This window comes from Platalea leucorodia (assembly GCF_965183815.1).
Source record: "Platalea leucorodia genome assembly, chromosome: 2".
In the NCBI taxonomy this organism is placed as follows: Eukaryota; Metazoa; Chordata; class Aves; order Pelecaniformes; family Threskiornithidae; genus Platalea; species Platalea leucorodia.
The window spans coordinates 35,225,300-35,513,657 of record NC_138824.1 but is presented as its reverse complement, the minus strand read 5'-3'; positions in this window follow the sequence as shown (position 1 = coordinate 35,513,657).

Sequence of the window (288,358 nt, the reverse complement as noted above, 5' to 3'; positions counted from 1 at the left end):
ACTGGAGACTCCATCAAACCCTGCCTGTATTGCCCCATATTCTCATTCTCCCTGCCCCCTACTCCTACCCTGCACCACTTAGGTGCCCTGCAATTACTTTTTTTTTATGCCAGATCTGGAGTTTCCTTTATAGTCGCCTATGGCCCATGCACATATGCAAAAATGAGTGTTGAAACATCATCTTGTATATTTTGAACGAGTGCCTATATGTATTGAGATAAAGAAAATGGAAATATCACAATAATGACAATAGTTTTTTGTCAGAAAAACTGTTTATGGATATCTAATCCTGGCAAAGGTGTTGTAAACCTCCACTGCAGGAGAGGAAGAGATTAAGACTTAAGACCCAATCTCGTAAACATTGACATCCATATTGGCAAAAACATTATCATACAAAGATCTAAAATTCTTTCTTTACATTACTTCTGGAAAATGCAGATAAATATCCTTAGCTGCTCTGTGAAAGCACAGTAAAATATCTGGATAAACATACAACCAACTGGTGGAGTACTTTTATGTGATTATTTTTTCTAAACAATATTTTAGTATATGTTGAATCTGTCCAATAGGATAATAATTTCTAGCAATGCAGCGAAAAGTGTATTTTCCACATGTTTAATGTGAGGAAACTGTTAGCACTGTAAGAAGTGGTTTGTTAGTGACAGGCTTGCATCCACTCTCTTACAAAAAAGGACCTTAAGCCTCAACACTTATGAGGAATATTCAGACTCAGAATCAGGGAAATTAGCTTTATTATTCTTACTCACACAGTCTATGACCTGAAAGGATATTTTTTCTTTGTTTTTAACAAGCTGAGGAATACAGTCTTTCTTTCAGTTTGTGCCTCTACTTTAATTTCTCACTTCATTCTTCACCTATATGTCTACAGGATAGAAAGGAAGCTGATAGCATTTCAGATTAGAACAGAGAAAAGAAAAAAAAAAAAAAAACAGGAATCCTTTAGATAGAGATGTCACAGTATGATAACCATAAGAAAGAATAACATGGATTTCATATCGCCATACCTTTCCTTCCACTCCATTGCATTTTATACAAGCAGTTTCACACTGAGAAGATCCAACAATGTATGTCAGAGGTGTGGAGAGAAGATTTTACCTCTGGAGTTTGCAATGTCATTAAAATACATGGAGATATACGGTTCTCTACATTATAAATGATAATCTAGCTAGGAAAACCTGTCCTAATGAAATAACTTGTGATTATAGAGGTATTGTTCATCTGTATTTTTGACATTGCACTCTTAACTTATGCCTTTTCAGATGTCTGGTGAACCAGTATTCATAAAATAAGTGCATAAACTCTCTCTCAAATCAGCAGAGAGGATGTTCCAAATGTGAGTATTTTGGTTAGTGCTTCTTCTTTCGCAGTCCCAAATCATGCTGGTGACTTTCACACTTAAGAACAATGACTTATTCCTGGGACAGAAACTTTAACCAAAGGGTTCTAATTTTGAAAAAAAGTATATTAGCCTTCAGAAACAATCACACTTCCTATCTTGCCAGTCCAGTAAACTTTTTATTATTTAAAGAAAGGGGATTAGCATCCACTTGAGACAGGGAGAGACTTTCCTCTATTTTCCCGCAAGTAGCTCAGAATAAAAAAGATCTGGGTACAACTCCCTGCTATTAATCAGGCCCCTGAGAGCATATTAAATAAGGCTTATAGATTTTTAGCCATGAGATTACTGGAAAGAAGTCCTGCAGCCAGCATTCATCCTTAACTTTCATGCAAGGGTATGTCTGGCAGACATTCCACAGAAGCTCCCACCAAATAAGGCTCCAGCAGGAGAGACTATGGAAAACTTGTAGTCTGCTGTAGGATTTAGGTATAGGGTGACTAAACACTGGGATTCAGGCAGTTTTCATGTCCAATGTTAAACATTAAAAATGTCTTACTGATGAACACTGAAGAATTTCAACCCCCTTCATAGTTTAAAAGACATTCTGAAGATCTCAAGACTGTTGTAGGTTGATGTGGTGCATTGATTTTGGCTGGTTGCCTATCCCCCACCAAGCCGTTCTCTCACTCCCCCTCCTCAACAGGACAGGAAAAGAAAATAAGATGGAAATGTTCATGGACTGAGACAAAGGTGGTTTAATAAGAAAAGGAAAAAGCTGTGTGCAGAAGCAAAGCAAAAATGAATTTGTTCACTACTTCCCACTGGTTATTAAGTTCGTACTGAAAAAGAGGAGTGAGAACCAAGATCAAATCCAGTGGTGCATGAGGAACAGAAACTCAGCACAGAATAAGGACAGGATCCAAGGCTAGAAATGGAACTGGAAGCAGGGCACTTGCTGCATATTCACGTATGGAAGGAAAGAGACCAGTTTATGCACTAATATGCAACTGGAAGTACCTTGAGCAACCTACTGCTCCACCCAGGACTAGGATAAAACCCTCTTGTTCTATGACACCTGCTGAGTCACTTTCTTGGTCCTTCCTCTGTTGGCACGAGATTTGCATGCTGGTATTATTATTAGCTGCCTTATTTTGAACAATTTTGTCTATAATTTTGAACAATTTTATCTACAGCTACTGAAGTTAATGGGACTGTTTATATGCCCTAAAGCATACCTGTGCTGAATTAGTGTCTTAAATAATAAATTGTATTGATTAAGTGAAAAGTGATGACATACATCATTGCAGAGGAATTTCTCATGATCATTCTCCCAGTGCAAACTGTCATCTCCAAATGTTACAGTAATATCCGTTCACTGAAAAACCATCAACAGTTTACACAGAATTTCTTAACATCAATTATTTGCTGAGATTATGATAGAAAAATAATGTTTATTTTCTCTTCAAAACAGAGGTCTATGTTTATACAAATGCTTCCGCTTCAAAATCAGGAGTTTTCCCAAGCAGAATCCTGGGTTCCACAAAGGTTTGTCACAAAAATAATCAATGAAGCTTATACACATAAAACTCTCCAAAGGATTATGATAAAGAAATAAGACATTCCCACTTGCCTGGTATCAGAAAAGGTTTAGCAGAAGAAGCCTAAAGAAGTGTATTTTCCACTGGGAAGAGGTAGATGTTAGAGATCAAGGGAAAGGCTAATATTTACCTTTTCGCAAATTAACAGCTACATGGTAAGTTTAATGTAAGACAGCTTTAATTGAGGATTGTTTCTTTTATTCTCCCCCCCTCCCCACTCCCTTAACTTTGTAGTTTGGATAGCTTAATCCTCATTTCTCAGCAGCTGACAACATGGAGTGAAAAACTAAGCAGAATGACAATAGCTGCTGAAGCATATCATATAGCTAAAACCGTGATGTATACTGGCTGGGATTCTAGGCAATGTGTTGCATTCCTTTTATTCTCTGGACTAGAGAGAACCATTAGATTCTTCCTATGAACAGTGCAAAGTGTGATGCATAATGTATAGAGGTCAGTAAATTTGATTCAGTTGGCAATATAAATAAATAAAATAATTCAGTCTGATATCCTTGCTAAAACCTGGAATGTAAACATTTAAATTAGTAATCATAGATTATTTTTTTTTTTCCCAGGGGAAAAAAGGAAAAAAGAAATAACTAAACAGAAACTTTACTGAAAGTATCAATGTTAAGATTCATTTTCTGAATGGTAAACAAGCATATTGCCTTTTAAAATTAATTCAGATGTGTATTTCTTAGAAAATATTGACTGCATGATTATTTTTTAGAAAATATTGACCATATATGTTCAAATTGAGCTAGATTCTCATAACCTTACAGTGAATCAAAGAGATTATATAAACTATATACATGATATAAACTATACACACTATATAAACAAAGAACTATATAAATTAGCATATATGTTTATTTTAAGGTTTTGTCTGCATAGCATTGAAATTAATTTATGGGTTTCCCAACCATAATGATGAACAATCCCTCTCCCAGTAGCATTGCCATCTGAAGTAAGTAAAATGTTTAAAATCCCATACAAGCTCTCTTTTTTTTAATTAATTAATATACTCTTCTTTTATCTTATATAATTTTATAAAAAGTAATCTACTTTGATAGTTGGTATGAGAACAGATAATTTTTAGTTGTTTTCCTTGCCCACATACGTTCCTTTTTTCAGCTTTTGTTTGAACAACTACCCTGAAAAGGACACTTCATTTTGATATCAGGCACAAGATTTTGATAAAAATTGAAAATTTTCTTAGAGCTAAATCTGGAATGTAGAAATCATACCCACTTAAAGTAAGAATAGCCATAGGCCCTCCTCCCCAGCTTTCAGATATAAAAAAAAAACCTGGTTCCTTTACTGATTGTTCCACCACCAATTTATTCAAATTACAATACTGTTCTCCTACCTTTCATAAATACTAATACAGAACAAACAACAGAAAACAAAAAAAACCCAAATCCTAATAAACTAATGAAACTATCCCAAAGCTTAGGCTGGAAGGAAGAGGAGAGAGGGTTATCTCTACATAATACAACTCTTGCAGTCAAAAAATTTATTGAATTATTTTCTAAAAACACACAACAGAATGGGAAAAAATGCAAGCCACTTTTAGTCAAATACACATTTTAAAGGACTTCTTAAAACTTGCAAAGCACGTAAAAATCAAGTGATCTTTCTGTTGGCAAGCCATTTCCCTCCCCTGCTAACTATTTTCCCTCCCTTATCTCTATCATCCATCTCTCTGTCAAAAAACTTGACAAAATTGTTAAGGGCCACATAGATGAGTAAGGGACTGGAGCATCTGATATACAAGGAGAGGTTGAGAGAGCAGGGACTGTTTAGCCTGGAGAAGAGAACGCCCAGGGGGATCTTATCCATGTGTATAAATACCTGACGGGGGCAGTAAAGAAGACAGAGCCAGGCTCTTCTCATTGCCCATTGATGGGACAAGAGGCAATGTCACACAAATTAAAATTAATTAAATTCTATTTAAATGTAAGAAGACAACATTTTTTACTGTGATGAATGTCAAACACTGGAAAGGGTTTTCCAGAGAGGGGAAAGGGTTTTCCAGAGAGGCTGTGGGGTCTCCATCCTTGTAGATATTCGAACCAGACTGGACATGGTCCTGCTGTAGCTGACCCTGTTTTCAGAAGGGGCTTGGACTAGACTGTCTGCAGAAGTGCTTTCCAGCCTCAGCGAGTCCATGATTCTACAATTCTGTTATTTGGCAAATCTTGCTTGCAAAACTGCTTGTCCAATTTAGTACCTCTTGTTCTGTTTATTTGTTTGCTTGCTTGCTTGTTACAAACATTTAGAAGACAGATTTTGCTCTGTACAAACATTTCAGAAAGAGCTTTAATTAATAGAAGTACAGAGACTGATGTACAAATGAGTGTTCTTGTATTTGATTACACATTCTTGAGTGCAATTATGGGGATTCACTTCAAAAGTGCTATCATTACCCCTCCATAATGTATATTCATGTCCACTGGCACAACTCCTATTTCAAACCTTTGAGCAGATCTAATCAGCCCAAATTTAAAAGAAAACAGTTTACTAGAAAAATATATTTCCCTTCTTTCTCCCTACATATGAAGCCCATCATCATAACTAGAATCCAAGCCTTAAACCTATAACTGTATCAGTTATATAACAAACTATAGTCTAGTCATGTGCACCACCAGCTTGCCTTCAGTTTAAAAGGTTGTTTTTCACATGGTCTGTTGGCTACCATCAGACAGAGGTGACCTTTCTTTATCACTATAAGTGAATGTCCCTTAATTCATTTCTTTGTCTCACAAGTCCAAAAGGAGGTGGGAGCTGAACATCAATAAAACTTTTCCAGAGCAACATTGAACTATACAGTTTTTGACTAAATCCCACTTCCAATTAGAATTTGACATGAAAAAGCAGAACTGGGATCCAGTCCACCTAATATAAACACCTAACTAGTGATTACATTTTGTGACCTCCTTAAACCAGTCTGCCTAAAACTGGTGTGTTACATCCCACAGTAAATGAAGGTTGTTCCTAAATGGGAATGGGCTAGTGTATTCTGTGGGGGTGAAAGCTTTGTGCTCAATCCCCAATAATCATGGGTTAGGGTTTTTTTTGATGAGGAAAGATCCCTTAGTTTTGAATGTTTCTAGAAAGATATTTTGTGCTTCTTAAAGACTTCGTATATTTGAGGTGAGATTCACCTGAAGATTGATACCCAGTACTCAAAGCAGTTGCTTAAACGTCAGCATCTAATGCAACATGATACCTTAGCTTATCTGCACAGAGATAGCAGGTAGAGTGCCTATGAAGAAGGTATAAACAAAAACCTGTAGCATTTTCAACTGTCACAAATGAAGTCCAAGAAAGTGTACTCTCGCATTGCACACCTGTGTCTAGACAACTTAATACATCCCAACGTTGGTCAGATAACTCACTCTATAAACTGCACTACCCGAAATGGAATCTCAGACACTCAGCTTATCTGCATTGCGGGTAATGGAATGGGCATTTGAATCTCAGCTCATTGTGCATTATAACTAAAGTTTGGTGAACAAAATGCACAACACAAAATTTTACATCATGGAGGCAAGGGAGAACTGTCAGGCATGATCTGAGGACTTTTATCTTTACTAGACCCCTGCAAAAATGAACAACATAACCCTTTGGATATTGTTCTTTGAGTTGCAAAGAAGATTTCAGAAGAAGGGCTATAGAATCACATGGTGAAACTTGAAAGAGAAATGGCTACTTTCTGAGCTTAAAAATGGCTTTGGAAACAGAGTTGACACTCTTCCAATAAATAAATTGGCACAGATATTTTCTCATATCTAGCTATGAGATTATTGTGTGGATACTGGGATGAAGGAAATATCTAGGAATGACTCTAAGGAAAGTAGTATGAGTGATCATACTCCAACAAACCCTGAGGAAGTAAATCTAACCAATCTTCAGCAAAACTCAACAAAGAGACCCATGTGCTTTCGAACAACAGTTTTACAATTTATGCAAAGCTTTAGAAGCAAGAAAGTATTAATATTTTGGAAAGCTATGTGTAGAAAAGATATCAACTACTAGGAAAAAGTGAAAAAAGACAAGGCTGACAAATATTTTGTAAATAGCTTTAATTTACCTGATGGGTACAGGTAGAATTGCCTTATATACACATATCTTTGTAAGAAGCAGAACTTCTGTACAATGACTATGGACTAGATAGTGAAGTATATACAGAGGCACAGCAATAGAAAATCAAGTTGGAGTCATTTGTGCTTTTCTAATTTCTTAAATTACAATCCACAAATTGATCATGACTGTGACAGCAACTAGTCTGGTAACAGTCCATCATCAAATGAAGATGTGTCCATTAAATCTCAGGATAGTCTTTTCAGTGTCTGGAATGAGAAATGATTTCATATGGATTAATAAAAATAGCCCCTGTAAGGTAGCTGTAGCAGAAATGACTAGACTGTGTCATTCTATTGTCCACAGTAATTTGTGTAGGGTATTTAACTGTAAAAGTAAGTTAGAGAGAGATGTGTTCTTACATTAAAGCATAACTGAATTCTACATTTTGGCATGACTTTGGTTATTGTCAACAAAGTACTATTTCCTCTTTCAGTTGAAGATCTTGTTAAAAAGGGCATAGTTGGTAGTGCATCAAACCATGAAAGTATTAAAACACTTCTGATACATATTTGTTATTGTGCATTTAGGACATCATTTGCCCTCTTGATTGACTTCAAGACAGCAATTACACTGAATATTGAAAATGTAAGAAGTATACTACAATCAGGTAGTTTGAATCTCCCTTCACAAAAGATTATAATTTGCATCTAATAATGTTAATGTTAACTTCAAGATAACTATTCTGTCTATTACTTAATCGAAAATGACAATGAGTGTTCCCTTCTAACTGCTGTCTGGCTCACTTACTGCACAGAAACAAAGTAAAATCTAAGTCATCTGATCCTCCAAGCTGTGATAACCTACGCCTTAGCAAAAGTTGTGCAACCTTTTTGAAAACTTAAGGTAAGATTAAATTCACTTCCTCCTTAAAACCAAAAATATGATTTCTCAGTCTGAGTTGGTCTCTTTTAACTTCCTTTATAGTCAGTAGAAAGTAGTTACTTTTAGAGAGCAATTCCTCTAATTCTGAGAAAGAAAACTACAGTAGGTCAGATGGATCACCTTTAAGGATTCATGGGACTGCTCCATTATACAGTCCTGTGGCTATAAAGGGAAACTGGAAAGTTGTCTTAGATTAGCTGGCTAGATGGTCAAATTTAGGTAAGATTAATCCTACCCTTAGTACCTAGTGTTCTGTATGCTTCCCATGTCATTCCAAAGCATGAGACAACAAACACAGCCTCAACATGGTGACAACAATCTATGCTTTTTCTGACACTGATTTTTAGATGATGTCTACGCTATTTATTAAGTGAGAGTAGATGATTAAAATTATTGAAGGAGAAAGGAATAAGAGTAGCAAACTACAAAAATTTATCCCCATGCCTCTCCACAGTGCACTATATATTAGAACTGCCTTAGCAACAGAGGCATGAAATTGCTGAGTTGCAGCTCTGACCTGAGCTGGTAAGAGCAACGTACAACTCTCACTTTGTTTAATTCACTTTAGTTAGACAGTTGCTCCTCTTGATCTGAGAATTTTAAGGAGAAGACTATAGGATGGAAATACAGAAATAATTTTAAAATAAAAGGGAGCAGTTAATAAATTCAGAATGGATAGAGAGTACTGGTGAACCTGTGACTTTGTTTTTAATGACTCACTGCAAATTTAAATAACAGTTTAATATATACTATTCAAATAAGATGCCTGGTGAATAAGATGCCAAGAGACTTTGCTTACCCGTGCATTTATTTTTTATTTTATCTCTCAGCCTGATTAGAAGAAATTCTTTAATATTCAAGGCATCTCAATGAGCAAAGTGTATTGTATATTATTAATAGTTTGAGATCACTGCTATAAAGACTTCTACAAGAAGCAGGTATAATTCCCTTTCAAAATGCAAGACTCTGATTTGCTGACCAAAAAGGGTATTACTAGAGGTCACCATGTTGCATAAAATATATCAGAGGATTGCCCATGCGCCCACTGCATGAAAAGAAAGCATATTGAATATTTTCCTTGTGTGGATGTAGATTAAAAATGTATGATAATACCATTCCCTAGAAAACACAAGCAAGTGCTTTACTGAGCTTTTTCAGATATTTGGAAATTCATCCAGTTTATGGAAGGCTAGTACCAAATTTAAATATAAAGGGTCCCCACTCCATCATAATTTTCCTCACCCAAACTATGAAAATTGTCACTGTTTCCTGAAAAATGAGAAACTTTAAACATAATCATTATTCTCTTTCTTATGGAATACAGTCCATTCCCAAATTAGTTCTCCTGACTCTTGTTCTCTTTGTATATGTCAGGGCCTTAAAGGCACTACAGGCCTTATTGCCTCTGCCCAGCCTCACCAAGGACCTCCCCACACCCTACCCATGGATGCAGGAGCCCCATTTCAGCTCAGGCCAGGGCCATCGGCCCCTGCATCAGCAATGCTACAGCAGTGCTGGTCTCCAGCTCTGCCACAGCCTTGCCCTGCCTGATCATGGATTCCCTTGACCCGGACTCCAACCTATGAGCTGAGTTCCTGGTCTGATCTCAGCCCCCACTGTCACTATGGACCTGCTTGACCACCACCAGACCTGATCCTAGCTCTGACCTATGGACTGGCTTTCCAACTTGACCTCAGACATGCCTCATCACTATGATATGTCCTTATGATCTGGACTCTGGGTTGGCCCTGGCCACCTTCTCTGAGTGTGCCCTGCTCACCCCACTGGGTACTGTGGGACAGGGCCTCCTGGCCCTGGGATTTCCCTGGCTCATCTTCTCTGACAGTGTATCAGCAGTACTTATACTCAGTCCTCATCATATTAAGATGAAGAAAGTTTATGTTGGCTTTCAAGATACATTAAGAAACCTAGAATTGCCTTGTACCCTTGTAGGGACACCACCTGGAAATTCAAAATAACATATCCCATAAATCAAATTAAGTAAAAGGTACTCTTTTTTTACTGACAAATGGATAAATAAAGTACAATTTCCAGACAGTCAAAGCCTCTTGTCCCAGTGACACACAGTAACACATCAATAACAGTTGTTTATACTCTAGAAGGAAATCCATGACCATCACCAATGAAATACAAAATGCAAATAAACAATACTAAAAAGCATGTTCCAAGACTTGTTGACTTCATTCAAAATTCAGAGAAAAATTAAATTTTTCTAAATGTTTTCTATATTAGTATGTGGGCAACACATGGTATGAAAATTTTCACCCAGTGGGTTCCCAGAAAGCCAAAGAACAGAGAAATAAATTTTGAGTTCTACATATTGATTCAGCATCTACCTCAACTGAGATCTACTTGACTATGTGCATCCTTTTTATGGCTTAACAGTTCTTAAAGATATTTTCTGCTTTCTGTTCCCCTGGCAAAGCTATACCTTTTCTACAATCCAACCCATTAGGTAGTCATAACATATAACAAGTAGTTTCTATCTACCAGGAATAAAATATTAATTTAAGTTTGTGGCACAATATTATATGCTAGACATGTAAATTTCTTTTTTCTGTGGGTTTTTATTTTTTTTTTTATCTACTCTAACAACCTCATCTAAGAAATATAAGGACTTCCTGCACTTTCTACTTTTAGAAAATACAAAGAGAATTGATTCAGGTCATAAAAGTCAGTGCATTAAGAACATTAACCAAGAAAACAACTCTTGGAGATTTATAAATTAATGTGTGCCCTGCTGACCATTAAAAAACATGAACCTTGCTTTTATCCTGTTTATAAGGTTACTGTGAGGTCGAACACAACAAAGTTGACATATCTGTAATCTCCAGTGGGTCTACTAATCCCTCCCCCTACTGCTGTCCAAACATTAACCTGTGACAAGACTTGAGATTCAGCTTTCATCAATGCCAAATATCTGGCAGGTACAGTACATCTTTTCTTTACAGATGAATAGAGGTTTTCAATGTTTAATACAAATCCTGCAGCATTTGATTTCATATTCCTTATGTTAATGTGGACAATCTTTTGCCTCACAATGTTGAGCTCAAATACATTTTCTTCTGAGCTCCTAAATTCCTGAAAGATTAAACCAAAAGGGATTTGTCCATCACAACAAATTACATATTTAATATGATAGACAAAGGGAATTTACTAGGATATACTGGTTTTTAAAAGCTTTTGGCTCTGTAAATCAAGTTTTCTGGTTTTGAGACTAATGTAATATGGGATAACTGATAAAATATTACCATGTCTTTGTTCCCTTTAGAATACAAAAGCAAAATGTAATTGCCATAAACCATAAAATACAATAGCAATTTTAAACCCCTAGTGATTTTATTGCTATTATTATCAACAAAGTCTGGAGTGGAACTCACGTTCTGGGTAAGATGCAGCAAACCAGCCTCCTTTAAATCTCAGAGAGGGTGGGGTTGAAAATGGAGGGGAGAGGAACAGCTGAAGCCAGTGTGCCTCCCACACTCCTGTTCAACTATTAAAGACCTGTATTCAAAGTGGGGAAAAGTCCTCTCCAGATCATGACCCTCAGTGGTAGGTGCAGTGAACCATCTAAAGAAAAGGAGTTCCTACGTAAACAAACATACATAGGCAGTATCATACTCAGGAGAGGAATATTGAAGGCAATGAGGAAATAGATGCTGGTGAGCTGTAAATGAAGATGTAAAATAGGATTGCATAGAAAAGTGTGTGATCTCACTGCTATTTAACTTACCTTCATGACTTGTGCTAGGAAGTAAACCTGAAAGCTGCCAATAATTGTATTTTTGTATGCAGAAATTGAATTCTTTTATTATCAGAGAGTGAAACTAATCAGGAGGGGAAAAAAAATTGAGTCCAGAGCAATGACAGCACAATTGAGTTTTACTCTTCTCCCTGCCAATTTTGTCATTGACTTTATAATTAAAGCTTGAAGAGTTTTCTGCCTTATTTCTCTAGATTTCTTCAGAATAGAGTAAAAAAAGAGATGGACCTAAACTGCAAAGTTCACCCTCTCCTGCTACTTGCACTACATCTGTTAGTTCATTCAGGCCAAAATGTTTTGTTCAAATCATCTCAGGCTTGACAAGCTTTCAGTAAACCTAAGGCCCAGTACATAAACAATCTGGACCATGAAATATGAATCTGTGGCATTTGTGTATGAACTCTCTCTCCATGCAGTGGGGAAGGTTATTTTAGAAATAATGCAGCCTGCACTTACCTGGGGTCTTTCTCAGCTTGGAACTTTGTCAGCACCTTCTAAAAGGGGCTACTCCACTAGCTGTGTTCTTCTAGAACATAATAGTCCAAAGAACAAATACTAAAGATGGATTGTAGCATAACTCCCTACATTAACATTTTTCTTTTTCTTCTCATGCATATGGTCTGCTTAACTTGTTTGTTGGATATCTCGGCCAAGTACTTACATAGATTTGAGAGAGTTCATCCAAGGTTTCTGGATGCAGACACTCCAGACTGTAACTTCATAATTGTGGAAGCTCTACTGCCTTTTCCTAGCAATCCTAATCCTATCATTTTCTAGAACTCCTAATTGCCCTGCACTTTAGATTTTTATACTGTGCCAACTAAATTCTAGATTTATTTGTTCTTTTGGGGAACATAACAACAAAAGTAAAGGGACGTAGAGACTTTGTAAGGCTGTCTTAAAAAAAGAAAAAATTGCATCTTATTTCATACAGGACAAAAAAAAACAATTATGTGTATTAAATATACAACACCTATACATGTCACAACACTTAATTTCTGTCTACTATTGAACAACTCTTTTGTATAATAGCAAGTCATCTAGGTATTTCTGGATGCTTTATATTTTCTTCTTTTTCTGTATGTGATTTGTACCACAGTATAGAATTTTTCTCCCCTCCCCCCTTATCTGTAGCAATATTCCTTCCATTCTGTCTCTCTAAAAGCAGCTAGTGAGAGAAGTCTTTTATAATTTCCAGGACTCTTACCAACGGAAGTCCTGGCTCGTTCATCCTTACTATGTGAACTTATTAGTTCATTTGATTTGGCCTCTTTCTTTTTCCTTGATAGAGCTATTAAGATGCCAGTATATGTCCACATGGAAGACCTTTGGAGACCACAGGTCTGCATAGTGTCCACTAGACACATATTCCTTGCATACAGTGAATATCTCTGGGCAGAAAGTAACACTAAATTAAATAACTAAACTAAGAAAGGTAATATTTAATGATGCTGTTTTTTTTTTTTTTTTTAAATCTGGTTTTATAAAGCTTACATTTATTTTTAACTTTAGAGGATGGGCTGTTTGGCAAAGTAAAATATCATCCCCTGTTTTTTCCTTGGTACTGCTTCCAGATTTGGATTACCCATAACTTGGATTATCTTTTACTCTTAAATTAGAGATTTTCAAAGTTAGCATTAAAATTTGAACATATCTATATAACAAAGCTAAGAAATGTATTAGAGAGTAGAAATAAGAACACACCAGAATTCAGGTTCTAGTTCAGGTGATACTAGAAATCAGCTGGGGAAAAAAGAATAAAGGAAGAAAAGCTCCTTGTAGACAAACCCAGAAATAGCATTGAATTTTCTGGATTCATTTTCCATAGGTTATATTCACTCTGGATGCAATAAGATTTCCTGTCATATTCTAAAATATAAGTGGTTCTGCCCCCCAAAATGAATCAATTATTTAAAAGAGGGATTCAGAATAGTGGGAGAAGGCTGTGATGCCCAGAAATAATCATACTTTTGTAGTATTCAAGTCAATGGTACTGTTCAGTCAACAGAATTTGGGGGGGGGGGGGGGGAACCAACACTACCATTTTGCACATTAAGCACATTTGGCTTAGGTCAGTACCAGCTGTCCTTGGAGAAGATCCAGCTTCTCTAGAAAATGGTGCTACAGGATGTAGTGCTGTTTCAAGGTCTTTGCAAAAAAAGGAAAACTAGTCTTTCCTCTTTCTCCTTCCCTTTCAGAAAAAATACACTATGGGGATCTTTAGCTTCCCTTCACTTTCATGTTTTAACATGAGAAAAACTGTAATTTCTTTAATGATAATACTACTTCCAGGGTCCATTATAGATGTTATAAAAGGTAATCAGTCTACAGTACTGGGACCTTACACTTATTTCTAAAGACCTCCAGGACAATTAGTCTCAGCACCATTATATTTTTTTATGTCTCTTCTGATGGTGCAGGGAAAGCTTCATTTCATCTGATGGATCTGATGCTGATTACTGGTGTTAGTTTATTTATTATCTCTATCTCATAAACCCCAGAGTTATCCAAGCTAATAGGTATGGTACAAATGTCATTGAGTGCACCATGAGTGGCCTCAAAGGATGGGAAGACAGGAATGCATTAGTGTTCATGGATTGTCATGGCTACCCACAAGGACCTGCAATTCACAAACATCCAGTCTCATCATACTCAGTAAATCAGTTCAGATACTCATGGCTGAAATTGATGGTATCTGATTCAAAGTAGGTTTTCTTCTAAGTTGTAACTGTCATATTGAATTAAATCATATTATACTGTGTCACATCAGTATACAAGATGCTACTTAAGCAATATAACCCAACATAACAGAAAAAAATAATGAAGGACTACAGGATACTTACTGCACTACAAAATCTACAGACAAATTGTATTTACATTTACTCCCCAAAAATTTAAGGATGCCTCATCTACTTTGACAGAAGATAACTCTCCAGAACCACAGTTACCCATCTTTAACTGTTACTTGACACTTCTGCTGTGGTTCATACAGGTTCTAATACCTCAGTTATTTTTTCATGAAGGCTTTCACCATCTCTTACTCTGTGATTTACTTATGATTTATCTCTTTTTCATTCTAAAAAGGCACTATTCTAGAAAAATATATATGAAGTTATGCCCTGAGTGTGAAACACTATCCCATTTTTATGGGCACATTCAGCACATTTCAGTGAGTGGTCTAAATGTAGTATAACACCTTGTCAAATTCACTGAACGCCCAGTGAATGCAGAGTTGTGGTACTGAGGAAAATACCATGTCCCACTGCTCCACTGCAGTTCTTCTGGCCAATCTAGCATTCAAAAAAGAAGGTCAGATCATCTGTCGATAGGCAAAGAGTAATCACAACAGTTTGGATCCCTGGAAGAAACAATAAAACCATGGGTAGAGTGGAAAAAAAAAATGAAAGAGCTAAAATAATTTTTTTGCCATTAAGGAACACTAGAAATCATGATAGCCCACAAACGCTATGTTTTAGCAATGTGGATAAATACAATAAACAGAGAAAGAGATGAAAATGTTCTATGTTTAAATAAATAACTAACTACAGAAAAACAAAGAGCCAGGGCCAGAACCCCCTCACAGTGTGACTTAGGGGGTTAAGTGTTCATTAACATGAGTAAGGTGTGATGATTCAAACCCTAAGAGGAATGCAGGAGGGCAGAGAGGCATTGCTATCCAGATATTTTTATATGTTATTAACACAGTATCAGAAAGATGGAGTGTCTCCTACCAAATCATGTTTTACAAGAAAACACCTTTTTCTTTCTGTTTATAGCCTGAGTCTTCTCAGTAGGCTACTCTTTCATGAAGACCCTCTTCTTCTCTCAGTCACTGAGGAGAAAAATATTCTATGCAAAGCAGAATAGCTTCAGTAGTGGGCTGAGACTGGGAGAGAAAGAGTAATCCTCAGAGAACTGTTTGGTTGGGACCTTCCTCTAAAAGTTGTCTCACACTACTTACAGGCAGGGGAGGAAAATTAATTCATGCCTTCCAAATGCTGAGTGGATTCTTTGGTTTCTGGAAAATATGTGATAGGTGTATGTTAGAGGTAGCCAAATGGTGGTGGGCTTCAGGATCCATGGGAATTCCTTCTGTTCCAGCCCAAGAGATACGAGGCTGCTGTGGCTCTGTGTCCCCAGTCTAGCCAGCAGTGAAGATGAGCACATTTTCAGTAGGGGCACACAAACACATATAGACACACACACTGCTAACACAGATGGCCACACAGACTGACACATACAGAAAACAACACCTTTTCCAAAATTTGCATAAATACCCACAGTACTTGCACAAAGAACAATGAAATGTAAGCATGGGTGGCCTGAGCTGTTCCTCCACTCCAGCTGATAAGTACTGAAGGTCATTGATGTAATATATTCATACACACACACACACACACACTCAGGATAGAAAGGGTACCCAAAGAGCAAAATAAGATTTCATGAGAATATAGGAGTGAGTGTGTTCAGTTTTGGGCCCCTGACTACAAGAAAGACATTGAGGTGCTGGAGCATGTCCAAAGAAAGGCAGCGAAGCTGGTGAAGGGACTAGAGAACAAGTCTTATGCTGGGGGAGCTGGGGTTGTTTAGTCTGGAGAAGAGGAGGCTGAGGGGAGACCTTATCGCTCTCTACAACTACCTGAAAGGAGGTTGTAGCGAGGTGGGTGTTGGTCTCTTCTCCCTAGTAACAAGTGATAGGACTAGAGGAAATGGCCTCAAGTTGCACCAGGGGACGTTTAGATTGGATATTAGGAAAAACTTCTTCACTGAAAGGGTTGTCAGGCACTGGAACAGGCTGCCCAGGGAAGTGGTTGTATCCCCATTCCTGGAGGTATTTAAAAGACATGCAGATGTGGCGCTTAGGGACATGGTTTAGTGGTGGACTTGGCAGTGCTAGGTTAACGGTTGAACTTGATGATCTTAAGGGTCTTTTCCAACCTAAGTGATTCTCTGATTCTATGATTCTATGATTCTATGAGTGTGGTGATCAAACACAGGACTCAGTAAAAGCAGTCAATAGCAACTTGTTTACACTTGACTAGTCTCCTCTTACACCTTTTTGCCTCTAATTTTCCATACTTGTTTATCCTTAGCCCACCTGAAAATTGTCATTTATTTATTTAAACATGTACCTCTAGGCACAGCTAAAAAATTATGTGATGCTTGCTTACCCCCCCTCTTTTCAAAGAAACAGCTACAAGTTTTTCACAAAAAAATAATTAGCTTACTAGTTAATGTAATTAATGCAACTCAGCGTGTTAATTTTAAAAATATTTCTTGATTGTGGACACTGTTCTAGTCTATATTCTGCTTAAAATATGTTGTTCTTTCTCTTATATCTCAATAGTACAGACGGATAAATATATTCTGACTTCTGCATTGTCATCAGGTTTTAGATTTGGCCTCAAAGATAAATTCTTGATCTGTTTCAAAATTTATTGTCATCAATAAGTTTTATTAGGCTGTCTATTCTGCCTAAAAAAATATAGACTGCATTCTGCAGACCTGATTATGTCTCATGGAGGATAACTTTAAATAAAAATACAGATGTATACATAGCATTTGCTAGGGGGGGTCATTAACAGATTCTTCAAGAATGCTTCATATTCTACATGCTGTGCCATTAGATCATAATAAAAAATTATGTAAAAGAAATATCTTGAATGAACACAAAGCACTCTTCAAGCTCTCTTTTCACATAAGTTTTGTATTTACTGAGGAATTTATTGACATGTAATGCATAGGTTCAGAGTCTTCTGTTCAGTTAAAAAAAAAAAAAGAGAAAAGCTGTCACTTCTGAGGATGGATAGCAATGAGCAAACATTTGCATGCACTTGAGACGGCTGAAAGGATAGTTAAAGAATGGACGACATTCAAAATGTCTAATTTCCGTCTAAATCAGACTTTTACTCTCAATGTGTTTGCTTTACATTCAGCCTCCACAGAGTCGCTTAGGGCAGAACTCCAAACTATGTGATTTAAGGCTTCTTCTCAAGGGCGTGCCTCTCCCTCACTACTGACAACAGAGACTTTTAGGTGAACAGTTCCTAAAGTCTTTTGGACAAATCAAGTATCTGCAATTGAGTTTGAACATTCTTGTTCTTCATAAAGTTGTCTTGCATGAATGTCATTAAAACCAAAATCTTGGAAGCAATTAAAAAATGTTGAGATTCACAAAATTTAGTTGGAGACTGGGAAAAAACCTAGTGGGATTACTTGCCAATCTGCCAGTAGCTCTAGCACTGAATGATTGTAACTGTCATTAATTACTGAAAGACCTGAAGAGCAAATACCTGACTTGCAGTTAAACCTACATTCAATTGCATTTTCAGAAATGATTAGGAATTCAATTACAAGAAGAAAAGTAAAAGGAAATTTATTTCTTTAAAGATGTAAAAGAGCATGACAATTTGATTTCCTGAAAGGGGAGAGGTGGGCTTCCACTGAACAGTATTTAGGAGGAAACAACTTTAAACCCTGATTCTCAGGAAACCAGATATAACTTTATATCCTATTTGAAAGATGAAGCTTAAATTTACAAATATATTTATAATATAAGTTGAGGTTAAAGCACTGTACCATAACTCATGATATTTAGCCTACTAGTCTTGCTCCGCCACAGACTCATGGTATAGTCTTGGCAAGACGTGATTTTTGTGCGTTTTAGCCTGATATGGAGAATGTAGGAATAATGATTCTCTATGAAGAAAGAAGAAAGTACTAGAGTAATTCATTTTATTCTATTGTGTAATAAAAAGTGTAAGCGTACTCTTAATCAGTTCCTACTTAGCTAAAATATATATTTTTAAAGAAGAGACATCTAATTTTAGTTGAGAAATTGCTACTGATATAAATTTCACTATAACCATGGATAGGTAAAGCTTTCATTGACATTTCATAAATCACTAACCTGAGTATTAAAAATCATGTATTATTTCTAGATGGGGTTACACTGTTATTTCATTTTCTATTTTTATGTAAAAACTGTAGTCACAGAACCTAAGATCAGAAAAGAAATTTATTCTGAATTCTTTTATATCCGCGAGCTTAACTTTAAAAATTATGTTGAAGCCTTTTCACCAGAGTGTCAAATATAACTTGGGCACTTCAGAGCCATTTTCTGAAGTATGCAATATTGGAGAAACAGATGGTTTATTATCTAAGCTTCCTTGACTTCAAGAATAGTTGAGCATCTAGATCCTTTCTTCCTTTCAACAAATTTCTGTTTTGGGAGCAAAGGATTAAGCTAAGGAGCCAGTAGGATTTAAAAAATGTGTTAGCTGTGTAACACCAACATTCTAAAAGTAAGAAGAAAGCAGGAATCAGTAAGACCCTAAGGCCCTTATGAAATTCATACATAAATAGGACTATTTACAAGTATATTAAGCACAGACGTACGAATTTGCAAAATAAGGGCTATATGTATATATATATGATAAGATCTTAATGTCAGTTTCCAAAGAGAATAAAAATCCCTTATCATGCTCTCTGTGTGTTGCTCCAATCATTTTTTGTCCATCTATTTGGCCTTCTTCCTGCCTTCATATATATACCTGCAAAACTAAAATTATATATGTATGTACATAACTACTTTTAACTATTGATCAATTAAGTACCAAATCTGACAGGAAGAAAAATACTAGAAACAATTGCGCTAGGCATTTTTAGTTGAGTAGAGAAGAACAATCTAAATTAGTAAATCTCATTCCTTATATATCTACACTGAAGGAGAGACTAGCAGAGCTAAGCTATCATGGAGTCCATTTGGCAGAGGCCAGATAACCAGCAGGCATGCATACTATTTTAGACATGATACAAACATGCCATATTTTATTGTTGAAAGTGACATATGTGAAATGTTAGTAGGAGCAAGGCTGAGAGATATTTACAGTGGAAGATGGAAGTGAAGGACACAGATGTGTAGAAACCCAGGGTTCATTAACTCTATTGTGCATAGAAGTTCTTTGCAGAACAGACCCTGCCCTTGAACCACTCCCATGATATAAACAGGAATAATAGATAATACTTGTAACATAAAATACAAAGAATTCTTTCCCACTTCTGAGTTTTCCTATGATGAAAAAGACAGCTGTGTGTTGAAGTACAGGACACATAAAAGTCAGAGTATCGTGTTAGCTGCATTCACTTGAAATACCATACTTATAATAAGTGGAAATTTTTTCAGTATGCAGAGACCTCAGAAGGAAGAATACAATCAGGCGTAGGTAGAGAAACATCAGAAGGGAACAAACCAAACAATTGTATAAAGTCTAAGATGTTCATTTGGTACTAGTTCTCTGGGATGCAAATGTTCTTGTTACAAATACGTTGAAATAAATATATTGTCTAACTTTTACTGAAGAAAATTAATGAAATAATGGAATTTTTATGATGTAATATTTGAAGAACAATTGATTTATTTTCCAGTAGGGTATATCATAAAGAATGGGTTTGTGATCCAGAATGCAAAACAGGATAGGTGATAATAAGCAATTAAGTCATGAAATCAGCATTGACTATTACTCTGCTACCACCTGTATATCACTGGTATCAGATTAGGAATATCGAATCACAAACATTTCTTATTCTCACTTCTTTTAGATTAGGAAGAGCTTCTGTATTTGAGTGATTATGCTGTTGGTGATATTGATGAAAATGTTTATTTTTCTCAGTGGATAGAATTTAAAAGGAGGAAAGAGGATCAGAATTTGTCTGTCACCGAACATCACATCATCTGTCAGCCACATGTTGCCCAAGGAAATGGGCAAGCTGTTAGCCTGTTACTAATTTTAGTTTGGTTTTATTCAGCTTGGCTTGTTCTCTTGGGTCATTAATTAAAATTTATGTGCTCTGATTCAAAAATTAAGTTTTTCTTTCTTCCTGAAAATATTTGCTATAATGAAGAACTACCTCAATTTCTTATTAAAGTATTTATATCATAGATTGCAAGGTGGTAATTTTTTGGCTTTACAGAAACAGAGAAGAACACAATATTTTATATTTTTGTAGGATTGATCTAACAGTTCCCATCATAATTACTGCTATAAAAAGAGTAGTTCTTGATGAGCTTGTATTTATGTGCTCCCAAAAATCTGAGAAAAATAACCAACTGTGGGGGTGAATTTTTCACTAAAAGTAAATTTGACAAAAGTAAAATATCAAATTCTGTGAAGAATAAATTACACCTTCACACTGTTTTCAAGTTGCTATTTGAAAAGCCATTCTGAGATACAGTGGCAAATTGATCAACATCCAATTGAAGGTAGGTTGCAGCTTCTTTAAAGACTTGACTTTGAATGCAATCAACATAAAAACCAAACTAGACTCAACTCTTTCCTTGGTTGTACCATTTTTTTTTGTTCTGGTAATCAACAGCATGATTTGGAAATTTTATATGAATTGGAATTAAAATCTATTGCTACTTTTTTCTCCTCCTGTTAAGCACTAATTACAAATCATAGGATAATTTAAATCTCAAGGGACCTCAGGAGGTCATCTGATCCAACCTCAATAAGCCAAGTCACCTTAAACTGTTCAAATGGAATGGAGGATCAGGCCTAGTATTCCACCCAGAATGTCATGTAATAAGATTATTAACATAAATAGTTATGCATAATGACCAAGATCCAACCGTTCGTAGCCTGAAACATGGTGATACATATTTGCTACCAACTGCCATTGATGTGATTCTTTTCCAGTACTCAGATTTGCAGAAATTTTCTCACATGAAGCTAAAACATAGTGTAAGTTTTTTATCTATGGGCTGAAAGGCTAAAAGTAAGCAGATTACCATGAGGTTTATTACTCTGACCTCTCTACTTCATACTCTAATTCTTCACCATCATCTCATACATGGTAACTGGAGAAGGAGGAGCAGTCAGGATTATTACTGCTGTACTAACCTGCAGAGCCATTCAGAGACGGGAGTCATTGACTGGATGGGAAAGTCAACATTTTCTACTCTGTCTACAAGAATGAATAGTTTTTGCTTCAGTCAGTAGCTCTTCCTGGAGCAAGGCAATTCTCTTAATGTCCCTAAAGACCCTAATATAGAAAATCATAAAAATAATAATAAAATTACTCCTTTTAGATCCAAAGAGCATGTTACTTTCATAAAGTTGATGGATTTTTTGTTTTAATTCTGTTGAATTAGAATGTTATATAATTGGCCAAGACTGCTTTAGAGTTTAAATACTAAGAAAATTACAAAAATGTAGGACAAGTTCATCAAACTGTATGAATTTAAGAAGAACCACATAACTAAATGTTATGAGGGCAGTTAGTTATGTCCAATTGGTAAAATAAGAAGGAATTAATCTACCTATTTTTTTCCCAAAGTTTGTCATCAGACTTGCTCACTCTTGCACATTCTGCTTCAGTCCATGATTCAGGAATACATTCTTATTCACACTGAGATAGATGCCCTATATGATGTGTTTGAGCATCTGTTAAATAGGGATTAATTTATGCATATCCCTTCATGCCTTCTTAGTCTTGTATTAGAATTGTTAACATCATATATGAAATTAATAATATTATGTGGGCTTTTTTCCTACAGAGATTTTTGAATGTAACTGACCAGATATGCAGGTAATATTTTAATCAAATATATTGAATTTTACAATGCAAACAATCTTCGCAAAATACATTATATTCTTTTGTTAGAGATATAAGTGACTTGAATTTGCCTAACTTACATGAAATTTGAAATAGGGGAACCACTGGAAACTAATGTTTATTTTTCTTTTGGCAGAAGTAACATTTTTAATAGGTCACTAGAAAACGGGAAGAATAAAATTGTGTGGGTCTGCATGGCAAGGTTTTAGTAATGGGGGGAGCTACAGGGGTGGCTTCTATGAGAAGCTGCTCCTATGTCCGATAGAGCCAATGCCAGCTGGCTCCAAGACAGAACCGCCGCTAGCTGAGGCCGAGCCCATCAGTGATGATGGTAGTGCCTCTGTGATAACATATTTAAGAAGGGGGGGAAAAAAACTGTGCAACTGCAGCCAGAGAGGAGTGAGAATATGGAAGAGAAACAACTCGGCAGACACCAGGGTCAGTGAAGAAGGAGGGGGAGGAGGTGTTCCAGGTGCCGGAGCAGAGATTCCCCTGCAGCCCATGGTGAAGCCCATGGTGAGGCAGGCTGTCCCCCTGCAGCCCATGGATGTTAACAGTGGAGCAGATATCCACCCGCAGGCTGTGAAGGACAGTATGCTGGAGCAGGTGGATGCCCGAAGAAGGCTGTGACCCCGTGGGAAGCCTGTGCAGGATTCTGGCAGGACCTGTAGCCCCATGGAGAGAGGATCCCATGCTGGAACAGGTTTGTTGGCAGGACTTGTGACCCTGCAGGGGACCCACACTGGAGCAGTTCATGAAGAACCGCAGCCCGTGGAAGGGACTCACACTGGAGAAGTTTGTGGGGGACTGTCTCCAATGGGAGGGACCCCACGCTGAAGCAGAGGAAGAGTGTGAGGAGTCCTCCCCCTGAGGAAGGAGCAGCAGAGATGTGTGATGAACTGACCGCAACCCCCACTCCCTGTGCCCCTGTGTCACTGGATGGGAGGAGATAGAGAAATCAGAAGTGAAGTTAAGCCTGGGAAGAAGGCAGAGGTGGAGGGAAGGTGTTTTAACATTTAGTTTTTATTTCTCATTACCCTACTCTGATTTTGATTGGCAATAAATTAAACTAATTCCCCCAAGGCGAGTCCGTTTTGGCCATGACAGTAATTGCTGAGTGATCTCCCTGTCCTTATCTCGACCCATGAGCCTTTCATTATATTTTCTCTCCCTTGTCCAGTTAAGGAGGGGAGTGATAGAGTGGCTTTGGGGGGCACCTGGCATCCAGCCAGGGTCAGCCCACCACAGAACACAAAATAGATTAATGTCTTATTCTGCTGAATATGAAAAAATAAACCATGTAGAAATTATTTTTGCAGTTTCAGTGGGCTGGAGAATAAGGAAAATATGTAGTACAACTTTAGGAAAAATCCTGTAGTTTGAACCCCCTCAATACCTAAAAGATATTCCAAGAGCTAAAAGAAAAACAAAAACCCAGTATTCTCTGTGGGGTCTGTCAGTCATCTTTCCTTGTTTACTATCATACTAATTCCAACCACATCTATCTGGGAGCTCTGATTCCTACAGCTTGCTAAAATGAATTTTACACAGATGTAGCAAAAAGCTGAAAATTCTCTTCTATGGAAACCAGAGCGCTTTGGCTGGAACTCAAGAAAAAAAAGAGTTTACTATCTTTGAAAGAAGGGGCAGGCAACTCAGGAAGATTACAAGGATATTGTTAGGTTATGCAGGGAGAAAATTAGAAAGGCAAAGACCCAGCTAGAACCTAAACTGGCCACTGCAGTTAAGGATAACAAAACATGTTTTTACAAATATATTAGTGACAAAAGGAGAGCCAAGGAGAATCTCCATCCTTTGTTGGACGCAGAGGGAAACATCGCCACAAAGGATCAAGAGAAGGCTGAGGTACTTAATGCCTTCTTTGCCTCAGTCTTTAATAGTCAGACTGGTCATCCTCCAGGTTTTCAGGCCCCTGAGCTGGGAGATGGAGATGGGAAGCAGAATGAAGCCCCAATAATCCAAGAGGCAACAGTTAGCGACCAGCTACTCCACCTAGATGCCCACAAGTCCATGGAGCCAGATGGGAGCCATCCGAGGATACTGAGGGAGCTGTCAGAGGAGCTCGCCAAGACACTTTCCATCATTTACCAGCAGTCCCGGTCAACCAGGGAGGTCCCAGATCACTGGAAGTTAGCTAATGTGACACCCATCTAGAAGAAGGGTCGGAAGGAGGATCCAGGGAACTACAGGCCTGTCAGCCTGACCTCGGTGCCAGGAAAAGTCACGGAGCAGATCATCTTGAGTGCCATCACGCAGCACATGTGGGACAATCGGGGGATCAGGCCCAGCCAGCATGGGTTCATGAAGGGAAGATCCTGCTTGACCAGGCTGGTCTCCTTCTATGACAAGGTGACGCACTTAGTGGATGAGGGGAAGGCTGTGGATGTTGTCTACTTGGACTTTAGTAAGGCCTTTGACACTGTCTCCCACAGCATTCTCCTGGAGAAGCTGGCTGCTCAGGGCTTGGATGGGTGCACTCTGCGCTGGGTTAAAAACTGGCTGGACGGCCGAGCCCAGAGAGTGGTGGTAAATGGAGTCAAATCCAGTTGGTGGCCAGTCATGAGTGGTGTTCCTGAGGGCTCAGTATTGGGGCCGGTCCTGTTCAATATCTTCATTGATGATCTGGAGGAGGGGATTTAGTGCACCCTCAGTAAGTTTGCAGATGACACCAAGTTGGGTGGAAGTGTCGATCTGCTGGAGGGTAGGAAGGCCCTGCAGAGGGACCTGGACAGGCTGGATCACTGGGCCAGGGCCAACTGTATGAGATTCAACAAGGCTAAGTGCCGGATCCTGCACTTGGGCCACAACAACCCCATGCAACGCTACAGGCTTGTGGAAGAGTGGCTGGAGAGCTGCCTGGCAGAAAAGGACCTGGGGGTGTTGGTTGACAGCCGCATGAACATGAGCCAGCAGTGTGCTCAGGTGGCCAAGAGGGCCAATGGCATCCTGCCTTGTATCAGTAATAGGGTGGCCAGCAGGACCAGGGAGGTGATAGTGCCCCTGTACTTGTCAGTGGTGAGGCCGCACCTCGAGTACTGTGTTCAGTTTTGGGCCCCTCACTACAAAAGAAGGACATTGAGGTGCTGGAGCGTGTCCAAAGAAGAGAAACAAAGCTGGTGAAGGGTCTGGAGCACAAATCTTATGAAGAGGGGCTGAGGGAGCTGGGGTTGTTTAGTGTGGAGAAGAGGAGGCTGAGGGGAGACCTTATTGCTCTGTACAACTACCTGAAAGGAGGTTGTAGTGAGGTGAGGGTCGGTCTCTTGTCCCAAGTAACAAGCAATAGGATGAGAGGAAATGGCCTCAAGTTATGTCAGGGGAGATTTGGATTAGATATTACGAAAAATTTCTTCACGGAGAGAGTGGTTGGGCATTGGAACAGGCTGCCCAGGGAAGTGGTACAATCACAGTCCCTGGAAGTATTCAAAAAACTTGTGGATGTGGTGCTTGAGGACATGGTTTAGAGGTGGACCAGGCAGTTAGGTCACCAGGTTGGGCTTGATGATCTCAGAGGTCCCTTCCAACCTTAACAATTCTATGATTCTATGACTTCACATTTCTGTGTCCTCTCACTTTTCATGAAACCTAGTTCTTCTTTGGACAATGCTATAGAAAAAAAGTACAAGCTTTACTTTATAGAATCATATTTTAAAGATTAAGAGGTGATGTACATGATTCATATGGAGAAGGACTAAATATGAGAGGTGTCTTTGATTTTATTATGTGATTCTATGAAGTGAGGAAAAGAGCAATGCCAAATAACATGTTTAATTTTCTAACAATCCATAATCAGATTTTTTTTTTCTTTGTTTTTCTTAACACATGTCTTTTAGAAGGATCTCCACTGTGGATCATGGAGACAATCACACATGAGTATGATCTTTGATTTAGTTGGCTTTTTTCCCTCCTTCTTCAGTCATATGTAAGCACAAAGCATAAGAGAATCAGAAGCTAATGATTTTGAACCAATTCTAGAGTAAAGGGTGACATGCACATAGGAAGGGAGATCACCTCCAAAAATATCTTTACAAAGGTTTGTCTTCCTTAAGTTAATATCCTATGAAATAAAGCACTTTATTAACTCTCTCATAAGTGTGAATCTTGCCTTCCCTTGCAAAAGTATTACATCTCAATTTACAAAGCTATAAATTGGTGATTATACTTCTAAACATCTCAAAACTAGTGTTTTGAGTAATTTACAGACTATTTTAACCTTTACCTGGCCAAAGAATATCTTCTAGTTAAAGCTTGCTTATTTTATTGAAGCATATTTACAAACATGTTTTCTCTGTGCATTGTTGTATAAAAAGGAATAGTGAGCAACTTACGTTTTTTCTAATTATAGTTAGGTTCAGGAAGAGTTGTCCCCAAGGGATACACACTCAGCTGAATGAAATGCCAAGAATTTGAAAGAATCTTAGAACATACATAAACATGCAGGAATCTTTGCTATGTCTTCTTGAGCTGATGTACTTGAATTCTGAGCAAAGCTGAGGACTAGTTGTTTCTGATTCATGATTACAGGTAGCAACTGTAGATTAAATCAAGAATGGAGCACTAATTGTGAGAACAGGATGGCCCAGGTTAGATTTCACATAACTTAAGCACTAATTGGAAACAAATAAGTTAGGAGACTAATTGAACTCTGTAATTCATGTGGAGAGATCTTTCAGAAGCCAAATATTCATTAGCTTTTCTTCATAAACTTGCAGAAGATCCTTGATACTGACATAAAAGGGTGTAGAGTCATGTCAGTGATTACTGAAAGACAACAAAAAGCTTTAAGCCTACAGTCGATGATCACACCTCTGTATGACAATGGACTTGCACACAAATAAAGTGAAGACTGGTTTTGTAAGAGAAAATTCTTTTTGTTCAGTAATTAGAAGGCAATAGGGAAGGGAAATAATGGCTGCTATCAGCCTCCCTACTTGTGCTGTTATTGCATAGTATCTCTTCACCTTTGCTTTGACAAACACCAGACTTTTTAAAACAAGTGAAAAAAAAACAAACCAAGAATACAAGTAAAATGTCTCTACCCAGATATGTCTCTGAATATTGAAAAGTGAATAAATAAGATGTGAATCCTACTAACTATTGTTTTGTGCATTAATGGAAATGTTTAAATGAACAGTGAACACAGTATAAGAATTATAAGTAGAATAAAGTAAGATACAAAGAGATTAAATGCTGATAATAGATGGGAGAATATGATTGTTAGGCATAAGTCAAAGTAGAAGAGTAAATTATATGTTACTTACTAAAGGATTTACTTGTAAAGGTTAGTAGTTCTGAAAACAGCCTAGGTAATAGTGTCCATGTTCAGTATATACTCATCCCAAGAGATTTTGCTTCAGCTGTTCTTTGCATGTGTCACCCATTGAGGTTACACTACCATGTAATCTGCTATAGGAGTTGCGTCATTTTTCTAATATATTTCCTGCTCTGAAAAAGATGTTGTCTCTTTCCAGTCCATGTTTTTGTATTAATCATCTGCTCTCAAAAGCGATACTGTTTTTCTGGTTTGCATCCAGACTTCCACATACTATTACTTCAAACACAGTAACGAGCAAAAGAGATATCTAGGCTCAAATTTAACAGTGTAAATCAAAGGAGAGAAAGAATAGGAAGAAGTGCTCAAGATTGTCCCAGAGTCCTTCAGAACTGCTGCTAAGGCAACTCCAGGAAAAAAATATTTTCATAATGCAAAGTTCAAATAAGCTACTTATCATGACAGAAAATAAAAAAGGGAAACTGATGTGGTTGGTGAGCAAAAAGAAAATGTAGACCACATCTAGCCAAAAAGAGTTTGTTTTTTTTCTTGTTTTATTATTTTTTCTCAAGACCAAGCTTCTCAATAAATTAATTTTCTACATGTTTAGGCAATAAAGAAACCTAGGATAAATGATGCAATTTAGCTGGGCATTGCTCCTTGAAAAAAAGGTCTGAACATAATGTGTAATCTTGATGCAGTATAAGCAGGAGTGTAATTGGGTTTTGTTTATCCAATATGTATGCCAATATGTGGACAGTACAACAGTCTATTGTGTTTGCTGGCAGGTAAATTTCTCATTCAGTGAGAAGATAGGTCTTCTAAAAAAGCAAACACAGGACTTAATTGATAGTGAATGTTTAATTCATTTTCATAAAAATCAATAGTGTTTCTCAAGGGGATAAAGGTGAATTAATTCATTTATCTAGATCTTTAAAGCTGATGCATAGTAAACACGAGACATTTAACAAAGGTTAAAAAGTGCTTGTTGAGAAGCCTTCAAGATAGCAACACCATTTTGACTTGTTTGATTTCTTAACACCAGGAGGATTATTTGTCTTAAATTATCACTGTAATCACCACAGTAGAACAGGTGCTTCTTCATGTTATAGTCCAGTTACTAGATATTTGCCACTCATGTAAATTCATAACACATGCCACACAATCAAAACAGGAAAAAAAGCCTATCTTGTTGCTGAACAGAAGTGAAATTAATTGTTTTGATAAGAAAAATGTAAAAAAAAAAATAAAGAAGAGGCTTGACACTAAATGCCAGTAATAGTCCAAAAAAACATAAAGATCCAAAAAACAGTAGCCACTTTTACAAGCTTGTTGTTATACTTCCTCTGCCCTGAGAGTTTTAGTGTCTCAATAACAATAAAAAGAATGAAGGATAGGAAAAATGGTGGAAGTCTAAAAATTGCAGGGCTTTCATACTCGTCTGTTATTATTGGTTTGTTTTGCTATTCCCTCCTTTGATTATTCCATCACATGCTGGTTTGGGGGGGTTGTTTTGGTTTGTTATTTTCCACAGTCTTTACTGTCTTCTGCAAATCACAAAACATAAAGAGTCAAAAATCAGCCAAACAAGCAAAGAAACAAAGATTACAAAGAAATATGCCTCCCATTGTGGATTTAAATAGTGTCTAAAAACATGTATTAAATTTAAATGTATTAAGACATGTATTTTCCAAATCTATTTGCACAAGTATAAATCTCCCCTCCGGGACCTACCTGGAGTTTTCTGTTGCTAAAATTACTACTGAAGAATTGTGAGATTGTCACCAGGATAGCAGATGACCTTGTTGGGAGTGAACAGTTGAAGATATAATAATGAAGATATAATTTATTTTCATATTCAGAATAATATAAACTGAAAACCTCAGCCACTATCATTTCTTTAATTAAAAAACATTGTTTGACCTGCCTTCCTTTGAGATAAGAATTAAACAATTTATTACCAATGGTCGGGCAGGTCTTAGTTGTTAACAGCACTAAGTGTACATTGCATTTCTACATTCAGTCTGCTTCCTCCAAAAATGGCAAAGGACAAGCAGAACTAATGGTTCAGATAGATAGGTTCAACGGCACATGTAAAACATACACTTCCAAATTCAACTGCCCCACATATACACACTAAGGACTCAGTCACATTGCTATTTATTTGATGATGAACATATGCAAGTACAAAAAAGTTACTTTAGAAGCTGTCAATTAAAGCAAGGCTTGTGTCTCATTATTGTCAAGAATTGCCAGAAATCTTAAGTGTAAGAAGACTTAATTTCACCAGCTGCAAATCCGCTGAGGAGTGGTGTAGTTACTAGACCTTAGTGGAACTCAGTAATCAAGAACAGGGAAAAGTAACTCAGTTCTGTTCCTATGTCCAACACTGTGAACTAGGGAAAGTTTTGAATACTTTATAGTCAGTTTTGTAAATTAGGTATCATGCCATTTAATCAGGTTTATGATGATTGATCCAAACATAATGGCCAGTCAATAAGATAACCAGGAATAGATTGCAAGTTCTTATTTGAAGGTCTAGTCAAGGTCTGACTTTTAGCATGCAGCTACTATAATAACATGAGGCAAGCAAAAGTCTGAATCAATAGTGTATTAGCTATGTGTTATATCTAATTGCAAATATAGGAAGCTATAGGCAAATCCAACTATACAGTAAATGTGATATAGCTTATTCATCTGTGCTTAAATATCAGCTGCCTCATATTTAAAGAGGATAAGAAATGTATCTGGAGGTTGTTAAAGAGTAGTTAGTTATCTAACGTGTTATCTTATCTATTCTGATCGACTACACAGACAGCTTTAAGGTATCTTGTTTATATGCCCATAGTTTTATTCACAATATACGGCCTTGGTTGGTGTTTTCTTTACCACTGCAGTAGAATAGTCTGCATGTGGTTTTGTTAGTTTTTACACCTTTTTTTTTTTTTTTTTTTTTTTTTTTTCTCATAAGGTACACTATTATTCTAGCTGTTCCAGAGGGGAAAAAAAAGAGTGAAAACTTTCAATTAGCTCCCACCCCAAATAATAAACAAAACAGGATATCATAGTCAAGAATACACCAGTGTATTGCACGCAGTGCCATTTCCATTTTGTTCTTAAATTTTTAAGTAAATGAGAAATCAACTCATCTTCACTTAAACTATTCCCAGAAAAATATGCATTGATTCACTCTGCTGAATCTTTCTAATGAAGTTAATGTTTAGGTGAAACATCCTCTCCGAGAGGTTTCTGCTGGAAAGTCATTATCAGCCACCACATGATAAATAATTTCATTATGTATACATAAATATGTTATAATCGGGTAGAGTATAATAGCATAGCTGTTTTACACCGCTTAAAAAACTGTACCGTCACATACAGAAATTGAGAGTGTGTTCATGACCTGTAAAGATCTACACTGCATCACTCAGTCCCATACAGAGATATTCAAGCTACCCCACCACAAGCTGGATCTGAAACTAGAAGCAGTACTGTTGTGCCAACATTGTGCTGTGCCAGAGCCAGTTAAACCTATTAGGAGGCTACTCTGGTGCCAAGACCCAAGTGTATATATCTATATAATTCTGCACAGTTCTTTATATATATACTAGGTTGTTTGGACATTCCTTACATGGTACTGCATTGTGTGGTGTAGGAATACTCAAATACCCTGATTTGCTATGCAAAACACAATGACCTTTGATATATTAATGCAGCATTTAGTGTTTAATCCCATACTGTTATGAAAACTAATTACATTTTCAAAAACTAATTATATGGCAAGAGAGTTTCACAGCCTCTGAGATTAAGATGGTTGCAACACTACTTCAGAGAAAGGCTGGTACTATTCCAGGCTAGAGTTTTTGACTTAATTTCTAAAGGTATGTCTATATAGCACTTCAAAAGTGTCACTGAGGTTCATGTAAACGTGTGAGAAAAAAGCCAAACCAGCTAACTCTGGTACTTCTGGTAGTCTAGCCATGACAACAGAGATGCCCAAGTGAGCGCACTATGAAATACTGGATAAGTATTCAGAGGATAGTGTCTGATGTGTTGTAGTCCTAACATGCAGAAGTTACTTGTTCAAGGAAATTAAGAAGATAAGGCAGCTATTCTTGTGTACCGCTATTAGCGTCTAAGCTGACTGCTTTCAAGAGGCCTCATATTTGCCTGCATAAGCTGTAGTTGCACATTTAAACAGCAATGTGCTTGTACAGACTTAGTGATTTTATGTGCATGCCTTAATTATAAAATTAGCCCTGCTCTTGTTAATAAGGAAACATTTGTTTCTCTACAGCAGAGAACAAAAAGCAGATAATCATTTAATGGACATCTCGCCTGTTCTGAATGCACCTTGTATTTTGAATGCTCTCTTTTCCATGAAATGTTGATTCTGTGTGTTGTTGATCCTTCAAGCTATTAAACTCTGACTGTATTTCTGTGCTATATATATATATATCAGTACATATACTGCACGTACACCTTAAAATAGATCATGTAAGGCAGGAAAGCAAGTACCATTAAGACAAAACATTGTCAAATACAGTGTAGAATGTATGCTTACCTCAGGTTTAAAGTTGGCCCATTGCTTACTCATATTGAAAATACGTCATAAACTTTTCTGTCTAATGAAAGGAAATAAGATATAGTAAGGTTTTTTACTTTGGACTTCTTACATACCCTAAAAAGAATACAGTTCCATACCTGTGCCACTGCAACAGTAACTATAATGTATGGTATCAATTAAAGAAAACTAGGGCATTAACAAGGTATATGCTATCTGAGTGACAAAAAGGATCCAGATCCTTTGCATGGTGGAGCCATCTACAGCTTTGTTACCTATTTTTCCAGCTGTTTCATTATGGTAGTCTGCATTACTTAGAAGTTCAATGACCAAATTTTGCCCAATTCTAAGTCTGACTAAATCCCAATACTTGCTCAGATTGCAATAGGATAGAACACACTTTATGCATGCACCAAGTTCTATGACTGTGCCTGAATATCTTGTTAATCAATTTTGCCTACACACTGTACCAAATATGCCATCTCTTTATACAGTAATAAGAATGGTGGTCTTTCATATTAGGTCCATTACAAAGATTGATACAAAGAGTCACCTTAAAAAGTGTCACGTCTTTAAATTGTCATTGAAGTAAGAAAATGATCACTTGATTAAAATGCTTAGATTAAAAATCTTGGTAAAATGTGTTTATTGTAAGTTTTTATTTTGTTTGTTTTCTGACTATCATTTCTTGTCTCCTCTACAATTCAGAAAAATAATAGAAAAAAATTAAGGTTGTATATCTACTGCACTTTAATCTTTTCTTAATAAAATATTTCCTCTTTTTTAAGAGGCAGACCTAATTGCTATGTCCTCTTGTCAGACTTTTACTTCATTCTTACGATGATTTCTCTAAGGTAGGAGCATAAATACAGGAGCTGGTATGTTATCCAATATGGCTAATTTAAGAAAAAAGTATATTTTTTCCATATCTAGCAATATAAGAAATATATAGGCTAGAGAACCAGAAAATAAGTTTGGAAAACATTTTTTTCTGCAATGACCCTTCATTTCCAAGTGGCTGTGCTATCACAGTTTGCTTCCCTGTAGTTTTTAAATCAATATTGATCTAGGAGCTTTGTAGGAACACATGCTGACAACTCTGCAATCACTGTCTTTTCTTTTTAATTTCCTTGAGCAAGTGAAACTTCAGCAATTTAAAACTGTATGTGAGCAGCCCATCACAGCTAATAGGTCTTCAGGACATGTTGGCATCTCTGGAGAAGCACCTTAGATCCTAATCCTAATGTCCCCAACTACTCAGTGATGTAGTAGCAATTATATATGTCAGTGCATATCTTACATCAGTAGAGAAAATGTGACAGTCTAGTGTAAAAGGAAATAAGCCATTTCAGTGATACATAAAAGCATATATAAATAAAATATACTTCAGTAGAGAAATATATATCAAGTAGTAACTTATTTGTTTGCAACATATACCGTGTTCCTAAGCGCATCTCTTTCTTGGCTTATTTGTAGTCAATAACCAGCCAAGAGATTCAAATAATCTGGGGCAAGGGAAGGGTAGACATTATAGACTATTTTGCTTCAAATACATGGTTTTCTTGGTGGGGGTGGCAACAGGGCAGGGAACAGGGTGGGGAGGATTTTAATTTTTAATTAGAGGTTAATAGGAAATAGTTTTCCTATTCCACAAGAAATATGGAGATGTAAACATTTAGGCTTCCCATTAAAATGATAAGAACCTTGAAAATTTAAAGTGGTTCTTCTCTCTCTTAAAAAGATAGAATTAATCAAATGGTTTCATCTAATGTTTTTAAAATACTTTATTTATTTTTTTCTCTTTTTTTTTGTACTTGTTAATTATAATTAATGTTTTAAAAAGTCACTTTCTTCATATGAACAAGTTTTTTTCCCATTTGCAAGATATTAAAATGTGGTGCTTCAACAATTTTGAAACTTCCTTTAAAAAGGCTTTTGAAATGGAAAATTCTTTTAAACAGTCTTTTCCTCATAAATAGCTTCAATTTCAATAAGTGAATATATATAGGAAGAGGGAGGATGGAAAGCTTCTTTCAAAAACATGATAAATTTTCCAATCTGATTTCCAAAAGCACTGCTAGTCTACACCTCTGTAGTGTGTGAAGGGGCATTTTCTGAAGTAGGTGAAAAATCACATTGTGATTAAGGCATGAGGCTGTGACTCAGAAGATTAGTAAACATGGGAGTTTTGCCATAAGCTTCACTGTGATGTTGGATAATTTACTTACTCTCTGTTTCAGTCAGTTCTTCTCTTTAAATGAAACAGGTCTACCTTACAGAGGTATTGTAAGGGTAAAGCTATTAATGTCAAGCTGCTGTAGTGATGAAGGTTCTGTAAGTGCCCATATAAAAATAGTGAATGTACTCGGACTGAAGTTCATTCAACAATTAATGAAAAGCTATATTTCCTTGCCTATAAGTAGAGTGGAATTGTTCAATGCAGTTGCTCATTATTATAATATCTTATTGATTAACGTATCATTTTTGTCTTTAAAATGAAAGAGTCCCTGCAAATTTGTCCTTTGTGTCCTTAGCTCACCTGTTAAGCACTATTTGGAGGAGTATTTTAAACATCTTAATATTTGTGTTTCTTCTGAATTTAGAAAAAATATAGAGGTTCTGTGAATTTTTTTAAAGTACTAAAATTATAAGCACAACCAATACCATTGTGTGATTCAGATGGATATATAGATCAGCACTATTCCACCTCCCTTAGAATTCAAGGTTCTTAAAAGATGAATTTTAATGTCTACGTTTCTTTATAGGTACAAATACATACATATTACGTATATAAATATATGTTAAATACCTAATTAGACATATACATATATCAAATATTTTTTAAAAAATGGTTTGAAAATACCAAATACATTCTAAATGTATTATGCTAAATATTCTCAATTCTAAAATATTCTGCTGCTTCCGACTAGGATACTTAGATATGAAACCAAATGTAGGCATCTAATATAAGACAGAAAATAGATTTATGCACCAACATCTGAAAATTTACATTCCTTACTCTAAAAAGGTTTAAGAAGAAGGAAGAGCGTCACTAGTGCAGAAATAAGTAAACTAGACACCTGAAATATGCCATTGAAAACTAGGTCATATATGTTCGAAAGAAATATGACAGAAAATATGCTTTTTTAGTGAAACAGAATGTAAAGCCAGAATTTTTCTGATTTTGTTTTCCTAAAGTACTTCTTTCCTAACAAAGCTATACAGAGGAGAAAGCAAGAAAGCAAGAAAGCAAATGAGCAAGAAAACAAACAAGCAAGCAAGACAAAGCAAGAAAACAAGAAAACAGGGAAGCAAGGAATTACTTACTCATGTCTACAAAATTTCTTATTTTGAAAGGAAAATAAATTTGAAAACTTTAATTCCAGAAAATTTATTGACTTGTACTTTGCTTTTTTATTTTTTTATGTCACAAATGATATGTCCATGGCTTATACAGAATAGCTACATTGTTTACTAATTTTATTGCAGAATATTTAATTAATGAACAAAATTATCTACTTTTAAAATGTAATTTGGATCTTTTCTGGTTGACAAGAACTGTTAGTTAGATGAGGAAAATAAAAATCATTCCAATAGAAACATATAAATAAATATCATTGTGAAAGTCCTGGAAACAATCTTTTTGAAGATTTAAGATATATGGCTTCTCTTAAAGAAGTTTATTCTTTAAAAGCTATACCATTATACATTTTAAATCTAGTATAACTGATGAGTATATTTTTTTTGACATTCTAACTAAAAGCAACTTTTTTTTTTTCCTGTTAATATATGTAACCATGCTTTATGCTCATATGACTGACTTGACTTCTTCATTTCCTGTCTTTTACATGTCTATTTTTGAAATGTTTCATTAAGGTAGTTTGTCACATAATTGGTAATCTTCCTCTTCTCAAAGCAGCTATAAACTTCTTGTGTTGTTACTGTTGTTTTATTCAAATCATGCTTGATTGGATTTATTTTCTCCGGAAAGATTTTGCTGGCTTCAGAATAGGCATTATGACAGACACGTGGTTAGCAGTGTACTGTACAAGTTATAAGGTCATTGTTTAACAAAACCAACTGGACTCACAAAGTCAGAAGCTTTTTCTCTACTTCTCCCTACTCCTACACTATGTAATTTTAATTTGTCTTGGCTGTCATAAACTGGGTTTGGGAAGTTAGTCAGTTTCTAGGGTGGAAACCAGACTGCTATGTCTCCTTTAGTTCATGCCCTGTTAGATGCCCACTGAATAGGCACTTATGTATGGCTCTTTCTTACCTTGAGTTTCAAAAATGATGAAGCAGAGAAAGGATAGTAAAAGTGAATTTAGTTTCTGTGTTATGCTCTAACATTTGTGCTGTACATCAGCATCTGAAGTTATACATCATGCCAGCAAAAGTCACCAAGGACTGGCTATAGCCCATGGGCACAACACTAGGCAAAGGTATAAACTGCTATGTGTTCTAAAGTAGTCATGCATTGTTTCTCACATTCAGACTTGATTATTTATTTTACCTACCCCTAACTGTCATCTTCTGTATGTAACATGTGCAATGTAATCTGAAAGTTAAGGCTTATTGCCTTAGATTTATCACACATAAATTTTGATCTATTTATACTTATCTAATTCATTTTATCTTGTTATATCATGCATAAGAATACTTTGGAATCATTACAAATAAAAATGATTTTTTTTTCCCTGATTTTCCAAGGATTAAAAGAGATGGTAGCTATTTTTCATTTCTATATGTAAGCATTTCTTAATTCTATAAGGCTGGGAGAATCTGTAATTTGAACTCAAGGTTTTGTAAGCTGAGATATGAAGAAGGCTGCCCATGAAAACTGACTTTTCCTTGAAGTGGTGTACAACAGAATAGAGCAGTTGGTGAACTACATTTGATTCAGCCTTTGAACACTCTCAGATTATGAGTTGGTTTTTTTGTTTGTTTTTTGGGGTTTTTTTTATGTAATGAGGTTTACAATGCAACTGTATTGCCCTTGGTTCTCCAGAATTTGTTTTGCAACCCTGGATATTGAATGACTTTGGCTTCAGAAGGATAAACTGATGACAAAGGGGATGATGATTTTCTTTCACTCTGGTAGAGTACTTCAAAAATTTCAGTAGAAACAAATGCTGCTAAAAAGAACATACATGGGAATAATGTTCCTGACACTCAAACTAAATTTTATCATTCATTATGTAACAGATCTTATAGGAGTCACCCTATCAAAAGAATCATGAGGTCTAGCAAGAGGATGCCTTCTCATAGAAACACTCTGCCTTTTGGGTCCCAGTATTTCCCCTAACCCTTGGACTAGGTATCTTCCCTAATTCCACAGAGGAACCATCTGCAGAAAGTGCTACCGGGTTAATTTGCTATATTATCAAGAATCCTTTTGCTTTAGAGAGGCTAGATATGACCCACAGACAACATGACAAGCAGGCAGATTATAAAATTTAAGCTACAAAAATGGTGACATTTATGATTGTGGTTAATGTATTTCATCACACAGAAACATTAAACTCATCTCTAGATCTCAGCATTTTTCAGTTTCCACAGATTCCAAAGTGAAACCTGCCATCAAATATTAAAAAAAATCTTTCTTGCAAATATAGCAAATTATCCTTATCTGTAATGATCAAAGCTGGATACATTTGCATGGTTTCCCTACTGAAATTATTTATTCAATAAAATCCACAAACTCATAACCGAGGGCTCTCATACTTAAATTCTCTTCATTAAGCATTGCATTTTATGGCCTAAAAATGTTTTCAGCTGAATTTGCATAAAATGACTGCACATATGTGGCTAGTCAAGTTGATCTAGGGGAAAAAAAAAAATACAATCTTCAACATTCCCTGTGGGTGATCAGCAAATACAGTTATCCAAGGCCTGTCTTCTGCTGGAAGAAAGCATTCTTAAATGTAATTTAACATCATACATTATTAAAGTTAAAAAAAAAATCTAAAATACACTGAGTTTAACTTTGCATTTTTTCTCTCAGTATGTACATGCTTTGATTTTTTTTCCATTCCCATTATTGTATACTGTCTTGGCAAATAACTCTATTTTTTTGATGGTTCCTCCAGGTTCTACCTTCCTTATTCTGTCCCCTGACCTTTTACTTCAGACTCTTCTCAACCCAGTTCCCTTTCTCAAAGAGGTATCCTAACTAACTCCTTTCAGACTTATACTTCATGATTTTTTCTATCATCTGAGAGAAAACATGACATAGTAGTAGTCAACAATATTTTGTCAATGACTCAGATATTGCTGTCTGTGAGAACGTGCTCTCTGATTTCATGTCATTCAATACAATGAAAAAGGTTACTGGCATATGTAATAGTTTTGTTTTTTTAACCAAATCTCTAATAGGTAGCCCTCAATGACCTGCACTCTGGAAATATGATTCTGCAGATGCTTTTCCACTTTTTAATTATACTTTGTCCATGTTAAAATATTTTACATTCCTTTACTGAAGAAATCATGTTAGTTCAAAAATTCATATAACAATAAAAAAAACAAAGTAATTGGCCTGCCACCAAAATAAAATATTAAATTACAAAACTAACAAATTGAATTTGAATATAAAATCTGAATTTTACATGCAGCAGTCACAGTTTCAGTTTTAAGTTATTGGTGATAAACTGCAAAAATTGCAGTTCATCTTCCAGGGGTGAGGAACAAAGAATGTGTCATTTATAACTTCCATTTTGGTTGTTTCCAACCTGCACCTCAAATACATACAATTAGAAGTTTCTTAATGGCAGTCAAGGAGTGATTAGCTGACAAAACTGTACAGGTAACTTCAACTAACAAATAAATGGTGCATAACTTCTTATGCGCAAAAAGAGGACAATTTCACTAAATAAATTATACATCCTGAATGGTCTTTCAGGCCCAGTGATATTTCATTTTAGGCATCATAAATCTGCCATTTCATTCTGCTAGGGTCTGACCAGCTATTCTATACAAAACTTGTATACACAAGGACTTTCCTGGTTTAGAAATTTCTCTGAGTGTACTGCCCTCCATTAACTCAGACAATTTTGAAATTCATTAAAATCAGTTACCGGTGGCCCAGCAAAAAGTCAGATTAGCCAAAGTTGCCAAATGACAAAGACATGTTATGACATAAATTGTTTTTTTCCATAAATAGCACTGTAACTGGTTGCTGTTGGGCCTGAAGATTGGAAGTGCTACTAATATAGATTATTTTGGGGGGAGGAATTGTTATTTGGCCATAAAGAATAGGATGTCTGTTCCTTAAGTCATTAGAATAACCAGATAGAGTCACAATTTTTTAGACTATTAACCTGGTTTTCATTATGACAGCAGCAACAGCAGCATCACAGAAGCACAGTGTCTGAGAATGGAAGGGATCTCTGGAGATCACCTGGTCCAACCCCTCTGCTCAGGCAGGGACACCTAGAGCCCTGTCAGACAAGACAGGAGCATCATTATCATGAGGTGTGTTGAATTTTTTTTTTTTTTTTCAACATAGAATAAGCTGCCATGGCCCTGAGGGCACTGACGGCCCTGGCTGTCCTTGCCCAACTTCCCAGGGGCTTCCCCAACCCTGCCCATGGCCCAGCACCCCCTGGGACCATCAAACCCTGCCCCAGTGATGCCAACGCAGGGGCAGCCTCCAGCTCCTCACAGCCCTGCCCTGCCTGGCCATGGGACCCCCCAGGCTGGGTCTACCCATGGGCCCATGACCCAGAGTATCTTTGGCCTGTTGTCATCCCCAGGGAGGTGCCCCAAGATTGGGGCTGGGGCTGTCCCTGATGGGTGTCCCCTGGCTGGCCTGCTCCTGGCTGGGGCAGTGGGACAGTCATGGCTGTCCTACCTCCAACTAGATTGCCACCCTAGTTTCTTTTCCTATAGCGGCATCTTCCCAATAGTGGACAAAGTCAGGATGTCTTTAAAAGAGGCTATGTGTATCTTTATGCACAGGCTGGAGGAAAACAAAAGTGGACTGTGTTCGCAGATGAGAAAAAATGTATCCGTGCTGGCATCGTGACAATTTTAGTATGTTGACCACCACCATACTGTTGATGTTCATTCTTAGCAGACACAGAAGAAGAACAAAGTCTATTTCAAAGGAAGTGACTGCTGGGCAATATGTTCATAGTGAGAGCTTAGGTTACACTTAAGACATAGTTAAATCAATCCAAGATATACAAGAAACAAAAGTAAGCATAAATAATTATACACTTTGTTACAGGGTGGAGAGAAATGGTGAAAGGAAGGTTGAAAGGTCTGCGAATAACCCAATAAGAAATATGCACTAAATCTACTCATCTTTCTTCACAGAGCTGTAATTTACAGAAAAAAATTAACTATAAAGTGGAAGGAGAAATGTGATAGCAAGTCTTTCCCAGCATTTTAGAAACACTGTGGGCTTAAAAACTGCTTTAAAAGTTTGTTTCACCTTGTTCTGGGAAAAAGACAGAATTTTAAAGTGAAGGAGATGTACCTATAGCAAACTATTTTGGTGAAAAAATAGTACAACACAAGAGGAAAGATTTATGAAGCCAGACACTGTGAACAGGTTACTAATCATGTCAGCATCTACAACTAAGACAGACCTAGAAAATTTCAGAGCACATTATTGTTCAAAGTATGATGATAGTACTACCCAGTAAGACTAGATGCCTGGAAAAAAACGTAATGAACAGTCCTTCAACCATGTCTCTTCCTACAGGTTCTCCAATTTTCTCTCTTTTCTCCCCAGGACACACCACAATTATGATGCAGTGGGCTAGGTGTGCTTTGTGTCAAAGATGAACACAGGGACTGGAACCATGCCATGTGTAATTGTACCAAGCTTCGTTCAAAAATAGTAATAAACTTTATGGTCAGGAAGCCCTTCATGAAGTACAGTAGGAGCTGCTACTCATCATAGGAGTTCTTTTTATCAGTGAATGGAAGGCTCACTGACCTATTTGGCTAAACACAGGCCAACGAACCTAAAGAAAGTAGAAGCCTCTGTCAGATTTTGTTTCTTGAAAACTTATTTTCACTAAAATTACCTGACAAAACTAAAATTGTCATGGATGTGCAAACAGCAACTTACGTGCCCTCCCTTAGATGAATTCCCCCAATATTGCTATACAAATTGTTGTACAATTGCCATGCTCTTTACCCTCTGTTTTTAACACTGTTCCATCTATTCATCATGCTGTAGCCACCTTTGACTGGAAGAGTCAATGCACATTCACCTTCCCCCTTCTTAACGTATATTTCTAGTTGATTAGGAATGTAAGTTTCAATTGTTTTAAGGATTTAATGGAAACCTTATGCTCACATAGCTGAAGGAAGGGAAAAAAGGTGTATTTGCATCTCTTTCACTAAGTGATGTTGAGTCAAAAGATGATCAGGAAGTACCTAGTCTCTGCTGTTTTCCCAGGGATCTGTTTATATGGATGTAATCACTGTGTATAAATTTCCCATTTGTAAGTTTGTGATTGCGATGCCCCATATTCCACAGATGTGTTGTGACAGTAACTGCATTAAAAGGGAAGTTTAAATGGGGGCAATGTGAGTTGAGTAAGTATCTTAAATAAAAAATTTAAAAAAGCAGATGTCTTTCTATGTGTCAATCAGATATCGTATGACATCATACTCAGTATATAAACTGAGGGGAGTTGACCGAGCAGCAGCGATTGCCGCTCGGGGCTGGGCTGGGCACCGGTCAGTGAGTGGTGAGAAATTGTAATGTGCATCATTTGTTTTGTATATTGTTTTTTTTGTTTTTTGTTTTTCTCTTCATCTGCTGTCCTATTAAACTGTGTTATCTCTACTCACAGTTTTACCTTTTTTTTTTAAATTCTCTCCCCCATCCCACTGCTGGGGTGGGGAGGGTGAGCGAGCAGCTGTGTGGTGCTTAGTTGCTGACTGGGTTTAAACCATGACAGTGACTTGTATCATCCTAAGCCAGGTATCCAAAATAAAACATATGAATCATACTTCAGTCATGATTATTTTTCTTCATTGACTGTAAGTGGACATTGGATGACTTAGTGACACTTTGCCGTCTAACTTTTAGATTTCTGAAACTAGGTAAGATGAATAGCATGTATAGTATCAAAAAAATGCATTTCACAATGAATGCATACCAAACATGTTTGTTATCAATCAAATTAAAGCCCATATTGCAACAACATAGGTGAAACTTTCCTATAGCATCATGGATCTCTGTATCTAGTTGTCAGTTCTGCCTTTGATTATTACCCTCTACTTCTACCCAGTAGTAGACATCTTCATTTCATTAACTCCTGTGAACTAGCATCTTCCTCTTTCTCTACCTTTCCTTCATCTTCACACATCACTAAACTTCTACAGGCCACTCCAATTTTTCTTTATCCTTCTCCAACTTCCAACACATCCCTGTGAGTCTACGTCTTCTTTCTATACCAAATTCCTTGTTCTTTTCACCTTTTCCCAGGGTCTCTCGTTACTTCTTCTCATTTAATCTGTGTTTCTCAGTCATAAGGCTCAACTGTAGAGCAAGACAGGTAACTTCACAGAAGACTTCTCTACTTTACCAAGTGTATTGTCAGCGGGGAGCAGCTTCAGGCACTGTATGAAACAAACTCTTCAGTGGGAGATGGAAAGCAGAAGCACCTAGCATTGCATTTGAAACCTTCAAATAATGAAGTGGTGCTACAGCCTTAAGAAAAGTTTAAGTCTACAATAATGTAAATAGTGTCTATATCTGGGACTTCACTTGAACAACTCTGTTCAAGAATAAGAGAGTTTAAGGGTAGATTTTGTTTGAACATACAGATTTTTAACTCAGAGAGTAATGTCACTCTTTACTGGAACTGTGTGTAAGTTTCAGTTCTATTTCATGTGACATAAAAAAACACCACCAACAACAACAAAACCAAACCTGTATCAACTTTTATTTTTAAATAGTATTGAAAGGTACCTTAGTTTTTTTCAGCTGCCATCTTGCAAAACAACCTATATTGAAAGCAGAACTACTGAAGAGCAAACCACATAGAAAAGCCACTTCACTGTTGCTGTTGCTGCAGCTTGTGCCTTGCATATTCCATAAGCATCCCTCTGACACTTGAAACAGAATTCCATTCCTGATAACTACAAGATGATGGAGGAACAGTGAGTGCACAAAACTCATGAAAGTGGCAATATTTGAATTCAAATATCCGACAGTTTTGTACTAGGTAGAAAAGAGGTACCAGACACAATATTTATGAAATATGATTCTCTGATGAGAGAGGCAATAGACTCATTTTATTGAATTAATGGTGGATAACAGTAATGTTAAATCTGGCATTTGATCATCTAGAAACTCAACCAACGTAAACCCGATATTTTCAGTGATAATATGGCTTCTGTTTCCCACAGAACTTCAGGTTAAATGTAGCCAATGCCCAAGTTTATTTGTAAATCACGTAAGCTTTTGTGAGCTGGTACACATTGTCATATTTTAATTATATGTTCTTTGTTGAATATATATTGCCTTTCCTCACAGGCTTGTCTTTAAAAAAATATTACCATAAATCAAAACTTTTCTGGCATATAAACAGAACTTATATAATTTTCACACAGATAGAATTACTACACAACCAGGCCAGTGTGACAATTACCATGTACTTTGCTGCTCAATACTCCTACTGCAGTGTCCCAAAGTTTTGCTAGTGTACTACAGATTTAGCCATGACCTTTTATGGGAAAAAAAAAACCCAAAGCAAAACCACACAAATCCAAAACATCACGAACATAATATTTAGGTCATTTCAAAGATTATTTTCCTAATATGCTTACGAAGTTGGAATATTCATTGTCTACTTCTAGGACAGTAATATAAAAATGCATATTTCCTTTTTTAATAACACGCTTTTTGTTTTTCAGATTTCTTCTTTTGATGGACTGTAGGACATGAAACTTAGGAGTTCTCCTATACTTCTGCAGCTTCTATTACATCCCTGTGAGTCTACATGTCTTGTCATGTCTGCGTTAAATTCCTTGTACCTTTCACCTTTTTCCAGGGTAAATTCTTACTTTTTACAATGTTTCTTCCAAATCTTTTATATATTTCTTCCTCCTGATCTGAATAGAATGGCAATTTCTCTATTTCTTTCTAATGCTATTGGACATAGGGGTTACATCCATGAATTTCTGTTTTCTGAAAAGCTCATTATGCTGAACTGTTTTCATGCTCTATTCATTTAAATTCAACCACACTATAAAAAATATTGATGATCAGATATTTACAAAGCAATAATTCTGAAACTTGAAAAAATACCTTATAGACAGTTGCATTAAAAAAATCAACTATTTTATCCAAAGATTTTATGAGATTTTTATTCAATTTCAGATTACTTCAGATGACATTTGAGAAAATTCCCTTTCTTGTTATATTCTTAGAGGATTTAAGTTTATAGCTGCAAACTACACAGACTTAGTTTACCTGAATTCCACCTTAAGCCTAGAATACAATTCAAAGGTTAAAATACGTGAATTCTAAATCAAGTAAGAAATCCAAATAAAAAATGAAATGCCACAGTAAAACTAAGAAACATGTCTTTCTTATTCTTCCTTCTGGAAAAGCTAGTAGAGTTTTTAAGTTATTGGCAGTTCTCGGCTCCATAAAATCTAGTTACCAAACACAGAGACAAAATACTTTCAGGGCTTTCTTTATGAAATTAAACATTTTTCTTGAATCTCTCCAATGAGCATGACCATCTTTATTAACTTGTTTTACTAAACTACTTTTCCTCTTTTTATTTTCATTAGATTTAGCTCTGAGTTTGAATCACATATTAGCTAAGCAAACCAATTTTGCAGTAATTCTGGAATTCAAAAGGGGACAGAGAAGAATGTTTTTTCTGTTATTCATGATTGTATTTTAAATGGCAAGGTTCACTTGTATTTTTTTCTACTGGTGTTGGTCATGGTCAGAAGCAGAATGTCAGTTATTCAGGCTACTCATCTGGGCTGATATATCAGAATATAAGTTTATGAAAAATCACTTGTCAAAAAAACGGTGGCAGATTCTAAAATAAGACTACCAGTGTTATTCTTCCTGCTGGCCTTTCTTCCTCCAAATATTTTTTCCAAGTATTTTACTGTTCATTTTAAATCATTCACTGATAAAGTTCTTCTTTCACTAAAATTCCAGATGCCAGAAAAACTTTCTATCTGCATCTACAAGCTGTTCCAAATTCATTTTCTTTGCGTATATGCAGTGCTAAACTTTATAGGCTAAACCCGTAACTAGAGCTATATCCAGCACAGAAAGCAGGCATAGGAAGAGTTTGATCCCCCATCTGTAATTCTTTCCTCATCTCCTTAGCCTCGTGTTTTGATAAACTTTAGTATTCAGACAAAAGGGCTGTTAAATATCTGCTTCATATTAGTAATTTTGATTTGCTTTGTTCTTTTGTTTCTCAAAGTTCCATTGTCATTTTTCTTTCACCATATCTCTGAAGTATCTTTTTCTTCTGAGGATTATGGCAAACACTAATCCAACTTGGGTATTGAAAATGACCTAATATATCAGTTTGGAATGCTTCCAGCTGCAGAAAAATCTCATTCTTCTATTCTCTATATGTTTCTTTTCAGAATGTTATCTGTCACAAAAGAGAGCTTTGATCCACCAGTTAGAACTGCATTTTTGTTTTGCTAGCTGATTTTGCAGATAATTTCATCATTTATTCTGTTATTTCTCATTTTTCCCATGCAGTATAATACAGCTGGTAGGTACATATAAAAACACCTAATTAACCTCTCTGTGTCAGATTTGTGTTCTTACAACTGGTGAGCTTTAACGGAAACGAGGCCTCAATTTTGTCATAACAATCATCTCAAATATTTGCAACATAAAGGAACATTTTAGAGACTTGATACAAAAAAAAAACCCAAACCCTGAATTGTTTTCATTGAATCATAGAATGGTTTGGGTTGGAAGGGACTTTTAAGATATCTAATCCAACCCCCCTGCCATGGGCAGGGACATCTTTCACTAGATCAGGTTGCTCAAAGGCCCGCCCAACCTGACCTTAAACACTTCCAGGGATGGGGCAGCCACAATTTCTCTGGGCAACCTGTTCCAGTGTCTCACCACCCTCATCATAAAAAAAGAGTCTTCCTTATGTCCAATCTAAATCTACCCTCTCTCAGTTTAAAACCATTGAAAGAGAGGTCTTCTGCTATTTGTTTTTCATGTGAGTACAAATAATTTTACCATAGACATAAATTTTCAGTTTGTATCTATGTTTGTCCTCATGCAACTATAAATGACTGTGCCATAGAATTGGTTAAGCAAGAAACTGGATGTCTCAGTCTCACCATGGAGATTTTGTCTTAGGCGATAGTCACTCATCAGATTTGCTACTGCTTAACTGATGTAGATCAGCAACTTTCAGGCATCATTGTCTCTCTAGCAATTCACTACTTTCATATATGGTCTCATAATATTCCTCTTGATAGAGTTATCTTGGATATATAAGGCCTTAGGCTGCTTCTGCAGAACCTCAAATTTAAATGTATCCGTCATGTATTCTCTCTTTTATTCTTGATGCAATTTTTAAATTATTATTAATAATACCCACATGTTTATTACAAGAATAAATTGGGGGGGAGGTGTTTTGTTTTGTTGTTTTTATTTTTTTTTTAAATTTTAATTCACAATGAAGTTACTGACACTTTACAGATACCATACTTCCTGTTAGAATCACCTGAAGATACCATCTCAGTAATGCCTAGAATCCACGTTTCAGATAAGGATAAGAAAGTTCCTCATGACTAGACAACTGCAGGACAGCTTGCCCATGAGGAAACAGCCTAATAATGAAAGATTTTAACCCTAATTCACTTTTCTTTTGTTTTGTTTGCTTTTTCCATGTTAAGGTGGCTACCCTTTATGGCAAACCTTTGTGAATCATATCAACTCTTTGTCTATTAGAAATCAGTTTTCCAGATTATTTTTTTCATTTTGCAGGTGGTTGGTTTGTTACAAGCAAGCTCTGAAGGTTTTGGTCTTCATCTTAATCTATTCTCCGTCCAAAGACTTTGGTAGTTTAGTTACTTTTCTCTGTTGATATTGTCATCACTGCTGAAACTTTAGGTGACTGTCATTTCATATGGCATAGCTCAGTCTTTCTTAGTTTGTTTACTTGTCACTGAAACTTCAGCTTTAAGGCACAGAACTGTGTTTAATGATTCATTCTTTACCCAGACAAAATGCCACTACTGATGGAGATTTAGTCTGAAAACTGCCAGATGAAGGTGTCAGAAATTTCAAGCAGGCAAATCATCCCAACAAGTCCAGCCACTGGCATAATCAAATATTCAGGACTCAGGTTATGAATGTGTTACAAAATCAAGTGTTTGTGAACACACCAGTGTTTAATTAATCTTATCTATAGTTAAATATCTGCAATATAGCCATACATAGCTGAGCTAACTAAACATAATCAGCTAGATCACTTTTGTAATCAAAAGAGAGAGATGCATTTCTCATCCTGATGAGATTCATCTCATCCTGATGTAGATAACTAAAATAGGCAGATGAAAAAGTGCCTATTTCCCTCCTTTAGCTAAGGTTGGGATGTTCAGCTTAGAAGTGGGTAGACATCCACTGTAGAAATCTCAGATAAGATTCATTTCCATAACATGATACCTTTTTTTATGTCTTTAAATGTAGAAGTCTATGCGTGAGATGATGACTGGGCTACCATGATCCCATAACAGTAAATGGAAAATTTAATATAACTAATAAAGCATAGAAAATAATGCAGTATAGATCTAACACTTATTTCAGTTATCCTCAGATAAACCCATATTATCATTTGAGGTGGTCTTGTGTATCTGGCATATTGAAAATATTTGTTTAGACTGGCAGCTGGAAGCCAAATTTGATACATTAGAGATCTCAGACAGAGAGATCTCCTTACACAGGCTTTCAGGAAAAACAGGAAAGTGAGGAGGAGGGTTAATACTCTATGCAAAGGAACATCTAGAGTGCATGGGATAGGTGGTGAGCCAGTTGAGAGCTAATGGTAAGGATTAGAGGACAGACCAACACTGCTGCTGCTTTGGTAAATGTCTGGTACAGGCTGCTTGATCAAGAAGAGGAAGCAGATGAAGCCTTCTTTAGATGCCACAAAGCAGCCCCACAATTGCCAGCCCTGGGACTTAATAAGAGACTTCAACCACCCTGACATTTGCTGGGAGGGCAACATGACTGGGCGGGAAGAACTGATCAGAGACATGAAAGCTGAAGAAAGTCTTGACTGCAGTGACTGTGAGATAACAGAGTTTAAGATCTTGAGGTAAGTGAGCCAGACAAATAGTAGAATCACAAGGCTGGACTTCAGGAGAGCAGATTATGGCTTAGTCAAGGATCTGCTTGGCAGAGTTCCATGGGAGACCTCCCTGGAAGGCAAAGTGACAAAAAGAGCTTGTTGATCATCAAGGACAGTCTCCTCAGAGCAGAAAAACAGTCTTTTTCAGTGGACAGAAAATCAAGCACGCATGGCAGAAAGCCAGCCTGGATGAACAAAGATCACCGAACTGAGCTTTAACACAGAAAGGAAATATACAGAAGATGTAAGCATGAGACATTGCTTGAATGTGTGTAGTTGGAGTTAGGAAAGCCAATGCTCAGCTGGAGCTGAAATTAGCAATGAATGTGAAGGCATGGGACTTTGTGACCAAGGACATGGAAAAGGATGAAGTATCTAATGTGTTTCCCCCCCCTCCCTGCCTTGTTTTTCATTGGTAAGGTATGCCGTCTGGCATTCCAGTTTCCCAAGGCTGCAATCAGAGTCTGTGAGAATGCAGCATTGATTGTCTTAGAGCAAGATATAATCAAAGAGCGCTTAAAACAGTTGAACGTATAGATGTCCATGGGACCAGAAGGAATGCATCCAAAGCTGATGAGGGAGCTGGCTGATGACACTTCAACTGCTTTTCAGAGATGATGATGATCTCTGAAAGGCCAGTGTTGTTCGGGGAAGTTTCTGCTGATTCAAAAAAGGTTGTGGTGGGTTAACCTTGGTTGATCACCAGGTGCCCACCAAGCTGCTCTATCACTCCCCTTCCTCAACAGGACAGAGGGACAAAATATAACAAAAAAGCTCATGGGTTGAGATAAGGAGAGGGAGATCACTTACCAGTTACCATCATGGGCAAAACAGTCTCAACTTAGGGAAATTAATTTAATTTATTGCCAATTAATCAGAGTAGGATAATGAGAAATAAGAACAAATATAAAAACACGTTCCCCCACCTCTCCCTTCTTCCCAGGCTCAACTTCCCTCCTGGCTCTTCTACATTCTCCCCTGCCGAGCAGCACAGGGGGATGGGGAATGGGGCTTGCGGTCAGTTCATAATGCTTTGTTTCTGCTGCTCCTTCCTCCTCACATTCTTCCCCTGCTTCACTGTGGGGTCCCTCCCACATGATACGGTCCTTCATGAACTGCTTCAAAATGGGACTTTTGCATGGAGTGCAGTCCTCCAGGAACTAATTCCTCCAGTGTGGGTCCCCCATGGGGCCACAGGTGCTGCCAGAAAACCTGCTCCAGCATGGGCTCCTCTCCATGGGCTGCAGCTCCTGTCAGGAGCCTGCCCCAGTGTGGGCTCTTCATGGCGTGTAGTTTCCTTCAGGTCAAGTTTACCTGCTCTGGCATGGGGTCCTCCTCAGGCTGCAGGGTGGATAACGGCTCCACTGTGGACCTCCACGGGCTGCAGAGGGACAACCTGAATCACCATGGTCTTCACCACAGGCTGCAGGAGAATCTCTGCTCCAGTGTCTGGAACACCTCCTTCCCCTCCTTCTTCACTGACTTTGGTGTCTGTAAGGCTGTTTCTCTCACATATTCTCACTTCTCTCTCTCTCAGCTGTTGCAGGACATTTCTTACCCTTTCTTAAATATTTTGTCATGGAGGTGCTACCACCGTCACTGATTGGCTCAGCTTTGGCCAGTGGCAGCTCCGTCTTAGAGCTAGCTGGAACTGTCTCTCTCTGACATGAAGGCAGCTTCTGATATCTTCTCACAGAAGCCACCCCTGCAGCCCCTCCACTACTAAAACCTTGCCACATAAACCCAATACATAGGTAAACATCATAGCTACCTACCTATGGGCCAGTAAGCCTCACCTCAGTCCCTGGGAAGGTGATGGGTTAAATCTTTCTAAAAGCCATTTTTAGGCACATGGAGGACAAGAAGGTGACTGGGAACAGTCAGCATGGATTTACCAAGAACAAATTGTGCTTCAGTAATCTCATAGCCTTCTGTGATGAGACTTCTGGTGGCATGGATAAGAGCTGACTGGCAATCAGACTTAGGGGGTAGTAACCAGCAGGTACAAAGTCCAACTGGTAGCCAGTTAACAGTGTTTTCCCCCAGGGATTGATAATTGGGCCAAATTATTTTTATTAATGCTGTGTAGGATGGGATGATCCAAGGACATAACACCAAATTTAGGGGAAGCAGTCAATATGGGAAGGCAAGGCTGTTACTCAGAGGGATCTGGACAGGCTAGAAAAATGGACTGACAGGAACCTTATGAAATTTAACAAAGGCAGACACAAAGTCATGCATTTGGAATGGAATAACTCTATGTAACGGTACAGAAACTGGATGTCATCTTTTCAATGAGGATAAATGCAATATCTTCAGCAAATGCAATATCTTTTTTTATAGACTGATGAAGTTCCAAAGAAGCTGTTAAGAAATAAAAAATACAAATACAATGGAAAAATCTAAGAAATAATATACAAATTAGTAATTAATTTTTCATAAAAAGAGAAAATATAGGAAGTTATCCCTTAAAATATTTTGTTTGTTTAGCATTTGAGGTAAAATGGTGAGGCATTTAATTAATTCAATTAAAAGAAGAAAAGTGTTTTTATTTTTTATTGATTCTAAGCAGTAAGAAGACAACCTAAATTATCTCATTTATAAAGACGTTAAATTGGCTGTCCAATTAGTCATAGAACAAATATATAAATATAAAAACAGCAGCATGAGTTTGGCCAGGAATAATGATATTTAGCAGTGCATTTGATATATGGTTACTGATACTGTTTCATTCTTTCCCTTGAGTTTCAACACTGATTAAAAAAGGAGGCAGGATGCAGGTTTCATTATTGATTACATTGTCTCCAGCTTTGCACACAGATTTTTTTCCCCAGTTTATAATAGCAATAATTACCTCATTAAAAGAATTTCTTAAGGATTAATGTAATTGAATGGCTAGGCTTGATATGCCTTTTCAACGAAGATTTTGGTTGCCAACTCATCTCCAAGAAATGCAGTAACTTTTTTTTTATGCATATTTAGGCTTATCTTTGAGATTGGTCAAAAATTGGCTTGACAACATCTACCAGCACCTTCATGTGAGCAGGAGGCTCACAAACTCAGGAGGCAAAAAATGACAGAGGCTCATCTCAAACACATTTGACCATTGGCCCGTTTCCTGATTATTCACAAAAATGCTGTTTCCCAAGGCAATATGTATAAGTATACTACAAGGAAATTATAACATTTTTCTTCTACTTCTCAAATAAGCAGTTTTCTGTTTAACTGAAATTAACGTTGGACTAATAGTCTCAAAAGGATAAAGATTACTGCATTTTCTGGAAAATAAGGGATCATTCATATGGAATCTACCTCAAATCTTCAAAGAGGAAACAAGGAGAAGATGGATATATTTCCTTAAGGATGCTATTGATAGGAATCAGTGCTGAGCAAAGGAAGGCTCCTAAGGATGAAGATCCAAAGGAACATGTCCTGCTAGTACTCTGATTAAAACCTGCAGGTAATTATTCTATGAGTACATACAAGAATCCTGTATTATATTTCCAGGTTATTATTCATGATTTCAGGGAAAAATAAATCTTCAACCTCAGATTTAGCTTATTTCCTTTTAACAGGTAGAGACTTTTGGCCTTTTTATACATAAAACCTCTGTTCTCAGAAAAATTTACAGAAACAATGCATACGCATACATTATTTTATGAATGAAAGAGAATTTGGAGTTATGCTATTTTATTCACTATTAAAATAGTATAACATTTTTCAACACATATATTTGTATTAGAAAAGAAGAAAGCATGTAAATACTTATTCTATTTCATTCCAGGGGTAGATAACAAAGCAACATGATTATCTAGTTGTCTTCAAAAAAAGCTGCGCTATTTACCTTTCCCAAACCAATAAAGATTTGGTATAACAAGTTCTTTTAAAATAAAAATTGAGTACTGATTCGTATCACAGCTAAATGGCCTGAAGGGTCTGAGCATTAGCTGCAAGCAGTGAATAAAGAGTAAATTGCCAAAAAAATATTTTTCTTGGAAGGAGGTACAGATTGTTCTCTGCTTGTTCTGTTTGTTAGCTGGTCACATACATTGCTGGAATAGGAAATCCCGAGTTGTAGACTGAACTCTTGGAGAGTGCAGTGGCTCCCACTCAGCCCACATACCATGCTTTCCTTTCCATGGAAACTAGGGCAGGGCGGAAAAGATTCTCCTGTGTCCAGATCTCATTCAATATATAATCAAGACTCAGTAAGCCATGAGAGTAACCCAGATAAGCCTAAGCATGTCCTTCCAGCAAACAGGTGGAACTGAGCACAGGGAAAGAAACTGGAAATGAGAAGAGGAAGAAAGTCACATGAAAATTAGATAGAAATTATTAAAAAAAAAAAAAAAAAAAAAAGAAAACAGATAAGAATCATTTGAAAGAGAGAGGCTTAGAAAAGCAGGCTATAATTGTTTGAAATCTTTGACATAACCTTCCTGAATTATGCAAGTCTTTTAGGTCTGCTTGCTTTTTTTAATTAATAGCTTACTTTGAACTTAGGTGTTGACTAAATAGTGGTGCTCAGTAACTTTAAAACCCTATATGCAAAGTTCTGTCAGAGATCTTCCTCAGGATAGTTAGTCAGTTGTAAAAGCTGCCAAATTCATTGATAAAACATGCTGCTTGACACAGGTAGTGCATCCTGCCTCAGAAGTTCATTGCTCTGTCTGCTTCTATGGCTTACTTCTCTCATCTTACATGAAATAGCTTTAAAACACCAGGTGGAACAGTGAAAAGTAAGAGATAAACATTGGTATGTGTATAAGGAAAGACACAAGAAAAAGTACCTAGTTACTTTTAATTCTTCACTAAAACAGTGTTCACCTTCCTGTTCTGGCTTTTTCTTCCAGAGCTTCCTAGGAACAGCTGCAGCCTGAAGTGAAAGGGCACCACAGGTGTCCCTTCCTGATGTGTCAGAGTGAGAGGAGACCACAACTCCATCACATCATTTGACGAGTGAAAAACATGCAAGTAGAGCTCCCCACAAGATAGGTACGTTCTCCTTTGCTGGTTTTTTGTTGTTGTTGGGTTTTGGGTTTTGGTTGGTTGGTTGTTTTTTTTTTTTTTAAATGGGATTTGCTTTTAATATAGCCTTTAGTATCTGACTTTTAGGAACCAGAGCTAAGAAAGATAATGTGGAGTTGGGTGAAAGAGAGCTAATCCTTCATTATTCCCTCCAGGAAAACCTGCAGCTGGGTGCTTAGTCTATTTGTATTAATGTTAACTTATAATGTCATGTTGTCTTTGAGGTCCTATATCTTACATTTTATTTTAAGAGTTTTTGTTCACTGGAAGAAATATGGAAGTATATATCTATATTTTTATCCCTTTGTAAGTTAAGTATATTTCTGGTAATAAGGTAAAAGCTTAAGCATTAATACAAGTGCTAACATAAGAAATGGTTTTGCACAGATGCATATTTTTCATGAAGAAAAAGCAGATAAAGTATGGATCTATATTCTGGTATGTAAAATTCCCTGAGATATAAATCATAAAGAAAAAAGGAGGGATTCATTTGACTAAATGTACACATTGAGAGTGTGAATGCCTGCACCTGAGCTAATCACTTTAGGCTCCCTAGTAGTCAAAGAAGAGAAACAGGCACTTCTAGGTCACAATTCCTCTTATCCTAAAATAGGCATCTGAAGTAGGTCAGATAAACTGCATCCTGAGAGTGCCTATTATTCTCTACCAACTATAAAGGGAGTCCTGGTTGATTAATTCAGATTCAATGTAGATCTTTAAGGAAGATGAGATGAATCCCATTCAGGGAATCCAAAATGACTATTAAGAGACCAACAGCAAAAAGTGAGAATTCTTGTTTTCCAGATATATAGAATCCAAGATAATTACATACATTTAGACACTGACTTTAGGTTCCAAAGTCATTTAGGCTTTTTGAAAATTTTATCTTATTTCATACTGTATTTTCTTTTTGATCAGTGAAACTACTATCAACTTTTTTTTATCACTGTATTTTAATCTTGTGATCCATGACTCGTATTCGCTTTCTTTAAGAAAGATGAAAGCCTTCCCCAACCTTAACAGACTTTTAAGAATAAAAACTTAACAAAGCAAAGCAATTCACCTTTTCATCTATTAAAAAAGTGCTGTACTACCAATAGCTTGGGAAATATAACATTAAAGAGAGATCTGCCATTAAGGCTCACCAGTATAACTTGATTTCAGCAGGACTGCTATGAACATTTTATCAGATGAACACCCAAGTTTCAAAACAAGCTAAATTGTCTTGGATTTTCTCTTCCAAATTTATGTGGAGAAATAATGGAGTCCAAACATATTTCTCCTCTGTAACTGTGACCCTGTTTCAATATTGAAAATACTCGCTTATTTAAGAAATGGTTGGTTCAAATGTGAAAACAAAACAGTAGATAATGGAAGAGGATTTTTAATGAAAAATATTTTTAAACAGATATAACAATATCTTAACTACAGCATACCAGCCAGACCTTTATCCACTTAAAGTACTCATGGATAATTTATAATGCCTCTAATCAGTAAATCAGTAAATTTTCCAGTGTCAGTGAAAAATTTCTGATCTAAAAGGTTATTTTTGAGTCCCTAACTATTAATCATAACAAAGAAAGTATTCTATTCTATTTTATCACTGTCAATGTGGGTATATTATGATCATCTTAAAAAGAAAGTGTGGGGAAAAAAAAAAAAGAAAGAAACCCAATCCATAAATTTTACCATTTTTCAAGTTATTTGCCGGACAGAAACTGCAATTGTAATTTTAGATAACAAACGTTTTCCAGTCTTTGATATCCCAAACAAGAGAATAAGCAATGAGGTTTATAGAAGAAATATTATAGGATTTAAAGCCCATTGAATTGATAGAATACCTTCTATTGACTTCTTCGGGCTTTTGATCAGATCCTAAAGTAATGAAATACATTGAATTATTTCAGGTAGCTTGGAGTTTGCTAACAAAACAAATTCTAGGATATGGTGGTTTGAAAAAAAGAAGGGATACTGTAGCCTTTGAGACCTCTCCCAGTTCTGTCTTTCTACCTACAGATACTTGTAGCAAGCAGGATACATCCAAGCAGCAAATGAGATTAACGTTACTTAACTTTTATCATCATCTTAAAATCTTTCATCCATCTAAAAATTAAGCATCTCAGCAATTCATGAAGGCTCTTTCTACACAAAATGAGAACCTCTAGAAAATGTTGCAAATGACAGAACTTCCACACCTATTTTAGATTAATCCCCCTCTGGTTGGTGGCTCTCGCTACTGACTGTAGATGAAGTTTAGATACCTAGTTAATACAAATTGCCAACTTCTGAACAGCTAGAGTTTGTTTACCTCAGCCCTCTTGAAACCCTTGAAACCTTGAACAAGCCAAATATTAACACTTCTGCATGTGTATGCTGCTGGTAGGGACAACCAGCAAGAGATCAATGTATAAAAAGAGAAAAAAAAATCTTTTTCTTTAGAGAATTCAATAAGCAGTATAATTATTTAAGCTGTTTACCACTGTATTTCATGCTTGAATCCTTTCGTGTTTTCGTGTTTGTGGTTTTGGGTGGGTTTTTTTTTTTGTTTTTTTGTTTGTTTGTTTGTTTGTTATGTTTTGTTTTTTTTTTTTTTAATTTTCCTACAGTGAGGGCATTTCTAATGTCTCACTTTATTGTGTGGATTACTTTGGTTCGAAGTAGAGTAAAGCTCAGATTTCAACCTTTGCCTCCATGGAGGCATGATGGAGATTTAACAGCTTCTGCCTCATAATTGAGAGCCAATTTTCATGAGTGACATATTAATTTCATAACTTAACCCTTCACTGTTTAGCTTAGCTGAAATTGTCCAGGCAGTCATTAAGTGGTTTACTGGAGACAGACATACAATCACATGAACGCATGTTTATGCTTATAGGACCACATAGATGCATAATGGCACCCACGTGAAAGTTTTATCTTAGTTCCAAGTGCTTGAAATAATGCAAGGATGTATTCTCTCCCACCAGACTGGTGTTTTAATGAAGCTCAGGTATGCAATTCATGCCTGAAGGTGTAAGATGTAGACATCTTTGAGACTTCAAATTCTTCCAACATACTGCTGAAGGGTTCTGTAGAGCAGAGAGAGGCAAATGTGGAGCAACCCATTTATCACATTTTAGAAGATGTTCTGAATGTGAAAATTAGTTGTTCTGAACCCCAGAAATTCACCTGGATCTTGTCTGGAGAGGCAACTGGATGGTTCACTCCAAAAAAACAGTTGGGAAAAATGAATAGTTAAATAACAAGTCCAAGTTTAAGCATGTGGGAATAAACTGGAAAATTATGTTGCTTGACAGTCTAGATATACTTGCTAGGGCTAAAAAACACTGATAAAAACTGCCAAGGAAATTTGAGCACATTTATACTATGTAACAGAAGTTATTGAACTGTTGAAGTTGCCACATAAGCTTCATGTCCATTGCTTTGTCCAAAACATTTTAACACAATGTTGTTTGTACATATTCTCCTCTACTCAGCATTGCTGAGGCCACATGTGGAGTCCTGTGTCCCATTCTGGGCTCCCCAGTCCAAGAGAAACATGGACATACTGGAGGGAGTACAGCAAAGGGCCACAAAGATGATAAAGGGACTGGAGCATCTCATATATGAAGGGCTGAGAGAGCTGGAACTGTTCACCATGGAGAAGAGAAGGCTCAGGGGGAATCTTATCAATGTGCATAAACACTTGAAGGGATGGTCTGGAGAGGACAGAGCCAGGCTCTTTTCAGTGATGCCCAGTGAGAGAATCAGAGGCAATGGGCACACACTGAAACACGGACGGCTCCATCTGAACATCAGGAAACGCTTTTTCACTGTGAAAAAGTAACTGAGGTCAGAGTGACTGAGCACTGGCACAGGTTGCCCAGGGAGGTCCTGGAGTCTCCATCTCTGGATATATTCAAAAGCTATCTGGATAGAGTCCTGGGCAGCCTGCTCTCGGTGGCCCTGCTTGAGCAGGGTCGTTAGACCAGATGACCTCCAGAGGTCCCTTCCAACCTCAACCATTCTGTGATATCAGAATCAATATAACATAATAATGTGCTGAACCAATATAATGTGACTCAAACCTTCTCTGTAAAGCTAGTTTATTTCTACTGCTTCAGTAATACAGCTCTATGGTCTCTGATTCCATAAATGATTTACTAGGAGCTATCTTGAGCATGTCAGCACCACAAAATGGGTTTTTTTTTGTTGGTTTTTTTTAATCAAACACAGATCATCAAGACCACAGATTTACATCTAATTATTTTAATATGATACAACACACCCATAGAGAAAATGACAGAATTAAATTGGATACTGTTAGCTAGACAGCAGATTGTTACTTTTAGGTGTTATTAAAAGAGGTGAGGAAGCAGTTGGCAGACTTATCAGTTCGTCTGTCTGCATGTCTGTTTCTCCTTCTCTCCTTCTGTTTAACTAAAATGTCTGTACAGTCTAGCATAATAGTCACAGGAAATTGTGCCTTTTGTCCAACAAAAATATTTTTATATTGTAATGCACATTTGCATTCCCTATTTGATTTAGCCTCAAGTGTCCGTCCTATATCTATACCTGAAAAAATAGATTAAAGTGTAATCCCAATAGTATATTAAAATTTGAGAAATTTCTACTCTGTAAGAAGAAGAGACGGTCTTCAGGTTCATGGAAGTTTCGGTATATTTTCTTGAAGGGATGCAGATCGAACTCAAAGGTTTCTTCCAGTCTTTTGGAAGAGCTGGACTTGGGACATGCTGGTGGATGGTGTACTTTCAATGATTTTACCTGTGCTCAGCAGACAGCACAAATTAGAGATGTTAAACTGGCAACAACTCTCCCATCTCAGGGGACCTCTGCAGGTCAGTTTAAGTCCATGCACATGAGGAAGCATAGTGGATGTAAGACAAGGCTAGATTAGAAAACAGACACAAATTTCGTTAACACATACAGTGCTTAAATTTTAGGGGGCTGAGCTCATTGCTACTTAAACACTCCCATTGTTACCGTTTTAGCCTATGAAAGTTTACATTCTACATAAGTATTAAAGACAGAACATCATGATCTTGATTAAGCTTTTTGGTTTTAGTACTGGCCTTTATTTGGGGGAGGGTTCCAGTTTCAGAAATTTGACATACCTGTTGCTAGATCCTCACTTTATAGGATGAGTGTGTATTACTAGCAGAAACCTAGGAAAAAAAAAAATCAATGATTGATCGGTACAACAAATTTACAGTAAAGAACACTAAAAATATTTTTTCTTTTTTCAAAATGAATTTCAGAGAATAATTCCATAGACTTTATAAAACATAAGAGGTTGGCTCTATTTTTCTTTTCCTTTCTTTTTTTTTCCTGGACTTCTATTGCTCCACCATTGTTAAAATAAAAAAAAATATGTCATCTATTTGAAAGATAACAAGAATTGCTAGCACACTTAAGCACACTGCTTGGGAAAGAAGTACTGAGGTTACCCAATAATTTGAACAAAAATAAGCTACCAGCTAGTGGGAAGGGTAGGAAATATGAAAATGCTTCAAAGGAGGCAGAGAATAAATCTCCATATTTTGAACAAGAGATGAATAAAGCATATACTCACATCTTTAAACAATCCTGTTCAAAGACTATTGAAAGCTTCTCTTTCTTTCTTTTAAACCTGTCCTGCACATCTCCACAGGACATAATTTAATCCTAGTATATATGTATGTTTTCTCCACTCCCATCCCTGTGGGCTGGAATATCACACTATGCATTCTGAGACAGAAATGTGCTTTCTTTTTTGGACAATCACACCACATATGTTATCAACAGTGCAAAGAACGTACATCAGTGGCTCAATATTTAAGTTCTGCAAAATTTATAGAATAATGAAGACAGTATGTCCATACAAGGGAATAATTGCTTCATGGGGAGCCTGTGCATCTCAAATTGGTTGATTCCTAGACTTTAAATTGGCCCTTGTTCCTGTTGTTTAAAACCTGCAAACAGTAGCACTGGCAGGAAGGCTGCCTGCCAGAAAAGGACATTTTCAAAGTCATACAGCATGAACATTTTCTTGTCAAGACCCATTACAAGAAAAAAGTAAGTGGCATTTCAATGAAATTGTCCCTTTTTCATATTATTTGTAACTAGCTGGGGATGAAGTACCTGCTACTGACTCTGAGAACATAGGAGCATCTATTACAAGAAAGCAGATATATGTTTGGAATAAGCAGATCCAAGTATTATATTTCTTACTTTCTTCCACTTCTTTTAAATTCTGTTTTAAATTATTCCTTTAAATTTTTGATGCAGACATTGCACTTATATTGCATTACATTAGGTTAAACATTCTGTGATGTGACATAATTTGATGTGACCTGACCAAACCAGATGAAAATATCACGTTGTATCACTTATTTAAAGCAAGAGAAGTGGCTATACTTTAATTTACTTTTAAATCTATTCGACAAATATTTATGAAAAGTTGAACAGGTCCTTTTACGTGTGTAAATTTTGTACAGTCCTGTGACAGACAAAGTAATGACAGTCTACTATAAGGTTCAGATCTATACATTAAAAAAAAAACCCATCACTTTATATATAACATTGAATTTCTACTTAGTTCTTGGACATTCTATAAGATATTGCAGTATTTCTACTTGTGTGACTATTTTCTAAGCTAATAATCAGTGCTTATTTTGAGAAGACTTATTGACTGACAAAAAAATTTGCAAATACAAATTCCCAGTTGGAGTTCAAGTGGCAGTATCAACTCCTATATAAAGTTCTTCACCATATTATAGAAGTGCAAACTTGGCATTGCAATCCTTCTTCCAGCTCTGGATGACTGTGTTCTGATTCTGCTGTTAAAATCTTTTTTCTTGTAGAAGATTTTAGCAAGTAGGAAGATGTTTTACAAATTCCGACAACCCATCTACTTTTCTGTCTAACATTTTAAATCATCCAGCTGCACTATTTGAGAAGAAAAATTCTGAAAAAATGGGGAAAGGAATCAGTGACTCCTTACTAGCAATTAGCAGTATTGTGCCCTGTTCTTTTAATATTTAGGCCATTGAGAATCTCTAAAATAGTAGTTGCTATCCTTGTGATTGTCCAGAGATCAGAATTGCATTTCTTTGTAGTTCTGCAGGCAGCTTGATGAAAACACAGGGCTTTTGTGAGATCTACTGGAATGAAATAGTGATTTAAAAGTCCACAATTATTCTATCTACTGCCCAGATATGGTCATGGTCCTTCAGCAGCTCATTTTGAGAGGTAATTTTTTCAGAAAGACACATCCTAGTCCTATGTGTCTACAGACCCACATCTGTCTATGTGGATAAGTAAGAACAGATGAGCTCTCTGATAAAGGTGTATCATTCAGCTCTAGTATGAGACTTACACCTCTTTAGTGAGATTCTTTGGGATTCTTTGGTATTAATATATTCTGATTTTCTTACCTTAAGTAAAGCACTACACTGATGAAGACACAAAACTTTGAATCAGTAGGTTCTGATTAATATTCTTCTACTTTTTGATACAAGTAGAAGAATTTGTGTTTGTCTGCACCCTTCCATGCAGTACTGTTTTGCAAACGCCACAATGCAGCAGGGAATACAGCATTTACAGTGCATGGAGAAGTTTATAAGGCATGATGACATAGGGGACAAAGACAACATCCAGGGGATTTCAGGAATTCTTTATTTATCACAAAACAATGCTCTGAGAGTCCCTAGGTTGGAAAGTCATGAATAGTTGATTACACAGATAGAAGTCTTTCCAGAGTGCATATCCAAATGGCTGCTATTGTGTGATGCGGACTGAAAGACATGGTCTGGCTGCCTAGACTCCGTCTTCCTGATCTCCTGATTGTGAAGAAGTGTAACGGTGTAGCCCTGTAATACGGTAATGCCAGTGCTAGTCACAAGCTGTAAGCTTTGTTTGGGAGAGAGGCTTGTCAGGCCTGCTCTGACTGTGTTTTTCTTGACCTGCCTCCAGGTCTTACTTGATTTCGCTGTGGAAGCAGTTTCTCTAACTGACCAAGTGTCCATATCTAATTTGGTTTAGTTTTGTTTATCTTTGTGTGGTACTATAGTTTTATACAGTACACAGTAACAAGCAGTTTTTCTAGGTAGAAAGATACGACTCTAACATAAGAATGTAGAGAGATACATGCCCGGAAGAGCAGCAGAGGCTTTTAGAGTCAGAGACACAGGATGAAGCACAGACAGTGCAAGTATGTGATGATAAGGAAGGGGGCATAAGCTGGTGTTAGGTTATGTAGTAAAAGCTCATCTGCACCCCACAAAGGAGGACAGAGACAAGAGCAGATGAGAGAGCTCAAATTCTGCCCTAGCTCCTCCCAGACCTATCACGGCAGTCATCAGTCCATCAGAAGCCCATCTCCACAAGCTCAGAGGAGCACAGGGGCACAATGGAGTCAGAAACCCAAATTACAGTCTCCTGAGGAACAAACACCATGTCCAGGCTGATCCCACTCACCCTCACTACTGATGGAGCTGGGGATGTGGAGCTGGGGGCATGGAGCTGTGACAGCCTTACCTCCTTTGAGCTGCCAGATCCAGCTGAGTTTCCCCTGGCACTGGAGACCCCACAGCTATAAACAGCTCAGTAACTGTCAGTTAAAAATAACACAGACCTAGAACTGGACAAAACTGGTTTTAGGGGTAATGAAGAAACAGTATCTGACATATGTAAAAGGCACCATACATAGTAAACTTGGATGTAACCTGGAGCTGCTGACCAATGAAGAAAAAAAAAGTTTTAAAAGACCCTACATGAAAAACAAAACAAAACAAAACATTGTGGAAGAGGAAATCATAAACATGAGCACCATATTCCTCCCAGCAAAGGGACTCCAGATGTTGACAACTTGCTGTAACACCTCCCTCACCACTATGAACACCATGGTGAAACCACTGACCCTGGCACCCAGAGCAACAGTAGAAGGGAGAGCACAACACCAGGGAAAGTATAGAAACTAAGGAGTATGTGTGTTACTATTTTAATTATATTGCTGCTGATTTTCTACTTTTTTCTGTACTGTACATGTCTGGTTTTTTTATCCTGTAATAATTAGATCTAGACTAATGATGATTCCTGAATTAGACTGTAAATATTTCCACTATATTAAGAATAAATTCCTGGCCTCTCTTATGTATAGCATGTGCTTCCTCTTTGCTCATAAACAAGATTTTGAATATAACAGAAGATGCTGTTCTGTTGGTGACCACATACTTTCTTCATAAAATCTCCTGTGGATTTTGCTTACAGGTTACCTAATGTCCATGTATATTAAAAGAACAACTGCCACAGTTGCTCATTTTAGACCTTTCATTTAACTCAAACATTCCAGTAACATGTTTGTAGATTAATTCCTAGGACTCAAAAATAATTGCTGGAAGGCAAAAAAAAAAAAAAGTCATTTTTTTAAGTCTGGCAAGGTTCAAAGAAAGCTTATCTCGTGCTGCACTATTTAGCAACTTTCCACAATGAGGAAGCAAAATGGTCCTTTTCTACAAATCTAAGAGCTAATTACCACCTCATAAAGGTAAGTACAACTAGCTAGAAGTCAATGGGCAGTAGCATTCATGTCTTAAAATAAAATGATTGTACATCAATACAATTTTCTCATGTGTTAAACATATCTTTCCATAATGTTGGCAGTGGATACCATGAACACACATTTTATACAAAAGATAGAAATCCTTTTAATTGTAACTGTTCTATGGAGTATTAATGGTCCCTAAGTTTTAGGCCTAACCTAAATGCAGTAAATGAACAGTTATTTCAGTGGTTGTGGCTATGAAAAAACTCTTCTTGTAAAGAGAATTTCTTAGTTCTGTCAATAGTTAGTTGAGCATCAATGAATCAGCATTTCCAGAAGTCGTATAGGCAGAATAAAGGAGAAAGTACAACTGGAAATGATGCATGTCAAACATTGACCCTGAAGTCAGGATGTTTTCCTGAATTTGGAAGAACCTGAATGGTTGAAAAAAAATCAGTTAAAATGTCCCTGATTGAAGATTTGTCTTTCTGTTGATGCCAGCTGAAGTTGAGTTGTAAATTAAGACAGTAATTTACAAACCCCGACAGAGGAGGAAAAGCCAAAGGCACACACATTCAAAAATATATCTTGACTAGAGAGACACAGCTATGACAATGTTTTTATTTCACTGTGTTGAATTATCATGAGAGTGATATGATTATAAGTGGGCACCAACCCACACTCTTCTTGTCCCCAAGGAGCTGTGGTTCCTTTGGGCTCCATGTAGGCATAGGACTGTTAGATTTGGACATATATGTTATATCCATGGGTTTCAGTCTGAAAATTTGCTGGCACAGAATGAAATATATCAATTTTTATAACCTCATACGTGATAGTGGTATAACAAGTCCTCCAATGCCATTGGGTATAATAATTTGATCTGGGGCTAACTAGCCAAGAGATCTTTCCATGACAAAAACATTTACTGTTATACCAAAGGCACATGTTAACCATATGTAGAAGTAAGACAAAGAGTAATTTTGATAAACGTGGCTGAAATACAGTTAATAAGGCCATTTTGTGATAGCAAACACTGGAATGTGTTAAAGCCTAGGAAACACAGATGTGCAAAGTGCCTTTATTCATCCTGATGGTGGCAAAGTCTGGTAACTACTGACCCATGCAGACTATAAATATTATTTTACTGTAGGCTGCAGGTAGCTGCTTCTAAAATACAGCATTTCTTTAAGGTGAATCTGATATAATTTGACACGCATAAAAAGTATGCAAACAGTATGTACGTAGCATGCATCACTGTGACATTCACACAGACAGTCTGGGTTTGGCAACAGTTTGGTTTTGTAGACTTCTTTTGACATTTAAACAGAAGTTAAGAATCCTTCTGAAAGGAGCTGGAATTGCTTGCCAGGTATGAATATATATCTTTACAAAGGCCATCCTCAGGTGAAAATGTCTGTAGAATTGTGGTTGGAGGTGACATGTTGCAGTTGAGAGATTTTGAGGAAAAATAGCTTGAATGCCACCTGAGAAAAATATACTTAGGTCTGACTGTGAATGCTTCAATTGTATGAACAAGACCTTCAGCTGTTGTAAATCATCTGAAGCTCCCTTGACTTGGTATTATCATTTTCATTTCACTTTATTTATGATGTTTATTTATCAGGATATTATACCTTCTGCTGTGTATCTGAGGGCTCTGATGAATTTTTATGTTACTTTGGGAATTTTCTGCTTTGGGAATTAGTGTTTAAATTTACATTCATAAAATATACTAATGGGAGATGAGCCCCTACCAAAAAGATTGGTTTACTCTAACCACATAATTTTTTCCTCAAGTTGAGATGAGGCATGGATGATTGGTTTTCTATTTCTATACTACTGTTATCTCTACTAATACAGTACCATGTATGACCTCCTGGAAATGGAATTTTAGGACTAAAACTTTTTAGAGCTGTGTAATAGATATGAAGGATCAGGTTCTCAAGGATATAAGCCACTCATCATTCAATAAGCCAGCTCTGCATGAATTAACATGTTGCTGCATGCATATACATTGCCCCCACCCATGCAATACACACACAAATATCTATATTGAGTTTAGGTGGCAAGGTTTTTGTGGTGGGGGCTGCAGGGGTGGCCCTGCATGATTGTCTAAGCTAGATAAAGGCCATCATTAGGTGGAAAGGCAGCACAGCTTCTAGTACTTGGACAATTTCAGGTTTTGCTCATTAAGGCATTCACTGTAAGTGCTGGCTATGCACATGAGTCTCTTTGCTGGAAGAAGTTTAGGAGGACAGTTGGCCTCTACGTCTTTTCTGTTTTCCATCCTTGAAGATAGTAGAAATGTTGCTTTTCATATGTATGTGTGTTTATGTATATATATGTATATATGTATATAAATTCTTTGGGGTTATGTACAAAATTTTTTTTTTTTTTTACTTTTGCCCACAACAATTAGTGGGTTTATGTATTCTATTTATCCTTTTGCTCATTCTATGACTTCCAAAACAATGAACCCATCTAGGTTTTCTTTTATCTTCTTCCCAAATGTGAGAAAACCTTTCCCAGAGGCATGAAGCATAGGTCTGTTGGGTACTTTCTGTTCTTTTCTTTATTCTATCAAGAGCTTGTTTCCCCTGGAGACATCAACACATGCTTCCTCAAGTCCTCTCCTACTTCAATGAGCAGCACACCTTCTTAGTAAGACCAAGGACTTGCAACAGCTTTAACTCCATGATGAATATTTTTTTTTCCCTCTTGCTCTTTTCAGATGCATCATATATCTAATTTATCCAGTTCTTCTGAGGATACAGCTTAGTATATTGAGTTATATTCATTCATCTTCATCACTTGTGATTTGTCATTGGGCTCACTGATAGCACCTTTTCTTGTTCACCTGTAACCAGCTTGATATTAACCAGGGTAGCCAATTCCAGGCCAAACACTTGTGATTTGCAGATTTCTTGGGTGATCACAGTTCACATTCACAGGGTAATGATGCTTCAGGGAAGTGTCAGACCTAGCACTTAGTTCCAGAGCAAGTTGTACATTTTTCAGAAAGCTTCAGTTCCCTAGCATTTGTGCTACACATTTGTAGAGCATGTGTGAAACTCTCTGTTTTTAACTTATTTTTTAAAAGAGATATGTGATTTACAGGTTTCATTTTTGTCTGAAGTAGCATACTTCTGAAATTTCTGTAGGATGGTTAAAGGATTCATGGGAGTCTGAGTAAATAATTTGAGTTAAAGGAAAACTGCATAAAAAACCTAAGCATTTGAAATAGGTCCCTTCCAGCAAGTAAGTTTTCTGAGATAGACCTCTTTTGACTTACACCATTAATTCTAAATTCAGAGTGAAGCTGTGATTAAGTCTTCTCTCTTTGTCCTCCACATTTCTTTGCTTGGGCTCTAAACAACCGGTTCCCTATTCACACATGTGAGTTGCTTTCCTGTGTTCAGTAAACACTCAGAGCTGAGAAGACTGAGAGAGGTTTGCTGCACCTAGTGGCTGAAACTGATCAGCACTGTATAATTGCTGGTGCTGCAGTGAGCAGCAACAACAGAAATAAGTAAGAAACCTGTTTAACTGTTGTGGCTTCATTCTTTGTCTACTCATCCACAGGATGATGTAACTGTGAAATTGACTGGGCTTATGTGCTAGCTCCAAGACAGTGTTCATACTGAAGGATCCTTCATGTGGAAGACACATATGTGTAATCAGGTATATGCTTCTCTCTTTGGCTTTTTATATATGCTATTGTGTGTGTAAATACAATCCTTTTATCTATATTTCACTCCTGATTCAGGTAGTCTGTACACAACATGCTCTGTGTGGGAATCCGGTTACCTCATTTTGAGCGGTGCCTTCTTCAACAATCAGCTAAGGTTTGGTGTGATGATTTGACTAGTACAAAAGCTATGCAACTCTAAGGATGCAGGCCAGAGGTATTACTGATGCCCTGCTATGTGATGTCATACAGATGAGTCAGACAAGAATGTATTTGAGAAATTACTGGTAAATATTATAGGTAATATCTTCATGTGTTTCAATAGTTTGCACCCATTGAGTCTGCAACAATTGTTGTAATTAGGTGAGTGGAACAAAAGACAAAGGCATAAGCACATACTAATTAACATACATAAGTATACTTATCTGTCCATTAGTAAGTAAACTTTTTAGTCGACAATGGAAAAACATACATATAAGTGATGGGCAACACCATTTGCGTCTTGAACATTATTAAAATCAGAATAACTATCTCAATACTAGCAAATATTGTGGTACTATTAAAAATTTTGGATGAGAAAGGAGTATGATTGAAGGTCTGTATTTCCTGGCTACTTCCTTCTATACAGGTTATCGGGTCTTATAGGGAAGGTGGCATTCTTGCTGGAGGCCTCCAGCCTATGATAGAGGCTACCTCACACGCTGGCCCTGTCAGTGCTGGAATTCCCTTTCCTTTTGCTGCCAACTTTTGGGATACAAGAGGAGATATCCCAGCACAGATCCCACTAGTACTTTAGGCACAACAATTATGCTTTGGTCTGTTGCTTTGAAAGCAAAAAGGAAAACAGCTCTAGGGACAGAACAGGAAGCTTTCCCCAATTCATTCTTTTAACAGCACTAGAGAAGAAAGAAACACAGCTCTCCCAAATGGGTTTGGAAAGCCAGAGGCTATACAGGGCATAGCAGGTGACAGCAAAATTAGGGATTAATAGTTTTTGGTATTGTATTTAGTATTGAATTTCATACATTTATAATCATCATCTCTTCAGTACCAGCATCTTACCCAGTATTGATATCCTGGCAGATGTAAATTAAGCATGTTAACTCCACTTTTCAATGTCTACAAATAATGCAAAATTGTTAAAAATGAACATATAATTGATGTAATATTTCTATTCTTTACTGAGTTCATGGGGTTCTTTGTTTCTTATTTGCTTTGTAACTTCATGTGTTTGATAACTTTGGGTTACAGAAGACATTTTTATTTATTTCTAGTCATACTACATTAAAGATTTTGCTCAGACTAAGCTACAGCAAATAATGGAGAACAGAAACAAGTGTTGTTGTGTATTATTTGTTTATTTCAGATCAAGTAGCGTTTAATATGTGTGCTTGTGTTGACATAATAAATTCTACCACCTTGAATATTTACCTTGTTCTGAAAAAAAGTGAGGTATTTTACTACAAAATTTTAGTTTATTGCTACGTAGGACAAACATATTCTATTTAAGGCTTTTACAAAGGCTTTAGCTTCAGATTATGTTTTTAGATATATTGCATAAATCTAAAATTACACTGTGAAATTTTTCAGAATATACACTGAATCATTCCCCATTTTCAGTGGTTTATCACAGAGAGAAAAAAAAAGAAGTTTTTTTGTCTGAAATTTACACTTACATGCTTATTTTACTTTATTTTATTATGAGACATCTAATGGTGTATGTTTATTGTATAATACACTTGCATGTTGCTTCAAGTAAAAAGATTATATAAAACATGTATGTGTGTGGACCTACTGCCCCCACCAGACTCTTGTATGTTGGGACAAGATGGAACACCTTCAGTTAAAGTATTGGTGAGGGCAGGAATGTTAAGCCCAAGACTAAAGTTCATGGAATATTTACTACAGATGCCTTTCAAAAGGTGAAATAACTCTACAGTGTTAATTTACGCTCTTCCTAAACTGGTGTTTATGTTGTGGTACTGGACTGTACTGTAGGCACTTGTATTCCCTGGCATTCAGAGACATCTGTGAAAGACTTGTCATTTCACAGTCGTATCTTGTATGTGCTTTGTCTGTCCTCCAGTTGATTTTTCTATTTTATTTTCCTTCTCAGTTAAATTTAGAAGTATCTACTCTCAGGAATATTTCAATCAAAGGCACTAACCTTTTCTCTTGACTCTCTTTTTCCCTGTCTTTCAGATAGGTAATTGCAAGGCATTATTGTTAGAGAAACAGAAATTTCACGTCTTCACATGGTTCATTAAATAGCTAACACTCTATTTTTATGTATGAAGAACAATGTTTTTAAAATAACTTAATTGTCTAGGCCAGGTAAAATTTATTCGGTGTAATAGCTGTAACGTACGATTTTACAGCCACATTGCAAGATATAACAATATTATTGAAAGTAAATGTAACTCTGTGTTATAGATATTTATTTTTTAAAAAATAAGAACATAAGAGATCCCACTAAATTCTGCTTATCTTTAAATGCAGGGTCTTAGTAGAGGGACTAAGATGCAGATAGCCAGGACTGCTACGATTTAATCTTCACTCCATTCAGTGGACACTGCCTTATATTTTTGACCTTTTATCTCTGACATGAGATGTAGATTTGATGTAGAATGGTGCCCTTTCTTGTCAGGAGCTGTTAAAGAGTTTTAAAGCAAGTATTAAAACCTGCTTTGAAAAAATTAACTATTTGATTATATTTTCAGATCTGTAGTAACATTATGCCTATCCTATGCAACACAAGTTGAAGGCAAGCATGGATCCCAATGTGCTATGTATTTGACAATGTCCTCTTAAGTTTTAATGTATTCTTTTTGTGCCCAAGTATCCCAAGGGTGTAGAGATGTATGGTCTGCCTTTGTCTCACCTAACCCATACTGCTCTACTCAGGAATTCTTAGTGCACATCAGTAGTGACAAGAGTTATTGACTGAATATTCATGGGATTCCTTTTATTTTAATACACTTTCTCATTCTTGTCTCCTTGTAATCTTTTCCCTTTCATAAGACTTTTTGCAATGCAGAATCCCTTGACATATGTTTTCCCTTCCTGATTTTCAAACATATGTTGGGCAACGTTGTAAAGCTTATAAAACAATAGTTCCTCCTGTCCTGAGCAATTGCCAGATTGCAGATTTCCTATGAATAAAATATTACATTTTTAAGTACTGAAACAATACAAAAACAACCTCATTATTGAAGATTCACACACCAGACAGATACCAAGCATACAGTTCACTCAGTGGGGTTATTACAGAACAGTCACCTAAAATGACCATGCTTTTAGTGCTGTTCACTGATTTCATCCAATTGCTATTCCAGATCAACTGAAACCAAGAACAGTTTAGATTTTATATTTCCTTGCTGCATGACTACCTTCATCCCAGAAGGAATTGCACAAACTGGATCTTTAAGGGTTCAAATCTCAGCTATGTCTAATCATTCAGTTGTCAGGTATCAGGCTAGGCTTCAGGCTGAGCAATCAAGTATCATATAACAAGATATAAAAAAGTATCACCTGCAGAAGGAAGCTAATCCATCCCCTATAGTGAGAAAGGAGTGTAGGAGACAACAGAAAAATGTTTGAGGGAATGCCTTTAAGTGCTCTCTGAAGAAAAGTCCTAGAGTTTGATAACATTTAGAGCTTAAAGGATAATGGGAGCTGGAGATAAATTAGAATTCAGATTACTAGCAGAGGTTCAAAACCATGAAGGGAGTCTGAGCTGATGGCAAAGAGCTGAAATAACTGCTTTGTCAGGCTTCCTCGTTGATGCAGGAAGAAGGAGATTTTAACATTTCCGCCAAAAAGCTATGTCATTTGGAAACACTAGACTCTGCTCACCCAAGAGGGGGTGGCAACAACCTTAAATCTCAAGAAGAAAAACTGAGACACTGACCTCTGTGTTCCTAGGTGCTTCTCTAACTTAGGGTGTAATTAGGGGTGAAATCCTACAAACAAGAGCCAGTTGCAAAACTGTCACTCACCCCATGGGTGCTGTGTTTGACTCAAGGCTATACAGTTTGTGCCTTCCTCTCTATGCATATACATTTTACAGTAGAATGTGAATATGTACATTTTCCTTTTAGTTTTCTTTATAATTAATCAGACATGATACCATCCTTACCCTGCCTTCTCACAAGCCTTCCCTCAGAGACTCTACACTCCTGATCATCAGGACCTTGAGACATGTGCTGTGAATCCTTGGCAGCGCCACGAGACACCACAGAAAGCAGTGTTGACACTGGTGCACTATTTTAAAGAAGTTTTCTGTTTATAAACCACTCATCAAGGGCTACTAAGCTCACTCACAACCCCTGTGAGCTCCTTTTTACAAACACCACCATGTTCTGCCCTGAAAACTGATGGTGTCAAAAGCAAATACAGAAATCATCCTGCATTCTTCTCCTGACAAGATTATTCCTCACAAATAATTTTAGTTTTGGTTCAAAAAGATTACGTTTTGTTATTGTCCCTCTTTGTTAGGCACAAGCACATAGCAATTATCTGGCTTCCTATCTCTGTCCGCTTTACTGAAAGAGACAAGTTTTTTTCCACCAGAATGGAAATGCAAATATTATTATTGAGAGCAGCAAATGAAAACTTCGGGGATGAAAAATGAGTTTTATGCACTAACGTTTCAGTGATTCCAGATATAGGATTGTGACCTTTCCAAATTACAGCTTTTACACAATAATGCAAGGCCTTTTCAAAAAGAAAATAATTTAAATTCTATTAATCTAAAATAAATATGTGTCTTTGTATGATCAAAAGAAAAAGTGTGTCCACTTTACCGCTGCTGTACACATCAAAAAAAAAATGTGGGGAGAGACAAAAGTAGGGGATACCTTAAACCTGTACATTTGTAGTGCTATACACATATTCTTGTATTGTCTTACAACAGGCCTTTTTCTGTACATTTTCAGTAACTGAATTTAGAGGACCTTATTTTTATTCGTAGCTAGATTAAAAAAAAATATATATACATTCCCTGAATCAAAGTGAATTAAAAGGAAATGACATGCAAGGGGAGAAGGTAGCTCAGATTTCTCATCAGTAGTCTAATCATGAGAGTGACCCACAGGCAACTCAAAAGCTGCCCACACAATTACTCATGGAGTCTGCTGAAAAACAGGCATCGCTGCCAGTAAAATCTCTTTCTTATCTTGAATGCAAGCCTAGTGATCGCCACCTAAATAGGAATCCAGGAGGGAGGAATACAAAGTGCAAAGCACTGCATTAAACTGACGCTATATATCACTGTTTGGCAGGCTGTACGTTTTTATGTGATGCGTTTTACAGACACAGATAAATATACACAACTAGGATAGGTATGAGCAACAGGGTGATTCCTAGTCTAGTTCCTCTCTTCAGTTACGCCAGTCTCATTGAAGTTAACAAAGCTGCCCCAGTACAAGAGACAAAACTTTTGAGTACACTGGGTGGGAGAGTGGTACTTTCTATCTCGTACCGTGCTACGGAAACACTAAACACTGTGAACTTCCAAGTAATGAAAAGCTGTGAGATCAAAGCACAACTGCCTCTGTAACGACCATGGCTAAAACCCGATCATGGTTTAAGTGACTTCAAAAGCATTATGTGAAGGATGACTTTAGCATTTGAACTTAAACTACACTGATACTCCAGCAACATTATGCATAAAAAGGAGGTTTTACTCTTACTGCTGTCTACCACTCTGTTAGGGACAGATGTGATCAGCTTTCAACTATTAGAAAGAAAGTCTTTATTAGCATTTTTTTCACTGAATACTTTTTTTCCCCAAAATAAATATATATTAGGGTGGGGGAAGGTAGGATTCAAATTATTTCCAAAATCATATAAAATTCTCTGAACAACTTCCACAAAAAAACCCCTACATGTTAAGAAAGCCTGAATGTTTTGACAATTTAAGTTTTTGTTTTTAATGAAGTAAGTAATAATAACAATATGAACAGCATCAAAAAGCTTTAAAAAAAATAAAAAAAAAAAATCTTTTATTTTCAGGCTAGCAAAAAATGCCTCTCTACCTAGAACAAACTTTTAATTTTAGTTACTTCCCTGAGCAAAATACGATTTTGACTAACACTTGCAGCAGTGTTTTATGATGACCTGAAATTATTCTTTGCACTCATTTGACCACTGATCTGAAATAGTTCATTCACATATTCATTTGCACAGAGACAGAATGACGGTGAATAGAATATTTTAATATATATTAATAATACATTTTTATGTATCCACATGTGATGTTCTAAAGTCTCTGTATTCATCATAAGCATTGGCTGATACATTACATATTATAAAGACAATATTCCAGCTTGGCAAGAAAACCCAAAAGAAAAGAAAGAAACAGGCTGATTAAACTATGGAAGGTGGCCTCTTCTTATCACATCAGTGTTCTCAGCTTTTTACTAGTTAATTATTTCTTTCAAATGAGAGGTGGAGTTTTTTATGTTATTTATTCCACCACCAAAGCACCTTTAAAAACATCAGTTTATGTATGCCAAATCAGTGGCAATAGAATTTTGTTGTTGTTGTTGTTAATCTGAAAAATGTAGGATGCCTACGTATTGATGTTTATACTAATTGAGTTCAAATACGTTCATATAATTAAACTCTATTTTCAAATAACTAGTCGAATTACTATAGAGGTTGCTCAGGGTGACTTCTCTAAATAATCTTTGGAGTTACCTGTTTTAATATTCTGCTATAATACTGAAAGATGTATCTTTTAGACATATGCATTTGAAGAAGGACTTTACAACATCAGTGCTTTTTAATAGTTAAGTATTTTAGAAGAACTGAGATCCTTGACTGGACTTATTTGCAAATTCGGAGAATTTCCACATAAAATTAACTTTCGCCTTCCCATCTCCAAATGTGTTCAGAATCTAATTGTCTAATAATAAACTTCCTTAAGGGATGTACTTCAGCAATAAAAAATGTATAAGGCCCTACATATTAGAGTTCCATAGGATCTGTGGAGGAAAGAGAAGAGATTGTTGTGTGGACTTTCCTCTTTGTTTAAGTGAAACAATCAGCATTGGTTGGTCTGACATAGTAAGATTATTGCAAATCAGCGAGACCAAGCCAAGTTTCCATTCAAATCAATGGCAAACTCCTGTAGACTCATATTGACTGTTGTGTTTAAGAAAGAGGACTCAGCAAATTCATAGTGTTTTCTAAGGAAAAACATGCAGGTTTGGGCAATTTCTTCAAGAAGCGTAGGTAATGATAATAGAGCTACTGTAATAAGTTAAATGGAAAGGAGACAAAAACAGTAATGCAATGGAAAAAAAAAAAGGTCTAATTTAGATGTAAGGAGACTTTGTAGCTTAGTTTTCAAGACTGGCTCATTTACCCATTCTGAACACATAGAAGAGGTTTCAATAAAAAGCAAATGTGACCATTTGATTCTGAACTTTCATCTGCTTTGCCCTTCATTGCAAAGAGCTGCTTCCCACTTTCTTAAGCAAATTACTGCTAAAATCAGAAGTTATTCAGTAATATTGGGTGGTGAGGGTGAGCAGTTTCTAAGCCCAAGTTTGTCATTATTGCTATGAGTATGAAATTGTTCAAAATACTATACACACCATACATTATATTGTTGGAAATGCATGAAAAAAAGAAAATCCTCAGTGTTACAGAGAAAGCCTCTGGGACCTCGTATGTCAGTTCTAGGAGAAAGATTGCTCTACCTATAAATTCATCTCTCCTAGAACTGACATCCAAGGTCCCAGAGCCTTTTTCCATATCACTAAAGACTTTTTTTATGCTATTCCAGCAATGTAGTGCATTCCATTCTTTACAAGAAATGTTCAGCCATTCATATTCCAGACAGCCAGACATCCTGCTGACTGTTTGAGAATATTAGAGGTACCAAAATACTGTATTGCACTAAATTTTCAATAAGCTTTCATAAACTAAAATCCACTATATATTTCAAATGAAAAATGTCATGTGCAAAAAACAAACAAAATAATCCTACCAAAAATAAAAAGCAAGTGAATTATAGGCTATCAAAAATGTTGTAAGCCCACTTTTGAATTTGTGTGTGTGTGTGTGTCTCTCTCTCATGAGGGTAAGCTGGGAGAAGTGCAAAGGTATCTCTCATGGGCCATCAGTCTCACTTTGGTGTTACAGTACAAAGCCTTCCTCCGTGGACTGAAAAAGCTGAAGGCATAGGCCTTCAGCTAATAACAGCCACAGATCAACTGCATTAAAAGAGAAATGTGCATTTCTGTAAGTGAGACTTGGATCTGTTCAAACTTACTGCTTTAGTTACAATTGGCAAATGCTACAAGGACTTTAAGACAATTTTTATCTTCATGTGAATTGTAGGGGAAAGCAATAATGAGCTGTATTTAAAGCAAGCTAGAGATGTGCTACTAGGTATAGCATAGAGGTAGGCTACTAGGAGCTCAGGGATATTAATTTGGGCGACACGTTTTCCCAGTTAGGAGCATATGGCCACTAGGAAACTCAGAGTGAACAGAGAAGCTTTTTCAGATTCACACTGCAGCAGCTGCACATTGAGGGATCCCTGGCAGCTGAACAGCTCCAAGGTACCATTACACTGGTTTTATAGGCATTAATAGACCAGAATCGATCTGTGATATGACCACAATATGAGCTCCAGATGTATCATGTAAGCATAGTATTTACACTGCATTACAGGTGAATATTTTGTGTGCTTTAAAGAGTGTTTCTGAGGTTTGATGTGAGTTGATTTAGTTCACAAAATAAACATGAATCTAAGTGACATTGCAGTCACTTACCTGAGTGCATCCTTTTCTCCTAGTGGTGTGCGAGGGAGGGAGAAAGAAAGGAAAAAAAAAAAAGGAAAAAAAAGAATAAATTAATAAATGAATAAAAAAAAAAAAAGAAAAAAGAAGAAGGGAAAAAAAAACAAAGTAAAAGAAAAGGAAAAAATGGAAAAAAAAAAAAGGAAAAAGGAGGGAGGGAGGAAGGGAGGGAGGAAGGGAGAGAGGAGAAAAGCCTTGATTTGTTTGTGACGCTCCTCTGAAAATCTCTACAAATGACCCTAAGGACATGAATCTGTGCAACACAGGAAATCCCAGCTGAGGTCAGGGAATTTCATGGAGACTAAAACATCTGCTGTTGTATAGTCAGATGGGGAACTATGACTTCAACTGACAGGAGTTCCAAAAGCAGCTGAGATTTTTGATAACTATTATTTTTATACATTTCCAACTGAAGTTTTGGAAGTTTAAATGATCCAAAGAATCAATATCAATATATTCTAGGATCAGAAAAGTCTGAGGATAGACTTGCCTGACTCAGGTATTTTTGTTCTGAGATTAGGTCTTTTGGGAAATTTTTCAGACTCTTTTGTTTGCCTTCCAGAATCACAAGGCCTTTTTTCAGTCATTGTCATGACTGTAGCACAATAGCTGCATCAGCCATTGCTTTTGAGAAGATGCATGCTTTCTGGCCGAACTGCAAAAATGCTTGTTATTGTTGACAACCATTTAACATCCAGAACAAATAGTTTTTCACACTGGAAACAAAAATATTAATTGTTTTAGATGTGGTTATGTTTTTTAGCAGCAGATTGGACAGCTCTGCAGTCTGGGAAGCAGCTAAATAGCCTTTTGTTTTCTTTACACTAGGCATGCATAGAGATCTGGGAAGTGTATTTTATCTGTCACTGTAGCTAGCAGAAGACTGAATTTGTCTATATCCAGCTTCATGCCCTACGAACTAAGTTTCCCCTCCCTTTTAACTCTGTGTATTACATGGACCGTAATTACATAAAAGGGATAAAAGGGTAACACGTCTGTGGGACTTTCAGTTAGGGGTAAGTGGGATCCATTCCCACCAGAAATTTATAACCCTCTCTAAAATCTTTCTGAGTCTTATTTCCTTACTTTTTAAACGAGTCCCAGCACAGCAACAACCCCAGCAGGAATGAAGAGGAAGCATATTGCGTCTGCACGGTGGCAGGATTTCCCTGAATACTACCAAGGTCCCAGCACTGAGCAAATGGTAATTTGGGCTGAACACGAAAGGGGACACGTAGGATAGAGTTAAAAGAAGCCTTACAAGGATGGCCATTTCTTCAACATGTAAGATGTAAATACTCTCATCTTGCTAATATTTTCTTGTTGATAATTATCCCATATTGTTTTGTATGATACTGCACTTTTAAACTCCATTGTGCATACATACACACACAGACACGTGCATATGTGCACAATTCTACTAAAACTTTCCTAAAAAAGTTGAAATTTGCTAAAAAGCAATAAGACTTCCACTGATAAGGACTCGCCTGAGGTTTCTAAGTTAGAAAAGTAAACTCCCTCTATAGTAAATGGAGAGAAAAAGACAGCACAAGAGAGTAGTTCTTAGGTGGGACAACTCTAGACCTTAACCTCAGCGAAAAAGAGCAGAAAAATGAGATTGTCAGCAATTACTGAAGTGAAAGTGTCCTCAGTGACTTTACATTAACGTTACATTCACAAGCCTATATATTTGACCTTATTGCAAAAATGCTCAACTTTATGCTGATCTAAGCCACTGCTGCTCATAGGACAGTGTCATGCTGTTCAAAGATATTGTCATATTCCTGCAGGTAGAATAGAATTACTATTTTGCTTGATCCAAGATCTCATCCTAGCCTCAGTGTCATACCTCTGCTGCATCTGGTTCTGGGCTCTTTGTAGGATCTGCGAGCATCATGGCAGCATAGGCATAGGCATTACTGGAAACTTTTCACATGATAGTTAAGCAGTTTAGATAGGAGTAAAATACTTGATATGGGACACCATATGGTGGAAAGGAGGGCTGTAAAATAACTACATGACAAGACAAATTCATCCATTTGACAGAGACCCACTCACAGACTAAGAGTATCTTACTTAGGTAAGACATACAACCTATGCTCTTCTGCCATTCTGCCTAGAGATGTAAGCAGAACTCAGACAGTAATGAAGGACAGTTTAAAAAGAAGTAATTAATTTTATATAGGAGTAATACTATTTTTTTAGCTGCTCCTTTTCCTTGTCTGTAGAGGACTGCTTGTTTTGGATTTTGTCATAATTCTCTAAACCTTTTGAAATTTACTCAGCCAAAGATCAACTCTTCTGTATTGGCTTTCCCTAAGCAGAAGTCTCAGAGTCTGAAGGCAACTGTGCAGACACCCATTAAAAAATAAAGAAGAAAACTCAGAAGAAAAAAAAAAAAAAAAAAACCAACTTAGGTCTAATTTACACTTCACCTTCAGTGTTGATAGAAATGTAGCAAATGAGAGGGAACACTTTTTTTTTTCCTTTTTTTTCGTTAGTCATGAATGTAGGTATGTAGGAGAATATCATGTCAAGGTTTTGCTTTTCCAACATTAAAGTGTGTAAAAGGTTAAAAAGCAGACAGAAAGAAACAAAAGAAGAAAAAAAAAAAAAAAAGAACAGAGAGGCATAGACAAGGGCGAAAAGATTGTAGAGCAGGAGAAAATGAAAAGTTCCAAGGCAACTGCCTGCAAAGATGTACAAATGGGAGGAACAGCAGAAGTACAACTGAGAGAAGCAGAGTCCAAAGGCCCGTGAAGCCATACCAGGCAATAGCAATGTCCATGGCTTCAGGCTCATCACTTTGCCACGGTTTTAATAACCTGACATCTCTAGAGTATATATCCATCATCTTTCGGTGCCTCCAAGACAGTCCACCTGTGAACACTGATCAAACTGGTGTTTTACTGAGGAAATAAAAGCAGTATATAAAAATTCAAACCTAGGTTTTACTATTTGGCATATACAGTAAATGATTAGTCTTTATTAATTAATCTGGGCTTTCCTAAAACCACCAATGTATTTGAGCAGATTTTTTTTCACTCTTTTCAGAGGAATAAGTAGCATGCAGACATTTTAATAACCTCATGTCTCAAGTGTATATATTTCTAGTACCTGGAAGCAGCACGATTCATCTGTCGACCACTTAATTTCCTTACTTGAAGGGTAGTAAGCTATTTAAACAGAAGGGGAGAAATGCATGATGAGAAATAAAGAGGTCATTCTATTTTTAAGAATTTAGCCCCTATCTCCTGGTTTTACTTGTTATATATTCTCATCCTTGATAAAATTATAGACTACCTGCTGTCAAGCAGAAATGAAGATCATATGAGTAAGTATAACCAAGCAAAATGCAACCAGGCAGCTGATCTCTTTCCTGCATCTTCATAGCTTATGTGATTAAAGCATGACAAGCAGAAAAGTACAGGGATCACAGTTACACAGGTCAGTCTTCATTTGGGATTGTTACTTTGATGTGATCCAAATAAATTCCTTTTAAGAAGTAAGGATGTCGTTGCCACTTATGGTGATTAAGAGTAATCTAGTTTGATTCAATATGTTACAATATAACTTTCTTTCTAGGTTCTTTTTTGAAGATTCAAGAAATTTCACACTTACAAGACTCTGCTCACTGGGAACCTATTTTTACAAACTTGTTGAAGGGGTAAATTGGATGAGAATGAACAAATTAAATGAGGAGAGAGGTTACCAGTTTTCCTTTTTCAGAAGTATCAGACGAATGTTGTTATAAATAAATACAAATATGTTGCGCTTCTTATGTCTGGCCTGCCAAGAAGGTTAATAAATCCTTACTTCTACTTTGTCTTTCTGAAGGCTTGACTGTTCATCTTGCCCAGACTCTCAAATGCATTACTGGTAGGTGAATGTGAAAAAGACCCAAAATCAGACAGCATCAAAGTGGATCTGTTTGAACTTTTCCTCTGAGGTGAGCACGTCAGAACCACTGACAAGGTTTAGAATTTAAAAAGCTAGATTAAAAATAAACCTAACTAACACCATTATTTTCTGAAATAAAGAAACCACAGGATGAGAGACAATATAAATAAAAATAATTTGTTAAGAAATCTTTCTCAGACCACTGGGACAGGGCTTGCTTCTGGGCAAAGTTTCAGTACATCAGGCTGGTGACTATTAACTATTAAAATAAACTATTACCTTCCATATTGCCTTTTAAAGCAACTTAATTTGTAGTCCAGCCAAATCGCATAGTATTATGACAAATGTAACCCTGGTAAAATTTTCCTCTCCACACCATTTCACTCATCCATAAAAGTCCATTGAAGATTTGTATTAACAAGTATCAGTATGGTGAGTGTCTTTGCAGAGCTCAATCTCTAGTTTCAAGGAACTGTTCACCATAAAGTACTTGGTTGGCTACTGGCTTGCTGGCCCACCTTATACATTGGACTTTAATGAGACAAGCTCTGTTGTCTGTCACAGTAAAAAATAATGAGGAAGAAAAAACAATAACAACTAAAAGGTTTAGAACCTTTAATCAAAGCTGGTTACCTGGAACTGAACATCTTTCTACGGCCAGTGACCCCTAAACTGAAAGCTTACATAGATATACAAATTTCACAACACAAGATACATTAGAATATAAAGACTAGATGGCCCATTAAGAAGTGAACTTCTATATCATCACTTTTCTCTTTTTCCAGCAGAAAAAGCAATATGCGCTTTTCTCTAAGACTCTGATGACCACAGTGATCCCATGGACATGTTTGCACTGATGAAAATACCTACACAGAGGAAAAAATGGAGATCTGAGTTTATCACACTTAGCATGACTAATCAAATAAGGTACATGAATTTACCCTTTGCAAACTGTACTGCACATATAGATCTGATTGATGACTGTGCTGAACAGTTTGTGAATTACAGCATGATTAATGGAAACTGGTAGATTTCAATCCATGCTCTTGCCAGAGATATGAAATAGCGTGTGTGGTTGTATATGACCCCCTGGCTGAAGGCTTGACACTCAGGCAATTAAATAAGCCTGACAAGCATCTGGCCACTTGCCTTTGCAAATGAGTTTGCGCATGTCTGTGCAAATGAAATTACTCGAAAAAACAGCACATAAAATCTGTTTATTAACTCATAAATTTGGACTCTCCCTTTTTCCCCCCTCCCTAAGTCAGGGAGATACCCAGATAGTTTTAAACTGGGGAGCCTTACATAGTGCTCTTTAAGGTCTGAAACATATTAAATCTGCTAGAGTTGTCTAAGTTTATCTAGTTTATGGAGACACTCTCCTTTCCAACTTGCTCCCTATTTTACCCTGCTTGTTAATTTCATTACTTTGGTGAGACAATGCTGATATTTAGTATACCTCCTTGTACTGAAGATCCTCACTCTAATGTTTGAGTGTTTTCCAAATGATATCAGTAATGGAAGCTCATGGGCCAAATTAAATCTCTCATATCCTTTCAAAGCAAAACTCTGCTCGTGGTAAATGATAAGAGAGCATAAGAGACAGGGCAAGTAAAGGAAAAAGGAGTATTGTCAATTCTTTTTCTCAATTTTTCCATCTTTTTCTCAATTTCTCCATCTTTAGCTTGCCTCCCCTATTGTTAATCTTTGGTCAATATCTGAGTCCTTTCTGCCCCTGCAGACTTATTCTTTCTTAACTCTCACATCTTTCCCTCACTTAAGTCCTAACACTTTATAGCTAGAAGCTGTTTCTTCATGTTCTCTCCCCATGATGTCACTCTATTACCTGAGTCACATACTGGCTTCTGACTTCCTTCCACAATCACTCTCTAAATCCTTATTCTCATCTTCAAGGATCTATTCCTGCCTATTTCTCTCTCATCTCTCTCCTATTTTGATGCTTGTGTGTATCTTATATTCTTTCAACTCAGAGGCATGAATTTCTTTAGCTCAGCTGTGAAATCTGTGCTGAAACAACATCCACTCATCCCCTATAATATTTCAGCTTCTGAGACTCTGTAGAGAACATACAAAATTAAAAACAAAGCGTGCAATACTCAATATTGCTATAACTAAACTACAGACAAAAACACATAGCAACTGGCTTTACCATAACAAAATTGAATATAGCTCCTGGCAGTACTTCAACATTACAAACCATGTAAAAATAGTGATGGCAAAGACTAGGAGACTGAAGGACACTATTCTTTGTCAGGATATAGACTTTCCTCTCATGCAAGCTTAATGATGTATCACCCCTCCCACATCAGTGCTTTCTGAAGTTGTTTCCTAAAATGAAAGAAAATGGGACCAGTGCCCTGGTCATCATTCCCATGGGATCTCTAATGAAACAAAGGCTTGCCCTGCCTTCTGGATCTGCTCAGATGATCTTTGTTCTGGCTTAGAGATTTCTGACCTGCCAGAGCAGAAAAAAAAACCACAAAACCACTCACTGAAGCTGCAGCGAAATCACATGTCTTTTCAGAAGGCAGTCAGGGCAACCCCAATGTTAAGGTAATGGGAAGAAAGAGATAGAACAGAAAATATGGGCTTTTCTAACAGATTTGAAGAAGGCACATTACTGAAAGTAGTTCCTCTAAAGAAAAAAAAATTAATTTGAATTTCTTGTTCAAAGCCTGGGAGAAGAAGGAGGAGGCACAGCTAATTAAACTTCAGTTGTTGAAATTCCAGCCTGTAAAAAAAAACAGTTTGGAATTGAATGCCTCATAAAAACCTGCCCAAAATCTCCATGGGCATCTGGACAGTGATGAGGTAGTACCAATCATTGATGAAAATTCCACTGAAAACAAATGTTCTGTCCAAGATATTGAAGACAAAAATCTTGACTTTGTTGAAGTCAACAGCAAAGATCTGCAGAGCAATGGTTTCAAACTGAAGCTTTGGAAGCACTGTGAACCTGAAGATAAGCAAATTGTTAATGATAATAATTTTGGACTGAATGTATTATATAGCCTTCCTATACATATCTCTCTGTATATTCTCAGGTAAGTACATACACAAATTTATTTCAGCATTTTGAGAGGTAAAAACACAGCTGCTCCAAATATATGGGGGAAGGAAAAGGGTGATTTGTGAAACAAAAAAATCTAAAAGTGTCATATCTCTATGTCTGTTCTACCATATTCTTTCCAAACCTCAAATAATCATTTGTGGAAAAAAATGCAGGCATTCAAAATGTATATTTTCCATTTCTTCTATTTTTTCCCTTGTTTAGCCCACCTAATGCTGCCTACCTTTGGAAAGGGTTTTGAGGCCTTACTGAAAAGTATTGTGTATTATTTTACTTTTTCCAGTAAAAGCTTGGAAAAAACCATACATATACAAGCAAATCTTAAAAATCTTCCTCATAGAAAGGTTGACCCTGAAGACAAATGCCATTTTAAATGGAAAAAAGGTTTTAAATAAGGACATAAATATTGATCAGCTCCACTTATAAAACCCCTGTAGTGCAGAAGGGCCAATATGCTGCCTTGTGGGGTGTGGATACAGCTCTGTCCAAAAATGCAGGAATAACACAGGAAAGCGATAAGGGATTATACAGTCTAAAACACAAAGTACTGAAGTCCTCTTTTTACCTTTCCAACATTTGAAGTCTATCCAGCAGTGGATATCCCTGTATGAACCTTCAGCATGCCTCCGTCCTGGCAAGGCAAGCTTACTTCTCAGGCAATATGAAGATAAGCCTCACTCCCATGATTTGACTTTGAATGAGTAAAGCTCAGACTTCTCTGCAGCTGTGCATGATGTGTTTGCTGCAGCATACTTCCTCAGTCACCTGGAGAAGGAAGCAGACTGGAGCATACAGGAATATCACTGTCCTCTGCCCACCCTGTGCAGCAGAAAGCAAGGCCCAGGAGACAGAGTCATCCCAAGCTGTCCCTGGGATGTTCAGTCATCGCATCGCTGGTACAGGCAGCTGAACTTGGGAGCTGGGACAGCTCTGGAGTCCCACACTGTGGGCACCTGTCCACCTTGCCCTCTACTAACACCACCTTTAAAGATGGGAATTATTTTTTTGTGATGAGACCATTTATCTTCAAGGGCAGATTCAGAGATCTACTTTCTGGAAATGAAAATACCTGTAGTAATTAACAACTTTTACCACTACTAAACTCTAGTGGGCTGGAACTGTTAACCTGAGGAGAAGATTTTAGAGTCATTACCAATCCCTTGTGTCATCATTCTTTCAGTCATTCATTGACACAGTGTCTCGAGGACGTGCGCTTGCAGAAATAATTGGACTGTGCCTTACACTCAAATTCAATATATCTTTTCCTTCAAGTTGCTTTTTGTGATTCATGACTAGCAAAGGTTGAAAAAAACTTAATACAGAAAATTTCTTTTTGTTTTAGAAGCTGAAAAGACTAATACCTCAAAGTGACCTGGTGCAGCACTTCATGAAAATCAGATTTCAGTTGTCTTTGACCAGATTGCAGGAAGACAGAATCGGAAATGTTCAGAGCAGCAATTTAGAATAAAAACTGCTCTGGAAACAAATGTGACAGTACAATTTTAATGAAAAGGAGAAAGGCTAGAAAACTCAAGTTGTGTTATCAAAGTCTCTGAAGTCTCCAAATGAGATATTTGCTGCCTCAATAACAAATGCAAGAGCTGCCATTTCAAAAGAAGGTGTAACAGGGGAAGAAGATTGGCCTCACAAAAATCACCAGGTAAAATCACAGACTGCTTATGCAGAGAACTTACCATACTGACCAGTGCCACTTGTTTATCATCTGCTAACAACACAGTATGAATAATAAAAATCAGAATATGCTCTTACATGGCTTTAGTTACCATCTTTTGGTTAATTTAATTATCACCCTATAAAAATAATAAATTAAAAAAAAAAAAAAAAAACAAGCCAAACTGTATAAAAGAACTAGACGTATTCTTCTTTTTATCTTCTGAGACTTCTAAAACAAAATAATAATTTATCAACCCTTGGGATAATTCTTACGAGTGAGTCAAGTAACATAAATGAAAACCACCGTGTCCATCAGGGGAAGCCCTATGTCTCATATTCACATTCATGTGAACTATTGTTTCTGCATGAATTAATGATAAATGAATAGTGGACTATGCCATCATATTTTTTTTTTTTTTTTTTTTTTTTACTGAATTACTGTAATTCTTGTTAATATTTAATGGTCTTTTCCCTCACATCTGGTAAGCAAAGAAAACTGTCTTGGACTGCCCACACTTTACCTGTGCTTCCGGAGCAGAGTGAAAAATCCAAAGCAGTGATACTGAGTTCCTATATTATTAGCTGGCTTTAACTAAAAGGATTAAAACAATATTAAAAGTTCTGAAGAAGGCAGGTACTATGGCAACTTAACCTTTCCACTTAGAAATACGGAGGTGAGGGAAAAACATCTATTGTTCTAGGGAATACAGAAATAATAAGAGAGACACCAGCTTTTCGCAAGCTCCACTTGCTTCCTGTTAGAAAAGCTGAAAGTTAAGAAATATATATCATCTACCAATATCTCTAACAGAGACATTACACCTGCCTACCTTTCCATACTAATGTATTCGTATTGGAAATAAGCTCAAGTCAGAGATAAGAGCTTTGAGATTTTCTAATAAGACAGCTTTTATTCAGGATTTGTAAGAGTTTAGGGAGGGTTGCTTTTTTAAATGAAACTAATTTTTATTTTCTAACCAAACAGGAAATAAAAAAATAAGTAGACTAAAAAAATTGCAGGACTATTCTAAATGTGGTACAAATATAACTTTATATTCACAATTATAAACAAGGGTTTGGTTTAAAGAAGATTAAATTTGGAAAAATTCTTTATCCTTTTGTCCCTGTAAATTACAGAAAGCAAGAAAACATGAAGCAATTTTTATCCATCCTATGTAGACCATAAAGCATATTTCCAACACTTCCAGTCTTCACAAATAATGTCTTTTCTCCTTCAAATGATAAGGAAATTGTGTATGCTCAATATTTACATTGCAATATAGCCTGGCACACTGTAAAACTGCTTGAATATTCACCAGTGATATCACCCCACAGAACTGAGTATTTGACCAATCAACGAAGGACCTTATGTTATGTTCTACAATCCCTAATTTGGTAATAATGAAAATCTGTGACAACCTCTGAGAGTGAAATTCACTTTTAGTGCATTACTGAGAGCCTCTGTGCTTCAAATGGATAGTTAAACTGGCATTCACAACAGTCAGTGTGTGAAGCCCAAGGCCATCAAATGTGGCAAAGAAAATCACCAGAAAGAAAGGTACTGGCTTCATCAAGTGTTTCAGAAAGGTGACCTCTTCGTAAAATGGAGATTGAAGAAGCAAAAATCTCACATCTTCCTGCTCATTCTGCAATTTAGCCAAATTTTAAAACTCCTACAAGGAAAATCTTTCTTGCATTGGTTCTTGTGCCTCAAATTTTGACAATTTCAGTACTAAAACTTCTCATCAAATGCTACCAATCATCCTGAGTATATCAAAATGAGTATCTATCTGAAAATTTCCTGGCCAGAAGTGCAAAACATCAAGATGATTCAGACTGTACTGATCATGTGATTTGTCATTTGGTAAGAAACAGGACTGAAGGACCCAACAACTATATGTCTTAGGAGATATTGCAATTGGTCAAGCAATTAAAGAGATGAATGTGTACACAAACAAAATTAAATAAAATATTTAGATCAGAATTCTGCAAAAATCAACCTTCCTCCGTAAGCTGCTGTGAGCTTATTCAAAAGGTAAAAAGATTTTCTCTTGACATTTTACAGTCAGTCTTGGTGATGTATTATTTGTTGTAAGAAAATCATGATGATGATAAGCAAAATGTTTTACATCATATGATGAGGAAGACTACTAGGTCATAGTCTCCTATGTGCTGGAAATAAAGACATTGCTCATATTCTTGCACAAGTACTTTTAACAACTCCTTCACCCAAAAATTTTCCTTTTACTTTTAAAGAATGATTACAATGGCAAAACAGCTAAGTTAGTTAGGATAATTAAATTATTATTTCAGTTTGATTTTTCCCTGGAAGACAAACACTGAAATCAGGGGAAATATTGCTAAGGTTTTTCCTGAGATTGTTTTTCATTTAAACATGTTAATTTAAATATAATTCAAATTTATCTGTTCCTCAATCATTATCAGGTTGAAGCCAGGAGCTGCAGCAGAAAACAACCAAAACTTTCTGATCACTTGGGTTTTCTGGCTTTTGACATGAGGGAGTTGAGGATCTTGTTGTTGTTATCAGGGGGGTGTTGTTCTGGTTTTATTTTTAAAAGTAGCAGCTGCTTGAAATGTATTTTAATATTTTTTATACACCAAAGGCCTCTATTTTGCACAGCAGTCCCCAGGCATTAGCCGTCACCATTGCATGAAGTCAATAGGACTGTCTGAAGGCAGTAAGGAGTACAGCCCCTATTTTTACATGATCACTGATTAATAAAGCAGCTTGGATAATAAAATATTTTTCTCAATATCTGAAGTAAATTGTAGGGTGTCCATGAGGAGACATGGCAGACAATGAAGTAGCCTTGTCCATTTATCAAAGGCAAAATCAATAAGTTCTTAAAGATGACCAATGGATGCTGACCTTATCCCTTTAATTTTGTGTTGCAGAAGATCATCTCATCAGAAAAGATATTTCTATTATTTAGATGAAGTGTGTGTACTTAGTCCAGTTGGGAATGCTTGCCAGTTAAGGTGGAAAAAAAAAAAAAAAAAGTGCACTAACGTATTATGTTTCATGGTGAGATGAAATGCAACTTTGGAAACAGATTTGACATTTGAGATTTCCCTGTGTTGCAAAGGCAGAATTTGTTGCAGACACAAAAATGCTTGGTATATGCATCTGGAGGAAGTTGTGCACAGTTCTTCGAAGCACCCCTGGCAGCTGATAATGGAGAGCTGTTGGCAGTGATTACAGAGGCAGATGCTTACCTGTGCTCCTACAGTGTGCAGTCTTGGCTTGATGACAAGGTGAGAAGAAGGACAAGCCATCACAGAGTGGGGGCAATTGGCAGCTGGTACCCTACTGGGGAAGGGTAAACGGGTCACCTAGGGCTTCTTGCTCGTCTGTAGCAGAGTCATCAATCCATGCCAGAATATGCACTTTTCAGAAAATAAAGCAATTCCCTATACAGGAGAATGGAAATAAATTAAAATGTTGATAATTTATACAGAATTAAACAAATCGGTTTGCAGCTTGGCATTTGATATATTGCAGACTGAAAAATACCATCAATACCACAAAATTGCATCCAGGCTTATCTGTCTACTTAGTGAATGCAGGACTTGTCGAGCCAAGTGGCAGGTGTTTCGCTGGTGGTGTTCAATGTCAACTGCATGCAACGGAAACTCCATAGAGGGCACTTCCCTACAAAGTGCTTCTTCATGGCTTTTTCTTGTCCAAGCTGCAGGGCAGGTTGTCTTATTTCCCCTTTTTATGAAAAACAGATTCTAATCCATGAGTTGTTCATCATGACTCACTGGTAGTATGGAAGGTCAAAACCAGGAAAGTATACAGTAAAACAGACAACAAAGAACCCACTTACAGGGAAAAAGAACAAACAAACAACAAGAAGAAAAAAATAAACTGAACACCTGAACCCTTTCCTCATAGCAGTGTTACTTTCTGTTGTCCTGCTGTAGTAGGATGTGTTTGCATCAAAGGTACCACGCCAGATCATAATGTTCTGAAGTTGAAAGATCAGTGACAAATAAGAGCATCTGGTGCATGCAAGCATATTTATTTCATGCTTAGCCAGCTAGTTTATTCTGAAGTTCACTCTCAATTTTAACATTGGCAGCAAGGTTTTTTTAAGCATTTGTAAAATCTCAGAGTACCAAATACCGAGGTATCATACAATTCAAATGCATTTAAAACTGAATGACAGTGTGTCCTGGTTTCAGCTGGGATAGAGTTAATTTTCGTCTTGGTAGCCGGTATGGGGCTGTGTTTTGGGTTTAGGATGAGAACAATGATACACTGATGCTTTGGTTCTTGCTAAGTAGTGCTAAGCTGTCTCTAAATAGGTGCTAAGTGGCGCTCACCCTGGTCAAGGACTTTTCGGCTTCCCCTGCTCTGCCGGGTGCACAAGAAGCTGGGAGGGGGCACAGCCGGGGGGAGGGCTGACCCAGACTGGCCCAAGGGCTATTCCATACCATATGACGTCATGCTCAGTATATAAGCTGGGGGAAGAAGAAGGAAGGGGGAGACATTGGGCGTGATGGCGTTTGTCTTCCCGAGTAACCGTTATGCGTGATGGAGCCCTGCTTTCCTGGGGGTGGCTGAACACCTGCCTGCCGATGGGAAGTAGTGAATGAATTCCTTGTTTTGCTTTGTTTGCGTGCACAGTTTTTGCTTTGCCTATTTAACTGTTCTAATTTATTTTACTTCAATTATTAAACTGTTCTTATCTCAACCCACGAGTTTTCTCCCTTTAACCCTTCTGATTCTCTCCCCCATCCCACTGGTGGGGAGTGAGCGAGCGTCTGCATGGTGCTTAGTTGCTGGCTGGGGTTAAACCACGACACAGTGGAAACATTAGGCAAGAGGAACCCATTAGGTATCGTTTTCCTTCTCCTTGGCTGAAGATGAAACTACCTCAAGCATTGGTATTCAATGTGTGTTTAATTCTGAGAATGGCCAAGCATGGATACTGAGACAGATGTCATTTGAATAAATGAACAAAGAGTCTGTGATACACAGGTTGGATAACATGTGACAGCACAAAGACCATTCATTTGTCATATCCATGAGCTTGTTTCATATCTTCCTCACTGGAAAAAATGTCCAGGTGTTTTGATCAAAAGACTAGCATCTTTTGGTATGTCATAAGCAGTTGTGAAGTCCATAAATTTGATTCATCTGTTAAGTTTTTCTGAAAGTAATTTTCATCAAAAGGATCTTGCTCCACAATTTGGTCTCAGAAAGTAAACCTTTACTGGAAACCAGTGTACTTTTCAGGCAGGTCAGTGTTTCTAATCATATTCACTGGAGAATGATGCATTCCAGCACCTTAAAGCATCCAGGTAACACTGGTATTGGCCAATGGATTAATGAATTATAGAGGGTTTTCTCCTAGCAAAATTAAAATCTTAGATATATAGCAGGCTTTTGGAAACTTGCCTTTTGATCATTCAGGATATCATTTTTTTCCTAGATCTGTCCGTGGTACTGATGATCAGGATCTGAAATCTGATGCAAACATATAGTAAACTGATCTGTGTGTTGTGTCATCAGCTGGACAAAGTGTCTAAACATAGGTGAAATTTACTACCTGTCAAGATGAAGCATTGTACCTTGTCATTAATGATGAGAAGAGCAACAGTTCTAGATGTAAAATCCAAACTCTTTGCATGATGGTTCTGAATATCCTGAAACAGCACTGTAGCTATTACAATCATTCACATAAACTTATGATTGGACCAGCATTGGCAGCACTTGCTCTTGCCAGTTAACACATAAAGGCTTGAGCAGACTTACAGTCAGAATACCCCAGACCCGTATGACTTTACAAAAGCTGGAACATGCCACTTCAATGAAAAACACAGTTCATTACAGGAAATGTCAATGACAATCAAAAATTACAGGTCTTGTAACTTATTGGACATCTACTTTAGATTTCCTAAGTGATCATCAGAGGTTTTATTTCCATTTAGCCTGTGTCTTTCTATACCCATTAGCTTTCTTTTGCCTCTTCAATGGTAAGAACTTACAAAATGATTCAAAGCTAGCATTGATCAAAACGGTGAGGTATGCATCACTTGTGAAAATGACTCAAGCCCATAATAATACCGAACACAGAACCAAAAAAGTACTAAAACTGAGAACGTTTTTCTACAGGCTTCTGCCTTATTTTTGCTTAATCAGTTTTGATTAGCTTCTTCCTCTTACACTAGTGTGAATGAAAACTTTGGCTGTAATGTTGCAAAGGTTGCATCTAAAAATGTACCTAAGACTGTCTAATGAGATTGCAGGAAGCAGACAAACAAGCATATGAGTGTCTTTCTTGTTTATGTTCCAGAGCAATTGTGACTCATTCTATCATGAAAAAAGACTTGGAATAGGATACATCTTTTCTTACTTTGAACAAGTGAAAATGTAGGTTCCTATATTTGGGAAGATCAACATAGACATTCATCCTAAAGAAGAAATAAGAAATAATCCAATGCATAATGTCTTTATCCCTGAGAGGGAGATATTTACAATTTATCAAATATATTTTATTGATTTGGCATAGCAGTTTTCATATAATCCTTCTTCTCCACCTTTCAGTGCTCAGGGCACAGGCATGTAAGTGTTTTCTGGATGGTTCTGGACATTTTAAAGTGGACATACTGATGTCAATCCTCTCTCCTAAACATGTGGAGTCTTTTTGAGTAACTCTAAAATTTATCATTTCTTCAATAAACATTACTTCTTGTAGTGAGAAATACTTTTCTAAATCGAAGCTCTCTTATCACAAGTTTCTGAGGAAAAAAAAAAAAAAAAGGAAAATAAAAACATATATTGTTAACAATCACAGAAAAGGAGCATCAACTTTCCCTGAAGAATCATTCCTCTTCATAGTTGCAGTAATATCTTAGCATAGCCAAGCCTTACCAAAGCCCCGGCTCATGTTATTCTCAGGTATTTTTTTACTGATATGTAATATTTCTTATTAGTTTTTTCAAGCTTATAGAGATCACAAGGCAGATTTCATAGTCACCTCGGAATTCCTGATGTCCCTAAACCTGTGACTTAGATTCAGCACAAGTCTGGGTGTATGACAAGCATGATTTTTAAAGTGTGATAGCTCTGCAATGTCTTTACTATTTTGCACAAATTTCACACTCTGTTTCAATTTACTTCCTAATATACAGTGTGAAAAGTGTCAGTATTTTTGAGAGTCATTCATGTATCCAAAATGTAAGGGTAGGTATGTATGCATTGTCTTAACACAAGCTGGCTTTTCTTGGTAATTACTGCACCATGTTTGATCTCAGTATTATATATCTCTTGTCTTACACCACTGGCTATGACATAAAATAGGACTACTGTGGCTTGGCTTTTTACTGCCACACATGAAATCCCACTATAATTAATTAGTGTTGTTATAGCAACACCTTTTATAACATTGCTTGACACTCAAGGGAGGGAGTGACACAGGGGTGAACTGTATGAGAAATCATTTTGTAAATTTCATTCTCAAACTCCCTGACTTCATTGCCTTTTTTTTTTTTATTAAAATCATTTTTCCCCTCAAATTGGTTCCCTGCTGTATTGAAGCCATTGAGCAGTCAATCCTCAGCAGTAATCTTATATTGGTCTTGCCCATGTGAATCCTGAGGGGCTCACGCTAAAATTTGCTATCAAAAGGTACAAATGCAGCACGTCTTTTATTTCAGAGTAGTTATTTTTTATTATTATTATTTATAATGATTGCACACAGGATAGAAACTTCTTGCTGTACTTCACTATCAGTAACAGATACCCCCCACTTACATGGACAGTATTAAAGAATAGAAGTTTTCTTTGAAATCAAAGCTTCTATCCTAGCAAAAGGTTTCCACTGTGCATCACTTGCTGCTGTGAAAAACTTTTTAACTCTCATTCATTGTTAGGAAGTAAACACAGCTTTGAGTATTAAAAGGAAAAAAATGTTAAAGGACAGGCTTTATACCAGTTTTGGTAAACGAGGTCCCATCCATTTATTCAGGCCACTAAGGAATGATACACACCATTGAGTCACAGCTTTTAGCTGCCTAAGAGAGCTTCATGTAAAGGAAAGTTCTCCAGATTCTGCATGTTTACTAATGGGGTGAAAATCAGACCTGTGTGAATGATCTCTTCAATGTTGTAAAAGCCTCAGCAGTGAATCAGCTGTAGGAGCAGTTCTGTTGGGACAGTACAGCTCCTATCACCACAACTCAGGTGAACTGCTCAAAAGCTTACTGCTAGCACAACAGTTTATACACTGCTAGAAGGAGGCGGTTCCCGTACTGTCCCCTTCCCTGTTCCCTGTCCCACTTCATCCCCCCACACGAACACAATCATAGAATCATAGAATCATAGAATTGTTAAGGTTGGAAAAGACCCTTAAGATCACCGAGTCCAACCGTTAACCTATCACTGCCAAGTCCATCTATACCATGTCCTCGAGCACCACATCTATCCGTTCTTTAAATACCTCTAGGGATAGAGACTCAACCACTTCCCTGGGTAGCCTGTTCCAATGCTTGACCACCCTCTCGGTGAAGAAGTTTTTCCTTATATCTAACCTAAACCTCCCCTGGCACAGCTTGAGGCCATTTCCTCTCGTCCTATCACTCGTTACTAGGGAGAAGAGACCGACCCCCGCCTCGCTACAACCTTCTTTCAGGTAGTTGTAGAGAGCAATAAGGTCTCCCCCAAGCCTCCTCTTCTCCAGACTAAACAACCCCAGATCCCTCAGCCGCTCCCCATAAGACTTGTGCTCTAGACCCTTCACCAACTTCTTTGCCCTCCTCTGGACACACTCCAGCACCTTGATGTCCTTCTTGACTGGCCCCAGCACTGAGCCCTGAGGAACACCACTCGTGACCGGCCGCCAACTGGATTTGACTCCATTCACCACCACTCTCTGGGCTTGGCCGTCCAGCCAGTTTTTAACCCAGCGCTTATCCAAGCTGTGAGCAGCCAGCTTCTCCAGGAGAATGCTGTGGGAGACAGTGTCAAAGGCCTTACTAAAGTCCAAGTAGACAACATCCACAGCCTTCCCCTCATCCACTAAGTGCGTCACCTTGTCATAGAAGGAGACCAGCCTGGTCAAGCAGGATCTTCCCTTCATGAACCCATGTTGGCTGGGCCTGATCCCCTGATTGTCCCGCATGTGCTGCCTGATGGCACTCAAGATGATATGCTCCATGACCTTCCCCGGCACCGAGGTCAGGCTGACAGGCCTGTAGTTCCCCGGATCCTCCTTCCAACCCTTCTTGTAGAGGGGCATTACGTTTGCTAGCTTCCAGTCACCCGGGACCTCCTTGGTTGACCAGGACTGCTGATAAATAATGGAGAGTGGCTTGGCCAGCTCCTCTGCCAGCTCCCTCAGTATCCTCGGGTGGATCCCATCTGGCCCCATGGACTTGTGCGCATCCAAGTGGAGGAGCAGGTCAGTGACTGTCACCTCTTCAACAGCTGGGACTTCACTCTGCATCCTATCTCCATCTCCCAGCTCAGGGGCCTGAAAAACCCGAGGATGACTAGCTTGACTATTAAAGACTGAGGCAAAGAAGGCATTAAGTACCTCAGCCTTCTCCTCATCCTTCATAGCAAGGTTACCTTCTGCATCCAGCAAAGGAGGGAGATTCTCCCTGGCCCTCCTTTTGTCACTGAAATATTTATAAAAACTTTTTTTGTTGTCCTTAACAGCTGTGGCCAGTTTAAGTTCCAGCTGGGCCTTCGCCTTTCTAATCTTCTCCCTGCATATCCTCACAACATCCTTGTAATCCCCCTGAGTCACCTGCCCCTTCTTCCAAAGGTGGTAAGCTCTCCTTTTGTTCCTGAGTTCTAGCCAAAGCTCTCTGTTCAGCCAGGCTGGTCTTCTCCCCTGCCTGCTCGACTTGCGGCACATGGGGACGGCCTGCTCCTGCGCCTTTGAGACTTCCTTCTTGAATAACGTCCAGCCTTCCTGGACTCCTTTGCCCTTCAGGACTGCCTCCCAAGGCACTCTCTTAACCAGACTCCTGAACAGCCCAAAGTCTGCCCTTCTAAAGTTCAGGGTAGCCGTCTTGCTGACCCCCTTCCTTACCTCTCCTAGAATTGAAAACTCTGTCATTTCATGGTTGCTGAGCCCAAGACAGCCTCTGACCACCACATCGCCCACCAGGCCTTCTCTGTTCGTAAACAGCAGGTCTAGCGGGGCACTTCCCCTGCTTGGCTCGCTTACCAGCTGCATCAGGAAGTTATCTCCCACACACTCCAGGAACCTCCAAGACTGCTTTCTCTCTGCTGTGTTGTATTTCCAGCAGATACCTGGTAAACTGAAGTCTCCCATGAGAACAAGGGCTAGGGATTGTGAGACTTCAGCCAACCACTTGTAGAATACTTTGTTTCCTCGTCCTGGTTGGGTGGTCTGTAACAGACTCCCACCAGGATATCTGCCTTGTTAGCCTTCCCTCTGATCTTTACCCATAAGCACTCAACCTTATCATTACTGTCGTTAAGCTCCAGACAGTCAAAACATTCCCTAACATACAGGGCTACCCCTCCCCCTCTCCTTCCTAGCCTGTCCCTTCTAAAGAGCTTGTAGCCATCCATTGCAGCACTCCAGTTATGTGAGTCATCCCACCACGTTTCCGCGATGGCAACCACATCATAGTTTTCCTGCCGCACAATGGCTTCCAGCTCCTCCTGCTTATTGCCCGTGCTGCGTGCATTGGTGTAAATGCACTTCAGTTGGGCTATAGATCTCTTGTCCAACACAGGCATGCTACCCCTAGACTCATCCCTAGCAAGCCTGGTTTTATCCCCTTCCCCCTTCACATCTAGTTTAAAGCTCTCTCAACTAGGCCAGCTAACTCCTGGGCCAGGATCCTTTTCCCACTTTGCGATAGGTGAACCCCATCTGTCTCCAGCAGGCCTGGTGCCATGTAAACTGCCCCATGGTCGAAAAAACCAAAATTCCGCCACTGGCACCAGCCTCCAAGCCACGTGTTGATGAGGTCGGTCTTCCTGTTCAGTCTGTTCTCCCTTTCCACCTGGAGCCGACACACTCAGGCAGCAGACATTGCCAGTTCTGTGATCAAGATGAGTAATTTGGCTGTTGCTCATCTTCTCTGAAAAGGAATGGTTAGGAGCTCCTGCTGCTTCCTCTGCAGCTTCAAGCAATCCGGGTTTCACTGTGTGATGCTCTTGTGCCATTAGCAGGACAATACAGCAAAATGAGAGAGGAAATACAGCCTAAATGGACTCAAACAAACGGTCATTAAGATTCAAAACAAGATCCAATACTTTATTATACATTCATTATATACATTATAAATAATGATCATTATTATTATTACATTCAATATAACAGCATCTCATTTGATAAGGGATAGTATAGTGAAATAAGTACCTATCCTATAGTTCACAGTGTAGAAGCAAACATTTAGAAGTTCCTAAGTGATTTTTTGAAACTAATTTCCCCATAAGTAAGTCATTAAAATCTAAAAAAATAAAGTGCCACATTAATGCTTAAGAGAGAGCAAAAATAAGCTTGTTTCTTCAGAGAAATCAACTGGGAGGCCAGGAAAGCCTAATCTAAAAAGCTAAACAGTCCTTGAAAGCAGGGATTCACACTCACAGTAACTGCTAGCCTATAGATTCTTTTATTCCCTTTTTCTGGCCAAATGAATCTAAGTCCGAATTGTGGCACGGCTTCTACAAAGAAGATAAGGTGATCTCCCCACCTGGTGTGTTATCTAATGGTATAAGTCTGCTTCACTAAGCTGAGAAATGGAAATACAAAGTCTTTCAGGGACAACAGGGAACAAAGCAGCCTGGTGAAATTTCTAATCAGGATATAAAAACTAAAGGGTTCTTTCTCTTCCACCAGCGCTTCAAAGGAGACTGGCAAATACTAAGGCAGTCTGAAAAACATCAGTTCTGTGTCTCTTGTATTATGCATACTCTGAGATTGCCTCCCAGAGTCAACTCCAGAGGGATTTAAGCAGAGGAATACCTAATTTCTCTACCCCCAGAAAACTCAGATGCTGCACTGTGTGAGGATTTAGGAACTTCTGGGTATATGTTTCTAGTGCCCAGAAAACTTTACATCTGAATCATAAGATGTCTGCAGAGGTTGTACAGGGTTTTTCGGGATCACACTCTTCATTGTAGGTATCTGCAGAGTAAGTCCCACTTCAGATACTTCAGTCCTTTTTTTAATATGGCCCTTAGGCACTTCTGAAAATTTTATGTTACATGTCAAAAGCTGACAAGAAAAAAAAATGAACTGAATGGAGGTGGAAAGACAAAGTAACACAACAGTTTAGCAAAAATATCTCCTTGCATTTTTGTTCTTCCTTGGATACTACAGTACTGCTGGAAATGAAATTGATATAAGCAGAACTGAGATCCTGATCACATCTGGTATGTAAATGGCCACAGTGTCAGACAGTTATTTTTCCTGTACCTGTATTGCATTCACCAGTGTGTTATCACCATAAGTACTGACACAGACATGTGTGCTGGAAACTTCAATTAACAAACTACAGGTCTGTTACAATAACATGATATAAATATATTCCTGCTCTAGTCTGACCTTTGCCAGTAGAAAAATAGAATTACAGTGATACTAACAGCCATTTTTAGTTGTGTAGTTCATAAATGGAACTAGATCCACTATTTCTCCCTTAAGCTGTCTTAAAATGTCTCTTCATTAAAATGAGGCTTATTTAATGTTCTGTTTACACTACATTGCATAGGCGGTGTCAACGGCAAATGCTCTTTTGAATACCACTAAATACCAAAGCGGAGAGTGGCTACCATATCAGTGATCCTTTGAAATGTGTGAATAAGTATGTAGGAGAGCATCATTGATGACAAGAAATGACAAACATGGTGATAGATGTCGTAGCTCAGCAGGGAAGTTTTCTTACTTCTTCAACAGATAATATAAACGATTATGTGTTTAAGAAAAATTGTAAGCTTGGGAAATCAATAGGACATAGCAATATGGGAAACACTGTTTTAAGAATAGAAAAAAAACCCCACAGATTAAATCAGAAGTACTGCTGAAGTTGTAATCTACAGATAAAACAAGGGATAACAGGCACTAGTTCTGGATAGTAGAGGTGGGATTTTATACTTGGAGAAACAAATCTGTATTTTCCTTTAAGGTGCATTTTAAACTGTCTTTTAACTCTGAATTTTATTTTTTCCTTCAACAGAATTTTCATGTGTACATTATCAAAAAAAAGTGCCAGGATATTTTATACAGTTTTTTCCTTGAGCTTACAAATATCTACTTCAACAAAACAAATAAAGCATCAAGAGTAAAAGCTTTCTATAAAGAGGTGAGCTTGTCTGTTCCTGAATTCACATGTACATTATGCACTGTTGCTCCCTCTGCAAGCCCAATGTTCATCTTGCCAAAGCCCAACTGTGTGATGTTGGCGTTTATAATGTGTGACAAATAATATCAATAATTCACAGCAATAAGCAGTAGAGAAACAAGGGTTTATGTGACAGAGGTATCTCAAGTTTGAAAATGAATGATGTTGATTTTAATGAGACAAAGAAAGAACTTTCATTGCTTCTCTTTCAACCACATCATTAGACATTTACAGGGAATTCATGTCACCTGCAGCTGACTGAGGACATCAGTCCTGAAGACTTCCTATAGAGTCGACAGAAGATGGTCATCTTTGCAGAGGAAGCTGAAATGCTCTCAAGACCCAGGCTTTTTCCTCCTGGTGGTCTCCATTACATTACTGTGGTCTACATCTCTCACCACTTCTTTTGTGACCTTCACTGCGGGAAGAGCGCTCTCAAGATTTCTCAAATGTTCCTACTCTTTTCCGTTCTGGGCCCTTTTCCACAACAGATCCTGAACAGAAACAATATTCTGATCCCACTTCAGTAAGTCCACACTCCTTCCATTCCTGTTCTCTCTAATGACAAAATCTTCCAAATTTCTTGAAAGACCAACAGCCTTTCTTCATTCAATATAATTTCTTTCATGGAAAAGAAGGAAATGAATGTCAGTATAATGATTAAATAAACACACAACTAGATTCTTTTTAAACATATGAAAGAGAAATCCCACTTCCTATGTAAGTTATTAAAAAGTACTGAAAGTAGTATGTGAGTGAATTTTTATATTCTTGGTTTTCCTCATAAGTCAGAAAGAAAGCTTTTCAAACCTGAAGAAGGATTAACAGATGTGTATGCTGGATTTGGTTTCATTGTGAGAACCTGAGAGATTTTGGAAGGGCCAAATTCACATCCAATCAGAAAATCCACAGATAAACCTATTAAATCAGTGGCTAAAACCAAGTGGAAGTATATGTCACTATACTGTTCTGTTACTTATTAGCACAAACTGAACAGAAGACTAAATCAGGTAGTAAAACTTGAAGACTACTCTGTAAGGCAGTTATCTCCAAATTGGGATATGTGCATGCTCTGGGGTGTGCAAGACAATCCATTGGGGTGTGGGAAGAAAGTATTTTTTGTACCATTAATAAGTCAAATGAAATACAATTTTTAAAATAATGTTTAGTTCATCCTTTGCAACTTTCTCTTATCCATTTTTTAATTTATATTTTTCCATATGTTTTATAATATACATAATATATTAGTACATGGCCAGCTGTAGGTCCATTTTGGACCCAGCTGGAACCAGCTCTGTCCAACAGGGGGGCAGCCCCATGTCTTGCCTCAGAGAGGCCACCCCTGTAGCCCACCTTCCTACTACCAAAACCTTACCATGTAAACCCAACACTCATGTATATACTTTGTAAATAAACAAATATATATACTGGGGGTGCATGCTCAAAAATTTTTTTTACTGATAGGAGTGTGCAGTTCAAAAATGGGAGACCACAGCTCTACAGTTGTTAGCTCAGGCTCTGTTATACTGTTTTCACATGGTGTCTCGTCAGCTTGAAGCTTGAGCAAGAGACAGTGGGGCACTCGCTTGAGCTAATCATTCTCATCTCTGTATAGTTGATGTGGGCACCTCTATGAAACACTTGTCTTGTCCTCAGTCATGTAAATTAAGGCAAAAGTGCTCTAAAGGACCCTGTTTCTTTTCATTGACTACCAATGCAGATGTAGGATGACTAGTTCAGATGCTGACAGCTGCATAGTAGAGGTCTAAAGCTAGGTTAGATGAGTCCTTCTGCTTGAATCTATCTGGCACATGTTCTCTATGCAGAAACTGTTTCTTCTACATATATTAAGAGATACAAGCATTTTCTGATGATGTCATATGTGACATACAGTATTCAGACTGGCTTTAAAACCTTTGTTGTGGATAAAATTTCTCTGAAGGAATTCTTCTTTCAAGTTTCTCCCTTCGGATTCATTAAGTTTAATTAAATGAATCCCCTAACAAAATTTGTCCTTATTGGCTCTCTGGTTTTAGTTCTTTTTCACTCCAGACAACATTGTAATAGGACATCGAAACACTGAAAAGGACAGTTGCACTGGGTGAAAACAGAGGAAAATAACTAAAACTCTATTCATCTGGTAATTTTAAATGCTGTATTCACAAAGGACTAATCAGCATACTCTCTGTCACTACCAGAAGTCTGTAGTTAAGAAGTTAATGACAAAAAACCCAGGATTTAGTGAACATTATTGATTCGCTATAGTTCTAAAACTGTTTACATAATATCAGAGAAGTAGCAGTACAATGGCATAGCTACATGTTTGTTGCTGATATTCTTCTCTACATACTAAATGGGCACTGACATACAAGTAGAACACATTTCAGTTTGCCACAACATCATGTTCCTTTTTCATATAAATATATATCTTTAATATTAACTCTTCTGAACACTTTATAGTTTTTTTTATAGTGGCTGATCACTGACTTCTGAAAAGACTTGTTAAGAGTGGCAAGTTGTTCTGTAGAGGAGTCAGTATCACAATTTGTTTCTTTGGTTTTATTTACTTAGCATTTGCATTTCCTACCCACTTTCTCTCTTTGAGGAATCAAAAGAGTATAACTGGAGAATTTTCTCCATTGCCTGTTTTTTCCATTGCCTGTTCTTCAAATTGGAGTTAGGAATATGGGATATTCTAGGGATTCAGGGAATAGCATGCTGAACTGGTTTAGCATTCATGGCAAACACTCAATTTCTTGCATTTAAACCAGCTTTTTCATTTAGTAGTTTGATGTAAGAAACTGTCTGTGTCACCACTGGCTGTTCAGTAGCATGGCTATGTCCAATGAGCCAAACCATCAAAACTATAAATGCTCTGTCATATAAATAGTAACTAGTTTTAAGGGCAATCATGATAAAATATTGTCCTAAAGGTAGACCATTTACTGAGATCCTGATAAAATGCCTGAAGCCCAAGATTGAAGACTATTATTGCACAATAAAAGTAACACCTCTATCCAGAGGGAAATATTTTTATACAGCTATAGCTCAGAAAAGTCACCACCTCATTTATTACAATTTTCTGTTTCTTTCTTTTAAAATGAATGGTGTAAATCTTTCCTGGACAATTCTCTTAAACAGACTTGGTTGGATTATTCATTCTGAATAATATTAGTTATCAATTTATTTTTTTTATTCACAAACTTCTGCAAGCTGATCTGGAAATGAAATCTTGGCCTCAGCAAAGTCAGTGGGAGGTTTGATATTTACTTCAAAAAGGGCAATCTTCATCTTTTATACTTATGACCTGTTCAAATTAAAAAATCCTGCTGATGCATACAAGACTTTGAGAAGGTACAGAGGTTCAGTCTTACCCTTAATTAGGGGGGTGTTATGTGTTTTTTTCTTTTTAAAAAAACCCTAAATTATATCAGTTTAATTAGTCTAAAGTAATAATAAATATTAGTGAATAACTCAACATGAGAAGTCTTCAGTCTACCATCACATAAATATATTCAAGCAGAAGCAGATAAAATACTGGAGAAAAAAAAGCTGAAAGCTTTGTGCAGGTTAAAACCAACTCTCCAGAGTCTAGTGTTGATGCTTAAATAGCTATTGTGAATTTGTCACAATTCTCTAAATTTTAGCAGACAGCAAGAAAAGGTCAAATTTAAAAGCAAGATCATCAGTAAAGGAGTGTGATCATTAACAGCAAAAAAGAGCTAATGATTTTAATGCACCATTATCTAGAATGAAAAAAAATAAAATCCAAAACACACAATCATTAGAAAGAAAGAAACATCGCAGCCCAAAACTGAGGGGACTACCAACATATTAGAGAACTTGATGCAAGCTAGCCTATGCCTGAGACCCAGTTTTGAACCTCATGACCGAGGAGACAAGAAAAGGTAGAGAGAAAAGAAGGCAAGAGGTCATCTCAGGATGTCAGAGAAGGGCAATAGTAATCCTTCTCCTTAACTAGACCATGATGTCATGAATACAAACCTAAAGTTATCTGGCATCTGTTCAAGAACACTTTTAGTAGTAGTAGTAGTAGTAGTAGTAGTAGTAGCAGCAGCAGCAGCAGCAGCAGCAGCAGTGGTAATAATAATAACAAGAACAACAACATTAAATCAACTTACTTGCTTTTAAGTAGATATTCAAAATTTTAGTTAATGTATACTTTAATTGTAAAAAGGCAATTTTAATTTTCTAAAAGATCTCCAACTTAATCAGTTTTGTTAGGACATTATGTGTCAGCAACAGTCATATGAGCCACCTCAAGTTTTATTTCACCAATTTATTCTTCACAAAACATCCTAAGCTTTTGAGATTTTGTGTTTCATTTCATGCTGCAGTAAAAATACAGGTTCTAAACCACCACACTGAATTAATGTAAATGGACGAACTTATCTGCTTATGGTTAGGCATATTTGTAATTAGAGTATTTTTTTCTAAACCTGGAAAGATTCTTAAAATAGCTGTTTTTAATTTTTTTAAGTATTACTTTGCAGATTATTTGAAGTGCATTTAAAAAAACCTCAAAATCCAAATGCAAGCAGTGATATTATTTATAAAGTTACATATAAATTCACAAAAATACATAATTCCTTCTATAAAATTCTCTTTATGATATTAAAGGCCAGGTTATAAGAACTTGCTAATGGAGAGTTCAAAACTAAAGAAATCGTGGAAAATATACATATCTTTTTTTTCCTTAAATGAAGAGATTTTATTTAAGCAAATAAAATATTGCTTCTGTTTCATTTTTAAGGAATGGATGATTAGGGCATCTGTTCTTCCCATTAAGTTGTATCAGATGAGGGCAGATTCAGTACAGTGTTATTTAGTGAAACAATTTTGCTTGTGAAAAGGAAGCCCAACTTTGGACTTCAGGGCATAATTGGGTCTCTGACCCAACTGAAGATCACTTGAACCTGAACATCTTGCCTGCTGGTGCAGTGACATTTTTGCAACATTCAGCATAAGGAGAAAACAGCTAATGACAGAAACCTTAAGAGAAATCTGGTGCTTGCTCAAAATAAATCTCAGTAAACAAGTGATCTTGAAAACTGTATATTTGATGATGGAAGCATTTGAGGCACACAAATGAGCACATGTTCATTCAACCTGTTTAGCTGCCACCTTTCAATTTAGCCATATGGGAGGTTTCCAGTTGAGACATTTAATAGCCGTAACAACTTGCTGTTCTAGAGAAATTTGATTACCATAAATACAGCAGTGGCATGCTGCTTACATAGCTGGCAAGGTTGTGATACATGGGAAAGCTGTTCAGAGAACAAACTTTTCATCTTGGCTTATCACCTGTCAACCATCAGGGTTACATATGTGGATACTATTTTACCTCTATGGTCAAACTTCACTGAATCCAGCTGCTATCTTAGATGCAAAATACACTATGTTCCGAAGTGAAAAATCTAGTTCTTGGCTTTGAAGATGATGACGATTTACCACTATCATGTGAAAACATATCATGATATATATCATACCATGGCATCATAGACACTTATGGAGAAGCCAGAAGAAACATTTTGGACTGGAAAAAAAAAAAAAGAAAAAAAAAAAAAAAAAAAAAGGGAAGAAAAAAACCCTGGTTCCATAAAGACACTTTCAAGAAGATTTAAGTATTTTGTTTAGCTATTTTTGAATATCATAATATATTTTTTTTCTAATTCTGTCTTTGTGTTGTTTCATATTTTCATTATTGACTATCCAGTTACCACACAGGGTAATTAAAAAGGCTCAGTGTCTTCAAGGTAGGAACAAATTATTTGGTCTTCCCTTGGTGAGGCTAATTATATATAGGGAGAAAGGTAGATATCCTTTCTGTCTTTAAGTTATAAATTAATGTATTTACTAGCTTACTTTAACTTTCACATTATTAGTTTTTAACTCTTTCTTTAATTGATCTTTTGCTACCTTATCTGCTTCAGAGCTATATTGTTTGAAATATTCCGGCATTGTTCATGGTTCTTATAGTCAGACTCAATTAAGAGAAAATCAGAAGTAAACAGGGATACACAAAGACAAAAACCATAGGATTAATCTGTAGAAATTCAGTCATTTATTAAGTGACAGTTATAAAATAATTGACAGCATGATTGGTTCTGACACTGACAGTTCCACTGTCATCAAACAGCCACATTCTTCTCCGTCGTCACTTTTAAAGAATATTTAGATATTGCAAAGAGAAAGTGGCAAACCTCTGTGGCATTTTAGAAACAGCTGCTTCTTGCATCGTGCTCTCTTCACTTTAGTATTTTTTTAGAATCCTCTATTTATTTCTCCTTAATATTTTGTCATACTCTTTCAACTGTAAGACCAAATATTTTCTTCCTCAGGTCAAGCAAAATTTGTTACTCATTACCCATTAAAAAAAAATAAATATCTTAGAGATGTATTTCTTATTTTAGGACAGAGAAAGTTCCAGGAAATAACTTTTCAGTTGAGATTCATGTCATCCCACTTTAGCTGAGAACAAGCTGGTGCCTAGCCTAAGTTAGTTAGCTAGGGCTTCTTGATAGTTGGTGATAAATAGGCATCTCTAGAGGGCAATTCATCCCATGACCTTAAATGTCTTACAATATCTGGTTTGTAATGAGATTAATTGCTGTGTCCTAGAAGCTTTTTCCAACTACTAAAGAAGCTCCTGCCAATGGTGTTACTAATTTTACTGAAGACATGACTCCTTCAAAAAAATGTTGACAAGCTAAGTGAAAGAGAAATAAAGAAACAAAAGAGAAATAAGAGGAAATTAACTCATTAACAGGAGGGAGAAGTCTTCTGTTGATTTTTCAATGCACTGTAATTTTCTGATGATTACTGTGGGGAAAAAAGTTCAAAGAATAATGGCACCTAAGTAATACTTTAAGAAAGTGATTTTACGTATTTCTTCACACCATTCCTCTTTCTGCAAAAGAAATGCTAGAAAGCAAACAAGAACAACAAAGCATGTCAGAAAATGAGCAATATTCTTAATTGTGTTATTTTTTTATTTCCTTACATGCTTTTTTTCCCTTATGACACCTACATACACTTAACCTTAAGGAGACACCCAGGTCGAAACAGTAAAGAATTAGGCATTTCCAGTGTTTATTTAAAATTAAAAAACACTTTCAGCACAGAGGGCAGAGCATCTAGTATACTCTACTATACATCTGGCTTGAGGAAATGTTACTAAACATAAATTATTCCATTGCATCAAAGTGGTTTTGGTTTAGGTGTGAGTGAGGGCCATGAGGGGCTACATTATTGCTGCGGTTGCTAAGACATAACGAAAAGCAGAAACAAATTATGTTGGCAAACTGTGAATTAGAGATGGGTGAGCCAGTTTAAGAAAACAATTTGTATCTACCCTGGAGAAAGAAACCCTAGAGGAAGTTTATTAAGGCTGCAGTATTTAAGGGACCGATATATGCATGTTTCTCCTTATTTAGTATGCTTTCCAGCAAGATAGAAAAACTCTTTTCTCCTCTCATGAGGGAAAGAAACAAATTGTGTCTAATTAATTTGTTAATTAATGCTTCTTATTGACAGCATCATATTCCTGGTCATGCATCATCTTATACCATTATTTTTATCCAAGACAGAAAGGAATTCTACTGGGACTAACAATATGAAAAGTTAATAAATATTGTTTTGAGAACATCATTTAAAAACAAAGGAGGAAAGTGAAATAAGTTGTTCTGGTTTGATATGTCTCATTACATGTTCAAAAGGCTCCAGTAATTATGTGTAGTACTATAAGTAAAGCACGATTTTGTTACTGACTGAATACACTAATGTCTGAAAAAAAAGTGGAATCCTATGATAGTGAAAGACAGTAAAGAAGAGTAGGGAAACTAGAGACATTTTCTACATATTTTTGCTGCACCATCACTGCCATGTAACACTCATGCAGCACTGAAAACTTGAGGAATATCATGTTCCTCTCCATAGCCCAGCCTCAGACAAATGAAGCTGACTAGACCATTGTAATCATCACCATTTAAATGACTCCCCCCCCCCAAAAAAAACCCCGTAGTATACAAAATCAAAAGTCCCGGGCAATGGGATTTCAGTAAGACATTTTTATATGATTCTGTCACGTGCAATGGCCATTAGTCTGAACTCCACACTGTCCATAACTTTTTATACATTTTTAATTAATTTGAAAGCATAAATTAGATCTAAGTTTTCCAAAGTTTGAAAGTGCCAGATTAAACTCATAGCTTTCCTTGATAAAATTTTCTGAGCAATAGGAATGCAATAGGTCTTACCTACTCAGACATTATGAAAAAAATGTTGTGATTTCACACATGAAATCGTATATGAAGTTACATAAGAAAGAATTGGTGCTGGAATTATGAAATTGCTAAAGAATGGGGTAAGCAAGAAGTAAAAGAAGATTGTGTTGAAAACATCTATTAAATGCTCTAGGGACCTTACATGCAAAACACTTCAGGGCAATGGTGGATCTGATATTATTTACCATTTATCTATGACCTGTTTTGGGTAAAAGTTATAGCCACTCTGGCACAACAACTGGCTATAAAGAGTCCATGATTCAAGATTCAAATTTAAAGGGCTTTTCTGATCAGAGAAGCAAGCTTTTGAAACAGAAACAGGAGAAGAAGAAGGTACAACCTAATTTTTTTGAAGTCAGAGCTTGATCAGTCTACACAAAAGGTTATGTGATGCTGTTACCTGTTTTACCAGGGCCCTGGGGCTGATGACTCATATTGACTTTTCTAGGCATTTACTTAGTCTTACTTAGAAAATACAGTCACCCAATCTGTTCCTCTTTCTGATTTACTGGAGAACTGGACACTCAGTAAGTGTTTATCTGCTCTGATCATTCATTATATCATAACAAAAGGTTTTTAAAGCATCAGCTTTTTAGTTGATTCAGAAAGCTGAAAAAAAGATCCACTGCATCCCTTTTAAGTGGCAATTAAGTAGAGGCCTCAAAAGAGGCTGACAGGGTGATACTGCAAAAGTTAAATGTATCTTGAAATAACTGTTTGAAAACAGAATATCACCAATAAATTCATGGCGAGACTTAAAGCTTGTCTTGTGCAAGAGCTGCAGGATAGTCATTAATCTTACGCAGCACATGTCTTACAAATATGCCTTTTTTTTTCTTCAACACAGAGGAAGAGGGAGAAGGCTGTGGTGGCACACAGAAAACCAAGTGTTTGTTCTTTTAACCTGAAAACTGTCATAATACATGATGGCTTGTAAGAGATAGGAAAACGTTCCCGATTATTGAGAAGTCCCATCCCATGATTTTTCTCAAGGGTTCTTTCTCTTCTTTTATGCCTCTCTGTTAGCTTCCAGCTTAAATATCAGTTAGTGGTTAGTGAAGGGGGTAGGAAGGTCCAAATGACACAGAGGAATTTCTCCAAGAATGAAGGCAGCAACATTCCTGAGCAACAGCCACATGAAAGACCTCACAGGATATCCAGCATTGTAGACCACGTTACCCTTACTGCTAGAATGGCATAGCTGCTGTGAGATACGGACTGGTTTTTTTTATTTAAATGCTTGATTGTGTAAACATGTAGATGTTCTGCTGCAATACAGAAACCTGCAAAACAAAAAAAGGAGAAAGGGTGGGCAAAAGCTTTACAAGCCTGTACACTATTTCACTGTGGCTTAGTATTTCTCACCTTACTATCTGCTTTTTCCTTTCCTATCTTCTGATATTATGGTAATTTATTTATACAAGAGTACAGTGGTAGAGTACCGGCAAGATATTCTCAAAACATTGCTGCAGATAGGCAGAAGAGATTAATTTAGTTTTCCTTTGAGATACTGGGAGACTGAAAAAAGTTAAGTACTGTACTACACAATCCCCCTTATGAACATTTATTTTAAAGGCTCACACGAACTCTCCAAGGAGATCTGGGAAGAAAAAACCTGAGACGTGCCTGTGGAGATCTGTGGCGCCTGTAGAGATTACAGTGAAATCAAGCAGATGTATTAAAAATCTTCTGAAGTTAGAAATTATTCTGGTAATGTATGCCTCTTTATTTCTTCATATCTGCATCTTCCTTCTGTTTTGCATAATTCTGCTTTTCTCTCAGAGATACAGAATTATGCTAGAATTTTGCAAGAAAAAAAGCCCCAAGTGCATCATAGATCATGAATGTAATTCTGACCTCACTTTATTTAAAAGTTATGAGGCTTCTATAGGAAAGAAGAAATTTTGGTTGGTAAAACAATTCAGTAGTTTGATATTTAGTTTTCCTCTCATTAGAAATTGAAACAAATAGGAAGATGTTGAAATCTACCATTACAGGGTGAAGACTGTATCAGGTTGCTTGGTTGCTTGGAAACATGGATGTGGTAGTAGATATGGATGTGGTAGTCCTTGCAATCCTGACAGCTGGGACATAACAGCTCCTGTGTTCCAGGAGTGTAAGTCCTGGAAACACCAACAACAGGATAGCATTCACAACAATTTCTATGGACTTCATGGGAATAGCCTATCTGACAGGCTGACTTGAAGCCTGAGTTTTGCTGGAATTGGCAAGCTGGTGAGAAACACTGGAAATTTACTTGGCAGGAACTGCTTGTAAATGTACATTGATTGGATCTCTGGCTTGAACTGTTTGATCATTGTCTAATGTTCCAATTTCCTCAAACTAATGAGTTTTGGCAAAACCATACTTCTCCCTTTGCAATTAATTCAAGACTTCATGATTATTTAGTTGCAAAGCCTTTCTTCTTCTTGAGGGTCAGGATCCTACCTTCTCATGCCCCTCCCCATATAGAGGTCAGCATAATATCAAGAGGAGTGGTGGCAGCCTGAGGCCCAGTCTGTTACGATTGGATTTATCCCAGATCCCTTTCGCTTTGAATGAATGAGACTAATGGGTTCATGAATAAAGCCAGCTCCATTGTGACAGTTCTCAAATAGACGCAAACAAACATTGCAATTAGGAAAAAGGTTTCTACAATTTCTGGAGATCAGAGAGCATCACCTCTCTGAAAGCAGGACCTGTGATTGACTCTTCCATAATTACCATCTGTACGGTAGTTTTAATGACATTAGGAAAGCAGTTGCTTGCCCCTGAATTCTGAAGGAACTGCAATATAAAACTCCTGAATGTCTGTTATGTAACTTGTTGTTTGTTTGTTTGTTTGTTTTTAAAAAGGAAAAATAAGAAAGTGAAATCTTAAAAAAAAAAAAAATCATCAAAAGATAATCTTGTAAATTTCAGATCAGTTCATTTAACCTCAATATATGTCAAATATGTAGAAATTACAGTTAGTAGTAGAATTAATAAGGGAAAAGTATGAACATGAGGAGGAGTGAACAAAAGAGCTACCTTTCAGAAGGAAATTATGTTTCACAAATTTATTAGAAGTATTTTAAAGTACTCAAGAAGCATGATGAGGTTATTCACATGGATTTAGTGTACTTGGATTTTCAAAAACTTTCAAGAGATCTTTTATAATAGGCTTTTACAGAAATTAAGCTATCTCAAAATAGAAGGAAAAAATCCTCTCATGAGTTAAGTTAAGAGAGAGAAAATAAATTATAAGAATAAACTGTTATTTCATCAGTGAAGGGTGACAGCCAGTCTCAGGTATCTGTGCTGTTATTTGTGTTGTTCAGAATATTCTAAAAGGTAGGAATAGTGAGGTAACAAATTTTGCTGATGATATAAAATTTGCATAAGGAAAAAAGTATTTCTGATTGAAAGGTTATATCTGGACACCACAACACTTCCTGACTAGGTTGTTAGAAGTCAGTATAAATTCCATATCTGTAAAAGCAATGTAATAGTTATGAAAACAAGATCTAGGCTCACATAATTTTAATGCTACTTGTTTGCCACTGGAAATCATAAGTTGTGAAAGATAACAAATGGAGTTTGGTCAGCACTCTTTGAGAATCTGATGCAGACATTTTGGGATGTGATAATGATGCTTCCCTGGAGCAGACAGAAATCATATGGTGCAAGGGAACGTGAAGATAAAGCATGAGAAATGAATAAGATACAGAAAGACAAAAGAAGAATTAGGAAGTACTTTGAAAGTGGGAGATTCTAGAGGAAACTCTTACTATGTCAGAAAAGCAGAATATAAATATTGTATCCCTCAGTACTTACTTATGTAGGGCACACTTACGTAGGGCACTCTTAGTTATGTAGGGCACCCTACTAATTATGTAGTGCACCCTTATTGAGTGCACCCTCAAGTTTGCAGATGACACCAAGTTGGGCAGGAGTGTTGATCTGCTGGAGGGTAGGAAGGCTCTACAGAGGGATCTGGACAGGCTGGATCAATGGGCTGAGGCCAACTGTATGAGGTTCAACAAGGCTAAGTGCCAGGTCCTGCACTTGGGTCACAACAACGCTACAGGTTTGGGGAAGAGTGGCTGGAAAGACCCCTGGTGGAAAAGGACCTGGGAGTGTTGGACGACAGCCAGCTGAATACGAGTCAGCAGTGTGCCCAGGTGGCCAAGAAGGCCAATGGCATCCTGGCTTGTATCAAGAATAGTGTGGCCAGCAGGACTAGGGAGGTGATAGTGCCCCTGTCATTGGCACTGGTGAGGCCGCACCTCGAGTACTGTGTTCAGTTTTGGGCCCCTCACTACAAGAAGGACATCGAGGTGCTGGAGCGTGTCCAAAGAAGGGCAATGAAGCTGGTGAAGGGTCTGGAGCACAAGTCTAACGAAGAGTGGCTGAGGGAGATGGGGTTGTTTAGTCTGGAGAAGACAAGGCTGAGAGAAGACCTTCTTGCTCTCTACAACTACCTGAAAGAAGGTTGTAGTGAGGTGGGTGTCAGTCTCTTCTCCCAAGTAACAAGCAATAGGACAAGAGAAAATGGCCTCAAGTTGCTCCAAGGGAGGTTTAGATTGGATGTTAGGAAAAATTTCTTCACCGAAAGGGCAGTCAGGCACTGGAACAGGCTGCCTAGGGAAGTGATTGTGTCCCCATTCCTGGAGGTATTTAAAAGACGTGTAGATGTGGCACTTAGGGACATGGTTTAGTGGTGGACTTGGCAGTGCTAAGTTAATGGTTGGATTTGATGTTAAAGGTCTCTTCCAATCTAAACGATTCTATGTGTCATCAGTAGAGGTTGTGGATACTGAAAGTATAAATGAATTTTAAAAGGGATTAGACAAATTAATGAGGCATAGGACAATCAATGTCTTTTAAAAACAACAATTTGGATACAATTTCCAAGGTAGACAGCCCTTTACAGATGATTGTTGGAAGCTGAGAAGGTATGCCAGAAAGAGATTATATGTTATCCATTTTTTAGTTTAGGATAAAAATGGAACTGCCAACTAATTTAGCAGAGTGGCTTTTATGTTTTAATGTAATAAAATGTCTAAAAGAACTTCACCTTCTTTTTCACTTTTGCACCCAGGAAATCACTGCAAAATTACACTATATAAACCACATCTGTCCCTCTGTTTGTAAAAAGAAATGTGAATTCCTCATAAAAATATTCTTTAAAATCCATGGTTTATAAGCAAAATAAACAGATAAGATTGTAAGAACATATTCACCTGAAGCCTAGACATAACCGCTTTGGTTATATATTCATATTTTTTGTTTGTAGTAAGAAAACTACAGTTTTCATAGATTTTATATAAAATTTGTTAAAAATATGTAGTTCGGACATATGCAAGTGGTAGGTTTTATGGAACTGCAGTATTTATGGAATTTTTATTTTGAATTGCACCATTGCACCATTTTGAATTGGTAGTTTAAATTTATCTTTGACAAAAAAGAAAATTTCAAAAAGCTAATTCCTTAAAACAATACAACTTTTCTAGGTTTAACTTAGGTCCAGATACTTTTCTACGATTTTCATAATTAATATGAACACTCCATTGTAGGAAAAAAACAGAATATTCAGTTTATCTTTGGCAGAAATTGTAAATTAATATATTAGATGCAGTACTTTCTGAAAGATTATTTAATTTCTTAGGTATACAAAACTGTGTCAACATATTAAAAAGTATTTTTTATTGCACTGTCTTCCAGTTAAAGATTCTTCTTTTTTCTAAGTTTATTTCTCAATTTCAAAATTTCCATCTGTGAATATTATTACATTTGATTAATTATATACAATTAATTCTGTATTATAGTAATTCTAATTATATGTATAGCTCTATGTACAATTATATTTGCAATTCTATGTTACAATAATGGTGTATTACAATAACTACATATATAATTATATGTTATATAAGGTATTAAAGAAATCTTCTTGCTTCCCAGAAAATTTAAAGACTGAATTTGGGCTCACGGTAATTTTATTTTCCTTTGCTTAAGATATATAGTCTAAGCAGACACATTTTTTTGATATGAAATAGTCCAGCTCCTTGTAAGAAAATTCTAATACAGTACTAGCAGAAGCACCGTTTTCATTTGTGTCCTCTGCAAGATGATACTGAAGTCTGAGGTAATTTTGATATGTCAATACATTTCAGATTCTTACAGAAATTGTGCCATCATCTAGAGTGTTTGCATTTACCTGAAAAAACACACTGTTCTTAGAGAACTAATTTAAGAGACAGGCTCACTTTTCCAACATATTCTGCCTAAAATGGCTTCTTAAAAATTCGTATTTAGAGGCCTAAGATAAAACATCTCATTATTCCTGGTATGATACAATCCTCAGGATGTATGCACACTCTTTTATGAAAGACATTTTATATAACTGGTAAAAATAACTCCAAAAACATAAGCAATGTGATTTTCTCTCAGATGGCCTCAGAGGCAGATCTCTGAACATGACTTCACTCTGCTGTGTACAGAAACAAATTTACTGGGATATCTGAGACCCGAAGGGGCTCAATAGTATTTGCCAACATACAGTAGAGTTCATGTAAAGAACACAGGGATCTTGCTCCTCAGCGTAGACTTGAAAGTTGGATGCAGAACAGGGAGAGACATATCTTATGAAATGCCAGTGAAGACCTTTCAAGTCATGAATACTAAATCCCTTTGAAAATCAGGCAATTCCTTTCTACCTTTGCCCCGATCCAATGTCGGGGGAGGTTTCAATACGATCCCAAGGACGAGATTAAGACGCTGGAATCGGTCAGATGTCACACAACCTTTTATTTGAGGGGAGAAGAGAATGGAGGGAGGATGGAGGGCAAGGGAGGAGAGGAAAAGACTAGGAGGGAGAGAGAGAGAAGGAGGAGTTTATCACCACCACTTCGAGTCCGATGATCTTCCACTGGGTCTTCGGCGGCCTCAGCCTTTGTCGGGGACTGCGGGGGGGGGGGGAAGCGCCCCATAGCGGCTCTCGCGCATGCGCAGATCGCAAATGTGTACGTGCGGTTTGTCACGGGCGTGCCGCCCCCGCCTCTGCTCCTTTCGCGCCTTCAGTCCCTGCGCAGGCGCACGAGGTTGTTTTTCTCAAAACTGTGGAGAAGGGGGTTTTCTCGAAGCGCGACGGTGGATGGCGCTACAGCGGCAGTGTCGAGGCAAAACCGCATTTTCTATCGGTTCTCTACAACCTTTAAACCAGAAATCTTGTAGATAGCAAAAGCGAAACATAATGGATGTTGAGCTGCTGGCCTTCTTCTTCAGAGACATGTTCTGCAGTCGCCTCATTGATGCAAGGAGGCAATGTGATCAGCAGTACATCCCTACAGAAGCCATGTACATCCCAGTACATCCCTGCCTTCATACAGCCCGTGAAGCCCATCACCCTTGCCTGCATTTATTCTGTGTCTTTTCAAGGCAGAATCCCTGATCTCTTTGTATTCCTGATGAGTAACCCTTTCATTTTTCTTTTAGTAAATTTATATTTAAAAACATTCCATTTTCTGAGGATGTAAATGTTTTACAGAAGTTGTAATATACAGTAAAACAATGTGTTTTGTACATCGTCAAGACTCCTTGTGACTCCTTTTATTGTATTTTAATGGTATTCTTTATATATATATTTTTCTGTTACAACTTGATGTAATTAGTGCTTATGGCAAACTAATGAATTTTTGCAGAACTGGTTGTAATTTAAGGAAAGGCACTTTTGATAATGAAATTACTATTTTATGTTAACTTTCAAATGAGGAATTCTATTAATTTATTTATCTACACATGCCCACAAACACACTGACATGCATATGTATATACACATACAGATCCATACACATGTATATAGATATATGGAAAGAAAAACTGGCAAAAGTAATGTATAAAATGTCAGATCTTTTCCCTATGTACTTTTAGTGTCCCAGATGAAATATTTTTTCCTTCACATCATCCTTTTTGTAATGCAAGCATATCAGGATTTCTAACCATAGCTCAATGTACAAATGTCATAGAATTTGTCATTGCGATGAACTTTCTTGATGATTGAAATAACGTTTTCCAGAATACACTTTAATTGCTGTATTATGAGAGATGAAAACCTAAGCTAAACACAGCTCATTTTCTTTTCACTTCCCCTAATGTAAAACAGTAGAGAAACTAAATTTAAATATAAGCCTCAACTCACACTTGGTGCCTTCACCTGTATTTTAAGTGTGATCATTTCCACGGTAATTAAAAAAAAAAACCTACTCCATATTGTCATGTATGACAGCTAAGAGGACCATTAGGAATCCAAGGTAAAGGGGATAATTTTCACCTCAGTTTCAGCTTAGAAGATAGAGAATGAGAGAAAAATTGACCTGAAAATACACATATGCTAAGTATTTTACACTTCACTGGCTCAGCTGTAAAACCTATGTGATGATTGTAGAAGTATTTTCACATTTGCTTTTTAGGTTTCTGAACACTTTTTTGTTTGCAGTTCCTGTCTGACTTTTCTGATATCTATATTTTTCATTTAATAGTTTCCTTTTTATACAAATGCTTTCACCGTGTGTCTAAAGGGTATAGATTTTTATAGCTATGTGAAATGTGCATGAATGTTTTGTAAAAACCATAAATAAAAGAACTTCTAAAGGATGCATCTCATTAATTGTCTCAAAATATCTGATGGTCTTCCTGCTACCTAAGAGACACTCTGCAAACAGTGGAACCCAACGACTATAAAAACTGTATTAGTGTTCATTGACATGGTGCATCCCCTAGAAGTCTAAAGCAGACATCTGGAGTAAAGCAAGGAAATAACTCAATGAAGATCACAAATCAGACTAGCAGAGCAGTTTTTGTGAATTCTTATGTACGGAAAGTATCCACGATATTGATGTTGAAACACATTTAAGGCAACAAAACAACTTAAAACCCACCTTTTAATAACTCATTTAGGAAAAAAAGTGAAAGAAATGCAAATTTTAAGATCACTTTAATCTAACCTGGGACAGCAAACTACTATGCTATAGCCAGAATTGCCACTACGGAACAGTATTAGTGTTGTTTATCTTCCCTAATTGTTCATTTGTATACTTAAACACATTTATATTTCTCTTAAATTTAACTTTAAAATTATGTGGCTTGTAATGATTGGTGGGTTGGAATTGCTGAATTCCACTATTATTTTCACTCATAGGTAGTGAATGTACAGAAAACCTGAACTTCATGTTATTGTATTTTTTTAGCCAGAAAAAATAATTGTAATAGCACTTTGCATACATTGGGGAAGCATATTCATTTTTCAAGCTGACTATAACATTTTACTCTAACAGGTACTAAAAAAACTCTGAATTTTTAGAACCCGTTGGTCCTAAAAAACACCACTATCGATGGTGGTTAAAAAGACAAGAATACTGAATTAAACACCTATTTGGCTTTTTTGTGTCACTGATGGTGGGTGGTGGTGAGTATTTTTTTCAGAAGAAAATAGCCTGTTTGGCAACAATAAAAACACCTTTTAACACTTAAGTCTGGAAAAAGTTAATGCTGATAAAAGCTAGCCATTTTATGGAAAGACCACATTAGCAGCACAATGGCTAAGTGCTTTTGCTTCTGAAAGCATGATTACAATAACCAAAGATACTAAATAGAGAAACTCAAATCCAGAACTACTGAAGCGTAGAGTGCAAAATGAAAGTTCTTAATTTTTTTTCCCTTTTTCTCACTGCATGTGTATTTCACAGCGTGTGTACTACACACTTTCTTAGGGCACTAATTGTTAAAGCTGCTTCAGGGATACTGTTTGTGTGCCACCATGACCCATGCTAAATTTACTATGCAAACTCAGTTAGAAAGGCATGAGATACCTTCACTGTAGATTTCAAAGTGAATTAGCATAATAAATACAGTATAGGCTTTAAATCTGTCTTTTAGGGGAATATGACAGACGTGTAAGCCATCTTTACAGTAAGTCTGCTCTGAATAATTAGAAGTGCTCAGAAGCTCAAATTTGAGGTCATAGGAGGACATACAACAGCTAAAGGTAATGTATAAAGAGAAAGAAAATCTGTCTATATCCTTCAGTCATTTTACACATTAAAAAATTTTAATGATATACTGTTCATGATTTATGCTTATAATTGCAATGAGTTCCTTGGTCCATGGAAATCAATATAAACTTTACCTTTGATTTCAGTGCAGCCAGGTTTTCACCCTGAGCGTTCTAGATTGTGACATTTTGTTTGGGACCTTTGCCAGCATTTGCAGGACCCAGATGGTGATTACACAGAAGGATTAAATTTTAATCTGATTTTCTTCTATGATTCTTCATAAGAAACAATGCAAGATGCACAGAAATAGCATCAAGGGTCATCTTGATGTTTAGTTTCCTAAGGAAGGCAGTCTTGTACTATCACCCAATTTGTCCCAGTCCAGAATCTTTTCAGTAGTTTGCAATTTCAACCAAAAAATGCAATGACAAGGGTTTAAAAGAAGTTAAGTGAAAATCAGCAAGCAAATACAGGAAAGTGAAGATCTTGAATAATGATCTTGCTGGAAAATCTGACACAGCATGAGAATATACACAGACAGCAACATTCACTCTATCTCAATCTTCACATATAAATAGGAATACATGCTTTACATGTTCCTCTGCTTAAACTACTGTTTGGATTTAGCTCAAGAAAACATGAAGAGTTTTCACTATGAAAAGATATATTTGCATTTTCATCATGTAATTAGTAGAACTATGAGGTTTTGTGGTTTTTCCAGGCTACTTCATCTTATGATCCTACCAAAACGTATGAGAGGGTTTGTAAAATATAACTTTAGCCTTGAGATGTCTAGTTTAGGCCAGTCATGACATATAGTCAATGCAACAAGAAGAGGATTCATCACATCTAACCCAGGTGCCTTAAAGAGACAGGTTAAATTTCCCTTTGATGATGCTCAGCCCTCCATTGACTAGAAATTATTCCAAGATTAATCCCATCTGGAGTGCATAAAGATGAAGATAGATGTTCAGTAGAATTTTTCAAATTTGTAAACTGCATTGATGTCTAAACCTCCTGTGAAAGCAGTAGAAGTAATCACTTAATCTGATAATGTAAACTGTAAACCTGATCTGCATCTTTAAATACCCAAATATCTTTTAACATCTACATTATAACTTTCAGAGTACTGTCTTTGCTTGACCTCCATTTAACTTTTATTTACAGCTAATGAATTGGCTTTGTCTTGCTCCACACTAAAGAACTAAATTTTATTTTGTAAGAATGTTAAATTGCATGCTGAGGTACATTTTGTACAATATTGACTTAAATATTTGAAATTCACACCACTGATATTGGTTATGCAATTCAGATTTTGCTTTTGGCAAATGAACATTCAAGCTGAAGGTACTTTTCAAGAATTTCATCACTAGAAAAGCTTGATCACTGCAATATTGACAGAAAGCAACCACAAAGTAGGCATGAAAACAGTTGACGTGAACCCACTTAAGAACAGGATTTAATATTCATGTGAATGATTTACAATGTTCTCCCACCTCTATTTTGGAACAAACAAAAAGAAGTACCTGAGGGTGCGTTACACATTTTTTTCTGGATTAAGAATGAAGCACAAAGAAGTACATGAAGCATGTTACAGGAAATTTTCAGTGGCACAGGGGAAGTCAAACACTTATCTTTTTGTTTTCAGTGGCAATCTGGAGCTAAAAATCAGCGACAGGCTTTTGGAAAGCTCCCCCAAAACACATACCCTGCTCATGTTTCTGAAGTAGGAAAAAAAAAAAAAAAAAACAACATTAAATAGCTATGTTTGTCAGATAAACTTGTTTGTTTCTTTGTTTGACAGTGATTGATAATGCTAAGCAGCTTTGTCCTATTCTGCGTCACCAACATGACTTATACTACAGTGATGGTATCACGCCTTTCTAGGTACACAACAAAATATCAGTTACTCAAAGCACACAACATCGTACAAGGTAGAAAAAACTGACACTTGAACAGCTTGAACTCAGATGGAGGGTGAAAATGCTAGAAAAGATTTTTGGTCCAGTATGGATTTAATTTGGGACCTCAGCAGTGGAAAATCCTAGTTCTTTTTCTTAGCTGTAGGAGCAGGGCAACTAAGGAGAAAACGATCTATTACTTGTCCTAACACCATAGGTTTCAGTGGAACAGCTTTTTTCTTGCTACCCTTTCCTACCTCAAGATAATAGGTCTTATGTTTTCTTCAGCTCCCCAAATGGAAGAAGTTTAAAAAATCCTTTTCAGTGCCTTTCAATCAGGCCTCAGTCTTCTTGTCATTCAGCTGCCGCTCTCTGAAATACTTCTGCAGTAATCTCTAGAAAGAAGTCAGGCTGAGGAGTATTATCAGTGGAGTTGACAGTTCCTCCTTAGAAGTGAACACTCATGAACGGTGATACACGAGAGGACTGTTTTAGTTTACTTTGCAACTTTAACAGAAACTAGATGTTTTCCTGTTGTATGTCTGTCACAAAATTTCATGTCATGACATCTCTAGCAGTATCAACCTTCCCATTTCATGTTGACTAGTTAGGTGTGGCAAGAGATGCTCTTCTGATTCAGTTTGAGTGACTCATAATGTTGAGTCCCACTTACACTGACCGGAAGTCACCATTCTCCCAGCTAGTTGTGATATTTGAATAAAAGAGTTCTGTGAGCCATTTCAGTACAAATTAAAATAATTTATCTGATCTAACCTGCTTTACACTAGAGAACTACAGAAGCACTCAGGCTCCACTGGGAAAGTGGTGGATTGTGAATGAGGAATTAATTTCACAAACCATTCAGATTTGAAGGGAAGGTCTCATTAAATGACATCTTTACTCATCTGTTCAACATAAGGGCTTATAGCATGTTTAAGGGGAGAAAAAATACCAAATTTGGACAAGAAAAAAAAGAAAAAAATTGACATATAGTACACATGATGTGACATACAAGACATGTACCATGTGCTGTAATGTTACAAAAATCAAAAGCTTTTCTTCACCCCGAAGGTAATTAGATTTCTGATGATTTTTCTGTTCCATAATGAAAGGAATGCTAGTGAATTAGTTGAAATTATAGCCTAAGTGTGGAAAGAAAAGAGAGTAATTTTGTGGTTGGCAAGGATAGATGAAAGTGGGAGGTAGGAAACAACATGCACATTCTGCATTAGCGAACAATGAAAACACCTCAGCAATTTCAAAGAACACCAAAGGAAGCAGAAAGGTGGGAAGCAACAGACAGATCCAGTTCCAGCAAGGACATACAGAAATAGCCTACAACTTTTGAAAGGAAACTCACTAAATAAAGTATTGATAATTATAGTCTACAAACAATCTAAGAGGAATTTTTGGGGGGAAGTAAATATTAGGGAAGTTAACTAAAAAAATTCAGAATAAGGCAGTGCTGGAGTTCAGGCAAGTTGTCAAACTACTACAGATAAACAAGTTACCACACATCACATAAACCATGACAGTTCTTTGTGTGTGAACATTTTTTAGTCCTTGAAAAACATAATGTGTTTTCATGCCATTTATACTCCTTCAATTACGTGCTACAGCAAGTTGAATTACATTGTATTTGTTACAGGCTTACAGCACATACATAGGCAGTTCCTACACAGCAGCTGGGGAGTGGCAACTTCATAAACCAAAGCAATGTGACTGTGGATCCGCAATCTGTAAAGACATAACAGGAAAACAATAGAGGGAAGGAAAACTAAAAGAAATAACAAAAAGAGTATGCAAGAAAAAAAGTGCTCTTCTCCTTTTTTAATGTCTTCCTTAACATTTTTTATTCTGTTTGCGATAAACTAAAGCCATTGACATAGCCAATGATTTTGTGACAATTTACTGGTATATGGATCTGATTGGTGCAAGCTGATTCCACTTTCAGCTTTGGGCTCTTACCATGGAAATACCCCTTCAGTTGTTTAAGTGGTGTTAGTCACATAAAAGCAAGTTTTCAGGACTGAACCACAGATGTGTTATATATTGAGACATTTTACTTGCTTTAAAGAACTGCTGCCAGTGTTTTTCTTGAATCTGATAGCACAAGAGCTGTTGTGAACGCCACTGGGTGCTTTATAGAAGGTATATTGTTCTTTGCTTGTAAAAGACTGTGAACTGTCAAAGTCAACTAGAGAAGTTTATCAAAGACCAGTAAGCAGAAAGTGACATGAAAAGCTTTTGTATAAAACAGAAGAGCTGATATCTCTCTTATGGACTTTGAAAATAACTCACTTAACTCTTTCAAAGCATTTATAATGTTTGGAAAATTAATGTTTCCCAGCTGTGATATTTTTTCTGTTAGCCAGTCCAAGAGGTGTCACTGAGCTATAGAATTTAAAGGTAGGCCTTTTTGGCTGGCCTTTTTTTTTTTTTTTTTTGCTTTAAAACCCTGAAAGATCTTGCATTTCAACTAAGTGCTGCTGATTTACAGAGGAACAAAAGGAGGTAGGCATTATCCATGATATTAAATAAGGTTGGGTCTGTTAATTCTGTTTGCAGGAAAGCGTAAGCAAAGATTATTCTTTGTTCTTTGCCACTTAGCAGAAAGATGTGCAGTTGTGAATGCAGTATTGTGCACAGAGGTACAGCCCAACCATTTAGGCTGGCTTCTTCAATGTATGAATGAACTGCTTTTGAGAAAGGAAGGGACGCTGTACAGCTGATGAGGACAGATGAATTATGCTCTAGACGTACTTCTTTCGCTATTGACTACAAAGAGCATCTAGACAATTTTTTCATATGTAGATATCTACAAAGTGAGCATCTAAAATGAACTGAAATGAATAGAAATTATTTCATTGTTTAAGATGCGTATTCACTGCTTATTCCTTTTACAGAGCTGTACTAGCATCAATAGCACTCTAGTGTTTGACCAAAATATGCTGTTTCAGAATATTTTGTGTGTATCTTATCTTTTGAAGAAACACAGCTACACACAGTTTTTTCTTCTTCAGATCTTTGGCTCCATGCTGAGAACCAATCTTTGTAAAAAACTTCTATTTGATAACCACTGACTGGACAGAGAAGAACCTATGACAAGGAAGTAAAAAAATAGAATGCAATAGAGCCTTTTGACACAAGCTGGATAAAAGAGCATTTAGTAAAAGCATTCAAGGTAAAGGCTCATTTTTGATTTCCAAACTGTCACAGGAGATGAACAAGAAGATGAGTTCATATGGGGCCAATGGATCTGTTTCCAAGGTCAAGTCCACAGAGAGCTGATGATGAGGTTGCTTGAATTTCTTTATCAGCTGTTTGCTATTTGTTCAGAAACATCTAAATGTTATTTTCCTCCAATTGTTTTCCACTGATGTAACATTTGCTAGACCCTGACCTAGTTTGCAGGTCATTACTGTTATTATACAAAAGCAATACATGTCTGTATTTCTTCTCACAGGATGCTTTTACAGCCTTATTTTATTTTTTTTTTCTTTCCACTGTTTTTTTTGTTTGTTTGCTTTAACAAATCAAACTTAACACATGGTTGGTTGTCTCTAGCACCTGCTTTCCCATTTCACTGCACTCACTTTGACTCCCAGCTGGTATCATCCTTCCTTCAAAATTAGAATGCCTTGGCATCTGCCTATAAAACATTAATACAGTGGTCACTGTTGAATTGTCAGCCTGTATAATTGCTGTATAACACTTTCATACAAGCCAAATGTGGCTTTTGTTTTGTTTTTCCAAAGAAAATACAGCTGTAGTATAGCAAGTACTCTGTTGGCAATTTTTGGCATTTTAGTGAAGAATAGAATCTTTCCTTTCCTATATTGTGCAGATCAGAGACAGTTCTACATCACAGCAAATCCAGCATGGTTTGGTTGTTCCTCTCAAGGACTGCAAAGTCCTGATCCCTTAGGCTGGGCTTTTTTACAGTGATACACCTTCATTTCCTAATGACATCATCTGAAACTGTGAATGTTTTGTTGCTCTGAATATCTGCCTCCAGGTCTCAGAAGCTGTCCACCTAAAATGTAAGCATTGTCTCAGTTGACTAGTCATTACACACACTTGACTTTTTATGTCTACAAAATGGATTTCTCTTTTTTTTTCCCTTTCTTTCACCCTCCATAGTCTTTGAAGTAAGTTGTGTCAGCTTTATTATAGGATGCACACAGATATATTTGGAGATTTATCATTTAAACATATTGAAGTATAATCCACTAAAAAAAAGTTCTTTAAAAGTGTTTTTTTTTTTATTAATGATGTCCCAGGATAGCTTTATTAATTGTATGTAAGTACCCACATATTTAAAATAAAGTTCAATCTGTTCAAATCAGGCAAATAAGTAACACTCACATTTTCTGAACCTCAGAATACAGTACTCGTAAACTAAGTTCTCTATGGGACAAGGGGGGAAGACAAGTGTCCTGGAAGGACTCCCAGCAGAAATCTGCAGATCACATAGATTGTGCTCATAAATGCTCACAAGTTTAAAGCAAAGAATAATTCATTAAGAGCTAAAGATAACATAACATTTTGAATGTTATACCCTTGAGAACTGATCCACACTCTTATACTCTTAAATGTTCTGAAAAAGTAAGATTTTAATTCCTGTGTCTTTCCATTTAAACTTCAGTATCATTTGAGTATTACTGACTTTAGCTTGAAAGCTGATTTGCCTCACATTCCTGAAGTTTAATGCATAAACTATAAAATGTGATGTTAGACAATAGATTACAATAGTGCACTTTATCTTGGAAAGTATACAATAGTTTTTGAAAACAAGAACTATAGCCATATCTTGCCATCCAAGATAATTCATCTGACCTTTCTGAAAGGAGCTTGCAGTAATTCAAATATTGAGTTCTAGATGAATTGTTCAATTAATTAGAAACCTTATCTCAGGTACTAGCAAGCAGTAAGGAGAGATTTATGTTATATGCTCTTGCTGTGCAAAAAACCTGGTACTTCTTGGAAGTGTTGGGCCTACTACATATTGGGCTATCTATCTGCTGTATACACATGTAGTAAGTTGACCCCAGCCAGCAGCCAAACACCCACCCTGCATTTTACTCACTCCCCTCTCCCATGGGACAGGAAGAAAACAGAAGGAAAGTGAGAAGACTTGAGGATCAAGATAATTGCAGTGTAACAGGGAAAGCAAGGCAAAAAGAGAAATTCATTCACTGCTTCCCATCAGCAGGCAGGTGTCCAACCACTTCCCAGGAAGCAGGGCCTCAGCACGTGTAATAGTTACTTGAGAAGACAAATGTCAAAATCATGTATATTTCCCCTCCCTCCTTTGTCTGAGCTTTTCTTGCTGGACATGAAAGTCATATGATATGGAATATCCCTTTGGTCAGTTTGGATCAGCTGTCCCTCCTGTGTCCCTTCCCAGTCTCTTGCCCACCCCCAGGCTATTAGCTTTTGACAGGGGAATGGGGAGAGAGAGAAAAGTCTTGCTGCTGTGCCAGGGCTGTTAAGCAATAACCAAAACATTGTTGTGATTTAGCCACAAATGCAAAGCACAGCACCATATAGGCTGCTCTGAAAAAAAGTTAACTCCATCCCAGCCAGACCCAGTAGAAGATGCAATCCTTTGGAGATGTAGAAGGGAAGGGACCTTGGCTAAATTCTCTTGGCTGACTGCAAGAAGGGATAATGAGATCTGCTAAAACAGGAAAACTGCTTCGGTAAAGTTTATCTTATAACTTCTACAGAATAACTCCGTATTTTTCAGTTATGAACATTACAACATCTACTACAGGAACAGTAACAATAATATCTCAATGGGCTTTAGCTTGTGGAAACATATGATAGAGTGGTTAATGCCTCTTATTACACATCCATAAGTCTGGGTTTCACTGTCGCTCTTTTGTCTTGTTGAGGACTGCCCCTGGCTGATCCATTTGTAAATGGGCACTCAACCATTTTTTCTTGAAGTTAAAGGAAACACCATACAAGCCATTTGGTCAGCTTTTGTGCAGCTGACTACAGAACTGGAGCTGCTGCACACAGTTTCAGTGCCTTAGTACCTCCCCTGAGAGCAATAAAAGGCAACTGGCCTGTTTTCCCCTCTTTTATATTTTTATATATGTTTTATGCCTTGTCCTGTTTCCCTTGAGAACAGAGTGTGGTGGATTAACTTTGGGTGAGGGCCAGGCTCAGAGCAGCCTCAGTAGAGAAAGAGAAGAAAACAGGATGAACTAAGGACAGGGATATTGGTTACCAGCTACCATCAGGAGCAACACTTGACTTGGGAAAAATTAATTTCATTTATTGTCAGTTAAAATATATTTGGGTAGTGAGAAACAAAGAGGCAAACATTAAAACACCACATTTCCTCTGCCCTTTCCCAGGTTCAACTTCACTCCTTCATTCACAACTCCTCCAACCTCCTCCATCGAGTGGTACAGGAGAGATAGGGGTTGTGGTCAGCAGATAAAGGTTGCTTTCTAGTGTTCCTTCCTCCTCAGACCTTCCCTCTGCTCCCATCTGGGCTCTCCCTGTGAGCTGAAGTCCTTCCAAAAATATCCACCTACTCCAGTGCAGGGTCCTTCACAGGCTGCAGGGGAATCTCTGCTCAGGTGCCTGGGGCACCACTTACCCCTCCTTCTCTCACCTTGGTGTTCCCTCTCTTGTTTCTCACTCTCTCTTTTTCCATCCTCTCTATCTGGTGTTTTCTGCCCTTTCTTAAATACATTTTCCCCGAGGTGCCACCATCTTGGCTGAGGGGCTCAGCTGTGTCCTGCAGTGGGTTGGTTGGAAATGGCAGAAACTGGCTGAGTCTCACAGAGGCCACCCTGGCAGCCGCTGCTGCCAACACCTGGGCACCTGAACCTGATACACAGAGAAAAAGTGAAATTATGATCTCCATAAAGAAGTGAAGTAACTTAGTCTTTCCATCTGTGAAAGTCAGGAGCTCAGGGAAGGAATCAATCTGTCAGATTTAGTCTGTTTTATGGGATACTCCTGGACAGCAGCCTATTATAGTGGTTTAAACTTCATATCCAGTAGACCTCACCTTCTACATCCATTTTTTGTTAATATTGTTTTTAACGTTCTGTATTTTCATATGTAGGAACTCACAAATAATAATACATCAGCGTTAAAATTACTAGCTTTATACAAGTTGAGAAAATAAGGTTCAGACCCTTTACTAGTGTTCCCTCTTCTTCCTGTGGTCGTCCCGCCCCCTTCCTTTTCTCAGATGGCATTGACAAGTGGATGGGATGCCAACCATCTGATAGCAGTGAGTGTAAGCTCGTGTAAAGTCAGTGTCTAACAAACTGCCATTCAATCTGGTACTTCCACTCTCAGTTTTGACAAGGATTTGAATATAAAATCTTCCTAAAACTTTCAGTAGTTAACTTTCCAGTGGAAAGCTGACCATATATTTTAGTTTTTCATGTTACTCTCAAAATCTTTTTATGGACAAAGAGGAGAACACACAGTACATGGGAAACCAAGAATTTATTGTTAGCTTAATTAAGAGGTTTTATACTGTAACAAAAATACAGTAGAGCTATTATTAAGTAGTTCAAATGATACTCTCTCTCTGTCAGTCTAAATGCAAAACAAATCTTATCAACAGTGGAACAGGTAAAAGCCATTATACAAGAAAAACTTTCTAGTATGTATTTTTTTCAGTGTCCTCTGCATCCTGAGGTTGATAGTTTCAGACGAAAGTAAGAAACATTATGAAAGTTATCAGCTTTTTGATGTCTTAACTGGGAGCCATATGATGCTAAAGATGGGGTGCATGAGTTGACATTCATAGTTTCTTCCTCCTCTCTCCAAGGTTTGCTTGAGACTGTTTTTATATGTTTTATAACATGCTTTACACCTTGATCTTTCTTTGCTGATCTGAAACTCCACGTTACCTCTCATTTTAATGCATATGGTGCATTGTACATCATAGAATCATAGAATGGTTTGGGTTGGAAGGGACCTTAAAGATCACCTAGTTCCAACAACCCTGCCATGGGAAGGGACACCTTCCACTAGACCAGGTTGCTCAAAGCCCCATCCAACCTGGCCTTGAACACTTCCAGGGATGGGGCATCCACAACTTCTCTGGGCAACCTGTTCAGTGCCTCACCACCCTCACAGTAAAGAGATTTTTCCTTATATCTAATCTAAATCTACCCTCTTTCAGTTTAAAACCATTACCCCTCATCCTATCACTACATGCCCTTGTAAAAAGTCCCTCTGCAGCATTCTTGTAGGCCCCCTTCAGGTACTGGAAGGCTGCTATAAGGTCTCCCCAGAGCCTTCTCTTCTCCAGGCTGAACAACCCCAACTCTCTCAGCCTGTCCTCATAGGAGAGGTGCTCCAGCCCACTGACACTTGCTCTTTTTCCTTAATTTTACTGCAAACACAGGTTTTTCCAGCTTTTAATTTTGCATTATTACCATTAACTGACTGCTGGTGAGTTACTCATAGCCCTGGGGCTTCTAGGATAATCCCAAGTCAACACCTTGAAGCAACACCTTCAATGACTCTGCTGTTATCCCGGCTCAGTCCTCCTTTACATTGTGTCTCAGTGACAATGCAGAAATAATTTGTTCTTACACAGCATACATACTTGATAGTTTTATATTTACCATGTTTAGCAATACATGTTATACCACACATGTATGCAAAACTCAATAAAAGTAAAACAAACTAGGTAATAGTCACCTGCTCATTAAACAATTCTTGTTACAACTAAGCAAGGTAAGATAAAGCTCCAATACAGCCAAGACAAATCTAGGTAAAACCAGACAGTACCTGACCTGAGGTCTGTGTTGTACCTTAGTAGAAATCTGTGGCCCATTACCAGCAATGGTAATCCTGTATTTATTGAGCAACAGGGCTACATTCAAGAGTTTTAAACTGTGCATCACATTAATCCTCATGGAACTAAAATAAATCAGACCAGTTTTTGTCTCTAAAGGGAGATGAACTGATAGTTCTTTGTAGTAACAGGAATATAAAGGTGTGGAAATTATTTCAGTAGGAAGAAAAAATTACTTTCACATCAAAAGCCTAAGAGTAGGACATGATTCTTGATGACTTCAGCATTGGAAATTGTGCTCGTTCCTCATAAATAAACTGAGGACAAAGATAGTTAGCAATCATACACATGCTTCTATGATTGCTGCAAAAAATATCATCTGATCTGTCAATATTAGACATTGTGGTAGTGTGATCAATGCCAACAACATATGCATGTGAGAGCTTTAATAACATTTTAAGAAGCAAAAGAGAAGCATCTTTTTCACTGTGAGAAATGTTAGAAACTGACTATGGAGAAGAATTGTGTAATATTTTTAATGGAATATATGTAAATCTCAAATCACCTTTTTTATTTTAAACTGTGACCTACAGAGACCAACAAGATGAACTTATATTCAAGGAAAAAGATTGGTATTGGTCACTTCATAACAGATTCCTAAGTGTTAATCTTACTTAGTAAAGCAAAACTGAAGCAATGCTTTTAGGATATAGAATTTACTGGTATGACAAGAAGGAAAAAAAGAGTTAGAGTTTTGCATGCTTCATGAATGAATTATATACATGAGGAAATATATCGGGGATACTATAGACCAGTTAGCCTGTAGCTAGTATGAACAACCATTAACATAAATAATCCATGATCGAACATTGCTGACAAAATAAAAAGAAAACTAGCCATTCTTTTATTTGAAACTCGTTGTGTATAATGGGGGAAGGTGAGGAAAGCTGAGAAAACTGTCCTTAGATATAAAACTGAAATCTTGCCTATGGGCAGCAGCTCAAAAGCAACAGGTAGACAAATTAAAGACTCAAAGAAAGAACTGGAAAACTGATAAAATTTGACAAGAACAAAGAACAGACAAAAACTTTAGATATGTGAACAATGTGTGCTTTTTACTAGAAGATGCTGAAACTACAGGGAGCCCTGCAGTATACTGTCTCCAAGCTCCCAGCACCCCCAGGATGTTTGGTCAGTAGACTAGGTATCTTGTTTATGTATCCTGGCTTAGTTTTCTGTAAATTGTAAATATATATAGTAAAGCTTGTTTGTTAGAGGATCGTCTTTGTCTTGGTTGTTGACTGCTCATCTAACCAATTCACAGATGTATCACAAAAATACATTGGAAGATTAGTAATCAAACTGTAATAATCTACAGGTATTAAAGAAAGTAATGGAAGGAAAACCAGAAACAAACTGTGGGAATGTGTTCAGAGCTGAAGAAAGATCGGAGATATTCAGACAAAGGAATCACGGGTAAACTATTGAGTGAAAGGATAGGAAAACAAGATCTAGAGATACAGGTTATCCTGCCAACTTCTACTTTTTTATTCTAATTTAAGACCTTTAAACAATGAGTTGACTGAATGAAGACCCTTCTAGGTCAATCTGTCAATCAATTGATCTATCTACTTACCTATCTACTTCTCTATTTATTTTAGTAAGCATTATTTTGTCACCCGATTATGTATATAGTCACACCACACCCAGAAACAAAAAGCCCAAGAAAGAGCTTTGATTCTTTGGACTCCCTATATTGCAGAGCAGTGATTACACTGGTGCTGCTACTAGAGACTGTATCGAAGGGGGATCCAGCCTCGATGAGACTGGATAATGGAGGAGGGGATGCTCACAACAAATTTTCAGCAATAGCCAGAAAACGCTTATTCAAGCTGGAAAAAGCTCCATTCTTTTGTACAAAGTGTTATATTGCAGCTCGGTAATATCTGATAATGCATTTCTTATCCCATTAATATGACTGCCTTTGGATTTATTTTTCCTACATTGGGCTCCTAAAAGATCACTCTGCATTTCTTTTGTAGCTATTGAAATAGTTCTGATGAATCATTCTTTGAAGGAAGTTATTTGTGTTTGTTAACTATAAACAAAACCTAGGATTATTAGATGAGAATTAGACATCAGATTTTGAGATGTCTACAGTTCATTCCACCCACATACTGGAAGTAAGTATATGACACAGCTGCATTTAGTGAATCTCGTATAAGTTAATAAAATATAACAGTGCCAGCTTTATACAGAATCGGACAGAAGGTAGAATGGAAATCAGTCCATTTCCGTGTCCATTTTGTATTCAATGATGTACAATTTGACATAATTTTCTAATGAAGAGTGTCCTTAACATTCAGAATGGGATTCATCTCACCTAACTTACTAACTATATCTGAGCTAGTCATGCTAGGCTCCTGTACATTATCCACTGTAATCAGTGGATAGAAACAGTATGACACAGTTCATATAAATACACATATATTCACTGCTGCTGATGTGCATTGTACCTGAAAATTCCTAGTACTCTCCATGGGCTATGAAGAGGGGTCATAGTGATTGTCTCAGATAGAGATGTGTAATCTGCAGGCATCTAAATTTGTTTTAAGAATTCCAACCTGAGCTCCAATGGGGTTTTATTTGCTAATTAATTACTGAATCCATTTTGCAAGATTTGGTCAAATATGAAGCAACTACTCTTATTTAAAAAAAAACAAAAACAAAAAAAAACACCTGTCACATAATCTCCACTTACCTTTAGTAGTTTGAAAGTGTTCCCATTGAAGATTAAGAGAAAATTCTCATGTCTTAGGGAGGATTATTTGGCCCAAGTTATTATTCACAGATGGAAAGGTCTTCAATGAGAAAAGAGGAAGCCATAAATTCAAGCAAAAGATCTATTTATAAAGGAAAATAACACAAAAGCTGCTTATTAGGACTGACTGTGCTACTAGTTCTCATACTGGATCTCAAATGAAATATAATGAACCTTAAGGTGACAGAAGTGTCTACTGCTCTCTAATTTCCCAGTTTTAATGATCTAATGTAGGCAGTTCTACATATTTTCTCAAACCAGTTTCAACTGCATAGTTTCTGAGCACCTTTCAGAAGTACTTTAAGAAACGTGACTAGCATTTAGGATGTGTGGTTAGTTCTCTTTTTGGCCCCTTACTCAGGTGGCTCCTTCTGTGCACATTTGGTAGAAATTCCTGTCTCTCAGACAGTGGTAGTTCTTTTCTTAATCTTCTATAACATTTTTTCCCTTTAATTAGGGTTGTGATTATTTTCCAGTGGAAAAAAAATCGTCAGTTTGTATATACAGTCTCCTACCAGAAAATATTTTCAAATCCAGGCTAAAATTGCTAAACAGATTTTGTTGGAAATGTTTGTCAGGATTGATACATAAACCCAGTAATGACAGACTACCTTTTCCAACACTGTTCTCCTGTTTGCACAAGATTATAAGAATTAAAGACTGAACTAAATTCCCTTGATTATCTGAGCAAAACTTATCTCACATATATCTGTTAGTAAAACATAATATTTAAGAATCAGTTACTGGTGTCTAAGGAATTCGTGTTCAGATTTTTATAGTATAAATAAATGTTAGAAAACCAGATCGCTATCAAATCAACATACCACTCATAACAATGGAATAAAAAAAAAACAACTGTAATAATAATTGTTATATAATTACAACCATAACCAAAGGAAAAAGAAAAGCATCTTCTCTCATGTCTGAAACGCAACACTTCTAGAGACAGTGTTTCTTTGGGTTTTGGTGGGGTGTTTTTGTTGGTTTGTTTTTTTGTTTAAATTTCTTAAATCTTTTAAGATTTGAAACTAAGGAAGAACTTGAATTCGGGTCTTCTGTGTCCTAGAGAGGTGTCCTAACCAGTAGTCCTGGCTGGAAAAACAGAAGATGAAAATGCCTTCTTGCCTCAGTTATTTGTTTTGTGAATGTTAGTTAAATCCAGACTTCGCAATTTCTGTCTAAAAGACATACATAGAAATGAGATGAGATGAGATGAAATGAAAATAATAAAATTATTTCCCTATTACTACAACCACCCATTCTCCATTTTGGTAAGAAATCATGAAAGTGGCTTCTATTTAGTTTAAACACCACTTTTTTGTTTCTTACATCAAGAAACCAATCACTTCTTTGCAGTCATACTCAAATCCACTTGTCAGATATTGCTGCTACTCCTGAATCCTGCTAAGTGCTACACTCTATACTTTGGATAAACTTTACCCAAATGGCCTGGAAAATAACCTGAACTTTTTCTAAAAGTTCATTATTATTGTTATTAGTATATCAGATTGAGTATTTCGCAGGATTCCAAGAAGGATGAGAAGCAGTCTGCTTTAAGGTTTTTAGTTTGTCTTTTTCTTTTCTTTTTTTCCTTCTTTTTTCCTCTCCTCTCCTCTCCTCTCCTCTCCTCTCCTCTCCTCTCCTCTCCTCTCCTCTCCTCTCCTCTCCTCTCCTCTCCTCTCCTCTCCTCTCCTCTCCTCTCCTCTCCTCTCCTGTCTTTTCCCTTCCCTTCCCTTCCCTTCCCTTCCCTTCCCTTCCCTTCCCTTCCCTTCCCTTCCCTTCCCTTCCCTTCCCTTCCCTTCCCTTCCCTTCCCTTCCCTTCCCTTCCCATGGTTGTTTTACTGCTTAAGTTTTGCTTTTGGTGTAAATTTAAGAAATCTTTCACCCTTGAAAAAAAATTCTTTAAGCTTAGTAATATAGTAGATTTAGTAGTTTTTATAGTTTTGTAGTTTTCACCTACTTTTATCTGTTGGGTAGTGTTCTCTGCATCAAAATGAGAGACACATTGAAATGACAGTAAAGGTGACAAAGGTCATATGACTGACTCTTGAGCCAACCAGGAGTTCTGATTATCTTTTCCTTTTATAAATCCAATATATTAAATTTCAGAGCACAGTTAAGTACCTGATATGAACAACTATTGACTAGGTCACCAATTTTCTCTGTCTTTCAGGTTGGAGTTGTCTCTCAAACTGGAAAGTAAACCTACATTTTGAAAAAAAAAAGCAGATTAATTTTACCTAAATTTATCCCTATTAAATCTATGTACCTATTTAAACTATTTAGATTTCTATTTAGTCAAAAGGGAAAGAAGTGGCACAGTAAAAGAAGAGTATTCTTAATAGGTGACTTAAGAGCAGAGCAGGTCTTAAAGAAGACATCTACACTTTAGGTTAATAAAGTCAGGTCAAATGAATCCCACTCAGCTTAATGGTGAGAGAGGTGATTCCTCTGAATCTTAACTTCCATTGACTGGTTCTCTAAAATTTACTGTACTGGGGATGTTCTCACCTGGTACTGAAACAAGGCTTTTTGGGCTGTGTAATCAACATCTATGACTGTTTCAGAAATACTTGAGTGTTTCCAAACAAATGGGATGGGCTATTTCATACCCATGAGAGTGTCCAGAGATTTTATGAGCTATAAAAGTTTCTTTAGGTTCATTAACAGTGATAACAAATCTAATTCAACACTGTATTACATGGTGGAATGCACAACACAGTTTTATGCTCTATATTCATAGGCAAAGAGAAACTTGCATTGAAATATATTGGAGAGAAGTTTAAACTTGTTTTAGCTCTTTGGCCACAAGATATCATCCTCCTTTATGAAGACCATTGTTTCTAAGCATACTTGCATGGTATGTAATTTGTTTTGGTTGGTCAGTTAGTTTGTGGTTTGGCAGGGAGCGGGGGTTACTGACCTTTTTTTACACATCTTTAAGGCTAGAAACACCACTGCAAAATTAGATGTCATTCTCTTAAGGTCTTGCTGTGAGGAGACAGATAGTGCACAGTACTCCTCAAAGAAACATTCTCAAATAGAGTGTTTTACACCTTTATTGAAGCCCACAAACAAAAAAGGTAAAAGCATTTGCCTAAATATAATTTAGTATTTGTTCCCAAGGTTAGGTCAAAAATCGTTTCATCTCGATTTTTGCAATGGAATGTAAGAATAATGATAGGACAATAATGCATTTCGGCCTAACACAAAAAAAAAAAAAAATGCTGAAATGATGAGTTATTCTGCCAAAGTAGACTCAGTCATCCATGGATATCATTTGAAAACATTGACTAAACTATTCAAATGTTCCTAGGTGTTTCTAAACACTGGGCTGGATGGCTGCACAAGCAACAGTCATACTTTGCAATTCTGTGACATTTCCTCTGTATCTTTAAAAACCCTTGAAGTAGTAACTCTTTTCTGTACCTTTGAGACATTTACAATTTAATTCACTCCTTCCTTAGGTGAAATAATGGGAACTGTTTAACTGACAATGCCAGAGGAAAGTGAAAATTAATAGCAACTGAAAATGGCTTAAAGAAATGTGTGTTGCACCTAAGTTTCAATTTAACCAGGATGTATGAGTCAACGGCTCAATATCCAAGTGGAAATCAGTAATGAATGGTGTCCCACAAGGGTCCATACTGGGACCAATGCTATTTAATATCTTCATTAATGACAGAGATGGGATTGAGTGCACCCTCAGCAAGGTTGTGGATGACACCAAGCTGGTTTGTGCAGTTGATATGCTAGAGGGAAGGGATGCCATCCCGAGCAGACCTTGACAAGGCTTGAGGAGTGGGCCTGTGCGAACCTCATGAAGTTCAACAAGGCCAAGTGCAAGGTCCTGCACCTGGGTCAGGGCAATCACCAGTATCAATACAGAGTGGGAGATGAATGGATTGAGAGCAGCCCTGCAGAGAAGTACTTGGGAGTACTGGTGGATGAAAAACTGGGCATGAGCTGGCCATGTGCAGAAAGCCAATCATATCCTGGGCTTCATCAAAAGAAGCAAGGCCAGCAGGTTGAGGGAGGTGATTCTGCCCCTCTACTCCACTCTTGTGAGACCACCCCCGGAATACTGCCTCCAGCTCTGTGGCTCCCAGCACAAGAAAGACGTGGACCCTTTAGAGCGGGTCCAGAGGAGGTCTACAAAAATGATCAGAGGGCTGGAGCACCTCTCCTATGAAGACAGGCTGAGAGAGTTGGAGTTGTTCAGCCTATAGAAGAGAAGGCTTTGTGGAGACCTTATTGTGGCTTTTCAATATTTAAAGGGGGATTATAAGAAAGATGGAAAGACTTTTTACCAGGACTGTAGTAGCAGGACAAAAGGCAATGATTTTAAACTGAAAGAGGATAGATTTAGAAATGCTTTATGATAACGGTGATGAGACATTGGAACAGGTTGCCCAGAGAAGTTGTAGATGCCCCATTCCTGGAACCGTTCAAAGTCAGGTTGGACAGGCCTTTGAGCAACCTGATCTAGTTGAAGATGTCCCTGCCCGTGACAGAGGATTTGGACTAGATAATCTTTAGAGTTCCCTTCCAAGTCAAACCATTCTATGATTCTATGGTAAATTGTTGGAAAGTTTAATTTCCTCTCCTCTCCTGTACTTCCTATCTCATAGAGTCAAATATACAAAAGTAAGGCATGTATTGACAAGAGGAATATTGGTACCTGACTAATGACCACCATACATCCTCAATATCCATAATTTTTACTATATTTTTGGTAATTTATCGTACATATAGTGTTTTAATTCAATGAAAATTTGTTAATTAACAGTCATGGTGCATGTATGTTTACTAGTATTACTACTTCTATTTCACAATATCTAAAATAAGAAACTTCTGGTGATCATCTTGTATCCTGAATCATTCTGCAAATGTTATGTTTTTACTTATTCAGTCAGGTGCATAAAACAATACATGCATATGTATCCAGGATACATCAGTCAAGACTTACTAGAAAAAGTCACAGAAATAAGCTTTAAAGTTAAGTTATTGAGGTTTATATACTTCTGGTTAACTTTAGAGGTTGAGAAAAGGCAAACACATTTTTCAACAGATCATTACTTGCTTTTATTACCCCTAAGTTTTAAAAGCAGAACACATGGAGCTTTAATGGTAGCATTGCTGGTGACTATTACTGTGTAGGAACAAGTTTTCATGGTTTGATGAATGCTTTACATTATGTATACATTTATTTTACATACAATGTTTTCGTTCATGTATAAGTAGACATGTACAAAGCTTTCATCATACACTAGCCAGCCCATATCTGCTCCTGCCAAGATGTACTGTCATATTTTGTCAATTGCCCCTTCAGTTTATTCTGTTCAGTGTCTCGGATAGGACACTGATCTCTGCAACACAAAATGCTTTGCATATATTGTGCTGCTGTGTAAGTAATGGTGTACATAAATTGCATGCCTGCTGTCCAGATGAAGAAGCAGAGGAATCATTTATAGCTTTGGCTAACCAATGTCTTTTTTTGACATAAACCCATATGATAGTAACAGAAAAAGTACTGTTAGTTAGTTGAGAAGGATAGAATAGTGTTCTGAGGCATCCTTGTTATTTTCCGACAGTTTTTAATAGTTTCATTCCACTAGCAGCTTTCTGGAGAGGAGTGCAAAAGCTAGTCAAGAGACAGAACATTATTGGAAGAGAGATGAATGTCAAGATGTCACATTAGAAGCAAAGAGACAGACCAGACAGATTAGGCAGTCACAGTGGCACATTTTAGTTAAATTTACAGTTTCTCAGACTAAGGCCATGATTATGATCTGACTGTGACACTCATATCAATTGTCAGTGAAAGGGGAATCAGGACCACTGAATTTAGTGAAGTTGCTCTTGGTCTACAACAATGCAACCCTAGAACAGAAGTTCTAAGTTTGTATTAGAGATTTAAAAAAAAAAAATCCTCAAGCCTCATTGACATACTTTTCACATGGAGTTTCATAACATAAATGGATTAATCAGGAGGAGAAAGAAGGCTAGTTCTCCCCCACTGAAAGAGGAGTTGCAGTAACCAGCTGAAGGCAAATACATAGGAATCAAATTAACCTACTTTGAGCAATGAAGTTTTCATACCTCTTTTGTGTATCAAACAGTAAATTTTTGTCACCACATAGCGTAGTCAAAGGTCTAAGTCACTTGATAGAAAGGGGCAGTGGTGTAGCACAGCTCCTGTATCCAAATTCCAGCAGGATCTCCCGCCCCTGATTAATTCAATGTTCTTGTTTATTTCTCAACTGCTACATAATCAGGGGACATATTTCATGTATATATGTTAACCTGCAATATCTGCTGAAAAAAATCTTTATTTGGCAAGTATTTTAGAGTGTCTTGTCAATTGGCTGCTGCATGTATACAGTATCACTGTTGTCAGAAATAACTGCAAAGCTCTTAACTATGGAAACTAATCATTGCTGCTTTGTTGTTAATTGGAAAAACATTTAACGTAAATTATAAATAATTCAAATAAAAAAAGTCTTAAGAAAAAACTCTAAACAATAATTAGAATTTCAGCTTCATACTTCAAATTGAAAGTTTGTAAGTAACCCTCTTGGAAAGAATTGTGACAGTTGTAAAATAACAACTATATATTGGGTCCAATAAAATAATCAAAGTAATCAACTAAGTTAACAGAATGTGATACATCTGTCAAACACTGCCAAACACCACACATGGCTTGATTTCAAAACAGAGGAACCTAAAATGAATATCCAGAAATCCATATAGAAACACACACATGTTGGATGAAGTTCCTAAAAATGTACCTGTCTGCCCAACTTCAGTCACTAAACTTGTTTGGAAGTGGGTCCTCAAGTCTTCTATATTTGAGTAGGTAGATATGAGAGAATGATGTTAGCAGATTTGCTAGTGCTCCTAATCCAATTCATCTTAAGTTCAGCAGAACTCGCCCTTGGCTTGTTGCCTCAGAACACTTAATTAACTTGGCCCCTATTTGTGATTTTCAAGGGAAAGATGCCTAGCTTATTAACTAGCTCTACAAAATCATAAATACAGTACCTAAATACGGGGACAGATTCTTGAATTTCTTCCCAGGCACTATTGTGACAATGTAAAAGAGATGAAAAGAGGCCCTTTCTTCTTTTATGATAATTTATCCAGAAAGATATCATAATAGGCACAACAACAATGGGATTGACTTTCCCACTTTTTTTTTTTGGGGGGGGATCCTGTTGTCCCTATCTGATAAACAATTTTTTGGGGACTGCAGCTGTTTGGTATTGATTAGAGCTCATCATAGGCTACACTAACCTGGTTAGAAAATCACAAAGCCAGAACAGAACCTGAGCAGAAGAGGCAAGCCAGGCCTAACTAAAAAAGTGTGTGCAACTGAAAGCAGCACAGATGAAGGAATGAACAGAACATTAATTTTGTATGTCTTCTGATGTCCTTCTACAAATTCTCCATACTTTATGTCAATGCTGTTATGGTTTTTTGTTCTTACTATTTGTTGTTGATGTTCAAATAATTAAATAGCATTACGATCTTAATTTTCTTTTCAAATTAATTTATCATTATTAATTATGAAATAAAGTATTTTTAATATTAAAATAATATTAGGTTTACATTTATAACCAGGAGACAGTTAGAATGTGTTTCCTGCTAGATAGGTTATATCTGAAGAAGCTAGGTATAGTCCTTCTCTGGAAGACAAGAAATCTGAAGCATACGGTCTTTTTGTGAAACTTTCTTACAACCTGACAGGGTATGAAGCTCATCTAAACAATGTAAATGCCAGACTTCAATACTCTTCTCATCCTGAGGACATCCAATCCCAAATTGCCTTTATCTTTCTAGTAAGAACTTTACCCATTAGGTTATCTATGGCCTGAGGAGGTGAGGAGTAAAAAGCTCTTCATCTCTCTCACAGCCATGTCACTGAAGTCAAAAATATGAGTAATGTGATGAGAAGCCAAACAAGCATGTGCATATATAAGACTGTAACTCTGTAGTTGCAGTGTTTTTCTCAGTCATGCCTGAGCTCTGTAGCAACCTGGTGGGAATATGTCTTCAATTTTTTTTTTTTTTTACTTTTTTTTTTTAGTTCAATGAAAATGATACGTAAAATGAAGAAGGGGGAAATTGAACATGTTTCAGCTTAGTTTTCTTTCTAGGTGTGCTAGAAACATGTTCCTCTATTCATATTCTTTTTGGCTCCATAACTGTTGGATTCCTGGTTGCTTAGGGGTAACAAAGAAAAACAGAACAACAACAAACTCGGGGGTTTGTGCCTTTTTACCTCATTACAGCTCCCACACTTTCTGCTTAAGTCAGAATCCTGAACAGTCTTCTGCTTCACACAACAGGTTATTACCAGATTATCAAATCCACTCAACTCCCTTTCTTTTCCACGTCAGGGTGGAAATGTTTTCCTTCTACAACTCTCTTCCTTGACATACCCAATGCATGCTTGTTGGCATCTTCACTCCATCTAGAATCAGTAGCATGAGTCAGCATAGTAGCTGAAGCTGACTCAGACTGACAGTACTTGGTTGATGATACTTGGCTAAGTATTCAGAAGCTGCTTGACGGAAATTACTTTAATGAGTGATTTGAATATGCCTGATGCTGGTAGACTACTTAGATACTGAACCTCTTGAATCAAGACAGATTAAATTTAGTTGGTGGCTGAGGTAGGATAAGGAAAAACAGCTGCTATAGCTTGAATTGCAACATCTGCTTTTATTGTTTGTAGCTGTTCTGGTAATATTTTTGCCTCACCTTCTTTCATAACACAAATGAGCAGGCAGATAAAGAAGACAAGGTGGATATATGGAAAGGACTGTTTCAGGAGAAGAAAAGACTGACTTTTCTACTCTCTGGTTGTCCTTTTTCATCACAGTCTTGTCTTTAGATCTCCTATGTTCTTCATCATAATTCTTCCCAAAATCCCCCAACCAGTATAAAAAATAACAACAATAATAGTTTCAGCAGAAATTTAGCTTGTAAATAAGTTCCAATTAAAACCCCAGTCCTCAAATTGGCAGCACATTGTGAGCTAATGAACCGACACAGAGCCCCACTGATTTGAGATAGGATAATATTCAGGCCTCAGTTTTAAATAGGCAGCCTGTGGGCAAACTGTTATAACCATATGGAGCTCCACTGACTTCACATAGGGCAAAGCTGAGAGCCTGATCCTGCACAGTGCTGTCACAGTACTGACAAGCCCAGCTGCAAAATCCAAAGTCCAGATTCATCCCACCAAACTTTAGAGATCTGAGGTATTACATTTAGGAGTGAAGTGCCCTTAGGCTGCAATGACCCTCCAGAGAAGAACTGAGACCTGAGGTCCCTGCTGACTATGGGAAGAGACAACAGCCTCACAGATCCTAAATTAAAAGCATAAAGTTAAATGAAACAAATTGAGGCTTTGCTTTATAAACTTCTTCAGGGGAACAGCCATAATTTGATTTGTTTCTGTGATGTATTTGATGAACTTTTGAATGGAATAAATGCATATGGATACAAATGACTGAGTTTCTAAAACATTTAGAGTAGTCACTCTGACTAATGTAATTATCTATTACTCCAAAAGCTTCTCCACATCTTATTTCCATGAGCATGGGTATAAACAGTTCACTGATGCTGTTCATTTCATCATAATAATTATTTTTGTAAATATAGAAAGTACTTAATCACACTGAAATCTAAACATTGCTTATGCAAGTTACTATGGCGATTTCTGACATCATTGTAAAACACACCCAGAAATCAAAATTTATTTTGATCTAAATAGTTTTTATGTTTCATCCCATCACTTGCAACATGAGAAAACTGTAAAGCATCCCTAACCCCTTCTTTCCTCCTTTTGACATTACAAAAAGCCTGCTGTGATGAGCAGATTTTCACAGGAAAATGAAGAATTTCCCGATTACAAAGTATCTTTCTTGTTTAGCCCATACTCTACCAACAGCACTAATTTTCAAGAGGGGTTTTTGTTTGTTTGTTTCAAAATGAGATGGATAAACAAAATTTAATTAATATGGCTATAATGAAAAGATAGTGTGGATCAAAGTAATGGGACCAAATAACCAACTGGATAAGGCGCATTTAGGAGTACACTTCAGCCATCAAAAAAAGAATCTATGAAAGATTTTATATTGTTCTCAGAGCACATATGGAATTCCTCCCTTACTGTGTTCTATATATCATGTGAAATAATCCTCCTAATTTAGGAGGATATAATTTCTTCCACATGAATACATAACAGAGGAGGGCAGAATCTTTTAAGAGTAAGGGATATATGCTGACCTCCAACACTATTTCCTTTGTTTCTTGGCAGTGCATAGCTAACATTGCAAGAGGAAAAGTGATATTTTTAATAGAGAACATACATTGTTCACAATCTGCCTTGTGCCCAAATTTTAAAGTAATAAAAAAAAAAAGATTTAAACTGTATTACTCTATCAGCAGCCCCTGTTCTATACAATATAAACATAATCACTTATTATGGTAGCATAGTTCTTGGAGTTAAACTGCCAGGAAAGACAGTGTTGCTGGATGAGGGCCAGCAGAGAAGAACACCACCTCCAGATGACAGAGCAGGCTTTCATCTGATTCCTATATAACCTCTTGGGTGTCAGGGGATGCATAGGCTCCTTCAAAAGTCTTTCAGTCAAAACATAATAAACAGTCAGTGACAAATTTATATGGTACAGTCAGACACAACCCTGCAGAGAGCATCAGAGGTATGTGAGCATCAGCCTTGTACCCCTAAACTCTGGTGAGGAACAGCTAAAAGCGAATAGACAAATCATTTATTCTGAAATCTGTGATTTTTTTCATATAATTTCATACCCTCTTCTGAAAATCAAACTCATTCTCTATGTTATTGTTTGGAGTCCATATGTTCTTAGTGTTACAGAGTCCCATAAGGATCTGTCGGTCTCAGTGTGGACAGCTTTCAGTAAATTACAAAGGCCGGTGCATATAAGTCAGATTCACATTAACACAAAGGCTGCTTTACAGCAGTCTTGCTACTTTAAAAAACCTTTAAGGGAAATTATTATAATTAACCGCCACTTGGGTGCCCTTATGTACTGCCAAGGAGTTGCAAAATATACATGAAAACTAAATCCATAACTTTTTTGCCTTAGTCTTCACCAGCAAGTGCTCAAGCCACACCGCCCAAGTCACAGAAGGCAAAGGCAGGGACTGGGAGAATGAAGAACCTCCCACTGCAGGAGAAGATCAAGTTTGAGACCATCTAAGAAACCTGAAGGTGCACAAGGCCATGGGACCTGATGAGATGCATCTGCGGGTCCTGAGGGAACTGGTGGATGAGGTTGCTAAGCCACTATCCATCACATTAGAAAAGTCCTAGCAGTCCAGTGAAGTTCCCACTGACTGGAAAAGGGGAAACATAACCCCCATTTTTAAAAATGCAAAAAAGGAAGACCCAGGGAACTACAGGCAAGTCAGCCTTACCTCTGTGCCCACCAAGATCATGGAGCAGATCCTCCCAGAAACTATGCTAAGGAACATGGGAAATAAGGAGGTGATTGGTGACAGCCAGCATGGCTTCACTAAGGGCAAATCGTGCCTGACAAAATTGGCAGCCTTCTGTGACAAAGTTACAGCAATGGTGGATAAGGGAAGAGCAACTGACGTCATCTACCTAGACTTGTGCAAAGCATTTGACACTGTCCCACATGACATCCTTGTCTCTAAATTGAAGAGACACGGATTTGATGGACGGACCACTCAGTGGATAAGGAATTGGCTGGATGGTCACACTCCAAGAGTTGTGGTCAATGGCTCAATGTCCAAGTGGAGACCAGTGACTCAGGGGTCAGTATTGGGACCACCACTATTTAACATCTTTGTCAGCAACATGGACAGTGGGATTGATTGCACCCTCTGCAAGTCTGCCGATGATACCAAGCTGTGTGATGTGGTTGACACGCTGGAGGGAAGGGATGCCATGAAGAGGGACCTTGACAGGCTTGAGAGGTGGGCCTGTGCAAATCTCATGAAGTTGAGAAAAGCCAAGTACAAAGTCCTGCACCTGGGTCAGGGCAATCCCAAGCACAAATACAGGCTGGGTGGAGAATGGAGCAGCTCTGAGGAGAAAGACTTGGGGGTGTTGGTTGATGAGAAGTTCAATATGACCCGGCAATGTGTGCTTGCAGTCCAGAAAGCCAACCATGTCCTGGGCTGCATCAACAGAAGCGTGGCCAGCAGGTCGAGAGAGGTGATTGTCCCCCTCTACTCTGCTCTCATGAGACCCCACCTGGAGTACTGCGTTCAGCTCTGGGGCCCCCAACAGAAGAAGGGCATCAACCTGTTGAAGAGAGTCCAGAGGAGGGCCGCAAAGATGTTCAGAGGGCTGGAACACCTCTCCTGTGAAGACAGGCTGGGACAGTTGAGGTTGTTCAGCCTGGAGAAGAGCAGGCTCTGGGGAGACCTTATAGCAGCCTTTCAGTACCTGAAGGGTGCTGTCATGGGAGGTACACTAAAACTAACCCAAACGAAGGACAAGCTTAAACAACATTATTGCACAAAGCAACCAAAACCACATACCAGAAACCAATGAGAAACAGGGGTAAACCAAAATCAATCAACACTTCAATAACATTTAACACATAACAGGTTCGAGGTGTCGGTTGGGGTATTGTTAACTACATGTCAATACACACAACAATGATGATCCAAAGTGCGCACACACACTCACTCACAAGGGGGGAAACTTTCTCCCTCTTGTGGATACCCAGATGTAATCATGCACCTGGGGTGGGGGGAGGCAACAGCTCACTCAAGGACATAACCAGAATAAATCACTCACCTGAAGGAGGTGAGGGCCTCAATCCCGGGAAGTTTCCTCAGGTGGCGTCCCAACCCAAGGGGAGAGGTTTTGAACACAGACTCACTGCTCTGAGAAGGCCAGTCCAAGGGGGTCTCCAGCTGCACCCCATTTATACCCTGCGTCGGATCTGAGCTGTGGTCATCATTGGTCATGATCCAGAAGCTTCTCTGAGCCAAGGCACCTCACTGGCTGCAGGCTCTGCCTGGTGACCGAGGGGCCCCGCTCCTCCTGCTCCCCCTGCCAAGCAGTGCATGTGCCTGGGGGTGCAGTGCCCTGCTGGGTGCGGCGTGCTTGGCACTTGGCCATAGTGTGCAGCTGCCAGCAGGCACAGCAGAGCATAAAAGATGCAAAAATGAAGAGTGAAAAGGCAGTGATCACCATGTTAACAGCCCCAATCTTCGACGGGAGTGGGGGGGAGCAGAGAGTACCTGTCACATGGGCCTACAAGAAAGCTGCGGAGGGACTTTTTACAAGGGCGTGTAGTGATAGGACAAGGGCTAATGGCTTTAAACTGAAAGAGGGTAGATTCAGATTAGATATAAGGAAGAAATTCTTCACTGTAAGGGTGGTGAGGCACTGAACAGGTTGCCCAGAGAAGTTGCAGATGTCCCCTCCCTGGAAGTGTTCAAGGCCAGGTTGGATGGGGCTTTGAGCAAGCTGGTCTAGTAGAAGGTGTCCCTTCCCATGTCAGGGTTGTTGGAACTAGGTGATTTTTAAGGTCCCTTCCAACCCAAACCATTCTATGATTCTATGAAATGCTTCATCAAATCTGTAGACAGAGGAAGTATAATGAAATCCAGACTTAAAAGAGAAATTTGTGAGTGAGCAGTTTTAGACCAGTTAAAAGAAACACTTTTTCCTGTACTGTTTAATATGTGTGCATATGAAATCGGTGCTGTATTCAGGATTATAAATAGAACAGGATCCACACTTTTTTTTTACTCTTAATTGTGGTTTTCTTTCATTTAGGTTATCTATAACATATAATTAGAGATTGCTGTAAGGCAGCAATTCATCTCACAAACACCTGACATTTCTAAATTTTCATGAGTTATGGTGTCTGTTGAACCCCTTGAATGAATTACTGCCTTAAAACCACCTCTCTGTTTGAAGAAACAACCTTACAAATGCAGAAACTTTTACTTCTTGGCAACCTGTGGTGGCATTTGAAATTTCTTTGTCTCTGGGCACTTTAAACTAATGTTTCATTAGTTGTTAAACAGGGTAAGGCCTATGCTCTGTATTGATTGCCAAATAAATTGTTGTGAGACATTACTTTTCCCCTCTAGTACATCACTTTTTCTTGTTTGCTTGTTTTCTGCCTCCACGTCTGGAATATGTACAAGAGGTTTACATTATTAGAGATTAATAATATTATTGCTACATATGATTTTGCTTTTTGATATTTTTTTTGCTGTTGTTTTTTCTATGTACTGCAATTTGAGTTTTAATACTGCTTTTAGTTGTGTTATTAGCCAAGTTTTACTAAATATAATTCACTTTGACAGCAAAACTACAGGTAAAAATTTTGGAAATATAATTGCTGTGTTAATACTCATAAAAGTTAGATTACTGCATTACCATTAGTAATAAAAGTGTGTTGAAGAGTTCTGAAAACATCCCAAAGTCTCACTGCATCCTGAGCTTCATAACCTTTATTGCCAGGTAAAGGTGGTTCATGATACTACATCAGTCATACATGTAGTAAATGAGGTGGTCTGAGAAGGGTGAACAACACTCTGGACAGCAAAAACTGGATCTGCAGCAGTTTTTTTCTGTTCTTCAGCTCAGTTTCATTAACTACTACAGAGATCAATCTCCTTTACCTAGTGCGTTTCTAATCACATTTATGCTAGATAAGAATACATTAGCATCTGTAAATGGCCCAGACAAAGCAATGAGACTTAGCCACTGCTACTTTTATATTAAGCAACTTAAAAGGAGGTCACAGACATTATTGCAACTTTCGTTTTAGAGTTAGGTACACCAAGAGAGAGAAATCTGGTACAAAGAAACAGTGGCTGTACGTTTGTAAAACTCAGGGGATTGTTCACAGAGACAGGAACATATTTGATGAATTTAGCTTTCATTTTACTAAAGAATTACCTTTGAATATCTCTCTTTTTGAAATATATGAACAATTTATACTGTTATAAAAATGTAATGTGCATATATTTTAGTATTAGAGTAATCTTTAACTATTCAATTTAGTTACATCCATGACAATGTAGTATATATTCTAGACTTGATGAATACAACTTTCATGGCCATGGGGATAGAAGAAGGAAGAGAAATTTAATTTACTGAGGTAAGTGCTTACTCTTGCACAGACACATTATTGTGAAATTTTCACTTTTAATAAGCATTCTTATAAACTTATAAATGCTTGTAAGCATAAGACATTCTTTATATAATGTTCATAAAAAATTCTGAATTCCAATCCAAACAAACTTGTATGGGTTCCCACATATATCACAATATTTGTTCACTTCTCTAAATTTGAACATTTTTTTAATGAATATGGTTCTGGATATACAAACATACATGTGTATGTATCTATATCTGTACTGGGCCTGGCCGGGATGGAGTTAATTTTCTTCATAGCAGCTGGTATGGTGCTGTGTTTTAGATTTGTGACCAAAACAATGCTGATAACATACTAATGTTTTAACTGCCTACTGGACTTAAACCACCACAATATATTAGCCCAGAATTCATATGATTAACATGAGTTAGTTATTTTTGGTAAGGATTGGGTTTTTTAATGTTTACCATGCCTGAATATTCAACATCTTCAAATAATCCCTTAAAAAGTTACCTTATCACTATTATTTGCAGAAGTCTGTATGACATTTTTTTTGTATAAGAACAAATGATTTACTGTGCTTGAACACTGAAAGAATCTTGTATCTGACTCTTGTAATCATCTAACCTTAGCTTTTACAGACTTCCTATAGCCCTGTGGGTTCCAAGGGCTCTACTACATATGTGACTTGTACCAGTATAGCCATCTATAGCTGAGATCAGCTTTACAAGAACTCCAGTACATTTACAATAGGGAAAATGTAGTAGCTAATATATTGGGGGGGGGGGGCGGGTTTGGTTGTGGTTGTTTTTTTTTTTTTAAGAAATATTTTTCTGGATAGATAATTTCTACTCATTTCTTGACTGCAATTATCAACTTCTTAGTCTTTACATTCAGCTATGTGACTATCTAACATGAAGGCTTTAGTCCAAAGAAATGCTAGGCAGATAATTTTTTTTATCTCTGTAAACAAATAATAAATAATAACAGTAATTGTCAAAATCTTAGTTTTGGGGGTCTAAAATCCCCTGAAGGTGGTTTAGCACCCTTAACCTCAGCCTCATAAGGAGTACATAACGCATGGGGATTTATGTACTTTATGTACCTAGACCCTTTTTCTGTTCTGCTTTATGTGGACAACTACCTAAAAAACAAAACACAGCCCCACCTCCACCAAAACTCCAAAACAGAGATCACCTTTTGTATAAATTCTTAGTAATTGCAGTTTAAACCAAGGAAGAGACTTGGGGTTTAGACCTTTTTAAGCCTGAGGGGATTTGACCTACAGTTTCTTCCTAATAAATTTATGTGTTCAGAATGTTCTTTCTTAGTGTATTACCCACCCTTATGTACCCATTCTTAAAGTTGTATGCTATGCCATTTTGCATGAAAGTGTCACTGATCGGAAAACTAATGGTGAGAAATTCCCTAGGTTTATTCTGACTGATTACAGCATAAATATTCCGGATTCTGCTCTTAGGACTGTTTTGTTTTATCACACAGGGGATGCTCTCACATCAGAAGAGTACTTCAAGTGGGTGATGGTAGTGGGAGATTTGACTATTAGTTATAGACAGATGGGTTTGTGAAGTCTGAGAAAACCGGATGGTAGCTTGCCTACTGAGTGAAAACACAACGAACTTCCCAAGATGTTCAGAAAAGCAGCTCATGGTCATGGTCTATGGTCCATATCATTAATGATATAGGGGAGTGTAGGAAAAACATTCTAGAGGCTAAATTCAGGCTGCAATCCAGGGAACCAACATCCTGGAGCTCCACCATAGGGTTCTGTGAAATATTTCTAGTCCCACATGTGAGGCCCAGGACGCAGCTGGGAATCAAATGTTTCAATGCGTGAATGAGATTGTGTTGGAGAGATGAGGCATTTAGGATGTTAGGAAGGGGAACAAAAGAACTTGCACAGGAAGAACAAGTTGGACCTTAAGCAAAATCGAGCAAGGATACTGGTACTGAAAATTAAAAGGTAATAGAGGAGTATTTAAAATAAAAACCAGGCAGACAGCTAGGTGTTGGGTGATTCCCACACCTGATATTTTCTTTGTAAAAAGTAAGTCAGAAGTGCTACATAAGTTTTAAGGAAGTGTTAGATCAGGTAAGTAAGTTCAATGTTAATGTGCCACCAGGACTGCCTGACATTCACCACAGAGTTCTGAAGGAACACAAACGTGTGGTTGTAGAAGCAGAGGCCAAAGTGTGTAACCTGTCAACACAATCTGCAGCTGTGCCAGAGGACTGGCAGGTCACCAATGTAACTCACAGGTATCGGAAGGGCTCTGAGGGGAATCCTCAGAACCACAGACAAGTAAGCCTGGCTTCTTTCCTGAGTATCCATCTGGCAGAGTCAGTAATAAAAGATAAAATCATGAAAACTTGGATAAACATAGTCTGTTAGGAAAGAATCAGAATGGCTTCTGTAAAAGGAAATCACCCCCAAAACTCTGATGATGTTTGAGGAAGTTTTGAAGAGCAAGTGGGTAAGAAAGATAGGATGGTCATAATATAATTGGAGTTTGAAAAAGTCCTTGGCAAGTCTCTATATCAAATTCAGTAAAGAAAGTAAGTTGTAACAGGAAAGGCTCTTTTTCGGGTTAGAAATGAGGTTAAAGGAGGGAAAGCAAGTTCACTTTTCTGCATGGAAAAGAATCACCACTAGGTTCCCCATAAATCAACGTGAGGACTGGTTTCATTCAACATTTTCATCAATGACTTGGAGTAGAAGTCTGCAGTGAAATCTCCAAGTTTTCAGGTCATACCAAATTGTTGAGTTTCAATGTAAATAAATGTAAGATGATGTGTCTAGGGAAAAGAATTCTAAACCACATCTGCTGAACTCTGAACTGAAAGTCACAACCTAGAAAAGAAACCTTGGGGTCAACATTGACAGTTTTCTGGAAATGTCAGCTCAGTATGCAATCAAGAAAAGCCAATAAAATGTTAGGCACCATCACAAAGGGATTAAAAACAATACAGAGGTTGTTATCTTGCTCCTGTAGAAAACCTTGGAGTGTACACATCTTGACTACTGTGTAGCTGTGTTTTCTCCACATTTCAAGAAAGACAGAGTGGAGTTAGAAAGGGCACAGAAAACAGCAACTGCAATAATTAAGGGGCAGGAACAGAAGCAGTCCTGCATTTTTAAATTCCTTGATTCAAAAAAGGACTAAGAATGGTTGTATCCCAGCTTGGTAGGTCCCTAAACAGCATTGGTTCCCTGGGCATTTGATGAGGACAAGTGCTTCAGTCAAAGAAAATTTTAGGAGGTTTAATGTTTCAAGAAAATGTTAAGACATCTTGATAGGGAATTTAAGTGCTTCAGGATCATGCCTTCAGGGTTAGGAACCTGAAAACTGAGTATATGTATATCTCCAACAAAATTGGGTTCATTTTCAGATTCAGACACCAAGGTCTTGAATTACTTGCCTAAACAAGAGCGAGTGAAGGACCTTGTGTCTCTAACACTTTTGGGGTGTCTGATGTACCTGCATAGGGATGGTGTATCATGATGTGACACCATGTCCTCTGGGGCAGCAGATGGAGGCCAAAAAGAATAAACTGGTGCACTTAAAAGTTATGTACAGGGAATTAAACTGCACCCATTGGAACCTACTTGTAATTTTAAATTAAAAAAATATCTTGAAAAATATATGAGGAAATAATATTAAGAGGCTAAAATACTATGACTGTGGTTTCAGTGCATGTAATAGCCATTTTCTCAATGCTTAGTGATGTTGAAATGGTGCTGGATTTTGCTAGAGAACTGAAACAGGGAAATGCAAGTTTCATTCAACTCAAATGAGTAGCTCACTATCTACAGGTTCTCTTACAGCATTTAACCTTCAGGAAATATCCATTACTGCCCTCGGAATTGCTTGCTGGCTGCAGGTCATAAGGCTTTATATAATGAAGTATAATTTACCTGATAAGTAGTTTACAAGCAAAAATAGATGATATCTTAAGCAGTAACAAACTTACTTTTAATGTACAGTTCATTAATTCCTTCTAAAGAAATTTAAATGCAATATCTCAGTTAACACTGTTGACGTGGCTTTTAGTCAGTTATGATTTCACTTCAAAATGTTACTTTGTCACCCTTGAAAAATAAGACAACGTAATGTGCATTAAAACTGAATTAAAAATTATTATAGTGATAAAAGTAAGAGACAGGTAGATTAGAAACCTTTCTGGACTACCAAACAGATGAGCCCTCGTTGGGGTTCACTGTTACACAATGACCTTCCACAAAGTTTTCTTAAACATTAGCAGAGCCCATCTGCATAATTTGGACTGAGATTAGACCTCGTCTCCCTTCTAGGCAACAGAGAGAGAAGAAGAGAAGGAAGAAAAAGAAAAAAAAAAAAAAAAAAAAGGAGGCAAGACTCTACAAAGTATAGTGAATAGAACTGGTCAGCAAGCCTCAATGGACTCAGGCATTGGAACAGAGAAGCTTTGTAAAATGCTGTTGATTGTGTTGATTGTGTTTTCCTTCCAGAAAAAACACACAAGGCAAAGAAGGTGGAAACCTACATCACTGACTGAATGTGATGGTTTTTTGATATATCTTGAGATGAATATTTTGGTTTTTATTTTCAAAATGCTTTTCAGTTAGACTATTTTTTTTAAAGTATAATAAAAAATAAATTGTCAACACTGAGAAAGAATTATGTACTTTAGTTGAAGTGAAATGTTTTTACTATGATTTTGATCTTTAATTTCAAGGAATATTCAAGTTTATTTCAAATTCAGAATGAAACCAAACATTGATATTCTTCACTAACAGAATCTATACTCCACCACTCCCCAATTCAAATACTACAGCTAGAGTAGGTATAAATACGGATGTGAAGAAAGGCAAACTTATTAAAACATGGATGAGGAAAAATCTCAAAAATATTTATGGGATCAGTCATGGGAAGAAGACTTGTAATACTTCTCACCCATTTTATAAATTTTATTTAGTGGTTTGATGATAAGAAGTCACATGACTTTACATGCTTTTTGATACTGTTTGGAAAGCTGTGTTCTATGTATATTTCAGGCTTCATTTCACTGGACCGTAACTGACTTCATTTGGGGGACTAAAAGATCTGAAGAAGAATTTAGATGACAAGCAGGGCTCACCTATCAATTCAGGATGCCTGTTGCATGCAAGCAAGAAAATTCATTTTTACATGAATATTTAGTAGTCTTTGGTCAATATTCTGAAAGAGAAAGATTAATATTGTGTAACAACAATAAAATGTTCCATTAAATGAAAATACAACACATTTAATAATTAAAACCAACCATTCTGTTTGCTCATTTCCCAATTAAATTATTCAATTTACTGTTGCAAGATACCGGTAAAGAAGGGAACTTGGCAATTTTTTTTTTTTTTAATTGATATATCTCTATATATTCAGCCAGAGAAAAAGATGAATAATGATGTATGGATGTATACTGGTATTACCCACAATTTGTGTGAAGTAAATTTGAAACTTTTTGTTTGTTTAGAAGTTTATAAATTCACAAACTAAGAGGTAACCTTTGAATGAACACAGAAGATGTCTTCTGAGCAGAATACTTTGTAATTGGTGGAGTATTTGCCATCCACTAAAGGCTTTGATACTGGCTGTGGTGGAAAGATAAAACGCCTACAGTAGTTCCTGTGTTACTGGAACTGTGCTGGATTTCTCTGGGATAATTTTCTTTATACTAGCTGGTATGGGGCTACGTTTTGGATTTGTGCTGAAAACACTGTTGATAACACAGGGACATTTTTGTTATTGCTGAGCAGTGCTTACACAGAGTCAAGGCCTTTTCTGCTTCTCACACCACCCCACCAGTGAGTAGGCTGGGGGTGCACAAGAAATTGGGAGGTGATACAGCTGGGACAGCTGAGCCCAACTGACCAAAGGGCTATTCCATACCATATGATGTCGTGCTCAGCATATAAAGCTGGGGGAAGAAGAAGGAAGGGGGGGACATTTGGAGTGATGGCATTTGTCTTCCCAAGTAACCGTTACGCGTGATGGAGCCCTGCTTTGCTGGAGATGGGAAGTAGTGAATGAATTCCTTGTTTTGCTTTGCTTGTGCGAGAAGCTTTTGCTTTGCCTTTTAAACTGTCTTTATCTCAAGTTTTCTCACCTTTACCCTTCTGAGTCTCTCCTGCATCCCACCGGTGGGGAGAGAGCGAGTGGCTGTGTGGTGCTTAGTTGGTGGCTGGGCTTAAATCATGACAGCGACCAATGGCACTAATCCTGAGGACTATAATTCTTGGAGAAGGGATAAAAGAGGTTCTTCAAAAAGTGCAGCAGAATTTTTGTCTCAAATGTGAAAAAGCTACCCACAAGATTATGCACAAAACTTAATGTGTTCCTCCCAGTTATTTCTATCACTACATATTTCATCCTTCACACATAATTCTCTCCATTTTCAGCCTTATTTAATTCTGAAACCAGTCGTGGTCAGTTTGACAACTAGACTACAAGGTGCGAAGCCAACATTTCCATGTTTCTATTATAAATATTGTATCAAAAAATGAGTTGCTTGTTTGTTATCTGTTTCAACTACAAATGGCTTGAAGTAAAAGACAAGGGATTATGAATGTTTTACTATTCTAGGAACATGTGTTGAGACCAGAGATGCTGAATCATTTTCTGATTTCCCTCTTCTCTTATTTCTGTTGTCCTATTTTCCACAACTAGTTGCTGAGTATTTCTGCAAACAAAGAGAAATTAGAAGTTCCAGATGCCTTACAAAACTCTTCTTAGATGACGAGGCTTGTTTTTTAGTTTTGTTCTTTCTTAGACTTTTGGAACTCATGATTCCTAGTAGTTACCGCTTTTCACTTTGCTGGTATGTGTGTTGTGTTGACAATAGATGCATTGTAGTTTCTGCCCAGGATTCAATGAAAAAATAATTGCTTTTACATATAGGGTTACTCTTTTTTTTGATGAGCCTTTGAAATTGCTCCCAGTATTAAAAAGATGAATTTTGCCCTCTACAAAACTTTTTAGAGCGTGACCTTTTGTATTACGGGTCATTTATTAAAAAGGAAATAATGGACTTTCCCTAAGACTATACTGCATTTAATATAAAAACAAATATGATTGTCACTAATTAGTATTAAAGTTCTGTATATGAGTGACTATTTCTCACTTTAGAATATTGTAGGTGCAGAAGGGTGAATCAGGCATAAGTAAAAGGGAGATGTAAAGCAATGGAACAGAAAAGTATAAGGCAAAAATTGTCCTTATTCTATGGAATAACTCAGACATAGATGAAAGATGATGATGACTCTAGTTCTGTTTAACAGTCCCCGAAAAATTCATTTTTTCTTCGCCATCATTTGATAAGAACTGCTGAAGATGAAAGCTAAACCAAAACTCCTGTCTGAAACAAGAGGGTACGATAGTTGGGTCAACTAACCTTCTCAAAACTGAAAAGAAAGGAGGGGATGGAGTTGATCTTATCTTTGGATCCGTGATCTTGGAATTGGCTAAGAAACTCTTTTATCCAATTTTCTTATTTTTTTCTCAAAGGAAAGTTGTGCATTGGGACTATGTTCATTACAGTTGCTAGATTTTCATAAGTTTTATGGAAAAAGTGCTGCACAGAATAGTAAGATACAATAATAGAGTATGGAGTGTCCTGAGAGATATTTCTTTCATTCTCTTCTACCACCAGCCCTCCAGTTCCTCCTTCCCCTTTAACTTCCAGTTCTCCTTCTCTTTCCCAGGCCCTTCTGTAAATGATGTATATATGTGATGCAATAAATGAAAGTTGTCTGTATCACATCTCACCTCTCGATAGCATGTCCTGAGCAAAGACTAAAATCCTGTCAAGTAAGTGTTTTCTCTCTCAGTGTTTTGTGTGTTCTTGATGCATGACCAGCTCCTTTTCTTGCAAATCATCAAACAGAATTGCGTCTGTCTCTTACTGAGTATTCAAGGTCTGAAGGATGTTTGGGGTAGATGGGAAAAGACTATCTCAAATTCCTCTTTGCTCTCTACTTATGCTAGGTTATTTGTTCAATGGGGCAAAATATGCATCTCTGCACAAGGCAAAAGGCCACGTCTAAATGGCAAAAGGCAATCTTACCTAACCTAATAATAATATCCAAGGCCATTTAGAGTGGTTGCATAGACTTGATTCATTTTGCCATTGAATAATGTATTGTAACAGCTTTGCAATATTTTAATTATTTGATGAGTATGCGGTTTCTGTATCCATATTTTAGAGTTAGATGAGTAATCATTGTCTTGCAGTCAATTAGTTGATGTACCTTTCCGTAATTTTTGTTACTCTGTGCTAGCTATTTCGTACTGTAGGATGTGACTCTATTTAAAGAATTTTACAATATTTGTCTAGTATCTTCAACCAATAACCTAATGAAAATATTCGGTAAATAATTCACTAGTTTATGTAAAAGTCAAGTGATATTCGAAATGGAGGAAAAAAAATACAGGGATAAAGTTTCATTAACTTTTAATACTTACTTTAGTTGTTTTTTTTTTTTGTCTTATAACTGGAATCAGCCAAACATCATGACATAGGGATTATTTGCCAAAGCTATAGCTCTGTGATAGAGTGAATATTAGTTAGCTTTCACTTTTCTTAATAAAGTCTGGATTTCAAGAGTCTTTGACTAAATCTTTCTTCTGTGCTAAGCCACTCAAATATTGGTGAGTAAGGTTTTGAAAATGGTTTATTGTGGTTGTTCAACAAGATCCAGTGGCCTTAGGTGAGAAAGCCATGCAGTTATACACATCTGAAAAAGCTGAAAAGACACTTACCTTTACAATGCAGGCACACACATACTTAACTTGACCCAGTGATTTGACATCATGCATGTAGGTGTTTAGAACTTGGAGAGTCTGTGAGGATTGCTTTTTGCTGCACTAAAAATATAACACAAAATATTACAGATTTTCTCTTTTTGCAAAAGACAAAGAGTGGTTATGGTGTGGCATAACCATTGTCTCTGCAAAGGAAGAAATAGCTATCACATCCTTAAAAGAAAAAAACAATCATCAGGCTTATTGAGGCATCAACTCTCTTCTCTCATCTGGGAAGGCTACTCAACAATAAATTTCAGTTCTGTTTCTTTCCTGATTGTCTCACCTTTCTGGAACACAGACACCAGACATCCCTCTTCCAGCTAGGTCAGCTAATTGCTATTCTTTCAGACAGTGGGGTTGCTACAGAGGAAAGGTTACCACCCTTCTGTGTCAGACGCCAGAAGATTCAATCACTTTTTCCTGGTTTCCTTAAATGCTTTCTCCTAACTCCAATTAGAATGACAGTGGTTTTGGGTATTTTCTCCCTCTTTGATACTAGATTCTGTAGAGGACACCTACTACAAGAAGTTGGCAGCAACTAATTTGCTTAATTCTTCCCCATTACTGTCTTCATTCTTTATTAATTAAAAACTATCATCTCCTTAATTGGTATTGACCAAAAATATTCTGTTCCCTGACATAAAAAGTGCACATTACTTCCTTGTCATAGTTTAACCCCAGCCACCAACTAAGAACCACACAGCCACTTGCTCTCTCCCCCACAGGGGGATGGGGAAGAGAATTGGAAGGGTAAAAGTGAGAAAACTCGTGGGTTGCGATAAAGACTGTTTCATAGGTAAAGCAAAAGCAGCACATGCAAGCAAAGCAAAGCAAGGAATTCATTCAGTACTTCCCATCGGCAGGCAGGTGTTCAGCCATCTCCAGGAAAGCAGGGCTCCATCACGCATAACGGTTACTTGGGAAGACAAATGCCATCACTCCAAATGTCCCCCCCTTCCTTCTTCTTCCCCCAGCTTATATACTGAGCATGATGTCATATGGTATGGAATAGCCCTTTGGTCAGTTGGGCTCAGCTGTCCCAGCTGTATCACCTCCCAATTTCTTGTGCACCCCCAGCCTACTCACTGGTGGGGTGGTGTGAGAAGCAGAAAAGGCCTTGACTCTGTGTAAGCACTGCTCAGCAATAATGAAAACACCTCTGTATTATCAACACTGTTTCCAGCATAAATCCAAAACATAGTATAAAGAAAATCAACTCTATCCCAGACAAATACAGCACATGCCTATAAATAGTCACATTTCTCCCAAATGATGTTTTTTGGTTATACTCTAAAAAATTTAGCATCCAAGAAGACAGTACAAGTGGCCCTGCAATAACTGTCATAGTAAATCTATTGCCATCTGTCTTTATTACATTAATGCATAGAACTAGCAGGTGATGAGCCAGTTTCTTTCTGTGGCTGTTCCAGCACTTGTTAGCTTTCTTTCTTGTTCAAAAGGTCTACAAATTTTGTTTTGAATGTAGGTGTAAATCCTTAAGGTTTACCTACATATGATTGATGTTGCAGGGCAAACATGCCCTGTTACCCATAACTGAAATGTTTTGCTACATTGCTTGGGCTCAGAAGGAGAGTGCATTTTCCATACCTTGCCAGGTACAGGTGATACATATGCCTCAGCTGTTACTGCCTTGACAATTTACTTTATTCCAAAGGTTAATACAGTTTCTGAATGTCCTTGACTCTATAGCATGCATGAATTTATGATGAAATTACAGGCCAATATATTATGGTTTTCCATTTTTCACTATGTGCAGAATTTAGTGATAACACAGATGAACTACTTGTGATGCTAATTAGTAGAACACATTATATTATACAAATTCATGAAAGATTGTTACTTGAACTTAATTTTGATTGCAAAAGGATATTGCCAAAATACACGACAGTGTATCAGCTATTAACACAGGCCTGGGCTGTGAGGACACTGCCCATTGATGACTCATCCAAATTCAGAAACTAAACTTCACATGTTCTTTGCTCCTACTTAGATCATTTGCCCATATGAAGCACACAAGGTCATGTGCATGTTTTACCTGAGAGGTCAATTATCTTCTTAGCACTGCTGCCTCATCAGGTTAAGCCAAAGGAGAATAAAAAATCTCAGGGCAAATTAGACATCTACTGGATTGCATTAGTGTGGAAAAAAATCCCCAGCACTTCAACACAAAATTAAATTCTGAATATTCAGCTATGTTTACTTGATGCCAAAAGTGCAGAATAACTTGTAACAAGTTATATTTATATTAGATTTGCTATACAAAATGAAGAAGGTTGAAACAGACCTATGTAACAGTGAAGTTGCTGTATGGCAAGCAGTAACTGAAATATAGTTGCAAAAAGAGATACGAGTTCTAATTTCTTTCATGTCTCTACTTATATTTCTAAAAACCAGATTCCCAGAAGAATATTGCTCTCAGAATGAAACAGAAACATCTTGTTGTTGGTAATGTGATCAAATTATAAGGTAAAAAGCAAACAAACAAACAAAAAATCCCCAAGCATCCAGGTGATTAAGTGTACAGTGCAATGTGAATATGCGCTTTCCTCAATGTGTTGGGTTTTTTTTGTTAAGCTGAAAATGGAATGCAGGTCTGAAACTGTACGGAAAGGAAAGGATGAGGTGTACCAATCCTTCATGTTGTGTTCCCTCTTCATTTCTCAGAAAGTTTGTCCAGTAAGCATTTTTTCTTTCTTTTCAGTTTTTTTTTAGGAGCTGGTCCATTCATGGTATAGGAAAGCTGAGGCTTGCTAGCAAAAAAAAAGTAATTGCAATATTGTCACTAGTATTAAATATGTAATGCATATTAATAGAAAATTTTGCTCTGGTAAGAAGGAGCTCAATGTTTTTCACGTGCACTTTTGTAGAAAAGATAGTTGAAGACAATCTTGTGATGACCATAAGCCCAATGTTTTGGAGTTGCATCTTTATCTGCAGTACAGGTACATTGTTACTTTTACATAGCAATCCCATATTCAAGTACATACAAAATAAATTCCAGACTACATTGTTGTATGTCACCCTGTAACACTGCAAGTCATGCTCTTGGCTCTCTTGTGGACATAGGCTCCTCAGTGCTTTTACTACCAAAGCTTCTTAACCAGAAGTAGAAAGTGATTTCCATTTGACATTACCTGAGGTACAACATAACCTTTTCCAAAGGGGATTTGCTTGTGTTAGGCTGAATTGAGGTCTGTACTGTACATGATGGCACAGTTCTTCAGTTCATTTCTTTATTGTTAAAGTCAACAGCTCTTTACTGAGTATGGCCTGATGCTTGCCCTTCTGTTACAGATTTCAGATGCTCTGGGATGTGAAAAAAATAATCGAATCTATTAATGATCCTGTTCAAAGCATGGGAAACACCTTGCTTATGTATTCACACAAGAAATCTTTGGAAAAACATTTACACTCAAAGTAAAACTTGCATATTTTCAGTTTTTGCCAGCTATGTTTTCCCTGGTATTTCACCTATTTTTCTGTAGGAAGAATAAGCAGCTCCTGAAATTGCAAATGCATTCTCTATCTTCCCACTTACACTTTTCTGTGTGCCTGTGCTCAGACATATACACACGCACCCCCCCACACACACACCAGCTTAAAAAAAAAGAAAATCATAAGAAAAGCATAAGAGATTTTAGTTTGCAATGCTGTACCTAGAAAGAACTAATATTTTGCAAAAGGAGAAAGTAGTTCTGCTTTTGTAGACCTCTGTTCCATGCATTGTAGGTGGGGCTTTGCAGTGGGGTAACTTTGGCTAAGGGCCAAATTCCCACCCAGACACTCTCTCACTCCCCTCCTCAACAGGACAGGGAAAGAAAATAGGACGAAAAGCTTGTGGGTCAAGATACAGACAGTTAGATCACTTACCAGTTACCATCAGGGGCAAAATAGACTTGACTTGTGGAAAATTAATTTAATTTATTGCCAATTAAAGTAGATTTGGGTAGTGTGATACCAAAAGACAAAACTTAAAGTAGCACTCAACTCCTTCACTCCCACCTCCTTTACCTCACCCCCCCACCCAGCAGCACAAGAGGGACGATGGGAGGTTATGGTTAGTACATAGAGGTTTCTCTGCTGCTCCTCACTCCTTGCACTTTTCTTCTGCTCTGGCATGGCCTGTTCCCACAGTCTGCATTTTTCTTCAGGAAATAAACCTGCTCTGGCATGGGTTTTCCATGCAATTCCTGTCAGGAAAAATCTGCTTCAGCATGGTCTCCTCCACAGGCTTGCAGGGGAGTCTCTGCTCTGGTGCTTGGAGCACCTCCTCCCCTCCTTCTTATCTCACCTTGGCATTCCCTCTGCTGTTTCTCACTCTCTCTTGTTCCCTCCTCCTCTCCCCATCCAGTATTTTCCATCCTTTCTTAAACACACATTCCCAGAGGCACCACCATCTTGGCTGAGGGGCTCAGCCGTGCCCTGCAGGGGGTCCATTGGAGCTGGCTGGAACCATCTGTGTCTGGCATGAGGCAGCCCTGGCCTCTCCTCACAGAGGCTGCTCCTGTAGCATCCCCACCCCATCACCAAAACCTTGCTGTGGACACCCAGTACAGGTGTCCTATGACGCCTTTCAGCTGGTAGGTCTGTAGCTCAACACATTTTACTTCCCAGTGGTTACCTGTTATGATGCTATTTGGCATAATTTTTTTCATCTGGTAGTCTGCCTGTCACAGAGTTCCTATCCCATGTGGTAACTGCTACCCAATACTTTCAATCAACCTTCATAAAGGAATTGGAGGAATTGCAATTAACTGAGAGACACTTGCACCTGTTTTCCCACTTCACTGACATCCTTTTTTGCACTACCTTTTTGTAAGTAAAAGAAACATTACTGTGAATCAAACCTACACAGCTGCTGGCTTCCTATCCTCAGAGCTTAACCCACTAGTATTTTTCTCAGTACTGTGCTGGCCAAGCAATACTAAATAAATGGCAGAAGGAGGATTATTGAGTAATATTCCAAATGTTCTGATTTAAAATGGTTCTACTTCCCATCTTATTTCATTTGCTTGTCCCAGGAACTCATGGCACTCTGTTGTATGTACAAAATACGACAGCATTTTTAAAATTAAAGGCAATACACCCACAAATGTAGGAAAAAAATGTATCTCTTCAGGGTAAGAATCAGAGTGTATGGTGGTATATCACCAAATACAGGAGTGTTTATGGGTCAAGGACTTAGGACGTTATCATTACTCAAGCAATTAAGATTCGGAGCAGAGAGTTAAGTGAGATACCTATTTGATCCTCTTCTGAGAGCTGCTTAATTTGAATCATCCTTTAGGACATTCCCCTTACTCTCAACCACTGATGCAATTCTGAGCATTTCTTGTGTTGTGACATACTTGCTCTACTGAATTATTACGTTCTTTGCACATGAACAATAAGCTAACAGGAATTCTGTTTACAGTAAGACTCTAAAATGTATGTTTCAATCTGAATAATATATCCTGGCCATTTCTAATAAGATAGGCCTACAATTTCTGCAAGAAAGAAGATATATATTTGGAGAATGTATTTGCTTCAGGAATGGAACATCACACAGGATTCCTATATTAAGTAAATTGGCCTGCAAAGTAATCATAGCAGTCTACAGAACCACTGTAATGTCCTGCACATGGGTGACCTAAAAAAGATCACCTTGGTTGAGTTTATTATATGAAGTGGTCAATTGAATAACAAAACTGCCAAGGATTATACTGCTTTTCTTCAATCAATAAAAGTGGTTGATTAATATTAACATGCTAATAATCCTGTTCAATTACTTTTTACTTTGTTGTTTTGTCATGATGGGAGCTGATTATTACTGTAAATGGTAATTTTGCTTCCCATCATGATTTAGTATTAATTTTATGACTACATACTTGGCTTCCATTATTAACCACAAAGGAAGCCAACAATATATTATTTATGGTAATGGACATCAATTTGGATTTCAGGTGCATTTCTCTTTTGGTAAATTTACCGTGATAGATATTAAAAAAAATAACCTCTTTGATAAAGTATTCAAATTCATCGAATGACTAAGTTTGTCCTAAGAAATTACATGCCATCTACTACAATTGAACAAATAGATTGGGAAGACCTTTATTACTCTGTTTCAGTATAGCGGGAAAGCTGTGGGCACACAAGAAGAGTAAAGACTCATTTTGAAATTTTCAATGGGTGTAAAACAAGAATAAACCCAAACATATTGGCTAGCTGTTAAACATTCTGTTACTGATTTACACTTGTCTGAGTAAAACAAAAAGAAAGTCTAGGGCAGTGAAATATAAATATGTAGAATAATGGTCTTCAATGAGAAGTGTACTAGACATATGAGGCTGGAATATTCTGCAGGAGTCAGAAAAGAAGTCAGATAGTTTAAGAGACACAAGAAAATGCAAGGGTTTGTAGGATCATTGTGTTCAAACTTCGCTTATCCCAAAGCAATTCAAAAATTTGCATCACAGAGTGAATGAAGGGAGCTGAACACAGTAATGAATATGCTAACAGTATTGTGTTATGTAGGTGTAGGAAGGTTATGCCCATCTGAAATCTATTGAATAAAACATTGTGCAGAAGTTATTCATCAAAATATTCTAATAGCATTATATACTTTCTATTTTTAGTTTGTTTAAGTGCAGATGGATCAGGCTATCAATGGTCTGATTACACTTAGTGATTGATGCACAGTTTCAGTTAAAATTCCCTAGCCCTGTTGTACACACAGGTTATCCACAACCAAATTTACATTGGATGAAAGTTGGGTGAGATAAGGAGATAAACATAATTCAAAACTCGATCTTCTCTTCTAAAAAAAAAAAAAAAATCACTTGCAGAAGAACTGTCACAAAAAGAAATATTAAACACAGCATTTACTATGGCTGGAGAAAAGAAGAATTGAAAAGGAAGTGGCAGTCTGGTGATATGTCTGACTCAGTTATAGGCAGTCATTGCAGTGTTGCAGGTGTAGTCTGTATTAATAACAATGGGAGTTTTGAATTATTGTTCCTCCTCTCCTGTCACTCCCCTAAAACTTAGCTTCCATTTTCGTTCCCTCTTTCAAAAATGTTTGGTTTGGGTTTGGTTTGGTTTGGTTTTAAATGGCCTCTGTCAATCACAGCTCATCATTATCCTGAGAGTACCAAAGTGAATATGGTTGCCTTGTTGAGATTTCATTATTGTTGTTAGTGTTCAAATGTCACTCAACAAAAACATCATGTAACCCTTTGTAAAACAAAAAAAAATGAAACTAAAATACAGCCTCACCTGAAAGAATTCAACAGAAGAGCAAGTCAGTTTTCCCTCCTCTAAAGTGAGAACAGGTGGTGAGGGCTAATGGCCTCACTTATGAGGGTTCAGCAATATGGATGTCAAAAGCGAACTGGAGCATTGCGACATTTAAGAAAATGGCACTCCAGACATATAGGCAAAGAAATTAGACACCATCTCAGCACTTTTCTTTAGTAGTTAACAGGTGATAAAGAAAAGCAAGAGACAACTTTATTAGAGGGGGAAAAAAGCAAGAACAACTTGCTAGTTTTACAGGAATAAGAAGGCAAGCAGAAAACTTTTTGATCACTGACATGATTTATCCTCATGCCTGCAGGTGCTGGAAAAGTTTCAAAATTTTTTGCAGTATCCATGTCAAACTATACTTTTAAGTTATTTTGAAGAGCAAAACTCAATGTAAATTTTAACCTCTTTTATCCAGTACTGTACTGTGTGTAGGCCACTTGTTTCCATGTAAGAGAGAACAAGAAGTTTTTCTCCTTTATTTATGAAGCTAGGAAAGGACAAGAACAATATTATCCTATGGAGGAAAGATGAGGTTTTCAGTCCTCTGCCTCTCCCAACCCCACCAGAAAGTAGAAAGGCTTTGTAGGAAATAGTGGAGGGCAAGATCATAGCTCTTACCAATGTCAGTGGCTCGTTATTGCTGTGCATTTATGTCCCAGTACCATCTAATTAGCTCGCTTTGTGATTTACTGACCCAGCTCCACTTGGCATTTTGCATCACAGAGAAATGGAGGCCCCAGTGCTATTCTGCACCTGGGGACAGCAGTCTGCCATCTACACAGCCTTTATCACACTGTGAGGCAGAACCATGCATTCATAAGAGGACGTTATTAGACAGGGTTTCTTATTTGAAAGCAGTCTCCATTGCATAATATTATCACCCCAGTACAAAAAAAGATAGAATTAAAAGACTAAGTCAGCTAGCATTGCATGTGGGGAGGCTTAGCTATTACACCGTCCATGCGATGCTGTGGTTCATAGGCTACAGTCCAGTCTTTGTCCTTTTTTTTAAATGATGAAAGGTTAACGGTGAGCTATAAATCCATGAGAGTTTCCACATGAAAGAGAACAATGTAAGAAATATGTGAGAAGGGTATAAACCACAAAGCAATCAGCAATCACACTTTTTTCTTCCTTCACTTCATCAACTATGGTCTCATCCTAGCAAAGTCAATGTCTCTCTGTTCAGGAGATCATTGTCTTTCATTTTGCCTAGACTAAATATATCTTCCAAGTCTTCAAAAGTGCATATATAAAAATATTAAATAGACAACCATATTGAACAAATAGATATTTAATAGACAGATAAATATTAAAATAAATCTTCATACATATTGGTATTGCAGCTGTATATAACCCCTGAAATCAGAGATCAAGGCAAAGTGTTCTGAACATGGTGCTTCTCTGTAACACCCTTTTAATCAGACCAAAATGCAAGAAATGGGAGATGACAAAAAGAGAAAAGGAGCCAGGTCACAATGGGATGGTTATGAAGAGTGTGATAAGCAAAGATCACAGCATGCTGGAGGTAAAATTTTGACCTCATTGAAGTCTGTGGAAAAGCTCTCATTAACTTCTGCAGACTCAGGATTTCCCTCCAGCTGTTTAACTATTACAAAATGTTTTGTACTCATCATAGCATGGATGTAATAATTTTCAAAATAAGCCTTTTCCAGGTTATGCTAACTCTGGATGATTGGATCTGTAGAATTTAAGGGATTTGGTTTTGAATTAAGGCATAAACTGAGTAAGAAAAATTGCAGTAAGCGATGCATTTTGTTTGTTAGTTTTTAAAGAGACTTATGAGGACAGAGAAAATTAACATGAGCTGAAGACAAGAGAAGATTCATGTGTTATCCTGTATTATATCCTTCTGAGAGAAAAAAAAAAAACCAAAACCAACAACTGTTTCCCTTCTCTCTTACATGGCAATAATTGTCTATCCTTTCCCTTTTCACTGATATTGGTATCAGCTGTACTGGTCTCCAGATAGTCTTGACTGGGAGCCTGACCCATGGGGCTGCGATACCTCATTTGCAGCCTATGATTTCAGGTTTCTTTGTTCTGGAATGTAACAGAGAGGAGTTTGTGTACATTATGACCTTTCCTGCATGTGAGGTCATGTCACATTTGAGTGCATATAGAGTTTTTCTTCCCGTTAAAATCAAGGCATTAGAAAAAATGGCTGGCTTATTCTCAAAGGGTGCCAATGTCACCTCCATACAGTATCATCACATGGCTCAGACATGCTCTATTTTAACCATAAAAAGAACCTGTTCAGGTGAGGTCCTAAACTTAATCTCCTGTGAACCAAGGCACAGTCCTTTCCATTTTGTTACACAGAAAATACGCTGTTTATGTGAACTGCCATTCTGGTAAACAGATATATTAGAAATATTTATTCTTAAGCCATTCTCCTAAGGAAATTAATACCATTTCTCTTTCTGTCCCCTCTCACTTGCAAAAACCTTTGATGTTATTGGGCATTTCCAAGCTAATTTCACAAAGCAGTAGAGATCTAAAAGAGATTACGTTTCTATGAATTCTGAGGAAAATCAGGAGATGCGTAAGGGATAGAGAATCATAGAATCATAGAATCATCATAGAATCATAGAAAGCTTTGGGATGAAAGGGACCTTTAAAGGTCATCTAGTCCATCCCCTCTGTAACTGGCAGGGACATCTACAGCTAGATCAGGTTGCTCAGAGACCCATCCAGCCTGTCCTTGAATGTTTCCAAGGATGGGGCATCTACCACCTCTCTGGGAAACCTGTTCCAGTGTTTCACTACCCTCATTATAAAAAATTTTTTCCTTGTATCTAGTCTGAATCTACCCTCATTTAGTTTAAAACCATTACCCCTTGTCCTATCACTACAGGGCCTGCTAAAAAGTCTGTCTCCATCTTTCTTATAAGCCCCCTTTAAGTACTGAAAGGCTGCAATAAGGTCACCCTGCAGCCTGCTCTTCTCCAGGCTGAACAACCCCAGCTCTTTCAGCCTTTCCTCATAGCAGAGGTGTTCCGTCCCTCTGATCATTTTTGTGGCCCGTCTCTGGACCTGCTCCAACAGGTCTACGTCCTTCTTGTACTAATGACCCCAGAGCTGGATGCAGTACTCCAGGTGGGGTCTCACCAGAGCAGAGTAGAGGGGCAGAATCACCTTCCTCGACCTGCTGGCCACACTTCTTTTGATGCAGCCCAGGATACGGTTGGCTTTTCGGGCTGTGAGAGCTCATTGCCAGCTCATGTCCAGCTTTTCATCTATCAGTACCTCAAAGTCCTCCTCTGCAGGGCTGCTCTCAATCCCTTCATCTCCCAGCCTGTACTGATACCAGGGATTACCCCGACCCAGGTGCACCTGTCTTTGTTGAACCTCCTGAGGTTCACATAAGTCCACCACTCCAGCCTATCCAGATCCCTCTGGATGACATCCCGTTCCTCAGGCATGTCGACTGCACTACCCAGCTTGGTGTCATCTGCAAACTTGCTGAGGGTGCACTCGATCCTGCTGTCTATGTCATTGATGAAGATATTGAACAGCACTGGCCCCAGAACGGACCCCTGAGGGACACCATTCATCACTGTTCTCCATCTGGACACTGAGCCATTGACCACTACCCTCTGGATGTGACCATCCAGCCAATTCCTTATCCACCAAACAGTCCACCCATCAAATCCATATCCTTCCAATTTAGAGAGAAGGATGTTGTGGGGGACCGTGTCAAAGGCCTTACACAAGTCCAGATAGATAGATGACATCCGTAGCTCTTCCCTCATCCACTGATGTAGTTACTCCATCCTAGAAGGCCACTAGGTTGGTCAGGCAGGACTTGCCCTTGGTGAAGCCGTATTGACTGTCCCGAATCACCTGCCTGTCCTCCATGTGCCTTAGCATAGATTCCAGGAAGATCTGTTCCATGATCTTCCCAGGCACAGAGGTGAGGCTGACAGGTCGGTAATTCCCAGGGTCCTCTTTTCTACCCTTTTTAAAAATACATGCAATGTTTCCCTTTTCCCAGTCCCCAGGGACTTCATCTGACTGCCATGACTTTTCAAATATCATGGAGAGTGGCTTTGCAACTACATCATCCAATTCCCTCAGGACTCAGATGCATCTCATCAGGACCCATAGACTTATATATGTTCAGGTTCTTCAGGTGGTCTTCTCTTAGAGTGGGAGGACCTCTGTCCTCCTGATCCCCATCAAATGGCCCAATCTGTTGGGCCATTTCCGTTATTGGAAGAATGTATTAATGTCTTCCCTAAAGGACAGCTGGGAACTGAACAGATGTGCTATTTGCTAGCCAGTCGCAACAGCTGTAGCTCTGAAGCAGATGTAGAGTGTGCTTTCATTTGCCCAGCTAGCAGCAAACACATAAAGAAACTGAGGATATTGTTTGAGGGCTTATGAGCCCTCATATGAAAAGAGATGGGGTTATTGTAATAAATGCCAGAGACATGAAATGGAGAGGAAAGCATTGTGGGTTTGGTGCAGCTAAGGAAGACCAAGGAGACTGCAGTAAGTTCTTTTTCAAAGGAACTAACAAAGGACCTGTGAGTAGTGGAGTAAAAATCCTTAGGGAGACAGGATGGAGATCCTTAGGGAACCAGGCTTTATTGGTCCTCTGCTCATGGGACAACTGGTTTGAACGACAGTAGCTGCCAGAGCTTGCTTGTACTAGATACTGTACAAGCCAAACAAAATAGATACTTTCCCTTCAACCAGACTGTCCATGTTGAACAGTCTGAAATGGGATATTAGGAGGAAATTATTTGCAAAATTTGCCTACATCTTTTTACTAGCAAACATTATTGACAGATTTACCAGTGATTATCTCATACGATAATTTGCCTCGATTACATGGTTGAGCACTGACCACTTACCCCTCATTGCAGGGAAGGGAGAGAAATAGTTCACAGTATTTGCACCTCTTCATTCCATGTAATTTTTAATCAATGATTCATTTTAGTACGATCAGTTACCTCAGTTGTTACCTGATAGTTCACTTTATCAGTGGGAGTCTAATGAAAGGTCTGTTGTTGATGCCTTAGAGTGACTAATAGGTTACAAACTAATGTGAAGATGACAGGATACTAATGAAGACACAAGAAAAGTGAGGATAATGTTTACAAATAGTTGTAGTGAGACAAAATGAATCTTTAATGATCGATTTCAAATTAAAGTGCTAAATGGCTGATTGTTAAATAGTGCTGAAACATTCAAGTAACTTTGTCTGTAGACTAATAAAATGCAATTTTTAGAATATCATATTGATTTTATGATAAAAAAGTACTTAATATGTTGAGCAATTTATATGAGAGTAAAATGATGCTTAAATTGGAAATCCATTAAATGCTGGTGAAACAAATCCAGCTCTTTTTGATTACGACTATTACTATTTACACTGGCTAAAAACTTATTTCAGAAACATACTGTATATGTGTGTTTTAATTTCCTTATCTATGGAAGAAACTATGACTGCTGAAACTATTAATTTAAGAGGATATTTAACAATGTTTCTATTACATCATTCAATTATTTTAAGACAATAAAAAGTGATCCTCTGCCTTTGTCCCTTTACAATAAAAAGCTTAGTAGAAACATTTGCAAAACAAAATGTAGCAGTCAGCTCCTTTGTACAACAGAACACACATCTATCACAAGGAATATTAAGCTTTTTTCACATTGTTCACAAAATGTTCAAACAATATATATTTTCTCTAGTACAGACTATTTAACTTTTAAGGATGACTTCCCATAAGGCTTTTGTAGGAGCTTTTCAACTGAGAGTGACAGCATTTTATGCACATCTAAATCTTTTAATCACCAGATGTCATTTGTTTCAACATAATGGTAAAAAAAATATAAAAATTCATTTAGTCTTAAAAAAATATAAACATAAGACCACAAAAGGGAAAATAATGTACAAATATACAGAGAAATGGATGTAAACATAATGCAAAATATTCAAGATAATATACTGATCCTTGTAGATATTTATTTCTATGAATAAATTAAAGGGATTTCATAAGTAATCTGCATGCCTCTCATGTGTGTACAAGAATGTAAACAAATTTAAAACATGTAGGAGGCACTTTGAACTAAACTGAAGCACAGTGGGAAATTAAACTCAGGCTGTTTAAAGCAGATCAAGATAAAACAGAAGAGGGTAGTGCAGACTTCTAAGTAAAAAATTTAGAAGAAAAAAAATACAAGGAAACATAAACTCTAAAAAGATGGATAGTTAAAGGTATGATCCTTCAGAACTCATCATCTTATATTTGTGAGAAAATTGGGCCTTCAGTAGTGGAGTTTTGCATAGCAAGTGTAGCGTGACAGTTCTGGCATATAAAGAACTGAGCAATCCTTTTATCAGGTTGCATATTTCAGTGGTAGGATAAGATTCTCTACTAGATGCTGTCCCTGTTAAACCAGCTCAAAGGGCCAGAGTTGTCTAAAGGGATCTGAAAACCCTGGGTCCAAACCGACTCTCAGCACTTGTCAATGTCTTCCACAGCTCTCTTCTCAAATGCATGTGTTGGAGGTTTGTCAAGAATGGGCCGAGAGGACCAGCAAGCAGAGCAAGAAAGATATTCTCCTCAGTAGTGTGCTTCCCTCTTGGTTACAGTAGCAAAGGGAGTCTTAAAGGGCATGTTTACATTGCTAAATGAATGAGAGCAAGGGAGCAAGCAGATAGCTTATTCCCTGACTCTGTTTTGGAGTGCTCCACATAGATGCTTGTCCTGATTTCAGCTGGGATAACGTTGATTTTTCTTCCTAGTAGCTGGTATGGGGCTGTGTTTTGGATTTAGGATGAGAATAATGTTGATATAACATGCTGATGTTTTAGTTGTTGCTAAGTAGTGCTTACACTAGTCAAGGACTTTTCAGCTTCCCATGCTCGGCCCGGTGTACAAGAAGCTGGGAGGGGGCACAGCCAGGACAGCTGACCCAAACTGGCCAAAGGGCTATGCCATACCGTATGACGTCATGCTCAGTATATAAACTGGGGAGAGTTGGCCGGGGGGCAGCGATCGCTGCTCAGGGACGTGCTGGGAATTGGTTGGCAGGTGGTGAGCCAATTGTATAGGGTATCACTTGCTTTGTATATTAGTATTCTATATTACTATTTATTACTATTACTATTACTATTACTACTACTATTACTACTACTACTATTACATCTATTCTATTTCATTTTACTTCAGTTATTAAACTTTTCTTATCTCAACCCATGAGTTTTCTGACTGTAACCTTTCCAATTCTCTCCCCCTTCCCATGGGGTTGCGGGGAGCAAGCGAGCGGCTGTGTGATGCTTAGTTGCTGGTTGGGGTTAAACCACGACAATGCTCTAACACAAGTCAATATTAAAGGGGCTGGTCTTAAGAACCAAGGACATAAAACAGTCAGTGCAATTTTTATTTAAGTCCAGGGATCAGTTTCTCTCTCTCTTATTTAGCAGTAGTGGCATTTAATGTTAGAAGCACGACTGGATCCACAGTCTTATGCACTGCACTATGAATTGTTGCCTGAACCCACTCTACACATGCTAACTAACTCATACATGCAAATGTCCCAGATGAAAGAAAAAATATTGATTTGACTCTAAAAATCCTATAGCAAAGCCTACTTGATCACAGGCATGTGGAAGTCAATGGTAAAACTTTTCAACTGTATGTAGAGCAAAAATGCATTAGATGCTTTTGTAGGAGGAAAAATAGACATGCATTGTTATCTGCAGAACAGGGTCATTATGCAGCAACATGAGTATAAGCAGCAGCTGCAGGCTCTTTAAAAGATAGTAAAAACAGAAAGGAATATACTGCAGGACTAACACAGGAACAAGTGAGTCCAAACTGAAAATGAACCCCAAGCAAAACCTAGATGTCACACCTCTGACTGAACCCTCAGGGCAATCAGGGAATGAAGGCACTTGCTCAAAATGGCTCTTTCTTGGAGACATCCACTGTCAAGGTGAAGAAGACACTCAGGCAAGGCTCTTCCTACTGTTGCCAAATCTGTCAGTAACTGATGAGTACTCAGTAGTTAGTTTATCACTGAAAAGGGTCTTACTAAACAAGCAAAGTGACCAGACAGTATCGGTGCCCAAGGATACTACTGACACTCAGACACAAGCTGAGAGTTCAGGGAACTTAAGAAACCTACCTAGGAAAAACAGACTGTCACAATAATAAATACCTGCCCCCCAAGTCTTTCTTTTTAATTTAAAATCTGAAGTGCAGAATGAATAAATAAATAACAATGTCATTTAAGGAAAACATAGTGGGTTTTATATATGTTATTATAGATATATAAAACAGCTTATGAAATCAGTGATTACAGCAATACTTTATAATAAAAAAAATAGATGTTTATACTTAAATCGTTATATTTTGTCATGAAGACTGTTAAAATGTGATCAACTTATTAGAGATGAAATCTTCTCTAATTTCCCTAACTTCAAAGACTATATTCCAATGATGTTCTCAGGACATCTACAGATGGGAACTTTGGCATAAATACAAGTTCTGCAACAGGGGAACAGTATCTTAGTGTAAACCTCTCAATTATTATCTTAATGCTAATATAAAATTATATTAGTCTATATAAATAATTGGATATTATTAATATGAAGTTAGTCTAATTTGTGTATGGCAAACATCTATTGCTCAGTCATGTTATTCTATTAAAAAAATTAAGCTGTCTGATGCATAACTGAACTGGTCTGTTGACCTCTGTCTGGCTCATTTCTCATTTGTGGCTCTTCTAACATGTCCCAGTTACTCAACCGTAACTAAAGTCAATCTGTTCTTAAATTTTCTGTCATTTTTATTATGCCTTGGTAAGCTGCTATCTGTATTGATGTAAAGTTATTTTTAAGGTTACCTTACACTAGCTAATATTCTAAGACCTACTAGATGAACTATAGCTAAATGATAGATCTTTAGGGCATCAGGGATCTTGGTCCATCTTATGACAGCAGCTGGGCACAGGAAGCAGGAGGAAAGAAGAATTCCTCCATGTTCTAACACTTTCCCATTCCTGATATATGTTGCAGTCTTGCAGAAAAGGATGTACCAACAACACTGAAAGGTACCTTACTCCCTGGCATTTGGCTGGAGACATCATCTAATAAATGCATGCTGGGATCAAGCATTCACGGGCAACCATGGAGAAGAAAATACTCAAATGAAATCTTGAAGGAATAAGAATGGTTGCAGGGTTGGCAGGACAAATATTCCTCTAGTAAAAAAAAAAAAAAATAATTATAAGGCCACTGTCCAGAGTCAGGATCCATAAAGAAAATGCCAAAGTCGCTTTTCAAGCAAAGAGGCAGGAAACGTTTTTGCAGATAACACTCTAGTATAGGGCCATGCAGGGGAAATCAGCTTCTTCAAAGAACTGGCAAAAGTAAGCTTCCTTTAGCCATTAGTTTGCTAGACATGAGAGGACACAAATACTGATACTCCTAACAACTTATGATCCAATAAGCTCCCTTTTCCTCCCCACAGTCACTGCTTTTCCCCTGGATGCAGCTGTATGACCAAAGAGAGCCTCACAAAAACTGACCTTATTCTCCCCAGACAGGGCTAAGAGCAAGATCCCTGGTAGCACTGGCCCACGCAACGCAACAGGCAGTGAAGTAACTGCCAGTCAGAGAATGTACTCCTTGTTCAAATACTACGGGAAGAAGCAAGAACTTGGGCAGTTCAGAAGCTAACTGCTGGGGTTGTGTCTGAAATCACAGTATCTCCTCCCACATGAAAGAACAAGAACAGCCTGCACCACACTCCCACTCAACACTAGCTCCAGAGATGATGCCAGAACAAACCCAATTATCAGAGACACACACTGGTTAAAGACAGTGAGCTGCAAGGCATGAGATTCTGCAGATGGGGCTGTGTAGGGAAATGTAATCATCAGCTAGGTATTTATAAAACCTGGCTCAGTGATTTTGCTCAATATATGCTTGATCATTGAGTAGCATAGCACAAAAATCTGTCACAACCAAAGTGTGCTGTGCTGCAGTGCAATGTATGTGAAACCAGTGCCTGCAACAGCATCACTTAATGTTAACAATAAGAGTCCTGGCTGCAATGTTGTAAATCACATGCTGTTGAAGCCCTGTAATATATCAAGTTCAAGCAGCATAACAAAATAAAAAAAAGCAGCATTTGTTCAGCTGAAAGAAAGGCATTCCTTGTTTTCAAATAAGGTCATGGTTTAGCTTGGTGTGTGGGTTAATGGAGAAAAGGGCAAGTGTATACCACAACCAGTAGGCGAGAACACTATCAGTTATCAGCCTTGATCACAGAAGAGTTACAGCACACTCCCATCACCGTAGTGATAATGTGGTGGATGCAGTCTTTAGCAGCTGAGTGCCAACAAACACTACAGGATGTGTCATAACAACTACTTAGGGTCCAGGGGTAGAAAAGAAAAACAGCAAATATCAAGCACAACAGTATGAGAAACAGTAATTCAGGGTTACAGTGCAGGGAATGGATTAACTGAGCTTTTACTTATTCCCATCATTTTTTCCATAAGCACCAATTGCCAAAAGTGTGATCCCTCTCAAATAAGAGGGGGAAAGCTATGCTGTTTTATAGCATTTCCTCATCTACTTCTTTCCATAAGTCTGCTTCCAGTCCTGCGGTATCATTTAGTTTAGGAATAATTTCTTATGCATGATCCACATGCTAACTTCAGGGGAAACCAACCAAAAAAACCCCAAACCCTCCGCCCCTGCACTTAGCACATATTTTGTGGTGAATGGATGAGAGAAGTTCTTCTAATGATTATAAAGTTGAGTGTGGGATCATTCAGTCATTTCACTCAGCACAAAGCATGACAATGGGGCAGTATGAAGGCATGCTAATACAGCTAACCTCATGGGTAACGGCAATAAAATTGAATGGCACAAGCCCTATCACATGGTGGCAGAGTGGATATCCTCCAGGATCCCCATGTAAAGACTGTGATTCTAAGTTTTTATAAAATCCCTGCGAGAGGACTTTGTTGCCACTCTTAGCCATTCTGTGTTAATTAAAATAACACAAGCGTGCTACCACATGCTCTAACCACACCTTCTGGCAGCTGTGTTGGCAAATTTTTAAAGACATGGAAAATAGCATCTTACTCCAAGTTACATGCTGTGGGAAGAAATAGCCATGGCAGCATGTGAAATATGAAGCACAGAAATGCAGCCATCCATGTTGGGGTTTAGTGTCTAATCCCCAGAGGTATGCCATGTGTCTCACAGTAGAAATAAAATATGGCTTCTGTCCCAAAGAGGTTATAATTGAATTTATAAATGAGTTACTGGACAAGAAGAATTAAAAAAAAAAGAGCAAGAATAGAGCATATGCGATATCTGTATCTCTATGGGAATTGTTATATATGTGCATAAATATATGTATAAAAATTAATTTTACTTATCATCTTCCTCCCCACCTCCCCAGTTGTTTTTACTTATCTCCTGTAAACCTTGGTGTTCTGGAAAAATGAGTTTTCAGAACTGATTTATATATGCCATTTATGTTTATTAATATATAAATATATAGAAGCTATGTACATATGCCTTTTATGTGCTTGCATATAAAACCAGGTATAAAAGGGGGATGACCTTACTATAGGGCCAACTAGTAGATATGAAGGTATATAGAAAAGGTAGGGGCATACAAATATTTCAGTATCTGTTTTATTTAGTGTTAGAAATATGAATATTAATATATATCAATATTTAGTGTTAAAAATATGAATAGAAAGGTCATGGGGAGAAAACAGACAGCTAAAGCTAAGCAGAACAAGCCTTTAGATTATGCAGGAAAGAATAGAACTGGAGAGGAAAAAAATGGATCTTGGGGAAAATGGGAAGCGTTCGGAGATTAAACTGATGTATTCAGTAAAATTACATAACGATCTGTGCCTAAAGTGCGCCTCTATCAATATTTTCAATTAAGACACTTTATTTGTTGTAATAAAGAGAACATCTTTCTACCATTTATTCTGGAAATTCTTCTAAGTTTTAGAACTGAAATTAAAGGCCTTTTATCAACATTATGTGGTGTCTTGCTATAATTAAAGCTGTAAAGAATAATTATATGAAAGCTTTGGATATAGATACAAATAGAGTAAGATGTTAATGGATAATAAGCAGAAATACACTGTATGTGTAGCCATTATCAGTCAGGGGAAAAAAATCTTAATATTAACTGGTCGTTTAGAAATACTATTGAAAACATTTTTTTCCCCTTTGTGAGCAAAGGACTCAAAAAGAAAAAGGAGGAAAAGTGCCTTCATTTGCCTGGTGCCAACATTGCAGACAAGCCACAGTATAAAAATACCTCTTGCTACCAGCTGCCTGGAAATGCTGTGTCATGTTGAATTCAGTTATCCTTGATTATAGTAGTTAGGTTCTGAAAACTCATTGGATTTCAATCGCAACTAATGAAATCAAATTCATTCACCTCCTCTGATAATGTAGACCTTCAGCTCTAGCAATTTCAGTGTGCTCTCAACTGAACCAATAACCTCAGTTTTAATCACTTTTGTTATTTGGAATGATCAGAAAACAGATATATATTTTAAACCATGGGCCACTTAAACATAAGGATTGTAGATTTCACTCATCCTTTCAGTCTGAAAGAAAAAAAATAAAATTAAAGGCAAATAAAGGCCACTTGAGAGGTCCTGTATTTTATGTTGGATAAAGCAAGTTGGCTTCTTAATTAGAAAGGAACAGAAAGAAAAGGCTTTCTAAATTCTGAAGTAGGAACCTGCCTACTGTTGCTAAGATTTTAATTGCCAAAGACTGGTGCTTTCTACTGATCCCATTACCTGATTAATGGTTATTATTATTATTTGTTACTTGCAAAGTGCCTGAGGTGGTGAAGGTACTTCAAAGAGAAAATAAATGATGCAGTCCCTTCCCCAAGGAGCCTACAGTCTTACAATATGAAAGATGGCACAATAAGTGAGAGCAATAAAGAGCAGCGGCAATAGAGTGAGAATAATTACATGGTTACTTAGGTTCATTTTATACACAACTTGATGGTACTGCTGTTTGCTTGATTTGTTTCTGCTTTTTTGAGCAGCAAGGAGGATATGGGTGTAAGAACAATGAGGAAACCAAATGGAAAAGAAAAGCAAGGACTTATACCTCTGGGCATGTATGTGTGCATGTGTGTATGTGTGTGTGTAGAGGGTAAGGGGTATGGTAAAACAGAAATGTAGATTAGAAATTACATCAACAGCATCTACAAAGTGAGCAGGAAAACAAGTGAGAAAAGTTGTGAGAATGAAGACTGAAACAAAAATGGTGAAAAAATAACGGGATGGAGTTTGTTGTCCTCTCAGAGTATCTCCAATGAGTGATCATGTCACATGGCCAAATGAATTCAACAGAAAGTCAGGATGGAGTCCTTCCTTGGCTCTGGAAAACGGGCTTTGGGATAGGATGAGAGGCTGACATAACATGTGTCAGTGGATTAAGGGCTGGTATAACATGCAAGTAACTGTTCCTCTAAAGAACAGCAGTGAGGGAGCACCAGAATTCGTAACCTTCTACTTACGATTCTTTCTTCTTTTTGTGAAACTTCAGCGGGCTCTTAGTTACTGTAGGACAGGTAGCTTACCCAGCTGGACGTTGTATCTACTTCATTATACTTACTAACTTTCAAGTAAATTTCTTCCATGAATTGCCTCCATCAGTTTTGGCTTCTTGCCTCCTGTGGCAATAAATTTCATAGCTTATACCTGTGTTGCAAACAAAACTTCCTTTGTTATTAAAAGTTGCTGATCTGATAAGTTCAGTGAGTCCATCACAGTGTTTCACATCAAAAAGTGAGAAATCCTTCCTAATTCTTCTTTTTAACATTTATTCACCACATTCTGGGAAGTCTCCCCGACTACTGTCTGAAGTCTTTTCTCCTTGCCTTGCCCTGCCTCACCTTTCTTTCCCATCCCGTCCCATCCCATCCCCTTCCATCATATAGAGAATCACCTATATTCCCCTACATAAGGACAGAAGGAGACAGGCACCTCCAGAAACTGACTCTGTCTAACTAACTACCCTAAGGGCTCAAATCTGATGCTCACACTAGGCATCTAATGCCATTTGAAATGTGTCAGCATATTCCACCTAGCTGCTGCTCTACGTCTTGTGTCAAATGCTCTAGGGTTTCTTAAATGGCATTACTTGTATGTGTGGGTTAGGAGTGGCACTCCTAAAGGCTTTGGGCTTAATAGCTCTCTAGGATCCATTCACTGTACTGATTAAATCTCCATAGATCTCCATGGCAACTTAGACACCTAGCTTATGTACAGAAATTTACATGTAAACACCTAAATATAGGTGTTCTGAACTTAAACACTATCCTGCTAGGTTCATTTACTGCCTAAATTTAGGTCCCCAAGGTGTGGCACAGAATCCCACACTATATACCTTTTAAATGGCAAATTTCAGTAAAAAAATTTCAACCTTCTATTCCAGCTCTCCATATTACTAATTATTGCACATAATTTATGTTTGCAATTAAATTATAGTATGACATTAAAAGGTATTAAAAGGTAAATTGAAAATCCTGCTTACTAACAAATATGTTCAACATTTACTAACTAGTACTTAACTTTGGGTAAAAAAAATTAAACAATCCATGAGAAATTAGCTTTTCATTATTGAAGACAGCAATCATGTTTTTTAATTAAGAATGGGACTGAATCATAAAGCTTCACTTCCACTTTTCTTTCTGATGTGAATGCTCCCAGAATTTGATAACAATGTGAGTTTTTTTTCTAGTTTGCAGCCAATTTTATATAATTTTCCCTACTTAAGCCCTTTCTTTATAAGGCATTAACATTTGCAAAAGTATTTTTTTCACATTGTCTCTGCAGGCACAGATTTGTCCTTGTTGAAATATTTCACAAAAAAATAGTTTCCTTAATACAATATCAGAGACCTTAACAGGATTGGATTTCTTGGACTATCAAGTCAAGTGCCTGTTTTGCATACGTACTATAATCCATTTCATAAACTGATGAAGTTTCACATTAGAGTTTGTTCTGATCCAACTATTCTTTTAAAAAGTTGTATACTTCAGTCTTCTGATGGTTAGAAATACTCTTCTAATCTCCACCCTAAAAATATATATCATCAATTTGTGATTCTACATGCCAGTGTTGTTTTTTGTCTGAAATATCTCTTCCTTTGTTTCTTGCGTACCTATAGATTGATACTTTGTGATACATTTTGCAGTTAGAGCTCACTTTTCTTATCATGGGAACTCTGTTCAGAGTATTTCAGATAAAATCTCATCTGTGCATTTAAGAAGTTCAGTATATTGCTGTGTTTCTACTGTCTCATTCAATACATCCTAAGATTGCGTTTGCCATTTTCATTGTCACATCTGTTGGTATGTCGTAGTCAACCAAGATAGCATTCTCCTGCCTGAAAGAACATTACATTTTTTTTTTTTTTTTACAACTTAGGTAGAAGTTTATTCTTCTTTCACAGAGGCAAGCACTTCTCAGGGCGCAATTCATGTCATCCCAAGGCAGATGCCGAAAACAGTTTGCAGTACTCACTTACTAAAAGTGCCTGTTTCTCTTTGCTGACTGCAAAAGGAGTTTGGGATGATCAACTCTGATATAAACATCTAAAATGTAGCCATCTAACATTAGTTGAGCTAAATCCCACTATGTACTAAGAGATGGGTGGCTTGAGTCTTTTTCTCTTCTTCATTTCCAATTGAAAATGTCAAAACTCATGTGAACTCCAATTTTCAGACCATTTTGAGTTCATGCTTTTAAATTTAATCTGATTTACTCCTCAAGATTATTCAGAATTTTGTGGTGTATTTCATTAGTCCTCAGTTTTCACAGTGGTCTCCCAACTTAAAATTGTCTACAGATGTAATTCAGTAAAAATAAAACAAAACAAAAAAACCCATAAAAACATTAAATAATAGCTGTCCATCATCTTCTTGTTCTTCAAGAATTCCAAAGTTAGTCTCATTCAATTCTGATGGTTTCCTCTTTGTCATTACACATTGACAACACCATTTCAAATAGTTCTTTACATAACCTGTTATCCTAGTACAAATTGTTTTCTTTGCATTGGCAAATAATTTCCATCTGGTACTGTTTCTATTTATTGAAGTCCAGATAGATGAAACCTAATACAATTCTGTTGTCTAGAAAATAATTTATCAAAGGGAATGAGTTATCTTTTTGTATTGCTTTAACATTTTTCAACAAACTTTAGCGAATCCATGCTGCATTTAATCCCATTATGAGTTTCCTTTTTATTTCAAAGACTATAGAAGAGGCATAATTTCGGCCAGATCCCTAACAGACTAAAGTGAAACTAGACAATATAATGAGAATTTTATAATCAGAGAGATATACATTTTCTTTAATTTTCCAAACGGGTAAGGTTATTGCCTTTGGAGCTTACCACTTTGCCCTTACTTGATATTTCCAGTATGAGCTAGAAATATGATATCATTATTTTTTGGTATCAAAGAACAAAGTAAACCATGTTTCAATCTTCTGTATTTTTCTTCTTGGTGATATTCTCCTATCAGGTTTGATATTTTTCTAACCTTTGTATTATTTTTGACCCTGCATTTGTTCATGGATTTATCTCTGTCATCACTAGGTGGTTTATCTTCTACTTTCATGACTATGCACCTGCTGAAAACTTAAACAATACCTTTATCCCTAATCCTTTTTAACTTTGCAGCTGCTTTCTCTATAGCCTTCTATAATTTCACAACATCTAGACTTCAGAACATACAGCTTCTTATATGAGCAACTCTCCTGGTTGTCCATTTGTTTCAAAATCAATTGAAATTATATCCTCTTTTTAGTTGTGCATATGTAACTCCTAACAGATCCCAATTTAGTGTCACATGCTCCCTCATTTATTCTTCAGGCTTTCTTCACACCTTTAATGCTATTGATTAATTCTAGCATTATTTTATTGCATAAAATAACTTAATCTTGAACAAAAATATTACATAGTCAAATGCTCTTTGGACTTTGACCTGCAAACAGTGACCATAACTTTTTACACCACCCAGGATTTTAATGACAAGTTAAAATTTGAAGTCCAGGTTCAGATCAGAGGAATCCACATCTCTATCACTCTTTGCTGCCACCATGATGGCTTCCAGAGACTCCTTTGATGTGTCAGTTAACTGTCATACTTTCAGACAATTACTTTCAGTAAGATTTGAAATAATTTCCTACAGTCTCCATACTCCTCATCCACCTTTTTTCTGTTCAGTCGGTTACAAATGATAAAAATCAGTGTTTTAGACATCACAGACCCAGTCTTATATGTATTAGGGGAGGGGAGGGGAGGGGAGGGGAGGGGAGGAGAGGAGAGGAGAGGAGAGGAGAGGAGAGGAGAGGAGAGGAGAGGAGAGGAGAGGAGAGGAGAGGAGAGACTATTTCAGTTGGTAGATGATATACAGCGATCATCTAGTCCAACTGCCTGACCACTTCAGAGCTGACCAAAAGTTAAACCATGTTGTTAAGGACATTGACATTGTCCAAATGCCTTTTAAACACTGACAGGCTTGGGGCATGGACCACCTCTCTAGGAAGCCTGTTCCAGTGTTTGACCACTCTCTCAATAAGGAAATGCTTCCTATGTCCAGTCTAAACCTCCCTGGTGCAGCTTTGAGCCATTCCCATGTGTCCTATCACTGGATACCTGGAAGAAGAGATCAGCACCTCTTCCCCTCCTCAGAAACCTGTAGAGAGCAATGAAATTACCCCTCAGCCTCCTTTTCTCCAAACTTGACAAACCCAAAGTCCTTAGCTGCTCCTCATAGGACATTTCTTCCAGCCCTTTTACCAGCTTTTTTGTCCTCCTCTGGAAACATTCAAGGGCCTTCTCAAGCACATAATATGAATCAGAAAGCTTAATTTACCGAAACTTCATTCAGCTAAGCCCCAGAAAACCAGACCTATCCAAAAGCTATGTAACAGACTGATCCTGAAGTGAGATGTGCACTGACATGTAGAATTTGACAGGAAAATTGTTCTAGACTTGTCTTTCAGGAGAACTGACTGGTAAAAAACCCCAGAATTCCTCTTATTCTGATTACTTCTGTTAACTGTAAGAGAACATGGAATGCTCTGCATTCCTTAGACCACATTGCCTTTATCTGAACCAACCTGTCATAGTAGTTACGGTTGGCATGCTGTTACCTGGATTGTGAGGAGGATGGTCACATGTAGAGAGAGGCTGACAGAGGTTTTACTTCTTACTGAGGAAAACAGTCACCATGGAAGAATTAGGTGCTAAGGCCAGGTTGGGACAGAACTACAGAATCTGTGCACAGACCCTAGAAGTGCTTCTCCAAATTTGGTCTGCAAAGTAAAACAATCACTCCAGATGATCAATATTTTCATGGCATAGGTCCACAACTGTGAGAAATACACAGTGGTATATTTGGGAGATTCTGAAGGATGTGCATATATGACCTACAGTATTCTGGGGACATCAACTCATCAGAAGAATGTGTACAATCTCCAACTTCTGGTGACCTGGTATTTGTGCAAGATGATGAACTAAGAGCAGTATTTGCCAAGTATGTTGATGAATTCCATCTAAATCCTCGAGGCTAAGGATTATCTGATAGAAATGAAGAAACATCCCCATATATTGGACGGAGTCAGTGGCCAAGACACTGACTTTGGGGATCACATGCAGCTCCAGAGATACAATGAGGAGTGAGTCCAGGCCAGAGGAGATCATAAAGCTGATACATTGCCTACTCTGACCCCACAGATAAAGCTTTGGAAGTTAGACACAAATAGGAAGTTCAGTTATGTAGCGTCTTGGCTATGTTCTCGTGAACCTATTCTTATGGTTTCTAACATGATTCAATTGTAAGCCCTGAGTGAGTATCAGCATAAGTCTGGTAAATATGGAGGTAAGCGAGAGGAATTGAAGAGAATGGCTTAGTGCCTAAAGGCCCTGGCTGCTCACCTAAGGACAGGTGAATTGTATTCTTTTTTTTTTTTTCCTACGGCAGGTGAAAATAAACATATCTCCATTGAAGTAAATAGAACAACGTTTAACAACAGTTGACTCTTCTGACCCCAGATGTTCAATATTTCATAAATGTACCTAGTGGAGCTCTCAAGGTTAGTCTTTATCTCACATAATTCCATTTGAGAGGATAAAAATATTAAAATATTAAAAAAATCACAAGAAACCTGATCAATAGGGAGAAACATGCAATTAGTCTGGCTGAAATACTTTTTTTAAGTTTTGAAGTATAGAAGAATGTTCTGATATGTTTAATTTTTGGCCTAGATTTGAAGTAGTTTAGATGGCTCAACTCATTGCCTTTCTGCCATTCTATCATTCTCATGATTATTCAAAAAACTTCCAAACACATATTTTGTTAGTGGTTTAGACTTCTGTCTGTTACCACTGATTAAAATTTAGTTTCCCCAAATCAAAAGGCAGTTTATGAGACATTGTTACTGCAAAATTTATCAACCTTTCTCTATCCCACTGAGGCTGGTTTTGTACAATCAGTGACTTCAACATGATCAGTTCAAAAATCCCAACAACACTCTGTGGCATTTTAGTTAATTTCTCTATTAGGGAAATTACTTTTTTTCCAGTCCCTAATGATGGGTTGACATTCAGTTATGATGTGACTACCTGTGCCAGGAGAATTATTAAAGAGCATTTCATAGAAGTTGCTTGATATAATTTTGTTGGTGTTTAATTAGTCCAAAGTTAAATGATAAAATGAAGTTTGGATATTTAAGACTCCTTCTGAATTTCTAAAAATTCTACATAGTCTATAATGTTAATTAACATATTTTTCCTATGTGTGTGCTTTTATGTCTGACAATTTAAGCCTGACAAAGTCCAGAATGGTTTTGGCTTCTAAATCCTTCTTTTCTCCTAGAAAATCTTCCTTGGTGATGTTCATGCTATGTATTGTTTACAAATTACCACCGAATAGCACTTTCATCTGGTGTTCAATACTTCTGCAACATAATGGCTGCATGTTAATAGCAGGCTGTGGTTGCCAATGGCAACAACACTGCTTCAGCATCAAAAAACTGGAAGCAGCGAAGTACCATATTGTGAGAGCAGACAGACAGATCCCAGTATGCTGGGTCTGCACCATAAATTTCCCAGCTGCAGCAGCTGAATAAACAACACCTTTTCTGTCAGATGCCATAAGCAGGTGGGAGGCAAGCAGATCACATGTAAAACTGAAGTGTCAGGGACTGAGCTCCTTCAACCTGAGAAGAGGGCTGAGGAGGGGCCGTCAAAACAGTCCACCTCAGAGTTAGCTACTGCAGCACGCTGACCACGGCACCTGAAATCCTTTGGGTGGTGTAAGAAAGAGGGTCGTTCCATTAATAATCACAAACAAACAAACAAACAAACAAATAAACAAAAACCTTGTCAAATCATCAGTTCTCTGAAGCTCATCTAATTTCAATCATTTCTCCTTTGCTAGGAAACCACAGCAACTTTGAACTCTGGTTTTGTTCTGCAGTGCAAGTGCGCAATGGGATTTAAACTGTTGAGATTGAATATTGTTTAATGAAGATGTAAGAAAAGATTTCAGTCCAGAGTATATTGTATTAAATGCTTAGCTTCGTTGTGTGATACACTGATCAAGTTTATTTATTTATTTTTTTAGCTATGTTCACAAGGAAATTATCTCAACTTGGGATGCGCCCATAAGAGTTGAGGGAGCTGCCTGATGTCATTGCAAGGCCACTCTCAATTATCTTTGAAAGGCCATGGTGATTGGGTGAGGTTCCTAAGGTCTGAAAGAAAGCAAATGTCACTCCTATTTTCGTGAAGGGCAAGAAGGAGGATCTGGGCAACTACAAGCCAGTCAGCCTCACCTAAGTCCTTGGGTAGGTGATAGAGCGAATAATCCTGGAAAACATTTCTAGACACACAAAGGACATGATGGTGATTGGAAACAGCCAACACGGGTTTACAAAGGGGAAATCATGACTGAGCAGCCTGATGAAATTACTAGCTCAGTGGATATGAGGAGAGCAGTGGATTATTTTTTTTTTCTTTTTATCTCTACTTTAGTAAGGTTTTTGACACTGTCTCACCTTCATAGATGGACTGATGAAGTATAGGCTAGATAAGGGGACAGGAAGGTGGACTGAAACTGGCTGAACTGCCAGGCTTAAAGGGTGGTGATCAGTAGCACAAAGTTCAGCTAGAAGCCTGTTACTAGTGGAGTACTCCAGGAGTCAATATTAGGTCCAATATTGTTTAACCTCTTCATTAATGACCTGGATTCTGGAACAGAGCACGCACCCTCAGCAAGTTTTCAGATGATACAAAACTAGGAGGAGTGGTTGATGCACCAGGTAGGTGGGCTGCCATTCGGAGGGACCTCAATGAGCTGGGGAAATAGGACAACAGGAATCTCATGGAATTCAGCAAAGGGAAATCCTAAGTCTGGCACCTGGGGAGAAATAACTTATGCAGCACTACAGGCTGGGAGCTTACTGGCTAGAAGGCAACTTTGCAGAAAATGACTTAGGTGTCCTGGTCGACAACAAGTTGATCATGGGCCAGCAATTCGCCCTTGCAGCTAAGAGGGTTGACAGCCTCCATGGTTTCATTACGAGAAGAGTTGCCAGCAGATGGAGAGAGGTGGTCCTTACTCCCTATTCAGCACTGGTGAGACACATCTGGAGTGCTGTGTCCAGTTCAGGGCACCTCAGTACAAAAGAGATAAGGACATATTGGAGCAAGTCCAGCAAAAGGCCACCTCAGTACAAAAGAGATAAGGACATATTGGAGCAAGTCCAGCAAAAGGCCAGGAAGATAAAAAAAAGATTGGAATTGGACTGAATTTTTAACTGTTGGATTTAACAACCGGATTTTTGGATTGGATTTTTTACTTATAAATTTCCAGGCTAGTGAACAACTTTTGTTTGTTTTTTTGAGATGAGGGAACATTTCAATATGGAAACTGTACTTTGGTAGAGAACACTGTAATACAATTAGGTGTGCTACAGTGAAATGCAAAACTTTGTCAGTTATTTGTTGGTTATGATCTTACTTTTCTTTTTGTTGTTTTATTGGTTTTAGTTTTTGTTTCATTGTTTGTTGGCTGAGTTAGCATTCATGATTTTTGCTTTCAGATGATAACCAATCTATAAATCAGATACACTATAGCAAATGCAATAATGTGTAACCTAAGTCTAAGAGGCCTTAAGATGCCCGTGAAAAGTTGCTGTCAATATGAATTTTAGAACATTTCTAAAAAACAGATGTTGAGATGTGGTATGTTGATGAATGAAATATGGATAGCTCGAAGGAAGGAAGGATAGATGAGAAGCTATTAAATAGGTATTGGGTGTTTATATACCTGCCTTTAGTTCTATTCTATTCACTATTTGGCCTATCTGAACTTCCTAGCCTATATCCTGGTACAGTGCCCTTTGTCTCCTCCCTTTTCTTTAACTAACTCATCCACCCATCAAACTATTGCTGGAATTTGTGAAAGTGTGATCTTTCAGGTAGAAACTAAGTCACCTGGAGTGAAGCACTGTATGACATTGTTGACTACACACACTGTATGACTACAACTAGAAGAGGAAATAAAATAGCTAATCTTTTTTATGCATTTACATTTGTCTCTCATACCATCCTTTCAAGTAGCAACAATGTAGGAATGAAAAATAAAAATTAATGTAAATTATAAACATGTATGCATATGTATCTATACATATATATATGCACACTTCTTTCTGGTTCATAACAATTTCATTCCTATAAAAATTCAAAATAAATCAAAGTAACCTAGTGTCGTGGTTTAACCCCAGCTAGCAACTAAGCACCACGCAGCCGATCACTCACTCCCCCCATGGTGGGATGGGGGAGAGAATCGGAAGAGCAAAAGAGAGAAAATTCATGGGTTGAGATAAGAACAGTTTAATAACTAAAGTAAAATAAAAATAGAACAGTAGTAACAGCAATAATAACAATAATAACAAAAACAAGTAACAATAGTACAATAGCAACACAGAGCAAATGACACACTGTAAAATTACTCACCACCCGCCAACCGATGCCCAGCACGTCCCCCAAGCAGCAATCGTTGCCACTCCCCGGGCAACTTCCCCCACTCATATACTGAGCATGACATCACGTAGTATGGAATAGCCCCTTGGCCAGTCTGGGTCAGCTGTCCTGGCTGTGCCCCCTCCCATCTTCTTGTGCATCTGGCAGAGCATGGGAAGCTGAAAAGTCCTTGACCAGGGTGAGCGCCACTTAACAATTACTTAGCACTACTTAGCAAGAACCAAAACATCAGTGTATCATCGACATTGTTCTCATCCTAAATCCAAAACACAGCCCCATACCAGCTACCAAGAAGAAAATTAACTCTATCCCAGCTGACACCAGGACACCTAGGTATAGAAGTCATTTAATTTGGAGAATAAAGCCAACCTAATTGTGCAATCCCCATCATTCTGGAGTCTAATTTTCCCATCAAAATCATGTTTCATCATGTAATGGATGGCACTAGTCACCAGACCCATTGTGACAATGTCCTCCAGACCAATGTATGTGAGTTGAACAGGCTGGTGAGAGTCAGTGTTGCAGAAGATCCAGTGGTTTAACTGGCTCCCTAAGGTGCGGTTAAAAGGGAAATGTTTCTAGGTCCAAGCCTGGGTAGGTCTGTTAGGCAGGGAAAGGTAAACAAAGGGTACTCAGGTGGCTTAAGACTGTTCCAGAGACCACAGTAAGGCTGTACGAAGATTATATTGATAGGATAGATATAGAATATACTTATAGATATATTATACTTTGTGTATGTTACCCCTGAAATTTTACATTCAAACACCATTACTTCTGTATCTTGTTGTGAAAGTTTCTACCTTGGTAAGAACATATAGCTTTTGAAACAAGCTTTCTGTTTCAAAGAATGGCAATTTTTTTCATAACTTGAAGGTACTGTACCTTTTCTTTTTTCTCTAAATATTACAAATGCACATATTAAAAAAAAAAAAAAAAAAAGGTAAATTAGCTGAAGTCATCCAAATTGGTAAATCTTTAGTATTTCTGGAAAAACGAATTTTTATGTATTGAACACCAAATCTGATGTCAGGTGTTTATTTTTGAAATTTACAAAGTGATTTCATAAACTATAGTCCCACTTTACTATACTTTATGAAAGACCAAACTTGAGACCAGACAGGTTTTTTCCATCTGGCATTCCAATATTATGAAAGTAAATTTGCCTGTCTGAATATGTCAGGATTAATGGAGATCATTATAGAATGACTCTGCTCTGTATTAATTTTACAAGTATCTAAAAGGTATCTAGGAAGCTCAACATGAGTGAATAGTGTGCTGCTGCGGCCAAGAAGGCCAACAGGATGCTGGGTTGCATCAAAAAGGGCATCACCAGCAGAGATAAAGAAATCATTATCCCACCCTACTCGGTGCTTGTCCATTTGGTCATTACAGGAAATGTCTGAATATTTCTAGGATTACATAAAATGACTGATTTTACTGCTCTGATCCTATTGTGAAACCTCTTGTACCCATGTTATGAAATGTGAAAAGATCTGGGGAAAAAATAGCATCACCAGCAACTTCTTGCTGAACTTAATTACTGTCCTTTGCAAGGGGATCTTGACAACAGTTATTCTGTTTCAAAGCACCTTCAAAAGAACAGTGGTGTCCTAATATAACCTCAGACAATAGCCAAAGATTAAGTCTTCAACTTTTTGAATATATGATTTTTCTAACTGTGCCTATCTTATTCCTTAATAAAACCAAAAATCAATGTAATATGGATGGATGCAGAGTATTAGTCTCATCTTTCCCTGGGTCATGGAATACCAAAACACTCTCAAAACTAGAGGCAATTGAAACATATCTGTAGGGTTACAAAGGATATGTTTCTAGTGGGCAGACAATAATACACTAGACTAACCCTTTTTTTTAAATCATTTTTCTTTATCTGATTATTGTGCATATGCATTTGATTTGGTATAAAATGATATTGTATATTGTTGTGGTTTAACCCCAGCCAGCAACTAAGCACCACACAGCCTCTCGCTCACTCCCTCCCCGGTGGGATGGGGGAGAGAATCGGAAGAGCAAAAGTGAGAAAATTCATGGGTTGAGATAAAGACAGTTTAATAGGTAAAGCAAAGGCCGTGCGCACAAGCAAAGCAAGGCAAGGAATTCATTCACTACTTCCCATCAGCAGGCAGGTGTTCAGCCATCCCCAGGAAAGCAGGGCTCCATCACGCGTAACAGTTACTGGGGAAGACAAACGCCATCACACGCAATGTCCCCCTCTTCCTTCTTCTTCCCCCGGCTTATATACTGAGCATGACGTCATATGGTATGGAATAGCCCTTTGGCCAGTCTGGGTCAGCTGTCCTAGCTATGCTCCCTCCCAGCTTCTTAGGCACCTGGCAGAGCACGAGAAGCTGAAAAGTCCTGGACTAGTGTAAACTCTGCTCAGCAAGAATCAAAACCTTGGTGTGTTATCAACATTATTCTCATCCTAAATCCAAAACACAGCACTCTACCAGCTACCGAGAAGAAAACTAACTCTATCCTAGCTGAAACCAGGACACATATCATTTATATAAAATGGTTTAAAATTATATTGTGCTATCTATCTATCTGTCTGTCTGTCTATCTATCTATCTATCATTGAAATTCAACCATACATTTTCCTACAGAACAAACACACCTGCTACAAATCTGGAAAAAAAAAAGCGCCTTGAAAAAAAACAACTTAACTTTTTCAGGAAATATCATAGAATCACTGCAATTAGTGAATTGAAACTATAACCTCAAAAGGGAGTCATAATGAATTTTGAAAAAATATTTAATCTTAACCCAATACTTTTATTTTTTTCTCGACATGAAAGAGCAACAAAATAAAGAGCATTTAGAGAGGTTGCCCTTAGCTGAATCTTTGCTTGAGTGTTTACTTGGAGTACTGTTACATTTGGGAAGCATATTTTTTTCAAGGAATTTTTTGAGGGATCTAGTAGTAAATTAGAAGAGGAAGGGATGGACTACTCAGTACAGTCTGTAAGTACTCTTTAGTGTTCATCTTTTAGACTGTACTCATTATATATCGAGTTTGTATGTATCATCTTGAAAAATCAGGTAGCATAAAGTAGGCACTCAAAAAGTGATTGTTGTAACATGAATCACTTTATACAGACAGACCATGAATCCATTTAGGCTCATAATTAGAAGAACACTTTTAACATTAAACTAGTAAGGCTCTGGAACTGCCTTCCAACTAGAGTTGGCTCAAAAGGCTGCTACCTGCCATAGTATAAAGTTAGGCATTCACTACTGTCCTAGTTTCAGCTGGGATAGAGTTAATTTTCGTCTTGGTAGCCGGTATGGGGCTGTGTTTTGGGTTTAGGATGAGAACAATGTCGATGATACACTGATGCTTTGGTTCTTGCTAAGTAGTGCTAAGCTGTCTCTAAATAGGTGCTAAGTAGCGCTCACACTGGTCAAGGACTCTTTCAGCTTCCCGTGCTCTCCCGGGTGCACAAGAAGCTGGGAGGGGGCACAGCCTGGGGGAGGGCTGACCCAGACTGGCCCAAGGGCTATTCCATACCATATGACGTCATGCTCAGGATATAAGCTGGGGGAAGAAGAAGGAGGGAGGGGGACATTGCGTGTGATGGCGTTTGTCTTCCCGAGTAACCATTACGCTTGATGGAGCCCTGCTTTCCTGGGGATGGCTGAACCCCTGTGTGCCGATGGGAAGTAGTGAATGAATTCCTTGCTTTGCTTTGTTTGTGTGCACGGTTTTTGCTTTGCCTATTTAACTGTTCTAATTTATTTTACTTCAATTATTAAACTGTTCTTATCTCAACCCACGAGTTTTCTCCCTTTAACCCTTCTGATTCTCTCCCCATCCCACTGATGGGGAGTGAGCGAGCGGCTGCACGGTGCTTAGTTGCTGGCTGGGGTTAAACCATGACAACTACGTACTTAGGAACATTTTTGACATATGACTTTATAGCATATAAATATCAGGCATGGCAATGTATCCTAATCTGATTCTCAGTTCAGCTTCATTCCTCATACATACCCTTTTAAATATCTAATAAATGATTAGTCTTTGTGTTGTGTTTACGTGTCAAGGTTTCGGTAGCAGGAGAGCTGCAAGGGTGGCTTCTGTGAGAAGATGCCAGAAGCTGCCACCATGTTGGACAGAGCCAATGCCAGCCAGCTCCAAGATGGAACCACGGCTGGCCAAAGCTGAGCCCATCAGCGATGGTGGTAGCGCCTCTAGGATAACATATTTAAGAAGGGGAAAAAAAAACTGCGCAACAGCAGCTGTGGGAGAGGAATGAGAATATGTGAGAGAAACAACTCTGCAGACACCAGGGTTGGTGAAGAAGGAGGGGGAGGAGGTGCGCCAGGCACCAGAGCAGAGATTCCCCTACAGCCTGTGGTGAAGACCATGGTGAGGCAGGCTGTCCCCCTGCAGCCCATGCAGGTCCATGGTAGAGCAGATATCCACCTGCAGCCTGTGGAGGACCCCATGCCAGAGCAGATGGATGTGCCCTGAAGGAAGCTGTGACCTCATGGAGAGGTCAGAACAAGCTCCTGTTCTATGGTTCAACATATAGAGCTAAATAAAAGAGGACCAGTGTGAGTTCAAGAACTCTCTCTCTGATCATTCAGTGTCTCACTGTAATTGTACTACTCACGTCAGGTTTTGGTGGCTCCAGAGAGTTCTGTCTAAAACAAATCCACCAAAGAGAATGTGATCTAAGCAAGGATGTGAATTGTTCTGCGCTGCTTGGTTTGGAAGCAAGATATTGTCCCTGCACCTCTTTTAGCAATGTAAGTATAGCCAGCAATTATTTACAGCAATGGTATGAACTAAGATACTCCTATACTATATATTATACTCCATTACTAAGAGGTATAAAGTTTCTTATCCTGTTGATTAAAAATTAAGATCTTGATATGATACCACACGATGCAATTTCTGTGTTCCTACTTTGTTATCAACAAATAAAAAATCAAAGCATTAGAGAGTTATGAAATGCCAAAATTAAGGTTGCTTCCATGAGTTGGAAATGTTGGAAGCTAGGCAAGATCTGAGGCAAAGAATTTCCAAATAGTAATTCTATTTCTAAGATTTTTAACACAGACTGATAGTTAAGACAGTGAATATTGGTTTGATATTCCTGCTTTTAAAGAAGAGTTTATGTATAATGTGAAATTATTCATTGATACAAACTTTTCATAAATGATTTTTAATTTCATAGTGAATTCCTGACTTCAAACTATAGCAAGTACTCACAAAAGGGTCTGTAGAGAAAAGAACTAAGAAAACAATGTACAGAACAACACAATTCTGTGCCTTTGGAGCAAAGCTGGAAAAAATTGTCCATCAAATGTTTAAGTCAATCTGAACCGAATTAAAAGTTTTTAGTTTTGTTTTCCTATCTGAATATACCCCAAAAATATTCCTTATAGGTTGAAGAAAGAAAAGATATAGAAATATATGAGTGCTTAACACTTGTGTCATGCCTACTTCTTCTCATTTTTTGTTTATGAGCCAACACCTGGTCTGAATACCAGGCAAGCTGAGTAGCTTGTCGATTGTTTTAGTATGTACTATCCTATTCGCTGTTACTCTGTCTTTTCCTTCTCTTCCTTCAATGAGAAGAGACAGAACAACTATTTTGTAAGCCATTTGATTCTCTGTTTGCAAGTGGAAAAGTATAGTTCATTGGGTATCCAGTCAGTTCCATTTAATGTCCTCAGGTCTCTGTTTGAGGACTTGAGCTGGATATTTAGTAATTGGACCTAAGTCTTGCTGCAGCCAGTCAAGACCTGGCAGAGATGTTATTCACATTACTGGACTCAGATGAACAGTTTTATCAACTTTCGGATCACTTTGTGGTCATGTTTCTCAAGTTTAGGTACAGTGTTTCTGCCTATTCACTCATATTTTATCACTTCAGAGTTGGCAAATTTGTTAAATTTTGTATCGCACCTGATACAGGATGCTCCAGTTACTTCAGATTTGTGGGTTGGAGTTTATCCAATTATCTGTATTTGAGTGAGCTCTTCTATCCATTTATCTCTATCTTAACAGCTAGAATTCTGTATACATGTCCTCATTTTTATTTTCCTTGTTTTGGTCTATTTATCATAATCCTTAGCAGAAAATGAAACAAATTATAGGTTCAGTTTTTGAGCCACAGTAAATCTGTATTTAATCTCATTCCAGTTTTCACAAGAGAGTGTATCCACTTCTGCTTTCCTTCCTGAATTTTTATTTTATGGCTGAAGAAATTTAGCTGTTTCTTTTAATTTTATTAGCAATGCTTAATACTGGAATTTTGGCCTTTCTCATTTCATTCCTCTACTTTTTGATCTGACTTCACCTTTGTGAAGTCTAGCTTTCTAATCAAGTGAGTATTTTCCGTCTTTGGCTACCTATTTGCCAATTTAACTTTCTAAAAGTCTTTGCATCTCTTGGATGATTCATTATAAATTTGGCAGAGATCGTAAATGCTATGAAATTCCCACAAATTTCAAGAAGGAGATAGCTACACAGAAGAGGAACAAAATTATTAATGTCCTCACATCAGGTAAGGACAAGGTAAGGACAAGGTAAGGCTGCAGTATAAACCCACAATTTATTTCAGTTCTAACTACCTACCAAGGAATACATATGGATAAGTGCTTTTAAGTCAAAACTACAAACCAAAGCTTCCTTACTTGTACTTCTAATTCTACAGTTCTCTTCTACTCTCCAACTTCGTGTTTGAAGTGTTTATTCAGAAAACTGATATGCAGCCTTGCCTTTTAAACACTTTCTTTGTCAGGGTTAAAAAATATCAGATAATTTTTGACACCTTTCAGTTAAAAACATTCCAAGCTTTTTCTATGAATCCTTTTATTGTTTTCAGTCTTGTTGGCATGACAAATTACTTCCTTTGGTTTCCAAGTGTGCCCTTTGTCAACTGGATATTTGTTTATTCCTCATTTTTAATTAAAACTGGTGAACCTTGATTACTGGCACCTTTTTGTTTTATGCACCACACTACGCCTTCACAACTTTGACAAACCAAGACTGAAATAATATAATTTCTCATTGGTTATGTGAGTATCTGGTGGAGAGACAGTGTAGCTATCACATCCAGGACATAAGCTGTTATATTTGGCTTCTTCCTTTTTTAATCATTTCTTCTCAGAATTTAATAACCATGCACACATCTCTACATAAGAGACCTGCACCTGAAATGACCATATGTTCCAACAATTTAATCTCTCCCTGAGCAACAAGGACAGTCAATGAAAAAATGGCCTATGTTTTGGGCCATATGCAACTGAATTGAGTCCTTGGTCAGTCAGTGATAGCTGTTCTGCTCTGCCTTGGAAGTCTACCTTCTCAAGTCTCTAGTGTATTACATTTCTTCGCTTCAACAAGCCCATCATGCAGAGTTTCCTCCTCAGTGGATTTGGCACTTATACCTTTCCAGAGGTGAATTTGCCTACTTGTCCAGTTATTCAGCATCTGGCTACCATTTTTAAGATATATTACTTTCACGTTTCCATCTGTTGTAAATCCTGATTTAGAATCCTGCCGACCACACCAGTTTGTCATGAATGGGTGATTTAGAACGCTTACGGAATTACCAACAAAGGTATCAGCAAAAGTGGTTTTAATATGATGTTGTAAAAGTGCGACTTAACAAAGTTCGATAGCAAGGTTCACTCTATTAATTACTGCATGGAAGAATCATACAAAGGAAAATTGAGTTACACTTGAATTAGAATGATTCACAGAGAGACTGGAGGTGCAAAGAATAAGGAAGACCAACCCATTTAGTCACGAGGTTCAGAGTAGACCCCCTTGCTTTCTAAACTCCTGACAGAAGCTTAGGTGTGGGTAGGTCCAATCTTAGTCTCAGACTTGGACAATGGTTTATGTCTAATGGAGTAAGGAAGACCCTCCTGTTAAGTCACAAGGCTCAGAGTAGACTCCCTTGCTTTCTAAACTCCTGATGGAGCTTAGGTGTGGCTGGATCCAATCCTAGTCTCAGACTAGGTCAACGGTTTATGTCTAAGGGATTGTATGTGCAAAATTTATATAATGTTTCATTAGCATCAATCAAAGCTACCAAGACAAAATGAAAGTTACCATACTACAAGGTTATGCACAATATCGGTCACTTATCAAAGATCTCTCATTGGTAGAAAGTCTCTCTGCCTCGAGGAGCAACTTTGAGAGGTGTTCCAGCTCAGTGGAAGATCACTGCCATGCAGCCACGCTGCCTAGCAGGGAGAGCTCAAAGAAGGCTCACTTAGGCTGCCATATTTATGGAATAAAGTGGTTGGTTTGTAGTCAAATTACATGAGACAGAAAGGGTATGCAAGAGATGCCTTGTACCCACAACTTTCTTTTTCCTTGATAAATGAGTCTTGGAAAAGTCACCTGCTATTCATGTGTCAATCGCATGATTGGTGTTACAAGCTCATATGCATCAATGTTCACTGTGTCAGTCTGCTTCTTTGTGGGTTTTCAGAGAACAGATTGAAACTAGAGGAGTTCACGGCCTGGCTACAGCTCAGGCCTTTACCTCTTCTGGAGTCAAACCACCGCCAGTCTGGTCAAGGGGTCGAGCGCATCTGTCGAACCATCTGAACTGTATCGTCACTTCCAGTTGTATTTGTAGTCATCCCATAAATTTCAAAAAGCAGCAATTCATATAAAACCAGATTCTTTCAAAAACACAGTTGAGAGTAGTATGCACTCAGAGGTTCTGCATCCTGTCTTCTGTTCTGTTTCTTCTGTTCTGTAGAAAAAATGACCCTGAAATCTTCTTCTAAAATTTTCCCTGTTCTCCTTCTGTGTCATTACCATTATAGTATGCTGGTTGCCTAGATTTTAAACCCTTTTTGTCCCCCCAACCAAATGAATAACAAAGGCATAGATGGCAAAGTCCTCCAAAATTACAAGTCCCAGAGAGACAGAGTTTTGCAAAGTTATGAGCAAATGAATGCACAATCTTAAGAAGATCTATGCAACTTTCTGCCTTTTACCCTTTTAAGGTAACTGTATATATCTTATTTTGCTTCATTTCATTTGCTTTGTAAATTGGAAAAAAAAAAACAAAACAAAAAACACTCCAGAAAGTGAGTTAGTTTACCCTTTTAAAAGACATAATTCTTAGACTTTTTCATCAAAAAAATAATATTTTTTAACTTAATGAAATGTATGAATGATATAATATATAAAGTACAGTGTGAATCCTACCTATATGTAAGCTATTTTACACACACAAGATATGCATATAAGAACTGTACATATGAAATATATTTGTGAATTCTATCACAAGAAGTGAGAGACTATTTAACATATTCTAGTCTGATCAAAAATAGATACTTTCAAAAATGGTGTTGTTTTTAGGCAAGAGTGTGTTAGAAGCTGATGAGTAAGCCAGTCATAAAATCATTTTTAAAGAGCTGTGATCATTAATACATTAGTAATAGGCTGGGGACAATAATATTATCATAAAGTGGAATTTATGATTCCTTTTAGAGAAGGTGTGACTGTTCAAAAAGTAATTGAGTGCTTAGCTGAACTTGTGTTGTACATCAGGGTTAGCTTTGATCTGAAAACATGAGTGTTTCCTAAAGGAAGATTTTGGAATTTGTCAAGAGAAAAAAAAAATCTAAAGACAGAATAGTAGAATTCAGAAATTATGTCCTGTAAATTTTAGTTTGTATGCCTCAGACTGCCTTTTCTCATATAATTTGAACTGCATCTCTGAACAAATATCACAGTGTCATCTCTTTGTGATGGGAACAATGTATCATGGTACATTTGTATATCTGTGCAAGATAAAAACCAGTTTGGTTGAGGATCCTAGTCTGTGGAAGAGACTGGTGGTATGATCTCAGCTATGTTTTTCCAAATAACAATATTTTCCCTTTTAGATGTTTGTTTCTTCTATGTAAACAGGAATTATCCTAGAGAATATAGGTGTTTTTAATAAAAATATTCTGTTGTAAATAATTCTTTCTAGCATCTAAAAATGAGTTGGGCAGAAATTTTTCAACTAGATCTGATATTACCTCAAGGACAGGGCTTATTACAGAAGAATCTAAAGAACAGTGTTTGTGAAATGACATTACAAAATAAATTGTATGCAAGAAATGCACTCATTTCCTGTAGACTTCAGATGTTTCTTAAAGTCTACAAATCTCTATTTTAGGTACTTAAGTGAAAAGGAATTCTGTAACATTTTTTTCAGAAGCTGCATAAGATTAGTAACCTGTATACCTGCCAGGGTAGGGTTTTATGAAAATATTAACAGTAAATTTGCCTATTTACAAATGCATATTAGATCTTGTGTTGTACATTATAACTAAAACTAGGCAGAATTATTTCCCCCATAAAAATCTCAAATTTGTGAGGAAACAAACAGCTCATATCTAAAATAATTTTGGTTCTGAAGTGCAATTGCTGTGCTTTGTAGAAATGATATTTCATAGAGATATATCTTCCTTTTTTTAAACAAACCAACCCCCAACAATATTATACCTGACAAAACAGCATATTGCTAATATGATTAAAAACAAACAAACAATCAAACAAACCCCACTCAGTACTTCAGTTTAACCTAAACATATCCTGACCCCACATAAGCTTATGGAAAGTGCCATAAGTGATAAGTGAGTTGTAAGTACAAAAATCAGGTTTGTTCTTTAGTTAGACTAGCAGAGCAGCATGGTATCAGGGCTGGACCTATGTGCACATGCAGTGCACTTCAGTCATTAATTCCCTACATGATCCAGCAACAACCCAGCCACTCATCTACACAGAAGACATAACGATCTTGAGATAACAGCTTTAGATAAAGGACTTGAAACAAGGTGTTTCACTGAATCTTCACAATTAAACATTTGACTATTACAGGGACCTTCTGGGTTGGAATTTTGGACAGTTCTGTTAATTCTTTGTTGCATATTTGTATGCTTGTATTTGTGAATTAACATCCTAGGCAAAGCATCCCAAAGGCTTACCTAGCTGATTGCTCTTGCAGAGTTGATCGAATTGTGCATAGATATAACTTTTGCAAGTGGTCAACAGAAACCACAGAAAAGGCCACTTAGGATGTCAGTAAGATATTAAAGGGATGTTTCATATGTAAACAAGATATAAAACCAACAGAACAGTATCAGTAAATGCTGCATGTGTTGGGATGGTCACCTGGAACCATGGCCAGTTTGATTATAGGAACTGAGTAAAACAGAGGTTTGGGAGACTTTCTCCCAATCCAGCTAAAGATACCACTGCAAGGACTCTTGCAACAGTGACTCTTAACTGCTACCAGCTAGTGAGTGACCACCTTGTTTAGGAGATTTGATTCCCTTCATGAGCATTATCCTATGCCAAAATCCTAACACATTAATGTTTTTTTTTTCTTCCCCTTTTCAACAAACATTCTGTCCTGAGTATCTGCACGATAACCTTAAACTTCAGGTTTGGAAACATTTTGCAATCTTCATGCTCATGGAAAAAAGTAGTTTGAGGACAAGCTTGTCTTTCAGAGTTATCACAATAAAACCATTGTTTAATATCAGGATGCTGGTTGTAATTCTTGTGTCCTTCAGATGCATTGTGTCAAGATCTGTGAGATTTTGTTGATATAAAGCAGCAGAAAAAACCATGGTGATATGTGTGAGGTTTGCTAGAAGCTGTCATTAGCTTTGATTACTTGTCTTTCAGTTTTTGTCCATCCTGACTATATGTGTCTTCATTTTATCACAGTTAATCTTTATTCATCTCCTCATTTCCACACTCATTCCTTAAACCTGTTTCTCAGAATCCCTGCTTCTTAACTTTAATACATGTAACCTCTCATTTTGCCTTCCTGTCATCTCTATCTTTGATCTTTTTTCTCTGCCAAAAGTTTGGCTCACACTTCTTACCCACACATGAAGACTTTGACACACACAAAACAAAAAGTTTCTGGCCCTCCTGTCTCTCCTGAATGGCTCCAGGTTCCCTCTTTATCTTCAGGGTTAAATAATTGATTATCCTTAGATGATTAATATGAATAGTAAAACATAAAAACTTTTTGTCCTGAGACTAGGATGACATTCAGCCTGAGTTACATGACTCAGGGCAATTACCCTGAGTTATGTGTGGCAGTTTATAGGCCAGACTACTTGGTTTGTTTTCACTTAATGAGAAGAGGAAGAAAGAGAGACAAAAGAAATGTTTTTTTTTACCCCCACAATTTTTAAAAATTCACAATTGTGAGAGGACATAAGCAAGTTTTTTGCCGTTTTTCCATTACTATTAATGTGGAGGAGGGACTTACTATTATCAAAACTTGATGATCATTTAGTTTTCAATGCAGTTAAATTCCAAGTTAGGACAGGCATAGTATTCCTAAAGGAAAGGTGAAGTGGTGATGGTGCTGCTGCTGCTGCTATACTTGGCACCTGTGAGCCTGCATCTGGAGAACTGTCCTCCGTACAAGAAAGGCATCAGCAGACTGGAATGAGTCCTATGGAGGGTGACCAGGATAGGTAAAGGGCTGGAGCAGGTGATGCACAAGGAAAGGCTGAGAGAACTAGGTTTGATTAGCGTAGAGACCAGAAAGCTAAGGGGAGAGGAAAGTTTAATTTCTGTCTTCAGCCTTCTGGAGGTGGCAATTTCAGAGAAGACAGAGAAAGACTCTTCCCAAAGGTGCATGTTGAAAGGACTAGATGCAACAATCACAAGTTGAAGCAAGGGCAACTCCAACCAAATATAAGAGAAAAAATATTTCCCCAATGAAAGTGATTAAACATGGAAACAAGCTGCCCAGAGAGGCTGTCCGATCTCTGAACTTAGAGATTTTTAAAACATGCTTTGACAAGGCCCTGAGCAATGTGACCTAACTATGAGGCTAGTTCTGCTTTGAGCAAGTGATTGGATTACATCACTTCTAAAGGTCGTTCCCAACCAAAATTATTCTATGATTCACTAGACAGAAATAATTCATACTGAAAATTACAAACTGCTTACCTAATTTATCCTTTCATCATGGAGCTAATTGACCAGTCAAGTACAGATGGTTTCAAAAAGCAGTATATGCGTCTCCAAAGAAAAGAAATTATTAATTTATACTTTGACAGACAAATTTATTTGATTAGTATATTGATGTTAAAGAAGTGGTGGGCTGAGAGGATGAGTGTGGAGGGGGAGAAGCAAATAAGTTTAAGGAGAGAAGATGGGTTATCCTGGAAAAAATGTAGAAGAATGTTAGCTCTAAATGTAATATGTAGCAACAAAAATAGCTCTCTTTTTAATGTAATATGAGGCACAGAATACAAAAAAAAGGAAAAAATTCTGGAAAAATATCTGGAAGGAAAGTGACTTCTGCAAGTTACCTGGCTGCTGGAAGTGAACTTTTCAGATTAAATTAATTACAGTATAAATAGATCAAGAACAGTTTTTTTTTTCTTTTCTGTTCTTTTTTCTTCTTCCTTTAGAAAAAAAAAAGAAAAAAAAATGTAACTGCTTTGTCAGTTTTGGATGCTGTAAATAAATATTTTTGTTTGCTTTTTGCCTCTTTGTCTCAAGGAAGACAAGATCTGAAATTTGAGGTCTTTGAGACACCTGAGACCTGAAAATCATGATGAAATTTATAAAGGGATTTTTATACACCAGATACTGTATGCACAGCCTTGGGCAGAAAAATTCCTCACCTGTGTACTATTATTCAGCTATCTGCTCCTTTACCAAATTAATTTCAAAGGAAATGACTGGAAATATGCATAGGCTCAAGCTGTAGTTTCTTTAAAGTTCAGATGAGTAATGCCAGGCTATGAAGCTTAAAATACCATTAACTGCTAAAAGCTATGGCAAAAATGAAGAATGTGGAAGTTACAGTATGTACTCAGAAGCGATGCTCATTTTAGACATGAGAGTTGATTTTGGCAGAGAAAAGATTGGTGTCAAAATTTAATTTGGAAACCACAAAAATTCTTATTATGTGTGTGGCATTTCCACGGGCTCTCAGAATATTTGCACCTTTATTTCCGTGTTGTTCTTCTAGTAGGAAATAATCTAATCTTCATATTTTCAATAGATTTATTTTAGCATTGTTGTCTTCTACATTCAATGATACATTTTGTTTGTTTTTTTTCCTTAAAGAGCACAATTTATAACTTCCGTGTTAGGTACAGTTTCAATACAAAAACAGGATAATTCATATAGATCACTCACCCACTCAGAATAAAATATGTAGTGATTTACCAAACAACATAGCATAGAGTTATCAATCTGCTTAACTATATTTTGTCTACTTGACTTCAAAGAGCTTCATATATATGTACATACATGCATTCAAGCACACAAACATGCACATATGAAAATGTTTGTATATATGTATTTGTAAATTTGCTTTAGTTTGCAGGTGTTTTTTGATGTATTTTTTTGTTTCATTTTTTATTTTCTGCTCTTTGTGGGAAAACAACATACTGCCAGTTGCTGCATGACCTGGGCCTTGTGTGAGATTCTTAGGTGTCAGCTGGAAATCTATACTGCTGAACTGACATTTGATGCTATATATCACAGGTCCTCTGTGAAGCCATAAACAAACAGCAGTGGGTGAGAACACGGGTTTCATACCTGCTTTATTGTTGATACTTGATAGAATTACTGTATTAAAAACATTAGTATTCGTTACACCATATGTTTTGCAATCATTAATAAATAACAGTTATAATGCCTACAGAGGAAAACTTAAAAATTTGAAAAGTTAGTGTTATTGTTTCAACTTAAACAAGACTGAAAATAACAAGATTGAAAATACCCAACTGAATTATTTTAAAATGTCAAGTCTGTGACTAATAGAACAAGCTATGAAGACAACTGTTATTTATTAATACATTGTAATACATTTAAAATAAATGTTGCAGTGATAAAATCGTGACAAATCTGTAAACCCATTACTAGTTAGAGAAGGCAATCTGTTAATGAAAATATAGAAAATGAAAAAATGTTAAGAATTCTTACTTTGCATATGACAAAAAGTTATATAGATAGACATAGATATAGATGATATAGATGATATAGAGGATATAGATGATATAGATATAGATGATAGAGATAGAGATAGAGATAGAGATAGAGATAGAGATAGAGATGATAGAGATAGAGATAAATGATATAGATGATATAGACATAGACATAGACATAGACATAGACATAGACATAGACATAGACATAGATATAGATATGGATGATATAGATATAGATATGGATGATATAGATATAGATATAGATAGATAGATATAGATATAGATATAGATATAGATATAGATATAGATATAGATGATATAGATATAGATACCTCACACGGAGATAATGAAATATTTCCTGTTCCAAAGGAATCATTAAAAAGCATCTTTGGATAAACAACATTAAGTCAGCAAACACCTAATAATTTTCACCTTCTCCTCAATTCAGTAGTGGGCTGAGGAAATTGTAAGGTATTAATTTTAATATTTGAATATGAGAGAAATTCTAACAGAATGTTAGTGCTGTTCCAGTGTTTCGAAAGAATAACTGGAATGATCAATAATAGTTAACTGGTTAGCATGACAAAAATTTTAAGAAAGTAATAGAAAAAAAGTAACCTGAGATGGTGTTCATATCTATATTTGTACCAGAAGTTAGAAAGAATGAATCTGACAACATGTTTTTATGGGAAAATGCAACTGCTCTAATTCAAATATTAAGATGTTTATGAGGAATTTGTCATGCTACTGTATGATAAAAATGTCATATACTGTATGATAAAATGCATTAATTCTATCTTATACATGGTGAGTAGATTTAAAGCTAGTTAAGTCCTAGATATGCCCTGGTTTAACTTCATATACTTCAATAAGGCCCTTTCAACAAAATCAAAGGGTGATTCAGCCAAACAAAGTCTTGAGTTAGTCTTAGAGGTTCCTTCCTCTCTTCTTCAGCCAGAGAGGAACCTGGATGATATAGCCTATATCTGTGTGAGCAATGTAGTCCAACGTGAGTGCATTTGTACAGTGAAAGCGTCAGGGCTGAGGATTTCCTGCCCACACTGTATATACTTTGGGGGAAAGGATGACTTTTTAAAATGTTTGATTTCCTCCATGGTTAGACAATTCTAGACAGAAAGCACTTTCAGTTGAGGAAAACAAGACACAGCAGAGACTAGTCGTTGGAAGCTAAAGACAGACAACTTCACAAGGGACAAAAGAAATTTTGTTAGCAATTAACAGTGAGAACAAATCAAAAATGGAAGTGATGATTCTCTGAACCTTGAATACTTCAAATAAAGACTGGAAACTTTGTGAGGTAAGAATTACACTTTGATACAGCGAAGTATGCGTTGTATCTAGGTAGAATGCAATCATCAATGTCATATACAGCAAACTATGCTGGATGGCAAACAATACTTCTTGACCTGGTGCTCCATGAAGACATGAAGAACAAGACCCCATTTTTTTAGGACCTGCAGAAAACAGTAATTTGAAAATCTAACAGAAATTTCAGTTGAGATTTATAACAAGAAGCACGGGTGGCAAAGTGGGGAAAAAAGTAAGGACAGTAAATCAGGATAAGCTTGTTTTGCATATGAAGTGGCTATAGCAGCTCACCACTTGCATTGTGATGCTAGATTGAAATTGTCTTTCTCAGACAATAAACTTTACATCTGTTACAGTAACAATAGTAAAAAAGATGCCACTGTTATAAAGATTTTCAAATACTGAAAATTATCCACTGAAAATAGATGAGTTAGTATGATTGTGTACTGCTTTGGTACTCCAGGGGAGGTTAGAAGAGTCAAAAATAATCTTTCCTGAAGAAAAGTATCATTCTTTGAAAGACAGCTTAATATTCTTTGAAAGACAGCTTAATATTCAGGGGTCTTGACACTCAACTAACTAAAAGAACTTATTATAAAAGATGAAGCTTGAAAATCCACTAATCCTTAATGAGTATTAATCTCTTAACTACTTTAAAATAGAGGTGGTTTATATTCATGGGGAAATCCTACATAAGAAATTATGTCCTGAGCATGTGCTGTTCAACATTAAAGTACCACTGGAATTAGTTTCAATTAAGAGAATTAATCTGAAATTGGTTAGTGAGCATTCTGACATAGCAGAAATTTGATTGTTAATATTCTAAATGGTTTTTATTGGTTTTTTATGTGCAAACATTGAAGATATATTATGTTTCCATTCTTATTTAATATGGATGGTTATTTTGATCAGAGTTGGGAAATTGTTTTTTCCCCAATGTTATGCTACCATGAAAAGAGACATGCTTTTTCTGTATTTGTAATATTACTGCAGATATTTCTTTATTTTTTTTCCACTGAGAAAGAAAAAAATCTTTAGTCTATTTTAGTATATCCCATTTCTATGCACATCAGAGGAATTATTGTTCAAGATTTACTTGAGAATCCACCTTGTTCCATCAAAATGACACAAAATCTTCTTCACCTGCATGTATTTATAAAAGTGCATGGCCAGTAGTAAAGCAAGGACAAATAAATAGCAGATGTCTAACTGTGCTCCAGGATCAATAAATTATGCAAATGGGCCATGCCACAGTTTAAACTCTGTAGTTTTTCTTGTAGAACAAGAAGCATCAAAGATAACGTCAGAGAGGTATCCTTGTGTGACTTTGAAGCTGTTAAATTTCCAATAATAGGATTCCTCATGGAAGCCTGAATAGGAAGAGGTACAGCATTTAACACTCAAATCTAAAAAACATAAGAATATAAATATGAATGTAAATTTAAATATTAATATAAATATAAACAAGTATATATAAGAAGTGAGTGTATATATATGTATGTGTGTGTATATATATGCCATTGATGTCACAATTATAGTTGATAGCATTAAGCCGTTATTATGTTTATAGTATGTGCTTATGATATTCCTGGTTAGCCCCTTAAAGTCTCATTGTCTTTAAGAAACTTTACCAAGTCTGCATATCTTTTTGTCTTTATTGCTGTGTTCCTGATTCAGTATTTTTAAATCCAATGGCAGGCTGGAAACAGATGGTTTTGAGATAATGAGCAGCTTTTGGGGGTATTTGGAGCACAGAAAGAAGAGGCTAAAGAGTAACAGATATTCTAGGAGTCTCGTACAATAGGACTCAATGTCCTATTTCTGGCAGCTTGTGCTTATGAAGTATACTAGAACAGCAAGACACATTGCTGTAGCTTAGTTGCACAGAGAGAAAGTTAGAAAAGAGATATATAAAGAAATAGGGCCAAATAGCCTGATGATTGTCCAGGTTCTTCCAAAATGGTGTGATGCTGTTTTGTAGGAGATTCCAGCCTTAATTCTCTGAAATGAAGATTTTGCTTTTTTTTCAAAGGCAAAGATTACCTATAAATCAGAGTAAATATTCTGGTCCTCTGTGTGTTCCTGTGTCTCAGTATCTAATAACCTAATGAGGACAAAAAAAATCCATGTTACTATTTATGCAATTAAACTCACTTGAGCTATGCACTTTCCTAGCAGTTTAAACCTTTATGTATGCTCCTAATATAGACTACTAATGATAACTACTCGAGCACCCCAGTAAGCCTATGACTTCCATTTAATATGATAACTGTCAAACATGACCTCCATGCATTTCAGTCAACACCTTGGGAACCACAACATTTGTATTGGTTTGTATTCTGTTTTTTCTGATTAATTTGATTGCCTTTAGCTGTTAAAACTAGATAATTTGATCTGGAAATGATGTGACACTTCCATTAAGATCTGAATGTTACTCACATACTATACTGTAAAACATAAAAAAATAGACCTGTCTTGCACAGGCTTGCAATACACAATGACAGTGGAGAAATGAAACAGGAAATAAACTTGCTGTAATGCAATGAGCATGTAATGAACATAAAACAGCAATGTTATAAAAGTGTTAATAACTGTTTATTAAATACAAATGTTTACGATTTCCATCAGACAAGTCTGTTTCATTTATCACAGTGTACTTTCATGACAATGAAGGCACAACGTTGAAGACAATTTATTTGACTTCATTATCTAAACTACTGTGCTTTAATGCCCATGCTGTTCTGGCTTTCCTAATGTATCCTTTCAAGGATACCATTATGCACCTGCTACTTTTCTGTATGCTTTTTTTTAATTTATTATTTGGTTTTCATAATTATAAGCCACTAGCAATATCCAAATCCTTTCTTAATTTGTCCCACACATATCCATCTCAACACTTACATTTATATGTCTTTGTAAGGACAAAATAGATCTGTTCTTTATAGATAACCACTGTTACCTTTATTATTATATTTATTTATGAAGCAACAATCACACAATGTATTTGGATTCAAAGAATGAAACATGAAGGTTCATATAAAGTTATAAAATAGCCACACAAAAAAAAAAATCATAATATTTCTGAGGATATAAGGACATAGATGCATCAAGGAAAAAGCAATCAACAAGAGGGTGTAAGAAAATGTAAAATAAAATAAGGAAGTTTTATTCTGTTTGTTCTAGGCCTTTCAGATTCTTTTATTCTAGTTTCTTTTCCAGCTACAACGTCATCCTATTGTTTCCTGATAAACACTGACATATCATTTACAGCAACTATTTGCATTACCTTAGAATGATTCTATTCAGCTCTTGTCAGGCTGAACCTAGATTACTGTGTCCAGTTCTGGTCCCCACAATTCAAGAAAGACACAGACAGACTGGAGAGTGTCCAAAGGAGAGACACAAAGATGATCAAAGGGCTGGAAAACTTACCCTATGAGGAAAGACTGAAGGAGTTAGGTCTTTTCTCCCTGGAGAAGAGAAGGCTTGGCGTGACCATATTACAGTATTCCAGTACTTAAACAGTGACTGCAAAGAGGATGGAGGCTCTCTCTTCACAGGGATCATATGGAGAAGACAAGGGGCAACAAGTGCAAGTTGCACTGAGAGAGGTTTCATCTTGACATAAGAAAGAAATTTTTTACTGTGAGAACAATCATTCACTGGAACAACCTCCCCATGGACATGGTAGAGTCCCCATCGTGGGAGGTTTTCAATATGCAATTGGACAAGGTACTAGACAATATCATCTGGGCTCCCCTTCCCACAAAAGGCTGGCCCAGATGATCTTTTGAGGTCCCTTCCAACCTGGGCTGTTCTATGATTCTATGAAATGAACAACACACTTCACCTTTTTTCACCTTTATGTGTAGTGACATTCACAAAATAAATGCTCATGCTTTATTTTATTTGTTGTTCCTTATTTTTTCCACAGGCACTTGTTCCCTACAGATCCAACAGGAATGGATAAAATAAAATGGATTTTCAACTTGACAAATTACGTATCATAGGAACACTTAGCCAGAACATTTTTCCTTTTCTTCTCTTACAAACTTTGGACTTCTTGATTAAAAAAATTATCACCAAAAATCTTTTGGGTGATGTTGTAACACATACTTCCGTGTTTTTTGTATAGTTTATAGGCATCATAGTGCTGCTGTTTCATGATTCTTTTGCCTCCAGTCACTGTGGTAGGCGTCAGCTATAGCCCACAATATGTACAGGCTTTTTCTTTTTCTCTTTTTCTTTTTCTTTTTTTCTTTTTCTTTTTATTTTCCTTTTTCTTTTTTTCTTTTTTCTTTTTCTTTTTCATTTTTCTTTTTCTTTTTTCTTTTTCTTTTTCTTTTCCTTTTTCTTTTTTCTTTTTCTTTTTCTTTTTCTTTTTTCTTTTTCTTTTTTCTTTTTTCTTTTTCTTTTTCTTTTTCTTTTTCTATTTTTCTTTTTCTTTTTCTTTTTTCTTTTTCTTTTTTCTTTTCCTTTCTTTTTTGTTTTTGTTTTTGAAAGGATACTCTTCAACTACAAGGAATCATACTACTTGGAGTTTTGACAAGTATCCATTAGATAGAATGGAAATGGAAACATGAGTATTTCAAGCAGACAGCAAAAAGCAACAGTTTATCTTTATGATACCTGTGTTCATCTGAAAGAATTAAATTATAACATACTTTTATTCTGGCCAAAAATTGTAATTTTCTAAAGAGGGCAGAAATCTCTTCTAATAAAACACAACTTATAGCTGATTGATAAGTACTTAAAAGAGAACATTTTATTGACGTTACTTATGGTCAGATCCTGTCATACTGGTGCTCTTCTTTAGAGAGAGACCAGTTAAATTGTATGTCACAAGTACACTTAACAATTAAGCATTTCAAATTAGGACTAGATTTTGTGCTTGTAGGCAGTGGTTTGTATATGATAATGGCACAGTTTTCTGATGTTTAATAGGATTACATGAAGTGCAATACTTCTCCAAACAACCCCCCCAAAGAGTACACAGGGTGGTTTTGTGTGTAGGGTAAGGGTAACTGTTGAGAGGGACTACAATGAACACAATATCAGAAAGGTTTGATCAGAGAGACAGGATGGGGGCGGGAAGGATGACTGAAGAAGGTTTCAGAGGAATGAGGTGTAGAGATCTGCACACAGAAAGAGGAATGACAAGAGTTTTCACACATGGAGAGTGAGGTTCAGACTTGCTTCTGGAAACAGTCCTATTAATCAGGGTAAGAAGAGTGGGAGGAAAAATACTGAAATAAGAGATAGCTTGGAGAATAAATACTGTAGAGCTGATGGTAAAAAAGAGAGAGAAAATAGTTCAAAAAATAAAGGATGAGGAGGAGAATGGGGTAGATACTGCAAGTAGACAAGGAATGAGGTGACCAAACTGGTGTGCAGTGGGCAATGCTAGAAGAAGGAAGAGAAAGCTTTTCTCCTAAATAGTTTATATGGCCAGTAGGAGAGTTGGCAGCATGGTGGCAAGCATCAATAGACAGAAACTGGACTTTGTTGTATTTTCAAGTAGAAAGAAGTATACTGGTACCTTCTGCTGTTTCTGTGCATTTACCCCAAGGAACACAGCCACCTAATCTAATCCCCACACTTTATTCAGAATCATATGATTTCCTTACTTTTAACTCAGAAATGTTCATTCATCAGAAAACTTTTCTGTTTACATGACTGATGTGTGGCTACATATTATACATGTATAAATTACACGTAAGCATTCAGGACCTGAGTAGTGGATCTGTCTCAACCAATGTAACAGGCCCAGAAGTTCTCCATATAAGCATTTTACAACTTTTAGTGTGCTAATAAAATGTAGAAGTGAACATTTCCAGTGCAAAGTGACTGGAATTGTTTTAAATGAGAACATATGTAAAACTTTTCTCAACTCACAAATTAATCTTTCAGTAAAACTCAAAGGCCTGAAATGTGTGATCATTTTTGCAGGGCTGATTATGGTTGTACACAGTTTTCATCGCGAGGAATTCATTTTCCTTCTAGGATTTTTTTTTTTTCATGTATGCTTACTCTACATTTCCTAGTACCATTCAGAAGTGAAAACAGTGAAAAAACACAGTATGCTCAAGAACTGCATTTGAATCTTGAGCCGAAATTCATGGCTCAAGCACATCTCTGGTTTAGACTGATTCTCACTCTCTGTAAGACAGAAACTCAGAATGAAACATTAGTCATCCTGGATGCTGATTGCATCATGTATCCTGTTCCCTATGAACTTAATTTGTGGAAACCAAGTCTCACAGACTTACCATAAGGCTGTCCTGACTTGGGAACAATGGCCAAAAAAAAGATACTTTTTCAGAGTGTGAGTTCTTCAGAGAAAAAGAAAGGGAAGAATTTTTGCAAATGGAATTGAGACAATGAAACCATGAACAAAAATCAGTTTGATCTTAAAAAGAATAAATCATGCCAGATAAACTCGGTCATTCTTGTGACTGGAATTACAAAACTAACATACAAAGGGAATACACCAGACATAATAAAGCTTTAATTTATGAAAATATTTTACATCATCTATCAAAATCTTCCCTGAAAAGTCAGTTCAAGTTGGTCTTGATAGAGCAGTCACTCTGGTGGCTCCTCTGTACTGTAGTAAATCTAAAGTATTGCCCGCACGTTCAGTTTAGATACAACACAGCAGAGAATTAGGCTGTAAGATCGGAGAACTAGTTCTGTTCTGAATGTGCTGTGAGCAGAGGTGGGACAAACCAGCAATCTTTCCTACATCTTTGGACTTTATGGATTTAATAAGATTGAGACACAGATAACCTCTTATTTTAGTATGAGAAATTATTGTTATGGTCATTGCATAGTAGTATTCTGCATCACAAAGACTTGTGAAAGACGTACGAGCAAGAGTATAGCCAACAGGTCAAGGGAAGTAACCATTCCCCTCCATTCAGCACTTGTGAGACCACATCTGGAGAAATGTGTCCAGTTTTGGGCTCCCTAGTGAAAAAAAAAGGCATTTGCAAGTCCAGTGGAGGGCAAGCAGGATGGTCAGGAATTAGGAGTCTGAGGGAACTTGCTCAGCCTTAAGACGAGAGATCTTAGAGCTATCTGTAACTACCTAGTGGGTAAGTCTAAAGAAGATGGAGCCAGACTCTTCTCAGAGGTGCAGGGTGGAAGGACAGGAGATAACAGACACATATTGCAACATGGGATATTCCGATCAGGTATAAAGAAAAATGTGTTCACCGTAACAGTGGTCAAACACTGGCACAGGTTGCCCAGAGAGGCTGAGAAATCTCCATCTTTGGAGATATTCAAAATTTGGTTGAACAAGACCCCCAGAAACTTGATCTAATTTTGAGGATGGATTTGCTTTGACCAGAGGGTCAGACCAGAAGACCTGCAATGGTCTCTACCAATGGAAGATTCTATGATCTTCCATTCAGGCAAGGTACATAAACAGTGGTGATTCTGTTGTACACCTCCACCATCAAATAAGGGTACTAGTTATCCCCGCTACTCTAATTCATCATTTCTATCCTTAAAATAGCTGATAACTATATTTAACTTTTTTAATCTTTTACTTCCATTGTTATCTCATTCTTTTTATTTTCTTGTTTATGGGAACAAACAAAATTTCTTCGTGTTTTAAATTTTCTTTAAAGGGCACAATCAGACACTTTTTTTTTTACAGTTCTCACTCTATAATTATTGACAATTGTGAGATAGTTTTCTTTGCTAGTCGATCCTTATTCACATTGATTCTAGATTATTTATTTATTACTCACATGCCCTTTTCCTGAGTTATTCATCAGTGTAAACCTGGAGCCTTTTCCTAAATTTCAGATAATTTTGAGCTTCCTCCACGTGGAAGTTCTTAGGTTTTCAAATGCAGCAAAATTTTCCTCTCTTTGGGGTAATGAACAATTGCACACGTTCAACTTGGTGTCCGTCAGGACCACCAGGGCCTTTTATGCAAATCTGCTTTCCAGCCAGGTGATCCCCAGCATGTACTGGTGCCTGGGGTTGTTCCTCCCCAGGTGCAGGACTTTGCACTTCCTGTTGAACTTCATGAGGTTCCTGCCAGCCACTTTCTCCAGCTTGTCAAGGTCCCTCTGGATGGCAGGATGACCCTCTGGCATATCAGCCACTCCTCCCAGTTTTGTGTCATCAGCAAACTTGTTGAGGGTGCACTCCACCCCATCATCCAGATCATTAATGGAGATGCTGAACAGGATTGCATCCAGTATTTCCCTCATATTTGTATGACAAAGACCACTCTAGTAGCCAAAGGAGATCTGGGGATCAATAGTAGGCTCCGTTCTTCTCTAATTTTGTTTTATGATTTTTTTCATTGTTTCCTCAAGTAGCTGAAAAACTATTTTAACTTTACCTTTTCATTTTTATTTTTATTTTTATTTTCATTTATGGAAATTACTAGCATGCAGCAATACTTAAATATCTTTCATTTTATTTCCATCTTTCATAACCAGTGTATATCTTTCACTTGCCTATTTCCAGTACTGCTGGATATCTTGTCATATTTCTGTTATCCATGTAAGTAGGACTTTGTTTCCCTAAAATGTAAATATCTGAGTTGTGTATCTGTAGTCTTATACAATTCCTTATATACAGCCCTTTCATTAACTATTTCACCTGCTTATTGAAAGCTGTTTAGAATCAGTACTGCTTGTGTGTTCGATAAAGTATTCTCTATGTATAGATACACACAGGAATGTATGCATATATAAATATATGCATAATTAGAAAATAGATATTCTGTTCCTCCGTTCCTGCCTTTGACCTTCATGTATTGATACATAAAATAAAAGTTAGAAATTTTCTGTTCCACTTTTTTTCATATTCTGATACAATCAGTCAGATAAGAAAGCATGCAATTGACAGCATGACAGTTTGTTGCTGGTATCACTGGGACATGATTTCACCTCCTTGTGAGTACCCAGCTAAGTTTACTTTAGTTTCCCACTTCCACACCTGAAAGATTTGTTATTAGAGAGGAAAATTTTTTATGAATCCATTCAGTCAGTTGAGGCAAGAATCTTACACAACAAAATATAAACACATTTTTAGGTCTTCTAAATTAATGTCTCATTTAATAATTCCCAGATATGAATATATTCACAGATGAAGAGTGGCTATCACACTTAGGGATGACAAACATAATTTTGTTCTCATCTTCTGTCCTTAAAGTTATCTAATTCTTCTAAATCTTCTGATGTTGATATTCCTTGCCCTCAGAATCACAAGTTTCTCTCCAGTGCTAATAAAAACAAACAAAAAACCCATGTAGGCATGTGTGGCATTCACCAAAACTACATCCTGGTATTTCGAGCCCAGTCAGCTCTGAATATGCCTATAGACACTTTGTAATTGATTCGCCACATCTAGAAACTGAACTTCAATGTGAAACCGGTGTCATAAAAAACCTCACTGCTTCAGATCAGGTAAACTTTTAAACTCGGCTCTGAATGGAAAAAAAAAAAAAAAAAAAAAAAAAAGCTTTATTTTTGAACTCAGCTTCCTCTATGAAGTCTGGATTCAATCCAATTTTAAGAATCTGTCAGCAAAGTCAGCAAGGTTTGTGCTGGAGGCTTCATTTCCACAGGCTATTCTGTCCTCAGATCAACACATAGAGATTTACTTGGATGTGGCCCCAAATAGATGTGACCACTGCTATTCCTCCTGCTCAGTAGCAAACTTGGGGAATCTGCTGCCTAGGATGGGGAGAAAAAGGAAAGAATAGACCTAAACCTGATGATTTTGTAATAGAGACTTTTGGCATTCTTTTGACCTACTCTCACTTCACTCTCCTTCATCCATGTCAAAAGAAAGGTGTTAAAAAAAAAGAGAGATCTTTGAAAACCAAGCAGGGGTCTCATCTTCAAGATAGCTTTGTAATAAGTACTATGTGATAGCTCCTCACTCGCTGTGTTACCTCCCACTGCTGAGCGGTTCCCAGCTCCTGGAGCTCTAGTCTGAGCACACAAGGAAGTTTACTGAAAGAGCTACAGTTACAGCCTGTGATGTGACATTGTAAGGCTCTCACTACTGCACCTACGAAAAAAAGCTATGGTACAGGATGCCTGTACCATAAATAATTTAGACATTGTTTTTGGTCACAGAAGGAAAGTAAAACAAAATGCTTTTTTGTTATTGCTGTTAACATAGTAAGCTTTAAGCTTAAACTGTAAGAATAATAAGAATAATAAGAATATAAGAATAAGTAAAAGAATAAGAATAAGAATAAGAATAAGAATAAGAATAAGAATAAGAATAAGAATAAGAATAAGAATAAGAATAAGAATAAGAATAAGAATTCATCTCAAATACTGTGTTCAGTTTTGGGCCCCTCACTATGAGAAAGACACTGGGGTGCTGGAGCATGTCCAAAGAAGGGTAACGAAGCTGGTGAAGGGTCTAGAGAACAAGTCTTACAAGGAGTGACTGAGGCAGCTGGGGTTGTTTAACCTGGTGTAAAGAAGGCTGAGGGGAGACCTTCTCGCTCTCTGCAACTACCTGAAAGAAGGTTGTAGTGAGGTGGGGGTCGGTCTCTTCTGCCAAGTAATAAGTGATGGGACAAGAGCAAATGGCCTCAAGTTGCAGCAAGGGAGGTTTAGGTTGGGTATTAGGAAAACTTTCTTCACCAAAAGGGCAGTCAGGCACTGGAACAGGCTGCCCAGGGAAGTGGTTGAGTCCCCATCCCTGGAGGTATTTAAAAGATGTGTAGATGTGGTGCTTAGGGACATGGTTTAGTGGTGGACTTGGCAGTGATAGGTTAACAGTTGGCCTTGATGATCTTAAAGGTCTTTTCCAACCTGAACGATTCTATGGTTCTATGGTTCTATGGTTCTATGATTCTATGAAATAGCAGAAAGTTTTATTTTACACTGGTTCAGCTTCCACACTCTGCATAGCTATTATTCCTCTTCTGAGTTGAAGTTCAATTGCTTTCTGCTTTAATTCTCTTCTGTAAACCAGACTTTCTTCATGGATTACCTGTGACATGATGTCAGTTCAGGGAGAAGGAAGGCTGCAACATGTGAGGGAGGATGCAATGCAACCAGCCCCAGAGGAAAATTGAGCCATGGTGGAGGGGCAGGAATCTTCTGGGGTACCAGAGCAGCTTGGGAATATATCATAGAATCATAGAATAGTTTGGGTTGGAAGGGACCACCAAAGGTCATCTCGTCTAACCCCCCTGCAATGACATGGGACATCTTCAACTAGATCAGGTTGCTCAGAGCCTCATCCAACCTGACCTTGAATGTTTCCAGGGATGGGGCATCTACCAGCCCTCTGTTCCAATGTTTCACCACCCTTATTGTAAAAAAATGTCTTCCTTATATCTAGTCTAAATCTACGTTCTTTTAGTTTAAAATCATTACCCCTTGTCCTATTGAACAGGCCCTGCTAAAAAGTTTGCCCCCATCTTTCTTATAAGCCCCCTTTAAGTCCTGAAAGGCCTCAACAGGGTGTCCCCACAGCCTTCTCTTCTCCAGGCTGAACAACCCCAGCTCTTTCAGCCTTTCCTCATAAGAGAGGTGCTCCAGCCCTCTGATAATTTTTGTGGCCCTCCTCTGGACCCATTCCAACAGGTCCATGTCCTTCCTGTGCTGAGGACCCCAGAGCTAGATGCAGTACTCCAGGTGGGATCTCACGAGAGTGGAGTAGAGGGGCAGAATCACCTTCCTCGACCTGCTGGCCACGCTTCTTTTGATGCAGCCCAGGCCAGTTCTGTTTAATATCTTCATCAGTGACATAGTGGGATCGAGTGCACATCAGCAAGTTTGCTGATGCCACCAAGCTAAGTGGTGCAGTTGACACGGCTGAGGGACGGGATGCCATCCAGCGGGACCTGACCAAGCTTGAGAAATGGGCCTATGTGAACCTCATGAGGTTCAACAAGGACAAGTGCAAGGTCCTGCACCTGGGTTGGGGCAATGCCCAGTATCGGTGCAGGCTGGGGGATGAAGGGATCGAGAGCAGCCCTGAGGAGAAGGACTTGGAGTCATGAACAGTACTGGTTCCAATACGGACCCCTGAGGGACACCACTTTTCACCAGTCTCCGTCTGGACACTGAACCATTGACCACTACCCTCTGGATGCGACCATTCAACCAATTCCTCATCCACCAAACAGTCCACCCATCAAATCCATATTTCTCCAATTTAGAGAGAAGGATGTTGTGGGGGACCGTGTCAAAGGCCTTACACAAGTCCAGATAGATGACATCCATAGCTCTTTCCTTGTCCACTGATGTAGTTACTCCATCATAGAAGGCCACTAGGTTGGTCAGGCAGGACTTGCCCTTGGTGAAGCCATGCTGGCTGTCTTGAATCACCTGCCTGTCCTCCATATGCCTTAGCATAGATTCCAGGAGGATCTGTTCCATGATCTTCCCAGGCACAGAGGTGAGGCTGACAGGTCGGTAGTTCCCAGGGTCCTCTTTTCTACCTTTTTTAAAAATACATGCAATGTTTCCCTTTTTCCAATCCCCAGGGACTTCATCTGACTGCCATGACTTTTCAAATACCATGGAGAGTGGCTTTGCAACTACATCATTCAATTCCCTCAGGACTCTGGGATGCATCTCGTCAGGTCCCGTAGACTTATGTATGTTCAAGTTCCTCAGGTGGTCACAAACCTGATCTCCTCTTACAGTGGGAGGGACTTTGCTCCCCCAGTCCCTGTCTTGCAGTTCATTCACTCGAGAGGTGTGGGAAGAGAGGTTGCCAGTGAAGACTGAGACAAAAATTTGTTGAGTACCTCAGCCTTCTCCTCATCCATTATTACTAGTTTGCCAGTCTTGCTCATCAGGGGGAGTACACTTTCTTTGACTTTCCTTTTCTGGCTGACATACCTGTAGAAGCTCCTATTATTCTTTGCATTCCTCACCAAGTTCAGCTCCATCCACTGAACTTCATATGTCAGCATTGAACTGAACAGGGAAAAATTCCTTCTCTTCCATGTGGTAAATCAAAATGCTTTGGTGTTGGGTGAAAGCAAAGATGACACCAAATTATTTTTTCCTTCTTCTTTTCTGAAGAAAAAGGAAATAATTTCAGCAACTTTCTAAGACAGCACTTCTTTTTCAGAAGCTGCATTTTCCACCAAATTAAAAAATAAAAAATAAACCAAGAAACAGCAGCATTAATGTGTAGGAATATATAGAGTTGCTTGATAATGTTAAAATAAAATGTGTTCAAGGACTGTATATAATATCTTACAGTAAAAAAAACTTAAATAGCTATATTTTCTGCCTTGTCTTCATGACAGAGAGCTGACTTAGCAGATATAAGACCTTGTTAGGTCTATAAAGTGCTACTAAAACAATGCATAGAAGTTTGGAGTGAAGTTCAAGCAAAACATAGTGCAAAGGCTCTTTGCTGTGGAGGTAATGGATTTTAATTTTTTGATGTTTGCAAGTCAAGACTAGATTTAGGGAAGGTAAGCATTAATAAATAAAATTACTAGGCCAATGGCAAAAGAGCTGTCTGAAGCTCCTTGCAATTTTCAAGGAGCCCCAACAAAATTAAAACCAGGTATCTTTAAATATTCTTTAGCTGATATTAGCTGAATATTCAGATGCTCTGAAATAAAAGAACTATTACTTACAAGATAAGTAATTTAAAAAGAGAGAACCAGTAGTCAGGAATCTTTAGTTCAAGGGGCCATAGCTTTTTCTTGGTCCCTTAAAGGATGAATGAATACCCCTCATTGTTTGGGATTTGTTTAGTATTATGAGGATAAGTTTGGATAATCAATTTGGACCAGCAAGCACTGTGATTCTGTGCTGAAACACTGGATGTGGTATCTCACTTAAAAGTTTAGTATTAGTGCCAGTATTTCTCATTTCTATGAAAGAAGATCCTCCTTTAATTGTCGCAGAACACACCTTTCATAAATGTTGCTTTTACTCTCTCTACTACAGAATTCATATCTGTGTTTGTATTTTTTAGAAATCTGCATTCTTACTTTAATTTAAAATGCAGGGAAAAAATATTTTCCTCCAAAGTTAAAGTACAGAAGAACTCACATAATTTGTCAATATTTTGTACAAAGAAAAATAATTTTTCTGTGGCTTTGAATCTTTTTGGTTGTTTTTGGCTGGACAACAAATGTCACATAAAAATCAAAGTATTTCCGGGGTGTCCTGGTTTCAGCTGGGATAGAGTTAATTTTCATCTTGGTAGCCGGTATGGGGCTGTGTTTTGGGTTTAGGATGAGAACAATGTCGATGATACACTGATGCTTTGGTTCTTGCTAAGTAGTGCTAAGCTGTCTCTAAATAGGTGCTAAGTGGCGCTCACCCTGGTCAAGGACTTTTCAGCTTCCCCTGCTCTGCCGGGTGCACAAGAAGCTGGGAGGGGGCACAGCCTGGGGGAGGGCTGACCCAGACTGGCCCAAGGGCTATTCCATACCATATGACGTCATGCTCAGGATATAAGCTGGGGGAAGAAGAAGGAAGGGGGGACATTGGGCGTGATGACGTTTGTCTTCCCGAGTAACCGTTACACGTGATGAAGCCCTGCTTTCCTGGGGATGGCTGAACACCTGCCTGCCGATGGGAAGCAGTGAATGAATTCCTTGTTTTGCTTTGTTTGCGTGCACAGTTTTTGCTTTGCCTATTTAACTGTTCTAATTTATTTTACTTCAATTATTAAACTGTTCTTATCTCAACCCACGAGTTTTCTCCCTTTTACCCTTCTGATTCTCTCCCCATCCCACTGATGGGGAGTGAGCGAGCGGCTGCATGGTGCTTAGTTGCTGGCTGGGGTTAAACCACGACATCGGGTTTGCACATAAGTTTTATGGCTGAGATCTTTTCTAGACTCTCTAATACCCAAGCAGCAATTGAATTCACCTGCTTTCAAACAGCACCTAATTTTAAGTTTTCATTACCTTGGTCTGAGATTTCCCAGCATGCATAAATTTAGGTATGTTCAGACTGCCTGTTCTGCACTTATCTCTCACCTAAAGCCAGACTTGGTCTAAATCTGAGAATCTGCTTGCCCAAATTCCATGTAAATGCCATGTAAAGGAGCAACCAAGGAAGGAGCTGAACTAGATAGAGAACATGTGCATCTATCCTCTGATGAAGCTTGACGGGGTGAGTCTGGAGTATATACTCCAAGATTTGCCCTCAGTTCCCTCTGTAATTAATGACCAGAAGCTTAAACTAAGCACCATGGAGTGCCTTCTGGGCCGTGCTTGTAGTAGAGGTGGTTTCTTAAATTTCAGCAAAGCACACTGGGTACTTCTGTTACAAGCACACACTTCCATCTTTGATTTTCAGAAGTCTTATTTTTATATATATCTGAATCTTTCTGTAGAAATTAAAGAAATAAAAATGTTAGCAAAGCTCCATAAAGAGTGCTCAACTAATAATAATTCTTGCATGTCTTCAAGTGGTTATGGAGCTTAATATATGTTATTAAGTTAAAACATTCTAGGAGAGTGAAAAGTAACACTGTTAGTAACACAGGTACAAATCTTGTCAAAAAATAAACAAAACTCTGTGATGTGTTTTATGCTGAATGTTGTGTATTACTTAGTTTTTTAGCACAGCACTTAAAGTGTTCTGGGAGCTTCCTACATACATAAAAGGGTGAAAAATAGTCTTTTCAGGATCTAGAATGTAATAAATACACAGAGCTAAAGAAGAAATCAGAAAAAATAAATAATTTGTGCAGAAATCAACCTGCTTCCCTCTAGTTACCATGGCAGAAACATATTTATTGAGTACTTGAATAGCCACAAAAAATGTGGCAGAGGGAAGAAGGCAACCAAAATGTGCATTTAGGTAAATGAAACAGGGGTAATCACTCATCACGTTTATATTTTTTCCTGCAAATTGATTCATATCAAAGAATAGTTATGTCTATGATCAAGTCTGGTTCCCCAGATAAGAAACTTGTGCAGTAAGTTCTCTCCCACTGTGCCTCCTTTCTGCTTATACCACAGCATACCTTTACGAAAGCTATTTGCCAGGTTTAGTGTGACTCTACTAGGCACCTGGCTTAGCTAAGGATGCATCTATAATTCAAATGTATGGTGCTAGGAGGCAAACTAGCTATCTTAAAGTAAGTCCTGCTTACTCGTCTAATTCTCCTACACTCTTGCTCCTAAACTCTCTCAAGAAAGACCGGTGCCTCTGAATTCTCTCATGACGGTCAGTCAGTCTGTCTTAATTAGATTCCTAAGTTCATCATGCTGGATATGAACTGAAGTCTTCATCTGTATCATGCAGAAAACAGAATATGGCATACAGAAATACCAGATTTTTTAAGAGAATGAACTACTATTACCTTATACAGTAGCCCGAAGTTCAAACAGGACACTTCAGTGACAATTCTTACAGTTTTTGTGGTTTTTTGTTTTCCATGAGCCCCAAAGGGTTAATTCAACAAAGTATATTTGTATGCAGTTGAATAACATAACCGTGCTCATACAGTACAAAATTATTATGTGACAAGAAGTCAGCCCTGTGCCTGCCAAAAAAGAAATGCGGAAGGATGCAATTTTTGAACTCTCTATTCAACACACAATGCAGTAGTTTACACCTCTTAATGGTCCATAAGGGTAATGATAGCACAGGCTAGACTTTTAAAAGCTATTAATCAGCTCCCATTGATTTCAGTGGGAGTTGGACATTTAAATACCTCTAAAACTTTTGTCCAATATATTTGCATATTTTTTTTTAATTACAAGATTGATTGCATAACTTGTTAAAAAAAAAAAGAAAATAAAAGAAGGAAAGAACAAGAGGAATGAAGATTTTGACCCTACTTCAGTAAGTTTCTAAGTATTTTCATGTCTAAACATGTAAACAATCACATGCTGTTGTTAGGACTCTGGGTGAAACATAAAGTAACATGCATTTAACACCTTGCTATATCAGGATTTCTTTTCTACTCCTACACAGGAAAATAGGTCAGTTCTGAATATATTTGCTAATGCTATGGTTTATCTATATACTAATATTTTCACAAGTATATATTCTAATATATTATCAGAACATTTGTCCTTTTGCATTATGAAAACCAGTCAATGAGGGCTTCATTGGTAAATGTAAGCTTTTTTTAGGCCAAAAGGAGATTTTTAAGGATGAAGGCTTTGTGGTGCCCTAATAAGTTTATAAAATTTAAAGATATTTTCAGTTGGGTGTCTTTTCCATGTTAGAATTTGGAAATCTGAGACAGTGAATGGAAAATGACAAGAAACAGTTCTTAAGCCTGTCATGTTCCAGTGGGTTTGAATTTTTAGTGTCTCTGTTCTCGGTGCCTTACCTCAGGAGGAAGAGGATGGGAGAGCCAGAAAATCAGAATAATAATGGGGAAATTTTATCTGTGTAGTTACAGTAAGACTAAATGCAGTTTAATAATCTCTGTACTATTACCTTCACACATTTTTTGCCATCCTTAGTGGAAGTTTCCATCCTATTCTGAACCTAAAACTCTAGCCTTTCAGTTCTTGGCATAACAGCAAAGGCAAAGAGGGATGATATAGCTGAAGAATATGATCATTAACATCCACATGATTCCATCTTATCTTGTTTTTGCTTAAGCTAACAGCAAGGCGCTTAGTATATCACTAAACTACTGATATATGAGAATTTGCCAGAAAACTCCATAAAAAAAGATCATCTCTAAGAAATTTTATAACTAACAGTAAAGGGTACCTCAATGTCTATTTCAAAGCTGATTTGATGAATACAGAAAAGGTCAAACTAAAAATAACTAGACTGAATCAGTTATAAATGTAGTAACATATGCCTCATTTAATAATGAACTCTAAATTTGCTCTGCAGTTTAAGTGGTATCATGAATGCTAATTCTGACAGTAAAGGGTTATGAACTACCTGTCTGCTCAAGTCTGACACAAGGTCAGGCAGTTATAGAACTAATGAAAACCCTGATGTACCAAAAGGTGGATGATTGACATCAGTGTGCTAGCTGAAGAAAGTGTTGAGGAACTCTGGTGCATTCAAAATGACAGTGTCCTGAAACATAATTTAGAACACTCCATTTGTTTAGCCCAAGTGTTGCAATAAGCCTAAGTGCTTATTGCCTACATCAACAGTGCCAGAATTCAGGGCACAGTGTATTAAACTTTTACATGCCAGTCACCAGGGAATTTTTTCTGGTCTGGTTTGTGATGATCAACCTAAGGCCATTATACTCTGAATATGTGATTATGCTTAGAAATACATTTTTCTATATATTTCAGAGCATCCTGAAAGGATGAAAAGGAATTATTGTTAAATCTTTGTAAGGAAAAGAAAGCATAAAGCTGTAAAACACTCAGCTAATACCTTTTAAATTGTTTGAAAAACCTGTGCTCTTCCATATGCTAGGAAAACCTTTGTTCCTTTTACCTCCTCCCGTGAACTTTTCTTCCAGACCTTTGCATATCATATGATTAATTTTCATCCATTTATTTCCTTTTTAGACCAATCTGCAATGCTATGACTATTTTTATTTAATTCCCAGCTTTCTGTAAGGAATGAGATGTTTTTAGAACATTGAGATACTGGACAACAAAGCATGTTCATCTAATCACTTATGATGGGCATCAGAATGGATAGTGTTGGAAAACAATTAAACAGATCATTCAGAAATCTCGAAAATATGTAATAGGTAAAACAAACACCTTGGTGCTTTTCTGAGACAATTCATTCACTGATGTAGGAATTCAGCCACCCAGAAAATTATTAAAGGATGGATATGAGCTACAAAATTGAGACATTCATCTAGATTATCAAGATTTCATGATTTAGAGAAATTCTGATCTGAGCAACTTTCAAGTGTAGAGCAGCTCAGAAAATTTCAGTTCAGTTCAGGTAGGATTCTAATTTTAAGAGATGTTAAAAGCTGTGGTAGATAGTTCAAAGGAAAATTTTTCTGGTCCAGTAACAAAAAAAGTGTTGAATAGGCAAGAGATGAGATCCTTTGGTACACAGTAGTAAAAGTGTTAAACAGAGAAAGAAAGAGGTTTGAGTCCCATATGATCCTTCCCAGCTACAGGCTTTTTGTAGTCTTTAAGCCTGGGCAAACATCTGTAAACATGTGTAAGCATCACATCAGTAACCTCAGAAACAGTGTCTTTGTGTCAGCTTCTTTTTTCATTTGGTTACAGAACATCTATCAGCTGTCATTTCAACAACTCCCTTCATCAAGTCTTCAATGACTAGACATTAATACTACTATATGTAAACTGCATGATTACCAGGGACGCATTCTTGTAAAACCATTTCAGTAGTTACAACATATCCCAGGATGCTTTCTATAGTAGGTCTAATTTCTGACTTTCACTCTAGTGATAATCATTATTTTAGCTAAATTTCCCAAGCAGTCATTATCAACTATTGGGACTTCTAATCTTTTGATTCAAATGGATACTTCACTAAAATAGCTTTTTGGGGGGAGGTGGCTAGGAACATACACATACATACATATTCATACTCCCATACTGTATTCATATATACATACAAGAGACACATGATCAACTATATTTTCCAGATATTTGTCTTATATAGCAAGAATAATTTTTACACTCTCTGAGACACCTACTATGCTAACCACACACTGACACTTGAACAGAGGATCACTAATCCTAAAGGAACTGATTGTTACAGCTTGACCAAACCAGGAAGAGCAAGATGATATTGCTCTTCTAGTCACAGAGTAGCTGGCTGGAGACATGACTGAAATCTAAAAAAACATCTATTATCTCCATATTTTGTCTCTCATCCCTCCTTACATCATCCTTCTTCCAGGTATCTCAACTTGTAGAATTTCTATAAAATTTACTCTTTGTAAACGCATACTTTCTTCAAAGCTGTAAAGTTACTGTTTGACAAAGCAGTCCTTTTTTGATTCTCCCCAGTTCATCCTCTGTTCTGTTCATTAGTGTAATGGCAGCATTTACCGATTATTTTTCAGCTGTTTTCTTTTATACGGATTTTTTTAATAAGGATTGTTGTTCTTATGTTTGCTTGTGTAACATGGTGTAAAGTGGATCTGAGATCTAATTCAGTTGAAACACTGATAGAAAGAGCAAGAGTACAATCTGCTGGTCAGTAGAAACTGTAATTCCCTCAGCTTTTGAGATGCTGCATGTAAAATAATGAGTCTAGTTTTGAATCCCCCAGTTCAGCAAGTTATCAACATCTAAATGGGATGAGTCACCAAAATAGGTGGCTAGAGCATAGGATATACATGGAAAGGCTGAGGGAATTGGGTTTGTATAGACTCAGAAAGAAAGCCTATGAAGGGATGTGATTACAGTCTTCCTCTTCTACCTAATGGGGGTTAAAAAGAAGATGGAGCCAGGTTCTTCTCAGAGGGTCACAGAGAAAGAAGAGGAGGCAATGACCACCAGTCACAGCAAAGGAAATTCCAGCTACATACAGGCACTATCTTTGGCACAAAGAATGGTTAATTCTGGAACAAGTTGCTTGAGCAAAGGCTGGACAGAGCCTAAAGTAACCTGATCTCAGTTCAAAGCTGACACTTGAGCAGGGGGTTGGACTAAATAAACTCCAGAGGTTCCTCATAGCCTAATTAATTCTAGAAAGCCTAATGCTAATTGTGATGGAACTATTTGTCTATAATTCTGGATAAACCATCTATGTGACCTTTTAAATGAGCTAAAGATATAACTGGAGTTTAAGAAATGAAACCAAAAGAAAGTAACAAAAAGTAAGAAAGAAAATAAATAACGTGTTGCTTGTATTTGTACTGTGCCTCTCTGCGGCCTGTCAGTTACAATGTAATGTGTACACTCTTCTGTGGTTTTCAGACATGAATTTGCTGCTGCTTATGTCACCATAGTAAATCTATAACGGCAACAGTTTTTGACTGTTAAATCAAATAAGGAAAATGCATTTTCACATGATGGAGAGACACAAGGCTCATGTTGGTCACATGCAGTCACAGTGACTGAACCAGAAAAACAACATTCATTACCCTTTTAGCACGTGCAAGAATCAAGATTTGTACGAAGCTGCTGAACATAGCATATTCTCACAGTGATTCAAGGCAAAGTCATTTAGCGCAGATGTTTCTGTAATTGTGACGCACTAAGAAAATTCAGTGTTCAGTGGTCCTTGAACACACATTTCCCATCTATACAGTGAACATTGAGTAATTAATATAAAAAAATGGAAGGATCCTAGTCTGGATAAAGTATAGCTGCTTGAAGGTTATAGGGTGCAGGGAAGAGGATGATGAGATTTTTTTGGTTTATTTTTATGCTTATATGACTTGTTCTCCTCTAGCTTTGTTCTAGGGTTTTGGAGTTTGTTTTTGTTTGCTTGCTAGCTTGATTGATTGATTTTTAGGATAGGGATTATTTAGCACATGCTACTTCATTTTGGACTGAAAGAATGGAAAGAGCTGTGATCAGCCATATTGGAGTTCTGTTTCATTCTGTCATTTAGTAAGATGAAGAACGCCTCAGATATGTTCCAAAAAAAGCAGGGATTGCTTACCAGTCCATTAGATATTTGTAGCAATTTGAATGTCAGAGTTTGCTTTCCATTAAAATCTGATAATTTGGCTAATTTTCCTTTGTAATCACAACCACTGGATTGTGAGAGAACAAGGAATACATGGAATATTCTTGGAAGGGGAGGAGGAAGAGAAGAGAGACTGTAGGAGACCACATAAAACCTGCAATCCAGAGAGGAACTTAATATGGGGATGAATTATATAGAATAGAAATATGTGCATAGAGAAAAGGCAACATGAGGGAAACCTGGACATCAAATGAGATTACGAGACAAAATACTCAATTTAGAGCAAAGAGGCTGGTACAGAAGCCAGTGGTGGAACTTGTTGGAATATGCTACAAGCTACAATGAATTAAAACAAGAAAATACAAGCCAACGTATGACCAAGTACTAGAAGAAGGAAGGTTATGTACAGAATGTCTATATTAATTCAGTTCACAAACCCATCTCAGCATTATGTCCTGGTCTCCTTGTTCTGGCTATGCCTCCAGAAACAATAGCAAGATCCCCTACAATTAGAATTAGCACTGGTCTTACTCTCTGCAGAACTAGAAGTAGCTCTGTGTCATCATATCATAGAATCATAAAATCATAGAATCATTTAAGTTAAAAAAGACCTTTAAGATCATCATGTCCAACCATTAACTTAGCACTGCCAAGTCCACCACTAAACCATGTCCCTAAGCACCACGTCTACACGTCTTTTAAATACCTCCAGGGATGGGGACGCAACCACTTCCCTGGGCAGCCTGTTCCAGTGCCTGATTGCCCTTTTGGTGAAGAAAGTTTTCCTAATACCCAACCTAAACCTCCCTTGCTGCAACTTGAGGCCATTTGCTCTTGTCCCATCACTTATTACTTGGCAGAAGAGACCGACCCCCACCTCACTACAACCTTCTTTCAGGTAGTTGCAGAGAGCGAGAAGGTCTCCCCTCAGCCTTCTTTACACCAGGTTAAACAACCCCAGCTGCCTCAGTCACTCCTTGTAAGACTTGTTCTCTAGATCCTTCACCAGCTTCGTTGCCCTTCTTTGGACACGCTCCAGCACCTCAATGTCCTTCTTGTAGTGAGGGGCCCAAAACTGAACACAGTATTCAAGGTGCGGCCTCACCAGTGCCAAGTACAGGGGGACAATCACTTCCCTGGTCCTGCTGGCCACACTACTCCTGATACAAGCCAGGATGCCACTGGCCTTCTTGGCCACCTGGGCATACTGCTGGCTCATATTCAGCTGGCTGTCGACCAGCGCCCCCACGTCCTTTTCCACCGGGCATCTTTCCAGCCACTCTTCCCCAAGCCTGTAGTGTTGTATGGGGTTGTTGTGACCCAAGTGCAGGATCCGGCATTAGCCTTGTTGAACCTCATACGGTTGGCCTCGGCCCATCGATCCAGCCTGTCCAGATCCCTCTATGGAGCCTTCCTACCCTCCAGCAGATCGACACTCCCACCCAACTTGGTGTTGTCTGCAAAATTACTGAGGGTGCACTTGATCCCCTCATCCAGATCACTGATAAAAATATTAAACAGCACTGGCCCCAGTACTAAGCCCTGGGGAACACCACTTGTGACCACTCACCAAATGGATTTAATTCCACTCGCCACCACTCTTTGGGCTCAGCCATCCAGACAGTTTTTTATCCAGCGAAGAGCACGCCCGTCCAAGCTATGAGCAGCCAGTTTCTTCAGGAGAATGCTGCGGGAAACCATGTCAAAGGCTTTACTAACGTCTAGGTAGACAACATCTACAGCCTCCCCCTCATCCACTAAGCGGGTCACCTTGTCATAGAAGGAGATCAGGTTAGACAAGCAGGACCTGCCTTTCATAAACTCATGCTGACTGGGCCTAATCTCCTTGTTGCCCTGTATGTGCCACATGATGCCACTCAGGATGGTCTGCTCCATAACCTTCCCTGGCACCGAGGTCAGACTGACAGGCCTGTAGTTCCCCGGATCCTCCTTCCGGCCCTTCTTGTAGAGAGGCTTTTGCTAACCTCCAGTCCACTGGGACCTCCCCGGTTAGCCAGGACTGCTGATAAATGATGGAAAGTGGCTTGGTGAGTACTTCCGCCAGCTCCCTCGGTACCCTTGGGTGGATCCCATCCGGCCCCATAGACCTGTGTGTGTCTAAGTGGTGTAGCAGGTCACTAACTATTTCCCCTTGCATTATGGAGGCTTCATTCTGCTCCTCAGGCCTGTCTTCCAGCTCAGGGGGCTGGGTATCGCAAGAACAACTGGTCTTACTATTAAGGAGTGAGGCAAAGAAGGCATTAAGTGCCTCAGCCTTTTCCTCGTCCTTTGTCACTATGTTTCCCCCCGCATCCAAGAAAGGCTGGAGATTCTCCTTAGCTCTCCTTTTGTTGCTAATGGATTTATAGAAACAGTTTTTTATTGTCTTTTATGGCAGTAGCCAGATTAAGTTTTAGTTGGGCTTTGGCCCTTCTAATCTTCTCCCTGCATAAGCTCACGACATCTTTGTAGTCCTCCTGAGTGGCCTGCCCCTTCTTCCAAAGGTCGTAAACTCTCCTTTTTTTCCTGAGGTCCAGCCAAAGCTCTCTGTTCAGCCAGGCTGGTCTTCTTCCCCGCCAGCTCGTCTTTTGGCACATGGGGACGGCCTGCCCCTGCGCCTTTAAGATTTCTCTTCTTGAAGAATGTCCAGCCTTCCTGGACTCCTTTGCCCTTCAGGATTGCCTCCCAAGGGACTCCGTCAATCAGGCTCCTAAACAGGCCAAAGTCTGCCCTCCAGAAGTCCAAGGTAGCAGTTCTGCTGACCTCCCTTCTTACTTCTTCAAGAATCAAAAACTCTGTCATTTTGTGATCACCATGCCCCAGATGGCCTCCAACCATCACATCACCCACCAGGCCTTCTCTCTTCACAAACAACAGGTCCAGCAGGGTGCCTTCCCTACTTGACTCACTCACCAGCTGCGTCAGGAAGTTGTATCTTCCACGCACTCGAGGAACCTCCTAGACTGTTTCCTCTCCGCTGTATTATATTTGCAGCAGACATCTGGTAAGTTGAAGTCCCCCACGAGAACAAGGGCTAGCTATCATGAGACTTCTCCCAGCTGCTTATAGAATATTTCATCTGCCTCTTCATCCTGGTTGGGTGGTCCATAGCAGACTCCCACCATGATAGCTGCCGTGTTGGCCTTCCCCCTGATTCTTACCCATAAACACTCAACCCTACTGTCACCATCATTAAGTTCTAGACAATCAAAGCACTCCCTAACGTACAAGGCTACCCCACCACCTCTCCTGCCTTGCCTGTCTCTTCCAAAGAGTTTATAGCCGTCCATTGCAGCACTCCAGTCATGCGAGTCATCCCACCTTGTTCACATGATGGCAACTATATCATCGTTTTCCTGCTGCACAATGGCTTCCAGCTCCTCCTGTTTGTTGCCCATGCTGTGGGCATTGGCGTAGATACACTTCAGTTGGGCTCTTGATCCCGCCACCTTTCTGGGGGGAGAAGCCCTAATTCCTACGTGACCATTCTCAGGTGCTTCCGTGGTTTCTAACACATCCATAACCCTTGCATCTTAGCTGCCGCATGGATCTCCATCCCCTGCCTCCACTGAGATGGCAGTCCAAAGGACGTTGCTAGCACACTGTCCCTCAAACATTGGCATGCCACCCCCAGGCTTGTCTCTAGTGAGCCTGGGTTTATCCCTTTCCCCCTTCCAATCTAGTTTAAAGCTCTTTCAGTGAGCCCTGCTAACTCCTGTGCAAAGATCCTTTTCCCGCTTTAGACAGGTGTACCCCATCTGTCACCAGCAGGCCTGGTGTTGTGTAGACCGACCCATGATCAAAATACCCAAAATTCTGCTGGTGACACCAGGCTCAGAGACGTGTATTGGTCTGCTGGCTCCTCCTGTTTCTTCCCTCATTGTTCCCTGCTGCGGGAAGGATAATGGAGAACACTACTTGTGCTCCTGATCCCTTAACCAGTCATCCCAAGGCCCTGAAGGCTCTCCTGATTGCCCTCAGACTTCTTGTTGCAACTCCATTGCTGTCTACCTGAAAAATCAATAATGGAGGCCTGTACCAGGGTAGGAGGTTTTCTCTTCACATCTTTAACCCAGACCTCAGGGAGGCAGCAGACTTCCAGTCTCTTGCCTTTAAAAATCACTTTGTCCTATTATTTTTCCCTTTCCTTATCTGCCAAAAAGTATTTTCCTGAGGATGTGCCACAGTCTTCAGTCATATACATAGCTGTCGTTGAAAAGGACCACACAAAAGAGAGCTCCTAAAGCTTCCTATTCTCTTTCTTTTTAGCTGTTAACAATAACAGTGAGAACAGTGATTTTGGAAGTGGAAAAACAGAGATCATTTATTCTTTTGCCTTTCCAGATCTGAACTTTCCATGTGACTAAGTCCTCATTCATGATCCAGAGAAAGCTAATTATAAATATATATATTGATAAAGGTATATGAAAGCAGGCTTTTCCTTCTTCATTGCATACAGCGTGGCTTGTCGTTAGGTCACACACTCTTATGCTATCTCAGGGACCATTTAATCTGTAATCACTACACATGAAGTGGAACTACTTCAGTAACAGAAGTTGAGTCTGACCTACTGCAGATGTCCCACAGACTGATCTTCAGAGCTCTGCTGTGGGAGATACAGATGTTACACATGGAGATGCTCTAGCCACCTACTACTAGATAAAAGGTACGGAACTCTCTTTTCCGCAGGCTGTCTGTTGTGAGATGAGGCATATATAAGTATCACAATCTAAAACAGGGTTCAAAGTTGTGAACCCTGCTCAGGTCCTCCCAGTAGTGCAGACTGTACCTGTATATCTAATTAATCTTTAAACATATATGACACAGGGAAGCAGCTTTTAGAGGAGCAGTGAAGAGCTTCCCTGCACTCGTACTCATGTTGTTCCCGGGTAGTACTTTAAGGTAGAAGCATTTCTGCAAGACAGGCTTTGTGGGGTTTGATTCCTCTGAATCAAAAAGGAAATTTAAGGCAACAGTGTCTCATGTTCTGTGTGAATGTTCAGCATTCAGCTGTAGTGTAGCCAGGAACTACAGGATAAAGCAAGGTAACATGAATAGTTACTTTAAAAGTAGTGACCACTATTCTATTTTTGAAAGAGAAAGCTTAGTCACTTCCTTCACAAAAGAGTTCATGGTTGCAAATTTAGGCAGAGGTAAAATACATCAGTTTCTCCAGTACTACCCATCACCTACTGCAGCGAGTAAAACATCCACTGAGTGGTCTGTTCTGCAACACTTGACCTTCCCACAGCAGAAAGGATTTTTGCACAGAAAACTCTGTTGAAAAACCCTACTTGCCAAACTCAGCGCACTTTCAGGACTAGACAGTGTGTCAGATACTTTGCACATAACAGGGCATCTTCTGTTATCCTGCAGTCTTTTCAAATGCTACCCAAACTCCCCTTTTCGTGGCTTGCAAAGTAAAAAAGTGTGAGATAAAGGACCATATTCTGCAGTCCACAATAATTTCACATTAGTATAACCCCATTGATTTGGATGAAGTTTCATAGGTACTTGGCTGTTGCAGCTGAAAAGATAGTCAAACCAGTAGCATCAGGGGTTGAATGGCTGAGCTGAGCTCAGTCTGAGCTACCAGATGGGTGGAGTGACCTGATTACCTGCATATAATAGCAAGAGAGTTTGGAGAGGTCAGTCTCACTTCCAGTGTGATACATGTTATGTCAAAATGGTTCGTGACAGCTCCCACTGGCTCAAGAATGACTCCTGCTGACTGAGAAATGTTTATGACAGCTCCTACTGACCCAGCCAGTGGGAAACGTCCCTTTAACTCAACTGGGATAGACGGTACTGACAAAATACAAGATGTCCAGGTCAGATCTCAAATATTTTGTTAGTACATTGTATTCAGAAAATAAAGTCACGTAGTCTGGTCCTCCTCCAAGTAGTTAATCCAAATTGGAGTATCACAGCTCGCCTAATATGCTTAATAATATATTGGTAAAGATCCTAAGTGATTAATCTTCTTTCTGCTTTCTCTCTTGCTCAGCTTTTATTGTTTATAATCCTCATTATTCATTATATTTATATATGAATATATATATTTTATATTTTACATAGATACTTACATAAAAATATACATTTATATACAGTGAAACACTGGAAGAGGTTGCCTAGAGAGGTGTTAGATGCCCCATCCCTGGAAACAGTCAAGGTCAGGTTGGATGGGGCTCTGAGCAACCTGATCTAGTTGAAGATGTCCCTGCTCATTGCAGGGGGGTTGGACTAGATGACCTCTAGAGGTCCTTTCCAACCCAAACTATTCTGTGTCTCTATGATCCTATGATTCTATATAAATATTGCTGAAAAAAAGTCCAGAAAAACATTGGTATAGGAAATTACTCTAACCATGAGTATTAAAATACCTCTGTGTACAACCAAACTTAACTTATTTAATCAAGATGCTACATTAATATATTTTAACAGAATGTCATGGTTCTGTTCTGCCTTAAAAGATGTTGGGTATCTTCCCCATCATCCTTTGCAAAAAGCCCTATATACAGAGAAGTAGCCATAACGTAGAGAAAAAAGTTCAAGCTGTTCAAGCTGGTTGCCACTGAGACAGAGAGCTGAAAGTGAATGATGTGCTGAAACACAAAGCTGCAGGATGAGATCAATATTCCTGCCTTTTAATCTTATCTCCTCACCTTCTCTGCTTGCATGCTTTTAAAATTTGCTGCTCACAGTGCTGACCAGTAATAATCACCATATTTATATTGGAATTCATCTCCTTTACATATGGCTTTCAAGATGTTCCATCCTTTTTTTGTCAAGAATGTATAACTTCAGGGTCAATCAAGTGCAATCATTTCTGTTTTACATCAGCAGAGTTCATTTATGTATATGGAAACAAAAGCCCTAATGAGTTACGGTGAATCATATAATAAAGATCTCTCCTGACTTATGCAAATTTCTCACATAAATTTGATCCAAATAAGACACAAAAAAGGCCTAAACTATAAAATGAAGTCTTACGTTGATGACACATACTTGATCTTTGCGTGTGTGTATTAGTAATTCCTTATAGTGCTCTGTATTAATAATTTGCATTTACCCCTTAAAGTTTTTCCTCTGAAAAGTTTGTAGTTGAACAGACATTAGTATTGAAAGATTGGAATCACTTTTCTGATGGAATGCCTTGCAAGAATGGCTTATTGAAGTAAAATATCATCTATTTGCTCAGCTCTGGTTGTTATACATAATTGATAATACAAATACAAATTCATCCTACTAGGATTGCTAAACTATAAAACAGCCAACATGGAGGCCTGCTTACAGCAGGAACTGAACATTTTTTCCAGACCTAAAAATATTTTTAACATACTTACTCATATTTCTGCTTTATCTTGCATGTACAGTTATCTAAGCAGCAAAATATAGGTGGTCTTCTATTTTCACCCAAGTCAGAACCTGGAACCAAAATAAATCTATGAATAAGATACCTGCTGGATCAGTCTTACCTGCATGGATCTTACAAATCATATGAATCATGCCCTATCAGTCTCTACTTCTTTCCATTCACTATAAAGGAAGCACAAAGCATCTAGCACAGAGGCAACCATCTCAGATGTCATCAGCTTTTTGCTCCCACAAAAATCTGACCAATTTTCTGCCTACATTTTCAAAGGTGCTTGAATTCTGATATGAATTCTTCATTCAGCAGAAGTGTTCTGGGTCGACCCTGGCTGGCAGCTAAGCCCCCACCCAGTCACTCACTCACTCCCCCCAGCAGGATGGAGGAGAGAATTGGAAGGGAAGATGTGAGAAAAAAACTTTGTTCGTTGAGACAAAGACAGTTTTATAAGTAAAGGAAAAAAAGAAAAGAAACAGCTGATGCAAAGGCAGTCACTCACTACCTCCTACCAGCAGACTGACAAGCAACGATTACCTTGGAAAAACTCTCCCTCAGTTTTAATGTTGAGCACAACATTGTATGATATGGAATATCCCTTGAGACAGTTGGGGTTGGCTGTCCCAGCTGTGTTTTTTCCCAGCCTCTTGCCCACCCCTAGCTCACTCTCTGGGGCAGCAGAGTGGGGAACAGAGAAGGCCTTGATGTTGTTTAAGCACTGTTCAGCAACAGCTAAAACATTGGTGTGCTTCAACACTGTTTTGGTCACAAATCCAAAACACAGCACCATACAATCTACTATGAAGAAAATTAACTCCATCCCAGCTAAAGTCAGTACAAAAAAGATATTCATTAAGACATTCCTCAATTGCCATTTAACCCTAGATTTCATGGATCATGTCTGTATAGAAAAGTGAAAACAGACTGTCACTGTATTTCAGCTGAAGCAGTCAGAAGCTGATAAAATTGGCATGTTGTATCTGCCAGGGCACCTGTAACACCATAAAACTGTATCAGGTGCAGGTGCCCAGTCATCAGCAGGCAGGGGCTTCAGGAGTGGCCTCTGGAAGGACAGGCCAGGGCAGCCCCCAGCTGGTTCCAGACATCTCCAGTGGACTCATCACTGAGTCCCTCAGTGAAGATGGTGGCACATCTGGGAAAACAGGTTTAAGAAAGGGCAAAACACTGCATGGCAGTGAGGAGTGAGGGCAAAAAGTGTGAGAAATAGCCCTGTAGACACTAAGGTGAGAGAAGAAGGAGGGGGAGGGAGGTGCTCCAGCAGCCAGAGCAGAGATTCCCCTGCAGCCTGTGGAGAGGACCATGGTGAAGCAGGTATTTCCATGCAGCCCATGAAGAACCCTACATTGGAGCAGGTGGATATGCTCTGAAGGAAGCTGAAGCCTACACAGCAGACCACACTGGAACAAGGGAAAAGTGTGAAGAGGAAGGAGCATCGGCAAGGAGCTGTTATGGGCTGACCCCAACCTCCCATTCCCCATACCTCTGCACCACCTGGGGAGCAGGGACATGGGAGAGGAGTCAAGAATGAAGGAGTGAAGATGAGCCTGGGAAAAGGGGGAGGTGTGGGAAAGGTATTTTAGTTTTTGACTTTGTTTCTCCCCATCCAAATCGATTTTAATTGTCAATAAATTAAATTCATTTTCTCCAGGTTGAGTCTGTTTTGCCTGTGATTGTAACTGGTGAATGATCTCCCTGTCCTTATCTCAGCCCATGAGATCTTTCATCTTGTTTTCTCCCGCTGTTTTGTAGGGGAGGGAGAGTGAAAAAGTTGCTGGGTGGACATCTGGCAACCAGCCAAGGTCAACTCACCACCAATAACTGATGTTCTTCTACAGCTAACGAATTGCTTATGACTAGGGTAAGCCCTTACTGAAGTCTGATTCTCATACAGATTTCACCCATTTTGAACTGCCATTTTCATAGCGATACTCTCTACATCAAACATGTTCTAAGGGTGTCCAAGATAGTGTAGCCTACCTTAGCAGAAAAGTAGTGAAGTTGGCAGGGTACTTACCTGAGCTCTGTGAGTCAAACATTCATGTCCATCCTCTGTATTCAAACTTTAATTCATATCCCACAGAAAGGCCCTCGTGCTAGGAGTGAACCTATTGCCTGTTTGAAATATTCAGTATGACTCAGAATCAGAGTGTCGTCCATCCCAGGCTAGTGTATCTGTGTAACATGCTCAATAAAAAGTGTGTGTTAAGTTTGAGATGTTTTTTGCCCAATGAAAGAAGAGACTGTGATGATACCATATCACCAGCAGCTGCCATACATTTCAACACAACAGTACACAGGAAAAAAAAAAAAAACAAAACATTGTAAGCTTTTAAACAAGCTTCTTTCTGGACAAATGAATACTAAAGAAAAGTCTGGATTACAAGGGATACCCAACCCAGTAAAGCCTAGTATTTTGAAAAATACTTACTTCATGTAAGTAAGTCTTCATGTAAGTAATGAAAAATTCTTACTTCATGTAAGAAGGTGAACATGCCTTTAAAAAAAAAAGTCCAAAATCCTACCTTGGGGGCTATTCCTTTTTTTCAACCTGAACCCCTTGTTTGTATATAGGTTGTGCTTCTCTCAGTGGAGCAACCTGCGGACTCCTGCTGCCTGCAAAGGTCTGCTTATGAATTATCATTGGTGGTTAAATTATTACAATAAATGTTCAAACAGACTTTGTTTCAGACTGTTAGTGCTGTCATTACTAGTAGTATCATTATGGCGCTCTCCTCATTTACCCATTTCACAATTAATGCAATAATATTCACCTCATATTGCTGTCCTGTTCAATTAAATCTTTGGAAGTTCTTATCAATTTCCCAAGTAAATTACATACAGAGTTGGTAATACAGAACCTCCATCACACCTCCCTCTACTGCTCTAAGACTCTCTGTGCTTACAATTTTGCCAGCTGTTCTTTGTTTAAAGATCTCCAGTTTCTTGATGTTTGGCTCAAGTACAATTTTGAAATTATGTAGTTAAAACTGTTATGTCATTTCTGAGAACAATTATAGGGGGAAATACTTCAGCTGATTATCATAGAATCATAGAACGATTTGGGTTAAAAGACAATCTAATTCCACCCCCCCTGCCATGGGAAGGGACACCTTCCACTAGACCAGCTTGCTCAGAGCCCCATCCAACCTGGTCTTGAACACTTCCAGGGAGAGGACATCCACAACTTCTCTGGGCAACCTGTTCCAGTACCTCACCACCCTAACAGCGAAGCATTTTTTCCTTATATCTAATCTGAATCTACTCTCTTTCATTTTAAAGCCATTACCCCTTGTCTTGTCACTACATGCCCTTGTAAAAAGTCCCTCTGCAGCTTTCTTGTAGGCCCCCTTCAGGTACTGGAAGGCTGCTGTAAGGTCTCCCCAGAGCCTTCTCTTATCCAGGCTGAACAACCTCAACTGTCCCAGCCTGTCCTCATAGGAGAGGTGTTCCAGCCCTCTGATCATCTTTGTGGCCCTCCTCTGGACTCTCTTCAACAGGTCCATGCCCTTCTTCTGTTGGGGGCCCCAGAGCTGAACGCAGTACTCCAGGTGGGGTCTCACAAGAGTGAAGTAGAGGAGGAGAATCACCTTCCTCAACCTGCTGTTCATGCTTCTTTTGATGCAGCCCAGGATATGGTTTCCTTTCTGGCCTGCAAGCACATATTGCCGGGTCATATTGAGCTTCTCATCAATCACCACCCCCAAGTCCTTCTCCTCAGAGCTGCTCTCAATGCATACTCCACCCAGCCTGTATTTGTGCTTGGGATTGCCCCGACCCATGTGCAGGACCTTGAACTTGGCCTTGCTCAACTTCATGAGATTTGCACAGGCCCACCTCTCAAGCCTGTCAAGGTCCCTCTGCATGGCATCCCAAGCTGGGGTATATGGAGGAACATCTAAGCCTGAGTTTTCCCTTTTGACATTTCCTAAAGACAACCATGAACCCAGTCTTGAATCCAGGCTGGAATGCAGAAAATGTGGACAAAAAGCAAGTTTAGACTTAACTGAAGGTTGGGGCCAATGCTTGTAATATAAGGTAGAAATTACTATTGATTTTCCTTTTGCCATTAAATTAAAATCCTCTCAAATTTGGCTGGGTCACATATTTTGGAAAAAAAAAAAAAAAAAGAACCCACCCATATAATCAGAAGATACTTTTACAGGCTTTAAGCGGATACACTGTAAGATACCTTGTACAAACATATTTTTGTTCCTTGTGTCAACACTGCCTAGCACTACTTTATGATTACAGTTTCAAGGCACAGAGGCAATTATAACACATTCTCTGAAAATTTTAATCTGTAAAAAGAATATATAAAGATAAAAATGTCTCTAATGTTTAAGACCAAAGTCTATCTAACACAGCATCCTGTCTCTGAAGTGGCCAGTAAGGGATGTTGAAGAAAAGAATTTAAACATAACCATCTAAAACAAAGCAAAACAAAACAGAAAACCACAGTGCTAAATTAGAATAAACCCTTTCTTTTTTATGTCCTTCCAGCTTCTGGCAATATATCCTTCAAGGATTTCCTGAGCTGGGGAATCACTTCATCATGTTTAATAGCTCTTGACAGACTTTTCTTTCATTAATTTGTATAATCACTTTTTTAAACCCATTTATGCATGTGGCCTCCACAATATTCTGTGGCAATCAGTTCCACAATGAAATTATGTGACCTGCAAAAAAATACTTCCTTCTGTCACTTGTAGACTTGCTCCCTAATAATTTAATCAGCTGCATGTAATTCTGATTGCTGGCATGAGAAATATTCCCCCTTTCCATGATGCTCTTGACTTTATATGTTTTTACTACAGCCTTCCTCAGTCATTCTTTTGTTTTATTTAGCTTCCTTCTTCTTTTCTTTTTTTCTTCCCCCTAAGACTCCTAGTGCATTTAACTTGTCCTTGGACATAAGCTATTCTCTACTTTTGATCATTCTTGTCATCATCCTCTGTACCTTTCTTAGTTCTTATATATCCTTTTGAAATGAGGGATTAGAACTGTATATTGTATTCAAGATGCAAGCACTGTCATAAAGTGAATTTCTATGGATTTCTGTGGTTATATAGTATTTCATATTTTCTCTCAAATCCTTCCTTAATAATTGCTAACATTCTGCTTGCCTTTGTGACCACTGCAGAGTATTGATCTGTTTTCTGAGAAATATCCAATGACTTCAAAATCCTTTTCTTGGATTGCAGTCATGAATTTAGAATCCATCACAGTATATGAGCATTTACTGCTGTTTTAACCATGCTGATTGTTTTGTGCTTGTTGACATGAAATTCCATACTACATTATATCACGCAGTCAGTGAGTCTCATAAGTTTTTTCTGCAGCTCTTTGCAGTCAGCTTTAGTTTAGTGTCTTCTGAAAAATTAAACAAGTAATTAATAACTGTAGCATAACGTATACACATGAGAGGACTGAACAAAGACATGGCAGACATTTCTTAACATTTCACTGCTCGACTTTGCAGGTTTAATGCTATTTTAGTATTTTAAAGCTATGGTTTGAAAATGTAGTTATATTGTCTCAAGTGGACATCAGTAAATAATTATGTGTACACATATGAACACACGGTCACAAGTATACGTATGGCTATTAAAATAAAAGACTACTGGCTATCAGAGTATTCAGAACACTATTCAGTCACATAGAAATACCTTCAAGAAAAAGAAAAGAGTACAACTTATCCATAAAAACACACATAAGGACACAGACAAGCACCCACTCAGTGTAAGGAGATTGTGTACTGCAGTCAATTCCTCCAAGACACCTTAGCATCCAGGAAAGTGTCTGAATGGCAGTGGGCATTCTTCCATTATACATGAGTAACAGTTGTCTTTTAGTCAGCATATCTTCATTTCAAGTTACATATTCAAAACCTCTGACCTTTAAAGTAAAAAAAAAAAAAAAAAAAAAAAAAAAAAGTATAAAAACAAAGAAAGGAAAAGTAAGTTTGTTTTATTCATGGCTTGAAATTTTGCAGTATTGTATGATTGACACAGAAAGAAATATTATGTTGTACAATTCTATGGCAGACAGGCCCAGGGCTATTCAGATGAGAGAACTAATAACCATGCTGGCAAAAGAAATTTCTTATTAAAACCTTGTTAAGGAACTACAATAATTCATTAAGGGTTATATCATTATAAAAATCCATCATTGTTATAGACTGTTTCCTGGGGCCTCGGTTTAGTAAAGTTTGACATGCCCTTTATGCTCTGAAATTAGGTAAAGCTAAAAATGATTTATGCACCGAAAATGTTAAACATTTTATAAAGCACAAAAATAACTATGCACAGCTTCCTAACCTTGGCATAGTACCTCAGGGGTTCACAGCCTAAGAAAAAATGTCTTATAAAATGGACAGTTTAAAGCCTTGTATATTCAATGGGTCAAAACCTGCTTACATTAAAAACAGCAGGACTGCAAATGTCTTCAGTTGGACTAAACTTTTGTGCATGGAAAATAATAGTGTGAGAAGAACTAGGAGTAATACCAAACTGGTCTAATGAGATGAGACCAAGTGAAGAAAAAGAAAAAAAGAAAAACGAAAAAGAAAAAACCCCAACAAATATGAGCAACTGTGATTTAAAAATATCATGTGCTAAGGCTCAATAGGTATGTTGCAGGATTAACTTCTGTGCTTGTTCCATGCATATTTTCACTTCTGGCTAAAATTATGGAAATCGTCTTCTCCCAACACAAAACCTGTTTTATTATTTAGAATGAAATGAGGAAAACTGCATCAGCTGCAAAGATTATTTAAGGTTCCCTCAGAGAAGTAATGTGCAAACAACGTGCAAATCTTTGCCTGCATAACAATTTGTAGATAATGCTACGTTACCCATCATGGTCACCAGAAGTACCACAGTGACATTAGCTGCAGAGATCAAATTCCATCCAGAAGGACAAACTGCTCTGAACAGAGCTGCTGAAGAGTGTCTGTCAGTGGCGTAGGCTCATGATGAAATAGGCTGTTTGGACCTCATCTACTAGTGGGCAGTGGTACAAATGAACACTAGCCAGTCCCTCACTGGTCATCAGCCAGATGTTTATATCCAAAGTTATACACTTTTTCATATGCATCATTAAGATCCATTTAGAATAATCCAATGCTCAATTTTATTATATGCCCAAGTCACAGTACTTCCAGAATGTCCAGACTAGTTATTTTTGCAGTTAGTGCTGAAATTAATACAAATATATCACACTAATTGGCACACTTGTTGGCTGTCATGCTGACAGGTTGTGGGTCATGGAAACCGAAATAACCTCTCACTTTTGAGATGGTCCTTGTCAATCAGAATTGAGGCACACTGGAAAGAGAGCATAAATAAGCTTGCACTATTGATACTTTAGCTGTACTAGCTTTTTGGAAGATGGTTGTTTTTTCTCACCACAGTTAAGAGAGAGGAGTCTCATTGGCAGGACTGTCAGACATTCTTTGTAAGTACTAAATTCACATATGACCCCTTGTGCTTGCTCTTGGTGAAAACGTAAAAGATGATATGCAATTCATATACATCATAATGCTCAGAATCTTGTTTTGATCAAAGAGGAAGAACACATATAAAGATAATTTCTTGTTAGCATAACTGAAATCTTAACACTCTAATAATTATTAGTCCAAATCTAATTTTTAAAGAAAAAGAAATACTAAAACAGTTGGAATTGCTATATGTACACTCCCTACTTTCTACCCCTTTTCCTGCTGATATGCTCACCCTGCCCCAGCTCCTTGAGGTCCTAAAGTTGTTGGTTTCATTCTGGTGTGTGGGGGAGTTATAACAGAGAGTTGTCAGCACCCAGAGTCCTTCTCCAGGAGGAATGTGGTGCTTATGTTGATGGTATCTTTCTCCTAACTCTAGGATCCACTTGGGGTCATTTTTCTATGTTTGCTTATATGCTTTTACACCTTTGCTCTTTCTTCATTGCTCTGCATCTCCATGCTACAGCTGGATTTACTTTCTTCATCACCCCTAAACCTAGTTTTGCTCAGCTCCAGGTCTGCATTTTGGTAACTGACCATGGGTGAATTGTTTATTGCTGTGGGGTCTCCAATGCCAGCCTCCACCCCATCCCTTATAATCCTACTCCTGTGCTCCTCCACATTGCATCCTGCATCCCCACCTCTCAAGGATTCAGCTATCACACCAGGCCTGCATTTCTCTACACTACAGAATTAGAGTCTGTTACTGCTAAACTGAGTGAAAAAAGGCTGCAGGCAGGTCAAGACAAGTTCAGGCAGAGCAGGTCTGATGAGTCTCAGTCCTGAGGTTTTTGCAATCTCAGTACAAAACTTATGGCCTGTTACTTACAATAGTAGTACTCTATTACAGGGTTACAGGGCAACAGCACATCCTGTCTATATTCCATACACAGAGTATTTAAAAGTCAAAACATTTCTCAGACACTAGCGTGCTTCCTCTGTAAGGACAAAATACATCTATGAATGTTCCCATAAACACAGAGATCCCAGCCCTCTATGGTATAAATTCACCCCAGTGATTCTTTGTAATATGTTTTTAATTGGCACACACAAAATAGTGTTTCTTTTTATTTTAACCAGAAAGAACAATGGCTGACATTTCAGTGTTAGGGAGGAGTAGGCAACGAATTCTCCATGTAAGGAAAAGCTCCCTTTTTCTTGTGACATTTACCCTGGAAAGGATATTTGACATCAGGGGCTGGAGGTATGGAAGGATGACACAGGGAACAAAAGGGAATAAGTTACCAGTCAGCTCTGAATGTAAATGAAATATAGACACCGGCGTCTTTCTGGTTTCTTTGAAAGTCCGAAGCTGATACCGGATGTAATATTCTTTATAACCCCTTCCTGACATCAGTTAGCTATTAGATTCTTCTTTTCCCTGGCAATATTTTGAAATGAAATAGGTAGTGCCACCTGCTGTGAATATTTAAATCTTTCTCTCTCACAGGTCTCTCAAAATGAATAGGCTCATTTATTTTAATGTAACTCCTTTTCATATGCACTTCAGGTGTTTAATCTAAACTACCCAACTCATCAGTAGAATGGTAGGTAAAACAATGTATAGAATTATCACATAGAATGAACACAGGAAAATGTGTCAGTCCAGTATAAAAAATACAGGATTCCTGTATGTTCATAATTGTATGGGAATAATTTTGATTTCTGCTTAACTGCTGTTTTGCTCTCTTTGCTGGCTGCCAGCTGGTGTGGACTCGGTTCAATGTGTTCAGTGTTAAATGTTAAAGCCCTGTGTGGTTGCATCCTAGTTATTTAGTTCAGTTCAATTTTCAGATGAATAAATGCAATAAGAAGGTTGTGCCTCTTCAACCTCCACAGCATGTTTTGTCTCACTTGTGCAAAATGAAGAAATAGTTAGGACATGCTGTAGTCTCTCTGAATTGCACTGATTCCATGGAGGGATGCGTAAACCTGAGCAACTGCACATTTTATGCAGCTTTGCAAGCTCTCAGAAGATAATGGTGACCAAAAGTTAACTATGTTTATGCCTTCAGCTGCTGTTATTCCAAAAAGAGGTCCAAGTGCTAATTCTGAGCAATGAATGAATTGACACAGGATATTTTCTAAAGCAGTTAGGCAGGAATGGGACACTGATGTCTATTGGACTCTGCTGAGGCTGAACTGAATATTATATTGTAGACATAATATAGATATGGTAGATATAATATAGATATGGTAGATATGGTAACCATTCAAACAGTTCTATCTCATACTAATGTGTTCACTAAATGAGATGAATTTTCTGTTCTGTTGTATGCATTTCACTATAAGTTAGGTTATATAACCTATAATTCATGTATATATATGTATATATAACCTATAATTCAGGTTATTCAGCATACTCTGTATAGGATTATGTTTTTCTCTAACTGACCCAGGATATCTTGTGTTACACATCCTCCAAAAATGCTTGCTGCTTCCCTAGACTGTGTTCCAATACTGCAAGAATATTTAGGCCAACATTTCTTTTAAATAGATTGACCACACTGCTTTTTGTCTTTCATATTACTGTCTCACCCAAATGCATCCACAGTCTGAACAGGACTGGCTGCAGAGGCATATGCCTGTCACTATTTCATATAGTCTGTATCACACATATGCCATGATTCAGAGCTAAAAGGCCACAGGGCAGCAAATCTCAGATGCATTAGCCACCCTAGTAAATCCATGACTCACTAAGTTGTTTCACCTTCCTGTGGTATTGCTGGCATCTCTAGCTCCGACCGTGTGATTTGCTGTTGTTCACGACAGAAAACTGTCAAAATGAATATACAGTTAACCACTGAAGACTAACTGACCTGACTCCCTCTGTGTCCTTACTAGCACCTCTTCCTTCCGTCAATGGCCAAGTCTCCACTTGCATTAGAGCCTAAGGTGCTATCTTTCCTACGGGCCAAATTGTTTCCACAGACCATTTATCACCACCTGAATGCCTAATAGGGGCATGGTTTTCCTCAGTTAACAGCAACTAGTGCTTACGCCAGCTATAAATCCCTGACATGGTTTGAGAGAATTTTATCTTCATTTTATCTTTACCTCTTTTTCTGGTTCTATCAATTCAATATAGCAGCATTTTTTATTGAAGTCAGAGGAAATTTGTTGGTACTATGAAATTAATAGATCATCTTTCCCAATTCCAATTTAAAACAAATTAATAACTTTTCCCCTTCCTTTCTTCTTTGTGCTAGTGATCTGAGCTGTGAGTGACACATGTAGAGTACCCGCAGTCATAGAGTGGTCTAGTTCTACAATTCCCTTAATTTTCTCTTTTTCTCTTTGTTCTTGTTTCCCTTGATTATTCCCACAAGGGGTGCATTTGGCATAAGCGGGAAAGAGAAATGTAACAGGCAACATCCTCCAGCAACAACACCTTCCTGTACTTAAGTTCTTGATCATCTCAAAACAAAATGCACAAAAATATGTCCAGCAGAACAGAAAATGTTTGAATTGTCTCTGTTACAGCCAGAAGCTATGCTTTGGTGCAAAACAAATACACAGCTATGTTGCTGAGCCCAAAGAAAACTCAGCAGAATAGGAGGAAGGTACAGACTTACTGGGATGACTGGAACTGCTCTGCAAGTAGGAATTACTACAAAACCATTTAAGCTGGTTTGATATACTGATCTAATAACTGATTTCAGTCCTAGAAATGGTATAAATTAGTCATGGCTGGAAGGGGATTCTGGCTTCCTTTTGTTTTTCCTCTCATCTTTGTGAACATGCTGTATGTATGCGATGCCAAGGAAGAATTAATTTTCTTCCATGTTACAAGGCAGAGAACAAGAAAGACAGAAAATAAAAAAAAAATTCCATGAAAGATGCCAGACAGTGTTTATGTCATACCATGCTTCCTCAATTTCATAAAATTACCTTAAACACGCAAACTCCTTGAAAAGTTGAAGGTGTACGAATGCAAACACTATCATAATAGTTAGATAGCTGCAGTCACACAGAAGGCATGTGGCAGTGGAGCTCGCAGCTGTTTTTTTCTCTGGAGAAAGACATGCAGCACTAAAAACAGGAACAAGCTTTTAGCAAAGATGCCACTGATGACCCATTTTATCAAAGTGACAGACTAGCTGCAGAGCCTGCAAGCCAGTGTTCCCCAAACTGCAGGTTTCTTTCTTTAATTTCTAATCCCACCACCCCATTTCAAGGAAGACACATAGAAGCATCTAGTGAATACAGTGACTGCAATCCCATATAGCTTCTTATGGCAAGTGCTGCCAAAAACACAGGGGAAAATATCCTCTGATTTAGCTGCATGGTGGATTGCTGGGTTTTTTTGCAAGGGTTTTTTGGGAGTATTTTTGTGCATTTTGCTTTTTTTTTTTTTTTTAAATAAAGAGCCCCTTCACTGATATGCTTCAATTAAATAACTATTGGAGTAAAGACACAGATTCCCCCAAATGTCAGCCTGTGTGTGATACAGTAGTTGAATAACTGAAACTAAAAAGAAAATACAATTGTTTTCATTTAAATGATTTGTCCTCTGAGATAAACACAGAAGAAAGCCAGTTATACTTCTGAAATATCAGTATCTGAAAATAAATTTAGCATATTTTCTTTTATAAACAATTGTCCTCTCCATCTTCTCAACACAAAATATTAGCTCTTTGACCATACTTGACAGAATCTGTCAAAATTAAAATCTACTGTTTACTAAACTTCCTAAAAAGCTAAAGGGAGGAATACCAAAGAGGTATCCTGATTCTGCTTTTGAAAAAGACTTTAAAATTTAGCTGCATACATAATTCTTGCATAGATTCAAATACAGAGTTAAACCGAGTGTATTCCATGGGATGTGGTCTTTATTTTTCAGTTCAGTGTTGTACAGAAGACTCTTCATTCATTTTCTGTGGTGTGAACAGTTTTGGTGTGCTATTCCTTTTACATGACCATGCAGGGGCCATGCAGGGACGGCTAGACCTCTGCTCACTAAGAAATGTACAACTCCCTGCCTTGAAGATACTACAACTTTAAAAAAGAATAACAGCAAAAGGAGAAAGGAAGGAGGTTGTTTCTCACCTTCCTGTACTGGGAACCCAAGACCTAGAAAGAACATATTGGCTTATACTGGAAGTTTTTAGAAGAAGTGCAGACTAGTTAATCAAACTGGCAGTCCCAGGCCTGAATTGTAAAAACATTTTGTGTGGGAGCTGCTGCCATTTCCACCCCACAACAGAAAGTGGGCTTTGTGTGTCCTAATTCTATCATCTGCCTTTACAGGTTTTTGATGACTTCCCGTGCTTGGACAGCTGCTAGTGAACTAAAAATACATCTGCATATCCAAGTGCAGGTGGGATGAGGTCCCACAAAATATCACCATTGTATTTGTCTCTTAATCATTTGTGATTTGGTTATTCATTTTTCTATTTAAAGAAGTGCCCATCCAATGCCTTAGGCAAATGTACATAAAACTTGAAAAAATCCCATCAGTGTTTTCTGAGGACTAACCAAGCAGCTGGTCTGAACAGAAAGAGCTTTCACCCGGGATCCTGATTGCTCCCAAAGCAGCTCTTTCCCTCCCACAAAGGTGCATTTCAGCAGACCTGCTGGAAGTCTTATGTGACATACAGGCTCTCCGGGTAAACCAGTCTCCAAAATCTGCTCTTAGCTCCTCTGGCAGCTTTACTACTCCAGAGATTTCTGAGCTTCTGTTCTTTTCTCTGATGCAGAGATGTATGGTGGGCAGGATAAACACATGGAGTAACAGAACAACAGCACATATGAATTTGGCAGTGAAGACGAGAAGAAAGGAGGTAAAAAGATGGATATTTTGAGGAGATAGGAGACCTCAGGTGTCCATTTGTTTTTTTAAAAAAAACAAACCTTCTTTAAAACATGCTTTTGCCTTTGCTCTGCCAGTCAGCACGCATGGGAATCAAACATCTGGAGCTACTTTGTGTCTGAAGTTTGAAGTTTATTTCAAAAGAAATCAACTTTTAAAAGTTTGTCCCCTTGCGTCTGATTTGAGTGCCTTCTGAAAACTAAACAAAAAGACAGCTAAGGAAATGTTGGCATCTCTTTGCTACAGAGCTAGGGGATTATCCGTATGTTTTGAGGCTCACATAGCGATAGAAGTTTTTTGTGTCTTCACATTACAAAAGCCAAGTCAGCCCTAATTGTAGTAGTGATTTGACAGCAGATTTCCTTATCATAATATTCAATGCTTGTATTGATATAAGCTTAGTAAGAATAGTCTGGTGGAATGGGATTTAGATCCAGATTTAATTTACCTGAATGTAGGTGTCTAAAGGAAAGATAGGTCTATACATTTCCTATGATGTACTTAACAGAGATTAAATCAATAGAGCCAACAAAGCCTGGAGAGCAAATCAAAGGACCAGCCTTTAAAAGTCTACCTAAGAGTGAGCTAAATTGCCCTCCAGGCTCCTCAGACTGTCCTGATCTACAGCCTCCCCCTGAAGTGTTAGAGGACCACAGGATGATCTCATGTTGACTTCAAGCCTCATTGATTTCAGAAACTACATCTTTGCCCTAGTCCTCAGCAATGTACCTGCATATGGACACAAAATCCCTTACATTGAAAGTCCTTTCTCTATACCTTAGTGTAGTGAGATGGCGTCAAGACTACTGGTAAAATACACAGGTAGAGGCAGCCTGATTTCAGAGCAGTAGCCTTTTAGTTTAAGGGGCTGCCCTCAGACACTTACCTCTCCATTTAGGCCTCAAATAAAATTAGTTAAATTTTCAGAGGGCCTGAGTACTATCAGTTCCTGGTGAAGTCAAGTCAGTGTTCTCATAGACTAAGGAAAGTTTTACAAAGTGTTTGGGCAGTAGGTCTAACTGTAAAAGATATAGCCATGTTTATTTCAAAATGAAAAGAATTGCATTTGAGAGTCATACTGACACCCAATGGTGTGAAATCAGACACTGGGAAATTTGCATTACTACAAAGCAATGGTAAACCTTATAATCAGAACAATATTTTAAAAAATGGTAAAAGATTTCTGTAAATGAATCAATAACCGATTTCAGAAATAAAAAGCCATAATGAAAAGTTTTACACAAATTCAAAGAATGGTAATGGATAGAATTTAATGAGAAAACTTTAAACCTTAAAGATACCATTCTTGCAGCACCTAATGTTCAGTATATTGATGTCAGGGTATCTCTAATAACCTCAGCAAATGAACTTCAGGGCAGCCTTGGAATTGTTTTTATGCTGTGGCAAAGAGAAGACTGGAGAACCATTTCATGTGCATCTAGGGCAAAGGAGCCAGTAGTATGCAAATGTGCACAGAGGGGAAAGGGGTGCCTGGAACTGAAAATGTTTATGGATGTGAGGTTTTCCACAATTATACTTGTGGGTCTACATGTAGCTGAAAAATCAGACCACAAACCTCTCATTACTGTCTTAAAAAACATCTGGAGAACGTACCTCCCTACATATCAAGATTGCTATTAATATTGCACAAAAATGGCTTGGAGATTGTGTGTTTGTGCTTACACACGCATGTATCACATGTGCACACACATGCCAAATATTACTTACAGTTAGAGGTGCATTTAACTTGATTCTTCTCTTGTTCTGGTGTAAGTCAGAATTACCTTTTAAAGTCAATGCAGCTCTAAACGTAAATGGGAGGAGAATAAGGGAATTTTTGTTGTTCTTGGTTTTGGGGGGTTTGGTTGGGTTTTCCTTCTTTCTTTCTTCCTTCCTTCCTTCCTTCCTTCCTTCCTTCCTTCCTTCCTTCCTTCCTTCCTTCCTTTCTTTCTTTCTTTCTTTCTTTCTTTCTTTCTTTCTTTCTTTCTTTCTTTCTTTCTTTCTTTCTTTCTTTCTTTCTTTCTTTCTTTCTTTCTTTCTTTCTTTCTTTCTTTCTTTCTTTCTTTCTTTCTTCTTGTTGTGGAGCTGAACGGCAGAAATTTGTGGAGCTGTCTAGCAGAAATTTGCGATTTGAAAAAAATAAAATAAGAACTAGTTCTAGCATATAATGGTTCCTTTTCTTCAACTATGTAGGAAAGGTTGTCAAATGCACTGTGATCTTAATTTCAGTCTTTCTCATAATGGTGCAAATTAATATTTATTTAATTCCATAAAAGTAAGTAGAGTTAATCAGAGTCATGCTGGTGTAACAGTGGAGAAACAGGTTTTGAAAGATAACATCTTGCTATCTGTTACAGAAGCTGTCAAAATTGATGAAAAAAACCTGTTATGTTCATTCAGAACATGTACCTTAAAAGCAGAACTGTCAGTGATTGATGGAGTTCCAATGAAAGATACAGCAATTGTAATGCTGCTACATATGTGAACGTCTCTCTGTACATGAAGGTCATTTAGGCATAAATGTTGTAAGTTGACCCAAGCATGTTTATTCTGTCAAAAACATAGAATTAAATGTAAAATATAGTTAAATGTAAAATGTAGTAGGTATCTGTTAGATATTTCAGGTTGAATTCATCAAACAGTTTCTGGGAAAAACAGGGGAAATTTAATTATTCCCTCAAGGGGTGCATCAAATTAAAAAAAAAAAAAAAAAAAAAAGTGAAGAAAGATTTGAAAGAGATTTTATCTAGCAGTTCAGGAATTTACCCAGGATGTCATAGACTCAAGTTAAATCTGCTCTCCCTCTGAGGTATTTTGAGTTTACGTCATTCAAGAGAATGACTTCACGAATAGTCCTTCCTGAATGATTTTGCGACACAAGCTGGCATGGGACATTTTCAGTACTTCTTGTCTTTAGAGAAACCATGTAAATATTCATTGGAGCTTTAATTGGAAATTTTGTTGGAGCTGGGCTTGGAATCTAAATGAATGACTAATTTTTTAGCAATTAATTTCGTTTTAATTTTCACTCACTCTTTGGCTTTAATTTTCACTCCTTGCACTCCGTGCAATGTGACAAATGAAGGGATGACTGCCTCTGAATATCTTCTAAGTTGATGGCTAAGATACTGCTCTTCAGTACTAGAGCTCAGTGACAACATTGCCTCTACTTTTGTGACCTTCAAGGGAATTAGTGAAGCATTTCTTACAGTATAACTTGTTATCCATTTTGCACAGGGAAGCAAGACTGGAGGAGAGTGAGGGTGTGAAACTGGTAAGGGCACCTGAAGAAAAACTGAATTTAAAACTAAAGGGAGAAAGATGGAGGAGAAACCAAACAGCATAAGCAAAATTTGTACCCCATTCTTCCTTCCTGCTTCTTAACAATAATGACCCCCATCCTTATCTGTCACAAAGGAAACAAACAGCCTTTCAGAAGGCTAGAGCAAAAGGCAGGGCTGACAGTTCTGCAGCCAGCTCAACAACAGAAGTCTTTGTTGGATGCTGTCTGCAGCACAAAAACTGAGCTGCATTTCCCTTTTAAGGCCTGTTACGGAAACATCTCATAACTAGTAATGATTGATGTGTCTTTTATCAAACACACATAGCAAATCCAGTAACTGGATCTTTCACATTTACGTGGCATTTTCAAGTGCATGAAGAACAATTAAAGCTGGCCACTGGGACATTCTCTTTTTTGTCATAATTCACTAAGGGCTGGAGCTTCAGTCGTTGCATCTTCCAAAGCTCTACAATATTTTTCCATGACTATAAAAGAGTTTTCTATTCTGCAGATTTTAAGACTGTGGTAGGAGTTTTTTGTTGTTATTGTTCACAGCTGAAGGAGAAGGTTATTTGTTTTACTAAGATAAGGTTTCTAAAACATCCTGCTTAAAAAAAAAATACAACAAAAACAGATGATGTTTTCTCTCTTTTTCTAGTTATCTATTATTTTCTAAGGAAACTGAAATGTCATCTTGCCTCCTGGATAAATTATCTTTTTGTTTAAAACACAGGCGAAAAATCTCCAAGATATAAATAAAGGTCAGCTGAAGAGGTTCAGTTTAGAGTAGGCATTGCTAAACACAAAGTTGTTTAGCTGGACTTTCAAAAACTTAGATATTTTTCTTTTCTCTTGTCGAACACTCTTGTTGAACACTCATGTGACTTCTACGCTATGTTAGTTTTCAGTAAAATCAACAGGGCAAGAGCATGGGCTCAGGCACTAGCATTGCCATTGCCCTTCCTGTTAGTCCTCAGCACAGCTCTCTCCTCCGTGAGCTTGGACCATCTCAGACAATGCTCAAGTACAGTCTGGGAGCTAGCTCAGGTGAGAGACCACACCCAGTAATCAGTTTGTTTGCAGTTACATTATTTAAGTGTTAGAGCATCTCGCCATTAGCTATGATCTATACCGTGCTGACTTAAAAAAGGTTTCTGGCCTATTTCTTAGTACAGATGTAGTCTTATTGTGAGACCAGAATTTCACTCATTTCACACACCATGTGACCTTTGCCAGCAACTCCAAAGTGAAGATTAAAATTGGAAATTATTTCATTTGTACTCATATACTGCATCAAAGACGTGGTTTCAAATTGCTTCAGTGCCACGTAATTATGCTAAGGTATCTAAGCTTGCAATATTACAAAAAGTTTTCTCCTGGGTTCAATGAACCCCATGAGCAAAGACGACCATCATCTCAGATGGAATCAATGCATATCGCAAGCTTGAGCCTTGGAACAGAGTTGTTTTCAGAGACTGCACAACCAAAATCTCCCACCTTTATTTACATCATAATTCCAGTTTGAGCAGGACATTTTACACATCTTTGAATTAGGAGCATAACTAACATCTCTCAAGCATAAATTTTATATTGAACTTTGTTCTGTGGTGAGATATTTATCAGGCAACAAGTCACATCAGGACTCTGTCTTCTTCCCCCTTTCCTTTCTTACTTGTAGATATATAGCAAGCTTCTTATTGGTACTGGTAAAAGACCAATATATGTTATGATTTGACATAATAGCTTAGTGAATTAAAGGTAAACTTCATGCATAGAAAATAATAATATTGCTTTTATTTTTATTAAGAAAGGAAAACTTTGAATTCCAGGTAAAGAAAAAATGTTTATTTAAGGACATTAAAGAAACACAAGGACATTAAAGGACACAAGTATTAATCATTTTGAAAGTTTTGCACAAGCTCATGAAAACCGATTGCATTCCACTGAAATAAAGCAACTACAACAAAATCAAAAATCAGACCATGTATCTTTAACATCTCTTCAATTGGAGCAGAAAAAGATAAGCTCACATTAATGGATGGCATTGCATTATGTAAGTAAGATAAGATATGTAGATAAATAGTATGTTGTCCTTGTCTTGCACAATTACTTATAAACAAATATCCAGATTACTTATAAACAAATACCCAGATGAAAGCTGAACTGCAGTCTCTGAAATAACGTTCAGTGAAACAGATTTATAAAACTGTTTATAGGTCCAAAAATAAGTGCTTCAGAGGATGCTTGAAGACTTTGCCTTCTTGGGAGTGTGATTTGAGAATCATTGTGCTTTAAAAAATACTTGGTAGCTAGATATATGCATATTTATAAGTCTAAATATATAAAAATCCCAAAGTATTTCAGTATTGCCTAAACTTTGACATCTTCTTTATATGCACAGATTGCTGCTGCTTATTCTCCCAAATAAGGTAAATCACATAGTCAAGGTCACACAGTTGAAGAATATAGTATTCTTATTTGTCCAGGTGAAACTAAGACCCATCTTTTCTTTCTCTTTCCCTTTCATCCAGAAGACAGAGGTCTCAAAGGACTGTAGTGCCAGGTCAAAAGTTAAGAGCAATACCTTTAGATCCTTTCTTTTGCTAAGGCATCAGAAGTCTCTTTTGAGTACTCTCTTTTTTTCTATCCACATGAACTCCTGGTGAGAATTTGCCTTCCTTTGGGGCACTATTAGTTGTGTTACTTTCTAGGCTTTGAGAAATCTTATTCACTGTCCTGTCTGCCTGAATCTAATCCTGAGGTTTAAACTGAGGATTTTATTTGGCATAACTTGTTTGTCTCAATATTTAAATGGACTCAGAAGAGAAGCATTCTCTGGTGTTATATTAGATAGGTGTCTAGTGGGATACTCAAAGCCTTTTTATGTGCACTTATATGGTCACAACTATCTGCCTTACACTGTGTTGAAGTTATTATTTCCTGTTGGGGATATTAAAGGAAAATAATATCCCGGACACTTTTCTAAGGTTTTTTTATTTGTGTTTTTGTTTGTTTGTTTGTTTTGTGATGTCCAGTCTAAAACTCATGAAAAACGAATGGAAGGGCCCAATTATTTCTTAATCATATGAAAACTGTAATTTAAATAGCCATTTTAGAATCCAAATATAAATAAGAATAGCCTTCTGTTCTTCAAATATACAGAATTATCTACCATAGACAACAATGATTGTTTTTGCAAGGCACACTCATTGTGCCTGCAGCAGTTTGTGTGTAAATCATAAACTTTCTGAGTAAAGCACAGTATTAAATTACTGCAGTACAAACCTAACTCCTCGCTCTATGCTGGCTTCCCATAGACTAACCAGACAAGTTCAGAGGCTTTCTCTCCTTACCTTCAGTTTCCTCAACATCCTCAATATCTCAAAATATATACAGCTATCCTCAGCACATATATATTTGTCAATGGGAAAACATGCAAAGCTAAAGTTTAAGTGACAAGTTTTACTTGTATTTCTTAATTCATAATTCACCTGTGTTCAGATACTAGGGAAAAGAAAGGTTTGAGAATCTATACCGAATAGAGTGGAAATATCAACCACAGGGATTTTTTACAAGGACCTCCTGCTATGTATGAGGCAGAGGCCAGGAATAAGCCTGGAAGTGATTGTCTGAAGTGGAACAAATTGTGCCATAGACAGATGTGAGGTAGGAGCTGAGAATACAATTGCGAGAAAGATGATTTCCTCAGAGCAATGGGTTAGAGATAGTACTTTGCAGAATGGTTCTTAATGGATGTGTTCAGGGCAATACTGAATTTTCAAGTACAGTGAAAAGGACAATATCATAATCAATGCACAAGGTGATCATCACCTGGGGAATATGTAAAAAAAAAAAAAAAAAAAAAACAAAAAGCAAGGTGTATTTTGGAGAAGTTATGCAACAAAATAGATGTTATATTTAAGTGTCTTCTGAAGATTTCTAGAGGTCTAATGGGACATAAGTTTAGGTAAGGACTTGGCTTCACCCTCCTCCCTTCTTCAGAGAACATTGCTTCTAATCACTAAGCTAACTCAAAAGTCACACTGGCCTTTGTTCTGTGTGTGATTCCTAATTCTCCGCCTTAATTTTCATTGTTTTACTTTTATAAACGTTTCAATAAGAAGAGGTAACAATTAAAGTAAGAAAAAGTGGAAAATATCTTAAGTCTGTTGTAGAATAAGCGCTCATAAAGAGGCTGTCCACAAGCCTAGATAAAAATGGAGGAAGGCATTAATGATCCATTCTCTGTGTCCTGACTTGGATGTTTTCTTCGGAGAGGAGTATTATTTTCAGAAGATTCTGGTGTGGTTTGAGATGGACTGTGATCTGTGCCTTGTATGGTTTAGTGGAGGCAGATGTCTGATGAGTAAACCCATGATTAAGTTTTGAATTTCAATTTTGCTGATTTCCCCTAAGCTCTGCCAATGTACTTGGACTGAGAGCTCCATATTGTTTAGACTTAAACTGTGAACGAGAAGGAGTTCCAGGACCTTAAGGCAGTGGCTTTGGAGGTTTTGTGGAGCTTCATAGATAACAAGCCTTGGCTTGTTATCACAGAGTCATATACACCTGAGTATAAGCTAAAACGTTCACAATTTTACTTTCTTCTTGACTCTTATAACACCTTCATCTCTTGGGCCTGACAAAGTCCCATCATGTATGCTCACTCTCTCTTTCTCTCTGACATATGTTAATATTGGCTTTCCCACAAGCACAAAAGCATTCATCTTCAAAATCTATTGTGGCTTCCTAATTCATTATCCCTGTTCATAAAACTGTTATACTTCAAATGGGTCAGTGTTTTATCTGTCAGTATGAGCATCTATTTAAATATAAACCGAAGTTCGATATTAATAAATATTATCCTATGATCTTTTGTCCTTTTAGGAGTTCTGAAAGACATTTTGTTTTCATTCTGTCTGTTTCCTAGGAAATTATAAGAAAACATGCAATGTTTGCCTTCAATATTATGAAAACCCAGAAAGGGCTCACAAAATTCCAAGAAAGCCCCAAGAGGTTTGCTGATTTCCAGGTAAAAGCAAACAATTAAATGAAATTTAAAATAACTGACAGTAAACCAGGGACAGACAAAGTACATAACATTTCAAGGTCAAAAGGCAGATGATTCTGTGAGACAGTAGCTCTGAGAGCAGAGAGCAACTTTTTTTTAATTGTAAAACTCTTGCGTGCTGTTTTGTGTTCTTTACAAGTTTTAATAAAGACAGTTTGCTGGTGGTACCTAAAGTAAATACATGTGGAGATACCACTTTCCCTCTTAAGAAATGTCTGCAGTATACAGTGTTTAACATTTTTATGCCTTTGTGACTCTATGTATCCTTGATTTCATCACTCCCTTGGTAGTGTAGCTTATTTTCCGAGTTAAACAAAGGCATCAGCAGAGAAACTACAAAGTGTTCTAATCTCCTGACCCCCACATTGACAGTTCAATATATTTTAGAACAACTAAAGATATGGAAGTGGAATTATGAAAGAAGCAGGCACTTCACAGGAATGTTCTATAAATTTATTGCTTTACTGTGTAGTGAAACTGCTGTAGTTTTAAGAGAGCAAGGACATACATCTGGAAAATAAAACATAACAGTAGTGGCTCACTGGAAGTAAAAGATAAAAACATCTGTCAAACACAATTGCATAGAAAATGCAAGTTTATTGGTTTCATTAGGATTTATTAATTTGATATATTTCACTTCTTACCTGCTAAATGAGGGTGGGGGAAACTGTCACACAGCTGATGACTTGCAATCATTTTATAAACTGTTCTGTCCTTATTTTTCACCTATATCTAAAATTCGTCCAGTTAACTAGGAAAAGGTTCTCTCCCCTCAGCAGGCAGTTTCTTGCAGAAACTGAAAGCACACATAGTCAAGCATCAAATGTCACCACATTGCCATCTTACTGTGAATGACTGGAATTTACTTCCTATTGTTACTGGTGCTGAAAATTGCTACTAGATTCCACTGAGTTCATAATGTATTGTCTAAACTGAAAACATTTTCAGGGACCGAACTGACCTTTTAGAAAACTGCACTTTCATCCTTAAAATGCTGGACTATTGCAATATTTCACTTAAAAGGTTATTTAAACTTTTTTCTTTCTTTTTTTGGAAAAGGGTAAGGATTGTTGTGTGAAAGAAGTATCTTCATATAACTCTTCTGTGTCAAAAAACAGGGAAGAATATCACTCACTACTCTAAATATGCTTCAAGAAAACTGTGCAGAAAAGACCACAGCTGCTATTCTCCCCGAGAAACAAGCAGATAATTGTAATTAATAGCTAATACTTGTGTTCAAGTCCTAACTGATAGTAAGGTCTAATTTTATTAAAAGTGTTAGAGAGAAAGTGCTTCTCTCCCTGAACATCCTGACAAAAGATGAAAAGCAGAAAATATTTTTCTTCCATGTTACTGACTTGGAACCGAGATAGAGAGAAATGGTGAGCTGCTCACCGTCAGACAGAAAAATCTGCAACAAACTGAGCAACTTTACCACTGCTTCTTCAGTACCAGTTAAATGACCCAACAAAAAATATCCTCCCCTACCAATTTGGCTGAAAAGGGATTGATTACTTGTAGAGCCTAACTGCAACACAGCACCTGTGCATTTAAAAGAAGGAAAAAAGGACTGAACCAGATTGCAGAGTTGCCAGTCTGAGGAGTGCTGACCACAAACAGCCTTTCCCCCCACATTTTATCAGAGGAAGGGAAAAGAAGTATTAAAGATAGGATTAATCCTCTTTAAGGGGGAGAATGTGGGAAATGATTACTGCAAGCGCTGGTTGGCTGTAGTGCTAAGGGATCAGATTTTAGAAAAAAATAACAGCCTGCCTCCAAATGATAAATGAATATGTGGGCTTCACTGATGGCACACATGACTGTTTTTAGACTTAGAAGAAGTGACAGAGGAAGACGAGCAGTCATGTAAGTGGCAGGGTAAGTGTATTAAAGGCATAGCATAAGAGAAACGAGCTGACATAAAGACCAGTGACCGTAAGGAGAGGTGATAAAAAAGAGAAGGGAATATATTAAGGAAATGAGTTAACTGTTCATGTTCTGAATCTTGTATAACTCTTATGTCAATGAAGGAAACAGCATTGTTCCAGGAAATAAGTGGAGAAAAGTGGAATTAATAGGAGAAAGAAATACAGAAGACTTAGTATATTTTGCAGATATCATTTTCTTAGAAAAGTTGACATGTATTTGATATATTTTTTCATTATTTTCATTTTTCAGCCAGTGAATGTAACTTATTAAGCTGCTATAGCCTATGTATTTCAGCCACAAGTCTCAGAAAAAATTAACTGAATGAACTGAAATGAAGCTTTTAGGGACTACCGCAGAATTATTAGACCAACATAAAATATTTTCTGCTAAGGAAATATCTATCATACTGCAGAAGAGAGTATTAGACTGAGGACCACTTAAAAAGTGGGCCACTGTTTTCTGGAGGCAGGAAGCCAGCACACAAAGATGCTCCATTGCTACAAAATTCTTGAAGCAGAGCGTAATGTAACTGAGGTTGTACTTATTGTTTTAAGTTCTGCAAAGGTTGAAATAGCTGCCAGTACATCCTGAGGGAGAAAACATAAGCTTAGTCCACACTTTAGCCCTAGCACTGGCACAGGCAGAAAGCTGCTTCTGAAAGATGATTTGTGTTCCTGATATTGCCCTACTAACTAAACAACCACTTGGATCATTTACTGGAGTTGGAGCTGTCTTACTGTATAATCAGGTTAGTTTTGTAGGAACAGAGCTCAATAGAGAAGTAATCCTTTGGGCTTCCTATTGCCTTGCAGTTGGTGTAGCTGCTAACATCTCTGTCTAGGTGTAGAATATTCATAGAATCATAGAACGGTTTGGGTTGGAAGGGACCCCGAGAGGTCATCTAGTCCAACCCCCCTGCAATGATCAGGGACATCTTCAAGTAGATCAGGTTGCTCAGAGTCCTGTCCAACCTGACCTTGAATGTTTCCAGGGATGGGGCAGCTACCAGCTCTCTGGGCAACCTATTATCCTTTTACATCTTTTTAAACTAAATTTTCACAGGTATTAATGACTGTGTATAATATAAACAAATGCAATATTCAACCTAAAATATCTTTTTTGCTGATGAAGTAGAGTAAGAAAGGATTAGAAAATATTTTCTGCTAAGAAGTATCTGCCATGCCTCAGAATAGGGTAGTATAGCGATGCCCACTTAAAAAGTCAGTAGTTATAAACAGGTACCACTTTTTATTTTTTTAAGAGACCTTTTTCATAGGATTATAAATAGTTGTGGAAAGTAAGATGCCATGCCGCAGCAACTATGGGGATAAATGTTTACATTTAATAGTCAGTAATATATCTATGTTGCTGCATCAGGAACATACATCTTATGGTTATTGTTTTACTCCCCCAGGTCAAATATGCTGCAGATGTTCAAGACATGAAATAATACGCAGCACTATATTGAACAAAACCAAATGCAACTATAATAGATACTTAAAAATAATAATTAAAAAAACCCCAACACTACAAACTACAATTACTTCTTATCCTGAGGAAAATAAACAATCTGGCAGTATGTCATCAATACTTAGTGAAAAAGGGGGCAATTCTTGCACTAATTTGACAGATTAAAAATAGATATGAAGTTAAAGTTGGATGAGAAAACCAAAACTATTTGGATAACAATCCATTTTATCACTTGACATAGTAAAGTCCAGTTGGACTTTTTACCCTTTCCTTTTAAGGACATTATAGTATATTTTGATTTTGAGTAGAGCTTGTTGATAAATTTCCATCAAAATCTGCTGAATGTGGAATGTGTTTTCCTTGATATTGACATTTTTCATGGGTAAATGTCAGATTGCCATCCTCTTATTTTTTTCTTTTTTCCTTTAGGGAATGTACACAGAACATTTTCTTTAGGGTCAGCACCATGTTACTCCTTGCACCCACTGAAGCTCTGCATTTCCTCATAGGAACTATAGGTTTCAGGACTTCTGGGTCTTGTAATGATGGGACTTCTGGTTCATCACTATGGTGCAGCCACTGGCAAAGATCTTCCTGGAAAGACGTCCTTTACATGAAGAGTCCAAAACACAGTAAAAAGAATGTGATCAAAATCCATTAAATTGTTTACTTACCTATTATTACAGACCAGAACAAGCACAAGAATTTGAAGGATCAGGCTCTTAACAATCTTTCTCATTTCATAACTCATTGTAAATTTATAAGCTGCTATGTTTTCTTCACACATATTTAAACATCACTGAGCAAGCTATATCTGTCCTACTGGTAGTTATTACAGGCGACAGGAATACAAAGCTATTTAGGGAGCACAGTTCTAATTTCCATTGATTTCACTAGGGACTCAGGCACCAAAATCCTATTCAGTCAGGCACCTACGGACAGTCGTGAAACCAGTAATCGTTACTCATACTGTTGAGTGCTCACCAATTAATCAGTGTAAAACTTGTGAATCGAGAATGACATATTTGTCAGTCCTCCTCATTTCCCACAAACATTTTTGTTGATTTTCACTTATATGTACAATATGAAATGAGTGGAACAGTGCACTTCACTGAATCAATACAGAACATGATGATTTAAAGTGTCAGGATATAAGGCACAGATAGGGAAAAACAGGAGGCAAGAATAGCAACATTACTAAGAAATGAAATAGAATCTGCTGAGAAAAATAGCATAAACACTTGGAATGACAGTAGAGAAACTTTTGATAGAAATTTGGATAATAAAGGCAGTCAGGTAGTTCACTGATGTAGCTACAGATCTCTTGGGCAGTTAGAGTAGATATGGCAGTACACTCAGCATGGCCTGTTAGAGCTTGGCTTTAATCTTTATCAAGGGAAAAGTAATTACCTTGATACTGATTTTGATAGAAACTAAGCAAAACCTAGGAGGAATTTTTTTTCCAAGGACCTACAAATTGTTGGGAGGGAGGTGGTGGGGAAAGAGAGGTGTTTGTTTTTTTTATTTTGGATCCTTTAGTTTTGTTTTTTTGCTAAATAGCCTACATGGTTAGAGGCAGTTCTGTGTATAATGCAGTGACTTGAGACAGGTATAAATAGGGTTGATATTGAGAAAATGCAGTATCTAGCAAACAAAAATCTTTAGATTTGGTGTACTTATGAGGCTTCTTAGCACAGAAAGAAACACACTAGGTTTGATGTCAGAAAGTCTGACTTTGAGGGAATGTGGAACGCTCAGTGGAATTTTGACTGAGATTATATAACACTTAGGAAATGTACTATTGAAACTGAAATAACGGAAGAAATGGCAATTAAAATTCACTCTGGTATAATCAAGCCAGAGAAACAGAGACCAAAGTAAGCTAACAAGGAATATGAATAATCTTGATACGTGTAAGAGAAAGGGAAAAAAAAAAAAAACACTTTTAAATAAATTTAGAAATTCTAGAAAGTAAGAAAGTGAGCAAAAAAAATTGGAGTAGTGAAAATAAGGAGAAGACAGAGGATAACTTATTTTTGCATGGAAACCATGTTACTTCTCAAATTCAGAGGCAGCATAAATAATATTAGCAATAGTAAATGAATGCAAGTTTGCAGTGCATGTGCCATAAGTACTTGTATTAGTTTTGGATGGGGTAGAGTTAATTTTCTTCATGGTAGCTTGTATGGGGCTATGTTTTGCATTTGTGATGAAAACAGTGTTCATAAGACATCATGTTTTAGTTATTGCTGAGAAGCATCAAGACCTTTTCTGCTTTTCACACCACGCAACCAGCAAGTAGGCTGGGGGTGCGCAAAACGTTGGGAGGGGACACAGCCGGAACAGCTGACCCCAACTGACGAAAGGGATATTCCATACTACATGAGATGCTCAGCAATAAAAACTGGGATGTGGGGGGAGGTTTGCTGGGGGTTGCTGTTGCTTGGGGACTGGCTGGGCATCAGTCAGCTGGTGGTGCACAATTGTTGAAGTTAAAGTCCCTTATGACCTAAATCTTCACAAATACAGGCTTTACCATTTCACAAGCATCACTGCAGATAAACTTCAGGCCCCAGAAAAAATTCTAACCCAGGAACCTCTGTAATGACAGTAAGCCAGAGCTGGCATGGGAAGCAGTTGCCTAAAAGTACGTGGCTAGAGACAGGTTAGGCACCTTCAGTCATACTTCCAGGCTTCCAGCTGCATCTCTAGAAGGGCATGGATTTCCTGAAGTTCCTGTATTCCATTTGCCAAGATCACGCATGTCTCAAATATCCTAGGGCATCTGGTACCATATTTGAGCACTAAAATCACCCTTTGGTGAAACAGTTTATTTCAACACTTTTATTTAAAACATGCTGAAAGATACAAGAGTTAAAGAAAGAAGAAAAATAATGAGATACATAATTAAACTGCGCTTTTTGAGCAGTGATTTCTAAAACCTAAATAGACATTTGTTATACTTGTAAGCTGTCCTGTTCCTAGTCTTCAGCTCATTGAATAAGGTGTAGCTTAACTGCACCTAATACCAAGTGTTACACAGCAATTTTTAAGATAAAAAATCTCAAATTCTGTTTGTAGAGTCCATCTATAAACCTAAATCAGCTTCTTTGAAATCTATTTACAGTGAAAGGAAATTTGGCTCAACGATTTCTTTCAGTTGTCTGTTTATTTTTTGGCAAAGTCAAAATTTTCAGGACTTGATTGTCATTACTGCATTCAGTAGTTCATAGAAACATATCAACAGAGGATGGACAAGTTGTGTAAAATCTTATTGTTTCTTACATTTCTCTGGGGTCTCTGACTCAGAGCTGTAAAAACCCAGGAGTAAACTAGTAAACAGACAATGACTTAGCCATGACCACTCGCTCCCCTTTTTCATCTGTTTTATTTCCTTTCACAGAACAGTTTATTCTCCTTTGTTCCTGGCCAAGGATTCGATCATTCCCTGCACTTCTCTATACAGTTTTCTACCCTTTTGCTTGCAAGAGGGATTAGCACGTCAGTCTCCCTTGCTCTCTTTTTCATATCCAATGTCATAGTCATAGGCTTCTCTCCCCTGCATGGTAGGAAAGGCTGTGGAAATACACTTTTAAATCAACTTCTAGCAGTCTGCTAACTTTCTTCTCCTTTTCTTTTCCAAATTTTAAATCATGTCCCATGTTCCTCTACTAAGTACTCCCTTAGTCTTATAAAAGAATGATTAAGACCATGAGAACAAGCGTTTTAGGATGCCTGCCAGAAACATCTGTGGTGTTTCAGGACAGCCCCCTTTCACACAACAGGTAAAAGCAGTGGGTAACAGAGGAGAGTGCTGAAGCAATGTGTCTATTCAGATCACTGCCTTAGCAACCCCAGCCTGTGGCTATGGGCTGTTTCTGAAGTTTAAGTTCAGCTCTGGCCCTGAGGCACAGGACAGGTACAACACCTTGTTTTCCACAGTGATGCAAATAGGAGGCGCAACTGGCCACCCACTCGACGATATGTTCTAGAGTTGAAGTAGTCCAAGGGATTTCACAGTGAAATACATTCACACAGATGCTGCTTAAAAAACACTAAGGGACAATACTTCATCGTGGAAGTACAGCTATTAGAATACGAGATGCCCATTCTAGGATTTACAGGCATCACTCTATTTAACCTCTGTGGCAGATCAACTTGGCTGCTTTAGTTTAATCTCAGATACATTACTGCTTTCCTAAATCTACCAGGTAAGGGTAAAATTATCCTCTACTGAAAAAAGCATAAAGTCCAACTATATCGTAGGATTGGAATAGATTTACTGTACAAACCAGATTTCTGTTTTAAACTGTTAGATGGGAAAAGTTAAATATAGAAGCAACTAAAAGGAAATGCACTTGTTGTAATGTTAAAAGATGACAGCTAAAAGATTGTAAAAATGCTTGCTATGTCTTAAATATATCATGATTTTAACATTAAATCTTTGCAGATTATATTAAAAAAAAAACTTAAAGGACTGCATATTTTATGCTTCTGACAAAATCCATTTGCATATTTCCATTTGCCATTTGTTCACCCTGCAGGAATAATACCTATTTCTTTCTTATTTTTTAAATACTGCAATGCTTTCAGCTAATAGCAAGAGAGCAACAGTTTATGTCAAGCTAATACAGTCTTGGTCACATGAGTCCTGATATTTAAAGTATTTTAATCAATATGAAAGAATAACAGATGCTGAGCTCTCCAAATACAATGATATTTACTGTATAAATCTTCTTCGATAGCAAGTTGAAAAAGAAATACTTACAGGGCTTTTCTTTGCAAAATAAGATTTTAGCCTCAAGGTCTGTGTTTATTTTGTAATCTCTCCTTTCTACAAGGCCTCTTGAAACATCAAGTTTCTCTCTTTGTTGTTTTTCTATCACAATTGGCCAGTCACTCATTTGGTTTTATATGAATTCCATACCAGCTGCAAACATACAAATAAAGAAATTGGAAATTGGAAAGTCTTCCAGTTATCTACCCCATTTCTCCACCACTATAAGGCTGTTCCTTACTGGATACTCCACAGTGTGCTGGTCAGTCTAGTTGAAGTGACCTAAATAGTGGAAACTCTTGTGCTTTCCTGGACTCAGTTCCCTAAACTACAAAATTTTGCTATTAAGAAACATTACTTTGGATTATGTCTTCCAATGATTCTTTGCTTCCAACAAAATATTATTGGTGATATTAATTTGAATTGGAGAAAATGTTTTATGTTGTACTGCAGCTAAGTGACCATGAATGCCATAAGAAAGCCCTATTGCCTCATATGTGGGATTTCTGACTTGTAAATCATATACTGGCTAAAACAACATATCACTGGAAAGCACCCACTTCTCACTTTACCAGTGAAAGCTGGGCAGAAAGGATCAAGGAAAAGGAAAAGTTTAGGAGCTGGAGAAAAAGAAAAAAGAAATAGGACCAGAAGAAGCGAGAAAAGAGTAGAAGCAACCAGTACTGTTGGACTGATGAAAATGCTGGATAGCTGTTAGTTTAAAATCAATAGAATGTTCAGTCATGTGGTAAGTAGAATTCCATGTGGTTGAATGAGTTATTGATGTGGGAGTTTATTTATTTTGCTCTATGCAAGGTATCACAAGCCAAACTTCAGCAGAGTGATTAATGTGGCTGAAAAAAATTCTTGTAGCATCAGCTGGGAGCTCTGTTTCAGGATGTCGTCTCTGCCCACCTACAATGGCAATGAAACAGCGTTAGCAAGAAGTGTATTTAAATACCTGGGCTTTTGAGGGCTAACCACCAACAGCTAGGGATGAAAGGGAAGTTCTGTAAAGGGAACTTCTACAGCGGGAACTTTGACTCAACCCTTTGATGCAATTTTTTTTTTAATCCTTTATTTTTTTAATTCCCAGTGATACTTGGGTTTTACAGTTATATGACACATGGAGAGAGCTAGATACTTGAGTTGTGCTGGAGAATGCTTTCTGAGGCAGCCGGCAGCCAGCAGCCAGTATAAAGTAGTGAAGGGAGGTTTGTCTTAAGTTTTGACTCTCTCAGAACTCACATGCATGGGAGCCAAAGCCATAAGCCTTTTTTCATGAGACCCTGATGGTGCCCCTTTGGTAGTACAGTGCTTAGTGCATTCAGGTGAGATGAAAGAGAACTAATTTTGAGGCCCTGTTCTGACTCAGGCAAAGCAAAGACTGTATTCAAACTCTGCTGAGGAGTGATCGTTGTCCTCCCGTTTAGTTGACACAAAGCAGTTCACATTCCCATGGCTCAAGGCCAGTCCACCATACAGTGGGACTGGTTCAGTCAACATTGCATAGCACTTAGCCCTTGATCTCTTTATGAGTGATATATGGTGTCCCAATGTCCCTAAAGCATGTTGTTATTGTTGTTATTATTATTCAAAGAGCATGAGCATAATATGGAGAGTGAACAGAATGGTGTTTTACAGCATGCTTCCAAAAGCCTGTTGCATGTCTTTGGGCATTGCGCTCAGAAATAGATGGTGGGTGTCTGAAAAGCTGCTGGAATAGGAGGAGCTGATGATGCAGTTGCCAAGAGGAATTCAAAGATTTGGTTTAACCTCATCCACACTGCCTGTAGAGAACAAATTGTCAGAGCTGCACCCTGATTTACTTGGAAGACATCACTTAGTTTTCTCTGAAGGAGATCCCAAGAATGAACTAAGATGTGTTGCATGGCTGCTCAGAGGATAGGGCCCATGTATAAATCCGAGAGCAAAGTTATTTCACAGTAATACACATCGAAGGAACATTCTGCACCTCAACTGTTGGACCTCACTAAAGAATTATGGGCTATTGGCAGTGTCTTTTTTTCTCTCTTTTTTTTTTAATATGAGACAGAAAAAAACCTCCAGAATGGCTTTTAAAACTGTAGTAATGGCACAAATCTACAATGTAGAAGGCAAAGATTCAAGTCCCATATCTACACTAGACAGAGCAGAAATTTGAATTGAAGCATCATATTTCCTACTAAGCATTCACTGCCTTATTTATGGTGTTTGCTTTTCTAAGGTTGATTAGTATTTTCTCTATTTTGACCAGAAATTTTTGTTCTGCTTGTAAGACAAAGTTCCTAACACATTTTTCAATAAAAGTAAAATGTTCCCACAGAAGAAAAATTTACTTGGGAAAAATCAGCATTTTTCAAGCAAAAACTTTCCCAACTCACCTTTTGAGACACACACGTGGGTTATTCCTGCAAAACTGAAATAAAAGAAAATGCATTAAAGTTAATCTGATTAGGATTCAAATTTTAGTGAAATAATTGTCTTGATCTTCCCCTTTACTAAGTGTATGAGGAGCTAGGTCCTCAAGAGCAGAAGCTTAAAGGAACAATTTGACTTCTGTGCCAGCTTCACATTTTATAGTCCATAAATAATTATTTGTCTGTCTAGTGAACCACTATACACAGACCCACTAGAAAAAAATAGTATGAATTAATTCCATCCAGCAACTGAGAAATACATGAGATCCTATCAACTCCTATTACCAGAAAAGCATAATACATAACAGGCAAATGTGACACAAGTTTCAGAACTTCATGGTTGTTATTTACAGCATATTCTAAACTTTTCTGACAATTTTGGGGTACTTCCTAAACAGAGGCTGGAAAGAAATGTGATGGGAACAGGTATTCTGGGCCAAATATGACCCATTTTAAATTTCAGTGTATTTTCCATGTATGCTAGTGGAAACAAAATTTGTTATTCCTACTCAAAACCACACCCAATTCAGCCCACCCATTTCTAGCCTAATTAGTTAATCAATGGATCATTAATTCATTAAAGAGTCATAATTCCTAGAGAATTATAAACTTTTTTGTATATTTCCTTGTTATTTACGCCATTGACGGACTGATCGTTAAGGACAATGCAGTTGCAGCCTTCATAAACTTGGATACATTTCATGAGGATGCACAATGAAATAATTTTTTGGCAGTTACTCTGAAACACGTTTCATATTTCTATCTCTCATTTTCTAATTTTGAAGACTTTTGTGTCTCCTTATTCTTTCACAGCTTATGATAGAATTTGCTAGGCAAATGTTTATAATGATGGAAAAACAATTCCTTTATTATTGTTTTACACTATTATTAAATAATTAGTATAGTGATTGTATCCTCTTCCTGACCACAATTTACCAAATATTTTTGTTTAGAATACACTGTACATTACAATAAAAGGCTTTGTTCTAAATTAAGTTCATTAGATTCTAGTTCTTACCTTACTTTGTTTTGAATTTTGACTTTCTATGATACCTTTCCAATGGAAAAATTTCATCAGAATTTCAATGCTGTCATGACCACTTAACAGATAAAAGACAATATCAGCTCAGTCAGTTACTGTGGTGACCATCAAGCTGATTTCTTTTGTTTCCCATTACAAGTTGTTCCTCAAGTTTATGGGCACAATTTACTTGTCAAAAGTATATGTAACAGTAATCATACTTGAGGAGATTTTATAACAAACCCTCATATTCTTAAAATACCAAGTTTTTACTCTGAAATTTTTTCTTTACATGTCATAGAGGAAGATATGCTTAACAACGGCAAAATACTTTTACAATGATTGCGCTAAAACCCAGGTGAAACTGGGTGACTGTAGTGGTCCCTTTTGGATTTAAAATCTGTAAATATATTTTGCATATCCTTTACTTTCTACTACATTTATGTCAAAGACAAGGCAGATACTAATACAAGGGATTTCTGTATCAATTTTTTTTTTTCTTTGCTAACAATTTACCTTCCTAGCACTTTCAAATTAGGCAACAAGATACTTCACAGAAATATATAATTTCCAATAACACTATCTATTTTTTCAATCCTTTTTATCTCCTTGATACTAGCAGATCTCATTAGCAGAGTTTTCAAAAATACATGGCCAAATGCAAGAATAATTTTCACTTGCTCAACTCTGAGTGTCCTTAAGTGCTGCTAAAGGCTGCTAGACAAAAGAGTTGCTATCTTCTTGCTTTAATATTAATCAGCCACTGACTTTCTTCTTCCCATCACTGAAAGCATTTTGCAGAAGTGTTACGTATGTTATCCCCACCATTGACACACCATACACTGTGGAGTATCACTGCTTGGACATGGAATCCTAAAACAGTAATGCTGTATTTCATATCCTTCTTACAGCACATAATCTCCAAAATTCAAACCCTTCCTCATAAAACTTCCTCCTATCACTCAGCTATGCTCTTATTCAAGACTATCTCTTTAATAAAGTAGCTGAGACCTAAATAAGAACATTACTGGAAACTTTACGAATAGATCACAGAATCACAGACCAGTTGAGGTTGGAAATGACCTCTGGAGGTCATCTATTCCAACCTTCTGCTCAAGCAGGACCACCTAGAGCCAGTTTCCCAGGATCTTGTCAGATGGCTTTTGAATATCTCCAGAGATGGAGAATCCACAACTTCCCTGGGAAACATATACCAGTGCTTGATCACCCTCACAATGAAACGAAGTGTTTCCTGATGTTCAGAGGGAACCTCCCATGTTTCAGTTTGTGCCCATTGCTTCTTGTCCTGTCACTGGGAACCACTGAGAAGAGCCTAGCTCCATCTTCTTTAGAGTCTCCCTTCAGGTATTTATATACATTGATAAAATCCCCCTGAGCCTTCTCTGCTGTAGGATGAACAGTCCCAGCTCTCTCAGCCTTTCCCCATAAAAGAGATGCTCCAGACCCTTCATGACCTCTATGGCCCTTGTTTGCACTGTCTCCAGTATGTCCATGTCTCTCCTGTTCTGGTGAGCCCAGGGCTGGACACAATATTCCATGTGTGGCCTCACCAGTGCTGAGTAGAGGGGAAGGATCACCTCCTTCATCTGCTGGCAACTCTCCTTCTAATGCAGCCCAGGATACCATTGGCCGCCTTTGTATCAAGGGCACATTGCTGGCTTATGTTCAACTTGGTGTCCACCAGGACCCTCAAGCCCTTTTCTACAAAGCTGCTTTCCAGCTGGGTGCCCCCAGCGTGTACTTGTGCCTGGGATTATTTCTGCCCAGGTGCAGGACTTTGCATTTCTCCTTGTTGAACTCTTCGAGGTTCTCATTGAGGACCCTCTGGACGGCATCATGACCTCCTGGCATATCAGCCACTCCTCCCCGTTTTGTATCATGGTCATCCCCATCTCACCTTCCTATTACTAGTCTTCTCCCTGGCTTGCTATTGCATGCTTGGTACCTTTATCACCATGCTCATCAGTATCAATATATTAAATACACAATGTTACTTTAATCTCCCTTTGTCTCTTTGAATTTGATGAGAGGATATACACCTGGCAGCTGACACAGTTCTGGGATTACAAACTATGTGTGTATCTGTGTGGATGATAAGAGGTAGCTGCATACTTTGAAGGCTGCTCAGATGCTGTTAATTATGGAATAGCTATTTTGTAATAGGTGCTATGCTATTTTGTAATAGCTCTCCTTTCCTGCGGGATTTACATTGCAGCTTGTGGCTCTCATGTCTTCTTCAATTTCAACATAATCATATATTTCAGGGACTCTGACTGCAACTTTGGCACTTTACATCATAAACAAAAAATGTCCCCACAATCCATTTCCAGAATGTAGCATATATATTAAAAGAGACAGAAAGACAGAGAAAACGAGAGAGAGAAGCAATATCTTCTTTTTCACTAACTTTAAGCTTCACAGGAAAAAAAAAAAACAAAATTGGTCAGTAGGTGCAATAAGAGAAAAAGATAATCTTTTGTAATTATAGTAGTAGTACTTCAAAGCATTCATGTGTTTGGAATCATATTTTCAGATCAAGCAGAATTATCCATTGTAAATTTAAGAAATAGCTCCCAAGGTAGCAGACATGAGAGAAAAAAAAAAAAAAAAAAGAAAAAAAAAAAAGAAAAAGAAAGAAAAAAAAAAGAAAAAAAAAAGAATAGCTTTCTAAGTTATGACGCTTTGCTAATTGATGTTAACTTGTTCACATGCCGCAGTGTAGCACTCTGAAATATTCAACATAAAAAGAAAACAATCTGACATTGGGAAATCCTAAAATATTTCAGGTTAGGAATGGTTACGAAACTTTGTACCTGCTCAGTCCACAATTCTTTCTTGACATTGCTATGTTGTGCAGATTTCCTGCCAAAGGACAATCTTTAAAATTGGTTTCTGTCTCCTACTATTGACTTGGGCTAGCATGGACAAAACATCCACATGACCTGGCAGTCACTGGGAACTGTAACGTCCACTGTGTCAGCTGGCTATAAACACAATTTAAGGCTTGGGGATCAGAGAAAAAGAGATGGGCCTCAATTTCAGGACAGCGGAGGTAATAGGAAAATAACTACTCTCGACACAGGCGTTCCAAAGAAATACATAATCCTAAAATTATTTTGTTGTCAACGATTACTGAAATGTGGTGGAGATTTTTTATTTTATTTTATTTTATTACATTAAAACAATCTGAATAACTGAAATTGAAAATAACCATACAAAGAATTGAACAAACAAATTATTAGGAAACTTCAGTTTCAAGGATCTAAGATAAGTTACAGCTGATTCTGATTTTTAACCATCTCATATCTCTGAGTTTGGAAAACTGAACAAGAAAATATTTTTTTTTTGGTCAGAAAATCAAAGTTATCACAAAGTATTTCCATAATATCTTTTTCACTTCAATTTTTATCCCAGGTCCCCATTAGAACACTTTCAAATGCTACTTAAATTTTCTGTACCCCAAAATCCTAATCTTGTAATTGGTCTACTAGTCAGAGCTTCCAGGAAACATCCTTTTCTCTCAGCAACATCTGGATTTTCTAACAACACCTTTCACAGAAAGCCTTTCTGCTGAGAATATATGGCCCTACATTCTCTTCTTGCCTCCAAAAAAGAACAAGGACCCATCCATACTTCATATGCAAACACACAGCAGTGAATATCCAGGGTCACATCTATGTCACATTTATGTTAGTGGTTCTGTGTGAGACATGCAATGGGATGTCATTATTTGCAATAGATCAGCTTAGTTTATGTACAGCTGGGATGCAAAAGGATGGATCTAGGCTTTTATAACATAAGATGATCACTGTAGGACTTTTTATAGTTAATGGATATAAACAGACGTTTCTTTGGTGTAGCTCATTTTGTCTTTGGAACGATTTCTAAAGTTAGAAGACATCCACTTGATGTTCAGTACATTCTGAGGTAGACTCTGTGTTGGTGAAGATATCTATTATTGTGGACTCTCTAGCAAATTCTGTCATGCAGGATATGTCCTCAAGAAAAAAAAAAAAAAAACAAGCATGAAATTGATGAAACTTGCTGTGTAGTAAGAACAGCGCCTTGCAAGTGCCCTGTTTTCTTGAGATTTCAATTATCATACTTCCATATCATCACTTTAAGGGCAATCTTAGAATAGTAAAGACTGATCTTCTACAGATTATGAAATATTTTCCCTCAGGTGTTATCAGGTATTCATAGTATGTCATATAAACTTTCCCCTTAAACAATCTTAAGAATTACGCACATGTACACATACAAATATTTGCATATATGCATGTGTGTGCATATATATGCATATGTGTGTGCATGTATGTGCATGCACATATATACTCAAAGCATAAAACCTATACACATCTAAAATATGTACATTCATACTCAAAGCATATCTTAATTTTAATCCACTGAAGTGAGCAAATAAAGGTCAATGTCATAAAAACATTTTATTTTTAATTTAATAATGTTAGCTAAATATTATCCCATAGCTATCATTCATGCTTACAGAAAAATTCTTTTTTTAATGTGTCTTATCTGATTGCTTGTTTGCTTTTATTGCACATATCTCTTTGATCTCTAACCAGCTATAATTATGATGTTTTCAACACATTTTATGTTTCTATAACTGCTGTGCTCGATCAGATTTGGTACTTATACTGTCAGCTTCAGACCTTTTATGTTCTTTCATCTTTGTTGTGGGTGCCCTTTTTGTTATACTTGTTTATGGAGTCTAATATTAACATTTCAGTGCATATTTCAAAGGAAATGGACCGAAAGATGTCAAACATGCATTCAATTTATAATTTATCTATATTAAGCATTTTTTGCTACAGAAGTGCACAGTAAGTACCTAATTGATATGGTCTGACTTTTTTTTTTGCTAATGGCTGTTATTTATTGCTGTAGTTTGATGGACGTGCAGTAATCATACAGAGGAAGCTTTGCACGTACAGATATTATCACTAAATTTAATTTTCCTTTTGATGCTTTTGTTTTCCTTTTTATCCTACTTGGTTTCTGGTTATCTTTACAGTGCTCAAGTGGCAGGCATCTTTATAATTCCTTGGATTGGTGCTGAAAGGATGACTAACTTTTGCTGTCTGTCTGTCCATTTGCCTTCTCCTTTCCCTTACTCTCAATACGGAAAATCTCAATAGTACAAGAGAACACTGAATGAAATGTTGATAACATGGTTCTAATAAAACTTGCATAAAATACATTTCCCCCTAAAATCATGTGCAATAACCTAGACACCTAGGTGTTGAGTGCCTAATTAATGCTTGAAAGAATATTCATCAACATAAGCAACAAAATGTGTACTGTTTAGTATGCAAATTCAACTTGTTATTTTCTAGTAAAAGAAAGCTATTATTATAAACGGATAAGTCTGATTTCAGTCTAAACTGTCAGGAAGAAATGCATTTCACTCACAAAATATTAAGGTCACAGAGTCATTCATGCCAAAATTAATGTATGGGGTCAATGACTGCCATAATGACATCTGAGCCATTTGAGGCATTCCATTGCATTTAAAGTAACAGCACAGGTGTTGAAAGAGGAAGAATTTGACAACTGATACAGAAAACGGTAACTGTAATTATATACAGAACTTCCATATGATTGCAAGCAGTGTTGAATGAACACTTCAGTTAGATGGGTTGAGAGAACAAATCTCAGAGGAAAAGAGAACAGTTTAAATACAGGGTTGATTCAGCAGGCCCTACTGAATCCCAGATGAACAAATTTCACTTTTGCTGGTAATTAAAAGAGGAGTCCATGTAGCATTCTTTTTGTAGTACTTTTGTCTCATAGGACCCTGTATTATTGGAGGTAAAGTGTAGAGGCAACAAGGAATGCCCTGAATTCTTTATATATAAATTCACCAGTTCCTGCAAACACACACACACTAATTTGAACATTCTTTTCTACACAGCAAGGGAAGTGAAGAAAATTCAATACCAGTCCCTATTTTATACACAAATCTCAGGAATCCCCTTCCTTCACTCAGGTGAGAATATGTAACAATTATTAGTAATGATAATAGACAGTGAAAATTATAAAAGAGACTGAGACATCAGGGTGGACTACCACAGTCCTGTAGCTGGAGTAGAGTATGCAGATGTTAGCATCTCTACTTTATTTTGTTCTTTTGTGTGTCATTTTGGAACTTGATAGAATGCTGATACACAAATTTGTTTTTAAAGTAATTTACTTTTTAAGACAATTTTGTCTGCTGGTATTTTTATTCTAACTCTTTAATCTTCCACACAAAACTGGAAGATCTCCCTCAACAATCCTTTAGCAGAATCTGAACATCTTGGTTTTTCTAGCCATTTTCTGCCCATACCTAAAAAAAGGATTTTCTTGGTATACCCTTCCATTTTGTACTTTTTGGCCAATCTTCCAGACTGTTTGTTTGTTTGTTTGTTTGTTTGTTTGTTTTGAACCGGGAGGTCTTCCCCTTATAAGATCTAGTATTTTTTGTAGCATTATGGTCTTTTCTACACTTTTTCTTAAGAGTTCATTCTACCTTTCATCACACCCTTATTGCAACATGTGATTCAGTGTTTGCTGTGGAAGAACCACGACTGTCCACAAACACTACAGCAGTTCTCTCTCCTTAAGGGACCAGGCTGTTTTATTTAGCATCTAAACCTTTTCTTCAATATTTGAATGGCAGTCACAATATTGGAATTGACAGTCACTAAATAAATGTAATGTTTTAAACTGAGAACACGCCATGCAAGCAGAGGAATTATCATTTTACAAATATCAACACCGAGGCACAGAGAAGTCTGTGTAATAACAAAAAGTCACACTGTAAGTTATTCAAATGCTTAATAGAATTTGTGTATTCTTCCCAACGCTTTGCTGTAAGCATCAGACTTTTTCTTACAAGCTGTTCAATTCTGAAATGGCCTATAAAGAGCCAAAATTATGAGTAGAGAAATCAGAAAATGGTAAAGAAGGGATGCATCAAGGTCATCAGATTTCAAACAGCTCTATTCATTTTTGGCATCATTCTATCTGTGTTGCCTCTTACATGATGTAAAACATGTTTTATTATGCAGAATTAACACTGGGAAATGTCTTAATAGCCAATCAGATTGAATTCAGTGATCATCTCTTAATTTAATGAGGATATCATTCTATAGCTCTGAAAATGTAGTTTAGTCCATTTTACTACTTTTATCATAGCAATTACATCAACATAAACAACAATTAGGTGACTCAACACACAGTAGGCAAATTACTAACTTCCGTTAAAGTAGGTTTATGGCCCTCTTGAGCAAGACTTCTGAGTAGCAAACTGTACAGAGACCAAATTCTGAGACATCATTCTGCTAAAATTTCTGTATATACTCTCTTTGGTATTTCTATCTATACTACAAACATAAATCAAAATAATTCTGTGATATGGGTTTACACTGTAGTGTCTGACGCGGTTATTACTTTGAGGCCTGATTCCTTTCAACTGTTCTTTTTTATTAAGATTGCAATGTAAACTGACAGTTTATCCTGAGGATTTTTTTTTTTTTTCTTTCTTTTCAGGAATTGCTACTAGAGGCTATGCTTTTTGGGTTTTTTGTTTTGTTTTGTTTTGCAGTTTACAAACAGTAAACTGACTAGATCTGAATTTGTATACATTATGCCACAAAACATAAAACGATCCCTCATGTACCAGACCAGAGTGTTTGCATATGCTCTCTGAACCATTCATTCAGCACCACTGCGTTATCTCATCTTAGGTCTTTAATGCAGTAAGGGTGAATTTCAGTGATATATTTCCTCTAGCAAAAGTACTATCTGAGAGTCCTAGTTCTGTCTCCTCCTGGCTGGTCATTTCAACTCGAATATGGCAGTTTCCTGCTGCCTTAGTTGTGTTGACATGACTGTTAGCAGAGCTGTGCTGTAAATCAGCTCAGTGAAATTATTTGGGTTAAAAAGAAAAAAAAAAAAAGAAAGACTAAAAAAACTCAGAAAGGTTTATTTTAAAACTCTGATCATTTTCAGATTTTGTAGCAAAGGTCTGCTAAGAATTTCAGCATAACAAGGGGCACAGAGCTAATTTGGGGAAGGAGGAAGAAGGCTTGGAGGTGGAAGGGTAGGCAGAAACTTGTTAAACATTTTTCAGCTAAGAAACAACCAAGTATCTGCTTTTGGCAAGGGAGGAGGAAGGCTGTAGGATGGCTTGGCAGGCATTGAAAAAGAACATCCGTTTTCATATATATTTTTAGTGAAAAGGATAATGCAATTTCCACTTACTATGCTTAGAAACACAACTCGAGAAAACAGTAGCAGAAGACTTGCCAAAAGAGTCACACCACATTCATAGAAAGATCACTTATCTGTTTCAGAATTAGTCTGGGCTTTCATTCTAATTTGATGAAGAGTAAATTTTGATCAAGAAAAACTCTTTTAGCTTTTGCATTAGCTTTCAAGGAGGTCATCAGCAGAATCAAGAACAGGAATCACTTATCAGTAGGGTACTATTTGTCTCTCTGTGGTCAACATACAGGAAACAGGAGGTTTGGAGCCTTAAAAGTACTCCAGCATCTCCCTGCCTCTGTAGGCATCTTAATTCATAGCTGACATTTTTCAAAACTGATGAGTGCATGCCAGCACTGGAGTTATTCAGCTTTCTTTGCAATGGATCAGTTGAATAACTTGTATGTACTACTGCTGTACACAGTTAGCAAGCGTTTCAAGAGTCCTACTCTGCATCATGGTACATGAAAGCTAGATTTTCAAATGAGATGAAGGACGGCCTTCATTGTCATCATGACTAGGTTCTTGCAGCCATGTTCATTTTGATTATGTCTCTTTCTCTACTAAAAGAAGACCATGAGTTAAGCTGGAGCTGGAGCACTGCATCCCTGATCATTTACCCTGTTTTAATGTTCACTCACTTAGTTCTTTTGGATTACTCCATTTAGCTTTCTCCAAGGCAAATATGCTATAGAAGGGACTAGCACAAAGTAGTATAAACATGAGCCAGGATATACTGCTCATTTTTTGTTGTTGTTTTGTTTTTTTCCTTTGGTTTGGTTTGGTTTGTTTTTTTACATGAATCAGCATAACCAGAACCTGTCAGACTTCTGCTTTCTGCCAGTCCTTGCACCAGGATAAAGACTGCTGTTCAGCTACTAGGGCATGACTTGCTGTAGTGAACAATTTAGTTTATATGCCTAACTGCAGGAAAGGATTCCCAGCTGAGACTTGTAAGAAAGTTGTATAGTCTTGGGTCGGAACAAGGAGCACTAGCTTAAATCTCTGCAGTCTCTCTGTTTTTTCACATCCTGTTCTGGTCCTGGCTAGCTTAGCTGGCTTCCTGCTCACCTGACAATCTGCTGAAAATATATTTCTGAGCACTTCATGAAAAGCCTGTGTGCTTAAATTGGAAAAGATCCTCTTGAAAAAGACTGCTTAGGGAAAGTGTAGCAAAACACTAGGCCAAAAAAAGCCAAAAATACCTTTACTATAAGTCTGAGTAAACTGTAGCTTCTCTCCTGCGGACTCCAGAATTAGATATCTCCTTTGCATGACATCAGGCTTCCAGGGATCCTTAACATATTCTGGTTTTGTTTTTGTTTTTTTAAAACTTCAGTCATCGCAGTTAATGAGACAGGCATAAATTGATGCTTTCACACTGCCCTAACCACAAACTTGTTTCTCAAACACAACAAAAGATATTAATCTCACCTAATTTAAGGACGAAATTAAAATCTGCATATTAGAAGGGTAGCCTTCTTAAGCTCTCTCTCTAGTCCACAGAGAAAGAAAAAAACTTCTCCAACAACAATTTGTGAGTTAGGCTTCTGTCCTGAAACTAGCTGTCCTCTCCAGGGAGAATGCAGGAAATACAAGAACACTTACCTCTTCACTTAGGCATGATTTGAGTTAGATATCTGAAGACAGTCAACGTTAGTGTCCCTCCTATTCCCACAACTACAGATCCAGATCTTTAAAAGAAATGCAACAAGACATGTAGTAAAGCATGATTTTTCTTCCACTTCAGTTCCTTTAATTTGTAATAGTTTGTCTGGCCTTGGATTTAATGAATAAGAAAAAAAAATTAATAATTAAAACCCCCAAACACTTAAACCCATCTGGATCTATTTCAAAGAAGCAGAGAATTAAAAATATATGAAGAAATACGTGAAAAAATGTTCAGCCATCTGGACACAGTCCAGGGCAACTGGTTCTAGGTGGCCCTGCTTGAGCAGGAGTGTTGGACAAGATGACCTCCAGAGGTCCCTTCCAGCCTCAACTGTTCTGTGATTCTGTGATAGCAATTAAAAGGGAAATTAGTTTGAGAGACATATAGTACATTCCAAGGACATGGAGTCAAATTAACTTTCATACTCTGTAAAAATGTCATGAAACGCAAATTAATCAGCAAAGTGGTTTTCTACTGATTCAGAGGTCTCCTCCCCACCTCACCCCTACCTGCTGTTAATATAAAATCTATAGAAAATGATTTATGTAGAGATGGTTGTCAAATCTGGAACTTAAAGCAAAACTATCTGTTTGGTTTAAATTCATATTGTGAAAAATCTCTTAGCTCCAGGATGAAATTTCTATTCAAAACCAAAGAGAAACATATCCCTCACCACTTTGCCAGTTCAGAATATTTATTAATCTGGTGGTCACTTACGTACAACTGAGATAAAAGAAACTCAGATTCAAGTCCCAGCTCTAATTAATGATTAACTCAATCAAATGGAACACCTGCAAAAGAGGAAATTAAGAGGGATCATACAAATAGTCTTACATCAGTATGATTTCACAGACTCCAAGAAAAGTACTTCTTCATTTTACTAATACACGATGAAAAGTAGCCCTGCTCTTGTTACTGTGGATATTATCTTTCATCTTCTTAAAAAGTGTGTTAGCATACACTAATTAACTGCGTAACATAATCAGAATAGCATTACCACAGATTGCATAAATAAATAAATAAATAAATGCATTAATTTAGATGAGAACATAACACTTCTTAAAATGTATTTAAACACTGCACTGCCAAAATAAGGGCCAATGTGCTTCTAATCTCTCAACTGGTGTTTGTATTTCTATCTCTGATAGTGAATATTGTGCTGTTCAGGCTATGTACCTGTGGCTGACCATGGACATCATTTCTTTACATCATTGACAAGTTCACTATCAGGTGCCTGGTAAGTTTAAAGGCTGTTTTTCTTTGTATTTATCACTCACTTTGCACATGAATTTTTCAGAAAACATTTGTTTCATTTTAGTATAGAAAAAGAAAATCTTAAAAATATTCAAAACGTTTTTTGCCCACTTCTGACTATGTAGCAACAGTCTGTTTTACAAGTTACCTGTAATAATTAATACTTCATTTATTGAAATGTACTTTAAAAGCAATTTTCTATTCAACACCTTGGGTAATTACAGTGGGAAATGATTGATAACATCAGTTGATATTAAATATTGTACTGCTAATCACCATGCAATCTTGCATGCAGTTATTCATTAGTTACTTCTTTAATTTGAATAGCTGACAATTTACATGGAATGCTTCAGTTATATGAATTATCATATTTTTATTCCCAAGAGAAGCCCTGCACTTCATTAGAACAGAATCATTCACATTGCTTTTCTTTCATTTTTCAAGAGCGAAGTACTTTGATTTGAAAGCTCTGTAGCTGTAGTCAGGCAAAATATTATGTTCTTCATTGTCAAATAATGCTATGCAATACTTGCACAGTACAAAGGCACTTCTGGAATAAACAAAGTCACATTGTTATACACTGTTCTGACACTAATAAACAGCTGATTGTGGTCTCCAAGAGAACTTTGTGCTTCTGTGTCATATTCTGGGAAATGATGCCATGCCCCCAAATATGTTCATAGTATTAGCTGACTGCTAGAATGGCTGTAGATGTCATTTACTTTGTAAACTGCTTCACTTTATCACCCAAGGCAGATCATAATGTTTTAACACTTAGACTTATATATGTCTCAGCCATTTAAATCTGAGGAGTCTTCCAAAAAGAGTGTAAATACTAAATATACTAAATCAGTTTCATTAATGGGAGTTAAACTTGTTTTGAAAGTAACTTGTAGCAATTTGGTGGAGACAATATATTCCCTGTGAAATATAGAACCATCTGTTGTATGGAATCTCATTATGTGGTAATGCAGTGATACACTCACTGTATAAAAACTGTGCTTAAAAATCTTTTTTCTATTCCATGGTCAATGTAAAGGTATTTGCACATGTGTAACTAGACAATGAAGGAAATACTTATAGATTTGTGTTATACACTTCTCTACACAAACATTGGACTTTCAAAACATTAGTTTTATGGCCCCCTGAAATTTACCCCACATCTCAGCTCCTGCTAATGCATTGCTGTTTCACAGGCAATAAGCGCTTGTCTCTTCTCCCTATTGCACAAGAGCTAATGACCTTATCACTGCCCCCCTTGTTAACTTCCCCCCCCCGCCCCGCCCCGTGCCACGGTGCTAACTGCTCTTTTCTCTCTGCACTCTCACTAATTAGCCTAATGAAGTTAGACTCAGAATATTTGTTCCCAACCTGGATTTAGCTTGAAGTTTTCTCCTTCTGTTTTTTACCGCCTTTGTTCAGATGGCTTCTGCGTCTGAAAGACTGCCTGGTTTTTCTGTTACCTGTTCCTACAAACTTTACATCTCTTGGAAAGAGAAGCTCATCAAGAGTTTCTGAGAGCCACGACAAGGATAACACATGAAAGGATAGTTTGGAGAAATATGCTTTGTTCAGCTATGACAATAGCAGTTCATCTTCTTAGATCAAATTCAGAGTCTGCTGGGAAACCCCTTGTTAGTATTTGCTGGGCCCAGGTTTGTGTATACGTGTATCATTTAGGCAATCAAAACAGTTTTGAGTGATGAGGCAAGTATTTCAAAGTGGATATGAGCTATTGATTCAATTCCTTATTGTAACTTTAAAGATTTTAAACATTTTAAACATATTTATATAAGCGTACCTATATCTCAGATGTACAGGTGATATTAGCATGATACATTTAATGTCTTTTATTCTTCTGACCCATATTCTACCTATACACCATGAAACTATTATCGACGTTAAACTCTCAGGGTAGTATTAAATATATCCCTCATCAAAAATACTTCATTTCTTTTATTGTCTTTATTCAAATGTGGAAACTGAAAATTATTCTGTTGCAGAATGTAGCAGGAATCCCCTTACTATTGACAAGTTCAGTGCTGTAAAATCACATGCTCCATCAGAAATAGAAATGGAAATTTTATTTTAGTGAAAGGCTGAGATTTCTATTTTTATGGCAGAACATAAAACTTATCACTAGTTCTGTTACTTCCTGAGTACTTCATTAAAAAATCTATATTCTTATGTGCATAAATAGAACTTTATGGGCTTTTTAATTCATTTCTACAGTTTCTCATTAGTGTCTTCTCATCCTATACGTTCAGAATTCCTAGCATTGAGATGACAGAGACACTACAACAATAGCAGCAGAACTATCTGGTACGAAGTCTGCTTCTCCACACATATTAGCATAAAGTAGGAGTAGCTCTCCCAGGATATCAGCAGAATCCCAGTAATGTGCCCAGAGAAAAGAAAAGGAGAGAAAGTTTACAGTTCAGGACCTAAAACTTTACCAAAAGCAATCATTGCTCTCTTTTTTTTTTTTTTCCCCCTAGAAAAAAATTCCGCCTCCTGCAACACTACGAATTTTCTCTGTCTCAATCACCAACAAGGTATACACAGCTTATGTCTTGAATTCTTGTTCTGTGACTCCATCCTACATCCCTTGCTTATCAGTCTCTTAATAACTCTTCTTATAAGAAAACTTCAGTGCAGTTATAAGAATTATCGTTCTACAGGTTGGGTTGTTTTTTACTTCCTTGATTCACACGTTTCTCTAAATGTAATCTTTGGGTTTTGTGAGCCTACACTTTCTTAGTTCTCACTTTCCTCTGGTATATCCTCCAACCTGTCTCTTGAAAGGATCTTTTCTCAGTCCTCACTTTCCCTGTAGTTGTGCACAGGGCAGCTTTTTCCAGACTGAAGTCACCTCTTTGGGACATCAAAAAATGAAAATCTGTAGTATAAAAAATGTTATGCAAATACTCCAGCTAAATTGCCCCATTTTATATTTTACTGTGAGTTCACTGAAAAAAATTATACGTGCTTTGAGTAGTTGAACATATGACACTCAAGGGTTTACATAAACAGTGAAAGTTCCATCCATGAACTTTTCCTGAAACAGGAGGATGTAGACAATAGCCTGAGTGTCTTCAACTCTCAAATGCAAATATAACTTTACAGAAATGGCACTTCATCATGGATGCAAAGTTTTATGTCTCAGAAAGCTCTGTGCAAAGAACTCTCCTGGGGGGAAAAAAAAAAAAAAACGCTGCAGAAACAAACAAACAAAACGTCTATTTTGAATGATTAAAATTGATTTATCTGAGAAAAACAATGCTTAAGGTTTTGGCATAATGACAAGGTAAATGTAAAATATTTCATAGAATCATAGAAAATCGTCAAGGTTGGAAAAGACCCTTAAGATCATCGAGTCCAACCGTTAACCTATCACTGCCAAGTCCATCTATACCATGTCCTCAAGCACCACGTCTACCCTTCTCTTAAATATCTCCAGGGATGGAGACTCAACCACTTCCCTGGGCAGCCTGTTCCAATGCCTGACTACCCTTTCAGTGAAGAAGGTTTTCTAATATCCAATCTAAACTTCCCCTGGTGCAGCTTGAGGCCATTTCCTCTTGTCCTATCACTCGTTACTAGGGAGAAGAGACCGACCCCCACCTTACTACAACCTTCTTTCAGGTAGTTGGAGAGAGCAATAAGGTCTCCCCTCAGCCTCCTCTTCTCCAGGCTAAACAACCCCAGTTGCCTCAGCCGTTCCTCATAAGACTTGTTCTCTAGACCCTTCACCAGCTTCGTTGCCCTTCTCTGGACACGCTCCAGCACCTCGATGTCCTTCTTGTAGTGAGGGGCCCAAAACTGAACACGGTACTCAAGGTGCGGCCTCACCGGTGCCGAGTCCAGGGGCACTATCACCTTCCTGGTCCTGCTGGCCACACTATTCTTGATATAGGCCAGGATGCCATTGGCCTTCTTGACCACCTGAGCACACTGCTGGCTCATGTTCAGGCGGCTGTCAACCAACACCCCCAGGTCCTTTTCCGCCAGGCAGCTCTCCAGCCACTCCTCCCACAGCCTGTAGCGTTGCATGGGGTTGTTGTGACCCAAGTGCAGGACCCGGCACTTGGCCTTGTTGAATCTCATACAGTTGGCCCCGGCCCAATGATCCAGCCTGTCCAGGTCCCTCTGCAAGGCCTTCCTACCCTCCGGCAGATCAACACTCCCACCCAACTTGGTGTTGTCTGAGGGTGCACTAAATCCCCTCCTCCAGATCATCAATGAAGATGTTGAACAGGACCAGCCCCAACACTGAGCCCTGAGGAACACCACTCATGACCGGCCGCCAACTGGATTTGACTCCATTTACCACCACTCTCTGGGCTCGGCCGTCCAGCCAGTTTTTAACCCAGCGTAGAGTGCACCCATCCAAGCCGTGAGCATCCAGCTTCTCCAGGAGAATGCTGTGGGAGACAGTGTCAAAGGCCTTACTAACGTCCAAGTAGACAACATCCACAGCCTTTCCCTCATCCACTAAGCGGTCACCTTGTCATAGAAGGAGACCAGGTTAGTGAAACAGGACCTCCCTTTCATAAACCCATGCTGGCTGAGCCTGATTTCACAGGCCATTTGAGAGTAAGAAATATTTTATGTTACTAAAAATATTTAATATTTTAAAGAACTTTTTTGGCTACAAATACTTTTATTTTATTCATAAGTCTTTTTTTTTTTTTTTTTTTTTTTTTTTTAAATCTGCTTTTGATACCACCAGAAAGAAGAACAAATGAGGTGTTCAGATACTGGGAAAAGAACTTTGTCCCAAACCAAACAGTCTTCTTTTTCTGGTCATTTATCAAGGTTTCAAAATGTACTTATAAATAAAGTAAAGTGAAACATCAGCTAGACTGTCAGATTAACACATACAAACAGTACTCTTTAGTTTTTTGGCGGTTGGGATTTTTTCTGGTACTTGCTTGTTTGCTTCTGTTTGCAAAGTTCTTGGCCACAACATCCACCAATATATATTATGAAAATAAAAGCCTCCTTTCATTAGTAACAAACAAGAAATTCAATGTAGGAATTACAAGACAATTTGACTTCTAGTTTAAAAGAAATGTTTCCTCTATATCTAATAATAACTGAGTGCTACCACATGAACAGCCAAATTCTGTTAAATTACAGCTAAGCCATATTTCCAAAATCTCTATTCTGCCTTTAACCAGGTACCTATAACTGTATCCTCCAGACAGCTATTGTTTTTTTCATTCTATTATTCTGTTTGGATTATGACCACCAATATGACAAATCAAACTTCATACTGTCCTTTATAGTTTAGGATTATTAAGAGAGAAGTATCCTAAAATTTTACTACAGGGTCATCTCACAATTGTCAGATGAACAAGTCCAATAGCAGAACATGGACTGGGAAGGTTTGATGAGAAAACACGGACCAAAAAACCTACCTCAACAGGAAAGAACAAGTAATTGCAGCTTGTAGAGTGTACGTGGTCTATGTCTTCTCTGACCTGTTCCATTTTGACAAGTGAGTAGTTACATAAGATAAGCTATAGATTTTAACGTATTAACCTTCTTCAGAAAACTTTAAACACCTTGTTTCCTGCTTGACTCTGATCTGCACACTGCCTCTTTCTTTCCTTGTCCTTCTCTCTTTGCATCAGTCTATTGATCTTGGTAGTGCTTGGGCTATATTTCAATTTTGTGTTTGCTTAGCACTTAATCAGATCCCAGATTATTAAATGCTCCTGTAAAACACAGTCATACAAATAAATAAATAATAAAGGAGATGGCTTTTATCTACAGGTAACATTATTTGTTCAGCCTGAAAGGAAAAAATTAGAGGATTATCATAGTGAAATCTTTTTGCATCTTTTTTTTTAAAGAAAGAAATACATTTTCTTTTATGTGATATGGAGCACTATCAGTGAAAAGTGGCGTCATCCAATTCACGTGGAATCATTAGCACTTCTTATGTGTTTTACTAGATAAAGTGAATGGCATACTGTCCTTGATATGTTTAAACTTTTAGATTACAGTCTTTGAGATAAAATACTTTATTTTTTTTCAAGACATGTTTTTCAAACAGGCTCATGGAATTTACATTTCCTTTCTAAACTTCCATTTCATTAAATTCCAGATATTTCCACAACTAAGTTCAGCATTGGAAGGAAAGAACAAAAAGGGGGAAAAAAGAATAAAAACAAAGAACACCAGAAATCAGCAGCAAATTCTTATCACAAATTGTATTACTCTAGAAGTATTTCAGCAAATCTTAGACTTGACCAAATGGACCTATTTTGCAGCTAATGTAACTTGTCACAGCTCCAAGCTTGGTATATGTTATGGTTCTCTACTCTTACGTCTTATAAGCATATCTTCTCTTCTCCATCCTGACAGCTTTTTGAAACTTCATGTGTCTCCTTATTTTCTTATTCTAATCTGTTCTCTATTGTTCCAGGCAGCTCTTCAGTATTGCTAAGTAGCATGGAACAGATTCAAACCCCTCTACATATGTGCATCTTTTCTTCTTTTCTCAATAACGTACCATTGAATATAATGCTCAGGAAATTGAGATGCTAATAATCCTGCATTGAACCTGAGGTAACAAGAGCAGGTGTGCACATACCTCCAGAGAACTGCTGGCAATTCACTTCATACCTGGCTTGGCATGCGTCTCTCTAGTCCTGGACTTCTGAAGACAGACTGCTAATCCTTTCATATTGGCTAGTATGAAAAAACAGAGAAAAAATTTAGGCTTGACTAGCTGAAAATTAAGAGTCTCATTTTCACTTGTGATCCAATCATGATCTGAATTGAGGCTGTAAGGAATTAAAGGGTAGTATATTAACTTACAGCATCAGCAAGCTCCTGATGCTTGCTGTTCTGAAATTTTACAAGTAAATATTAAACTAGTCATTTGAATTCAGTCTTACAGCTCTAAAGCTTACATTATTTGGCCTCCAGACTTAAGGTTGTTTGACTCTGAGAATTTCTAACTGCTGAATAATTGATATCTATTGGCCTATGAGTAAAAGCACATTCTTGGTTTCATCCCAAAACATTCTCCTGTCTGGGTTAAACACAGCCTTAACTAGACAAGCACTCCTGTATAAAAAAAATCTCTGCTCTCCTTATCTTATCTATTCTATCTTTAGTTAGCAGCAACACTCTCTCCTCTGAAAAGCTCATAGCACACACAAGCATAAACGGTAAAAGCCAAATTCTAATCTTGCTATTATATCTCTGTACACTATGCTTTTCTCCTTTCTCTTTTATTGCTTTCCAGAAGAAAATAAATTCACTACACACACTTAAAATGATCTCCAGTGGCATATTTTCTTTTTTCATGCAAGAGTTTCTCTTGCATGGAACAGGAGTCGTGGGGTCTGTTTCCCCAGTTGTCAGGGCCCTCCTTTTCATAGTTTTTCTCAGTCGACGAGACGAGCAGCTCTGGTGCCAGCACGATCAGCAGAGGACCGCTCTAGCACGGTGCACAGGGGCATTTCCCAAACCATGGGAACTTGAGGGGGAGCTGAGAGACCCACCAGGAGCCCACAGCTCACAGGACAGCAGCTGAGAAGACCTGAGTGGGGCCAGGAGAAATGGCGGCCAAGCCCGACCCCCCCAGAAAAGAAGGCCCTGGGGAGCGCTAGTGACCAGGAGCACCGCAACCAGGGCAGGCAAACAGGGCGTGGCCCATCAGCAAGGGCGTGGCACGGCAGTTTGTGTGGCAGTTGGTACAGAAGGGCATGCAGGAAGGGCACTGAAGCTCTGCCAGCTCGACCAGAAAGCAATGGTCTCTGCCCGGCAGAAAGCCATGGCCTCTCTAAACTCTGCACCCACCATGACTGACGCAGCTGGGCAGACAGAGCTCTGGAGGGAACGAGCTGCCACCCAGGTGTCAGGATGCAGGGTGTGCCCTGCTCTTATGCCAGTACAGGACGACAGTAGTGAGCACACCTGTGGGAGGTGTGCCCAGGTAGAGGAACTCCTCTGCTTAGTGACAGAGCTCAGGGAGGATGTGAGTAGGTTGAAGAGTATCGGGGAGTATGGGAGAGAGATAGATCACTGGAATCGCACCCTACCTTCCCTCAGACAGGCCCAGCAGGCAGACAGGACACATGATACGGAGGACTCCTTATCCTCTCTCTCTCTGGCTGAACACTCACTTAAGGGATAGGGGGCAATGGTGACAAGTTCCTGCCCAGCGCAGCAGGCATCTCCTCTGTGACTGCCCCACCTAACCAGGTGCCCTGGCAAAACAGGTATGAGGCTCTGCAGGTGGAACAAAACAATAACAAGGACAACGGTTCATCTAGCTTGGAGGTGTCTCCAAGGTTAAGTTGGCCTACACCCTGCATCAAAACTGCTTCCATAAAGAAAAAAAAAATGGGTCATTGTCATAGGAGACTCCTTTCTGAAGGGAACAGAAGGCCCAATATGAAGACCAGACCCACTTCTTAGGGAACTCTGCTGCCTCCCTGAGGTCTGGGTTAAAGATGTGAAGAGAAAACCTCCTACCCTGGTACAGGCCTCCATTATTGATTTTTCAGGTAGACAGCAATGGAGTTGCAACAAGAAGTCTGAGGGCAATCAGGAGAGCCTTCAGGGCCTTGGGATGACTGGTTAAGGGATCAGGAGCACAAGTAGTGTTCTCCATTATCCTTCCCGCAGCAGGGAACAATGAGGGAAGAAACAGGAGGAGCCAGCAGACCAATACACGTCTCTGAGCCTGGTGTCACCAGCAGAATTTTGGGTATTTTGATCATGGGTCGGTCTACACAACACCAGGCCTGCTGGTGACAGATGGGGTACACCTGTCTAAAGCGGGAAAAGGATCTTTGCACAGGAGTTAGCAGGGCTCACTGAAAGAGCTTTAAACTAGATTGGAAGGGGGAAAGGGATAAACCCAGGCTCACTAGAGACAAGCCTGGGGGTGGCATGCCAATGTTTGAGGGACAGTGTGCTAGCAACGTCCTTTGGACTGCCATCTCAGTGGAGGCAGGGGATGGAGATCCATGCGGCAGCTAAGATGCAAGGGTTATGGATGTGTTAGAAACCACGGAAGCACCTGAGAATGGTCACGTAGGAATTAGGGCTTCTCCCCCCAGAAAGGTGGCGGGATCAAGAGCCCAACTGAAGTGTATCTACGCCAATGCCCACAGCATGGGCAACAAACAGGAGGAGCTGGAAGCCATTGTGCAGCAGGAAAACGATGATATAGTTGCCATCATGTGAACAAGGTGGGATGACTCGCATGACTGGAGTGCTGCAATGGACGGCTATAAACTCTTTGGAAGAGACAGGCAAGGCAGGAGAGGTGGTGGGGTAGCCTTGTACGTTAGGGAGTGCTTTGATTGTCTAGAACTTAATGATGGTGACAGTAGGGTTGAGTGTTTATGGGTAAGAATCAGGGGGAAGGCCAACACGGCAGCTATCATGGTGGGAGTCTGCTATGGACCACCCAACCAGGATGAAGAGGCAGATGAAATATTCTATAAGCAGCTGGGAGAAGTCTCATGATAGCTAGCCCTTGTTCTCGTGGGGGACTTCAACTTACCAGATGTCTGCTGCAAATATAATACAGCGGAGGGGAAACAGTCTAGGAGGTTCCTCGAGTGCGTGGAAGATACAACTTCCTGACGCAGCTGGTGAGTGAGTCAAGTAGGGAAGGCACCCTGCTGGACCTGTTGTTTGTGAAGAGAGAAGGCCTGGTGGGTGATGTGATGGTTGGAGGCCATCTGGGGCATGGTGATCACAAAATGACAGAGTTTTTGATTCTTGAAGAAGTAAGAAGGGAGGTCAGCAGAACTGCTACCTTGGACTTCTGGAGGGCAGACTTTGGCCTGTTTAGGAGCCTGATTGACGGAGTCCCTTGGGAGGCAATCCTGAAGGGCAAAGGAGTCCAGGAAGGCTGGACATTCTTCAAGAAGAGAAATCTTAAAGGCGCAGGGGCAGGCCGTCCCCATGTGCCAAAAGACGAGCTGGCGGGGAAGAAGACCAGCCTGGCTGAACAGAGAGCTTTGGCTGGACCTCAGGAAAAAAAGGAGAGTTTACGACCTTTGGAAGAAGGGGCAGGCCACTCAGGAGGACTACAAAGATGTCGTGAGCTTATGCAGGGAGAAGATTAGAAGGGCCAAAGCCCAACTAAAACTTAATCTGGCTACTGCCATAAAAGACAATAAAAAACTGTTTCTATAAATCCATTAGCAACAAAAGGAGAGCTAAGGAGAATCTCCAGCCTTTCTTGGATGCGGGGGGAAACATAGTGACAAAGGACGAGGAAAAGGCTGAGGCACTTAATGCCTTCTTTGCCTCACTCCTTAATAGTAAGACCAGTTGTTCTTGCGATACCCAGCCCCCTGAGCTGGAAGACAGGCCTGAGGAGCAGAATGAAGCCTCCATAATGCAAGGGGAAATAGTTAGTGACCTGCTACACCACTTAGACACACACAGGTCTATGGGGCCGGATGGGATCCACCCAAGGGTACCGAGGGAGCTGGCGGAAGTACTCACCAAGCCACTTTCCATCATTTATCAGCAGTCCTGGCTAACCGGGGAGGTCCCAGTGGACTGGAGGTTAGCAAAAGCCTCTCTACAAGAAGGGCCGGAAGGAGGATCCGGGGAACTACAGGCCTGTCAGTCTGACCTCGGTGCCAGGGAAGGTTATGGAGCAGACCATCCTGAGTGGCATCATGTGGCACATACAGGGCAACAAGGAGATTAGGCCCAGTCAGCATGAGTTTATGAAAGGCAGGTCCTGCTTGTCTAACCTGATCTCCTTCTATGACAAGGTGACCCGCTTAGTGGATGAGGGGGAGGCTGTAGATGTTGTCTACCTAGACGTTAGTAAAGCCTTTGACATGGTTTCCCGCAGCATTCTCCTGAAGAAACTGGCTGCTCATAGCTTGGACGGGCGTGCTCTTCGCTGGATAAAAAACTGTCTGGATGGCTGAGCCCAAAGAGTAGTGGCGAGTGGAATTAAATCCATTTGGTGAGTGGTCACAAGTGGTGTTCCCCAGGGCTTAGTACTGGGGCCAGTGCTGTTTAATATTTTTATCAGTGATCTGGATGAGGGGATCAAGTGCACCCTCAGTAATTTTGCAGACAACACCAAGTTGGGTGGGAGTGTCGATCTGCTGGAGGGTAGGAAGGCTCCATAGAGGGATCTGGACAGGCTGGATCGATGGGCCGAGGCCAACCGTATGAGGTTCAACAAGGCTAATGCCGGATCCTGCACTTGGGTCACAACAACCCCATACAACACTACAGGCTTGGGGAAGAGTGGCTGGAAAGATGCCCGGTGGAAAAGGACGTGGGGGCGCTGGTCGACAGCCAGCTGAATATGAGCCAGCAGTATGCCCAGGTGGCCAAGAAGGCGAGTGGCATCCTGGCTTGTATCAGGAGTAGTGTGGCCAGCAGGACCAGGGAAGTGATTGTCCCCCTGTACTTGGCACTGGTGAGGCCGCACCTTGAATACTGTGTTCAGTTTTGGGCCCCTCACTACAAGAAGGACATTGAGGTGCTGGAGCGTGTCCAAAGAAGGGCAACGAAGCTGGTGAAGGATCTAGAGAACAAGTCTTACAAGGAGTGACTGAGGCAGCTGGGGTTGTTTAACCTGGTGTAAAGAAGGCTGAGGGGAGACCTTCTCGCTCTCTGCAACTACCTGAAAGAAGGTTGTAGTGAGGTGGGGGTCGGTCTCTTCTCCCAAGTAATAAGTGATGGGACAAGAGCAAATGGCCTCAAGTTGCAGCAAGGGAGGTTTAGGTTGGGTATTAGGAAAACTTTCTTCACCAAAAGGGCAATCAGGCACTGGAACAGGCTGCCCAGGGAAGTGGTTGCGTCCCCATCCCTGGAGGTATTTAAAAGACGTGTAGACGTGGTGCTTAGGGACATGGTTTAGTGGTGGACTTGGCAGTGACAGGTTAACGGTTGGACATGATGATCTTAAAGGTCTTTTCCAATCTAAATTACTCTATGATTCTATGATTCTAAAATGGGGAAAAAAGGAAGAAAAAGGATGTAAGAATATCATTTTACACTGACTGTATCCAAGTATAATTCACTTTGCTGCTGAAGATTAGACAATAAAAGTGTTTTCAACGAAAAGTAGGATACCATCAACTTTTTTTTACAGGCAAAAATCTGCTTTTCACAGCAGAAATAATTTCAAAAGTAATATCGATGGTCTTATTCTTGCCAGATGCTGTAAATTAATGAAAAGAAAAAGAAATTTCTTTTTGTTGAGCTCCACTGACTACCACATTGATTTTAAAATTGCAGACTCATCTCAGAACAAATCTGTAATTAGTATTAGGCTACCTAGTCTGAACTTACTCTCTGCTTGCTAATAAATAATTGTGGCATACAACTATTCAGAGGGAGTCCAACCTCCATGAATTACAACTATATCAATCACCTTGCACTCCTGTCCATTCTTGATACAATGTAGATTTTGGACTTTGGAGTATTACTTTACGTCAGAGATAATTACAAAGTTTTGCAAAGTGGCCAATGCAGAAATTAGTAGCAGAGGACCTACAACCATTCAGAAAAGCAAAAATCACAAAGGATTTAGGTAGAGGATGTTCTAGGTGTTAAAAAAAATGTACTCATCTAATCTGATTCCTCTCAACATTATGTTTAACTGTTTTTGTTATTATTTCCTATTCACTATTGATTTTTACACTAAGCATTGTGACCTTCAAAGGAGTTCTTAGCGTGGACTTGTAATTGTCATGTTAATGAACACTATTTCACAATCTCTAACAGTACAAAAGAAAAGGTAATTGGAAAGTACAGAAAAAAATCTTGATTAGTTGAAATAACCATCTCTGTAGCAACATTTATATTATCAACCCCTAAATTAAAAGCATGTTTGAAAGCAACAAGTTACTGCTGAGTCTGAAATGACTTGTTAAAATGGCAGTCATCTTTGAAAAAAAACTACAAAAATACAGTTTGAAAACTGACTACAAAAATAGCAGGGTGGGACTCAGTGATTTCCAGATCAAATCTGGACTGACTGCATGTAAATGATGGTTGCAGAAGAGAAGCAATCTCAGCTGAAAACTCATGTGCTTTGAGATCCTTCCTTCAGGGAGGAATTATTCTTTGTAGTGAGATCTGTGTACATCAGTGACATCACGTTCAGTGACTTGCTCTGCTCTGTACAACTGGAAGAAGGGAACAACATTTTTTTCTGAATTCTGCTCCCAGACAAATCTGGGATTGAATCATGCTGGCAATTTGAAGAAATCCCTTGGCCACTATAATTTTCACTGTAAGGAACAAATCCCACTTGCAGATGATAAGGGTTTCCAAACTGTGTCATACCATGGTGTATCCTCTCTCACCTTTAACTACTTTTGGGGCAGCTTGATGCCACCTATACTAAAACTGTTCCACCTGTATCATGAGCTTCACAGGAGACTTTGCACTACACCTCCCGTGCACTTGCAGTGAGCCCGGAATAAGGTCTTCACATTATTGAAAACTATGATGTAAACATAATGTAAAAACTCAGTCTCCATAAAATGCCAGTATATAGCCGAGTAGTGTGTTTCATGTGATTGTGTCTTCCAATAATTTGCAGACAGAGTGGCAGGTGTGACCAAGGGAGAGGTCCTGTAGAGAGGGAAGATCTGCTTAATATCTTCAAAGGATCAGCAGGGTGAAGGTTGTTTATTCATGTTGGCTCTAGGCTGATAAGGGAAATGCAGCATATGTTAGCCAGATGACTTTCTCTGAACAACTTAAGATTAGCCATCAAAAACACAATTATATTTGTTTTGTTGTGCCCATATTACAAGTTCTCTGGCTGGACTATGTAAACTGAAGGGCACAACATTTTCAAGGATCACACTACTTGGTCAAACTTCAAAGGTGAGCCCAGATGTGGTTTCAAAGAAGTGAGAAGTAACTGATTGCTGGTATCTTTTATAATAATGTAATATCAGCTCCCAGAGTCTGGCAGAGCATGGAAACATGGAGACAGAGGTGACAACCTTGGAAGTTTTTCTTTGCTGTACAGGAGGGGAGAATCTAAGGAGGTAAACAATTCATTGGAGGAGGAAAACAACGAAAATACAAATGAAAAACAATGGAGTAACTAAGCAAGCAGAAAAAATACAGCCTGATTACTTCACAGAGCATTGTGTTATTGAGAAAGTATCTGTAAAGTTCAAACAGCATTGCCTTCCACTTACCTTGTAACACAGTATCTTAGAAGGTATAGCAGCCTAATGAATGTAACATACCAAAATAGCATGGTACTTAGTTTGAGGAATTCACTGATGTCTCTGGCATGCTATCTTGTGTTCATGAGTGAGGAGAGAGAAAACCATCACCCAGCACTGTCTTACTCTGCTAAATAGAAAAGGAACAGTCTGTTCCCTGCTCCTCAGGCCAGGTGACGCAGACTGCCTCATGTTCACACTCTTCTCATGCCTATTCCCTATAGAAAAAACTGGCAGCCTCCACAGTAGTCAGTAATTGTCTCTGTGTCTCTTCTGACTCAAGCCATGCTCCTGAAGAACTAAAGTATGATTTTTTGTGTATTTTTTCCAGTTCAGATTGTCAAAAATAATGAGTGTGTTGTGTTGCATCATACAGGACTGGTGTTTTTATTGCACGAAGCTGAAGGTATGAGCTAAGTATCCTAGGATATAAGGTTGTGCAAAGACTACTGGGGTAACATCAGAGAATTGTGTAGGGAAACAGGAACCAAATCC